Genomic DNA, 286790 nt, shown 5'->3' on the forward strand with positions numbered 1-286790 from the left:
AATCGATTCATATTAATGACCAAAAAATCAATAGTTATATATTTTTATCAAATATATCTCTCAATTGGTATAAAGGCATTTAAAAAATCAAATTTCAAATAACATATTTATTAATTAATATATTTAAAATAAGTTTTAACTCTCGCTCCAATTTTTTTACAGTATTAATTATTAGTAAAAACTAATAGTTATAACAAATTACTACTGTAGATTGCTAATTGACTTATGTTTTTATTTTATAATATAATGTATAACAATACAGTATATTACTTGTAATTAAAAGTTTTAATTTAAAACCCATATTATGGCCAATAGTATACTGTCAGTCATATATATAAATTCTATAATTAATATAAGTTCTATAATTAATATAAATTCTATAATATATGATTATATAATATAATCATATATTATAGACATTTATAAAAAACAATTTTATAAAATTAGTAAATTTATATTTCAATTGCATTAAAATAATTAACATTTGATTTATATTTATAAATATATTATTTTATATAATTTTTTTATTTCTTTTATTATTGTAATACTGTATACTTAAAAACTTTGTTTTTCTTTATATTTCAACTGTTTTATTAATGATTTTACTGGCATTTCTATAGTTAAGTATAAAACAATTGAAATAATATAAATAACAGGGATTAGAGAAATATATGTAAAAACTATTAAATGAGACGACATTTTGTCGATATTAATCATATCGATAATAGTCATGAAAATTGTCAGATGAATCAAATTGACAGTTGTTGTCATATCGCGAGTAGTTTTCCATAATTTTAAATGAAAAAAGTTTAAAACCTTTTTATTTTGAATAGTATTTATCAATAGTAGCATATAATATATACAAAGAGCCCATATTTGACGATAAACGGATACTGATAAGCATACCTCCAGTGAATAGTCCTCAACAGGTAATAGTAATATAGTAGCCAAAAGTGACAACATAATTGTCAAAAAAAATCCTAATTTTTTTGACAATAAATTTCTGGTCAATTGTTTCATTTTGTTTTGATCATCAATTATAGTGCCGAGATATAGGCCTACAAAATATGAACCCATTCGGCACCAGGTATTCATGTAAACCATGTCAAAGATATTGTTGTCGGTTCCGCTAATTTAAAATATATTTTAAAAATTATCTAAAAATATATTAGCATAATGAAAATAAATTGTATATATATATACTGTAGTATTGATAAAAAATTAAATTTACAAATCTAGATTCAATGCAGATGTTATGTTTGGTGAATTTGCGTACAAAACTGGTTTTAAATAATAACTGATATAAAATATTCTGATTCCACTCAAAATATTTAAAATAACAAGTATTTTATGACCAAAACTTGGATTCCTATACCGAAATATACATAATTATATATATACTGTAAATTTATATCAATAATTAATTTAATAATAACTTACTTTTTCATAATTTTTAATATAGGCATTGAAATAATTAGTAATTGTACTAGAACATATAAATACCAAGTTATTGGAGCAAACTAAAGTGATTGAAAAAATACATTAATTATTTTAATAAAAAAAACTAATGTTACCACACTTGCCATGTTTGAAATTGATATCAAATTTTGTATGAATAAAAAATTAAACAAAATATTTGCTAAATTGTTTGTACGATTCATATCAAACTTGAAATTAGGATTTTCTATATATTTGGCGGACAATAGATTGAGTAAAATAGTTAAATACAATATAAACAAAATGCCATAAAATCGATTCATAAAAAACTTTTTCATATCGTTAAATGTTATGTGAGATTTGGTAGCAAATTGACGGATAAATGATCGACCAATTACTAGACCACTCAATACAAAAAATATATCGTTTCCTAAGCTTAAAATTGTCTGCAATTTCATGTCCGATAAACTTTTGAGACCATCGGGCATAAGTGCTGATCCAATTTGATGCACGTGTGACCAAACCAATAGTAACGATAGTAGGGTACGTAAAAAGTTCATAAATACAAATTGATTGTTATCGTTGTTGACTACATTGTTGTTCAAATGTAATTGACCAAGGTTATGTTTTATGGACAAACATTTTAGAAGATTTTTGGGTAAAATTAAACCAAACATATCTACAATCGACACAATTATGATAATTGTTATCCAGAGATATAAACATATTTCAAAAATATTTACAACGATTTGCATAAAAAATGTCATTTTTAGTGATAAACTATAATAATAAAATTATTTTTAAATATATATTAAATAAATACAATAAATAAAAATTAATTATATTTTATTCTATAAGTAAGAATATTGTACAGAATAATAAAATAAGAAAGTTTTAACTTATTAATATATAATTTTTTATATAATTATAATTAATACTATACTATGATAAAGTAAAAACTATTAAAGTAAAAATAATGAAAAAATAAAACAAAACAAAAATTATTATTTATAATGTTTTCCTTTATATTTCAAGTGTCGTGTCAATGATTTTATCGGAATTTCTATAATAATATATAAAACAAATGAAATAATATAAATAACAGGAATTAAGGAAATAAGTGTCAAAATCAATGCTACAAATGACTTGTTGTCGACACCAATCATATCGACAATAATACATATAATTGTCGGATGAATCAAATTGACAGTTGTTGTCACATCGCGAGTAGTTTTCCATAATTTTAAACGAAAAAAGTTTAAAACCTTTTTATTTTGAATAGTATTTATCAATAATAGCATATAATATATACAAAGAGCCCATATTTGACGATAAACTGCACCTGAAATGTGAATCCAAATTGAGTTTTCATCTAAAAACACAATAGCTGTCAACAATAACAACATAATTGCAAAATAAAACATTAAATTTTTGAACAATAAATTTGGTGTCAATTTTCTCATTTGTTTGGTATTATCGATTATAGTGCCGAGATATAGGCCTACAAAATAGGGCCCCATTCGGCACCATGTGTTTATGTAAACCATGTTAATTATATGATTATCTCCACTAATTAAACAAAATATGCCAATATTAGTAAATAATTATTATATATAAATATATAAATTTAATTACAAGTCTATATTAACTAAAGATTTAATGTTAGCATTGTCTAATAAACCAGGTTTTAAATAATATGTGATCCAAAATATTCTGATTCCACTCAATATGTTTAAAATTATAAGTATTTTATGACCAAAACTAGGATTCCTATAAAAAATACAAATTTCAAATTATACAAACAATTGTATCTAATTAATTTAAATATATTACATTTATTATGTGTACTCATACAATAACAATAAAAATAATAATTACCATTTAATAATTTTTAATATGGGCATTGAAAGTAATACTAAATGTACTAGAACATATAGGTACCAAGTTATTGGAGCAAACTATTTAAAAAAGAAATCGAAAAAATATGTTAAAATTTTTTCAATATATTAAAATTATGTTCGCATTTACCATATTTGAAATCGATATCAAATTTTGTACAAATAAAAAATTATACAAAACATTTGCTAAATTGTTTGTACGATTCATATCAAACTTGAAATTAGGATTTTCTATATATTTGGCGGACAATGAATTGAGTAAAATAGTTAAATACAATATAAACGAAATGCCATAAAATCTATTCATAAAAAACTTTTTCATATCGTTAAAAGTGATAACAGTTTTGACAGCAAATTGTTTGATAAATAATCGTCCGATCACTAGACCGCTCAACACAAAAAATACGTCCTGACCCAAGTTTGCAATTATATTAATTCTTAAGTTATATAAATATTTGTTATAATCGGGTATCAGTGCTAATCCAAACATATAAATATGTGAATTGACAAACAAAACTGATAGCAAAGTACGCAAAAAGTTCATAAATACTAATTGATTGTCATTATCGTTGAGCACATTGCTGTTGGTGTGTAAATACAATTGACCTAGGTTATGTTTTATTGATAAACATTTTAGCAATTTTTTTGGTAAAATTAAACCAAATAAATCAACAATTGTCACAATTATGATAACTCCGGTCCACATATATAAACATATCTCGAAAATATCTACAACTTTTTGCATGAAAAATGTCATTTTTTATAATAATTTTTTTTATTGTTGTTGAAATAATTTGATAAAATTAATTAAATACATAAAATATATAATGAATCAATTAATGTTTTTTAGTATTAGGTATAATAAACTCATGCGCCAAATAATTTGTCATATTTTTATAATGAAATATACAGTAATATACTGTACAATAGTAACTTATTTAATTTTATATACAGTAATATGAAATTTTCATTCATATTAATATTCATGCTATACTAAACTAGTACTGTATGTAACAGTGTATGAAAAATATTATTAATAAATTATATTTATTTAATAATCTCAGAAAACAATTCACTTCTTATATAAAATAAATAAAAATTTTAGTAATACTATTAGGAGTGGAGGGGGGAGAATGAGAGGGACTAAACATGTATTTTAGAAAAATGTAATCATCTTATAGAAAAAACCGAATCGAGACATAAGGATCAGAAACTGGTCACTGAACCTATGTTTAATCCGTGGACAGAGTGGACACCACCCGTAATATATCATATATCGAAAATGATTTGCGAGACATTGACTTTATTGATGTCTTCATATAAAAAAAACAAAGTTTACGTTGAATTCAAATTAATTTCTATTTTATCTCTTATTTTGTTTACAAAATTTTCACAAAATTCCAAAATCAACTAAAAATAAAAACCATTGCTATCGATGTCGAGTCTGAAGAAAAAATACAACACTTCCTTCTGGAGATTCGGAAGGAGAGGTAGAGTAGAGGCCAGACGTCGCAGAAAGCATTCGGGAGGAGAAGGATGAAGAAGAAGACAATTTTTAATTTATTTATAATTTTTATAATATAATTGCGTGAATAGTTACTTTCCGTTTCAATTATGCACATAATTGATCAATAATTTATATAATTTATAACATTTACTGTTATTATTATTATATTATTATTATTTGCTATGGTTACAAAAGTTTTGTTATTATTTTATTTATTCTATACTAAAATAAATAGTAACTAAAAACTAAAATTTATCTTAACTTTTATATTTTTTATATAAAATAATAAATTAATATTAATATCAATTAAGATGACAAAAGATAAGCTTATGTTAAGCGCCGGTCTATATATTGATGAGTTAAACAAAATCCGTATAATTGATCCACAATTGACTGATAAAAGCAGTGAATTGAAGAATGAAGGAATTGAATTCATTGAAAGTATTATTTGTTTGCTAAATAAATATAAATATATATATATATATATATTATAAATTATATTAATTTTTCAGAGACACAACAATTTCAGAAAATTATTGACAATTTTGTTGAAATAGTTGAAAATCTGGCCAAACATGTGGAGAGTGCAAGAATTAGAGTAAATATCAATTGATTTTTTTTGCTTTGAAGTTTAAAATAATACAACAATTTTATCTACCTGTATAATAAATGCATTTTTTATTTTATTTTTATATATGTATAATAATGATAATATATTTAAATATAAAATTATTGCAATTTCAAAAACAATAGGCAATCGGTTCCCGAAATCTATTGAAGACATTCGAGCAAAAGCATGAATCAGATATACAACAGTTGCGAACATTGATTAAGGAAAAGAAACACGAGTTGGATAGGTATGACATTTGACTGTCCATTAGATCTCTGGATATAATTTTACTAATTATTTCATTTTTTATCTCATTTTCAAATCTCTGGTTCAATATTGATGTTCACAAACAACAACAGACTTCGTGTTCAATACGATTCATTAAAACGTGAAGAATCGCAACAAACAGATCTAATGAACAGTCTATTAGATAATAAATAATTTTTTTAAAAATATTATTGTACTTAAAATTGATTTAATTAATTTAATATACCGTAATATTATTAATATTTGTACAATAAATACAAACTAAATTTGTTTAAAGTTTTCAATTATTGAAATTCCTTATTTAAACAAAAAATATGTTATCAATGATGTATTATATAAATAAATAATTGAATTGTAATAAAATGGTAATGTATTATAATTTCAATAAATTTTTGAATATTCTATTGATTCAATTGACTGTAAATTGGTTTAACATTTATTTAATATTATTTATTTTTTGCTAAATTTTTAAAATATTCATATTTCAAAATTTTATTACTGATAGATATAAAAAATACTTTAATTTTATTAATCATTTTTTTGTGTAGTACTGTATAAAATAAACAGTAGTTTGCATTCAAATGAGTGCACAAAACGTTACGTTATTTTATTATTATTATTATTATTATTATTACTATTACCACAAAAAAACTGTTTGTTTGTAAACAAATTGATTACACACTCAACGCATTCACACACAAAAAGACAGTATTAATATGTTATTGAGTGAGCTATACATCTATACATCAATTAGTCGCTGTCATCGACAATGTCTTTAAATTATCAGTGAATCCAGACTCAGATGACTTGATTTTTATTATTGTTATTGTTATCAACTATTTTATTTGATCCACAATTGCTCTGCAGATCTGACTGTAATAACTGAATCTGTTTTAGTAATGATTGACGACTGACTAATTGGATTCATTGATATATATATATAATCTATTGTTGTTGTTGTTAATACTTCTCTCTCTCATCATATCATCGGTGGTAACAATGTTTGCCAAAACAAATACATCGGAGACTAAACAAGAGTTCCTCGATTCGGCTAAAGCTCATCGACAACAACGGGAACGGGAAAGACATCACAGCCAGAGTGCCATCAAAATACAGGTCTGATTATTGATGATATATATAATGTCTTCACTTTTGTTGTGTGGCTATTGTTGTCATTAAATTTATGCCTTAGGCTGTGGTCCGCGGTTTTCTTATTCGTCGGTCGATTCAAAATGAAATCCGAAAAGACTTTGACGAACTTATGGGCGAACTCTTGGACGGCAACGACGACAATGTCATCAAATACGTAAATGCCATCAAAATCTACGAACTTATCCGTCGTTTTATGTTTGTCTTCGACGCCGACAAAGATGGCAAACGTTTCGAGCGAATGTCAAAATACATAATCGCCACAATGTTATTGGCCGCCGATAATAATCACCAGAGTCCAGAACTCGAATCCAGACAAATCACTTATATCTCGGTTGTCTTCAACAAACAATTGGCTGTTCACTGGATTCAACAGCTGAAGACAATTCTGTGGAAGTGTTGTCAATATCTGAAACATCTGAAGTCAGAGCTCCCGCACGACTACAAACAGATTCAGCTCTACCTGAATATGTTGATCACATTTACGTCGACCAACTCTTGGATTGTTTTGAAACAGTATCCACAGATTTACGATCCGTTACGGCCAGTGGTCAACCAGTTGTGCAACAATGTGATGACTAGTCTGGTAACCAAAGGTCTGTACGCTAATCTCCAGATACTTCTAATAAAGGGTTTGATGCGTACAAAGCCTACCCTTAAAAAGCCGGCCCTAACAGCTATAATAACGCTGGCTTTGCGTCCAGTTATTGCCTCCAAGTTCAACGAGTCACACATGAATATGTTTTTGTTGCACATCTTCTCCATACCAGCTCTAGTCTATCATCTGAACACAATATCCATCGACACATTGACCGTACTGTCCAACGAACAGATACTAAAACGTAGTGTCGAAATCTTGTCGTTGGATCAAAACTCGCGTATACTGTTCAATGCACTCGAAGGTAATTACGCTCTGTGTTTATTGGCCAACATTATACACTTGGCTTACATTGAAATACCGCTTAACACTATGGCTGCTAATATGGTAGACTTTATTGTATGTATTGTTTATTTATTTACCGAAACCACTGATTGTTCCAATAATTTATTTACTAATTTTTGTTGATAAAGTGTGTGATAACTAAACTGCTGGAAAGCTGCCAGAAGTATGTGGTAAGTAAACAGTCGAGTCTTACTCATTGGCATCCAGTGCTCGGTTGGTTCGCCCAGAATGTGGATCAAGGGTTTGTCAGCTTAAAAAATAGTATTATATTTTATACTGTATTGACTGTATTGATCGCTGTTTTATTTTTTAGTTTACACGAGTCCTTAGGTTACGTAAAGTCACAATTGCAATATCTTTGGAGTTCACAACTCATTCAATTGATATTCAGTCCGCTATTCGAGTTGTGCGACAAAACGAGATCTCAGTGCCGACGAGACAGTCTCGGGTCATTTAGTTCGGGTGGCGGCGGCGGCACTATAGCAACCCCGGGCGCCAATAACTTTACGTCAACGAAAAATTTAGTTAATTTTACGAAATCAAACTTTTTTAGAAAAGCCTTTGAAAAGGCCAGCCTTAGCGTCGGCAGAGGTAATCAAAGTCTAACTGGTAGTCAATTCGGATCGTCACCAAACTGTCGGTTGGGTAGTCCTGAGACAACATTGGTTGCGTTGATTTGTAATCTATATGAGACAGCACTCAATACTCTAACACAAGTCAAGCTGGACATACTGGCCGGTCTTTGCTATCAGGATCTGATCCTACCGAATCTGTGGCACTTTATCAGTTCACTGGGTCCGCAAAACGGTATGAAAGCATTTCTGGATCATCTGAATCTCCATACGAAGACCTGTGCGCCCGAATTTCAGATACTGATACTGTTCTGCGATTGTGCCACCCATTTGATCACCATATTAGACGACATGGAGATGTATGAACAGCAGAAGCCGTTCACAATTGAAGAAATGATCATAATTTCGTCATTTTTGAACAATTTTGTCTTTAAGATAATCTGGAATAATCTTATTGGTAAATATATATTTTTTTAATTAAAATTATTATAATTTATGGTAAAACAGTTATATTAATATATTGATTCATTAATTTTTGTTTTATTTCTACTACCAATAGATTTCAAGACAATGAATATGAATAACCTTTTGAATTCAACGCATGCATTATTAATGCTTTTATACAAACGGGACAGTAGGCGACAATTTTCGCCAAACGATCACTGGCTTATAAAGTAAGACATTCCAATATCCAAGATATAAATAAAATATTGTATTAACCATTAATTTGAATTAATTTTATTTTCAATACTATAGAGATCTAAAAGTATCGCATTTTATGAAAGACTTGGAAAACGGTCGCAAAGGAGCTCATATGTTGATGCAAAAGGTTCCCCATATTATACCGCATAAGGAACGGGTAGTTCTATTTCGAAAGTACGTCAAAAACGAAAAGACAGTCCTGGGACTAACTGAATCTGCCTGTGCGTCGCCGCACTCAACACTAATCACTGTCCATCGGTCGCGTGTAGTGGAAGATGGCTATCAACAGTTGGCAACTCTTCCGTCACAATCATTAAAGGGTGTGATACGAGTCAAGTTCATCAATGAACAGGGCTTAGACGAGGCTGGTATAGACCAGGACGGTGTGTTCAAAGAGTTTCTCGAGGATACCATCAAACGGGTATTCGATCCGTCGCTAAACCTGTTCCGCGTAACAACTGAACAGCGTTTGTATCCGTCGCCGACATCGCATATCCAGGAAAATCACTTATCATTGTTCGAATTTGTCGGCAAAATGCTCGGCAAAGCTGTCTATGAAGGTATTGTCGTTGACGTGCCATTTGCCTCATTCTTCTTGAGCCAAGTCCTGGGTCAACAGCAAAGTGCACTCTACTCATCCATTGATGAATTGCCTTCACTCGACGCTGATCTCTACAAAAGTCTTACTTATATCAAACACTACGACGGAGACATCACTCAACTGGATCTAACGTTTTCCATTGACGAAGACTGTATGGGACAGATTGTGACGCACGAGTTGGTGACCGGTGGACGGGCTATACCAGTGACCAAAGAAACGCGCATCAGTTATATTCATCTGATGGCACACTTTCGAATGCATACGCAAATACACGAACAGACGGCCGCATTCATCCGCGGCTTCCGGTCGATCGTAAATCCCGATTGGCTCACAATGTTTTCGACGCCAGAGTTTCAGCGACTCATTTCCGGTGACAATACACCCGTCGATTTACAAGATCTTCGCAAACATACCAAATACTTTGGCGGTTTTCACAACAATCATCGAGTAATCATATGGTTATGGGATATCCTCGAGAAGGACTTCTCGCAAGAGGAACACAAACTGTTTCTCAAATTTGTCACCAGTTGTTCAAAACAACCATTACTTGGTTTCGCACATCTAGAGCCACCATTTTCCATCCGATGCGTCGAAGTGAGCGACGACAACGATACGGGCGATACGGTTGGCAGCGTTTTGCGCGGATTTTTCACTTTCCGACCAAAAGACCCGATCAATCGATTGCCGACTTCGTCCACTTGTTTTAATCTACTAAAGCTTCCGAACTATCAAAAAAAGAGTACTCTAAGAGAAAAACTTCGGTACGCTATCGCCAGTAATACCGGTTTCGAGTTATCTTAAGGATAGTTGTGTTCAGTAAATCATTGTGTGATTTGGAATATGAAAGTAATGTATTGTTTGTATTATAATTTGTTATTAATTTCTTTCTTTTTTTTAATACCACAAACAGCACTGTTTTTATCACATAAAATGTAATCTTATTTCTAGTTTTATAATTGATTTTTAATTTATATTTGTATATTATTTTATTGATTTATTTATACACACAACCATAACACCTACAAACATATAATTTATATAATTATTTAATATTTTATTAATAATTTAATTGCAATATTCCCATAATTATAAATATATATTAGGTAAACCAATTTTACAGTTTAAATTTATTATTTACCAGTTAAACAATAACAAAAAAGTATAATCATTCAATCAATCAAATGTTGTTTTTTATATAAATAATAATAATATTATTAAAACGCTAGTCAATTGGTAATGTTATAATCTAATGTAAGACACAGGTAATAATAATAATATAGTTATTTCAGTATTAATAGTATATTTGTATAATAAAAATACTACCAGTGCTTATATAAATATTATTATTTATAAATAGTTGTATGTTTTTACAATAAAATAAAAGTTTTCACGCGTTCGCTATTAATGCAAATTTGGAGATCAAATTAATACAAAATTCTGTATTTGAAATATATAATAAAATTTATTTTAAAAAAATACTAAACATTAGTTATAAATAATGTTATTTCAAGTAAAAGGTAAAAAGTTTGAGTGCATAACTGTGCCTACAATGAAGTAGCCGTAAAACCACAATTTTACGAGTTTAGTGCGCCTGGCGTTCACTTTGGTCTCGCGTGACTCGACTGTCCAATAAACTAATGGACTCGAAGATAATAGCATTCTTGTGGTCACTTGAATGTGTACAAAGAATAGACAAAACAGTGTCAAACATAGCACATGTATTATATGCACAAAACACCATTCATTGTCCATAACTGAGCTATGCTTCTGATGCTGAGTACTGATAGTCTTGAGTGACAATAGTTGATAAAGTTTGTCTTTGTTAACGACTAGATAGTCAATACATGACGTCAGGTTTATAATGACTATTGGCAGCGCCAGCAAAAAGTTAGGTATCTGTTTGAACTGATAATACTGGAGAAAACCAACGTTCCAGTACTTATTCTGTACATAGGAATAGGATAGAGGAACGGTATGATTGCACCAATCTGTGAAATATGACGGTGTCGTACTGACTGGAATCGTACAGAATTTATCGTAGGCATCAATCTGGTAGATAAGGAATGGTATCACACATATGGACACATAGACTAGTGTTTGAAACAAACGAATAGCCAGCTTAGGTAGCCATCCGGCGCGCAGATGAAAACGTTTTGCCATAAAACAGTCGTTTAAGATGTAAGACAATTGTCGATATAAAATAAAACCAAACGATATAAGACCTAAAGACGGTAATAGTCATCGAAAAAATAATATTAGAATTGGTTTAACAATAAGATGAAATAATTTTGGGTTTCGGTTACCATTTGACCGAACAGCAGAACTGAGACCAAAGAGAACCGACGCCAGCATTAGATGATGCCATTTGGTGGTCATATGTGTCCAATAGATACCGGCAAATGTCAAAAATGCAAACAAACATTCCGAATACGAAGAGCTGAAGAATATCGATGAAGGGTTGTATGCAAACCAGTAAACAGTCATTCGGGCCATCGGTTTGCTGGCAAACATCCGAACAGTTAGTTCGTATAAAACAATGGCCGTCAGTATAAAGAGTAGAAAATTTATGGTAAAACTACTAATTAATAGCAGACTATAGTACGAGACAACAGTTGTCCCGATAAAGGTGTTCACAATTATGGCTAATAGATTGGCCAACCATCTGACTAGAAGCGGGAAAAGCGGGAAAAATGCCAAAAACTCTTCGCGTGTATAGCCATTGTAGGCGATGGCCATAAAATACTGAGAATCCCATCGGTTGAGACCAATAAACAGCTGATGTATAACCCGATCGGCCCTTGTCTTGAGTTCACTTTCGAAGCCGTTCAGAAATCCATCGCTTCGGTGGTCAGGTATTAGCAAGTTGGCCACCAATTGCAGAACAAATAACAGTAGCCGTGATTTGGCTGCCGTTTTAACCACCTGTACCCTGTCGTCAGCACCAAATGACCAGATCATGTCTCGGAAGGGGTACTACTGTCGGAACACTATAGTGGTCACAACATTAGATAATCGGCACTCAAGTGATGGGTGTATATATCAGTCACGTGTTTATGAATTAAGTGATGCAATGTTGTTGTTGTCCTAATGTGTTAACCGATGGTCACCGCAAAAACTGTTGATACTGTCCACTGGTGGACAAAATGTGTGGACTCGTTGACTACATGGTTGTGAGTGACCATTAATGTCATCGTCAGCTGTAATCCCGATCTCGCAGTCAATTGAATCAATAGAGTCTATAGACATAAACATTAAACCCTAATATATTTATGTATAGCAGTCGTGGCCGAGTGGTTAAGGCGATGGACTAGAAATCCATTGGGGTCTCCCCGCGTAGGTTCGAATCCTACCGACTGCGTAACATTTTTTGTTTTATTTATTTTTTTTCAGTCTATAATACAATTGTCTATTTTTGTGCTAAAATTAAATAAACTCATCATATGTTTGATTATAATTACTAATTTAACAAACAAAGTGTTTTCAACAAAATTTTGTACATTTTATTTGATTGATTCAATTAAATCAATTGTTAATTGTTTGCATCACTTATTGGTAATAATTTTATTAAATTAAATGAACAATAATTATGTCGAATAATTTGTGCGATAAAATTGTTCCCTCGATTAACAGCTAATAATTTTTATAACTATTTATTAATATTTTAGTTATTAATGTTTAAGACATTATTGATGTAGAAATGAAATTGAATTGATTGACAGTTTGTATTAAACATTACAGTATTGTTATTATCATATTATTATTATTATTATTATTACTGTATTTTATGACTAATGTTATGACCAGGGTTTTAAGAAAATAAATGCCTGCCCTGGCAATGCCCAAATAGATGCCATAAATGCCTGGCATTTTGGGCATCTATTTTATTTGCCTGCCAATTTAAATTGCTAAAAAGCAACTGTATTTATAAAAATAATGCAATTTAGTGTTTTAACGTGTTAATTAAATTTACAATTAATTTACTTATTTCCAATGATATTACCTTTTAATTAAAAGTATACAAAACAAAAATACAAGCAAATATATTATAAAAACAATGTTTTATAAATTAATTAATAATATAAAATAAAAATAATAGGTGTCACCACCTGAAAATAGATGCCCAGGGCATGGCAGAGGCAGGGCAGGCATTTGGCAAAATTGGCATCTATTGTTTATGCCTGCCATTTTTAAAACCCTGGTTATGACTAATTGAATGAATTGTTTGTTTGACAAAAATCACATCAAATGGTATTGTCGTTGCTGTGAATGACAGACTGACTGACAGACAGACAGACAGACAGACAGCTGATACCAAAAACCAAAATATGCCACATATGGACACACCATCTGCCGCTGCGTCGATGGCCAACAATGACATGTCCGAAGTGATGGATCCGGTGGAGCGGATTCGCCGGTTATGCGAAACGGCCGCTTCCATAAATGTGGACAATACGGTACCCATCAAACGGTACTGGAGATCGGGTAAAGAGTTGCTACGTATGGCCAACATATATCGCGAAGAACAAGCACTGGACAAATCGTTTATACTATACATGAAATATATTACGTAAGTATTTTTYGTATTRATTGGTTGCCATTGTTTAACTGATCCAACTGATTGTTTTTGCGCTTAATTATTGAATCCGATAGGCTTTTTGTCGAGAAGATACCGCAACACTTGGAGTACAAGTCGTGCGAACCAAACGAGAAGGCGTTAACCAAAACTAATTGTAAGCAAATCTTTCCCGTCGCCGAACAATTGAAGAAACAGTTGACCGAAAAGTATCAAAATGAGTACGACTTGTTTGCGGAAGAAAAGGTTTTTTCTGATTTCACTGATTTGAGTAAAATAAGAGTTGTTTTAAATGTTTTTTTGTTTGTTAATAAAACAGAAGAGAAGAAAATTAGAAAATGAAAAACGAAATGAAGAAATGCGTCAACAGTTGCGGAAAAGACGTGAAGCCGACAATGAGCGACAACTTCAGGAACTGGAGCTTAAGTTTCAGGAAAAGAAACAGATTGTTGGCTCAATAGTGGCCAACAGTGTGTTGCCAGCTGTGGTCGCTACAGATAATGATTTGATTCATCCACTTATTTGTAACAAAGCCGCCGAAGCCGTTACTGATATACCAACGGTCGACAGATCGACGAAACCATCACTTATGCCTGTCTTTAGTGCTGCCGCCGATGGTCTGACAAAATTGGTTGTTCCCACAAAACTTATCCAACGATTCCTGCAATCAGCCGAAGCTAATACCATACGAAACATCGAGACCTGTGCCGTATTAGCCGGTCGTCTGGCAAAAAATGTATTTACCATAACTCACGCGTTTGTACCCAAACAGAAAGGAACGTCCGATTCTTGTCAGACACTTAACGAAGAAGACCTGATTATCATAACCGACAGTAATCTTGTATCGTTGGGTTGGATCCATACGCATCCGACACAGAATGCCTTTATGTCGTCCATTGATTTGCATACTCATTGTCCCTATCAAACACTATTGCCCGAAGCAGTGGCCATTGTATGTGCGCCTAAATTTGACGAAGTAGGTGTTTTCTCCTTAACCGATCCATACGGTGTCAGATTGATTAGCACCTGTACTCTGACCGGCTTTCATCCACATCCGACACAACCACCCATTTATGAACAGTCATCACATGTTATGTTTGATAATAATAACGATATCGATGTAATTGATTTGAGATAATAATAATAATATATAATAGTATTTTGTTACATATTTGTATGTTTTTAAAAAAGTCATTTTAATTGATTTTACGGAAACTATATTTTAATAAAGTTTTTTGTTTTTGTGTCGGCAAACAGTTTTTTAACAATTAACCTAAAAAGATTACCGTTGTTGCGCACACGCCTTTCCATGGCAGATAATGCGATAAATGGCAGGTTTAGTGGTAATTGCTTCCCCTGGAATTTGCTTAATTTGAGGGCACAAAATCCCAGCCATGTTATAAGTTTTTATTATCTATCAAATTCATTCCACTCATGATTTTTTTTCATTATTTAATGCTATTATATATGCATTATTAATGCTAATTTAATTTATTATTTATTTGATTATTAATTTTACAATATGTTTATGATCCTAGGATATTAAATTATTTATTTATTAATTGATCGATCATATATTTAATTAATTATAACTAAATTTAGACATTTAAAACACTTATAATTGTGTAGATACCAGTTATCACATTTACTGCCATTCGACTATTTTAGTTATCGCATTATCTGCCATGGTATGGCAGGTTTAGTGATAATTAGTTCCATACCTTTATGACACTTTTAATTAATTTTTAAAATTGATATGTCTAATTAAGTGGTTAAAAACGGTAGTCTATAAAACAAAAATTTGGATATAAATAAAAACATTTTTTTTTACTAATCATAGGATTTTTAATAATAGGAAATTATTTTTTGTTGAAAATCAATATTAATTAGTAGTTTTAGTTCGCAATCAATTAGATATTCAATACATTTTTACTAATAAATTATTACAAATATGAATAACTATATTAACAATTAAAAGTCTCGTGATTTATATAACATTAAGCGCACAATGAAACCAATACTTTCAAAACAATTGTTTTAAAACATTAAAAAATATAATATGACTGTCTATGTGTTACAAATTACATCATGTAATCTATCGTATAATAATATTGTATAATAAACTATACAATTGTTGTTTTCAAAGTATTGGTTTCATTGTGCGCTTAATGTAAAATAATTTTTGAATTTGATTTTGTTTTTCAAACAAAACTTCATATATGCATAAGTAATCTATAAGTTAGTGTTGACAACATTTACAATAAGAAAAACTTATTAGTTTAACAATAAGTCTAAAAATATCATTGAATTGAGTGTGAATTTGGTACGACTTGTGGCCAACAAATCATCATTTAATGGCCAACATTTCGGTGATAATTTTGGTAGCATTTATACTGTCATAAGTGTCACTTAAAAATCAGTTTCGCTTAGACTGTGTCTCAAAACAGTTTCAGTTGTGTTATATTCAAAGACTACAGTATGTATTGTAAAGTACTTACATATTATGTATAATTAAATTGTTTTCAATAAAAACATTAAAAAATATGAGTTTTGAGCGCATGTGTGTTGGTTTTGATTAATTATTTAATTCAATGTAAATGTATTTGTTATCATTGGATATCTAATATGTCAACAACAAAAAAGTTTGTAATCAATGTCTGGTCTAATAACGATAAAAGTTAGATAATATTTATGTAATGTTTTAAATTGCAAAGTCCTATATCAGTATATAATTATTTTTTATAGTTAGTAGTTGTAGTACTGTATTAATATTTAATATATAAATTTATTTTTCCCATTTGAATATTTTATGATATCTATTTAAAAAAATTAATTGATAATTTTCTTTCTAAATTAATAACTCATAATTTTATTTTATTCAAATTGAAAAAAGTATAATATTTTATCAATTAGTCAAAACTTTTGCTTATTTTTTAAACATACTATAATTAAAATTTACTTTTCATTAAATAAGTACATAAAATAGTATTTATTAATAGTTTATATTCAATAAATACTGAATACATTGTGTAATACTACAAATACTGTATATTAATTTGTTATACAGGTATACGGTATATAAAATGTTATGTAATAACACATTAGCATTAATTACATTTTTAAAATTAATAAAATATATATATATTAATATGTTTTAGTGAAAACGATAGTTACATATTAGCTAATTATTATGAAAACAATTTTTCAGATTTCAAGTGATTTATATATTAATTTGTTTGACATCTCTTTAATTAAATCAGTTCAGTCATCAATCGTTAATTGATGAAAACAAATGGAAACTTTATCGAAGAAAAAGACAAAGAAAACTAAACCAAAATTTATCGATTTGACCGAAGAATATAATAATGAAGATGTGATTACAACCGTCGCCACCGAAGATCAATCATCTGAAACAAAACCATTGATTAATGTTAACGAATATTCAGACAATAGAGGTATGACTTAATTGACTGTTGAAGTGATGGGACTAACTTTGCTATCAATAGATAATGATATCTATTATCTTCATAGTTAACAATTTATGTTATGTCCATCATTATCATAGAATTGCCGAAACAACGTGAGGCCACAGTCAACATTGACAACCAACCGTCGGCGCCGCCCGAAGAGGATTACCAGCCGTGCGGTTTGGCCGATGATAGGACCAGACAAGAATTTATGGCCAAAGTTTTTGCCGTCATTTTTGCCCAAAAATCACTCTTCTGTGTCTTAATTGCTATCTTTACTTATATGTAAAACATTTATTAAACATACTTTGAATTACAGGTAATTAAAAGATGTTTTTTAACATTTTTTATATCTCATATTTTTTAGTCCCCATTTGAGAAAAATTTATCGCAAATGGGTTTTCGATCCATTATTTTTATCATCATTGATCGGGTAATCATTAATTTGGCAAACATTTACAACTAAAGATTTAATTGTAATTATCATTATTAGAGTACCTCTCATCGTATTTGTTGCCCTATTGGCCATTTCACCGTCAATTAGGCGACGATTCGCCAAAACTGCATTCATAATAATTGTACGCTAACTGATCCATTATTTAATCCAAATCTTTAACTTTAAATTATCAATTAATAGACGGCATCTTTAAGTCTACTCATGAGTTACGCCATTACCCAGAGAGCAACGGCCAACGCTTTTCTCTATTCAATGGGTTTTAGCGACTTCTGCGATCTGGCAGTTATTGTAGGTTCAAAAGCGAGACGAGACTTCACCAAATGGCGATACATAGCCATTACGCCAACCATTATGGCCGGCAGCAGTTTCCTGGCGCCAACACTACTCCAAACTTCATTGAACAATACAATTTGGCCGTCAATTGTTATGACCGGATTATCTACTTATTTGGTCTCTAATACCCGACCGGTCATCAAATACAATGATCTCGAATTGGAACCCGAAGAATATGTTTTCGCTGCCACTCAACTATATATGCATCCGGAAAGAGCTATCAAACATCAAGTGAAGAGTTGGTTTTGCGGATCAAATAATGAACGACAACAACGAAATAGAAATGCTTATACATCTATTTGAAATGATTTATGCGTTTATTGGTATATTCATTATAAATCATTTAATAAAATATTAAGTTATAATTTAATTGACAACAAAAATGATAATTTTAATGATTACCGTAAGAAAAATTATGCTACAAATATTATTACGGTATAAATTTATAGGGAAATATACTGTATATATATTTATTTATAATATATGACACATACACCAGTTTCCCCGCAAATATTATTGAGTGACAGATACAGTATATTAGACATACAGTACAAGAGATAGATAGATTGATAAAGGATCAGTAGGTCAGGGAACTGGTGTCTGGAAATTACATCACAGTTAATATAATTATAAACAATTTTTTATCAATAAATTATTATATTTTTCATTTAATTGTCGTGTGTTTTCACAATCGCTGTTTGTGAGAGTTTTTTTCTTAAAAATATCTTAATTTATAAATTTATATACAGATATATAACTATAAACTGAATAAACGACAAAATAATTAAATTGATATTACAATCAATCATAAAATCTACTGTATTTGTTAACCAACGATGATATTACTCTCTGTCTGTGTATTTCTATCAGAAGAGAGACTCAGCTGATCTCAACAGATGTATGGGATGTGATGGACTCCTTTGCAATCGTTTCTTTGGCAAACGCGTCAGTATTTCATATAACTTACTAAACTCTGTCCTCTCATTTGACTTAAATGACCAGCAAATCAATAATAAATCCTGTAATTTAATATAATTTAATTGTTTGCCAAATAAAGTGTTAATTTTTCTTTGGTGTTATTGTTTACCAAATATTGTCACAAACCTTGACTTCTTTAGACGCTTGAAGATTCATCAGCGATTGTTTCACTCCTTTGCCCACTTGCCATATAATCACTTCCGATGGTTGTCCCTTGAATGGCCACTCGCCTAATAGTAACTCATACCATACGGTTATGGTTTTATATAATTAATAAATTTTCTTTTGTAAACTGATCTGAAAAACCAAACCCAAAAGCATAGACATTAACTGTAACTGTAGAGAATGGCAGTTCTTCAGTGTCCTGTTCGCTATGAATTCGTAGACTACGGACTATCTCTGGCGCCAAATAGCAGATCCATCCTTTCGGTATTGTTAGCCCTTTCTCTATCCTTTCTGTTTGACGAAACAAATCTAACAACAAAAAACAATAGTTAACAGCAAATAAATGTCAAACAAATGTAATTATTTTGGTCACAAATCTGTTGCCGACCGAGTTTGGCCACAGAAAACAGTCCGACAGATCTTAAGCTCGTCAAACGGTATATCCTATTTGCGAAGCGTTAGAACTGTTTTGTGGCGAACACGATATCTTTCAGATCGAGATCTAACTATCTTGGCTATCGACACGTCCGGCCAGAGTTTTCTCTGAATCGGTACTACCAGAACTTGAAGTCTGCGAGTATGGCATCGATGTTTAAATGAGTGCTAGCGATGAGGGCGTTGAGGAATTACTTGCTTTTGATCAACCTGTAGATAACGGATCGACCTGTAGATTGCGTTTTCCGGACGGTGGTGTTGTCGGAAACTGTCCATTGAGTTAGTGGTCGACGTCAGGTTTGAGTTCAATATATAGGAACCAATTTGTGGAAACCAAAGACCCGCAGATTGTGGCCGAGACAATGGACTACTGTTTTTAAGTATCTCTTCCGATGGAACCCATGTTCGCATCGTTCGGTTTTTTGTAATACGTGGCGACACCGAAGCTGAGGAAGTCATGGCGTTTGTATTCGTTGTCGATGTGATGACTAATTTAATTTACTAATAAAAATTATGTCACATTAAAACAAATTCTTGAAATTTAATAAATGTATCAGTAATGATATAAATATTTCTTTTCAAATTTAATTTAAGACAAAAAATCAGTTAATTATTATGCAATACTAACCAATTGTAGTTATGATTTAGTGGTTATGACTAAATGTATGGTTTAAATGTTTGTGTACTAACGAAACTAATATTCAATATTTCAAATCAAAATATGAATAATATGAAAATTATTTATTAGTTTGTTATAAAAACTTTAAATACATGTTTTTAAATATTTTTATTATATATATAGTATATAAACATATTTATAAAAAAAAACAATATAATAAATTATTAATAATTATAAAATAAAAATAAATAAATAGATTTAATTTGAATATAAAATTAGAGTATAGTTAATAACATAAGAAATGTTACTATAATATAATATTAAAATAAAATCATAACTAAATAAATGGATAAAAATTTAGTGATAATAAAAATTAAATCAAATGTATATAACAAACAAATAGTAGATTCAGTACTTCTTTACTCTGAATTTTTCACGTCTTTACTTTGCATGCGAGCGAACCGAAGCCGCCGATGGACTGCTTCCCAAAGTGGATGTCGTTCCACCTGTTTTGGAAGCGGTTCCTCCAGCGCCACCTGTTTTAGACGCGGCTCCTCCAGCAGCACCTGTCTTGGACACGGCTTCAGTACTTCCAGTCTTAGACCCGGCTCCAGCACCACCTGTCGAACCGCTACCAGTTTTAGACGCGGCACCTGTTTTGGATGCACCTTTAGCTCCCGAATCGATTCCGGCAGCACCAGTTTGAGAGCGAAGCGACATTGTTGATGGACTGGATCCCATTGAAGACGTTGCCTTAGAACCGCTTGCGCCATCGGCACCTGCGCCTCCTGCACCACCAGTTTTAGAGCCGGTACGACTGGCCCCACCAGTGCTGGAACCAGTACGGCTAGCACTACCAGCACCAGCTTCACCACCATCACCACCAACGGGTCCCGATTTTGATTTCTGTGCCGACTTAGACTTCTTGCCACCGCAACAGCACAGCAATAGTAAGATTACAATAATAATAATTATAATAATAATTATTATTATGATCCAAATCCACCAATTGCTGCCACCGCTGTCACCCGATGTCGACGACACTGAATTCAACTCTGTAATGGAATCCGACGATTGACTATTTAGTGTCGATTGAGAAATGCTTTCGGTGACATTGGCACCAGAGTCTATATCAGCTCCGGCATCGTTAGGTTTATGTGTCTCAACCGATCCCAGAGTAGCTGTATTAGGATTGAATGCTGTTTTCTTGCGGCACCGATCGCACGGACACTCACCGCGCTTAAAATGCAAGAAGTCCGGTGCCGTGTCTTTCATCTGAGATTTGGATTCGGATTTTGTTTTACCACCACTGAACTTAACTCCGGGAATACGCCAGAAGTAATCCTCAGTGAATAGATAGATCGCATTTTTGTTTACTTCATGATCCAAGTCTGTCGCCGCGTCAATTGTAGGCGCACTGCCCAACTCGTCCAGACTGCTGGGATTATAGGCCTCGACCTCGCCTTTTTTGCACAACGGCTCGATGTTGACTGCGGCAACATTACTTCCCTGAATGATCATTATATACGATCGCCACATAAACATAGAATCAATCGGCCGGTTCCACATGACCTTTGCTTTGGCAAAGTATTTGTTGGCCACATAAGAGATCGGCGAGTCAGCCCATTTGGACGTTTTTACGTCATATATCAACACTTTGTTGCCATCGTCGGTGTGCTCAACAACGTGCAGCTCTTGTTCGCCTTGTCCGCAGATGCTCTGGGCATCGATATACACGGCGGCGTCGCCTTTCTTGAAGCCGCCCGGCAATGGTTGACCGCTACGTTTGGGCGGGAAATCTGAATCGTCATTCAGTAGCCAATGATAACCACCGCTCGTTATGAACCACTGTTTCTTAGACAGAATATAGGCTACTGAGTCAATGGTGGCGCCGTTCTTACATATGTCTGGACCTCCGATGACGACAACAATCGATGTCCAACTGATCGTTAAGACAGTCAGCCACACAACATATTGATGACAACAAATCATAGCTATCACTTCTGGTCAACACTTCTAAGAGATTTTTAAACACTTAATATATGTATAAAAGATAAAACTAGTGATCAAAAATTGTTAACAACTTTTTATTCTTCAAACAAAATCAAAACAACTAAGACTTTGAGTTATAAAATGAATTTTTGTCACACTTTTAACGGCTTTCGATAATCGATAACCAATTGATTGAATAAATAATTAAAAATTTCTCGTGACTTATGTAATCAAATAGATATCATTGATTGTGTTATTGTTGTTGTCTCGCTATAAATTTACATGTATTTTCTGTATATTTAGTTTTATTAATTTAAAAATTATTTTTAATACATTTTATATTTTAATTAATATTCAAATTAACTAATGTTTATAACAATTAAAACTAATTTTAATTATTATCTCTATTTTTGTCAATGTTTTAGTCCAATTAATCCAATTAAAATTAATTTATTATCTCTGTTCGTGGATTAACCAATGATCTGATTTTTTAATACAGTATTATTTATCATATCTTTAAATTTAATTATAATATAACAATAAACAGTATTAATGAGTGATACTCTGCTAAGTTTAATTAATAATAAAAAAATGATAATTTAAGTTATAATAAAAATTATGTTATATTTTGAAAATCAATTAGTAATAAATTTCTAAATTATTTTTATTGAAACAATTTGATTAGTGTAATCAATGACTTTAACAAATTTTGTTTATTTGTTTAGTAAACTTGAAAATATTTTTAAATCTGAAGTATAATTATATAAAAAAGACAATTTTGTTTTTAAAAATAATCATACAATTTTTATGCAATAAAAACCAATTATATAATATTTTAATACAATACATTATGTTTTAATATTTTTATGGTATAAAATTTATACTTGAAAACTTTAATTGATGAACTTGATATCAATTTTGTTGTCTACCAATTATTAAGAAAAATCTAGTTTTATTTTTTATAACTTTATACTATTGTATTGATATTGAATCCTAATTTATAATTATAAAAAAATAATTACTAAATACAATAAATTTTCTCAACCCTAACGAGTGATGAATTAAAATATAATAATTATAACAAAATAAAACTTTTGAAAAATATTTGAGATATTTTATTATTTGTGTCAATTTTATTAGCGATGTATATGTTTCAATATGATAACAAATTTATCATAACATTGAAACTTAATGTATATGATATATAAATTAAAAAATTTGAATTTTTAAAAATCTAGTTTATTAATAACTTTTGATAAACAAATTATAAGTGATTAGACACTGGTTTCTGACTAATAAAAAAAATAATAATAATTATGAACTGTCTATTTTGGTCTCAAAAATTAACAAATGTCTTTGTTTTTCATAAAAGTATATAATTAATGAAATTATATTTAATGAATTAAAATAATTAATGATTTTTATTTTTTAAAATATATTATTAGAAGAGTTTAACGTTTGGACCAAACCTGAGATTAAACACATACTGAAACAAAAGGGCCGGCAATCAGATTTTGAGATCAAACACCAGTTGCTTAGCGATGACTTTCTTGAGTTAAAAGTGATGGACCAATCGGTAGAGATAAAGACTCAACAGATTATTAGTGGTAAAGTGGAAGAACTGAGAAAATGCGATGAAATATCCGATAATAATAAGCATTTGAATGGACTGAACAATGGATCGCATATCATGTATCCGCACGAAGACGAAACCAAATGGTTTTTACCGAAATGTGACCGAAAAAATGCTGAACGGCTACTCAAAGGTCGACGCGACGGGACATTTCTGGTACGAAGTTCGGCCCAATTGGAGGACAAGTATGTACTCAGTATTGTCATCAAAGGTCACGTCAAACATATAGTTATCCAGAAGTCATCTGACGGTTACTTTTTGTATAGCAATCACAAACATCCGACACTATTCAGTTTAATCATGTTTTACGCCCAACCGTTTGACTATCAAATTAATGTATCGGTCGAGTCGTGTCAAAATCTATACTTTCCTGTATTTGATTAGATTATTTTTTTTTTAATAATCAATACTTTAGTGTATCATTTTTTCCAAATAATAATTATTATTATCAAACAATTATCCAAATAATCATTAAAATGAGAAAATATATTATGTATTGAGTTTCTCTCAACATTCTATTCAACATTCAAATTATTTTTATATACCTATATATTCAATAGCTATAACAACTTTTGTAACATTACCTGTAATTATTTTGTTTTTGTTTCTAAAAGTATTGACAATTTTTTCTAATTTTAGCATAAATTACCTTTGTTACAAAATAATTTACAGTAAGTTTTTGTTTATTTTATTTTAAATCTATATATTTTAACAAACAAAACAAAATTTACGATAAAATCAAATTTTGATTAAAAATATTTGTCATTTATTAATTGCACAAAAATAAAATAATAATCAGACGAAAATATATTCAATAAATTATTTTTTAATTAGTTTTAAAAAATTAATATCTTTTATGAACACAATATGAATTAATTTAATGTATATTTGTATATAATTTCTAATCATTTCAATGTGTTGTAATGCACTGTATGTCAATTATTGTGAGTAATTTATTTTTTAATTTTAATTTACATATTAGTTATTTTTAAAAAATGATTAATTGTATTTAAGGAATTTAGTTTGCATTCAAAATGGTTTGCATTTGACAAATATATTTGACAATTTTTTGTTGTTGTTATCTGAATAATAATTACATAATTTCTTTTAAAAATATTTTAGCTTAATTTTATGTTATTTGACTACATTTTTTATATTAAAATATGTTTGTTTTTTATTGTATCCTTTTTGTTTTAAATAGACTTCAATTTAAATAATACATCTACAATAATATATATACTGTATATGTATATATATATATATAAATTATATATTTATTTAAATCATTTTCATCCAATACACTGTACACAGATGTTTGTAATATAGGCCTTTAATGATCATAATTATATATATTTTTTGTAAATTAATATTAATGTATGTATATAGACATCGTATATAACAAATTCACTATAATATACTGTATATATATTTATTTATAATATATGACACATACACCAGTTTCCCCGCAAATATTATTGAGTGACAGATACAGTATATTAGACATACAGTACAAGAGATAGATAGATTGATAAAGGATCAGTAGGTCAGGGAACTGGTGTCTGGAAATTACATCACAGTTAATATAATTATAAACAATTTTTTTATCAATAAATTATTATATTTTTCATTTAATTGTCGTGTGTTTTCACAATCGCTGTTTGTGAGAGTTTTTTTCTTAAAAATATCTTAATTTATAAATTTATATACAGATATATAACTATAAACTGAATAAACGACAAAATAATTAAATTGATATTACAATCAATCATAAAATCTACTGTATTTGTTAACCAACGATGATATTACTCTCTGTCTGTGTATTTCTATCAGAAGAGAGACTCAGCTGATCTCAACAGATGTATGGGATGTGATGGACTCCTTTGCAATCGTTTCTTTGGCAAACGCGTCAGTATTTCATATAACTTACTAAACTCTGTCCTCTCATTTGACTTAAATGACCAGCAAATCAATAATAAATCCTGTAATTTAATATAATTTAATTGTTTGCCAAATAAAGTGTTAATTTTTCTTTGGTGTTATTGTTTACCAAATATTGTCACAAACCTTGACTTCTTTAGACGCTTGAAGATTCATCAGCGATTGTTTCACTCCTTTGCCCACTTGCCATATAATCACTTCCGATGGTTGTCCCTTGAATGGCCACTCGCCTAATAGTAACTCATACCATACGGTTCTGGTTTTATACAATTAAAAACAAAATAATAATAAAAATAACAGTTTTCTTTTGTAAACTGATCTGAAAAACAAACCCAAAAGCATAGACATCGGTAGCCGTAGAGAATGGTAGTTCTTCAGTGTCCTGTTCGCTATGAATTCGTAGACTACGGACTATCTCTGGCGCCAAATAGCAGAGCCATCCTTTCGGTATTGTTAGCCAATCGCCCTTTCTGTTTGACGAAACAAATCAAACAAAAAACCAATAGTTAACAAAAATTTAATTATTTTTTCCAATAAAATTATGGTCACAAACCTGTTGCCGACACAGAGTTTAGCCACAGAAAACAGTCCGAAATCAGTTATGACGACTTTGCCGTTTTCATAGAATATGTTTTTCGATTTAAGATCTTTGTGGACAATACCGCGCGCGTGAAGATAACCCATTCCCTGACAAATCTGTTGCGCGATAGTGATTGTACGGTTCAAATTGAATTTGTCGCGACGCAGATGTATGTGTGTGTATAGTGTCATGCCTTTGCACAGTGAGGTCACTATAGCCAGATGTGGCGGTTTCATACAGGCGCCCATAAACAACACAAGATTGTCGTGACGGGTCTTGCGAAAAGTGGCCACTTCTTGTTTGAAGGATTCGATTGTTTTCTTATCATCCAAAACGTTGTTCATGTTTAACCGTTTGATGGCCACTGATCCGTGCCAATTGCCTTTGAACACAGTACCAAACCTACCGGTACCAATGGCCTCCTCGATCTTAAGCTCGTCAAACGGTATATCCCATTCGCGAAGCGTTAAACTGTTTTGTCGCGGCCACGACTTATCGTTCGGATCGAGATCCGAGGCCTGACTATCTTGACTATCGACACGTCCGGCCAAAGTTTTCTCTGAATCTGTACTACCGGAACCCGAAGTACCGGACACTGTTTTATCACTATCTGTACTCTTTTGTGTGTCAATCACTTCACTTTCACTAAATGGTTTCGTTTCTATGGTAATACTACCATCATTAGTATTAATATGATTATTATTAGTATTATTATATCCGTCACCGTATGGAATGGTTATCTCTGGAAACTGGAACTGTTGTATACGGGATGCGGACTGAGGCGTAGTCTGCGAGGATGGCATCGATGGATAGATGAGTGCTGGCGATGATGGCGTTGAGGAATTACACGACGATGTATTGGACGAGGAGTCGTGACCGGCAAATGAGGGCAGGTTTATCATGGGTTGGTTATAATGGGTCCGCTTTTTATGTACTTTGCGGCCGAGTATTTCACTTTGAGACCTCGAACTGCCGCCGCCGCCGACGCTCATGTTCGGTATGGCATGACTTAAGACGATTGGCGACCGGCGTTCTTCATTGTTGATGCTCTGCTTGAAAATGTCGACAAACTCGTTGGGCAAACCACATGAATTGGGCACTTTGTCGACACAGTCGCGATGACACCTGTATTTACACTCTTTGCACTTATAGCCGATAAACATCGGCTTTTCGCACAGATTGCACGTACTATTAATCTTCATTGTTGTACTAAACCGATGATGTATGGAATGCGCCATACCGTGCGATCGCGGACTGCGGGGCGCGACAGGCGTGTCGACAAAACAGTTGTCATGTTGCTGATCGGGACTGGCCACTGGAGGCGACCTCGACGGTGACATCATGATGGGCGACGAGTGACCTAATCCGGGTTCGGTTTGCAGCCGACGGCGGTGTGTTGTTTGGCCCAAGTTGTCTAAACTATTGTGATGATTATGCGAAGCATTGGTTATATACTTGAGTAGCACTTGACTGATTTGGTGGTCATTATCATTACCATCATTATTATCAACAAAACCACAGCAAAATCAAATATCACACGCGTTTTTTGTAGCGCACAGACAAATACACAGCCACACGCGCACACATACGCAAGTTTTTATAAATAGCAATTAAATTGGTAAAGCCATGTCATCACAAGCGGTAATTGTGGTCAATTCGGGTGCGGTTAAATGCGGTTATCAATTCAGGCAATCATCAAATCATATTTCACATTATTGTTCAAATAAGTTGCAATAATACAAAATATCAAAAAATAAAAGAGAAAAAACATGCGTTTAGATAATTGGTAAATAAATTTCTAATAATAATAATAATAAAATCATATCTCTATTTACTAAATAATTAAATTTATAAATTATTTTTAAGACGGTACTAGATATCGCTATTACATCTACGATAAAACTCTGGTAATCCACTCAGACCTACAAACTACTGGTTTAAAAAAATATTTACTAAACTACCGTAATATTGAAAGCAATTTATATGATATATCAATAAACTAATTTAAAAAAAGCAGTCTAATGTCTAAATAATTTTTGCCAAATAATAAAAAGCTATTTTTAAATATATATTTATATATAAACTATTGTCTCATACTTAGCGACCGCAGGATCTAATGGTTCGATACGATGGGCCAAATGTTCTTCATGTGACTTGCTTTTGGTCAACGGAAACGGATCGACCAGTAGATTGCGTTTCCCAGGCGGCGGTGTTGTCGGAAACTTTTGTCTTGAATTGTTTTTGTTGATTATCGGCGGCGTTGGCGGAGGTGTTGGCCGTCGACTGTCCATTGAGTTAGTGGTCGACGTCAGGTTTGAGTTCAATATATAGGAACCAGTTTGTGGAAACCAAAGTCCTGCAGATTGTGGCGGAGATAATGGACTATTGTTTTTAAGTATATCTTCCGATGGAACCGATGTTCGCATTGTTCGGTTTCTTGTAATACGTGGCGACGCCGAAGCTGAGGAAGTCATGGTGTTTGTATTGGTTGTCGACTTGGTTCTGTCCCATGAATCCCAATGTAGATCATCTAGCAGTAGCTCACCGGCCATCACCTTATCAATGGACAGCTTAAGACTCTTGAGTGCCGTCAATATTCGCCGGATCTCTTCCTCACGCGATTCATTCTCATGTAATATCTCTTTCATCTGCTGTTCTGATGACTTGAGTAACGCATCAAAAGTCATGACCCGATTGCATATCACCTGATAAATCGATCAAATGATATCATAAAAAACATGATAATTGCAATTAAATAATGAGTTGAAATTTCAACAAACATTGATAGATCTGTCGCTTAAACCGACAATCCTAAGCCATTGTCTCAGATGTGGATATGGCTTGAGTTCAATTATCTCATGACTGCCGCGACACTTGCGTTTGGCCGCCAACTGTCTGCTAAATAGTTTGACGAGTTTTGACTGCAATGGATGAATGAAAAATATGAAGAAACACATAATGACTAAAACATAAGACATAAAAATTTGGTGCCAAATATTTAGGTCATACCTCGAGAGTGCGGATCTCGTTTTGGGTCAACTCGGCGGTGATCGAGCACTCAGTACGAAGTCCTTCCAAATGTTTGGCATTGATGTCGATCATGGCCTGAATGGCCAGACAGTTGTCGATAGTCTTGCGGACGCAATCATCAGTGGTGTTATTCATCGATCGACAATCATTGATTGACATCATGGTTTGTTTTGTATGTGTGTGTGGATCAGCTTAATCTGTTAATATGTTATCTGATCTCAGAATTTGTAGAGTCATATACACAGCACTCGATGGTCACTCACATTATGGTTTGGTATCGTTTTCATCTTAACTAATGATTATTGTTATTATTATTATAAAATTATAAATAACTAATTATATATATATAATAATAATAATAATAATAATAATAATAATAATAATAATAATAATAATAATAATAATAATAATAATAACTAAACCGATTGTATTATTATTAATACTTCCATTAAATTTTGATAACCGATTTGATTGCACTAAATATTATGGTTTAATAGCCATCAGAGAGACTCTGTTGTAATAATACTGTATTAATACATATTATACTACTGTTAGTGTAATAACAACTCTACAGTACTGTAGAGTACGGCTTATAAAAATGTATAGCAATAGTAATGTAATGTAAAGTAAACCAATCAATACAGTAATGTCACTGAAAAATAGTGTGAGAAAGAGAGTCAGTGAGTGAGTCAATGGGGAGAAAGAGAGAGAAAGAGAGAGAGAGAGAGAGAGAGAGAAGAGAGAGTCAGTGAGTGAGTCAATGAGGAGAGAGAGAGAGAGAGAGAGAGAGAGAGAGAGAGAGAAGAGAGAGAGAGAGAGAGAGAGAGAGAGAGAGAGAGAGAGAGAGAGAGAGAGAGAGAGAGAGAGAGAGAGAGAGAGAGAGAGAGAGAGAGAGTCAGTGAGTGTGAGTGTGTTTTTTGGACGCCTTGTCTGTGATGGACGCCGACGCTCGACAGGTATAGACGCCTGAAAATAAATGGGCACAGACTGTATTTTAGGTGAACCCCCCCCCCCCCTATATAATTGTGTGGTGACAGTGACCCCCAGAGTTATTAATTTTTCATCATTTATATATATATATTTATAAACTAATTTCTACACTATTTTAAGTTTATAATTTGTTTGTTTTGTACATTTTGTTGTTAAAAAATACAAACTATATATTACTTAAATGATTTGATGTATTATTGTTTTACAATACTGTATACAAATTGTAATACTAGACTACAATTAACAATTACAAATGAAACCAAAACAATAAACTGCACTATAGTTGCATAAAAAACATGATCTAAATATATAGACTGCACCCCATGTACTGTACATTTTAGTTTACATAAATTTTAAAAAAATTTATTATTGTTTTTTATATTTCATTGAAACCATACCAGAAAATCTATAAATAAAGTTATAAATATAATAACAATTATTATTAAATGAAAATTCCTGTAATATTCTAATATTTTTGTGGCTATTGATCACTAAATTAAGTAATAATTGAATATTTTTGTTTATCAATTATTTATCCATGAGTTTTGCAATCATGTTTAGCAATATATGTATATTTTTATATTTAGTTAATTTTCAATTTTCCCCCAAATAGCTAAAATAAATGCATATAATTGCAAAGTCAACAATAATTGTTCATTTATTTGTTTATTGTTTTCTAAAATTAATTTAAATTATCTTATTATTGTAGTAAAAATAAATGCAATACACACTCAATTAGTTCCCTTAGTATTAGTAGTATACTAGTAGTTATATACTAAACTAATGATATTTAAATTTAGTTTATATTTGCTTTTATATTTTGTTCACTGAATACAAACACACAGAAAAAGTCATAATATGTCAGTTATTTAGCTAATAATAACGAGAAAAACATTGTTATAGTATACTATATATATATACACATAAACTTTATATTGTGTGCTAAATATAAGTCCGATAATTATATTTTGCCATTCAATATGTTGTTTCTCTCATTTCAATTTTATGATAATTATATTAATAGCTATAATAATAAATTATAGTTAATATAGTAGTAATAATAATACTGGAATTAATATGTATGTATGCTTGGTCTGTGTGTGTGTGTGTGAGAGAGAGAGAGAGAGAGAGAGTTAAAAAATTCCTAAAATAGGAATAAAGTGGCGAATTCACTGCAAAATCAAACATAAATATATGATAAATATATGACAATACAATATATAGCATTTTACATATAATATGCACGAAATTTAATATATATTATACAGTGTATGTATCTGTACAATGTGTATATAGTACTGGATATATATAGTATATAAGTTATGCTAGATTGAAGAGAGAGAGAGAGAGAGAGAGAGAGAGACCCGTAAAAAATGTAAAAGACATTAAAACTTAATACAAAAATCAATAGAGCAGTGAAGGGCTATATTTAAATTGAATGCCATTATATATATATAATGTATATATACTATATATCCCTAGGAATTGATAGGACAGGGATGAGCAGCCAATTCACTCAACTTACAGTATAAGAGCTTTTTTAGTAGGAGTTATTCAATTCCCATGCGATTCCCAGCGAAAAATTCAATGCATTTTATCGATTTGAATGTTCAATGTCACGACACCCCCGTACGCCCCCAACCCATGCATCGCATGCACTAACACACACATACACACACCGCTACTACAATACACTATCAGATATACTATCTGATCGAGAGCTGCATTATTGATTCTCTATGCCCTCAACAGGCATACACATGATTATAATATATATACTACTGTACTATATATCCATATTTATATATATGCGCGCACTCTAACATTTTAACCTAACCGGCCAACAAACCCGGATACCCTACAATGATTTTTTATTTAAAAAGCATCCCGTTGACATCGCTAGTAAATATAAAATAATGAATCCAGTGAACAACTCTATAAAAAAATTCTCCAATATTCTAAATGAAATTAATATATATATATATATAAAATTATATTACGAATTGCTGAGACGACAACAATGTAATAAAAGTCCTATTCATTAACTAAGTTATCATATTTAATGCTTACAATGACTGTAAAGCTTAGACTCTAATTGTAAATATGATAACTTAGTTAATGAATAGGACTTTAAAATTAACATGTATTATTATACATTGTTGTCGTCTCAGGATATTGTAAAAAAATTTTATTTATATATATTTAATAAGCTCTATAATTCACAATCAGATTCTAATTGTAAGTGTCTGTAAATAATTTTCATTATTTACTAAAACCAATAGTGATTTTTTGTTGTTGTGATAATTAGTTATGTTATATGTGAACGTCTGATATGTATTGCATAATATTATATAATAGTCGATAGAATTAGTTATGACGTTAATACCAGACTTGCAATTGAAAGTCAATTAGTCAATGCTATAGTGACACCAACAGAATGCCTAAACTTTTAATACATTAAAATAACGAATTGTTTAATACATATTAATTTTGTTTAGTGTTAACAGATTAGAGCAATATTAGTCAGGATTTTCAAATTATCATTTAAAAAATAATTTAATTGTGCAAAAAATTAAAATGGCATATTTTCTTAATATTATATATTTTAATGGCAATTCAAATTTAAGTTATCCAAACAAATAATACAATTGGACATCTGACAACTTCATAATTCTAAATAAATTTTTAACTTCAAAAAACTGTTGTTTTTTTTATTGTGAAACACTTATTAAACACAAGTCTAATACAGCCGTATGTATCATACGGTATGTCTGTGTTTGTCTATACATAAGAGTATTACTGTATTATTATATTTTTATTAAACACACTGTGTATTACATACACACTCTATATGTTTACCAATGCTTTAGCATTCAATGGCAATGATTAGTATAATACAGTAGTTGTAGTACTGTTTGAATGTTTCAAATCAAACACTCATCTAATGACTGATTGAATGAATAGTATTAATTTAATGTGTATTTTATTTATATGTTTTATAGTTATAAACGTAATATTAAAAAATAGTAGGCATTGAATATTAATACACTGATTGTTTGATATGACATTCAATAATAATAATCACTATTTATTATATAATACACTATTAATAATACAGACTGACTGTACTGTACTGTAGTATTGGGTATTAATATCATATAAGGCTTACAGTTGTGTTGTATTTCTCATAATTGATTGACATTTGAGAGAAACGATAGATTCAATTGATTTGATTGTCTTACGTGTCGTTAAAGGAGAAAAAGAGAGAGAGACTGGTGTTAGTGGTGATCACCATTGATCCGACCAAATATCATACTCAGACATACATATCTGGACACGAAATACTTGATGTCAAACAGAAATGTCCGATAATTCGGCTACCATTGAGACCGTTCGGGACGAATGGAAAGTACTGACCGACGAGTATCACACTCTAGAGGTATGACTTTTAGAGGCAGTTATTATCTGATTGTTGTTCAGATCCATACTGTTGTATCTGATATAATGTTTCAGTTATTTTGTTGTTAACTAAATGCTAATGATTTTGTTGTTGTTATCTGTGAATCAATTAAAAGGAAAGTCACAAATCGTATGTGAATTCAATCACAGAGTTTACCAAATTGCAGAACAAATGTCTCAAAGATATCAATCACCAGAAGTACCGGTTAAGTCAATTGAGACAATCGATTAAAAAGTATAGGATATTATTGAAACAATTATCGTTTTTGTAATTTTAATTTAAGATTGTTTTTGTTTGTCTGTCTTCTCGATATGATATCAGATGCACGACGACTACTGACGAAGAGAGTCAACTACGGGACGATATAGTGCGCCAAATGGACAGTCGTGCGGCACACGTGCGCGATATTAGACAGTCGTTACCGCAACCTAATGGTCTCTATTTGAATATTGTATTGGGAAATATCAATTCAACATTACTAGACAGTGAACAACGATTCAAATACAAGGAACAGTACGAAATGTTCAAATTGGTGGTTACGTGTGTCATATTAGTGGTCAGTGCAATGGATCTGATTTTTCAATCGCGGTATAAAACATATAGATATTAAGATATCTTATATTAAATTGATTGATATCTTTTGCAGAGTATGCGATGCGATTCTCCATTTCCTTCTTGTTTGGTACCACTGCACGCTTACCATCCGTGAGAGCATATTAGTGGTCAACGGTTCACGAATTAAGGGCTGGTGGCGGACATTGCAYTTTCTGACCACTATTTTGGCCGGTGTTATGGTTGTCTGGTATGTCTATTATGTATTTTTTATTTAAAAATTGTTGTAACCATTAGGACATGTGACACATAAGCCTTCACATGTGTGATACTTTGTTATGCAATATGGTATACATGTGTGTAGTCTATGTATTAATAAGATTTTGCTTATCATTACGAGTACTTTATTGTAGTTTTTTATATAAAAAACTTTGTACTCATAATCTCGCAAATCATTGGTGACATTATATTAATTGTATTTATAGTACAGTAGTTTTTATAGTTACTATCTATAGAAAAGATGGTATTTTTTCCTAAATACAAATCAATGTCTATAATGATTTACCGCCATATACTGTGTACTGCATTATATTGTAAATTTAGTATACATTAGTATAAATTACACGTACCGGTAGTATATTAACTTATAGTATAGCAATATTTATTTATAAACATTACATAATTAACATATTTATACTGTTTGCTTATTTGCTATTTTATTATTACGGTAATGTGAATATAATTAGAAACTATATATATTTGTTATAAGTTATAACATAATTATAACGGGAGGGGGGAAATATTTTTCAGAAAAGTTGATATATAAATATTACTGAAAATTATTTATTAAAATAAACTAATAACTAAAGTATTTTTGTTGATTAACTAAAAATGTTAATTATAAAAAATGTGTTTATTTTTTTATTTTTGGGTTTTAGTGATTTACTAGAAAAATAGTTTCATAATTATTATTATGAACTTAAATATACTGTATATAAATATTATTTATTTATATTTTATTAGAACGTAATGAAAATATCTCAAAAATATTAGGCAAAAATTTTTTGACACAAAAATTGGTTTAATAAAAGACAAGAATTCTAGGAATTTGATGACATTTAAAAAATCAAGAGTTGTTTTATCAATAATATGCTTACATTTTAGTAGTGAAATTAAAAACTTAATTTAATTACAAACAAATATATATATATATATGGAAAGTTATATTTAGATATAACTAGTATTTTTAAAGCTAAAACTTGTTTACAGTATTTATATGAATACATCAAATTAATCTTTAATTAGTCTGAAAATGTACTTAAATTTGTATTACCAGACGATTTACAGTTATTTACGTTAATATTAATTAATTTTTGTTTATTTRTTTTTTGAACGGTGTTACCACCCGATAGGCCCGACGGCTTAATTTACAACAAATTTCGTGTCCAATTTGTCTGTTATATATGTTACTCAAGTTTTCTGCAATTTTTACAATATTACTACCAATACGGTTGTCTATACCGGTTGCGAGCACTGGGCGAACGGTACGACATGGACATCACGATCCAAGGTTTTCACTCGTGGATGTGGCGCGGACTGGGATTTTTATTGCCATTTCTCTATTTTGGTTATCTGTTCCAGTTCTACAATGCCTATACTCTCTACAATATGTACAAATACGATCCCATTTGTGTTGAATGGCAGGTGCCAGTGGTTGCCGTCCTATATTTTGTCATATTTTTAGGTAATACTATGACCACATTTTTGGTGATCCATCAGAAACTGACCGGAAAATCCAAAGTGAAACCAAAGCTGACATAAAATTATTTTTTATTATATAAACAAACAAAAAAAAAGTTTATTATACAAACAAACAAACAAAAAGTTTTTATTTACAAATTGATATTTTTATTGAAATTATTATAAAATATTTTTTGTTTCTTTGGTCGTTGTTAACGAATTTATGCATTTTAAATGATGTCATTATATATATATATATATTATATATACAGTATATTTACATAAATTTATATTTATATAAATACTATTGTACTGTATAAGTTTATAAATGATATAACATTATTATCTAAATAGATGTTAAATAATTTTTTATTTTCAACAAATATAAATTTGCATTTTATGAAGGTTGTCCGCTAACAAAAATAAATAAATGTTTACTATTAATAGTTATAATTTTAAAAATTTATAAATTTACACTAGATCATAGTTACATAAATTGTTTAATTAAAATTAATATATACCGGTACTTTAAAACTTATTTTAGACAAATAAAAAATTATTAAATGTTGAGCCAATACATTACACAACTTTTGTTATATAAAATAAAAAGTTAATTAATTTTTTGATATATCGGTACAATACAATGTTTTTAAAAAGATTCTAACAGTAATATATATTTACATTTTAATAAATTAATGTTTATACAGAAAATAAAATTTTTTGATTAACAAAAAAGCAAACTATAATTTTGAATATTAAACTGAGTTTACACTAAAAACAATGACAATTAGATCAGATTAGCCACCAATAGTAGTATAGTCGTTGTAGTGCTAACAACATTGGCTGGATATGTGTTATAACTAGTGTCTTGATTTTCAACTAAAAAAATTATTTTGTCGGTTCAACGCTTATAACTGGGACTTAGTATGTCCACCGAACTTGACCAGTGGACACTATTTCCGAAATTTTATTATAACTATAAATAACTATTTGTTAGGTTAGCAACTATAAAAACTTATAAATAATTATTTCATTGATTTTGAAAAATATAAGCATTAAATTGTAAAATTAAGTACAAATATATGTAAAAACAAAAAGTAATAATTATATAAATTATATAAAATGTGTAAACTGTTATCAACTCATATTACTTTTTTAACAATAGAAATAATTAGTTTATTTATATAAATCATTTTTGTAAATATGCTGCAAACAAATGAATATATATCAGTTGAAATATTTATAAAAAAATAAATAACTATTTCAATAACTATTTGACTTTTTTAAGCAACTATTATAACAACTATTTAATAGAGTATAAAAAATTATTAATCAATACACTAATTATAACGAACCAAACAACACATTTGGTACCGGATTTAGACTTAAGTGCCAAACACTTGCTCTTCGATGGTCTGAATCCGCGCTCTTTCATTTCCCTATCATATGCCGGTAAAGTTTGATTAGGACAGTCGGGTTTATATTGAAAATTGATTGCTAACTAATATTATTGGTATATACAGTAGTACTGTATGTTTGTTTTTACCAAATATTGTATATACCGGATAGTACTGTATTAATAATACTATTTGCACGTCAAATGACTCGATTGTATTCACATTATAGGTTAAAAACTAATATCAACTATAATATGACTCTCCACACCACCTCTAACTAATACACTACTATCTAATTCCATTCACCATCATTTCCTAACCTCCCACACCCTACCCTACCCACACCCAAACTAACTGAGATATAATTTTTATGCTTTGAAAAACAATTTTAATGCTTTTATATTATACTTTAAAAACATTATACAAAACGAATCCCTCTAAAGTTAAGTAATGTCCAGATATTGTGTGGATTCTATATTCCAGTTCCCAATTGGTTACCTGTTGTCCACCATATCATACATTAAATTATTAAAACTGTTGACAATTAATCAAGGTCGATTGCAAGTTTGGACACATAAGATAAAAGTCGTTTTTTAAATAAAAAACATTTCTTTGGGTTCTAAAAAGCATTATTTATTAAAAATAAAAGTCTGGAAACACCTATAAATCAGCTCAAATCTATCTTAACATACCTGACATATACATAAACATAGCATAATATAGCAAACTTTAATAATAATAATTAATAAACATTAATATAAGCGCGTGAATATTACAAAAGATAATAGTTTTGAGTAGGTTTTACGTGTTTTCGTACTTTTATTTTTAATAAATAATTTTTTTTAAGACCCAAAGAAATGTTTTTTTTGTTGAAAAAACGACTTTTAGCTTTAGGCGACCAAAAGTCAATTTAGCCAAAAATGATTTGTTTTTATGTTAACTAAATTTGTTAAATAATTGCAGTAATTTGATTCATCCACACACTCAGTGATGTATAAAAATACTTTTTAAAAATGGTAAATAAAATTTATTTGTTGCTAACGTGAATAATTGCGTAAATTAATCCAATTGATTTAACGCGCGTGAGTCTATAGATATTAAACGTGTTATTATAACAATTATTGGCTAAAGTTCGTTATATGTAACCCATTTGTTGTTGAAATTTCACGCGCGTTGTTATAACCATTAAGTTTATGACAAATGCTATCAATTACTTTAGGTTAGGTTAGGTTAGGTTGGGGTGGGTGTAGAGGGTTAGGAAGTGGCGTATGTGGAGGGAAGGAACGGGAGGTGAGGGCTGGTATGTAAAACTTGTTAAATTGTCATTTTATTAGCGTTTAAAACTTGAACAACAAATGGGTTACATATACCGATTCTGTTCCCAATTATTAATTATATTTAGGCTGTCAATAAAATTTAGACATTTTTTGTTAAATCAAACAAACATCAAGAATTAAATTATAAAAACCTCGATTTTTTTTATTTTAAATTATTTCATATTAAAAAATTAATTAATTATATTAGATTTTTTTGTTAACTTTATATAAATAAATAACATTATTATTATTCAAAATAACATAAATAAAACAATTCGTAATAATATCAGTTTTACAGTATAAATATATATAATTTACATAACAATTAAAAATCTCATATTTGTAATCAATTATTGAGACATAAGATATTTGACATCCGGATCTACTATTGTACTGTTATCGTCGATACCAGTATTGTATGGCCGAGTGTTTGACGCACAGGAAGGCAACGAGTGTATGGACGTATCAGATGGACTACGAGATCTGTCCACTAAAATAAAAATTTAAATAAATAAATAACCGGTAATTAATAATTAATTACTATTATAGTAAAATTTTTGTAAATTTTTATTGTTTTATTTTGTGATTCAATTCATCAAAAAAATATATCGTGTAATTCATAGAAATAATTACGGTAATAGTTAATTGTTATAAGTTTATATATTTATCTATTTTTTAAAAATATAGTGTCAACAATAAAATGTAGTTTTTTTGTATATTATTTTAAAATCCTATCCTACGGTTCCTATTTTTTAAGTACTGTATTAATACTAATTATCACTTATGGGAAAATCTTTATTGTCTTAAGTGTCGACTGTTTTTCTCTATTAGCCATACCTTGTATTTGTATTTTGCATTTGTCTTTGTCGACGACAATGTACAGCGATGTATAGAGAAAGGCTAAGCCGCCCAACACTATGACAAATGGTGTCAGATATAGGGCGTACTGTAGACTCCAGAACTCTGGTGTATCCCATTTGGGGTTCTTAAAGGTATCCATCAGCTAAATGGATGATTTTAAATATATTTTATATAATGTTTACAATTAAAACAGATATATAATACATACTAATCCGATAACAAAAGGACTGCTGGCGTCGCCAAACAAATGCGAAACCAATATTTGCAACGATTGGGCAAATGATCGTCTATTGGGTGTTATCACATAGAGTAGCATATCTGCCACAAGTGACCAATTGGTGCTCAACAGTGTTATGCTGACGAATACAAAGAAAAATGCCGCCGCCTGTGATGAGTGGGCAAACGTAATTGTTATAAATATCGGTGGCACTGCGGCCAATGCACCGATGGCGCAGACAAGCGGATCGGCGCGCGGATTAAATCTCTTGTAATACTGGGAACCGCCGGCGCCCATAACCACACCTAGTATTCCGCCGATGCAGGCAATGACGCCAAATATAAGGCCAATCCTATTAAAATAATTATTTTCAGAAAATTTATGTCAAAAACAAATTATCGGACAAACCATCCGTCAGATTTTGGATTTTTATCGGCCGTATAGGCGTACGCCATAAATGTTGGCGCCCACCAACTCAGAGCACCCACAGCAAAACAGACACATGTAAAGCCAACTGTTGACCACAAATACGATGGCACTGTTAGCAGATATCGGATGTCATCCATAACTTTGGTTTGTTCGCATTGTTCGGTAATGCCTTCTGATTCGCCTCTTTTAGGTTCGCGGACAAAAAAGTAGATCATTGCCGTACACACGATACCCAAAACGGGCGTTACCCGCAAAGCGTCCTTCCAGTTGCCGGTAATTCCAGCCACTCCTGTACCGACAATATAGCCAAGTCCCGAACCAACGGGAATAGCAAAGTAGAAAATTGCCAACATTTTCGATCGCATGACCGGCGCAAACAAGTCGGCAATAATGGTCGGCGCTATTGTCGAATAGCTGGCCTCACCCACGCCTACCAGTGCGCGCAATAGGAAAAACATTGGCGTCCAGTTTTGCGGTACAAATGAACCGATAAAAGTGGTGACACTCCAAAACAGTATACCGAAAATCATTATCAATTTGCGTGAATAACGATCACCCAAATAGCCGAATAATGGGGCAAAGATCATATAGCATACGATGAATGATGTCTGCAATAGACCCGACTGGCCGTGAGATAGGGAATAGTAGGACTCGATCTTTGAAAGTACGCCCGCAACCGTAAATCTATCCATATAGTTGAGCAAATTGATGACAAACAATATGGCCACCGATATGTATGACTTGGTCGGCACCGTCATTGTGACTGTGGGGATGGTTGTCGCCGATTGGCCAGTGGTGTCAATTGGTTCGTAACTGTTGGACATACACCAGTATTGCCGATAGCACGGGTGATGAGTTTTTGTGATTTAGACAATTGGTATGACGACCACAGCTGGTCAGGAGCTGACAGTAAGACAATATAAAATGATTGGTATCAACTGTTATCGGTCAACGTATCCGACGGTCACAAACACTCATTGTTGGCCACAATCTCGCGGCTAATAATGTGATACTTAATGTATGTTTACATTGACTGACAAAAACTGTTTGCAAATAAAACATATGATTTTAGTCTCACAATAGTTAACGTCTAGTTATTTACAACATTAGTATAATATTGTAGTGAGAGTTGATTGAAGTTAAATGAAAAAAATCATTGAATACAATGATAATACAGTACAGTATAATTTTGATGTCTAAATGCTAGTAATAAATTGCCTAAACTTGATATTATTTAATTTTTGATAATTATTTTTTATAGTTATCTAGCTTATTATCAATTATTAATATCATCATCAATTCAAAGTTCATTAATTGTCAACTATTATATATTTTACACTACAGTAGTACTTTAGATATTGAATGACTGATAACTGTTTTAAGAAATATGTGTAATAATAAAATATCGATAAACTATAATATACACTAATCCAGATCAATTAAATCACTAATTGTTTATAAATAAATTATTATATAGTCAATTGAGTAATACTTAATACTATGATAATAATGTTTTTTTCTCAATTAAATTAAATTAATATATTTAATAAGTTATTTAATGTTTAATAATATATTATAAAATACGGTAAAAGTTAATAACTATTGAGTTTTTAAATGAGATAAATGTCGTAATACTTTATTAAATATGATTATAATAAAATATTATCAACAACAAAAATATATTACTATAATAGTAGATATTTTTTTAATAAAATAATGACGATTTTTAATTCATCAAAATTATCTTGGTCAATTTATCCAATATTCATCAAATAGTTTTTTTTATACTCAGACTGTACTTTATATCTATAGTTAATTGTAGAATAAATGGATAATAATAAATATCATATTATTAAAGGAAATATCAGATATATTATACCGATATAAATATTATTTAAAATTACTTATTTATATTAGTAATAAACAGTACAATATATCAAAAGTATAGTGTATTGGTATTAATTAATTTTAATAAATTATAAATTTATGACTCATTAGTAATTTGATGACACATAGGTATATACCCCAAACCCCATACCCAAACCCCATACCCAATACCCCATATCCAATACCCCATATCCAATACCCCATATCCAATACCCCTACAGTTATACGGTTACATACATTAAAAATTGTTGATTACATAATATGTCTTTATCTAATATTGCCAGCAATAGTATGGCTGTCAATATCAGTGATTGTCAATTAACTATCACCGAACTGATTGACCAATTGGTCGACAATGATGACCACAACAACAACCAACAGTTATCTCAAGTGACACCACCGCAAGTGTGCGATGACGACTGGATGAAAAACTTTATGCAAGAGTTATTCAATTTTGATTTCCAATCGGATGAATTGATCCAATTGTTTGAACAATTAGCTTATCAGGGATTTGATTACAAACAGATGATAACTCAAATGAAACGAAAAGCCGGTCAGTCAGTCAAGAATAATGGACTGTTTCGTAGACATCTGTTTCTGATGGCATTGTCTTACATGCAATGGGGTCCGTCACTCAACAGATGTATCAATAGAGCACCCGATAAGGTGGCAAAGTTTCTCAAAGATTGTCGCCATAAGTATGGACTCCAACCTAGAGTTCGTGAGAGAAATACACCGACATTGACTCGGGTGGCAATAATCAGCTCAGCAGTACTTAACAAATATGTTATGACCCAACACGCCAATAATAAACCAATAGATGCGCTAATAACACCAATGGTCAACAGTGTGACCAATTTCCCGACGGCTTTTCATAATCCGACGTTTGCTAATCTGATACCAAGAAATGAGATCAAATGTTATACGGCGTTCGTGTCGTCAATAAAAATATGGGACCGACTTTCTAATGATAGGTTGGATAAGCAAGAGTTGGCCAAAAAAGTCGAAACATATCAGAGAACTGCGTGGGAGGGCTCGCTATTTAACTCCGACAATAGAAAGGAGGCGTTCAAAGTGGCAAAACTTGATCCATCGGGCGATCAAAGACTTACTGATGAACAATGGGATTCATTGGACAAAGAGTTAAACATAATTTGGACTAATATGACCTAAACTCTTGTATATAAATTATTTTTTTAATAATTAAAATAATTTACAATTAATAATTAAATGATCATAATTTTTCATAATACTGTATAATTAATATAATTATCATAAGTTATTAATTAAAATTCTTAACAAATTGCAAAATAAGTTTCTACTAATTTCTAAAAAAATGTAATAATTTATAAAACATTAATAAAATTGATAATAAAAACAAATAAAATTTACATAAATTTATAGTAGTTTATTTAGATATGAAAATTAGCAAATTTGACAAATAATGGAAATATATGTATAAAACAAATTATTGATTAAATAATATGATTATAATATTATAGTAATTGATATAATATATGATTGTTAGACAACAATTCACGGCCATTGTTCCGAACTATGACCGCATTCATCGCATATTTTTACATCAGTTTCTTTAGTCTGCAATTTGGGATCACATTCATTGGCCATCAAATTGATAGCGGTTTGATTGTCCTCCAAACTGTCACCACTATCTTCTTCATCGTCCAATTCAAACAATTTAAGTGTCGGCTGTTGTTGTTGTTGTTGTTTGTCTGTCAGATCCAGATCTTGTGGTCCATGATATGCTAATAGACCTGATTCTGGCAATTCTTTCTTTTTTGATGGACTCTTCACATTAATGACCACTGTTTGTACTTTTGTTTTGTATTTTTTGACGACCACTTTATTTGATCGCTTCTTCTTCTTTGACAACATAAAGTATAACACAATAATAAATAGGACACAAACGGACACAAATAGTATCGATGATAACATGAGTGCAATGATACCGATCTGTGATACCATTTTTGTTGGTCAAGTGATGATCACCACTAACTGTTCAATCAGTTTATATAATGTAAATCAATTATATAACAGTTTAATGTTTGATATCTGTCCTATTACTACACAATTTAAGTAGAAGTTTGACTACAATTAATTGACAAATAATAAATAGATTTGAATTTTTAAATATACAAAATCAAAAATTATAATACAATTATATTCAACAATCAATAGACAACAATTGGCGCGTTTGCTAACTCATACAAAATTTCATAATTGACACATTGATAATAATTTAAAAATTTAATTAATTAATCTTTTCTCTCATCTATAGATTTACAAATAATTTATTTTTGTATTATTAATGTGTAATGTTTGTGTATTTAAATAAAAAAATATTGTTCAAAAATAGTGAGAGAAAACACGAGTCATTAAAGCACGCGCTAAAACAATAAATCTATAAATTTAATCTAACAATTCAACAAATAATACTTTAATTTTAATGATTATAATAAACAGTTATCTATATTCACAGATATAATATACAGTATATTATTATCAATAAATGAGACAATGAGTAGTAATATTAGTGTATCTCATGAGGGACTCAAAGTGTTGTCAAAGAGAGGTTATAAAAACTTTGCAAAATTGGATTCCGGAGGTCAGGGAAATGTGTATAAGACCAGCAAAAATGATATACAATACGCCTGTAAAGTGATTAAAGTCGACAATCAGACCAAAGACGGCAAAATGGACGACGACTCCAAACGAGAGATATCTATATTGAAAAACCTGAAGCACTGCAACTGTATTACTATTGTCGATCTGTTCCGTACCAAACATAAGGTCTACATAATGATGGACTTTATGCCGAACGGTACGATCGGGTCGTATGTACGCCATAACGATGGTATCAGCGAATGGCAGGCAAAATGTTGGTTCTGTCCGATTGCCAGAGCAGTCAGATATCTTCATCAGCATCGGGTGGCCCATCGCGACATCAAACTGGACAACATATTGCTTGACAAACACTGGAACCCTGTGCTCACGGATTTCGGTTTTAGCCGATTTGTGAACATTGGTCGCGACAATATTGTCGACCTGTCCAACACCTATTGCGGTACTCCGTCTCATAATCCGCCAGAAATTGTCAACAAAAGACATTACGATCCGTTCAAAGCTGATGTCTGGTGTCTGGGCGTCAGTCTCTATATTATGATTAATAAGGACTATCCGTTTGAGAAGAAAGATCGCCGCAAAATGTATGACCAACAGCTTAAACGACAGTACAAACTCCGTAATGAAGTCACTAATGTAATCACTGAAGACCTCAAGAATCTCATACATCAGCTTCTGGAGCCAATTCCTAAAAAGCGTATAGATATTGATAATGTGTGTCGACATCCGTGGTTTCCCATCGATTCAATTGATTCACAATATGCCCAACAAATTGACAGAAATTAATGTATCACTAGTTTTATATTATATATAAAATTATAAATATTAATATATAGTTTTATTTAAATAAAAAATATTTGTTGATAATAAATAAATATTTTTCTTTTGATAATTAAAAAAAATTGTTATACATTATTACCATTTTATGATAAAACAAATGCAACCTATATTTTGAATTAGATTACAAATTAACAGTAACTATGAATATATAAAAACTATGATATTATTTAGTATTTTTATGTTTAGATAATTAAAAAAATTAATTATCTAAAAAATCTATTGTAATAAATATAATTCTTTCTATCTAATTAATATCTAATAATTTTAATTTAATTTATTATCATATTATAATTATTTCACAGTAAAAAAAGCATTTACTAATAAATTTTAACCCCAAATAATTCATTTTTCTCGATATTATTTATTACATCACAAAAGTGACTGAAAAAATAAAAAACATTTTTTAGACTTGTAATATATACATAATATAGTATTTTAATATATATATATATATATATATTGAAATTATGCCAAAATATTTACCACAAAGAGCTACTAAAACACATCCACATTAACAACTCATCTTAAAAAGATTGGATCAGATTCTGCGCTCAAGAATGGCATCTAATTCTCTCTTTTTCTCTCATCTGAGAGGTTATCATTTGAATCAGTTTTTTAAAAATATTTAAGAGACAAAGTAGTGGTAAATATAACATACAATATAAGTTTTTTTAGTTAATTATAAGCATTGTTTTATTTACCCAACAATTTCAGACAATAAATTATATTGTTATTAATCCTATAAATAACAACAATTTTTGATAATATATATTGTCATAAATTTCATTTGAATAAAAAAGCTCATCTCCTTTTTTTATTACAATATTATTACTAAAATAATTTTTTTTGTTTTTCAAATAGTTTGTGATGATTATATAATAGACAACAAAATTTTTAATATTTTTAAGTCATGTAATATATAATTTTATTTATGATATTTAGTATTATACTATTATTTTTTAAAATTTTGTGATAAATTATGGCCAAAAAGTTTACGAAAGCCACCCGTGAATTTTTAACAATAAATCCGTCGGATATACCGGGACTGGTGATACTCGACCCGAGACAGTTCAGCAGACGAGTGCTGACCATTGATAATAAGTCAAAGGTTGTCGAATTGGCCGTAAAGGTTAAGGAGTTTAGTGAAAAATGGTTTTCYCATGTCTTGCTGTTGGCTTTCCTATTGTTATACGCCTGTATCGGTGCTTGGATTTTTGAGTCGGTCGAGGGTGGGTTTGAACAACAACAAAATGTATGTATTTGTTTGTTCACAACATTTAACTAAATGTGTAGTTAGTCTATACAGTGACTGTATTTGTTGTACAAAAAAATTAGGCCGAAATCCGCAAACTACGCGAACCCGTTACTCAATTTAAGAATAATCTGACCAAACGTTTGTGGAACGAGCGAATCAAATACCCGATGCCCGGCGATGGCTGGGAATCCATGGAAATGGATAGTCGATGGCTGGCATTCATGGAGAAACAGTTCCAATTGTTTGAGACACAGGTAACCTATACTTGCAAACGGGGTCTCGATATGGGTATAGCAAACGATGTCGAGACAAACAAATGGACATTCATGGGCGGTATGTTCTTCAGTATGACTGTCTTCACCACAATAGGTTAGTTTATAATTTAATTACTGACTAATTATTAACTTAAAAAATTAATAAATAGTAAATTAAAATACTAAATTATAAAATTAGATTAAAATATCAAGCATAAATTTGGAAACTATTAATAAATTAAATTATCAGTAATTTTTTTGGGGAAAAAAATGTTAAAATATTTTAGAAATTTGTTTGCATTTATTTATAAATTTTATTTATTTTTTATAAATATATTTTGACTTTATGATGAGTTATATCAGATAAAAAATAATTATTTAATTATTATTTCTAAGTAATTTACAAATTTACTGTTATGATAACATTTATTATTATTATTTTWGACGAAAGTTATAAACATAAATGTGTCAAAAAAATTCAATACTTATTATAAATATGTTTATTCAAAAAGATTACACATAAATTAGTTTTTTGAAATGTTGAGCAAATATTAAATAATAATAATAATAATATTTTATTAACATATTATTTTTAACGATAATAATACATTAGGCGTTGTTCACATATTACGTTCGCACTTTTTAAGAAATCTAGACCCCCTCCCCTATGTTCGCAATTGTTCGCATGTAGTCATTTAAAAAAATACGTTCGCATGTCCCTAACCGCTACCACCCCCCCCCACTACAAGAAATAAAATATTATCTAAATGCGAACGTTCTTAAAGACTATACCCTCCCCTCCCCCTCGTTCGCAAAAGTTCGCATAGCTAACCCCCCTCCCATCAAGTGCGAACGTAATATGTGAACCACGCCTTATTACAAACACAGCAATTAATCATTAATATATTATAGTTAAGTAAATATACAATACGTTATTGTAATAAATAAAGTCAGTTAAGTAGTACTTATTGTATATAAAAGTTTTGATATTAAAAGTCAATATTATTATTATTATTATTTATTTAAGCTATGAAAAGCATGATTTCCAACTAAAATTAAAACAACAATTTTAAAGAGGATTTTGTAAACGTTAGATATTTTAGATTTTGTTTTAAAAATAGACATTAATTTCTGAATTTGTCATTTAGTTAAAAAAATCGTTTCACTCATTATTAAGTGACAATGAAATTCATGAAATTGTGTGTCTATTTTAAAAATTAATATTTAATAGATATATAAAATTTCAATAACTTTGTGTATGTCATAGTTGCATGAAATACTTTTAAAAAATTAAAAAAATGTAATAGAGTCATACAGTCATACGTAATATACATTATTTTTAAATTTATTTAGTTTTTATTTATAAATAAATATTATTATTTTATTTATTAAATTAGATTATTAAATTTATAACACTTATAACATATACTAAATATAAATATATATTATACTATTGTATATAATTAAAATAAAACAACAATTATATTTATGTAAGTTAATTGTAATATATTAGTGATAATTGATTTTTTAACTTAGAAAACAAAGTTTGTTTATAAACAGTATATACATTTTTTTTGTTGATTATTTTATGCTTATTAACAAAATGTTTATTACAGTTATGATAATAAAATGTAATTTAAATTAATTGACTGTCAAAAAACTAATGAATTTTTTCACTCATTTAAATACTTGTAGTTTATTTGCTTAAGATTTTTGTTATTATTATTATTATTGTTATGTAAATTTTGTAGTTTACTGATGATGATATCAATAGGTTTTTGTAAAAAAATATGAAAAATAAATATATAATAAATAGGTCACACATTAAAACATATAACGCTATTTTTACAAGTAATTTACAATTCAGTTTAGTAATAGGGTTTTACAGTAATATTTTTGTTATAATAATTGCAATTGCAAAAATCTAATCAAAATTGAAATATTAATTTGTGACGGGTGTGGGGTTGACTTTCCCGTCATTGAAGCGAAGCTGTGATAAAAAGCCAATGTTGAGTGTTGTTGTTGATGAATGAGATGAAAATAATTAATAAATAATATTAATTAAGGCGAATGTTCATTAGGTGCCGTCACAAGTGTATATAATAACATTGAAATATAACTGAATTTTATTTAAAGTTAAAACACATTGAAATAGATAGGGAGTACACAGTGTTCCATTACAATATAATATATAGAATATAGGATAACTATATAATGAAAAGCAAGAGATGCGTGCTCTTTGATAGCAAGCGAGTAACTGATAAAATAATGGATGCTAAGCATTATTATATAGTGATTCTACTAATCAATAAATGTACTATCAAGGCTATGCTTCCAGAATATTCTATAGTTACGCAACTGTAGATACAGTGACGCAACCAGAGCATAGGGATGCTATGATTGACAGGTCTATGGGAGTTATAATGTAAAATGTAATATTTGGTTATAATTAGTAAAGTATAATTAGTTATGTGTTGTGTTTTATATAGTTGTGTTAAGTGTAAAGTCTAGAACACGAATATAACAAAAAGTCTACAAAAATATTAAAAATTACTAAATTATTGACTAAATAAGATTTACAACAAATAGAGAATTTCAATCAGTTATATATGGTAAGTATTGTATACTTATATAAATGGGAGCACTGTACTACTATATAGTAGTGTACGCATTAATAGTACAGTGTACCCCAACATATAATGTTAAGCACTGTTGACTCTCTACTGCTATAGCGTATTGAGTCAACGCCCCTGTAATGGCGGCTTACAGTGTATACATGTGTTTGTATGTATGTGTGTGTATGTGAATGTATGTAAACATTTAATTGTAAGTATGATTTTTAATTTAATTAATTAGATATATATATATTTATAAATAAAAGATTTGTGTTTCATCACATTCTCCCCTCGCTGACGAAAATTTATTCTCGTAGAATAAATTTCTTTAGTTGAGAGACGTGAGCGCGAAAGGTAGGACCAGACAAAGTGTCCGCGATGTCGTAAGTGACTTCACCGTAACGTGCGATGATGTAATACGGTCCTGTCCATCGTGGTGATGTTTTTTGTACCGTTGGATGATTAGCGGGTGTTATTCGAATGACTCGTTCACCAGGTTCATAAACAATGTGTTTATGTTTATCATCAAATCGAATTTTGCGGGTGGCTTGTGCTTGTCTTGTACGTTCATTTGCGAGTTTTCTAGCGTCATCTATTGAGATAGCGGGAGATGCAAATGTGGGAGTTTCTTCAATTCCAAATATTAGAAACTGTGGAGTAAATCCAGTGATGTCATGTGGTGTTCTGTTGTAATTTCGGATGACGTCCTTTAATAATGTATTCCATTTACGTTTCGGTTTGTCTATTAGTTCGGCTCTAAGTTTCTCAATTATGATACCGTTAGCTCGTTCAACGATACCATTAGTTTGCGGATGATATGGAGTTGAAAGTGAATGTTTAATATGATTAAGATATAAATATTCATTAAATGTCTTTGAAGTAAATGATTTGTGACAATCAGTTAATAAACGTTTAAATTGTATTCCAGAATTAATAAGATTAATAAATAGCGATATAATAGTTTCTGTAGTATTCTTGTGTGTAGGATATGCCCATATATATCGTGAGTGATGATCTATAAATACTTGAATATATTTGTGCTTTGTTTTGTCGGATGCCGGTCCCATGACAATAGTATCTAAACCAACCAATTCTAAAGGCTCTAGATCCGGTTCAGGACAAATATATTTCCCAGGAGTTGGCCTATGGTCAAGTTTAGTTAACTGACATGTGCGACATGATTCAACATATTGTTTTATGTTGTGTATTATGTTTGGCCACCAATAGTATGAAGTAATGAGTTTTACTGTCTTGGCTTTGCCAGGGTGTCCATGGTTATCATGAAATTTTTCAAATAGCTTTGTACGTAACGCTTCCGGTATAACTGCTTTATGTATACCATTGTGTTGAACTGTTGTAATACCAAATCGTATTACAGGTGATTTAACATAAGATAAATCAGTGTTTTCTTGTGCATCTTTTATTTCTTGAGTTGATAGATGTAATGCTATAGGTGCTCTTGAGAGTGCGTCAACGTGTTGTTGATTACGGCCTTCTCTATGTATGATCTTTATTGGATAGGTTGATAGCTCAACAGCCCACATATGTAATCTTTTCTTCGGTTTCTTAAGAGTAGTAAGCCATTGTAGAGCTTTATGATCAGTGATGACCTCAAACTCTCGGTTGAGATAAACTTCAAAATGTTCAATAGCTTCCTTGACCGCCAGGCATTCAAGTTCAGTAGCACTATAGTTTTGTTGTGCTGTATTGAGTTTGCGTGAAAAATACTCAATTACGTGTTCTTGATTGTCATCACCTATTTGAGTTAACGTAGCTCCGATACCAATACCTGAGGCATCAGTATATACTCGACACGGTTTATTAGTGTCAAATAAAGTTAACACTGGTGGTTTAGTTATGTCATCTGTTAATATCTTAAATGCTTTTTCCTGTTCTGGGCCCCAATGAAATGTAACACCTTTCTTTGTTAAGGCTGTAAGATGTTTAGCCTTATTAGCAAAGTTAGCAATAAAGCGTCGGTAATAACCAGTAAGTCCTAGAAATCTTCTGACTTGTCGTAGAGTAGTTGGTTTCGGAAATTCTTTAACTGCCTTAATTTTGTCTTCAGATGGTTTTACAGATTGATACGAAACAACATGTCCAAGATAAGCTACTTCATTCATAGCAAAGTGGCATTTACTTTGTTTTAATTTGATATTATGTTGTCTTAAAATGTTAAATACTTTTTCTAATAAAGTTATATGTTCATCGTGTGTCTTCGTGTATAATATAATGTCATCTAAATAATTAATTGCACCATTGTAGAGAAGAGGACCTAATATTTGTTGAATAATGCGTTGAAATGTTGCGGGTGCGTTTTTGAGACCGAATGGCATGACCAGCCATTCATAATGGTTTTCATGTGTGACAAAAGCTGTTTTGTCAACCGAATCGGAGTCCATCTCGATATGCCAGTAACCCCAGGCCACGTCAAGAGTTGTGAAATAACGAGCGCCCTGTAAGCGGTCTAACACTTCAGTGATCCTCGGCATAGGCATTTTGTCATCAATAGTAATAGCGTTAAGTCTTCTGTAGTCTATGCATAAGCGTTGTCCACCGTCTTTCTTTGGTACCATAGTAACTGGGAATGCCCATTGGCTGTCTTTGCTTTTGCGTACGAGTCCTTTGGCCTCCGCCTCTCGTATGATTTTTACAATCTCGTCGTATTCATGTTGAGGTCGGCGGTAAGGACGAAGTTGAATTGGTGGATGCGGAACCGTAATAATCTTGTGTTTGACAACTTGAATTCGTCCAATGTCTGTGTCATGTTGTGCGAAAACTTGTCTATGTCTTGCGAGTAGTTTCTTTAGCGTAATGTCTTCTTTTGTTTCTATGTTTAGTATACGAGGCTTTACTTGTTCAATGCGAGCGGTAACTTTACGAGTGCTTAGGTCTACAGTTAAACCAAATCGTTTACCAACATCAAGTCCAAGTAAGAGCGGGTACCGGAAATTAGCCAGTACGTGAAATGTAGTTAAATGTGTTTGTGATCCCATTGTGAGTTTAGTAGATACGCGACCAATACTGTTGATATTGCCGTCAACTTGTAGTATATTGATAGGGTGATGGGTATCGATAGGTAGTTTCAAATGGTTGGCCAACCGTTGAGAAATGATATTTACTGTACTACCAGTATCGATAAATGCGCGCGAGGGATATGAGTTGAGTTTGACGACAAGATCAATGAAATCGGGTATCGGTCGCATGTTTAGTTTAAAGTCTCATGCGAGGGATGGTCACTGACCATATTGTCTTGAACTGCTACTTGAGTTTTCAAATTACGGTTAATAGATGAACGAGGGGTACGAGAGTAACCAGTGCTATGGTTACGTGCGGTAGTGGTTGACATACCATACCGACGGTTCGGATTGTTTGGACAATCTCGGTGCCAATGAAATTCTACTGTTCCTAACTTTTCGCAGAATCTACACTTCGGTGCTGTACTAGTATTAGCATTCATAGTACGAGGAGTTAGCTTTGGTTTCGGTTTACCGAATCTAAATTGATTTTTCATATTAGTTTCAATTAATTGCGCCGCTTCTAACCAACGATTGGTTGTAGCACAACTTAAAGTAATAAAGTATGGTTTCCAGTGCTGCGGGAGACCATCAGTAAGCTGCTGTACTATATCGGTAACTGTAAGTCTAGTATAGCGCAATAGTCTAAGTTTGTCTCTATAGTAGTCAAGTACCGACTCATCACGTCTTAGGTAACGCCTCTGCGCGTCTAGCAATGGTGTAGACGAGTCTGCGCCAAAGCGTTGTATCATAAGACTACTTAAGAAGTTACGCGGGTTTGGTATAGTAGACCAGTTATAGGTTAGGACCTCTTCACCATACCATTCGAGTGCTTGACCAGTCAAATAATACTTGAGGTTACGTATTCGGTCTTGTTCTTCCATGTTCTCGGTGTGGTCATAATATAATTTCAACCAAGTCTGAACCCGAATTGATTTATCACTACCATTGAATTTCTCAAGTTTAGGTAGCCCATGACCAGGTGTTGTGTTGAAATGCGTTTGCGTTGATGTACCAGTAGATGGCGTAGTAGTATTTGTGTTTGCATTTACCGTTCCCGTGACGGGTGGTGTGGACAGACCATTGATGCCGTTATCGTCAGCCATTATTAAAATAATTACTTAACTATGCGTTGTTAGACGTTACTATGCGTTGCTAGGTGTTGGCTTCAAATCGATGCTCCACTCATGCGTTGAAGTGAGCAGTGAGTACACAAAATGGCGTATCAGTACAGTGTAATGAATTTAATATAAGCAGTGATACATATATATGCACAGCGCTATCGGCCACTCAATAGAGCTCTATAGTTTATGATTACTTTGCTTAGTATATTGGGAGTGCAATAGAACTATGCCTCACGTCCCTTAGACTAGCGTTTTGTCATAAACTATATGTCCGATAACATACGTGAATGTATCACTGATATACCAAATGTATGACTATACTGATTTAACCAAATTATGAAAATTACGGTTACTCACTTAACTCAAACGGATCCTGCCGACTGCGCCAAATGTGACGGGTGTGGGGTTGACTTTCCCGTCATTGAAGCGAAGCTGTGATAAAAAGCCAATGTTGAGTGTTGTTGTTGATGAATGAGATGAAAATAATTAATAAATAATATTAATTAAGGCGAATGTTCATTAGGTGCCGTCACAAGTGTATATAATAACATTGAATTAAAACTGGATTTTATTTAAAGTTAAAAATCACATTGAAATACATAGGGAGTACACGTTTCCATTACAATATAATATATAGAATATAGGATAACTATATAATGAAAAGCAAGAGATGCGTGCTCTTTGATAGCAAGCGAGTAACTGATAAARTAATGGATGCWAAGCATTATTATATAGTGATTCTACTAATCAATAAATGTACTATCAAGGCTATGCTTCCAGAATATTCTATAGTTACGCAACTGTAGATACAGTGACGCAACCAGAGCATAGGGATGCTATGATTGACAGGTCTATGGGAGTTATAATGTAAAATGTAATATTTGGTTATAATTAGTAAAGTATAATTAGTTATGTGTTGTGTTTTATATAGTTGTGTTAAGTGTAAAGTCTAGAACACGAATATAACAAAAAGTCTACAAAAATATTAAAAATTACTAAATTATTGACTAAATAAGATTTACAACAAATAGAGAATTTCAATCAGTTATATATGGTAAGTATTGTATACTTATATAAATGGGAGCACTGTACTACTATATAGTAGTGTACGCATTAATAGTACAGTGTACCCCAACATATAATGTTAAGCACTGTTGACTCTCTACTGCTATAGCGTATTGAGTCAACGCCCCTGTAATGGCGGCTTACAGTGTATACATGTGTTTGTATGTATGTGTGTGTATGTGAATGTATGTAAACATTTAATTGTAAGTATGATTTTTAATTTAATTAATTAGATATATATATATTTATAAATAAAAGATTTGTGTTTCATCACATTCTCCCCTCGCTGACGAAAATTTATTCTCGTAGAATAAATTTCTTTAGYTGAGAKACGTGAGCGCGAAAGGTWGGACCAGACAAAGTGTCCGCGATGTCATATGTGACTTCACCATACCGTGCGATGATGTAATACGGTCCTGTCCATCGTGGTGATGTCTTTTGTACCGTTGGATGATTAGCGGGTGTTATTCGGATAACACGATCTCCAAGTTCATAAACAATGTGTTTATGTTTATCGTCAAATCGAATTTTGCGAACTGCTTGTGCTTGCCGTGTACGTTCATTTGCGAGTTTTCTAGCGTCATCTATTGAGATAGCGGGAGATGCAAATGTMGGAGTTTCTTCAATTCCAAATATTAGAAACTGTGGAGWAAATCCAGTGATGTCATGTGGTGTTCTGTTGTARTTTCGTATGACGTCCTTTAATAATGTATTCCATTTACGTTTCGGTTTGTCTATTAGTTCGGCTCTAAGTTTCTCAATAATGATACCATTTGCTCGTTCAACGATACCATTAGTTTGTGGATGGTATGGAGTTGAAAGTGAATGTTTAATATGATTAAGATATAAATATTCATTAAATGTCTTTGAAGTAAATGATTTATGACAATCAGTTAATAAACGTTTAAATTGTATTCCAGAATTAATAAGATTAATAAAGAGTGATATAATAGTTTCTGTAGTATTCTTATGTGTAGGATATGCCCATATATAACGTGAGTGATGATCTATAAATACTTGAATATACTTGTGCTTTGTTTTGTCGGATGCCGGTCCCATGACAATAGTATCTAAACCAACCAATTCTAAAGGCTCTAAATCCGGTTCAGGGCAAATATATTTCCCAGGAGTTGGCCTATGGTCAAGTTTAGTTAACTGACATGTGCGACATGATTCAACATATTGTTTTATGTTGTGTATTATGTTTGGCCACCAATAGTATGAAGTAATGAGTTTTACTGTCTTGGCTTTGCCAGGGTGTCCATGGTTATCATGAAATTTTTCAAATAATTTTGTACGTAACGCTTCCGGTATAACTGCTTTATGTATACCATTGTGTTGAACTGTTGTAATACCAAATCGTATTACAGGTGATTTAACATAAGATAAATCAGTGTTTTCTTGTGCATCTTTTATTTCTTGAGTTGATAGATGTAATGCTATAGGTGCTCTTGAGAGTGCGTCCACGTGTTGTTGATTACGGCCTTCTCTATGTATGATTTTCATTGGATAGGTTGACAGCTCAACAGCCCACATATGTAATCTTTTCTTCGGTTTCTTAAGAGTAGTAAGCCATTGTAGAGCTTTATGATCAGTGATGACCTCAAACTCTCGGTTGAGATAAACTTCAAAATGTTCAATAGCTTCCTTGACCGCCAGGCATTCAAGTTCAGTAGCACTATAGTTTTGTTGTGCTGTATTGAGTTTGCGTGAAAAATACTCAATTACGTGTTCTTGATTGTCATCACATATTTGAGTTAACGTAGCTCCGATACCAATACCTGAGGCATCAGTATATACTCGACACGGTTTATTAGTGTCAAATAAAGTTAACACTGGTGGTTTAGTTATGTCATCTGTTAATATTTTAAATGCTTTTTCCTGTTCTGGGCCCCAATAAAATGTAACACCTTTCTTTGTTAATGCTGTAAGATGTTTAGCCTTATTAGCAAAGTTAGCAATAAAGCGTCGGTAATAACCAGTAAGTCCTAGAAATCTTCTGACTTGTCGTAGAGTAGTTGGTTTCGGAAATTCTTTAACTGCCTTAATTTTGTCTTCAGATGGTTTGACAGATTGATACGAAACAACATGTCCAAGATAAGCTACTTCATTCATAGCAAAGTGGCATTTACTTTGTTTTAATTTGATATTGTGTTGTCTTAAAATGTTAAATACTTTTTCCAATAATGTTATATGTTCTTCGTGTGTTTTTGTGTATAATATTATGTCATCTAAGTAATTAATTGCACCATTGTAGAGAAGAGGACCTAATATTTGTTGAATAATGCGTTGGAATGTTGCGGGTGCGTTTTTGAGACCGAATGGCATGACCAGCCATTCATAATGGTTTTCATGTGTGACAAAAGCTGTTTTGTCAACCGAATCAGAGTCCATCTCGATATGCCAGTAACCCCAGGCCACGTCAAGTGTTGTGAAATAACGAGCGCCTTGTAGGCGGTCTAACACTTCAGTGATCCTCGGCATCGGCATTTTGTCATCAATAGTAATAGCGTTAAGTCTTCTGTAGTCTATGCATAAGCGTTGTCCACCGTCTTTCTTTGGTACCATAGTAACTGGGAATGCCCATTGGCTGTCTTTGCTTTTGCGTACGAGTCCTTTGGCCTCCGCCTCTCGTATGATTTTTACAATCTCGTCGTATTCATGTTGAGGTCGGCGGTAAGGACGTAGTTGAATTGGTGGATGCGGAACCGTAATAATCTTGTGTTTGACAACTTGAATTCGTCCAATGTCTGTGTCATGTTGTGCGAAAACTTGTCTATGTCTTGCGAGTAGTTTCTTTAGCGTAATGTTTTCTTTTGTTTCTATGTTTAGTATGCGAGTCTTTACTTGTTCAATGCGAGCGGTAACTTTACGAGTGCTTAGGTCTACTGTTAAACCAAATCGTTTACCAACATCAAGTCCAAGTAAGAGCGGGTACCGGAAATTAGCCAGTACGTGAAATGTAGTTAAATGTGTTTGTGATCCCATTGTGAGTTTAGTAGATACGCGACCAATACTGTTGATATTGCCGTCAACTTGTAGTATATTGATAGGGTGATGGGTATCGATAGGTAGTTTCAAATGGTTGGCCAACCGTTGAGAAATGATATTTACTGTACTACCAGTATCGATAAATGCGCGCGCGGGATATGAGTTGACTTTGACGACAAGATTAATGAAATCGGGTATCGGTCGCATGTTTAGTTTAAAGTCTCATGCGAGGAATGGTCACTGACCACCATGTCTTGAACTGCTACTTGAGTTTTCGAATTACGGTTAATTGGAGTACGAGGGGTACGAGAGTAACCAGTGCTATGGTTACGTGCGGTAGTGGTTGACATACCATACCGACGGTTCGGATTGTTTGGACAATCTCGGTGCCAATGAAATTCTACAGTTCCTAACTTTTCGCAGAATCTACACTTCGGTGCTGTACTAGTATTAGCATTCATAGTACGAGGAGTTAGCTTTGGTTTCGGTTTACCGAATCTAAATTGATTTTTCATATTAGTTTCAATTAATTGCGCCGCTTCTAACCAGCGATTGGTTGTAGCACAGCTTAAAGTAATAAAATATGGTTTCCAGTGCTGCGGTAAACCATCGGTAAGCTGTTGTACTATATCGGTAACTGTAAGTCTAGTATAGCGCAATAGTCTAAGTTTGTCYCTATAGTAGTCAAGTACCGACTCATCACGTCTGAGGTAACGCCTCTGCGCGTCTAGCAATGGGGTAGACGAGTCTGCGCCAAAGCGTTGTATCATAAGACTACTTAAGAAGTTACGCGGGTTTGGTATAGTAGACCAGTTATAGGTTAGGACTTCTTCGCCATACCATTCGAGTGCTTGACCAGTCAAATAATACTTGAGGTTACGTATTCGGTCTTGTTCTTCCATGTTCTCGGTGTGGTCATAATATAATTTCAGCCAAGTCTGAACCCGAATTGATTTATCACTACCATTGAATTTCTCAAGTTTAGGTAGCCCATGACCAGGTGTTGTGTTGAAATGCGTTTGCGTTGATGTACCAGTAGATGGCGTAGTAGTATTTGTGTTTGCATTTACCGTTCCCGTGACGGGTGGCGTGGACAGACCATTGATGCCGTTATCGTCAGCCATTATTAAAATAATTACTTAACTATGCGTTGTTAGACGTTAATATGCGTTGCTAGGTGTTGGCTTCCAATCGATGCTCCACTCATGCGTTGAAGTGAGCAGTGAGTTCACAAAATGGCGTATCAGTACAGTGTAATGAATTTAATATAAGCAGTGATACATATATATGCACAGCGCTATCGGCCACTCAATAGAGCTCTATAGTTTATGATTACTTTGCTTAGTATATTGGGAGTGCAATAGAACTATGCCTCACGTCCCTTAGACTAGCGTTTTGTCATAAACTATATGTCCGATAACATACGTGAATGTATCACCGATATACCAAATGTATGACTATACTGATTTAACCAAATTATGAAAATTACGGTTACTCACTTAACTCAAACGGATCCTGCCGACTGCGCCAAATGTGACGGGTGTGGGGTTGACTTTCCCGTCATTGAAGCGAAGCTGTGATGAAAAGCCAATGTTGAGTGTTGTTGTTGATGAATGAGATGAAAATAATTAATAAATAATATTAATTAAGGCGAATGTTCATTAGGTGCCGTCACAAGTGTATATAATAACATTGAAATATAACTGAATTTTATTTAAAGTTAAAACACATTGAAATAGATAGGGAGTACACAGTGTTCCATTACAATATAATATATAGAATATAGGATAACTATATAATGAAAAGCAAGAGATGCGTGCTCTTTGATAGCAAGCGAGTAACTGATAAAGTAATGGATGCAAAGCATTATTATATAGTGATTCTACTAATCAATAAATGTACTGTCAAGGCTATGCTTCCAGAATATTCTATAGTTACGCAACTGTAGATACAGTGACGCAACCAGAGCATAGGAATGCTATGATTGACAGGTCTATGGGAGTTATAATGTAAAATGTAATATTTGGTTATAATTAGTAAAGTATAATTAGTTATGTGTTGTGTTTTATATAGTTGTGTTAAGTGTAAAGTCTAGAACACGAAGATAACAAAAAGTCTACAAAAATATTAAAAATTACTAAATTATTGACTAAATAAGATTTACAACAAATAGAGAATTTCAATCAGTTATATATGGTAAGTATTGTATACTTATATAAATGGGAGCACTGTACCACTATATAGTAGTGTACGCATTAATAGTACAGTGTACCCCAACATATAATGTTAAGCACTGTTGACTCTCTACTGCTATAGCGTATTGAGTCAACGCCCCTGTAATGGCGGCTTACAGTGTATACATGTGTTTGTATGTATGTGTGTGTATGTGAATGTATGTAAACATTTAATTGTAAGTATGATTTTTAATTTAATTAATTAGATATATATATATTTATAAATAAAAGATTTGTGTTTCATCACAAATTAACTAATTTTTAATTTATGTTATTTTATTATATATATATATATATATATATATATAGTAATACACAATAATATAATATATATATACTGTATATTTCACTTATTCGTGTGAATGCATAACAAACTTTTGTCGTCTCTTTTAACGAGTGATATGTAATATGTTTTAAAAATAAACAAAATTCAGTGTTAAATATAAATAGTTTATTATTATTATTACAGATTCTATAGATAAAGAATTTAATTTATAAGTGATTGTATATTTTAGTAGTTATCACTCATAATATAAAGACATAAAGGCTTAAAACTTAAAGAATATTCTTTAGTCTGAAAAACAAATAATAATGTTATTATTTAGTATTTTTAAAAATCTAATAATTCAAATGAAATTCATAATTAAATTAAGTTTTGTCTATTCAAAAACCAATTCTAGGATATGGCGATAATCCACCGAAAACCCGTACGGGTCAGGCCATCACAATGGTTTACGCTTTTGTAGGCATTCCTCTACTGTTGATGGTATTGGCAGATATGGGAAAAATATTTACCCGAGGAATCAAATTTATCTTCAAATACATACGTCGACTCTATTACAACAAAAGCCTTCGACCCATACGCCGAGTTGGCCGCAGTGTCGGTAATATGGGTCGTAGGGCTACACTAGCCGGACTACCATTTGATAAGGTTTAGCCAAAAAAATGATGTTATTTCTAAAACATAACATTAGTTATTAACTTAACATTAATTTTCAATTTATTGTAATATTAATTTTTATAGTATAAGAGCTCAGCAGTAATAGCATTAAACAAAGGTATTGCTTATGTGCCATATGTTCAACAAATTAAAGAAACCAATAATAAAACTGATGACAAACCAAGTATTCCCGTACGGGGTATCAAAAATAGTACGAAATTTGTTAGTCATCTCGAATCAAACCCGAATGGTGACAGCGATACCGGCATAACAAGAGCACCGTTTATTGTACGCACAAACCCGACGCCACCACAAACAGCGGCATCTTCACCGCCAATCACACCAATACCACCCGAAGGACTGTTCGACTACGACGATGATGAATTCAATCTACCGATCTCTTTGGCCATTATTATATTGATTATCTATCTGTTGATCGGTGCCATCATATTCTGGTCGAGCGAAAAGTGGTCACTATTACATGCCTTTTATTTTGTCTTTATTTCGATGTCCACTATCGGGTTCGGCGACTTTGTGCCAAGCAATCAGAATGTTCTGTTGGCTGCATTCATATACCTATTTTTCGGGTTGGCGTTGACCTCCATGTGCATCAATGTCGTACAAATCAAACTGAGCGCTACTTTCCAGAGGGCCAAACTATTRGTGGGCGAGTCTATCGGTTTGGATGTACAGGAGATGCTGAGACAGGAACTGGAGGCCGAAACCAGAGAGAAAGATAGGACGTCCCGCGAGCCCAGCGCTGAGGTCAGCAATGCTAGGCTTGAGGTGAGTTCAGGCGATAAAAATAAGACGAGAAAATCGTCCAAAAATCTGGAAGTTTGACATAAAATTTATTGTTAAACTTTTTTATATATATCTAAAAACTTGAGATATTTGTTATTTATTATTAAATTTAATTAGTATATTATATCATATAATTTTAACAATTATTGTTGTTTATATAATATTTGCTTAAATAAATAGCACGTATTTAATTTGTATGAATTATATCATACAGTATATTGAAGTCTACGGTATTATAAGTATTTTTGTTCATATAATGCATTATATTATTATACGTTTATAATTTAAAAATATAATAAGATGTCATTCATGTAATATTATTATTAATTTATAATATTTAAAATCAGTATTAAATTAATGTATGTATAATTCTATGAAAACTTTGTTATAAAATTTGTTATTTTTTCTAAAATATTATACATTGCATAATATAAATGCAATAAAGTATTATGTAATGCATAGCCAATAATAAAACATAAAATAGCATTACATCAGAGTCTCTGTATTACAAGTTGTTTGCTATTTTTGGAAACGTTTATAAAACGGCAATTTAAAAGTTAAATTAATAATTAATATTGAATTATATTATAAAAGTTAAAATCCTAAGTACTATTTTGAATTATCATACATGTGATATCACAGATATATGTTATTTTAAGAGATTATAATACATTGAAATTTAAAGATTACACACAAAAATATTTTATAAACAAACAAACAAAAACACAAAAATAAATCACATGTTGCATGTGATTAAAAATAATATATAAATATAGAGAATATATATAATTATATATATATAAACCAGTTAAATGCAGTCATAAGACATGTTTAGTAAATATATATATATTTGATATTAGATTTTTATTTATAATAAATAAATTTTATTTAATATTTGTTATAAATATATGTTTAAAAATAATAAAATATTTGTAATTTTATTTGTTATTTTAATAAGTTAATAATATTAACTATTGTATTGTTATACAAATAGTTTTACTAAAAAGTGTTTTATATAAAAAATTGAAAATTTTTAATAAAGTGAATATCACAACAAATGATTGTATTTCTATGAAAATCACTGATTATAGTGACTGTTATACAACAACACGTGTCRATAACAGTAACACAAATCATTAGTATTGGATTATTGTTAAAATACTAATACTWAACAGCAATTAAATAGACATCAATTGATTCATTCATCTAAAACTATGGCATCAAATCAAAATAAAAGCAACTCTTCATTTGGAAATGCTTTCCAAAGCTTTCTCGCAAACTCAAAGCAATCCAGACCTCAACCACCGACTCCACCACAACCAACACCACCACCAGCAGTARTAACAACAACAACAACAACAACAACAACAACAACAACAACAACAACAGGACTACCACTWCAAACACAAACAATTATGGAAAATACGCCTAAATTTGATCAAAATTTGGTTAACAAAATGTATGGCATTACTATTAAAGATAAGTCTATTTGCATTCAATTGGGAAAATTAAAATGTCTTATATGTGATATATCATTCAATATAAATGATGTAAAACATATTCATTATATATATGATAAACATGTTGACAGTTTACAACATAAAAGTAATCTAAATTTAAATGCTAATAAAAGAAAGTCTAGTGAAGCTTTGAACAAATTAGTTCCCAAAACTCAAAAAGAATTTATAATTCAATTATGTATTACATTAGTTGCCGCAAATATCCCTTATTATAAATTACAATTTGATAGTTTTAAAAATTTTTTGACTGAATACACACAGTATAAAGTACCAGATCAATCAACAATTAAAAAAAATTTACCAATTGCATATAATACTGTGTTTGAGAAAATGAAATCAATTATTGGTAATAATTTTATTTATTTAATGTTTGATGAAACAACAGATAAAAATGCAAGAATTGTATTTAATGTAATAATTGGAATATTAGATGGAAAATTACATAAACCAATGCTATTGTCTACTGAATTTTTAAAAGCAACTAAAGCTATAAATATAGTTAATGCCTTAAATAATGCATTAAGTAAATTATATGGTAATCAAATACCTTTAGATAGAATAAAATTATGCATTACTGATCAAGCAATGAATATGATTGCTGCTGTAAAAATGTTTAAAAATACTCACACAAAAATTAAACATGTGACATGTTTAGCACATTGTCTCAGTCGAGTTTGTGATAAAATAAGAGAAGATAATATTACTGCTGATAACTTTATATCAAATATGAAAAAACTTTTAAGTTTTTCGCCTAAAAGACGAAATGAATTTAAAACCATATGTCCAAATATACCGTTACCTAAACATCCAATATTGACGAGATGGGGATCATGGTTAAATGCTACATTTTATTATGTAAAATATTTTGATGATATTTTAAATTATATTAATCAGTTGAAGCCAACAACTGAGTTAATAAAAAATTTAAAACACAGTATGGAAAACCCTTTACTTAAAACACAACTCAATGATTTGAAACAATATAATAATATTGTTGATTATATTACATTATTACAATCTGATGAGACAACAGTAACCGAACAAATTAAATTAATTAAAGACTTGAAAAACACTTTAAAAGACAACGCATTAGTTAAACTTACTAATAGTTTGGCTAAAAATCCGGATTTCAAATATTTTTCCGAAAATCCTGATATAATATTTAACTACGCACGTTTAACATCATCAATTTGTGAACGTTCGTTTTCTATATATAATGACATTTTTTCGCCAAAAAGAAGAAATTTTTGTGAAAAAAATATTGCAATGTATTTATTTGTAAATTTTAATAACTTTTTGTAAAAAAATAAAAAAAAAAATTATTTATTTTTTGTGTGTAGTTTTTTAAAATCAACGTTATTATTGACGTTTATCCAATGCTATCCCGTCCCAATCACATCAGTGTGAATTATTTTATGGCAATTTAAATTTTTAAATAATTGTTCAAATTTTTTCCCCATAAAAATCAATAAAACTTTATTTCACATTAAATTAAATCACTAACAAAAAACAATGACAAGAGTTGAATGTAAATCCAACAATGTTTTCGTGTACTCGACGGACAACCAGCTCATCGGCTACGGCGGTATCTCCCGTACGAGTCCGCTGTCAAACTTTTATAAGACCAGCTTCATGTACGGTGGCCACCAATACACGTACGCCGAGTGTGCAATTATGTATGAGAAGGCCGTTACGTTTAACGACACGAAGACAGCCGAACTGATCCTCAAGTGTACACAACCGGCGGCCGCCAAACGACTCGGTCGTCGGATAAAACCTTTTGACCCGAAAACTTGGATTGAAGTGCGCAACGAAAAAGTACCGAAAATACTATACGAAAAATTTACGCAAAATGCAGAGCTCAAGGAGTGGCTAATATCTACTGGAAGTGCTGTCTTAGCCGAGATTTCTACGGAAAATAAAGACGGAAGCATGAGATATAGCGATAAGGTTTGGGGTATAGGTATCGGACCGTCGCATAAGGATATTGACAAACCCATGCAATGGCATAAATACGGCAACAACTTCTTGGGCAAGACATTGATGAAAGTAAGACAAATGATTGTCGACGATGTGACAGATTAATTGAATTTTATATATTTGTAATAATCACAGATAAACTTATGGTAATTAAATTTTTCAAATATAATTTACTGGTAATTTACATTTGTAATTTACATTTGTAATTTACTTAAATTACAAAACTTATACAATCATGATGATAAGATTGTATCACTTAATCACTATAAAGTTATTATTTTATTGATAGTTGTGTATTGCTGTTATATTATATTATTAAATACATTATATACTATACATGTAGTCTTACTGTACAATACTATTTTGAGTAATTAATAATTATTACAATAATTGTTACAATTAAAGTATACGATATATGAGAATAATTTTTTTCTGTACGGTATTTATATGGAAAAAATTGTTATCAATTGTCATATGAAGTCATAGAGTGCACAATACTATATGGTCAGAGATAACCGTATTTATTATAATTATTAATCGATAAATTTAATAACTGTATGGGTAATGTTGAAATATACTGTTTATAAATATCATATATCATATCATATTTTATTTTATTTCAGTGTTAACATTAACATTAAAAACTAATGTAATATTTTTTATACACTAATACAGTATATAATATAAAATTAACTTTTTGACAATTATTGTCTATTAAGTTTTTATCTATTATTAAGAATATAAAACATATATTATACATGTATATTGTATTTTAGTTTATTTTATAAAAAATATATATTAAAATTTGTTTAATTACATTTTGCAAGTGTTTTCTATTATTAAGTGCTTTTTATGTTGATAAGATAAACAGTTTTATTTTATTTTTTGTATTTATAATTTATCAATGTACATTTAATATACAGTTGTTAGCCCGTTGTATGAATGGCCAACAATTAACAACAAGTAGTTAAAAATTGAATAATAGTTTATTAATATTTAACGTACATAATGTTGTATATTTGAATAACTGGTTGTTACTGATTATAACAATGAAAAAGCATAAGTATATATAGATATAAAAAGCGGATTAATGAGTGATAATTATGAGTAGCCATCTGTCGGCTATCATTCCCCCGCTGGCAAAGACCAGGGCGGTGGCCAACGAGATTTTCGGTGAAAGTTAAGTGACCATCGACGACGATGTACTGTTGCAATTCGTGTCTTATCTGCCAATGTATCGATGAGTCCATTGGTTGGTTGTCGTACCAATTGGTTGGTAATTGGTTTGTTTATTGGTTTTCGGTTTTCGTGTCGACCTTCAGTTGTTTTGTTATCGATCGGTCAGTGCTTTGATTGATTTTCTGTGCGATTGCGATGTCTGTTGCAGACATGACATGATCTGACATGACATGTAATGTCATAATCGCTGTATGGCCACCAGTATCGAGAAGCAATTTTGTGTATCGACTGTCTGATACTGGTGTGATTGTTGTTGTCATGAGCTTCGCGTAGCACTGATGGTATAAGTGATGGCGGGACGACGAGTCTTTCTTTTCCATTGTATTGAACAGTTGTGAGTCCATCTCTGTGCTTGAGTTTCTTAATATCGTATTTGTTGATTTCTTGTTGACGACTAGCGATGTCTTTGATATCCTGTCTTGAAAGTGAGTGAAGACTGTTTGGCAGTACTTTGTTTTTCAGACAATTGTTTGACCGATTGTGACGGTGACTCCAACGGAGTGACGACTGATGAGTACTCGATTGTAGAGACTTCGGCGACTTGTTTGACATTATTTTTCGCTGTAATAATGTGATGTGAATTGTTCGGTGCCTGGACTTGTATGCAATACGAACTGTTGTCTTCTATGTTGTCATCAGTGGTGAGTGTCGTTTCGCATGTGTCGATGGATTCGCCGAATCGCTTCGTTTTAGCGGACTCTATGCCTAGAGCGACCTCAAGGCATTCTTGTAATGCTTAGGACGAAGAGAACCGAGATGATAACGATAGGTTTCGATCATACCATTGGTTAACACGGCTATTGTGTTGTCGTCAGAGAGACCGGCTCTTTGTGTCAACCTTCTCGTGTCATTGTAATATGAAGTGACTGATTCGTGGCGTTGAAGTGCGTCGATCAACGGGTTATTGGTTTGTCGACCAAACTGATTGATCATTAATTCACGACAGCGTTGCCATGACATTGTGTGTCCGTGGGTACCAATTTCTCTGGCGACCGATGAGAGTGCATCACCTGAGAGATGTCGAGCTAAGACGACTAGCTTTTGTTTATCTTCAGTGATGTCGGCGGTAAGGAAGGAGAAGACGTCGAGCCATTCTTCTATAGTTACAGATGAGTCGGAACCCGAATATTTGTCGCATAATAATTCGGTATAGTATGTGTTGTGATGAGTAGCGGCGATTGCGTCACTGAAATCAAAGCGAGTGTTTGCTGAAAATGGCGCCGGTTGTGAGCGAGTTTGATATGCGCTTCCGCTTCCGTTACATGTGTTCGACAATTGCGGTAAGACTGGACTGTTGGTTGTGCGCAACTGCGAGACCCGTTCGGTGAGAACGGTTTCGGTGTCTCTGTAGCTTAAGTCTGTGACCGTTGTATGACCACTGTTACGCGAATCGGTTGTGACAGCGCGATATGCTTCGGCTATGAGTCTGTTGACCATTGTTTGAGCACCACGTCTTCGTGTGCGGCTTCTGGTGTTGTATGTGACCGGCATGTCCGATGATTTCAGGTGAGTAAGGTTGAAGGTGATCCTGTGTGTGATCCTGCCGACTGCGCCAAAATTGTTAGCCCGTTGTATGAATGGCCAACAATTAACAACAAGTAGTTAAAAATTGAATAATAGTTTATTAATATTTAACGTACATAATGTTGTATATTTGAATAACTGGTTGTTACTGATTATAACAATGAAAAAGCATAAGTATATATAGATATAAAAAGCGGATTAATGAGTGATAATTATGAGTAGCCATTTGTCGGCTATCAAAGTATTAGTTAAAAATTTTAACTAAAAATTGTGTAAAAATTAAAAAAGCAATGTATAATGATAAATTTTTAATATTATTAATACACAATATGGTTATTGTGTAAAAGTAAATACAGTTTTATATATTATATTTTTTCTAAGTAAATATTATTAAAATTCATTGTATTGAAAATAGATTTGAGAAATAAAATCAATTATTGATATAATAAATTTGATTTTTATAACAAAAATAATGTCACCACCAAAAAAAGTTGATCTAATTTGTGTTATTTGTAGTGACAATGGAATCGGTAATTATAATATATAATTTAATTGTTAACTAAAAAATTATTTAAACTAAATATTTTAATAACAAACAACAAATAGGCAGAAATTTTGGTGTTATTACATGCGAGTCGTGTAAAGTATTTTTTCGACGCAATGCTATTAAAACTAAGGTATAATATTTAAATTGTACATGATAGATTATTTGAAAAATCATTATTATTATTATTATTATTATAATCAATATTACAATTTAGCAATATATTTGCCTGGATGATGATACCTGTATTATTGACAAACAAACTAGAAATACATGCAAAAAGTGTCGACTAAATAAATGTTATAAATTAGGAATGAAACGGGTAATTGAACACTAAATAAATTTTTATATATATATATTTATTAATCACCTTGGTAATAATAATATTATTGAATAATTAATTAGTTTTAGAATTATATTCCACAAAAAAATAACAAAAAAAAACAAACTAATAATTYCATACTAATAATAATACGCTTATTTTGAATAGCAATTAATAAGAAAAACCGATAAAATAGTTACAAAAAAATCTTTAAATGAATCGACTATTAGCTCGACAACTGATTCAACGACTAGTGATAGCAATGATCACATTATTGAAACCAATGGATATAAATTATTTAATAATAATAATAATAATTTTGATGATCTAATAATTGATGATACCTTCGATGATGACTATCAAGAGTGTGATAAAGATATAAAAATCATGTGGAATATGGCTGTCAAGTCATACACATATAATCCTGTATTTAAACAGTTAACCGATTTGAGTCAATTCAATGAATTTGAATGCTATAAACTAACGGAACTGATGACAGCTACTAAAGTGTTGAATTATATGCACTTTAAGATCAATGATGTCTTAGTGATAGCTGATATGTGTACACTAATGCGATTTTGTGTCCAAAAGATTGAATTGAATACCAAAGACCTGATTATGTTTGCCAAGAAGTTATCGGCTTTTGATAGTCTCTGTCTCGACGACCAGATTTCGCTTATGAAATACGGATGTCTTGAGATTATTATTCTTCGCGATACTCATGTCTTTGACTACAACAATGAATGCAGTTATGGTGTTGTGGTATATATATATATATATAACAGTATATTATGTAAAATGTTTTGTAGTTTTAATTAAGATTATTTGTTGTTGTTATTGTTGTAAACAGGGTAATAAAAAAGCAATTTGTTGGCGTCTGAATGTTACAAAAACGGAAAAAAGAAATTTATACGAAAATTATCGAAATTTTTATTACAAAATAATTCCTCATTTGGTTTGTGATCTATATATTTTGGATCTATTATCAGCCATAATCCTATTTAATCCGAATCGACCTAATCTTAAACATCGAGATGTCATAAAGTGAGACATTTTGTTAATAATTTTTTAAACAGTTATTTTAATATTTTTATTAAGCTTTTAATTTGAATTATTTGTTTTTTATTAATAATATAGGGTTACCCAACAAATGTATATATATTTGTTACAGCGATACGTTTTATTAAAATTCAAGTCGGGATGTCTTTCCGAGACCAATGTGTCGAAGTTGATGAACGCCATGATTGACCTACAGATGATCAGCGAAATCAAGATAAGAAATGGCGCCGAAATATATCAGCAACTGTTTGGTCCGTTTCTTCAAGAGATTCTCTTCAATGTTAATGCAAAATAAATATTTTATTTTAAGACATTTAAGTTTTTTTTATTATTTATTAATATTTAAGAAATTTTATTTTCATTATGTATTTTGTGAAATACGATATAAATTTATATACACTCTATTAATCAATTAAACTATAATTAAATAATGTATATAAACTTATTTTTTAAATAACTATTAATAACTACAAATCATTGATTATGCTATATATTTAATATAATATAATATAATATTAAGATAATATTTGAATAATAAATCTTAAAATAGCAATCAATATATTTACAACAGTTATGTCTATTATGTGTCGCCTGTTATGGTTATACCTCTTATATATCTCACAAATACAAAAACACATACATCTTATAATAGGAATTCATATACAGATATAAGAATTCAATCGATAATATTTACAAAATTATTTTCATGTTATGTTAAATACCATAAAAACATTTAATAATTACTATTTTTGTTTGAATATAATAATAATAATAATCTCTTTAAAAAATATAATTGAATTGTAAAAAGACAGTACAAAGTCACAAAAATATGTCAAAAGTAGTTCAAGTGGTCACCTATTTGAGGGACAGAATCACACTTTGGGCGCACAAAACCACACGAGAGACCAACGAAGACGAAGAATCATCTGATGACGAATCGGACGATGGATACGAGTTTCAGGAAGAGGGTCGCGGTTTGCGTACAGAACGTATACTGCGGGCCATTATTCATATACCGGTGCGTTGGTTCCAGAATGTCTATCACGCAAAACAACTGGAGCGCAGCCTAAACAAAGAACACCCGGAATGTCCAGTAAAAGTCAAAGTTGTGGACAAACTGGTGGGCAACGAGTTTGTGGAAAATACTTTCGACTACGGACTCATCATTGTTCCCGTTATGTTTTTGGTCAGTTTTACACTGTGGGCCGTTTCCCGATGGACAGCCCGCTGGCTATTCGAACCGTTAGCACTGGTAATGATCATACTGTCAGTCATACTGTTTGTAGCATTTGGTCTAATGTTTGTCTTCGCCGCCTTTTTCGGCTATGAGTTTGAGTATGTGGACGCACGGAGTTACCCGAAACGCAAACGCAATCCGATGGACTCGTATAGTAAACTGGCCTAACATTTGTTGGCAATGATTACATCGATTTTTTTATTCGAGATTTTATTTATGACCAGAATTTCGAGATCAGAATTCTTGCGAACAATTATTTTATAGAAAGTTATTATTTGAGGAAAGGTCTGCTCTTCCATATTATGGATCTATTGAAACATTATTTGTATAATTAATATTAATATTAATATTATATTAATACAACAATTAAAAGTTTTTTGTGTTTTAATTGTAAATATAATCAAAATTAATTGTATGTAATGATTTAACAAGCTATCCAATGTAAATCATTATTATTAATATTATAAAAAGTAGATTAATAAAATATATATTAGTTAATATTGTTTTTCAATTTAAATAGTAATTTCTTAATTATCAAATCATTATCTATCAAAATGTTTTCATACTATAATTACCTGAACAATATAATCTATAACAAATTTATTTGGCATAAGTTATTTTTATAGTTTTATAGTTTATTAATGACCAGTAAAACTTAAACATTAAAATAATATTCTTTTAAAGTTTAAGTTTTAAATTAAGAAATAATATTGAAAACATTGAAATAATTTTTAATTAAATATAATTACATCATATAATTATATCATATTGATTGAAATTATATTAATTAATTTAGATTAATTAATAAAGTACTGTATAATATTTTTATTACAATAAATAAATATAATAATTAGCAATATAAATAATATTAATATAACTATTGAACAGTATTAATAGCAATCTCATAATTTTAATAATATTTATTATAATTATTATTATCAAAGTTATAAAACAATTTATTTAATCAATAATAATATGATAAGTAATTTCATACATGAATTGAATTCAATCAATGCTTTACTTTATTGATGTTTTGCCCCAAAAATAAATGTCAATAATAACAATACAAATGCAATTCAAAAACGACTTTTGAAAAAATCAGAAAATATTTTCATTGATTCATACGTTACGGTATCGGCAATAGTGGACAACCAACCGATTAATCGACCAATCAATAGGATAGCAACGCAATGACAATGACTTTGAATCAGTCGATGCACGCGCGCAATATTTACCGACAGCGGCCAAACTTTGCCGAAATGGCCAAATCGTTTCCGTCGTTTGCTCCGTACGTGCGGACAGATCTGAGAGGCCGGTCGAGTGTTGACTACGATGACTGTCGCGCACTACGAGAGCTAACAAAAACGCTACTAAAGAAAGACTTTGATCTTGACGTTGATATACCTGAAGACCGACTTATACCGACTGTTCCGCAGCGACTAAATTATCTGCTGTTTGTCGAAGATTTGGTCACTAAATTGAAAAGTTTTGGAACAGCCATCGCTTCTCCTGACACTCGACTTCCCACAGAAGTGATCGGTCTCGATGTCGGCACCGGCTGTTGCGCTATCTTTCCGCTGATTGGATGTACGCTCAACAAAGATTGGCATTTTGTGGCCGTCGATGTGGACCAGCTTTCTATACAATCGGCGACATATAATGTCAGCAGAAATGGTTTAAATGACAGAATTAATGGTTTGTAAAACTTGTGTCTATTTTTTAAACCTTGAATTATTGGTTAATATATTTTTTTACTAATTATTTAGTCATTGAATGCGACGAAGAAAACAGTTTTGAGCCAATCGTCCAACAGATGACTAGTAAAGGCAAGAGAATAAACTTTTTGATGACTAATCCGCCGTTTTTTGGCCACAAATACGAGAATGAGTTTGACACGAGTGGTGGCGATAAAACAGATCTCCAGATGGACGATGAAGTCAAGTCTACGAAAGATAGTTCCAAGTTTGCAACAAAAGCCCAACAGATATGCCATTTCAGACATAAATCTACGGCCAACACATCCATTACAATTGAATCAGTTGTCGACGGCGGCGAAGTTGAGTTCGTGTTGAAGATAATCGAAAGGAGTTTAAGATTAAGAGACAAAGTGATGATCTATACGACAATGTTGGGCAAGAAAAGTAGTCAAAAACAATTGAAGTATATTATTAATAAACACATCCAAAATGGTGACATTCAAAGTGCGGTCTATACCGAATTTTGTCAGGGAGTTACCAAACGGTGGGGCATTGCGTGGACACTAGTATTGGGACTTAATCTACGGGAAGTTCCGGTCATAAAAATGCCTAAACAGAAAAAAACTCCATTAATTTACTATTTTCCACCACTGATGGAAACTGTTGAATATACAATGGAAGCGATTGGTGATAAAATTGAATCACTTCTTAAAGACGATATTAAATTGGAAACATTTACAGTCGAACGAAATAAGAAGAAAATCAAATTTCTGATCAAATCGGATGTCAATGTCTGGAGTCATCAGCGAAAGAAAAGGAGAGAAGCAAAGCGTCGAATCGAAAGCGATTCGTTAACTGATAAGTCTTCGCAAACCGTAATGAATGATGTTTGCAACCCTCACAACAAAAATGATTTATTAATGGTTGGCAATGGAAGGACAGAGATTATGTCACCTAAAAAACGGTGTTTAAGTGATATGGAATGCGATGATAACGATGACAACGAGATGAATGACCATCAAATAGATGTTAAGAAAAATAAGACAATAGTTAAAGAACTTTTGGGACACAAAAAGTATTTATTGGACGCAAGTCTTGTTATCAAACGAGACAAACAATCAATTCTTATGGAAATGCAGACCAAAGAGTTGGCCACAAGTAAAGAATCTACTCATCAACTCTTTCTATATTTCAAGAATATTCTTATATAAAAAACAGTCTGATATTTGTCATTACCGGTAATATTCATTAACTGTAATTACCAATTGATTTGTCATTTAAATAATTACCGTTTATTTATGTCAACCAAAATCAATACAATTGTTATTAATTCATTATAATTTGTTAATTGTTTGAAAAAAAATCACTATTTCTATATACAGTGTACTTTATATACATTTCATAATCAAGTAAATAAAACATTTAATTTAATAAATGTTTAAATTACCGGTATTTTAATTTTTATTATAACTCTCTCTCTCTCTCTCTTAACTTATTTGAATTCACTTTATTTATGAGCAAAAAAACGTTATTATTGTATACAAAGAGATATTGCAATAGAAATAAATATTGCAATTGTTTTTCAAAATTTGTTTTTATCGTTGTTTTCATTGAGTTTTGATTACTATTATATAAAGTTGTTTTGTGACCGGAAAGTGGTACCGAAAGCCGTAGTAGTAACGCAACCACTGGTTACACACACGTGCGGTAAATAGTGAAATGACACAATCAGACAACTCTTTGACCGCCGTTGGCGTCGACAAAGAAAACACTGATTATTCGTCGCTCAGATTCAGTGATATTTTATTCACGGATAGCGATGGTCTTGGCCTGAGGTTTGCTATGCGGCCGTGTCATCAACGACGAGCCGTACGGACACTTGTGGAACGCGGCGGCGGACATATGGTGTCGAACACGGGCTACGCTTCCGATAGTATTAATTTGGTTACCGTTGACGCCAACATCAGTGACCACCACCAGACCGATAGCCAATACTATTATATGACTTATGTATTGGACTCGTGTAAGGCCAACGAGTTGTTGGCTATAAACACCTACGAAGTGTTGCCGACCGCAGATGAAAGTGATCATAACGTAATTGAAAATATATTAACAAATGAAGTGCCGCCGAAGCCATCTTCATCATCACTGCCGCCGACGATGACTAGCGAAGAAACAGAAGAGTCTGGAAATAAAGTCGACGACAATGTTGTGGACAACGATAGCTATGACGAAGAGTTTGCAGACGTTGACGAAGTGATTGCGCCTGAAAAACAGTTATCAGCGGCAAAAACATTCTTCAATTCCTATTTGGCTTATATTCAAAGTGGAGAGACATCAACACCAGATCGTCTGATCCAAATCAAGAGTGCACTGAAAGCCAATGCTGACCATCAAAATAAAGAGAAGCAAAATAAAAATCCATTGAAAGTCAAACATACTTTCGGATCAAAGATCTTACGGAAGACTCGAAACGATAGACTAAAACAAACGAGTCCTTCGCAAGAATCTGGTTATCGTGTCAGCGATATATCGTCCGGTGAATTATCAGACAAAGAGCTAAGTGATAGTGACAGCAGTGTTGTCACCGCTACGAGTCGTACACAACAAAAGACTACTACAGTTATTAATATGAAACAAAAGACAAACAAACCGATTGTCACACAAATAAAGTTACCGTTGAATCCAATGAAAACTAATTCATTGTATACACTGTCAGAAGATGAGGCTATTCTCGAGTTTATTATTAAGTCTAATCGTTTGGATGAACTTCGAGGAAAAGTTCTTTGGGAAGAAGCGGAAACAAATGATGTCTGTATCGGCAGAAGTTGGCAGTCGATGAAAGAGCGGTTCAAAAAGAAAATAATGCCTGAAATCGATGAATACGATATACTCAGTAAAAAAGATAGACAACGACTGAAAACTAATTACTACTCAGAAAAGGTTAGTGACTCGAAACTGCCGCCAGTGGTCGGCGCTTATTCAGAGGCTGAGGACAAACATATATTGAATCAGATAATCAGTAAAAGAGGATTCGATGTCGTCAAAGGAAATAAGTTTTGGAGAGATTTTGTGGATGACTTTAATAGAAAAACTAGTGGTCAGTCCCGTACCTGGCAATCACTGAAGGAACGGTATCTGAAAAGGGTTGGACCCAATCTATATAAATATCAAATAAAACCAGAGATTGCAACAAAAATGTTAAACTCATTGCCAAACTTATCTGATTCGGAGAAGAGCCAAATATTAAAGAAATGCCAAATGGCAATAAAAAAAAGTATGGATCAGCCATTGGATCCCAAAAAGACTACAAAGAAACGTAAAGATGATGATAGCAGTGGTGGTAGTGTTAGTGCAGATCGTCCGTCATCTGCCAAACGCCAGCCCAAAGAAAGTTTGCCGAAAGAATCTGTTGTGACAACAGCTGCCACTACTGTTGAGGATAATAGTAGTGATGTTAGAGACAAAACTGTTAGGAAAATCATAACTCGTTCTCAAAGACGAATGAAATAATAGTTTATATATTTTTTTGTTTTAATATCCAATTATTATAAAATTGTATTTGTTATCAATAATCATAAGTACCGTAATATATCTACTGTATATCAATGTTTGTATAAAAAACCAATTGTTGTAAATGTTATCAATATTTAAAAATAAATAATCAATAATATTCAAAAATAATATAAAACAATATTTTTGCCTGTTTTATGCTATATATTGAGAAATATTTACCTTTTATGTATTTACTTTTTAAAATTTATTGAAATTAATTTTTAATTAAGAAAAATAAAAAGGTATACTTTTTAAAAAATTTAATTTTAAAGTAAATAAAATATAGATTTATAATAAAATATTTTTTAATTATATATACAAATAATTTTGTGTAATAAATGAATTTCTCTCTCTCTCTCTCTCTCTCTCTCTCTCTCTGTCTGTCTCGAAGTTTATGGTAATATAATATTAATAATATATTCAAAAATTAAAACTAATTTTGTTTATTCAGTGATCCAATGTTATTTTTTTAAGCTTATGTGCCAAATAGTACACGAGTTCAAATCCATTGGTAGTATAAATAAATTTTATTATTTAATTATGTTTTATTTCTTAAATTAAAAATTATAATTATTAACAAAAATAATTACCGTAATCATAAATTATTTAAAACATCTATAAAACTTTTGTTAAATTTATAGATATAAATTTGTACTTTTGTACTAACAGTTGTGTTTAATATTTTCTAATAACAAAAAATTATATACAATTGTTTTCTCTGCTGATTACAGGAATCTCTTGATTAGAAAATTGTGTAAAAAATAAATATTTATCTACTTTTTCATAATTTTGTGTTGTTGTGTGCGAACCGGTTCACTACACCTACAGTTCGGTAGCTGACAGCACGGCTGAAGCCATGGCCGCCAAACCGATTGCCAAAAATCAAACTGTGAAGGAACCCGATCTACTGTATGGTCGTGCGCTTCGATAGCTCTGGCGATTTCCTTCACTATGAGACTATGTCTTTCATTTGACAATACGTCCAGTGGATAGTCTTCGTAGGGATCGTTGGCCAGATTGAAAACTAATGGCGGATCGTAGAGAACAACGTGAGGTTCAAAGCACATACACATAAACTGACACTTGTATTCACCGGTCGACCGGAACTTTGGTCGATAAAAATACAGTTTCCAAATGTGATCCCTGTCCTCCATATAGCGAACACCGTGCAGATAAGTACCACAATAATGAAACAGAAATTTGTGTKGACTCGCATCAGTTGCTGTTTTTGGCTGCAAAAGCAATGACAGAATATTTTTGCCATCAATTATACGATCACTTGGCACAGGAATGTTAGTTATTTTATGAATTGTTGTATAAATATCCATTTGACTCGTTGGCACCGATATGACTGTTTTTGCTGGTATTTTGTTTGGCCACATGATGGCCGTTGGCACCCGAATGCCGCCTTCCATAGCGCCGTGACCTTTACCGCCTGTTTTTTGAAAATTAATAATTTAAAAACCATTGGTCACAATATACAGTGTATATACCGAACCTTTAAATAAACCATTATAACCGCCTTCCTTTTCACCATCAATGCCGACCTCTTCAAGATGTCCACCATTGTCACTACTAAAATAGACAAACGTATTGTCACGCAAATTGTTATTCTTGAGAAAGTCCAATATTCTTCCGACTCCGGAATCCATTTCGAGGACACAGTCGCCATACTTTCCGTAACCACTTTTGCCTTTGAATGGATTGCTGGGAAAGTGAGCTTTAAAATAATGATTTATTCAACAAAATTAGTATTTTTTAATAATTAAAAATAACGTATACCTGAGTGAACTTTTACAAAGTTTAAGACTACAAGAAACGGTTTGTTTTGCACCGTTTGGTTCACAATGAACTCCTGGGCCTCATTGACCAACCGGTCGGTAATGCCTTCCAATTGAATGGGCTGTTCAATGACTTGTGTGCCGCGCATGAGAACCGAATTAATTGTTTTAATGCTTTTCTGGACAACCAGTGCCAGCATTGGCACAATGATTAAGAATATGATTATAAGTAGTGATAGTTTGTGATATTTTTTGGCAAATGTGATGAATGCAAGTGTTAGACCTATTGCTGCTATAGTAGCTAACAATGCAGTGAATTGTGGAAAGTATGACTTGACGACCGAAGCGCCATCATTGCCAAAATCCTTGAGATTAGTCAATGGGAGACCATAAAAATGGTCAAAACCGTGATTTAGCGGATGATGACAGGCATCGCCTAAGGCGTCGCAGTCGTTACCCAAATGCCATTTACCGATCAAAGCGGTTCCATAATTGTTTTGCTGAAGTGTTTTAGCAAATGTTGTTTCATTGGTTGGCAGACCTCCTTTGGCCGCAACAAATAGAAATACCCGATTTCTGGCCGCTGAAGCCATACCTTTACAGAAAAACAAATGTTTTGTCAAATAACCTGTGGTGTGTGTGTGATATACCTGTGCGTATGGGATACCTTCCCGTCAGGAATGCACTCCGACTGGGCGTACAAACAGATGCGGCAGTCAAGTGATGGGTAAGAAGTGCTCCTTCATTGCCAATGCGGTCAATGTTTGCAGTATTAAGTGATGTGTTGCCAAAAGAGCTGACATCGCCAATACCCAAGTCATCGGCAATTAATATAACAAAATTAGGTTTCGCATTATCATCACTTGTTTCACCACAGATATCAACACTCAATTGGCAAATAATTACCACAAACAGGAAAACCTTTATATGAAAAAAAATTGGGAAACAATTTAAATCATTTATTTATTTGTTTTTCTTATCTAAATATTAAAAACATTTATTATGATAATAATAATAACTACTGTATAAACAAACACATAATTAAATTAAGATTTAGTATTGTTTAAAAAATGAAGTGAATCTATATATCAATCAACATAAAGAATGTCATTAAAACAATCAATTATTTCTTAGGTCGGATCTCTTGCAAGAATTTCATGTGTTTCTGCATAATATCCTTGACGTCGTCTTTGGCCGGTCTCTGTATCTTATCGTCAAACTCGTGGCCGACTGTCCAAAGTGTTTCGATGTCATAGTTATCGCGAGTCGATTTCATAAACAGATGCATTACTATGTTCTTCATATCAACCACTTTCCAGTCGTCACTGGGTTTGCCACCAAAGTCAACAAACGGATCAGTCGGATGTTTCTTCATTTTGTAGACTTTGTTAAAGTATTCAATAAATGCCTAATCAGATGAACAACAAAACTGTAAGTAAAAACACAAAAACCATTTTCCAAGAGTCAAGAGTTTAATACATTTAAATGTCGTTTTGATTTGGCGTTGGATAAGACCATGTATTGACAGTAATTGAGTTCTTCAGGCACTTCTATGACAGCAATTTCAGTCATGTTTTCGTTGCGCAACAATTGAACCAAATCGTGAATATCAAAGACACCATTGACTCCTCTMTGAAGATTTGGCTCTACTTTCTTCAACTTTTTAGGCTTTTGTCTAAACAAATATAATTCATTTTGTTGTTGTTGTAGTTCTGCTTCAAACTCTGGAACAGTCACTTCCGAGCTATCATTCTTGTTGTTGTTGCGAATGTCATCAATGAATGATTCTTCTGATACGTCGTAAATCACTTCCGTGTCATCGTCTCTATACTCCTTAAACTTTGATTTTGTCGATGCCATCAACTCTCTGCCATCGTTTGTTGTCAATGACACTGTTTCTTCACTATTGTTGTTAATATCATCCAATGATGTTGTGGTCGATGATGTCTTGCTTGACATCAATCGTATGTGATTTAAACGATTATTACAAAACTCATTATTTAATGTCTGAATTTTGTTGAAGACATGCAGTCTATTGGTGACCTGTTTGGCTGATATAGTCAGCCACCGATGGACACAATAACACCGATTAATGTTACTTACGTTGTAATAATATGCTGTTGTTGTTGATGACAATAGAGGCGATCGGATCCATACTTTGAGCGATGATAATGACATGACTTGTTTGATGAGACCATTTGATTGCATAATACATACAAACACTTACTTTTCAATACATACTGTATATATGTTTCACATGTTTTTGTAAACACAATGATTGCAATGCATTACCAAAACTAATGTTAGTTTTTTGCAAACATAAAGTTTGCGATCAAATTATAAGTTAAGTTAATATTTTGTATAAGTTTTTGTATAACTTATTTTTTTATATAAATTTTAATTTTAATTAATATTTAATATATCTATAAATTATTTATTGAATTAAAGGATTATTTTTGTCCAGTTTTTAATATGCAATATTTGTAATTTACATTATTTTAATTAATATTTAATTAATATAACTTAGTAAAAATTATTATATTTTATAGTAAAGTTAAATATATTTATTTTTGGTTTTTTTTTGTAAATTACATTCAATAAATTCAAGTATTAATAGTTTTGTTAATTTATAATTCTTTTAAAAGATTTTTTAAAATTTAGATTAAGACTAATTTCTAAATTAAGACTAATTATTATAAATATATATCAATTAATGTTTTTTAAAAGAATTTTAGTAATATTTTTATTAGTTGAGGATTTTATAAAAGCAAAAAAACTAAACGTTACGAAAATCTTGATTTTTACAACAAATACTTAATCAATAAGTTATTGAAAAAATTGAACACAAATTTTTTAAAACAAATCATATAACAAAGTTGAAGAGAAAGATAAATTTTTTAATCATATTTAGTGACCATCAAAGTGATAGACCATAAAAATGACATACCATCACCATTACCTCATAAGTCATAAGATTCTTTATTAGACTTTGTTTTGTGGGGCAGCGGGTTCTGATTTCTGTATGATTTGTCCTCCTTTGGGCTGTTGTTGTTGTTGAGCCATAGTATTGGCCACATGTGCGGCACCAAAACATGCAGCACCGGTACAGCACATGACGACGAGGACTACGCCACAGATGCAGGCAATAACCAAGACAATCGTGAAGATGACCAAACCGATGAAAATATTGGAAGATGTGTCAAATGCCTTTTCAAAGAAACCTTTAGCCACTTCCTCGTGAGATTGGGTTGTCGGGTCAGCATAACTGTAATCATATCATATAAAAGTTGTTTAACTAATTAGTAATAAGTTTATCTATTAATGGGAACTATTAGGTCAAAGAATTATCTATTATTATCAAATACTTCATTGAAATCAACTGAACGATAATAACAAACAATACAATCAATCGGTTCATTGATTTTCGGCCAATACTAGTAGTAATAGTAGCGGTAGTGATGGTCATTGTAATTGTGTAGTGATTGAACTCAAATAAATTGATATAATTTTTAACAACTTTGAGGACTAATTTGAAAGTTATGTATATACCGTTTGATTGATAAATGTGTATAATATTTGATTATTATAAGTTTAAATTTGAAATTGAATATAAACTGCAAAAAATCAATAAATTTTTTGAATTACTAATACATTCAGGGCTTCGGTTACCTTTGGGGGCTTCGCTTTTAACATTATTGTCGCCTTCAATACAACACTGTATTAAATGCATTGATTTAACATCACACACACAAAACACCCACCTACTCCCCAAACTAACCCAAATATAAGGAATTATCAATGCTTTTATATGATATTTAAAAAATAATGTAAAAAGCGAATCCACAAAGGTAACTAAAGCCCTGATTATATTAATAATTCAAAAAATTTATTGATTTATTATAATTTGTATTCAAATTCAAATTTAAACATATAATATACACATTTATCAATAGTTTAGTATTAATTTAAATTTCACGTAAAAACAAAGTTTATTATAAAAAAAACGCGCGAGACTTATGCGCAATCAAAAAAATGATGTAATTCTAGAATATTGTTTATCTATTAATACAGATAAATAGATTTCAAAAATAAATGATTTATTTTAATAATTGAATAATAACTAAAACAATGAAAACATTGGTTGTCATAATTTTGTTTGTCATCATCATTGGACTCAATGGCATATCGGATGCCAAACAATTAAAACTAGTGTTTGCGGTACTATATTATCATTTCACCTGATATTTTATATAAAGTTTAAAATAAAAATCATTTTTTTCCAAAGATTTTTAGACACGGCGACAGAACACCAGTGGCAACATATCCGACAGATCCGTATACTGATGAATCAAAATACTGGCCCGACGGCTACGGTCAATTGATCCAGGTGCGTCCAGGTTAGGTAGTATAAATTATTGTATTAGTTAATCTCTGGTTAAACATAACAGAGTGGAAAACAGCGCATGTATTCATTGGGCAAATATATGCGCAAACGGTATAAAAGTTTTTTGGGTCAATCTATCCGTGAGGTATGGATCAGGAGTTCCCAACGGGACAGATGTCTTAACAGTGCTTTATTGGTTATGGCCGGACTCTATCCCCCTACTGGTCGTTGGAAATGGGGCAGAGATTTGGGAAATGTTTGGCAACCGGTACCGGTAAATACAGTTGAATTTGCCAAAGATAGTGTACGTATCGGGTATTATAAAAAATGTGTTTTAAAAAAACTAATTGATTTTCATCACGAAATTAGATGTTAAATCCCGATTCCGACTGTCCCGTTGCTAAGAGAGAAGAATATATAATTAGTAAATCAAAAGATGTCCAAAATTTATTCAAAAAACATAAGGTTTGGTTATTATTATGCTTTTAAATAATTTAATAATAATTTTGTAACTTAATTGTGAATTCAGAGATTAGTGAATTATATTGCAACCAAAACGGGTCTCAAATTCAAAGATCACGGTACAGGACGGGATCTCTACAATAACTTACAGATAGTACAGACACACAACCATATGTTACCCAATTGGACTAACAGTGAAGTGATGGAGTGTCTCAAAGAGTTTCATGAAATGTCATTTTTGTTTGACTCGTCCACACAATTGATTAGAAAATTAAGAGCCGGTATTTGTAAAACACTCTTAAAGCAAATAAAACAAATAAATATATTTCAATAATTTTCAGGACAACTGTTAAAAGATATTAGGTATCGGTTGAAACAATTTATTGCCAGCAAAGAGAAGTTTAAACACAAATTGTTTATATACTCAACTGTAAGTTATATTTATTTAATGATTAATTAAATTGATGTTTTTTGTTGATATTTGATGATTAATTGAATTGTTGTTTAAACTGACGATAAAACCTATTTTTTGTTGACCAGCACGACACCCAACTATCGGTATTCTTGAGGTCACTCGACATCTACAACAATATGTCTCCACCATATGGTTTGATATCTAATTGTAGGATAAATTTATAATAGTTTAATCTGTTTTTTCAATTGATTTTATCATAAGGATCGACCATTTTTATAGAATTATACGATTTGCAGACAAAGACTTCTAAAAAAAAGTCAGTCTTTGAACTGGAAGTTCATTATCTAAATGATACCAAATCGGAGAAGCCGTATGAACTGCCGGTGAAAATGTGTCAAAAAGCAAATAAAACAATCTGTGAATTGAATAACTTTTTCTCCGTAACTAAGAATCTAATTGTCAACAATTGGGAACAGGAGTGTCAGGAAAGCTATTTGTCGTCGATTTTTAAGTTTGAACTTTAAAGTGTTTATTTTTATGTTTATTTTTTTGTAGTGATTTCAAATAAATTGTTTTATTTTTTTAACTAAAAATATGATAATGATATTTCACTCATCGGTAATAAATTATTGCACTAAAATATTGCAGTTAAAATATATTTAAAAATATTTTTTCAAATAATAATTGCCGGTAACATAATTATTAGAAATAAATCTTTATAATTGTATAGCAAATAACTACTGGTAATTAAAATTACAAATAAAAGCCAATTCGTAAAACAATTTGGCTTTAATATCATCTCAATAATCAGTTTCATATAAATTAAATTTTTATTAACACTTATTTTAAATATACAAAAAATTTGATAATAATTTATAATATTTATCAATACAATTAACAAATTTTTATTTAAGTAAAATCAAAGATCGATATAATCGCAAACATYTCTCATTTGAATACACCGTTGGATCCAATTTTCATCGACAATATGAAACTTTCGTTCATTTTTTCTGTTAATTTTCTTGAAATATTCTCTTCGTTTGGTGTTTAATATGACGACATGCGATGGCATTGTCGCTAAACTCTGGACAACTGTCGCCCCATAAAATCGTAATACCGATTGCCAGTACTTGATATAAATATCTTGACAATTAAAGTGGTTGTTGTTATGTTGGTTATCAACATAAATGGTAACTGTTCTCAAGAAACTTGATTGCCGCTCATCGGGCCAATACTCAAACTCAATGTCGGCAATCTCTTTATTGGACAATGGCTTCAAATCAATGTTCACTATCTTATCGAACAACTCTCGGAGCTCTAACTCATATATCGGTTCGGTATAGGAATCGCCATATTTATCAAATGATTCACTCATTTTGTTTTTAGTATCATTGGTCTGATTCCACAAATCACTCGGAATCCAATTCAACAGTTTATTTTCAGAAACACATCTATCGATCCATTGATGTCTAACAATATCATATTTACCGCACTTCACGTGCCTTTTGACAGCAATTGTATCACAATTATCAGCTATAATACAAAATGTTTTGTTTACCGCCGGACTAGCAGTCACTGTACCACCGTTTTCAATGATAATTCTTTCATATTTTTGTTTTAGTGGCGCATCTTTGAAGGGAATGACACAAAACTCTTTGTCAGCAAACAGATCACGTCTGACACTAACATCTGAACAGTCGGCCAATTGGTAAAGACTAGAAATGGTTGGCCTATCTATAACTCGTTTGCGTTTCTTTTCTGGTTCATCATTAACCTCGTAGTCCAATGTATTGGCCAGAGATCCGCGGGCTCTCATCTGCTCCATATCGGCGACACTCATACACTGATGCCATTCCTTGTCGTCTCTAATCTTCATAACTCGCGGAAACCGAAAAGTAATGTTCGGATAATCGCCGTTCGAGTCCATAATCTCTGCGGCCTTGACCTGCAAGATAACCGAGTTCTTAGGCTCGATCCAGACATCGGGTTTCATTCGGCCGAATTCAAAAATCTGTGGACACTTTTTCCTGTCTAATGTTTTCCAATGATCTTTGAATCGGTTCTGCAGTTTTCTCAACTCTTCATTAGTATAGCCGGTTCCGACGCGACATACACTCAAAAATTTCGACGGAGTATCTGAATCTGAATCGCTATTATTTTTAACTCCGAGTAAAAAGTGTGAAACACCTCCGCGATCGCCATAACAGCCACCAATAATCAACAGATCCAACTCATCCATCAATCCGTCGATATAATCGGGCTTCAGTTTAAGCCAACCGCCGCCGTGACGCTTGTTTAGCTTATAAACTGATTCACTTAACTTAATAATAATACCTTCTTCTTGTCTATCGATGGCCGCATTCATTGAATCAATGATTTCCTCTTTAGTCTCACAAAGTCGCCGTTCACCAATCGTAAGTCTTGTGTTTATCGGTTTAATAATACTTTCTAATAATCTAATCCTTTCGGCCAACGGGTTTCCAGTCATTACTTTGCCGTTAAGATACAAGACATCGAAAACAACATAATACGGATGTTTATCACCGGTGCCATCAGTCAGACGTTTGACATCAAAATTAGGTTCAGTTTGTAGTAGCAATCGATCAGTACTTATTTGATAAGCCATCATTTCGCCATCCAATATACAATCGACAACACTGTCATCGAATCCATGGACAATATACGGCGTTAGCGATTGATTGAAAGCATCGGAAAAATCATTACAATTACGGCTAAAATACTTAAACGTTTGACGAGATTTGTGTAATTGAAATCTCTGGCCATCGTATTTGAGTTCAATAAAGAACAGCTTATCATTGATTAAGCGATTGATTGTCTTGAGTTTAACTCTTTCGGAGAGCATCGGCGAAAAAGGTGAAAACAATTGTATACATTTGACACTCAATGGTACAGTCGGATCAGATAAGTCGGTGCAGACTTTCTGCAAGTTGTGAATGGTATCGAAATATTCAATAGCGTCGGGATGATAGGCATTCATTATGGAAGTATCGCCGATACCGAGACTCATGTCTTTCAGTATAATCCGTACCAACCATTTGTTTTCCAATGCTGTCATATTGTTGATCAATTTGGTCAACACTTCGTCAGCATCGGAGGCACGGTTTTCTTCGAACGAACGGGCAATTCGGTCCAACTCTCTGTTCACTTCCTCGAGAGTAATACTGCCATCAATAACACGCGATCTTCGGGTCATTACTTCGTACAAAACATTGGCAAAGTCTTTCAACGAATTATTCGGGTCTTTATTGAATGTCATCAACTTCTTGGCGTCGTCTGACTCGCGATTCAAACTCAATATTTTTATATATTTTTGTCTCAGTTTATCCACTTTCAGACCGTATGCACTGCGACCTGAATTCTGGTCAACACCGGCTGTAGACGATTGGCTTCTAATGCTATTATCAGCGGTGATAGAAACAGCTTCATCAGCGGCGGCTATACTGTACGTCTTGACGTCCTTATGCGGACACATCAACCGTAGGGCTGAATAGAAACAGTCGTCGGGATGTGTAGACTGTCGGCGCCACCAATCGATAAACTTCTTGAGAATCGMTTTCTTATCGTTCTTTGATTTTTTCGATTCAATTTTGTCGCACACTTTGCAAAAGTCGACAAACTTCGTCGTCGAGGCCACCGATGACTGACCATTAGTGGCCAAAACTACTGCTGAAGACGACGACATTATAACTGTGAACTTGTCTTATAAAAAGCGATCAATTGATGAATAGAGACAATAATAGGACACAAAAATTGATGTCTTGTTTTCATAACATAACAGAAGTGGTGTTTGTTTTCTGTTTCATAATATGTATGCAATGCGTGTCACGTGTTATAAGTTGCGCCCAATCCGTAGCGCACGCGTCACGCGTGACATCACTAGTGATTGCATATGATTTTTAAAAGACATACCAATCATATCATATATCATATAATAGTTGATCCCGATTTGGACACATGAAGCCCACCGCACGAAACAAACCCAAATCCAAGACGAGTACAGTTAAGACTGTCGCTAATAGTGGTGTTAAACGTAAGCGAAAGTCCACCGAAATTGTTGTCTCTGATGTCCACTCGCGTGGACACATCAAAGCCAAACGTTCCGCGAAACCTATGAATAGACTATCGGCTGATTTCTTCAACAATAAATCGTGTGTCGATTTGGCAAAAGCACTGTTAGGACAAATACTGTGCCGACGGCTGTCACCAAACGGCCAAACGCTTAAAGCAACTATTGTCGAAACTGAAGCCTATTTGGGTGCCGAAGACAAGGCCAGCGCCACATACAATGGCCGCCGCACTGAACATTTGGAACCGCTTTACATGACTCGCGGTACGTGTTTCGTGTACATGACTTATGGTATGTATCACTGTATGAACTTGTCTGCTGATGGCAATGGCAATGCTGTACTCCTAAGAGCTGTCCAACCGATTGACGGTTTGGATCAAATGCAGAGTTTGAGAGCCAAATGTCGTAAGACTGGTACTGATACACCCTATAAGCAGACATTGTTAGCCAATGGGCCCTCCAAGTTATGTATGGCAATGGACATCGATCGACACAATATCAACAAAGTTAATATTACCGACAGTGAACTTATTTGGCTGGAAACCGGTTCTACCGTTTCCGATGACGACATTGTTTGCACCAAACGGATAGGTATTGATAGGGCTAAGGAATGGGCTAATAAACCGTTGAGGTTTTACATCAAAGATAATGAATATATTAGTAAAAAGTAATTCAAAAAAATGGTTTTTTATTGGTATTACATAATAAAATTAATTTTGATATAAAAAAATCAATTATAAGTTGTTATTAACTAATATTTGTTTTTAAACCTTAATTTTGTTTGTGTGTTGTTTTTTCTTATGTTTGGATTTAGTTTTATTATTATTATTATTATTCTTCAATTTATTGGCCCAACAATAGGGAAACGTAGCCGTAGTTCTCAGATAATGACTGCCCAAACTTCTAGACAATACGCTTAGATAGCCCATAATGGCCACACCTATAGAGTCGCTACAGGTGCCCGATATGAATTCGTGCCATGAATTGCACTTGAATGCATACATTGAACAATTAATCTGACCCCTAAGCGATGACTCCATATAATAGAGTGCCATATTATGGTCGCATGTGATCGAAACGGGCTGTTTTTGGCACCGGGGCTGTTGAGTGCCATTATTCGGGTAAAAATCCATGTGTGCAAACGGCCCGATATAACCGACCTTTCCTTTGAGTATATTGCTACCGGCGCTCGTATGTATGGCGTCCACAAAATAGGCGTCCGCTTTGGTCAGATGAGCGCCAGGAAAACCTTCGAATAGTGGTCCGGCCGCGTCCAGTGCTATAATTGGGGTTAAATGTCAATTAAAATTCAAATAACTTAATACTGTCTAGTAATGAGCACCTGTAATGCGGCCGAACTTCCAGTTGAACTTATTTTGTGAGTATTTTCCCGCAAACCCGGCCACATGTGCTCCCAAACTGAAGCCAATTAAATGTACACTAAAAGGATTGGTGCGGCCAATCATAGTCAACACATTAACAAAGTGTGCGATTTGTCGGCCAATCAATTGTGTATTGATGGCTGCATCGGCGTACCAGGGTGCCTGTGCGCCGCGACCCCAGTCCACAATTATTACTACCGGTGTGAATGAGTACTCTAACAGAGAATCCTTTAGGGTCACAATTTCAGTTTTGTTTGCATCGTTGGCAAACCCATGGATCAGTACCACCAGTGACGGTTCCTGTGCCACATATAACATCTGATATTGTAGTTTGGGATTGATTTCGACACCAATTTTAGGCGACGCCCGCATAAAAGCAAAAAATCTGGTCTGGATTTTTTCTGGTGTGGCCGGCAATGTGCCGATGTGTTTCATGGGTCCGTTACGAACAAAACACTCCAACTCTTCATAGCAAACATAACTGGGAATCTCTGGTGTCGTTTCATATGTCTGTGCCCTCAGATGTTGATGCAAACGATTATTGGTCATAACTGCTGCATCAATGGCTGCAACAATATCGTCGTTGTTGTTGATATCATCGGCAATAACCTGAAATATAATAGCAATTATTGTTGACTTATATAATGTACAAATTAGTAGTAATATTCTACAAATATTTGTGTATAATTTCATTGAATGTTTTTTAACAATAAAAAAATTACAGAATATTCTCTATTAAAACATTACTTTATATAATATGTGTATTGTATATTAACTATTTCTAATTGAGTAATTTAAATAATATTGTTTTTAAATCATTATAACAATATTTATTATATATATTTTTAATTTTGTAAATAATACAAAACAGTATAAAAATCGTTTAGAAAATAGGTGACACAAGTTTTTTTTAGATAATAACTTCATATATTTGAACTGAAACTGCATATAAATATTACTTTACATAATAACCACTTATTTATAAAATATTAAAATACCTGTATTTATAATTAATGTAAATATTAATATTTTTGTTATAATTTAATCTACCATACCTTCCTGTGCTAATAAACTTATGCCCTTTACTACAATTTTTTTGATAAATTTATCTTTTGTAGTTTTTGTAAAATTAAAATTTTAAAATGTAACAAGGCTATGAGCCATCCTGTATATATTAATACAATATAGTACTTTAGTTATAAATGTATGAGTTAGCAAAAAAAACATTATTGCAAATACTGTACATAAAATATTTTTATTACTAATTATTTTCTAGAAAAAACCTAGTCTCACCTTTTTATAAGCAATTTTTAGTATAATAGTTCCTTTAGTATAGTAGTAGACTAATGATAATACTAATAATAAATTGTGTATTTTTTTAAAAAAGTAATAAAAATTAATTGAAAACATATGAATGAAACTTAAATGTTTAAATAATTTGTCGTTAGTTTATTGTAGATACAAGTGTTTCTCACATTTGTTAAACAAAAAAAAATCAATTAAAACTTAGATCAGATTTGATTTCAATGAGTTAAACAACAACTAGTATTAGGTAATCATTATTGATAAATAAAAATATAATATCACATAAAAAGTGATAATCTTTATTTTATTAAATATTGTTTATAATTTTGTTTATAAATAATTATAAATAATTACCTGTAATATAAATTTTACAAATTTTTTCATTTATAGGCCAATAGTTTAATGTTTGGATATGTTATAAAATTTATGATATCTTTTTTTATTGCTAACTGTCCATCAATATTGCTAACAAACAACATAAAACATATGCACTATAATCATCATCAATGGTTTAATCACTGATAATCAAAACTTTAGAGATCTTTAATCGTTATTATCATCGTTACAATCACTACTGTCGACACTTGTGTTGTTGTGGTCATCATCATTGTGACGATTAATCATACGTTCACTAATTGTCAAACCGATCATCTGATCCTTTAACTGTTGTAAACACTCGTCTTTGACATAGGGATAGGACAACGCATCCATTGTTTTCATTGTACTTCTATTGACATCTTTTTTATGGTCCAATTCTTCCGATGTTATCTCCGATTGGCAACTAATGTCGACTGCATTTTCTTTGTCGTCGCTATCATCTGGTTTTTTGCCGTACAAATGAATGTTTCCAAGAGCTGTCACAGTGTCTGTTGTCCGCAAATACACTGCTTCTTCGCTGATCTGTTGGCGCAAGTAATTGCTGACCGCCAGACACGACGGACTGCAAAACTTTTCCAATTCTTCTTTTCTGTAAACCTTATTCTTGTTTGTATCAATTTTGTACACTTGTTTAGCACCAAATCGTGACTTTCGTTGGCGACCAGTGGCCGCCCGAATAGTCGAGAGACTGTTACGGCACATCGGATAACCGCACTGATCGCACAGTGACCTCTCAGTACAAATGTCGTCATAGTGGCCGCGTGTAATGTAACGGCACCCGTTCAGCAAACGTGACTCATCAATAGTGGCCGATTTTTGGACATCATCATCGGTGGCCAGCATTGACTCGACAATGGCCAGACATCGCCGCTGATACTCGTTTTCGGGCCTAACTTTCGGTAGGGATTTGTCTGTTGTCGGTATTGTTTCGTCACTTTTTGTCACAGCTGTAGTGGTCTCCGTAGTAGTGGCCATGTATTTGATGGTCGCTTAATCGGCAATTAGTTTATAAATTTTTAAAAAATTAATTAAAAAAAATTGTCACAAAAAAAGTTATTTTTGTTTCGTAATTATAATACTATTTTTAAATCAAATATTTTGTTTTATTTATGATATCGTATATCACATGTGTATTATTGTATGACTTATATAACACTTATATAATAAACATTGTGTTTGAGTGTAACGTTATGTACGAAAAGTTTTCCACAAAAACCAAAACAAAAACATTTTGTTTATTAAATGTTAAGTAAAATAATATTAGAAAACAAAATAAAAACAATGAAACAGTTGTTAAAACATAAATTGTGTTATTCAGGTGATTGACCACTGATTGACCACTGATTGACCACTGATTGACCACTGATTGACCACTGATTGTCCGCTTAGTAGATGACTATCGGTTTGTCCCGAAACCAAACACGTAATTAGGTTGTAAATTACCCGATAGCAAACGGAAACAGCTTTTGGAAGCGCTTTAAGACATGGAATATTCGCCGATCAACTCGTGTGTGGCCGATATCGGCTCCAACATTGGCGCCGATCGGCAAACGGGTGTTTCGTGCGTAACGTTTGACACACACGAAGAGCTGCTATGGATGGGTAACGCTTCCGGCCATTTGACTTCATATTATTCATACACACTCGACAAGTATACCTCCTTTCATGTCGACCACAACAACGACATCCGCGATGTACTGACACCAGTGTCGGGCGTACTGGCGCTGACCAAAGACTCGCTACGACTGTCCAAACGGCGTGGACTGACAATCTTCACGCACAAGTCCGAGTTGTTGATGCGCGACATGCAATGCATGACTTTGTTGCCATCGGGCTTATTACTGATGGCCGGCCACCAGGAAAAGCTTATTGAACTGGACATCGAGCGGGTAAAACATGTACGGGTGACCGATATTGCAGAAAGCGGTTGCGTTATTATGAAACAGCACCCGCAGTTCGTGTGTTTGGCCGATCCTAATGGAAAGGTATTTGTATTTGTTTGAAGATATTCTTAAGATTACATATCATTTTGATGATCACCCGATAGATCACTCTTCGAGACACTGTTTCGCTTAAAATCCAACAGGAATTCCAGTCACACTCTATGTTGTCCTCTATCGATGTTTGCGGCAATTACTTGATTACTTGTGGCTTCTCGGAACGTCATGGCAACTATATAGCTGACCACTTCCTCATGTTGTACGACTTGCGCCAAATGAAGGCCGTGGCGCCCATACCGATGCCCAACTTTTCGCCGTATTTAATCAAATTTTTGCCCAAATTTGCGGCCAAATGCTGTGTAGTGTCCCAAACGGGTCAGTTTAATGTATTTGACGTCGGCGACTACTCCCAGCGCTATATTCATAGTATACAACTACCACCTACCGGTGCCTCCATAACCAGTCTTGATGTGTCCAGTACTGGCCAGGCATTGGCTTTCGGTGACGATCATAACTTTATATATTTGTACGGCGCGTGCGGCGAAGTGGACTTCAATATGAATAGTAAACAGACTGAATTTGCCGATCCTATAGAACCGGTACGTCCCGTTCCTATTACCGATCTCTGTACACCCGTATCGGAAATATCTCCATTTCCTTATTGGGCTGTAAATGACAAACTTTTGTCAGATTTGCCTCCCGATATGTGCCGAAAAACATATCGACCCGTTCCAGCCATTGATCCCGACATCTTGCGCACCATACGAATGGTCGGTTCCATTGGCTACGCACCAAATCAGGGCAAATCGCGACTACAAATGCGGACAGCCGTTACCGCAGACTCGGCTAACGGGTCGAAACGAAGTCAGTATAACAGTAAAGATTGAATTAATTTGTTTGCATTAAAATGTTTTGTTTTTTATTTTATATTTGACTTCCATTACCATCACCGAGAAGATAGTCCCGAAGACAACGAAATGCCGCATCGATACTACTTTCTGGAGCCCAACTACGACAAGATTGACAAAGACGAGTATGACTTTAGCCGCTATAATCACTCGCCGTTTGTCGGCCTCGATTCCACATTACCGAACTCGTACTCCAATAACATGATTCAGGCGCTGTACTTCATACGGCCTCTCTGTGCCGGTATTATGGGTCACGTATGCAAAAAGGAGTACTGTTTGGTCTGCGAATTGGGTTTTCTATTTCATATGTTAGACATATCGCCCAAACACACCCCCTGTATGGCCAATAACCTATTGCGTGCCTTCCGGACAATGCCTGAAGCTTCGGCACTGAATCTTATATTTCCCGACGACGAAACCATACGCAAGACTATTAACTACGTAAAACTCTCCCAACAGTGGCTGCGGTTCATATTGAGTCAGTTGGACTCTGAGGAAACCAAAAGTTCAAACGACGTGTTCGAGATATCGGGTGATGACCAGCAATCGAATGGCAACAAAAGTGATACAAAAACCTTATCGTCAGGTAGTGACCAACAAAGTACAACAACACAATCATTATCGTCATCTTCATCATCGTTTATCAACGACTTGTTTGCGTTATCATTATTACGTATTTATCAATGCAAATGTGATCACCAATGGGAACAGCCGCACAAGTCGTTTCCCATAACCTTAAGCTATCCGACCGACAATCTCAAGTGTACTGAATTTGTTGATCTACTCAAACACAGTGTACTAACCGAACAGACCATACAAACCTATTGCGAAAAGTGCGCCAAATATCAGCACGTCGTCGAACGGCGCGAAGCCAAGTCTATTCCACACATATTGGCCATCAATACTGGTCTGGACAACGAACAGGCTGTCCGATTCTGGAAGAATCAAGTGGACAGTATGTCAACGAATAATGATAGCACCAGATATGTGCCCACTAGTGTCCAGGAAATGCCAACACCAAAGAAGGCGTGTCGTTACGGAAACAATTGTAACAGAAGTGACTGCAAATTTTCGCACGAAAAGAACAAAGAGTCGACTAAAGATATTGTCTCTTGGATTCCATTGTCATTCGGTATAACTGTTGATGAAAATGACAAAATAGATTTCACGACGAGTTCGAAGACTAGTGAAACCGATTGTTTTATAGAGTATGAACTCATGTCTGTCACATCTGTAGTCAAGAAAAACGAGGCGCACATCAGTAACATTGTTAGCGCCATCCGAGTGGACAAAGAATACTTTGAACACCGATCAGCTACTGATGAATATCACAACAATTGGTTTCTATTTAATCATTATTCGATTAATCCCATAACTGTCGAAGAAGTTGTCTCCAATGATCTCCACTGGAAAGTGCCTTCAGTTTTGATTTATGTACGAAAAGATTTGAATCAATTGCATAGCAATTTGTTGGCGATGAACAATGCCGTAACTGAAGATGTTTTCGGCGAAGATCTGAATCTGGCGTCAAAAGCTCGACGCGGATCCATTTCGTTCACCCCGTTGACCATCGATGAGATGCCAAAGAAGGGTGATTTTGTTGCCATGGATGCCGAGTTTGTGACACTCAATCAGGAGGAGACCGAATTGCGAGCCGACGGGACTCGCAGTACAATAAAACCATCGCAGAAATCAGTTGCTCGTATATCGTGTGTACGCGGAAGTGGACCACTGGAAGGACAGCCATTTATTGATGACTATATCACCACTCAAGACCAAGTGGCCGATTATTTGACAAAATTTTCCGGTATACAACCGGGCGATCTGGAGGTTGGCATCTCATCCAAACATTTGACAACATTGAAGTCAACTTATATGAAACTTAGATTCCTGGTCGATACGGGTGTCATATTTGTCGGTCACGGTTTGCGTAACGATTTTCGTGTCATAAATCTGGTCGTACCGCCCGAACAGGTCATCGATACGGTATTCCTGTTTCAGTCGCCCAACTTTAAGCGTATGGTATCGTTGCGGTTCCTGGCCTGGCATTTCCTCGACATAACCATCCAATCGGAAACGCATGATTCGATTGAAGACGCAAAGACAGCTCTGTTGCTCTACAAGAAGTATTTAGAGCTGAAGGCACTCAATTGTACAGATGAGGCCATTGAAAATCTGTATGATGTCGGCCGTAATTCCGGGTGGCGGGTGCCCGGCAATGATGATTAGGGCATAATGTGATGATTGACTGACTGACTACTGTTTAAAATTGCATTATTTATGCAACTGATGTTGCATTTTGTGTGCGCATAAAATTTCTTTATGGAAATTACTTTCGTGAAAATTATTTTATTTTCAACTAATCATAAAACATTGAATAAAAAATTTAATTTATGTATTTACTATTAATTCATTGTTTAAATGGTTGTATTTTTTTATTGGAAAGTTATAAATACATAACTATTTATCATTATATGTATTGATTATATCGTATATGTATTTATTTATTATATTCATTTAAATTCTGTAAATCAAGTTTCAACAAGTTTTATATATTATATAAAAAAAATCAAAATAAATGTTTCAAAAATTATTTTGTTCTAACCCTATGACCCTTTGTTATCCTGTAATTGTTTATTAAATTGATGTATTGAATAAGTTTGTTGTTTAATATGTTTGAATTGCGGAATATTTACGGGTATCTCTTTGAGACCAATCATAACACCCGCTGATTGACTCATAACAAACTTTTCGAGTATATAGCGATTGAATGCCGACAACTGGGGTCTCAGTTCATCTACTGGTATCCACTGGCAATCATCCAACTCGTAGTTACATTTGCTTATTTCTAGACTACCCGACCCTTTCATCACAGAACCTAATGGTTTCAGATGACAAACCATGTAAATATCGCTACAGTCAAAGGCCAGCTTATGGATGTGTCGAAAGGCTATAACAGATTCAAACTGACAATCAATGCCTGTCTCTTCTCTGACCTCACGGATTGCTGTTTCACCAAATTCTTCGCCCTGAATAGAGTAACCGCCGGGAAATTTCCACATTTTAATTCCGAGATTATGTCTCTCTTTGACCACTAAAACCCGATTGTCTTTGTCGATGACTAATCCTCCTAAAAATAATTGCAAAAATTTGTGTTATTATAAATTTTTTAAAAATAAGATTATAATTTTTTTTTAAATTACCGACGCCTATGTTAGTGAAGGCATAGTCGGGCACATTCTTGGGCTCCGATGGCGACAACCACTTGTTCATCGATACATACTCTGTCTTTGTGTGATGAAAGACATAACCAAACTAATAGATATTTATATATATATATATATAAATAGATATAATAATAAATCTAATAACTCTTTGTATAAACAAATATATGACTAAACTTTAGCTAAAACGGGTAGAAAATGTGTCAATTGTAGGCCGACCTCGAACCATGAGCACCGGTATTTTTTTACCCAATCATCGAGTGCTTCTATAATAATAATAATAATAATATACTAATAATGAATATACTCTCTAATACTCATCTAATAGTCAATTATATGTCATTATTTGTTAAGTATATCTGACAAACCTTTTAGTGATAATTCAAACTCATCGACAGTAATATCTTTAAACTGTTTGACATCTTTGAGATTGACATGAAATCCTTGATATCTGTCGACTTCGCCGTTGAATATCATTGTCGATGTGGTTCTCAAACTATTTTGTGATGATTTAAATCTTAACAATAAATAGTATGTTTTATATGATTTATTAAACAAGGAATACATAAAAAATTATACATAAATATTATGTATTATAAACACGAGATTATTATATTAAAAAATATATTCTGATATATCATAATAAAACTTTTCAATAAAAATTATTAATCGCATAATGTATTAATTAATTAATTAATTGAATGCGAAAATAATTTTTGTAAACTCAGTTTAAAATACATAATTATATGAATTTTTAGTACTTAAAATGCACTTTAATATTTTAATACCATTTAAAACTATTTGTTTGATTTTAATGTAAACATTTTTGGTTAAATTATTAGATAATAATTTAATTGAACTGATTGGCTTAGCCATGTCACTCATACAAATATCACGTTTATATGTAGCTATATATCACATACAAACGTGCCGAATTTTAGACAATCAACATTACATTTGAATGACCCTTGTTTTACACGTCTAGATGGACTGATACTAATACATACATACAGTATACACCATTAACATAAATATAATATAAATAATACACCAAAAAATATATAATAAATTATTTTATTTAATGATTAAGATGTCAAATTAAATAGCATAAAAAAGTTACATATAGTTGAAAAAATATACAATTAGTGTGAACTGAGCGGTTCTAACAACTAATTACAGTTTGCAATTTAACCGCTTAGTTCACTAGTCGACGACATCCAATATCTAATATATCCATTACTTGATATATCGTTGAGTAGTCAATACGGCATGAGATATATTTAGTACTGTAATAACAATTAAAACAATTAGTGAGTACTTATACATATAATGTATATTAATAGCATAAATGCCTAACAGTTTGAACCGCTCAGTTCACTGTAGTAGACGACCCGATGTCTAACATATCCATTGCTTGATACAACATGAGAAAACTATTTAGTACTGTCATAACAATTAAAACAACAATTAGTGGGTGTTTATATGTATTTGCTATTAATGGTTAAAAATATCTCACATATCTCACCATTATATGTACAACAATAGCGTGAATGGCTAACAGTTTGAACCGCTCAGTTCACTGTAGTAGACGACATCCAATGTAACCAAAACAAAACTTGATAATAGTATACGGCATGAGATATCTATTTAGTACTGTTATAACAATTAAAACAACAATTAGTGAGCATTTTATACTTATGATACAGTACTTGATAATGTATACCACTTGTTAATGACTGCACACGTTGTCAACACTGTCAGCCATATTACATATGAACCGCTCAGTTGAATGTTATAATATATGACACTAGATGTCACTACATGTAATTATGTGTTTTATAACTAAAAATTACATTTCTACGTACCAAGATCATTCATACGTATATTTTCTGCTATCAGTGGTAACATACCTGGGGTGGATGTTATTATAAAGTGTTCACTTAAGTATAAGTTTACGTGTACACGTAAGTTATGTGAGAGCCGCGTTACCGTAAAGTTCGCGGACTCCACTTAAACGCAAACTATTCACGCAGTTTAGCGCATGTGTTTTTAAATAATTATTTTTAAAAAGTTGTAAAACTATGGACACAAAAACATCTCTAAGAGCGCCCAATTGGACATTAAAAGAAATTGAAGCTCTCATCGATGGATACCGACAAAAAGCCAATATCATCGACGGAAAGGTAAGTCGTATAGTGGTTAGTACCTTGCGTTGTGACCGCTAATATTTTTTATTTATAGTTTAATCCATCGCTTACAATGGCCAAAAAACAAGCGGCATATCAAGAGTTGGTCAACGAGATTAATGCCGTAGGATTTGCTGGTCGTCGGGATTTAAAACAAGTCAAGAAAAAACTTGAAGACCAGAAGACCAAAACCCGAGCAAAAGCCGCCAAAATTAAAAAATATAAAGCGGCTACTGGGGGTGGTCCTCCATGTGATACAAGCCTCGAACCACACGAAGAGGTACTTCTATCACTAATGAACCCTGAATTAGTTTCGGGAATAATGGATACTGGGACAGACAGTTCCGTTATCGAAACTAATTCAGAGTCATTAGAGATAGTTGTATCTCATATGGTTGATGAGGCAATTGTGTCACAATCGGAGACTTGTGACCAAAAGACACCGAAATCTCTTGGAATTAAACGAAAAAAGTTATTCCAAGAGAATATCGGCAGTCAAAAGGTCACATCAACACATGCCGAAGAATTGCTCAATATTGAGCAACAAAAAGTTGAGTTGAGCCGCAAAATGTTGGCAATTAAACGGCTCAAACTCCAAGTCCTAATCAAGGACTTGCAAACAAAAGGTTTAGATTTAGCCGAACAAGAAAAACAATTAAATAATTTATTTAATTAATTAATTATAAAACTATTTTTATTATTGATATTTTTTGTATTATATTTAATTAAAAAAATTTAAAACTATTTTTTATTTAATTTATTTAATTAGTAATAATAATAATAATAATAATAATAATAATAATAATAATAATAATAATAATAATAATAATAATAATAATAATAATAATAAATAACTAAAAATAAGACAGTAAATTAGCCCTTATTTCTAAACCGCGATTAGCGGTTCCACTATTGTAGGGCAAGTCATCATTAGTTGTGTCATCTTCATGACCAACTGCTTGTTCTCCATAAAAATGCATTTTTTGTGCTATATTATGGAGAACAAAACAGGCAATGATGACATTAACAGCCCTCTTTGGCCGGAACATCATTTTCCCTGCCGTCCAATCAAGACAGCGGAACCGCATTTTGAGCACACCAAAAGCCCGCTCTACCACATTGCGGGTTTTGGTGTGCGCCAGGTTATAATTAACCTGTGATGGCGTCGTTGGGTTGGTAAACGGCGTCATCAAATGCGGCTCAAGAGGGTATCCAGAGTCGCCCAACAACCAACCAATATCCGGGACTTGATCTAACTTTTGTTTGAGTCCACAGTTTCTCCATATAAAGGAGTCGTGGACTCGTCCCGGATAATTGGCCACAAGGTCTGTAAACCGGAGAGTGGAGTCGACCACTGCCTGTACGTTAATCGAATGAAATCCTTTTCGATTAACGTACGACGGTTCCACTTCTCCCGGTGGGGCCAATATCGGGATATGGGTGCCGTCTATGGCACCAATTATTCCCGGAAAACCGTTGAGGGAATAAAAACCTTGTTTTATTTCCCTCAATTCATTAGTTTCCGGGAACTTAATGTAGTCCCGAAAACGTTTGGCCAAACCTTCGGCCACATTATGGACCACAAGTGACATTGATTTAGTGCTAATGCCTATCGTGTCACCTGTGGCCCGAAAAAATGCGCCCTGCGCAAAAAAACGGAGCGCCGCGCAAACCTGCACCACAACGGGCAGTGATTGCGACCGCTTTGTTGGCCGCTGAAGTTCTTCGTTGAGGAGCACACATATATTGTGTACTCCTTGGCGATCGAGACGATATCTTTGGACACATTCTATGTCTGACATCGTCTCGAGAGGATTTTGGCGGTCGCGGAACCTTCGTGGTCTCCTGTCCATGTGATCACCGATGTCTTCATCGATGGCATCCAATAAAATAAATGACATTTTAATGTCTTCCGCTTGACAGTCGGGGATACTAACCACTATACTTAAATTAGGTATGTGTATCATATACTTTAAATATTTATTTATATGACACACTCATGTGTTTTCATAACACACTTTTCACTTTAAAACTAGTTTTTATCACTTAAGCTTTACCTTAACTTATGCGCAAACTTACTTTAGGCGTTGATAACACGCCCGCCTGTGCTTTTGGACATATTATCTGTATAGCCTACTACARGGAAAGGGAGCGATTTTTAAAAGTTATTGGAAAATATACAAATTGATTACAAAAAATAATTTAATATTCATTTACTAAAATTATTAAATATTATTTAAAAAGCATACAATTATACAACAAAAAATCTATATATATACTAAAAATTCTAATAGACTACAGTATATACTGCACTGTAATTTTAATTATTATATTTTTCTCTAGGTTAATTAATAATAATAATAATATAATATTAATAATAGGTTCGGGTAATCAATGAAAATAGTCTGAGACGGGTAATTACCGACTTTTTGAATGTATGAATAATTGTAATTTTTAAATAACACAATTGACATATAATTTATTTTATTAGACAAAAACTAATTACAGTAATATATATTTTTAATATATGTATGTCTTCTTTCAACCATTATTTCAATATATATATTATACTCTTCGGACTATTGCTGTCCGATTGTCCGTCAAAAGAGTTGTTGTTTTGATTCGTGATTTTCAGATTCATTGCCAGAATCATTGTCTTCTTCATGCGAATCATTGTTTACAGACTCATCTGATTGATTGTTGTCCACCGAAATGTTTTCAACAACTCTTTCATCTGCATTATTATCTATGACTCGGACTTCTCTCACTTGGAGTGTTACACTAATGTTGGTTACTCTGCCATTGAGTGCAGTTGTCACCTGATCTGATCCATATAATCGTCATTAATTATCTCATTGAGAGCACTGATATCTACTGTAGATCCAGTTTCGATAGTCGTATGTAAAGCTGTGGACTCTGCTCTCAATTTGTTGAATCTTTCATTTGTTTGTCGCCTACTGTCGTTTTGGTCATAGTATTGATCTCATTGTTAATAGTATTAAATGTATATATAGTTCTGTTTCTTTGTTGGATATTATGATTTCGGACAGAATTGACGACATGAAGTAAAAGAATTTGTGACAAATGTTTGGTGTGTTAACAACAATCGGTGTCCAATCTGTCGGCAAACCTATAGAAATATCGGAACAGCTTCGGCATATGTAACCCATTTGTTGTTGAAATTTTAAACGCATTAAAAATGACAATTTAACAATCTTTAGATACCAACTCTGATTTCCCGTTCCTCCCYTCCCACACACACCACTCCCTAACCATCTTTACTCACCATAACCTAACCTAAASTAATAAAATAGCATAAACTTGTCATAACTTAATGGTTATAACAGCGCGCGTGAAATTTCAACAACAAATGGGTTACATATTCAGATTTTTTATCGCTGTTTCTCTTATGAAAAACTTATTAAATTATGATTTTAATAGCGTTTAAAACTTGAACAACAAATGCGTTATACCATACAGTATACCAAAACTGTTTCGTTCGTTAACAATGTGTTGCACTTCAATGACATATTCTGCTACCGGTTGGCTATCATATTGATTATCAGATAATATATTGTAAATGATATTTCGGTTTCAGTTACCTTAGGGGGGCTTCGCTTTTAATATCGTTTTATATGTTATACCATTATATTGATAATACCCTTATATTTGGATTAGTTTGGGGGTTAGGAAGTGGTGATGGGATGGAGTGGGGTTAGGATGTGGTGAAAGTTAGTGTGGTTTGCTATGTTTTAAAGTATTTGTTTTTTAATTGAATTAAATAATAAAACTAAAGGAATAAATGTATTTTATAAGGACTCACCTAACCTAACCTTACTAAACTAACCTAAACTAAACTGTAATATAAGTAAATATCAACAATGTGAGTCCTTATAAAATACATTTATACCAAACTAAAATTTTATATATGTATAACTGCATAAAAATAATACTTTTTTTGATGGCTGTCTATAATATATCTATAATATATATTTTAAGCCGAATAAATTTAGTTGATTTCACGCGCTAATACTGTAGTTAAATCAATGCATTTAGTGTCAATCAATGCAGTGTTTTATTGAAGGCGATAATAATGTTAAAAGCGAAGTCCTCTAATGTAACCGAAGCCACCTTAGAGGCAGTTGTTAACAGACCAACGATGAAGACATTCATAGCAGAACTCATGCATACAGGTGTCAGTTAGCCAACGGTTGGACAAAAGTGTCCGACAAATAGGACATGGCTTCGGTTATCTTTGGGTGCTTCGCTATTATACATTATTTGTCGCATTCAATAAAACACTATTAAATGYATTGATTTAACTATTAGCGCGTGAAATGAACTAAACTTATTCAATTAAAAAAACAAATACTAATATAAATACATTAAAACATAGCAAACCATCCAAACTTTCAACACATCCTAACCCCACTTCATCCCATACCATCACCACTTCCTCACCTCACACACCCCACCCAACCTAACCCCAAACTAACCCAAATATAAGGGTATTATCAATATAATAGTATAGCATATAAAACCAATATTAAAAGCGAAGCCCCCCTAAGGTAACTAAAGCCAAGGACATCTCTTGGTATCTTTGGTCAGATCAACAATTTCTTTGACCTTTACATTATTATTGTTGTTTTTATCATCGGATGGACTCTTTTTGGACATAACTCCAATRTTTTGTTGTCTGCTTTATACAATTAAACAGATCAATACTAAATTCCTTAACCAATTGATTTTTATTTTAAAAATATTTTTTTTTATTTGTTAATTGTTATCAATTTACTATTAAATTCAATATTCAATATAATGTACTTTTTATATTTAAGTWTAAAATTGAAAATAAAATAATTTTAGTTTTAATTGTTKCCAATAACTCGAAAAACATCATTGAGAGCGAAYAGGTCCGTCTCGTACATCCAGAAGCTATATAGGCTATATAGATATATTGTATATGATATACGGTTAATAAAGCACTGTTAGGTAGACAATGAATAGATCCTATTTCAAACGTCCCAATCCGTACAATATAGCTAATAGACAAAGCAGACGACAACCAAAATCATCATCACATCAAAAGAACAAATCATCATCCAGTTGGTGGTGGACTTCTAGTACTGCTAATCCAATCAAATCAGTTGATCCATATGTAGATTTGTTGAACAGATTTGGCTCGTGGGGTAAGGTAGGCACACAATATACCCAACAGATACCATCGGGACAGGCACTGCCCGCTACAGAGTTAAAGCAGTGCACTGATAAAGGTATTACATTTATACGTATACTCGGCGCCGGAGGTTTTGGTACAGTATGGAAGTGTCGTCTATCTCAACCACTGTCCGACAGAACCGGTAAGACTGACTATACACAGTATGAAATGGCCGTCAAAATACTATCGATTGATAAATTCAAACGCAATCGTACGCCACAACAGGCCGTCAAACAAATGATGGAAGAGTATGATCTGCACAGAAGTCTGGACCACGAAAACCTTGTGCACTCAGAGGATGCCTTCCATGTTATGGATCAGACAACACAGTTCCCATATGTCCGACACCTGCACTTCATGGAGTTGTGTACCAATTGTCTGAGATCTTTACTAAATCAGAGTGAACTTTCTGAATCTCACGCCAAACAATGGTTCAAACAGGTCTCGATGGGACTCCAGTATCTGCACAATAGGGGCATTGCGCACATGGATATCAAGACGGCTAACATCCTATTCAAATTCCATTCGACTACTAATACCACTACATACAAGCTATCTGATTATGGCCTATCGGTAACAAATAATCAAATTGGCTATTTTGCAGGTACCCGTACGTTTGCTGCACCGGAACTATTCACAGCTACTAGGGCGGCACCGGTAGACACATTTAAGTGCGACATTTACAGTCTTGGATTGACTATTTGTGAAACCTTGATCGGCAAAAATCGTCAAAGTGAAGCCATGGCAGCTATTAAAAAGGTAAAAAATCCCAATCAGATGCTTCAAATAACCAGTAGACGTGCCAGTCCTAAACTACCAGTTAAAACATACAAGTTTGTCAATATGGTCTATTGGATGCTTACCGACGACCCAAACCTACGGCCTACCATCGATCAAGTAATTAATTGTCAATGGTTTCRGGAATCACCGTAAGCAGGTAAGCAATGGTAGGTAGGAATGCTAAGTAGGAATGGTAGGTATTATTATTATTTTTATTATGCATGTTTTTTTTAGTTCAGTAAATGTAATTTATATTTTTATTAATGTTATTATTTTTTAAATAGTTATTTTATGTGTTAGTTTTGAATTAACTTTATAACAATAAGTGTGAACAACGAAATTTGTATGTATTGAACAATTTACAAAAAACAAACATTAAATAGATTTTAAGTTTCAGTGGTAGGGATGAAAAGTAAAGTATAGATTACATGTTTATATTATATAAATCTAATCTAAACTTCCTGTATCTCAAATAATACTGTATATTTTCATTGAAAATCTTGATAAACTGCATATTAATGTAAGTATTGATGTATTTTATAATATATTTCAATTAATTCAATTTTTATAGTATTTTATAGTTTATTGCCATTAAATGAATCACTGAATCTCAAAACTGTGACAAATAAATGTCAAAACAAATTATACTGGTAATAAAAATTTATTTGTATTATAAATATATTAAATTTAAATATAAAAAAAATTTCAAATGTTATATACACAGAGTAAGTGCTAAATTCAATGAATCTTACTACAGTATAATTATAAGATTATTATTTAAAAAAAGCGATAAATAATTTAATGTAAAATAATAAATATACAATAATAATATTCAATAAACTGAATAATTTAAAATACATACTAAAAAAATAAGTACTAAAAACTTTAATAAATTTATTCAAACTCTATACTAAATCTATACTATTTGTCGGCTGAACTGAAAACCGAAAGAAAGAGAGGACACGAATCAACATATTATTTCTGTGTTGTTGTTGTTGTTGTTGTTGTTGATTACCACCACTAATATCACTGACAGTCAATTGTTGTTGATTTTGTGATTTAATCCGTTTGATGACAACTCTTCTGGTGTTTGTACAGTCTATGTATGACTTAATGTGATGATCGATACAGACGAAGAAGAGCCAAATGGAGACAATASTGAATAACAACAGCATTATTATGAATATACCGATATTTATGACAACAGTTACCATAAGTGTAGTCTTTTGCCACGTTATGCAACTCAACAAATATTGTGAACGAATAAATAATGGTATGATTGTGGCAAACGATAGGATGTCCAACAATAGGAACCGGAGATTACGGAAATGGCAGATCCAGTCGATAAAACATCCGTAAACCAACTTAACATCCATTTGAGTGCCGCATAACTCGCATCGATCAATATGACTGACAAGAAACCACTTTTCCATACATTTGTGGTGAACACTACCGACAGATCCGCGACAATCACAAAATGATTTTAAACGACCCGCAGATTTGTCTTCAAAACAGATGCGACAAAACGGCACTTCTTTTTCAGTASTGTTGGCCACAGTTTTGTTGATTGTTTTCATATGGATTTCTTCACACATTTTCACTGATACTACTAATTAAAATCTACTAATCAGTGAACAAATTGTTTTTATTTATTTATATTTGTCAGACAAATCATTCGTAATATATTTGTATTTTGTTACCGAATATAATACACAACAATATTRATAAATGAACAGTAATTGATTTAATTATAATTATTTGTTAAACAATACTATTGACGCTAAATATAAATCTCGAGATATTCATTAAAAAAATATTTATTAAAGTAATGATTATTAATTATAAAGGTTTGCAAAAAAAKTGYTGTTTTAACTAATATAAACTAACACRAGATTTATTTATTTAATAATGATTATGAAAAACTTGTAATTAATAATATAATGATTWTTTAATTGATTTTATAGTATGGTTGACCAGATAATAATCGGACAATATTTTTAACATTGAATAACATCTAATCTAATAATTTATAAAAGAAATCGGCCTAACCAAAGTTTAAGCCCGTACGAGAAAATTAATTTTTTTCAACAGAAAACAATTAATTAGGTCCTAATAAACATATATTGATCAAAAATATTGCGCGGAAAAACCTAAAACCTAACTAAAATTAAATCTAAATACCTGAGCTCACATAACAAAATAATACACTAATTATAACAAAAATTAATATAAATAAACATAAAGCGCGTGAATATTGTTATCAATGTCTATACCTGTATAATAAACAATATTATTATCTATACGACTATAAAAGTTAAAAATGTTTGTATGTATGTATGAATTTATCTGTCAATGTCCTCGCAACCTAATCTAATATTCAATACTAATTTAACCAAACCTATACAGTACTGGGTTACCGAATCAGTGTTTGTAATGTTACCTAACCTGGTGTTCGATCCGCAACCTTAACCTAATAATAATGGTATTACACAAATGTTAACTTAACCTAACCTAATATATTAGTGTTCGCTCCGTTACCTAACCTGGTGTTCGATCCGCAACCTTAACCTAATAATAATGGTATTACACAAATGTTAACTTAACCTAACCTAATATATTAGTGTTCGCTCCGTTACCTAACCTGGTGTTCGATCCGCAACCTTAACCTAATTATAATGGTATTACACAAATGTTAACTTAACCTAACCTAATGTATTAGTGTTTGCTCCGTTACCTAACCTGGTGTTCGATCCGCAACCTAACCTAATTTTCAAAGTAAACCTAATCTAATTTATACAGTACTGGGTTACCGAATCAGTGTTTGTAATATAACCTGACATTCATATATTGGATTTATGTTTTTAAATCATATTATTCAATTAATTTATAAATTTTATAAAATTAGATGGTTATGTTCCGCGTGGACAACTAGTTGTTTTTAAAAGTATTATAAAGAAATGACAACAATACTATTTTATTAGCAAAGTTATAAATGTTAATTTTATTCACGCGCTTATGTTTATTAATATTAATTTTTGTTATAATTAGTATATAATTATATTATGAGAGCTCAGGTATTTAGGTTAGGTTTTAGTTGGGTTTTAGGTGTTTCCGCGCAATAATTTTGATGGATATATGTTTTTTATGTCTTAATTAAATATTTTCTGTTGAAAAAACTAAATTTTCTTTTACGGGCTTAAACTTTGTTTTAACCAAGAAATCACATAAAAATAAGTAAAATATTAAAAGAAAATTTTGTTTATATTCATCTATAAATTCATTAATTAATATCACATTCAACAACAACAACAACAAAACCAATGGCAGTGGGAGGAGGACTCAAATGACTGAACCGTATGATCCCAAACCGTGCGACATATATTCACTCGGGTTATGCGTATGCGACACACTTGGYGGCCATCTTARCCACTATCAGATCCAACGCACTGTCTTAGGTATACTCAATCCACAGRTACTTCAGGRCTTTGTTCGGGCGAYGGGTATGAAAGTCGACAGTTTTGATTTTATTCAACTATTGARAGGTATGTCAGATATGGACCCAGAGATAAGGCTTACTATTGATCAGGTAATAGATGACCAATGGTTTAGAAATTGATGGACAGATAAAAAGGTTCGKTAGGTCTTTGTATTTAAGTTATACATTTAATTGCAATAAAATTGTGTTAAAAATAATTATTGTTTTAAATATCTATAAAAAAATCAATACATAAAAAACTTTTATAATATTTATAAAACTTAATAAATGCCAGAATAATAAAAAATAGTAATAAATATTATTTATTGCCATCTATTGAGTTACTAATAATAGTTTTAATAATGTTRTCAAACATTACATTAAWTCAAWCATAACTTTATTTAATAAATGACTGCAAATGGATGTCTACTATTGATCTGTGGCYTACCGGCCATCGGTAAGTCTCGACTGGCCAATAGTCTGGTCCACCGATCGATTACTATCGGGTCAAACGTGTATYACTCGCCCGACAACAACAACAACTTCTTYACGTTTAAGATATCAGTGGACGACTTGATGTCAGTTAAGGATCAGTCCTTTCATATACATCTGAACGGCATTTGGCGGCAATTCAGACGTMATATAGTGATTGCAACCAAACTTTTTGTCCGTAAATTGACACAAAATGATCAACTCTTGACCCATGAAGACACTGAAGATGTTATGACACTGTTAGACATCATTTACGAGTGCAACCAAACTGTTATCAATCAATGGCGAAGACAAACAACTTCAGCGGACAATAAAAAATTTGTTATTATTATTGACGACAATCTTTACTACAAGAGTATGCGTTACGAGTGGTACCAGACATGCAAAGAGCTATCATTGGGTTTCGCTATAATTATGATCAACACTTCACTGGAATTGTCACTCAATAGTAACCGACTTAGAGATGAAGACAAACGATTGCCCGACGATGTTATCGTACGAATGTCTGAACGCTTTGAATGTCCGCAACCGTCGGCCGAACCGTTCGAACAGAAAACTTATTTTCTTAGAGCTGACACAACTATTGATCACAAAATCGACGACTCATTGATTGAATTCATTACCGATGCGATCGGCGAACCAGTTGTMGATCAGACTATTCGATTGCCAATAGAGGAACAGTTGAGACAAAGGCTTAATACAGAGTCAAGAATAATGTTATTCACAAAATTGATTGTCTTCTGCGACAACTCGTCGGAGAATTGGTGAACAAATCATCGGATAAGAAGAGTTGTGCAAAAGTGTTGAACTCATCGAAGAAGTGTTTGTTACACGACTTAAAACAATCGCCGAGTTTTTTATCACAAACTATTGCCAAACAATTGGTCTCTGATTGTGATGATTGCAGTGTCAATGGTCTGCACTTTAGTGATGATATCAGACAGTGTTTTACTAAACTTTTATTAGATATCTATTGACAGTATTGTACAGAAAACTARTAAATACATAGATATAATCAAATTTATATTTTAATTATSAATAAWTTTTTAACCCTTGACCCGAGACWTGKAWTATTTTRTATTTGTATATATAACCTCAAGATCTATCTACCCCTACTCCTTCCCCCAAATCCCATTTTTTGTCTTTTTAATCATATAATAAAAATATAATTTGCTTCACACTATGTCRTGAAAATTTTATCAAATTTGTTCATTTAATATGATGTTATTATTTATTTTTAATTACAAATTTATATTAACRTGSGAACATATAATTTTATGCCAAAAAAGTTTGTTTMTGGCAATRCTTTATAGTATTSTGATCTGGGTTATTTACTATTATGATTGGYMAGATAATTACATTAASACCMGTTAAGAGATTATTTTATATTATATTATTACTAATTATTATAATTTATTAGATTATTTTTTAATATTATAAACCACGAGATAAATTGAAATAAAAAACAAACTTTTAWAAAAATATCATTAATTAGTGAATTATTATAATTGATGCAAACTATGTATAATTGTTTTAATAGTRWATTGATATAAAACTTTGATTAATGATTTCTATAATATCTAAAYTATTAATGTTATCAATAAATCATAATTATTTGAYACAAAGACAATTAAAATATTGTTTTATTGATTGTTACCAACAATTGTATCGACATTACAAGTATGTAAAGACATGTTATACAACATCAGTAATGGTTAACAACAGYGATGCTGTTATAGACAAACAACTAATCAGTAAATTAATGGACAGTTTTGTTTGTATATGTATTGCTGGCGTYGATTGTCGGCACAGTTATCGCGGTAGCGGTTGTATTGTCAGTGTCGACGATCTGACAGCTAATGTTGTCACTAACTATCATTTGGTCGAAACTGTCAACAAAATTGTCGATATTATCGGTAACGGATGGTCATTATTGGGACGGGTAGTCTATGTCGACCCGAAACTGGATTTAGCACTCATTAAGTTTACAAATAATAATAAAAATTTGATAACTAATTATCAAATCTTGCAATCGTTTCCATCATTTGGCGATCATATGCTATCACTTGGCTATGCAACCAATGACTATAATTTGTGTACTGGTATTATTATAAGTCCCGCCAGTGTCTATCTAACCGATCATAATATGTCATACTTTTATTCGTGTTCACCGGGAATGGTATACATTGAACACTGTGTGCCAATATATTCGGGGTTTTCTGGCGGACCACTAATCGATGTATCAAATGGACAGTTGTGTTGTATGAACTGTATTGTCGAAAACGGTTCGCAAAGATTTGCCATTTCAGGCGATTATATCAATAGTAAGTTTTAAATATTAAAACCAAAAAATGTAGTTTTAATTTATTAAAAAAATACTAAATATAGAATTTCTGGAAAATGCCCACTTATTTCGAGAAAGTCAACAATTAAGACGACTCTCTGAGCACCGGGCGATCAGATTAGGTATGCATTTCAAGTGGCAATCACGCGGCTGTTATATAGTGACTAAGTTTCTCAATTTTGATGAAACGTATGTAAAAAATATATATATTATTTTGTAGTTATTTTTTAATATTTTATTTGCCCATTAAATTTATTATAAAACATAAAAAATTAATACTTAACTCATGTTTTTTAGATCTAATTTGTTTGATACGGATATCATTCATTCAATCAATGATCAATGTATTAGATCTATGGATCACTTTGTGTATGAAATCAACAAATATGACAATCAAACTATTGATATATCATTTATACCAACACTTTTTGGAAACAAAAAACTTATTATAGATTCAACCATTACTTTAGTGTCAACTCAGTTAACATTTGTTTAATTTTATTATTAGATAAATAATTTATAAATTTGTAAATTTCTTGAAATATTAGTAAATTAATAATATAAATAAAATAAAAATATTGTTATTTTCTATAAACAAAAGTTATATATAATTTATTACTTTAAATGTTTAACTATGTATAGTGAACCCATATAACTATAATTAAATTTACATATTTTTAATTAAAATTAGTGACCGAATAATCATTAGTTAACGACTAACGGCATTAGTAATAATATTGTGATTATAACAATTGCAACAACGATAAAAAAATTAATTTTCTAATTGCTCTATAAATATAACATTATTTGTATAATTTTTCTAAAAGATAAGACAAAAAATAAAATTTAAAAAAATAAAATATATTAAAGAGTGTTTCACTCGTATAAAACCAATAGATTAGTTTTAATTGGTTATACATATGTACTAATGTATGCACAAAAAATTACATAAATGTCTATTAAATCCATTTCAATAATGAAAAACATTGATAGAAAAAGTATTGATTTCTTATACGTCTCGCGACTGGTTTTATACGAATGAAAAGCTATTTTTAGTTAAATCGCGCGATGCGGACAAACCATTGTTACGGTTATGACATATGAACACATCAACAGATATAGAAATATTTGAAAAGTTTTATTATCTAAAAATTTCATTAAAATATCTCAATCCTATCAAAAGTTATTACTAAATAATCTATTGGTTTTATACGAGTGAAACACTCTTTAATATATAGTATTTTATTTTTTGTTTTATCTTTTAGAAAAATTATACAAATAATGTTATATTTATAGAGTAATTAGAAAATTAATTTTGTTGTCGTTGTTGCAATTGTTGTAATCACAATATTATTACTAATGCCGTTAGTCGTTAACTAATGATTATTCGGTCACTAATTTTAATTAAAAATATGTAAATTTAATTATAGTTATATGGGTTCGGAATAATCTAAGGTACAGCATATGATACCCTATGATTGTTATGTGTTTTTATATGACAGAAAGCATAAGATAACTTTGAATAAATTATTAGTAAATTTCTAGAAAAGGTTTCAATAGTTTTTAATTAATATATCATATATTAAATAAATAATTATTATTTTTTAAATATTCAATATAGTATCCAAGAATATATTTGTAATTAATATTGTACGTCAATAATAATCAACTAACATATGTAATATTATTTATTATGATTAATTTAATTTTTTAAAATTTATTTATATATAATTTTTATATGATTGTAGCGCTAAATAAATGTGAACATAATGACAGTGTCAACATGGACAATTTGTTAAATACATTGAATTGTATCAGCAACAATTTGCAGCAGGTGTATTCAAAATTTTATCAATTGCTAATTAAACCCAATCATCACTGTACGGATCAATTGGTAATTATGGTCAATATGATACCACATGATGACCTACTGTACGTCAATTTATCAAACATATTAACAATTGTATCAAAAAATCATAATTAAGTTTTATTTATTATTATTATTATTATATTAGAACTAATCGGATTAATAACATAGATATTATATTTTATAAACTATCCAAAAGTAAATAGAAAATTACTGTATTATAAATACATTGTAATAAAAATTATTATAACACTATAAAAATTTTATTATTCTGTTAAATTAGGGACAGTTATTATGTGCACATAAACTGTTTAAAAAGTTTATATTAAATATACTATATATAGAAATTGATATCTTTATCCTATTGATRTACAACTAATATTATATAAATTATAGATAAATAATGTATTAATTTAATTTTACAACAATTTWAAAAAAATCAYTTATCTCTAATAGTTAAATTAAATTAATATTTATTTGGAAATATATTYAATATTAATTTGTATAACAACTACAACAGTGTAACGTTGTGTTTGAATACTARAACACATATAAATGTAATATGTATTTAGCTATCAATGTTGTGATTATTATTATTACTGTATTATTCAACACATTATGTAATGTTTTTTTAATAATAATAATACAAAATAATAATACAATGATTTCAAGTATTTTTTCCTCTGTGTTAATGAAAATGAAAATACATAATCATTAATGTATTACTACTACAKGTATATTCTACAGTAGTTTTAAACATTTTTTTTAATGAAAAAGACATTTAAATAAATTAAATAATAAAACAACAGTAAATTATTTAAYAAATTATAATTAACAACATTTTAAACATATAATACTGTTTAATATATCATAGATTTTTTGACACAAATATTTTTTTTGTTCAAATGTTTACAATTTTGAAACGGATTTCAATATTATTGTACATTAAAAACACATAAAAACAGTAATAATAATAATAAACAACACATTCATTGATTGATTGCAAAAATATGTGTTTTATTATACATTGTTTTACATGAAAACGCAAACTATAAGTAAATATCTAATCAAATGATTTGAATTTGTTTTTTGTTTGATTCAAATCATATGTTTTGATTATTTTTGTGTGAGATATGAATGACAACACAAACAGCGGTTATTTATCCACCAATTGGTCGCCGACTGCAACGCCCGACAACAACAGCAGTAGTAGTAGTAGTGGTGGTAGTAGTGGTCACAGTCATCGTCGACGATATCAACACCGACGGGACGACAATRTGGACGACGATCGACTGCTGGATGATAACAGTGACGAACGACATCAACAGCGGATGGCCGCCCGATCGCTGTCGCAGACCCGAAAGGGACCGCATTTTGACAGCCAAGACATTATGTGTCGCAAGGGCTGTGGCTTTTACGGCAATCCCGAGTGGCGCGGACTTTGTTCAAAATGTTTTCGGGCAGAACAACGAAAAGTAGACGCGAAAACACCCGACCAAAAGACCGACAATAATAGTCGGTCGTCTTATGCCTCGTCAGTGATGTCGCCGATAAACAAATGGATTTCACCTGAAATGCTATCACTTTCGGCCTCTTTTTCATCGTCAAAGTCATCATCGAAACCTTCGTCGACAAACAGTTCGACACAATCCACRCCATCGACCACATCGTCGTCAACATCGCCATCATTACCGACGTTTACGAAGTTCGAGGAGAAGAAGAGACAACAGTCGGACAAGAAGAGTAAGACATTGAAATCGATATTCAAAAGAGCGGCCACTTTTCGCGAGTCTAAGAGTAGTACACCGTCGACGCCTTCATCAGCCACTCAGGCTCTTCAGTCGTGGACCGATCGCCAATTGTTTTCGTTTGATACGCTTTCGCTCGGCGAAGAAGTTGTGGCCAAATTTTTACGCGAAGCCGCCATCCATGACATCAAACGACAGATCAGCCGCATTGTAGATAAGATTAACAAAATACAGAATAAGGTGACTATCGAAGAAATGTCTGAAACCATACACGACTTTTACCAGTCGATGAACACACGGTTCACGAGTAACCCGTTTTATCGGGAAGCTAGCGGTGAACAGATTGACCAGTTAGTTGACTTTACCGAACGCTATCTGATGCAACAATTGTACCAAATGTTGTTCACACGGATTCAACACGAAGAAGAGGAACGCGATTTGGCGCTTCAAAAACGGATTCGTTCGCTGAACTGGATTATGGCACAGCATTTGGATGTCGACATCAATTTACGTCATCCACAGATCAAAGATCTTGTCGACAAAGCAATAACCGAAGCCATTGAGATGGACTCGAAACAGGTTCCGCTGGAAAAGTTGGAYTGCATTATGAACTGTAGTAAAACTATTTTTAAATTACTTCAAGTCAACTCACAGGAACCGGTCAGTGCTGACCAATTTCTGCCGGCACTGGTGTTCATTGTTATCAAAGCTAATCCGCCATTGCTTCAGTCCAACATCAAACTGATCACCCGATTCAGTACACCATCGCGATTGATGTCCGGTGAGGCCGGCTATTATTTTACTAACCTGTGCTGTGCCACGTCGTTCATTGAGAACTTGACCGCCGATTCTCTAAATATGGGCGACCAAGAGTTTCAGAGTTATATGACTGGTGAGGCACAACCGCCCGGTGCTTATCAACARTCGACATTTTTGTGCGAAGCATTCCGTATAATGGACTCCAATAAGGCATTGATTGCCGATCTCAAGGATAGACAAACGAAATCGGAAGCGCAACTGAAAGAGCTTTCCGAGAGTATCAATGAGTTTAGAGACGATATGTTAAGAAAAACGTCAAAATATCTTAAGCCAATTGTTCCCAACGTGTATTCATTGCCGGCCGAATTGGACATTTGCTTAATTCCCGAACATTTTAAGGGATGTGTTATACATTCGGACGGAATTCTCATTGATTTGTTGGACAACAGCGATGTGTCCGCCGATAAATATAGTACTAATTTAGAGGCCAGTGATTCAATTACTAACAGTGAGCCTACTAATGGTGGTGACRGCAGTGGTCGTCAACGAAATAGTGCTCAAATAGCACTGGAAAGTCAATTATCAATAGATGAACACCAATTGCCGCCACCGTTGGCGCCACAAATAATTCAAAGTCATAAATAAATAATTAATTAAAAACAATTTAATAATTATTAATACAAAAAATAATTATAATTATAAATAACTAGTTTCCTAAACAGATAATTTAGTCAAATTTTTTAATTAATTTGTATTTATAAACTATACATTTAATTAATTTTATTTTTTTTAGTTATTATTAAACTTATATCACATTATTGTTATTGTTAATTGTGTTGATGTTATTGTTAATTGCGCTCAAATTAAATGGGTTATCAATACTGTATATTTTTTAGTCTAGATTTTAGTCTCATATTAATGTATTTTTTTAGTTAATTTTACAACTAATACAGAAACAAAAAAATAATTATTAAATTTAATTTAACTTAATTTAAAAAATAGTTAATTTATTATATTTTGGAAAAAATGTTTATTAAAAAAATCATTAGATTTTAAATACCAAAAATTATTGTATAATTCGCTGCTTTTTCTCCCCCGACAAACAAATCGCACATAAGGTTAACATTTAAAACAAATTTTTTAAATAGTAATAAAATTATTTTTTTGGTTACAAATTCATTTATCAAATTAATTTAAATTAACTTAATTATTAAATATATATAAATTATTAATTAAAAAAACAATCTATATTTTAATAGCTTCGACCAAATAGCGTAAAATTTTGTGGTTTACTTTTACAGTTAGGATGAATACAAGACATATCATCGGTCACGGGCTGCGGCTGATCCAGTGGTATGCACAACGATTTGGCGCCCATCAGCGGTCCCGAAGAGTCCGTTTGGTCTTCTTTGGCCGAGTCTTTCTTGATCTGATCCTCACAATCAGATGCCCCGCAAAATGGTGACATTATTATGAACTTCAGGTCCAGTTTTTCGATAAACTGTTGCCAGTCTTGGGTGACAATCATATGAGAGTCGCGATCCTGTTTGGCATTTTGATAGAGTGAGTCTTGTATATTATCCAACAATATCTTACAATCGTTGACAGCGTCGGTAAATTTATAAGTAATTTTGTCGCCATTGTCCCGCCGGACGGCTACGTACTCGCCTTTTTGCATATCTTTCGGTCCGAATTCAATACGAATGGGAACTCCTTTCAGCTCCCAGTGATTGAACTTCCAACCGGGTGAATAATGGTCAGACAAATCACTTTTGACGCGCATATCGGCGCTCCTCAAAATCTTTTCCAATTGTTTGCAACCCTCTAGCAGTCTATTCTTGTCCTCATCAGTTGTATTAGCAGTAATACCGCATGGGACAATAACTATCTGTATTTTGGCCACTCGCGGCGGCATTACCAGACCCTTGTCGTCGCCGTGAATCATCACCACTGCGCCGATAGATCGTGTTGACAGACCCCACGAATTTTGGAAGGCGTGTCGCTTTTTGCCCAACTCTTGCGGATCTTCGAAGACAATCTCAAACATTTTGCTAAAGTTTTGGCCCAAATAGTGCGAAGTGGCGCCTTGAATGCCGCGGCCATTGGTTCCAACATAGGCCTCGCATGTGGTAGTCATATCGCCGCCGGCAAATTTTTCTTTTTCAGTTTTCTTGCCCTTCACAACAGGTATGGCCAATAGATATTCATAGACTTGGGCGTAATAGTCGAGTATTTGGTAGACTTCTTCGAGTGCCTCCTCTCTGGTGGCAAATGCTGAGTGACCCTCTTGCCAGAGAAACTCACGGGTGCGTAGAAATGGTGTCGGCTGTTTGAATTCCCATCTAACCACAGAACACCATTGATTCAGTCTAATAGGCAAATCACGGTGCGATTGAACCCATTTAGCGTACGAGGGATACATTACCGTCTCGGAAGTGGGACGTATAGCAATTGGTTCAGCCAATTCGGACTGTCCTGATTTAGTAACCCAGGCAACCTCCGGAGCAAAGTCAGCGATATGTGTTTTTTCGGTTTCGAGCGCCGATTTCGATATAAACATTGGAAAATAGCAGTTCTCGACACCCAATCCTTTAATACGTGTATCAAAAAAGGATTGAATGGTTTCCCAGATAGAGTAGGCCCAGGGTCTCAGTATATAACAGCCGCTCACATCGTAGTACTCAATCATCTCCCCCTTTGTAATTACTTCGGTATACCAGTCGGCAGTGTTCTCACTCTTTTTGTTTTCAATACCTAAACGGGTCTGCTTTTTGCCGGCACCACCCAYTGCTCCAGACTTTGGTTCTTCTTTTTTGGCCTTATTTTCAGACTTCTTGTTAGACTTATCACTCTTTTTTGCCGAACCACCACCGCTGCCACTGTTCTCCTTACCCGCTCCTCGAGGAGCAGCTGTTGGACCGGCAGATTTTGAGACCCAATCGGCACCGGTAGTTTTTTTGTAGTCTGCCTTGAGTTCCAATAGTTTTTTGACTGCACCATCAATAGCAGTTTTGTCCGCCTTTTCGGTTTTCAATTGTCGAACAGTGTCGGCCTGTTTTTGTAGCAAATCGTCCAATTCTTTGTGCGGATTATTATTATCACTACTTGTTTTACTTGTATTCGTAATATTTAATTGACTCAATTGTATATCCGGTTTCCATTCAACTCCAGACTTAGTTTTAAACTCAGTTTTCAATGACAACAATAGGTTAACCTTTTCGGTAATCTGTTCTTTGCTGGCTTTATCTGATTTCAATTGACGAACAGAATCTCCGCAATCTTTAATGTCTTTTAGAATTTTCTCTAAATCTGTTGCAGAAGTGGTTAATTTAGTCGACGATGTTTCCAATTGTTTAGCCAACTCTTGTGTCCTCTTTTTCCATTCTTGTACTATTTTTGGAAAAACATTCAAATCGGTAGAGCCGTCGGGAATGGAGATCAACACAATGGGTGACGAATCATTTGCAGGCGAATCGCATATGAAGAATCCTTTTCGCTGGATCTGAACTATGTCCCCCTTTTTCAGATCATTGAGTCCAATGTCACCAAAAGCCTGAACCTCGACTTTGGTATCYTTGTTAACAAAATTTTTGAAATCATCGTCCGGTTTGAGTACAGCTTTAGTAATAATATGTTCATAATATGTGAGCGTTGCGGGAATGGTAGCGGTCTTCTCAATCCACGTCACTTTCAATGTTTTCTTAAAGTCTTTATTATCTAAATTAAGTTTAGCCTCAATTCCGGTAACTAATCCAGTGTTAGAATCCTTGTTGACGGCGGTAATCGAAATGTTTCCCCAATTAATAAAAGTCACATTTTCGTCGGCTTTGATCAGTTGAGCGTCCGTCTGGTCAATGAGTATTTGTTGGCCAACTTTAACATTACGTTTGCCGAGCTCAGCATTTTTCGGGTGAAGCGAGGCTTCAATGGTGCCATCCGTTGCATCGATAATCGTGACAACCACCGCGTCTTTCAATTCAACTGCTGAATATCGGGGCGCAATCGGATCAATCACTTTCTTATTGAAGGCCCAAATCTTATCCCAATCCATGTATACTACGGCTCGGGACGAGCCCTGAGATAAAATGAATTGAATGAGTCCATCAACAGTCAAACCACGTCGGAAAACACCGCGAACGGTAGGCATTCGGGGGTCATCCCAGCCCTCAACGATGCCCTGTTCGACAAAAAAGGTTAATTTGCGTTTGGAAAACACCGAGTGTGTCATATTTAGTCGTGAATAAGCCGATATAAGTGGCTTTCGGAGGCCGAGTGCATCGATAAACCAGTAGAACTGGGCGTCTCTGTCCAGATATTCGCTGGTCCGTAACGAATGTGTTACTCCCTCTATACTGTCCACTATAGGACACGCAAAGTCGTACGTTGGATACACTTTGTATGTGTTTCCAGTGCGCGGATGCGCTTGACTTTTGCACCGATAAATGGCCGGATCGCGTAGACAACCATTATCGGATGACATATCCAGTTTGGCCCGAACACAACACTTCTGGCCGTATTCGGTACCGTTTTTCATTTCCTGCCACATCTCGAGGTTCTTGTCGGCCGTATTGTTACGATTGCGTGATTCCACGCGATTCTCGCGCTCCGTTTTCATCACATCGGGTGCCGTGTCGTCCACATAGGCCTTACCGGCGCGAATCATGTCTTCGCACTTCTGCATTATGAGCTCAAAGTGATCCGAAGTGTAGCTGAAGTGGTCGTACTTGACATTCAACATCTCTACGTCTTTGAGGATCACCTAAAGATAAAAAAAGTGATAACAATATTAGTCAACAATTTTCACCACTAGTTGTCTGTCTGTCTGTCACTTACTTTCTCGAAGTCTTCCTTTTCCTTCTCTGGATTGGTGTCATCGAAACGCATAATCAGTTTTCCATCGTATTTGTTCCGATAGTGATAGTTAAGAAGTGCAGCTTTTGCGTGTCCAATATGCAAGAAACCGCTGGCCTCGGGCGGGAACCGTACCACCACTTGGCCTTGTTTGGCATCGGGTAGTTCCGTATACTTGCCTTCGTCTTTTTGGTCACCGCTTGCGGTCGACTTATTGGCCGATTTACTAGACTTTTGACTTTTCGATGACGACATCTGTTCGTGACTTTTGTTACCGCCTTTTGTCATAACTTTTCTGTTGAATTGTCACTCAATTTAAATCAATCGATGCCTTAAAACGTGGCTTTAAATGCTATTCAATATGTGTTGTAAAATCTACTATAAAAATGTAATAACAAATAGACATTACATAATAACATTGGAGTCGTTCATAAATAACGTACAAAATTTTTATTTATTTATTTGAAGGATGTTTGCTATTAGTTTAGTATTSAGGGGGAACTTAGTAATTAACCCCTCTATACAACGTTATTGATTTGTATTATGTACATGTACATTATTTGTGTGGTCAAAAAATGATCATGTTACCTAATTGTAATACAATTTGCATCATTGTATTTATTATTTTATATATTTTTATTTATAATAGTTATTGTTTGATTTTCGATTTTTTAACATTACAACATTTAGTTTATTATATTTATTTTAAATTGACGTTTAGTTGAAAATAATTGATCATGGTTAGTATTTATTTATTTATAATTACATATTAAGTAATATAAATTTATATGTATTTACACTGTATTTACAAAAAGCTAGCTCATAAATTTAAATAAATTATTACTGAAATATTATGTGTTTATAATAATCATATGAAAAAATTGTTAAACTTTTTTTAAAAATTATAAATACATAATACTATTAAAATAAATAATTTATTGAATATATAAAATTGTTAATAAGTATATCATTTAGCATAACAATATTATCTAAGGAAAGTAAAAATATATACAAATTTTTAAAAAATAGTAAAACATGTTTAAAAACAAATTAATTAAATAGAAACTATACATATTTTTCCATACATATATATACATATTTAAATATATGACTAATTTGTATGACAATTGCACATACATTTACCACTAGAGCTGGCATTACTGGCTCTTCGACTACCTGTGCCGACACTAGACTGAGACTCCTTTAAATATAATTAAGATAAATATATAAGAAATTAATAAATAATAAAAATGTTTAACAATACCACTGAATTAGCAGATAATAAGTGCCATAGAATTTGTGATGAAAGACCAGAATCACTGAAAAATACATAAATAATAATTTCATTAAAATTTAATAAAATATAGTTTATATTAAAAAATTATTATTAATTAATTATAATTACTTATTTTTACGATAACACTCGCTATGAACTGTCGATGACTTTAATGTATCTAATTTGTTGGCCATCGATGACAATGTCTTTAACTGTATTGAATCGCAACATATCTTTTGTTGCATATCTTGAAACTCCTTCCGGAGGCAAACCATTTGATTCTGAAGTACAGACAACTTGTCTTCAGTTGTCTCCAAACGCTGTAACGTATCGTTTAATAGGTTTTCCTGAGTTGTCTGATATGATAATACCTTATTTTTTGATAAAATAATAAGTATTACATTCAATAATTTCAAAATTCCATAATTGCTAACAATATATATTTACTTTTATGGCATTAAATAATGTTTGAATAAAACTTTTATATAAGTCACCAAAAATTGTCAATAAAATGAAGTCAACAATTGAGATATAAATATAAAATATGCGAATAATTAATGGTTTAAATATTAAAGTCATTGTTGTTATAATTATTAGTATAGTATAATAGTGTTAAATTTTATATCACTTATTAGTAAATGAGAAAATGTTTTCAAAATTTAGATATTTTACAGGTATTTTAAATGAACAATATTTAAGTAATAATAATTTTAGATGAAACCATTAGTAAACTACTGTATGAAACCTAATATACAAATAACTACAGTATGTTTTGTTTATTTTCATATTTAATTGATATTTACTTATTATTATTAAAATTATTAATATAAATTTACTCTATAGGCTATTTATTTTGTATATAACCGTCTAAGTTTGCTATAATTTTATAATAGATAGCCAATCATCTGTAATGTAAATGATTTTAAAAATAGTCATTTAGTATTAGACACACTTGATTAACAGGGTCTGTCTCCCCCTTAATCCAAATAAACCAGTTTAACTAATGTACCGGTATATCCACTCAAGTATGTAACTAACACATACACATGTTTAAATGAAATTGATGTTTTCATCAAATTATTATTATTTGACATTTCAAAAAATTAATTTTTATTTACTCAATTGATTTTTTTWWAAAATTTTTGTTTAATATTGAATATACAATTTTTAATTTATTTAACTTATAATATTTAAAAACATAATATTTTTTAATTAAATATTTTGTTTAAAATTTTAGAATAATTTTATTAAATTTAGTTTATTATAATTATAACATAAGTTAAATTTAAAGAAATTTATTGCAACGATTTTACAGATAACATAATAAACAAAATAGTAAGATAACTTTTTATATAATATTTTTTATATAATCTAATTATGTTTATCAATTGTTTTTGTTTTATTTAACCGCATATTATATGCTAATAATTATGTAATAATATCTAATAATAAATACTAATGCAATAAAACTATTGATAGTTAAGGAAATCCTGAAAATAATGATAATATTTACACTGAATAAAGATTTTATTCAAAATAATTATTTTGAAAACAAATGTTTAATTATAAGGAAATTTTCATTAAGTATATGAAAACATATTTGTTTTACAACAAAAAAAAAGTTTTTTCTTTTAAAATAACATATTTACAACAAATACATATGTTATAATTTATCATGAGAGAATAATTTTAATTTATCATTATAAATATATATATACTTTTAAAACTATCTATCAATTTAGCGCATATATTGTATATATTTACATATTTTAATTGAATATATTGTATAAACATTTGTTATACTTATTGGTAATAATTGCAAAGTCATAATAGAAATGTCTAAATTATTGATCAATACTATATAAATAATTTTACAATTAATATATGATATTATAATTAATAATTAATTTTTAAATTATATTTTTTCTAATATAAAAAAGAAATGACCGAAGAGGTAATCAAATGTCGGACTCCCGGAAAAGTTATACTTCATGGAGAACACGCTGTGGTCTATGGAAAGGTATGTTTCAAATGATAATTACATAACATTTGAGTAATTGACATATTTTTCGATACATTTTGTTTAGACTGCAGTTGCCGTAAGTGTCGATTTGGATACAAAAATATCGACAAAAGTGTTGAAGACATCGACAACAACTGTCAAACTTGATATAAACTTTAACTTTAAACAATGCAATGAGTGGTCAATCAATGAGTTGTCACAAATCCGATTGATTGACGACAAAAGTCGCAACAAAGTTATGGATTTTAACGACTCATTTCTGCAAATTGTGTCCAAACTTGTTGATCAAAGTCTACCACAAAATGTCTATAATTCTGTTAATTCATTTCTCGTCTTATATTTGGCAATAAGTGACAGCTATTGTGATTCAAAGCGGTTACCAATGGAAATGATTGTCTCAACATCTTTGCCTATTGGTGCCGGTCTCGGGTCATCTTCATCATATACGGTAGGCCTAACAGCATCTCTGATGAAGGCTTACGGTGTGGTCATAGATCTATCACTGGTTAGTGAGTGGGGCTATCAAATGGACAAACTATTTCACGGACGGCCATCGGGTATTGATAATTCAATTTGTACTTTTGGCGGTGCATTACAGTTCAAAAGTGGCAAAATTGTCGAACAATTAGCTCATATTGAGACATCACTGCCGGTAATTCTGGTCAATACCGGAGTTCCTCGAAATACAAAAGCACAGGTGGAAAAGTTGCGCCGAAAATATGACAAATATACTAATATTGTTGAACCGATATTAGAAGCAATCGATGCCATTTCTATTAGCGCCTGGGATCTCATCAAACAAAACAATCATTTACAAGATTTTGCGGTCAGTAAGACAACTAACTGCCCAAACAACCTAATGGTTATAACAATCAATAATTTAATTACAGAATCTCTTTGAACTTAATCAACATTTGCTAAACTGTTGCGATGTCGGCCACCCGGCCATCGACAAGATAGTCGATTGCGCCAATAAACTCGGATTATCGGCCAAAATGACCGGCGCTGGTGGTGGCGGAACAGTAATCATATTCAACACATTGAAAGGTGTGATCACAAAGAAAAAACTTTTAATATTAGTATTCAATACATAACAAATAAAAACTTTTTTTTGATTTGATTTATATTACAGAAACACATGAAATCGACAACCTATACAAAGATTTGGATGCAATGGGTTTGCAATATTGGAGCGTTAGGTTGGGTGCGGCCGGAGTATCATTCGAGTGACGCCTCCCCGTCCTCGATCTCGCGCAACAAAAGGACGTGTAGCTGCGATTTAGGTGTACTGTTAACCAACTGGTCGATTGGCCGATAGTTTCCTGGATCGGCCATAAACACCTAAGATTACAATATAATTCAATTATTTTTTCATAATTATAAATACATTATTTTTCAAATCAAATACCATTTCCAGTTGACCGTCATCTTTGAGTTCTTCCGATTCAACACTAGCAGCAAATTCTGTTAGTTTTTGTTTGTTTTTCTTGTGTGTGATTACCCGTAGCTTCATCTGTGCCCTCTCTATGGGCATAACTGTCTTCAACTGTGGAATCAGTTCGACGGCCTGTTGTTTACTGTTGCGATTGGGTTTAACAGAAAAGTGCAACTGTTTCATACATTTCTCAATCATATTGACACTATATGGCCGTTTGGTCTCCGGATTGACACACTTGTCGGCCACAACTGTGGCTATCTCTTTGAATGTACCCTCCAATTGATGACTTCTTTCCTTTTCGCTGATCTGTAGCTCACCTTTCGCTAGGATCTGATAACAAATAATCATATAAAATGACTAAACAATAAAATTATATAAAAAACAGACCTCAAGACAAGCCTTCATGTGGTCATCGGTGCCAAAAGCCTTCAGAAGATCTTCTTTCTTAGCCGTCTGTCCTTTGGATACGTTTGTAAACACCATCGGTGTCTGCAGTACTTCGTCGATGTCTTTCTCGCTGTTGATTAAAAAAACAGACAATAAACCTTTCAATCAATCAATCATAATAACAAGTGGTAATTGATCCCATTTTTGTCATCAGTTAGTTAGTTGAGGTAATAATAATAATAATAATAATATTTATACACTTTTTGCCGATAAGAGACCACTTTATTCTTATAGCAGGCAATTTCAAATCGTTGGCCACACTTTTTCATGCGAACAATGGCCACATTAGTCAGCCGTTGCTGATTTGTCGGTGTTTTTATCGACATTATTGTCGTTGCTTTTGACGGATCAGTTGTTGTGGTTATTGTTATTATCGTTGAGATGTCGTATCTTTCATAGACTATACATATATTATATCACGTGTTAAGTAATGTATTAATAATGTAAATGCAATCCAATGTAATAATAGTATTAATAGTATTATTGTTGCTGTTATTCACTTATTGCAAGCAATACATAGTTTTTAGAGATTTGCGCAAACTTTGAAAAACTATTATTAAAGTTACGTAAAATATAATTTAAATGTATTTATTGATGTATAAAAATTTATTTAAACCAATTAATTAATATTGCTTTTATTAAAAGTTAATTAAATACTCTAATAATAATAATATTAAAATTTAAATAAATTTTTCTTTAATAAGTTATTCATTTGTTAACATTGATATGTACTGTATTAAGTTTATTATGATTTAAGATTTTATTATTAATAATAATGATTAAAAGTTTTTAATAGTTTAAATATAATTAAAACTTTATATATAGATAATGTTTAGCAATACAGTACAATACTAAAAGTCCAATGTTAATGATGTAAATGATGTTCAAAATGTAATAATAATAATAAAAAATTACCGGTAATACAGGTTTAAAGTTTAAATAACTGATTAGATATAAGTAACTGATAAGCGATTCATTATTAAGTTATTTCCAGAAATACTAAAAAAATAACTGATTTTTCCGTTAAATATATAAAACTATGACATAAAATATTTTGAGTAAAATTTTTAAACGCTTACTCTTTTATWTTATTTATTAATTTATAAAACTTTATATATTTAGTTTATATTTTCCAAAAGATTTTATAAAATAAAATATTAGTTTATTTAAATAAAATTAATATTATACTGTAGTTTATATGTAAGTGATTCCCAGTTAGTATTGAAATTATGGATCTATTATATGGCAAACATAAAGAAAATTTTGGATTTGGCGGACAAAACACGTAATTATAGAAATTAATAATATATTTAATTTAATAAATAAATTAATTAATAATAATTTATTGTTTAAGATCTGAACGTTTAAGACCATTACGGCTCAAATGTCGGCAATTAATGAAAACAATAAATTTAACAAATGATACGCTTTTGAAAATGACATCAAATGCTAACAATAACAACACTGATGACAATCAGGAAGACGAGTACAAACATCTCAAGAGTTATATATCAATACTCGTTAAGATCGGTTCCAAACGGTTCTCTCAATTCAAGACATTGAGAAATAAGATATCGTTTTTGATGAAAGAGTTGGAACGCCTGCCGGAGACTAACTTCGAGAAAGAGGTGACCAATGAAGACATGTCTAGATTTATACTATCAGTTGATAATCTCGTGAAAGTTGAAAATCTTTGCGAAGAACTTGAAGACACTTATGAACAAAACAAATTGAAAAGAAAACGTATGGATCAGAAGTTGTATCATCTATGGGATCAATTGGAAGTTAACGCAGTTTACAGACAACACTTTTTAATTGCCGCAAAAGGATGTCGGCCGTCGGCACTTATGGCCATTGATAAAGAGATTAACAAATTTAAGTCATTAATGACTAACAAAACAAATAAAGAAAAAATTGAAGAAATGCGTCAAAAATTATCAAATTTGTATATAAAAAGCTATATATCTGATGAACAAAGAAGTCGATTCCAGACGTTTATGGAGTCCGAAGAATATACATACGAGTTATGCGATTATCACGAGTTAGAGCTCCAGAAGTATCAGCAGTACTATGAAGACAATCGACAGACATTTGAAACGTTGTATGAATGGCACCAATTGGTCAGTCGATTGTCTGAACTTCAAGACAGAGGACGAGATATCAAACGATTTCATAATCGCGGCGGTGCTCTGTTGGCTGAAGAAAGAGAGAAATCAACTATTATTAAGAAAATACCGATTATTGAGAATATGGTATTGAAATTAAATGAACAACAAGTTGTCAAATGTCGGCAACAGATCAAAGTCTATGATATTCCTGTAAAAAATTATTTTGAAAATCATAAGAGAAATGCAATGGAAATGAATAAACTAAAGAAATGAATGTATTTTATAAAAGTAAAATTTATACAATATTTAGTATCACATATCAGTTTTTAAAAAATTATTTATTGTTCACATTTTTTAATCAAAATTTTATTTGATGTATAAATAAATTTCGCAAAAAATAATAAGATTTAACTATAAAATAAAATAGATTAATTAAAAATATATTTAAAAAAATTTAAAAATTATAGTAAAAATATATTTTTAAAAATTTAAAAATTATAGTTAAAATATATAAATATATAATTGTTAATTTGCTTATAATTAAGAATTTTTTGTTTTGTATGTTTAGAAGTATGCTATTAATTATTATTATATTATTAATTAAATATTTATTATAACTATTTGTTTTGTTAAATACTAAAATTAAAAATGTTATTATATTATGCAGGGTTGCTAAAGGGGGGGATACACGTCTTACCGCCCCCTGAGATCGAGAAATTTTGGCTTTTAGCCCCCCCTGGCCTGATGCCAAAAAGTTAGGGGGCCGCCTACCAATTTTCGGCGCCGAAAATTTTTTTCAACTATGTAAAATTTTATATTAAACAAAAAAATAAATATTAAATTAGTTTTAATATAAATTAATAGCTTATGTATAGAAAATAAATAGATAAAAATACTTAATTACATCAATTTAACATTATTTACACATTATTTAAATTAAGAAAACTAAGAATAATAATTAAATAAATATCTAATAACATGTTTATATGATTTTCATTGAATATATAAGGTTTGCTAACTAAGCAAGAATTTTACAAATTTTTATCAAATGAAATAATTATTATATTTTCAATTTTTATTAAAATTTTTTATATTACTTTTTAAGGATTTCTATTTTTCTGGGAAATTTTAAATTATTATTGAGCACTGGTAAATTTTGAAGACAGGTAGGTAGATACTATGTATGTATAAAACTGTATTAAAATTTAATTTTCAAATTCAATAATTATTGAAATATTAAAATATAGAGAATTTAATTAAACAAATATAAAAATATCAAAGTTGTATAAAACTGTATTAAATTTTAATTTTCAAATTCAATAATTATTGAAATATTAAAATATAGAGAATTTAATTAAACAAATATAAAAATATCAAAGTTGTTTAAAACTGTATTAAATTTTAATTTTCAAATTCAATAATTATTGAAATATTAAAATATAGAGAATTTAATTAAACAAATATAAAAATATCAAAGTTGTATAAAACTGTATTAAATTTTAATTTTCAAATTCAATAATTATTGAAATATTAAAATATAGAGAATTTAATTAAACAAATATAAAAATATCAAAGTTGTATAAAACTGTATTAAATTTTAATTTTCAAATTCAATAATTATTGAAATATTAAAATATAGAGAATTTAATTAAACAAATATAAAAATATCAAAGTTGTTTAAAACTGTATTAAATTTTAATTTTCAAATTCAATAATTATTGAAATATTAAAATATAGAGAATTTAATTAAACAAATATAAAAATATCAAAGTTGTTTAAAACTGTATTAAATTTTAATTTTCAAATTCAATAATTATTGAAATATTAAAATATAGAGAATTTAATTAAACAAATATAAAAATATCAAAGTTGTATAAAACTGTATTAAATTTTAATTTTCAAATTCAATAATTATTGAAATATTAAAATATAGAGAATTTAATTAAACAAATATAAAAATATCAAAGTTGTATAAAACTGTATTAAATTTTAATTTTCAAATTCAATAATTATTGAAATATTAAAATATAGAGAATTTAATTAAACAAATATAAAAATATCAAAGTTGTTTAAAACTGTATTAAATTTTAATTTTCAAATTCAATAATTATTGAAATATTAAAATATAGAGAATTTAATTAAACAAATATAAAAATATCAAAGTTGTTTAAAACTGTATTAAATTTTAATTTTCAAATTCAATAATTATTGAAATATTAAAATATAGAGAATTTAATTAAACAAATATAAAAATATCAAAGTTGTTTAAAACTGTATTAAATTTTAATTTTCAAATTCAATAATTATTGAAATATTAAAATATAGAGAATTTAATTAAACAAATATAAAAATATCAAAGTTGTTTAAAACTGTATTAAATTTTAATTTTCAAATTCAATAATTATTGAAATATTAAAATATAGAGAATTTAATTAAACAAATATAAAAATATCAAAGTTGTTTAAAACTGTATTAAATTTTAATTTTCAAATTCAATAATTATTGAAATATTAAAATATAGACAATTTAATTAAACAAATATAAAAATATCAAAGTTGTATAAAACTGTATTAAATTTTAATTTTCAAATTCAATAATTATTGAAATATTAAAATATAGAGAATTTAATTAAACAAATATAAAAATATCAAAGTTGTATAAAACTGTATTAAATTTTAATTTTCAAATTCAATAATTATTGAAATATTAAAATATAGAGAATTTAATTAAACAAATATAAAAATATCAAAGTTGTTTAAAACTGTATTAAATTTTAATTTTCAAATTCAATAATTATTGAAATATTAAAATATAGAGAATTTAATTAAACAAATATAAAAATATCAAAGTTGTATAAAACTGTATTAAATTTTAATTTTCAAATTCAATAGTTATTGAAATATTAAAATATAGAGAATTTAATTAAACAAATATAAAAATATCAAAGTTGTTTAAAACTGTATTAAATTTTAATTTTCAAATTCAATAATTATTGAAATATTAAAATATAGAGAATTTAATTAAACAAATATAAAAATATCAAAGTTGTTTAAAACTGTATTAAATTTTAATTTTCAAATTCAATAATTATTGAAATATTAAAATATAGAGAATTTAATTAAACAAATATAAAAATATCAAAGTTGTTTAAAACTGTATTAAATTTTAATTTTCAAATTCAATAATTATTGAAATATTAAAATATAGACAATTTAATTAAACAAATATAAAAATATCAAAGTTGTTTAAAACTTATTAATTATTGTCAATTGATTTTAATTAAAGTTATATTTAAATAAATTATTTATAATTTTTTAAACTTATAAATATGTTGTATTGTATTTTTGTAGCTATAATTGTGGGAATCGGTATACTATTTATAATAAACTGTAAGCGCGTATTGTTTCACGTGTTTTGAGCTAACAATTGATACATATTTTATTACGTGGAGATAACTAGACATTAATAATTTATAAACCATTTAATAATCAGTTAAATGGATAATAATAACGATTTAATTAAATATAAATCTCAAGTGAAGGACAATGCTATTAGTATTGTCTTAAATAGTTTTCCCAAAAAATTGGTCGAATTAAAGACAATTATTGATGAAAACAAACTCTTTGGCTGTGATTTTGATGTCAAAGATGTTGTCATTGAAGTCTCTGAAGACATTTCAACAAATTTGATGACAATTGAAAAAATAATTTCAAATAATATTGTCTTTAATATTAAGTCGAATTCACTTTTGAAAGAAATGGTTGATATATTAAGACCACAATTGATTGAATTATCACAATATTGTCAATCGGTTTGTGTTGGCATCAATTTGATGACACCAACCATTGAAGATGGAAACAACTTCGGTGTTGAAGAACAACAGAAAGTTGTCGAAGCGTTCACTGCTGTCGACAATGATCTACAACGACGTCAATATGATTTAACCGGCTATTATCAGTCTCGGACGGATCTGATGGCTAAAGCCGTTAAATATCCTAATTTTGAGGACAGTTGGGATGCAATCATTGAAAGAGACAAACACTTTCACAATTATTGTAGATTATCCTTAATATCTGTTTTCAATCATTACCTCAATCTTCACGATTTGGTTGAAAAAAATTTGAAAAAAAATCAAAATCTCAGAACTGCTTCTGACATCAATATGTATTAATAATAATATTGATTAACATAATCAAGACTATGATAACTAACTTATGGTTTGGATAATCAAAAACAATTCATTGATATTTGATTTTTTAAACTAAAAATTTACAAACTATCAAATTCATGTTATACTGTATAAATTAATTTAGAAATTTTTCATTTTATTTTATTGTTATTAAACAAAAAAAAATTAATGATAATATATTTTACAAACATTTGCATTTTTATATTTAAAATTCAACATTGAAYAAATTATATAATAATTTATTTGTTATAATAATTTTWAAAAAATTAACTAAAAAATAAGTGCTTTACATTGAAAAACGATAGACAAATATTTATTTAAAATAAAACAATTTTTAAATACAATAATAATATTGAATTATATATAWTTAAAAAATTGATTATTTGTTTTAAATGAATTAAATTAGAAATACACCGGATTTATCATCAAATATGTTAAAAATAAAAATAAAACATTTTGTTTGTAATTTATTTTTGTACAATAATTATAATAATTACTAATTTTATTATTTATCTATTTATACTTTATATATGTAATTATCAATATATTGATATTTACTATAATTTAATTGAGAATCATTAGGTACTGGTTTGTTGAGTGTTATTAATTTAATACTAAATATTGACTTTATTTATATTTATATATATTATATATATATATAGTATATACTATATATTTATTAAAAATTATTTATAAATAATTTTAATATTTGTAATAATAATAATAATCTCAACAAATTGTAATATTTAATAATTAATTAATTAAGTAGATAGTCGCAGGTGTGATACATAAATTAATAATACAATTATAATTTATATAAAAATTATTTATTATTATTTTTTTATGTATAGTTAATAACTCTAAAAAGTAATTATTTATTACTTGATTGATTGACTGATAAATTATTTGCTATTTAAACATTATTATTTTTACACTGACTTTCATTATTATTAGTTTTTTCATAATTATTTTTAGTGATAAATCACATTATATACATATACACACACATACATATATACTGTATAACTTGTAATATATTATCAGTAATTTTTTGTTTAAAAAAATTTACATTTCAAATTATATGAGATTTATTTATAATTTAAACTCCCATTTGTCATAAAACTTCAGAAACTGGATGAATAAAAAAAATATTAAAATGATTATAATAATGATAGTAATTCAAAATAAAATAACAAAATAAAACAAATATAAAAATTTTTGATGTAAATAATGATATTCTATAATGTATATGATATTTTTAGTGAAAAATCTTAAAATTAAAAAAAATAATAAAAATATAATCAACTTATAAACGATGATTGCATAGAAAAATGTATTTGTCATTGATTTATATATATATATATATATACTATTTGTTATTTAAGTGATTTAATTGATGATAAATTTCAATTGTTATTTATATCAGATTGAAATTTTATTAATATTTATTTTGGTATTATTAGTATAGTTGTCATTGATATTATTAAGTCATATGTATTAATTTGTTTTTTAATGAAAGTAAAAAAAGTGTGTGCAAATATTCAATTATATTTGAACTATGGTTCAGTATATCTTTTACGGTACTGACCATCCAAATACAGGTGCAAAATGTTTTCATTGGTAACACTGGTATATGTTTTTTGTTGCAAAAATAAATTCACAAAATAAAGTATAAAACAAACAATTTTTTAAACGAGTCATAGAAAAGGGTCAGTCATATGAAAATTGTCGGTCAATTATATGCCCCCCAGTGATGATGATGTGAAGCCGCAGTGGGAACAGCAGGTGTGGGCTGGGCTGTCATCGGTGGTCCACCGCCGGTGCCATTCTTGTAGAGATGATAAGCAGCGGCATAGCTATCAACTAACGGATGGTAATGGTGTGCGTGCGGATGATATGTGGGCGCCACCACCTGTGGCTTCAGTATGGGTGGCGTTTCTCGTATGACACTTATGTGACGCAACAAACTCGAAGCCGAACTGATGGCCTCTGAACTTGTGGTACCGATAGTGGTCACAGAGCCGGGTGGCACTGGTTGTGGAACAGTCTGGCAGACATTGGGAGGTGATGGCGACTTCCAGGGCCGCACTGGACTAGAATTAAATCTCCGACGTTTGGCACTTTCGCTGTGATGCACATCGACTGGCGAACCGGGCGAACCGTTTTGCTGGTGCACCGACACAACCGATACCGGTGCTGGTAGTGGYGGTGGTGGCAGCGATGATCGTTGACTACTATGTGGCGACATATGTGTATTATTGTGGTCAACACATGGAGGTTGACTATGACTTAAATGTTGAGTACTGTTAGCATCGGGCGATGGCGTCGATGACACCGATCGTTTCATTGTCTGATTGTTTCGTTTGTTGGCAAAACCGGTAGGCGATGTGGGAGTAATTGAGCCGCCGGTTAGTTGAATCGTATCCATTACTATATTGTTGTACTCGACAGCACTGGTCAATCAAAAATAGAAAATACATAACTATTAGTTATTTATCGAAAAACATAAAATAAAATGATAGGATCTGATACCTCAAGACATAGTTAACACAAATAATACTCTGTTCGTGATCTTCGGAACCACCATTTGATCCGTTATTTGTCGACGACGTCGTCGGTGTCGGCGTAGCCGCCGCTGCCTTTGCACTGGCAGTAGTGCTAGTATTGGTTGATATGAGTGTAGCACATGATTGCATCCACGTAAAGCCACCCGTTTTATTGATAAACCGGTAATAATTGGTCATAACTTGTCCCTTATGTATCACTATTTAAATTAATARYACARTTATATTAGTATACAAAATAAAACTAATTATAACTATTTAATTAATCACAAGCTTTTTATTTTGTAATTTTAAATCAATAAAATTTAATAAACAATTTTTAAAATTTGAAATTAGAGTATTATATTAAAAAAATATTATTGTATTAAATATTATTTTTTTACTAAATTAATTAATCAATAATAAATACTTATATATTGTAGCTATATAGTAGTAGTAATTTATTTTACTTTTATACAAATTTAAATAAATAGTTAATTAATATTGATAAACTATAGAAATATAATTATTTGTTTAAAGTATAATTAATGATAAAARGTTATGTAATATAATACAGTACATTGTTTATAACTAGACAGTGAAATTGTTTTTTTTAAATATGGGAGGTTTAACAGGGAAATGAGTAAATATTTAATTTTAAATATAATAAATATAGGTATCTATCACTAGCTAATGATAAAGACGAGTAAAAATTATTTTTTGATCATACATATTGTTAGTATTTAAAATAAAATTATTATTTTTTATTATATTGCTATTATTTTTTAGAAAAAGCAACTTACAGTCTAAATGGCTTTTCCTAATATGCATGACATCCTGTCCATGAATAAGCCCATACAGGTTACGGCCTGTCAGCTCATCAGCCGTATAGTTGAGCAGATCTGATACCCTATATATTTGATGGATACATAAGATTATTTAAAAAAATTGTTATAATAATTATATTTGTTAATATATATAGATACAGATAATTAACTCTCTCTCTCTCTCTCTCTCTCTCTCTCTCTCTCTCTCTCTTTCTTTCTTTCTTTCTTTCTATTTCTACTGAATTGTCACTAAAATTTTTGTTAAGTTGTCATAAAATTCAAACATCAAAACCAGTGATGAAAATTAAAAAAATAATTATTAGTATTACTGCAAGAATAAATTGTGAAACAAAAAAAATCAAATAAAAATCACATTTCTATGACCCATACGATTGAATGACAGTTTTTTACTTTCTGTGTTTTATGTTGTTGAAAGTCAATTATTATTATTATTATTATTATTGTTATTACTGTATGTTTTTTATTTTTGAAAATATTGTTATATTACTAGTTTGACACTGTTTTATATCGTATTTTTCTATATTGTTAATCTTTAAGCTAAGAAAACAAAAACTTAATTTTTATGGAAATAGACAATAGTTTGTTGATTATTATTATTTTGGCTAAAAAACAATTGTCAGTCAATTTTATTGTGTAAATAATTTCAGTTATCTATAATTAAAATAATGTTTGGCGCTAATTGTGCTCTAATAGGACAAGTATTTACAAAATATGAAGTCAATAAAGAAATTTCAAAGATTAGATGTCATATTTTGCATATAAAAAGTACATACCGGGGCTCGCAGTGGGCTATTCTGAAGTCAAGGCCCAGTCGTGTGACAAACATATCGGGCTCGAGTCGTAGCTCATTGATCGACGGCGGCGGCAAAGCTATGGCCACTGCAACCATTCCGATGATTTTTTGTTGACCACCGCCGTTGCCATCGCGCCGCTGTTGGCCAATCTGGTGGGGCATCTCTGGTCTTAGATGTGCAATGATATGTACAACTCGATAGCCGCTGGACTTGAAGTGCTGACAACCGCGTTTGGTTAGTGTCGACTTCATGCGAATACAGAACTCCCTTTCCATTGTGTCRTTGGAACCGTTGACAACCATTTGCGAGTGTGAATGTGAATACGGTGTTCCCCCGTCCGACTCGTTGCTGGCACTCGAGCCCACCGAAGCTGGCGGTAGCGGTGATGACGACAAATGGTGACCACCAGATGATGAGCTCATATTAAGACCTAATATTGATTTTTATTTTGATTTTATTGAAAAGTTTATGTCAATTAAATAATTMAAAAAAAWWTTATGTAAAAAATTATTTTTAGTTTAGCTAATTATTGTTATATTTAGTTTAATAAGATTGCTATTAGTTTTATTGTAATATTTTTTCTTTGAAATTTGCTTTTTATATTATTAAATATTATTATTTTGCAATTCATAGGAAAAATAGATATAAAATCTATTGAATATAATAATAATATTCAATAAAKATTTTATATTAAGAAAATTGCTACCATTGAATATTTAACTGTATATCTTTAAATATTATATCGGTATAAGTTATACCGTATAGCCTATAAATATGATACTAATATAATGCAAGTATAGACAATATTAGTCTATGTAAAGATTTAAAATAAAAACTATTTTTTATTTTATTTAAGTATTTATGTTTGTGTGTATATAGTTGCAATTGTGGCACTGGTAGATACGGTATGATATTATATATGGTATCCTTTTTTTGTCTTGTTTTAAAATATTTACACAACTAATTTTGTTTACATTTTAACAAAAATATAAAAAAAAACCAAAAGCTTAACAAATTTTAAACACACAGTATAGCAGATGGATAATCATCAATATATAAAAAATATAATAAAAATTTATATAAACAACCAAAAAAAATTTTGGTGAGTTTAAAATTCAATGAATGTAACGGTTCGTGTTGTTTATGCAGGGCCTGTGCCCTTAGAGCTCCTGGAGTATGAGTATTGCTGGCTATGAATACACAATCAGRCCTATCATTCTTTACAAAATAATTGGTAAGAGTTTGCCATACATGAGCATCACTGTTATTCTATATGTGTGTGTGTTTTTAAAAAATTGGGGGTCAAAAAAATATATAGATGTTTATATTTTTTTTAATATACATCGCACATCTATTTATAAACAAGATAAATATGATCTGTACTGAATAACTAAACAAGCCATACATACACACACACACACACACACACACACACACACATATATATATATATATATATATATATATATATACAAACACACCGCATTGAATCTTATTTTCTTGCATTATTAACATAACATTAGTAGGGGTGACAAATAATCGTTACGTAATCCCTCCTATTATAAGACACTACTTCCTCTTGAGTGTCATGTATGAGGTGTGTGTGTGTGTGTGTGTGTGTGTATGTCTGTGCGTGAGTATGACTATCATCACACACTTGCCAGACACCATGTAATGGCAATATCACGTATAGAAAATGATTAAATAAAAAAATAAATAAATAAAAATAAATTTTTTAGTTTGTGAGCTACTTATGAATGAGACCCACATTTTCATTGGCAAACCGCTTGTGTTTATAATGGCAATCGCATTGATAAATAAATAAAGTAAACACCAGAAGTTTATATAACAATATACTATGTAATACTCAGTAGTAGTAGCACAGGGAGATAGTAGACACACATACATACCTAATTGTTCTGCCAGTTCTGCGTGATCCTGTTGATGGGTGTAATCAAAAACACTTGAACCTGTCATCTCGACCTATTGCCAGTGCAGAGTAGCACCGGGAGATAAAAGAGAAAGATAACCATCAGTTAGCTATTGTTTGTATAGATATAATATAATTTATATACAGTATATACTGTACATTAACTAAAGTTATAAATACAGTATATCTATAATATGTATTGAAATTTACGGGAATAGCATACATAAAATAACAGATAAGAGATGATAAATAAGTAAAAAATAAAAAACAAAATAAAATAAAAATTAACTAAAATTTTATTTTTAAACGTTGTATTAAGTTTAATGGCAAAGAAAATTATCATATAATTAGGTTAGAAATCATTAGTGAGTATAAATTGTTAACAAAAATTTTGTTAGTTTTCTATAATTTTGAAACCTCTCTCTCTCTCTCTCTCTCTCTCTCTCTCTCTCTCTCTCTCTCTCTCTCTCTCATGGACTTCCGTTTATTAGCCACTGTATGTTAGTTATAGCCCTAAAGCGTATTATTTTATTATTTAATATACTTAATTATAGTATAATCTTGTGATGTCTTGTTTTATACATATATTTACTTATTATATATATATATAAGTAAATGATAAGCGATAGACGACTACTGATGATAATAAATAGATTATGTAATAAATTTTAAAAATATTTTTAGAGGTAAGAGAGAGAGAGAGAGAGAGAGAGAGAGAGAGAGAGAGAGAGAGAGAGAGAGAGAGAGAGAGAGAGAGAGAGAGAGAGAGAGAGAGAAAGAGAGCGGAAATGGGATACACAGGACATACATAAACTTAAGGCAAATTTTGATATTTATTTTAATTTTTATTTCTTTCATTCTCTGCTATCTTCTTTCTATCGCATATTACGACATAAAACTGCTATTTATTTTAACGAAGAAAACATAATTATAATGTATAATAATAATAATAAAACTAATAATTTTTTAAAAAGTCGTAATGATGTATAGACAAAAAGATATACTGTATAAAAAGGTAGATAATAGTGCAACATATGACAAGAGAGAGAGAAAGAGAGAGAGAGAGAGAGAGAGAGAGAGAGAGAGAGAGAGAGAGAGAGAGAAATAGAGAGACACAAGTAGTGTCATTAAATAATAAAATATAAAAATATATGCAAATTAATAATTACTTGACTCAGTCCTAAATAAATAGACACCGTTTCTGAGATGTAGAGGAAGCGGCCGTCGTGTCCCAGAGCGAAGGCGAATCCGTCCAGGGATTGTAGGATATGAGTTCCCTGATGTAGTTCAAACATATTGCCTATGTATGTGTATTATTGATAGGATTAGACAAATATAGTATATATTTAAAAAGGGAGAACACAACAAAAAAAAAGAAAAACTGTGATAAATCGATAAATGTATCAAATTATTGGTTATAAGTTATACAAGTATATAGTAGTATACATTAGTAGCAAATAATAATAATAATAATAACAAGTGTATGTCTAGATTGAGTGTTGTTATTATTAAATGATAATTTAATAATATGATTGTAGTAGATAAAGGGGTTTCTCCATTTACCTACATATCTATAAATCTATATTTAATGATATATGTAATGTATATCAATATATAAAGTACATTAATAATAATAAGACAACTAATGCAATTGATGATAAAAGTGTTTTTCAACACAAAATTGTTTATCATTAATCTTTTAGATAACATCTTTTATATGATTTTTTTGTATATTTTAAATTCAATGTTCTTGATGTTATTTCCCCATAAAAATAATAGCAAAAACCAGTGTCTCAATTGTCATCTCATTAATAATTAAAACAGATTTTATTTTTGTGTCGACGCTGTTTTCTGATATTAATTTCCGATTTTAATTTGTGTCCAACATTTTTGTGTGTCGACAGAAAAAAACTTGATTTTATACAAAATACTAGAGAATGAGAGAGAAATAGTAAGATATTGTCTTAATATTGAAGAATTTAAGCAATGATTTATTCATTTATTCCTATTTTTTCTCTCTCTCTCTCTCTCTCTCTCTCTCGTAGTAATAAGTTATGATAACAAGTAGTAGAAAGGAATAGTAGGAAATTATCGACAATAAAGGACTTATTGGAGAGGAAACCGGGGGTCGAGTGGAGTACCAGAAGGATGAGCTCCACGACATGAAATTCAGATAAAGAGAGAGCACAGGGAGAAAAAAGTAGCAATTTTTGACTATTGAGTATTAAAATAGTTGAAGCAAACTGTTTGGGGACATACAATAGTGGACCTTAATTTGATGTCATCATTGGGTCGGTACCGACAACTCTAACTCTATTTTGATTATAACGACTAATGACTATTTGTCGACCAAATTATTTGTTAGTTTAAATCAATTTTCTAGTGTCAGTAGTAGTAGAAGTAGTGGTTGAATACCAGTGCTCACAACAGATTTGTTAACAGATCATGATTTATAAGAGAGATATATAAAACTTATTTTTGCCTAAAAGTTAACTATGATTTCATATGGTTTATGCTTATTTGGTTTAAAAATAATGATAGTAAAAGTAATATTAATATTAATTTAATTAAATATTTTGTTGTACAGTATTAATATATCATATTTTCAATAAAATAAAACCTAATGTTATTGAATTGTATAAAATATATTGTATTAAAAATAGGATTTATAACCAAAAACTTATGGATATTAATGAAACTGTTATTACAGTACATTAATATCTGTATAGATATACATTACTACTGAATATTATTATTATTAATAACAATATAAAGTTTGTATAAACAATTCACACTGAATGTAATCATATATTGTATCTAAATTTATATTACATATAATGTAATAATATTTATAAATATATGAAAAAGGATAACACATGGGGAGAGATAGGTGTCCTCCGCAACCACCATCATCACCATCACTACTATTAAACCTTAAACTCCCTGAGCTATTAGTTTTAACCCCCAAAACCGATGAAATCTATGCCCAAACAAAAGTGATGCTTAAACCCAAAATGTAAGGTTTCGGTTGATTATTATTATTATTATAACTACAGTATGATTACGATTATTGTATTTTGTTATGACTAACAATATATTGTATTGAAATACTCTATAATACAACAACAACTACTACTACAACAATATATCAATTGTGGGCCAATTTTCAAATAAATGGGGGGAAGGAGGGGGACTCTATAGTCATATTAGACATGCCTATGCCTATTCATACGGTATCTTTCATTCAATATATCTATGATATAGTCAGGGCGTCAATAGTGAGTGAGGCGTTAATAACTGAATTATTTGTGGAAATGTCAACATTGCTGGTCCCTATCAATCATAATCAAGTTAGTAAATCCTTTTTAGTAGGCCCTGTGTGCCAGTCATAGCCGCTAACATAAAGACATAGTACTACTATTACTATTACTACTACTACTGAACCAAACGGTGGTAAACCCTAATACTATGAGCATATCATCACTTCTTTTCTTTCGCTCTCTTTTACTCTCACTTGTCTCCCTGTCCTCACATATATGAACTATTGTATAGTATAGTGTATATTGAGAGAGAGAGAGAGAGAGATATTGATATATAAATTACATTTCATTTCATAGTTCACTAATACAATATACTACGGTTATGTTGTCATCTAACAGCTCTCCCCTCACACCCACCCAATCACTCGCAACACATTATATCAGCACTTTCTCTTCATGTGTGCCCACACTCTCATAACTGTCAGATCCTACACACTCTTACACTATCTATCTGTCTATCCAACAGTCCTTTAGCGGTATGTCATCCACTTTCATATTGTTTCAATAAATAAGTATTCATAGCTTTATATACAATATATTTTACCATTTATCGTAAGCTTGAATATTGACTTTAAATGTAATAATGAAACCGATATATAACTTATATATAGCATATAGAAAGTGGGGGTATATTATATTGACATAAAGTATATAAAATTATATATATATATATACAATATAAATACAAACTAAAAAAAGTCTAAATTTGCCGGCTGTATCTGTATATATAGTATAACATTGATGATATGTATGCTATAAAATGTTGGCGTATGACATGAAAATAAATTGTTGTCCTTATCGATGCCAATGGACTAGAAGTAAATCCAAATGAGTTTTTTGTTTTGTATTATTTTTTTAGCAATAGTTGTAGTAGTAGTAAAATACAACTTTGTGTTTCATAGACTACTGTTTTTTTGTACATATATATATCGATATGTCCACTCTGTATATACGCTTTATTACATTATTACATATATTAGCTTTTATGCACATTATGAACGGCTAAAAGAGCACTGGTATAGTAAACTGTTTTATATTATAACTTATATATAAAAAACATTATTTGATATCTTATATGTTGTTTGTGTCTATAGTTGATATGACATTCAGCACCCGAGTCATCGACACATTTATAAATTAGATGACAGAAACATAAATTATATATAAATATAGTATATATAAAACAATCCATAATAATGAGTATTGTATGGTTTATATATATATTTGGATATCATTTGTTATTTTGTAATTATATGAATAGCATCAATGGACATCAACAATAAGATAAATTGTTTCATAAAATTATTATATATATATATAATAATAATAAACATTTAAGCAATTATAGTAAACAATAAAAAGATAATTTAAAAAAAACTAAAATTGTTGGTCATATTATTAAATAAATAAAAATTAGACAGTATGTTTTATATAGATGACAATGTACTTGATATGATAAAATATACAAAAATAAACTAAAATAAATAAAAAAAATTATTTTAAATTATTTTAAATTTAAAAACCAACAACATAAACAACAAAAATTATAATATAATATCATTTTCTATGAAAATATAAATTTTATGCAAACTATTATAATATTATTTTCTTTATATTTAAATGCTACTGTATTATTATTATTATTTTTTTTACTGTACATTCTGTATATCAATTATATAGTATAGTCTATAGAAGTCCATGCTATAAGATTTTAAAGGAAGCATGGTAATTTATAAAAAAAATAATATACTAGAATAAACCATTAAATAATAAAACAACTAAATCACTGTCTCAATGATGTCGAGACATAAATAATAGCAATCAAAATAGTAATAATAATAATAATTTTCGTGTGTTAATTGTTTTGTGTAAAATACCATAACATTATTAAAAAAAATATTTATATATATATATATATATATATTAAATTGTATATAATTTAAATACTGTATATACAAAATATTTATAAAAATGTATATTTTAAATACTTTATAACTTAACCAATAATAATTTTGCAATAGTATTGGCACCGGTATTTAGATAAAGATTTAAAAAAAATTACTTAATTACTTACATGATTTACTTAACTTCAATGCGGATAAATTGGTGCCACCGTTTGACATCCCATTCCAAGAGGGTTCGCCATTGGACGAGAAATCACGTAACTTCAGGTAACTTATTGTCAGCCGTATTATCGATGCCTTGTCTATCATTAACAATAACAACGACAATAAAACAAATAAAGGTAACAAACAATTTACACAATAGTAATATTTATAGTTATTATTATATCATATATTTTTGTTTTTTAATGGTTTGTATTTTGTTTTGTTGTTTAGTTTTAATATACATAAAAATTAAGATATATACAGTATATCTCAATATATATATATATATATATATATATAAATGCATGTTTAGTAATGCATAGATAATGAGCACAAAGATAAGTTATGTATTATATTTATATAATTTTATTTTATACCAGAAAAAAAATGTTTGTCATAATTTGTTGTTTTTTAATTTTCTACTAATGGTATGGTTAGATACTGTAGATTGAGAGAGAAAGAGAGAGAGAGAGAGAGAGAGAGAGAGAGAGAGAGAGAGAGAGAGAGAGAGAGAGAGAGAGAGAGAGAGAGAGAGAGAGGACTATTAGAAGGGAAAGGGAGAAAAGAAAGGGTGACTAATGAGCAAAAGTGATTACCGAAAAAAACATACCGAAAAAAAACAATACTATGCTATGTTTGACTCATATATATACTAAACTATAGTTTTTAATCATTTACTGAAAAATAACTCATTTGCAAAAAAATATATAAAAAAATATTTTCTGATTAATTTTTAATGTAGTGTTTGCTTATTATAGTTTGCGTGTCGCCAAAATATGCTATCGACTATTACATAATATTACGTATTATACTGTACATAGATATCATTTTATAATAACAACAAAAATCATTAAACTATAGTTAAAAATTTTTAAACTATTATATTATAATTATATTTTAGCAACAACAACAAAAAATCATCTAACATTTTATAACACATTAGTTGTTAATGTGCTAAATATAGTTTTAATAAAATAAAAAATAACACATATTTTAGCTCTTATTTTTATAAAAAAATAGTTAAAATCAATTTTTTATATAATTAATTAAATGATAGCTTAAAATGTTTTGTTTTAAAAAATAGATATATTGATACAAAATTTTTTGTGATTATCTGTATGCGAAAAAAGGTATCGGCCTTTATCACGACTGTTTCATTCATTAATTACTAATGAATTTAAATTATTATTATTATTTTGATGGATGACTTCAATATTTACCTAATAGTGCATTACCTAATTGGGAAGTAATGGCTGCGGGCAGTGGTAGCATTTTGGCCAACTCGTAGAACTCATGGTTTTCTTTGCCCCGACGGGAACGGGCAGCGTCTCGACTCTTCTCTTTACGCATTTCCAGGATTCTGGCGGCACAGGGATGGTTAGGTGGATGGTTGGATAAATACATAAAACAAACAGTTAGTCATTTGTATTTTAATCAATTATTTAATTCAAATATATATATAGTTAAATTTCAATGTAATATATTACTTGTTTAAAAATGTCTAAAATATTAATGATGTAGTTGTAAATGTATGTATAGGTATGCACAGTGTTTGTATGTGTATATAAATTGTAATTATAATTATTGAGAGAGAGAGAGAGTTTAATTAAATAAATTAAATGCCATTTTTTGTAGTTAACTATTTTTTGCTATTTAAATATTGTTTAGTAAAATTAATATTTAACTATTAAATATTTATATATAGTACACATTATTACTGTACAATACTGTAGTTTTGAAATTAATAGATAGTGAAACATTATTTCGTATAATTAGCGTATAATGTGTTTTCTATAGATATTAACATTAAAATTGCAATTAAATTTGAATTGCATATTAATTTTGGGAATATAATCGCGTTGTATTATATTGAAATATAGCAAATAAAACAGTACTACTATTAATAATATAATTAATAATTTATAAATTATATTTATATACATAAATTTTAATAAATATGCCGCCAATTCATTTAAATAATAGTATATATAAATTGTTAGCATTTTTTTCGTTTACCGATAAAAAGCCATATGATGTTAAATAACTCATTGAGAAAAATGTTTGTATAATTAACTTTTAAAAAATTGTGAGTAACTATTGTGAATACATAAGCGATTATATTGTAGGAGTAATACAGTATAGAAAAGTTCAGTAGTATTGAGAATGAAAGAGACGGTTAGACTAACGCACACACATATAACAGACATACATAAGCGATATAGTAATACAAGAAGCGGCCCCAGAATATTCATTTCTCCTAATGATAGGGATGGCCTACAATTATACTACCAGTGCTTTCTCTCACTTAGTCTGACTAATATAAAGTGAAATGTTATTTTTCGTATAATATATACAGTATATATGTAATGCCAATACACTATACAATTTATATAATAATTGTAAATATTAAAACTAAAATATAATAAAATAGTTAAATCACTAATTAATTATTCCGATCACAACAGCACTGTTGAGAAACGCCTGCAAATTGGAAATCCGTTTTTAGCTACAGAAGCGAACCAACTGTTTTCTGGTGCCAGTAGTTGTTTTAACAATTTTTCTCTCCTTCTCTTTTTCTTAGAGTTGATGACTACTAATGGGACTGACATTCAAGAGGCCAATTGACTAGTTTTATACTATACTTGTCTATAACAACGGCAATATCATTCAACAATTGACTTAAAAATTCAATTACTTGCTATTATGATTGCAATTATAATATAATATATGGAGTGGTCTCTCTCTCTCTTTCACTCACACACACACACACACACACACACACACACACACACACACACACACACACACACACACACACACACACTCACTCACTCACTCACTCACTCACTCACACTCACATACACACTCTTTTATGATGATTGTGAAGTATTTGATAGATAAGTTAATGTAAAATAAGTCTAAAAATGTTTTGGTATTCTTCTTGTGTGATGACCGACCAACACATCGAACGGACCATTAATGAGAGTCAGAAAATCAATGAGARAGTGTATGGCGAGAGAGCACCGGGAGAAGAGAGAGAGAGAGAATCTATTTCTCAATATACTGGAGTTTGTATAGTAAGGCGTGACTCGCATCCTAAGACTGTGTGACTACCGATGACTTTGACTATGTCTTATGAATACACAATCAGCCATATATTGATGAAAATGGTTATACAACCCATCATAACGGTATGAGAGCATACCATATAATAAACTGTAAATACTCGGGCATTGGTATTAGGATTATGAAAACATATTATACATATACCAAACAAACACAATAAGTTTTATATTGTGTTAATAAACTAAATGGCAAACGAAAAGTAAAGTAAAAACTTTAGTATATATTTATATAATAGTCAATTGACATTTAAATTGCACCCAAAGCTACAATACCTCAGATCTAGTTAATAGTCAACAGTATCAATGATATCACAAAATAATTTATTTTAATATACATATGCATAACATAGTAATATAATAATATATTGATATTTACTGAGAGAAAAAGTTATTGAGAAAACAGTATTGAAAGTTAAAAGCAATTTTATGACATCCTATTAAACCATTTATTTAGTGTTTTCTCAATTAAAATATGTCTCTGGATATCATGAGAGAGATTAGCTATTAATTTCAATGCCATTAAGCTATAAACTCTTTATAATGTATAAAAGTATAATATATCTTAAAAATTCACTCTCAATATGTGTGGTAATAAATAATCACTTAAAATGATTAGTTTTAAATTAAATTGAAACTTTAGAAATCAATATAATTAAAGTTGATTTTAATTTCATACTTAAAATTAGTTTTTAATAGTTTTTTTGTTTAACTGTTAAAACACACCACACATACACACTTGTTATCAATACAGTCATAAAATTGCCATAATTTTGATTAAAATTCACTTGAAAACCATTAGCTATGAATAAGTAATTTAAAGAAATATATTTATCTATTAGTACTACAGTATATACTGTTAATGTTAACCATCATATCATTTTTAATGATGATTTATCACTAAAATTAAAAAATAATTAATATATATAAAAACAACAACATCACCACACTATCAACAAAACAAAACAAAAATTATAATGTTTAAAAGTTAAAATTAATATTAGGTATGGGACCAAATAGGTATACCACATATATAATATACTAAATATATGCTTTTATATATATTAAAAAATAGATACCATATTTTGTAAGCAATTATCGCATCCATCAAAATTATAAGTTATAATTAACAATAATTTTCTATTATAGTGTATCTATTTATAAGTAAATTTATATTATTTCTATTATACATAGTATAACTTAGTAAATATATTTTTTATTTTTATAATATAGTATATTTATGTAACTTATTATATTGTATAAAACATTTTTTTTAAATTTAAGATGATACATCAATTATAAAATATAATAATATTATTATAGTAAATAATTTTATCAATATTAATGGTTGAGACATTTTTTAATTAACGTAAAATATTACATAATAATAAAATTAAGTAATTATAATAAATTATTATCAATGAAATTACTTTTTTTGAAATAAAATATTTGATTCAAGTTTTCTTTAATTTATATTTTAACAAATCAATTTTTCGTGTTTTTTAAAAATCATTAGTCAAATGATTTAACGATTATGTAAAACATGGACACAATTTAAATTATAAAATATATTTAAAATTAGATGTATATATTACTTATTTATTGATTAAGTTTTATTTAACAAAAAAAACAGGTAAAAGCAATTATATTAAATAACATTCAAAAAATAAAAATCAATTAATCTTTAAGTAAAATATATTTATTAAAAAAAAAGTTTCTAATAATAAACAACAATTTTTTCTCTCTTTCTCTGTCTGGCAATGAATTTGTGCCAAAAAAATATTTATATAAATGGTATAGTAGTATACCTGTCATTTATTATAAAAATTTGATTTATCTAAATTTCATAATAATTATTATTTTCCATAATTATATATCTGATATATACTGTATATAATTTTTTTCATCATTAAAAATATAAAAATAATACACAAAAGTTTTATACAGTTTTATATACACACATTCATACATAGATTAAATTAATTTCATAGTCAATAAAAAAAAGTCATGGTTTGACTCTAAAAAAATAAATAAATAATTCGTTTTTAAAAGACTAGACTTTTTTTGTGGGGAAAATAGAAAAATGGGTTTATATTTATGTAAATGTATTTTTCAATTTAATTTAAAACATTATTAGTGTGTGTCTCGCAGAAAAAAAAATAAATTATTTAAAGATAGCACAGAAAAAATAATGTAAATCATTTTTTTTAATTTTCAAAATATATGTTTATACATTTCTAAGATATTTCATGTATAAGTATGTTATTATGGAAATATAAATTTTTTTAAAGTGAAAAATGAGACCCAAAAATAATATAAAGAAAGAGATGGATAGATAGATAAATAGAAACTTTTTTTTAGAAAAAAATATTATAATTAACATGAATTGAAATTAAATATTTTTTTGGGATAAATATTAGTGTGCAAAATAATTTTGTGTTTAATGGTTTTATATAGTTTTCAATAGATTATTAAATGTATTACATAATAATTACCATAAACTATGATATTAATAGTACAAAATTTTAATTATAACAAATAAATTATCACTAGTTTTTTGTATTTATGTATAAATAATTATTAATATCTATTTGTTAATATATATATATATATATATATATTTACAATTTATACAGATTGTTCTCAATCGTGATCAATAGCATACCATACTATGCTATACTATGCCATAAGATAACATACATACTATACTATACTATATATTTATATATTGAGTAAATGCAATTTTAGTTAACATAAACTTCATGTGTATTGAATTGTAAATCAGTTTTCGCATTATTTATTGTGAATTAGTGATAAAGGGAGAGAAAGAGAGACTATAGCATAGGGTGTTAAGAAAAAAATAATAATAAAGTGCCCATTTAGGAGTGTTATATCACTGGTATATTGCACTGGAAAATCCCGGTGCTCTTATAAACGTATATAGTCAATGGCCTGAGTGTGTGTGTGTTTAAATCAAGTGAGTGGACTAACTTAACTAACTGACCAAAGCGATACACACACACACACTATTTTGTATGAAGTGGTGGGGAATGGTAGGCGATAATGAGCTAAAGATGCAAAACATTAGTACTGTTCATATAAGACAACAATCAACGCTACGGTAATATTGTCAATGGATATACAGTATATAAACTGTAGAGTACCAGTAGAGTATCTATTAAATGAATGGCCATTATTAGCAATTCTATCGCTTATACAGTATATACAGTGTGTCAGGGGATCAGACAAAAAAAGGATCGCCGTCTATAATAACGGGATCGACACACACACCAAATAGCCACCAGTCAGTGCCATCCAAAAGAAAAAAGGCAATGAAAATCTTTTACGAGGCATTAATGGAGGCAATTGTGAATGTGGTAGTATTTCTACACACAATATACATAAGCACTGGTAGGTGCAAACACTAACACTTATATATATATTCAATACAAACAGAGATCTTCTCATAAGGCAATCATCACTTAAGTTAATCCATCGAATGTAAATAAGTGGAGGAATATCAGGACTTAAGTGTTTTTAAGGAGATTGTGATCGCCAGAAGCGCGCATCTAATCTGATCCCGGAGTTCAACACTGCAAATAAACACAACACTGATGACTGATATGTGAAATATATAGTCAATCCATCAGATAATGGTTTTCTGGTATAAATACTATAAATATACAGTACACAGGCTGTCATAAAAGGTCATGAAAATCCATAGGAAAACAATAACCAAATAAAATTGCATTTAATGTTATACTCTATATATTTATATTTAACTTATTGTATATATTCAATGATTAAATCTAAGTATAAGCCAAATAAATAACAATAAAAGTGATTCACATATTCTATTGTAATTTATATACGAGAATATTCTGCTATTTATTTATATTAAGTGTTTTTCCATTCATTAATATCAAACAGTATATTATTATTTATATACAGTAATATATATAGACTTTTAATGTAAGTTCACATTTGCAACAACAATAACAACAACAAAATTTTATGAATTAATATTATATTTAAGTCAGTTGTAAATACAGTGAATGAGTAGTAAATTTAACATTATTTGCTTCATTAAGTATTTTGAATTATATGTGATGTTATATGAATCGTATAATTTTTAATTGCTAACAAACTTTTTTCCCTTTCTCTCTCTCTCCTCTACTCTACTCTATATCTATTTAATTTGAATTGTAATTATTTGTTTTACAGTAACAATCCTATTGTTTGAGAGAGGAAAAGCCGTTTTTGGGTGATACTGTACTAGAAAAGCCGTGTCACTTACTGATTATAATAACACAATAGTATTACAATAATACTGTATATCTAATATATCTGACCTTTTTGTTTATTATTGTCTCCCGAAATGCAAGCAATTGGCAATTGTAATGATTGGGGTCTCAATCTCTATCTCCTCTATCTATTGAAATCATTTAGTGTGAAAGGGCACTGGGATTTTTAGATATATGAGCCAATTGAGCTAATTCTATGTTAGATAGATTGAATGACTCCCATATATATACAGTACTGTTATCCTAACTGTCCACACAATCTTTCTCCCAGACTCTCACTCATTAGAGTGTGAAAAACAGGGCCAACAATATAATGGACTGTTGAATGTAAACACCAAATAAAACATTGTATAACAATAAATTGTATATATATTGTTAAGTAGACTATATATTTGATTATATAAATGCTACTAAGATTTTTATAAAAAGTAGACTGTCCATTTTATTATTGTATAGTGTATTTCCAAAAATAGTGTCTTTTTAAAAAAAGACTAATGGGACAGGGAGGGCTGTTAGTGAAGATCAATTAAGTTATTAACTCTAGGGTTTAACTTAAGTGCCAAACATATAATGTATTAAAAATACAATCATATAATACTGTATTTAATTTGGAGAGAAAAATAAATTGCTATTTACAACAAACCATTAAATTTTTGATATCATAATATACAGTAAATACTGTACTACTATCCAGTAATCTATGATGACTTCAACAAAATGTATATCAATTTATGATTTKCAATGAGTTTGTTTGTCGGATAAATTAGTCCCAATATTAAAATCTCTCTCTCTCTCTCTCTCTCTCTCTCTCTATTAGTATAATTACAATAATACTGTAGCAAAAAAAAAATAAATGCAACTAATTATAAAATGGATTAATGGTTTAAATTTGTGTCATAAATTTGTGCAATAAAATAACAACAAAATTTTTTGTCTATACTTTACTGATATTTACAGTTAAATATCAATGTATTWARTGTCAGTGAATAAGAGAGAGAGAGAGAGAGAGAGAGAGAGAGAGAGAGAGAGAGAGAGAGTTTTAAATCATCAAAAATGCATTAAATGAAAACAAAAATAAAACAAAACGAAAAAATATGTACAGAATATTCTCTACAATATTTTTTTTGGTGGAAAGTAAATACACTAGAGATTGGGGACCACTACCACCAGATAAGCAYAGTTAGCCTTATAGTCCATCAGTGGTTTGGATAAAAGTCATATAAAACCATAGATACGGTATATTTAATATATAGATATAACTTWTATATACACWCAGTATGTATTTGTTATAAGGAAAGAGAGAAAAAAAGAAATTTAAGCCAATTTCCAATTATCATATCTTTACTTTATTTTTTGTTCAATGGCTTTGAATTGTTTGATGTGTGGTAACTGTACCTCAAAAATAAAAATACCAGTGCTATGACTATTACTACTACACTAGCAATAGTGTAAAAACCTATTTACCAAGTGTTGGTCCTCTCATTTCGACACATAAGGCTAACTGCCCCTCAATTATCACTACTACCAGAGCTGTGTCCCTCCAGTATTGCCAATCGGGAATCAAAATGCAATACATTTTTTACTAATATTTTTTTGTATAATACAATCGACATTCCAGTAAATATATATAWATTTTAACAATATATTTATATATTTATAAATAATTTAGTTTAAACTGTTGTACAAAATAGCAAATTAGTCAAAATTTAATTAAAATTATGATTAAAGTGTTTCCCATAATTAAAATTACACCAGTATTGTAAATAATATTTTAGATGTTATATATATACACGAGTGTTGACTGTATTTAACATTTATATAAACAATAATATGGTGTAAATTGTGTGCTTTTTTGTATAATATTTTCACTTTTTCTATTTGTTAGGGATTTTCTATTGAATAAATCCTCTAAAGGAAGAGCTGTCCATTTCTTTAAGGTTTTTATTAAATAATAAGAGAGTTGGGAGGCCTCTGATAGCACCGGCAGTCTGAATATACAGTATATGTGTTTGTGTAGACAGTGGCGAAAAAAGTTGAAATCCTATGAGAATATTGCGGATATTTTTTTTCGTTGGGCACAGTCATCAACAGCTCCAAGTGCTTGAACATAGTGTATATACACACACATCACCACAATGTATATATCAGAGCCCATCAACTATCACGGCATCCAATTTGCTTCAATACATGTCTCTCAATATGTGTGTTTCCAGTGCACAGTCAGCTCATAATGTTTGGTCTGATATGACTTATGTTTTTTGCTTTCTCTCTCTCTCTCTCTCTCTATGCACTGGTATAATACAATACAGTTTTTATTCTGTACCTAATATGTATGGCACGGAAATTGAGAAAATGGACATTCAGTGCCAAAATGCTATACATATATGTGTGCCGTATATTCTCCAGTGTATTAATGCCTGTGTATATGGCATTGCACTGGCATTTGACTCTCCCTTTCCCGCATCCAATTGCATAATATTACGCTTAGTCTCTCTCTCTCTCTCTCTCTCGTTCACTATCCTCTATCTCCCTGTTCACTGAAAACTTGGAGATAAACTACAACACAATGTTGTTTAGCGTTAAATAATAATGAGATGCTATTGATGATGACTATGGTGTGTATGTGTGGACAGTAGTGTGCTTGTGTGATGTGCTATCGGGCACTACATATGTATAAAGTATGTACAGTATGTATGTATCAGTGAGCACAGGGATGTTAAGACAACAAAACAAAGCTGTAGGTCATCAAATAGTGCAAAACATTCATACAAATACTGTATATTTAATAAAATGTTTGCTATTTTACACGGTTTTAATATCTAACAAACAATTTTTTTCAATAATATATATTGATATGTCGTAATATATTTTTCAATGTAAGAAATATAAATTTTTGATTTTCTTTTTGGATAAATGCCATAATTTCTATATCTTTTCAATACCACTATTAACACCATTGCATACCTATTTCCCCTCCAAAAAATTTTGTCCCTTAAATAAATTTTGTTTAAAAAAAATCAAACATAAAAATTATTTTTAACGACAGAAATATTTATCACACAAAAAATTATTTTTTTTTCTTTTACTTTAACTCGTAATTTAATATTTTCTAAAAAAATAACATATTATATATAAAAAGTAAAGATTAATTGGAGAAATGCTTTATGGTTTAAAATGCGTGGAGAAAATAATTTTAGAAAAAATATTTTATTTTATTTTCTAGTAATATAGATATTTATAAATATATATATATATACATAAATTTTTCGTATATTTATCTTTTAAAAAATCCAATATAAGCAATATATTTATATATATATATATATATATATAGAGTATATAGCTTTGGGAATAAATTTCACGACTATTAAGACAAAACTTATTTTTAATTTTTTATATATTATATATGGAGTATATTTTTCTATACAACCAAATAACTAAATATACAGTATATATATATTTTTTAAATATATTTATTTTTGAGTAGTAATTTTGACACCGAAACCAAAAAAAAAATCTGGTCCTATTATTTTTTGAGGTCAATGGTAAATTTGTGAGCGATATGATAGGAATGTTAGCTCATCATCAGCTCAGCACACATATAGACATACAGCTATCACCACCATTACCAATGAGTGCCCAATGCTTTTAAACCATAAATAAGAGACCAATCATTTATACATTATTAAAGAGGCTTAGTGTGGTTATGGTAGGAATATTATATAACAGCACATGTATATGTTAACCGTCACACACACACACACACACACACACACACACACACACACACACACACACACACACACACATACATACACACACACACACATAGACATAGACATAGACACACATATTTATACATATGTACATAATATTGGGAGAGAAAAAATATCCAAAGGGATGGGAGCAGAGAAGAGAGAGAGAGAGAGAGAGAGAGAGAGAGAGAGAGAGATGCGGTATAACTGACATAAAAAATATTAATCAATAAATTAGTCATTTGTTGCCGATTTAGGCGATGAATTAGTTATAAGCAAAGCACTTTGCAAATCATTATATATTTTTTATATTATATATTTATCACAGAATTTTTTGTATGTATGTTTAGGTCTGTCCCCTAATAATTCGGTATATTTGATGGTCTGTATGGTTGATGATGTATAATGGTTGGCTTATGTATATAATGCAATATATTTATATTTTTAGTGTGTGTCTAATCTAAGTGATATTATATTAAAATATATGACTCCACCAAATCCATAGTCCAAATGTGTGGCTAATAGTTATGACCACAAAATTGCGCTCATTGTTAATATAACAATGCAATACAAAAAAATATTTATATTATATATATAAATATATATTATATGATTGCTTAACAACATAAAATATACAGTACATAAAAACTTTTTTTTATTGCTATTGAATATATTACTACTTAAATATGTATTATTATTGTTATTGTTTGGTGTGTGTGTGTGTGTGTCATGGGATTTGGTGATCAAAATTTAATGCAAAAGATATTTTGATTTGATTTTTTTGTATATCCAAAAACATTATTTATTATTTAAACGAAAATGCGTTCAAAAAACTTTTTGATATAAAAAATACAATTTATATAAAAAAATTTGATTTTTTAAACTTTGCTTTTATGTGTATCACCATCAAAATAATCTTTTATATATCATTTCATATATATATATACTACTCAAACTTTTTTTTATATGTGACTATCAATATGTTAATCAGATTTTTATTTATAATATTTATCACAAATATTATATTACTTTACTCAACATTTAGGAAAATATTTTTGAAAATTTATTGACTCTCTCTCTCTCTCTCTCTCTCTCTTCAAGCAATTACTTTAAACCCGAAACTAGGGGACAACCAAAATGGTCTCTTTTGTACAATTTATGCCAATAATAATATATATATAAAACTATTGAAAGTGATTTATATAAAGCAATTGAATTGTGTGTATAAATATGTATAAAAATTGTTTAGTCAAACATACATAAAGCATAGGCAAATCATAGTCAAATACAAGAATAAAAAAGGGGAAATCAATAGCCATAACATTTATAAGAGAAGCCCATATTTTAATAAATTAAATATAACAACAATTGGTATCGAAAAATATATATAATATAATATATAAAATTATAAATAAATAGATATAAAATTACCCTAAAATTGTCGGTATATATATAAATATAAGTGTAATGTCGGGAGCAATAAAATTATCATATTTTTATAGTTTTTATTGTGTATTTGTGTTGTGTGTGTGTTTAAACTTTTAGTTTTTTGCTATCAGTTTTTTTGTGTGGCATTTTTATTTCAAAATGATGTGACTTCATGTTGTATTAAATAATATTATGTTTTCAATAGTGATGTTACAAACAAACACACACACACACACACACACACACACACACACACACACACACACACACACACACACACACACACACACACACACACACACCAGCATCATTACCATTACAATGGCCTATTGGAGAGGTTAGGGCTACATATATAAATGTATGTATGGATGACATATTGTCGGCTCCATTGGCAATGGTACCGGTGCTGTAACCCCAATGTATGCTTGTGTGTGGCGGCCATCCATTTCAATGTAAATTTAAAGCAATTTCACATATTTCTCTCTCGCTTTTTAGATATTTGATGGCAATCTATGAGTTATCTATGGCTTTCCTCTAACATCCAGTGTATGTATGAGCTGTAAGAGCTGTTGTTGTTGTTGTATGTGTTTGGCTGTGATTTTATGTGTTTAACTGCTATTAAAATTCAATATACTTATACAAAATGCATTGAAAATCACCATTGAATTGCCTCTTATGGCACATGTTTTCAATATAAATGCTAACACACAGACACACACAGATATACAACAAATATTACATAATATACACGAAAACATATTGTAATAATAACTTTTATTATGATAATGTTATTATTTTATTTTTGTGTTAAAATAATATTATATGCTATTTGCTAATAATTAGATTAAACGTGATTTATAATTAAATATATGATGCTTGCAGGCAATTACATTAGCATATTACTGTATATATAAATGTATAGTATATATTCAATATAGATTAATGTTATTTTTTCAACAAAAAAATAGGTAAATCGGTAATACCATTTAATTAATTTAAAATAATTTTTGTGTGTTATTTTTAACAATGGCTGTAAAACATACTTATTTTTATTTTAAAAATAACTTCTTATTTATATATAATAAATACAATATCTCAATCATGATTATTGTAAGTGTATAATATACCATATAATATAAGGTATATATACGTATACGATATATATACTAGTATATAAATAGCATAGTATATAATTATACTATTAGTAGTCATCAAATGTGTCATATTTTTTTTGACGGATAGGTATATCAGTTATAAGGAAACCCCTTATATTAGTGGTGAAGAGTTGATTATATACCATATTTGACAGTCTATACTATACTTATTTATCTTAATAGCTAATAATTTTTTAATAAATTTCAACTTTTAATAGAAGATTAAAATTTTTTTGACTGACATTAATTTATAAGTATTGTTGAGTAATTGCTTATTATATTTATGTAAAAATAAATTTTAAATTTAATATTTATATTTATAGTAGAATTACTATAAAATATAAATAGAGTAGTAGTACTGTACTCATTGAATACTTGTTGAATATATTATATATAAATTTATATATTATTATATCAATAAATTTGTATTAATAAATTAAATATAAAAATTATATTTATGTTAAATACATAATAAATTGGTTAATTGCTATATTTTTATTTATTGATAACAATATTTTATTTGACACAAATACACAACAACGACATCATTAACATTATTTTTTTTTTTTGTATATAAGAGAGAACATGTAGTTTCTTATTGAAAACATTAAAAAAATGTTATTTAATTTAATTTAGAATTTTTTTAAAAATCATTCGTTTAAAGTCAACATAAATTATATTTATAGATATATTATAATATATAATACTATATTAAAGTTCGTGACTTTTTCTTTATGATAAAAATCAATTGAAAAAAATCAAAACGACAACTACGGAAAAAACTATCTGATCTCTCGGTGTCTCTAAAACTTATCTCTTAATGTAGGACTTGGAGTGTGAGAAAATAGTCTCACCGTCTGTGAGGTTACTCTCTCTCTCTCTCTCTCTCTTTCCTAAAGTCTCACTTAGCAAATGAATCTTTCAATAGTTTGTAACCATATTTTTTTATATGTATGTCTTATATATTCAATATATATCGTATATATATATCTTACATGTATGTTATATAAGACTCTTCCGTTTGCCTTTAAGCTAAAGACTGCACACATATCTATCGGTTTTTTTATCTCCCTGTGCTTTACAATTGAATCGTTAGAATATATAATATTATATAAGGTATATCTATCTATCTCTATATAATAATCCCCTTTGCAGCCAAATATGCCCTCACACTCACTCTCTGTCTCCTCTTTCCCACTAAAAAAATAAAAATATTTGAATTTAATTATGTTTTTCTTTCTCTAATTCTTTTCTTGTTTTTCTTTTATCATTTTCACTAATAAAAGTCAATTTATTATTATAGCTGAAAATAAGATACATTAGACACACATACACACACACACACACAAACTTATACAATATATAATAAACACAAAGTCATAGTTATATATATAAATTTATATAACTACAAGTATAACATAAAGCATATTGAAGGGAAAGGGTGGTGGAAAAAAGATTGGGCACTAAATAGTATTAAAATAAGATTTATGACTTTCCCTCTCACTCAGTGTGTTTTCCCCTTTCCCTCAACTAATGAAGGAAAATATATAACCATTAATATCACATATAATATACTTAATTATTTGCTATGAAATAAAAATTGTTTGCTATTATATAAGTTTCTATTATTATATATATTTATATTATATATATCACGTGTTGCTTACATTGTATGTGTAAGTGTTTGTCGACAATACAATACAAACAACAATAATAGTAAAACAAATACAGTATTTTACAATTATTGAATATATAGTATATATAATGAGAAAAAATATATATTACATTATGCATAAAAAATTATTTGACTAAATGTTGTTTATATGTAGATTAAATTAATACAATTTGTATATATAATATAGTACTATATATACTATATACTGTATATATAAGCTAAATACATTTATGAGAACATAAAAGAAACTTTGTTTTAAATAAAAATATAAAATTATTATCATATTATCGTCATAACAATTATTATTACAAATTTTACAGAATATAAATATAATAAAAATTTATATGTTTTATTTAATTGCTAATAATTATTGCTTTTATGGCATCGTTTTTATTTTAATATAATATAATTATAATTATTGCTTAATATTGTATATACTGTATATTTCAATGTTGCCAACAATTACTTCACACATAAACTGTATTTAAATAATTTGAGTAAATATCATATAATAATAGTAAAAAATAAAAAATAAAATTTTATAATATCCATTTGATTCTCTCTCTCTCTCTCTCTCTCTCTCTCTCTCTCTCTCTCATACACACATTTACTAATAAAAATTGTTTTAAACAAAAATTATTAATGTCCTTTAGTTTTTAGCTAAAATAAACAGCTATTGAGACACACACACACACACACACACACACACACACAGAGAGAGAGAGAGAGAGAGAGAGAGAGAGAGAGAGATCTTTTATCTCTCTCTCTCTCTCTCTCTCTCTTTCGTTGTTGACCTTCATTGAAAACCAGAAAACCAAATGAATTTAATTTTTCTTTTAGTTATTTTTTTTGCTTTAAAACACATCTCATATTATATATATATATATATATATATATAATATAAAAGTGAGAGAGAAATGCAAACATTTATTGCCTCGAGTTATAACTTATTATCCCAAACACTAAATATAATGCCAGCAAAAAAAAGTATAGCAAAAAAATAGGTACACAATGTGTGTGTAATCGTTGTCTTTATCTTAAGCATTAAAGGGGAGAAAGTAGTGGTTAGGGAGGGGAAAAAACACCATCACTGAAATGTGTATATATTTTTAAATACATATATTATATACATAAGAAATCATATAAAATCACAGTCAAAGATGTGGGAAAATATATAGTGTATATACAATATATACTAATGTTGTTGTCTTAAATATATTATATAACGCTATATGTTTAATATATGCAGTAATATTAGAAAATATGATAGATAATATAACGTTTAAATTTGTGGCAAAAAAAAGTTTTATAATTTAGTTTTAGTTATATATATAAAGTATATTTATATATTATATTAAGCATTACGGGATTTATTAGAGAAAAGATTCATATAATATAATAACTATACCGACACTGAATTTTATTAAAAATTTATATATAAATATAGTATTATAGACTGACTGTATATTTAATATAAAATTTTAAAAAATATTTCTTTCAAACTTTTGCTTTCTCTTATCTAACCATCCCTTTTGTGTCCCTTTCCCTAGCATTATATACAGTATATTCAATATACTCGACAGTTTACTTATTAATATATATATATATATATATATATATCAATATCACTGTATGGATGCTTGAAAAAGATCGACTAAATTAAGTTATATAAGTAAAATAATATATTAATATATTATATATAGTATATAATACTATTATCGTTTCACTTATATTTGGTTCAAATGGGATAAATCAGGTCTCAAACTTTTTTTAAGGCTTATAAATATAATATTGTGTACAATACAGTATATTATACCGTATACTGTAAATGTTATATATATATATAATTTTATAAAAATGCCTGAAATAATGCTTTTTACAAAAGTCGAGAGCAAATGTGTATTATTGGTGGAAAAAATTTAATAATACTAATAATAATAGTAATAAAATTATTAAACATAACACTCTCAAAAATACACACATATAAATACATACATAAGCAATATATTGAAGGATAATCAATGCAAATTCAAACAAATATGTTAATTCAATTCAATTCAATTTTTCCCTTTCATCTATAAAACCACTGTATTTTAGGTATACTGTATATTGTATGTGTGGTTTTAGTAAGTGTTTGAATGAATGAGTGAGTGAGTGGGTGAGTAAAATGAGTATATAAAAATACAGTCAAAAGAGACCATAAAACTGTAGTACACCCTCTCTACTCAATATAAATTTATATATAATTGAGTAAATGTGATAGTACAATTTTATTTTTACTGTTAAGTTATGTTTCAATATAATGTGTCTTTTTTTAAAAAATAAATAAATTTATATTGAAATTTAATCATAAAATTGTTTGATTTTTTCTATATCCCAAAACTAAAAATTATTGCAAAACATATACATTAAGCATGTGATTTTTAAGAACATTTATTTACAAATATATATTATAAAATATACAGTAGTAAAATAATTATGAATACATAAAAAAATATAATAAAGTTATTTTAAATGATAATTATAATAAAAATTAGATGCACAATATTTCCTATAAAATGTTTATATATTCCCCAAAAATTTACTATATATTCCTAATAAATTCCCTATAAATCCCTGAAGTAAAGAAAATATTCCCAACCTAATTCATTAATACTATCAAAATATTTTATTAAACTATTAATATTGATTTTTACTAAAGTTTAAAAATAATAATTTTGTATAAAAACATAAAAGGCTAAAAACTACAACAACTTAAAGGTATAATAGTTAATTAAATTTATAATAAAYATTTTGTACTCTAAAAATTTCAATATTTGTTATCTGAAAATTCAACTTTATATTAAAAAATTAAATATATTTTCTTTTATAACTATAAAAAAATAAATATTTGCATTATTTTTCGGGAAAATATAAGGGAATTTATCAGGGAACTTTTTTACTAAACGGTTAAACCTATCCTTTTACGCATCCCTGATTAATATATAAAATATAATAAAATCTTTTTAAATATTATTATGATATTTCGCATGACTATACCTTATGACTACATATAAGTTTTTAGGACACTTATTTATGATAATAGTTGTATTTGTATTTATTCATATTTATGTTTATTTAAGGGATTAACTCTCTTAAAAATCACATGCATAATATACATATATTTATAGCATTAAAAATTTGTGGAAAAATTTCCACAAAAAATCCAAAAAAAAATTGTTAAAATTAGTCTCATGTGTGTATGTTGTATACTATTTTTGTGGGCACCGGCCTAATAGCTTAGGCATAAACACACTCACACACACACACACACACACACACACACATAGCTAATAAATATAAAAGTAGGACTATGCAAGTTGACATTAAATGTTTAGGACCAATTGAAATGATAACTTTTATGTCAAACTATAACACAATGTCATAATAATAATATTTTATATACTAGTGTTCTATTTTATTTTGAATAATGGCCCAAAACATTGTATAAACTGAAAATAAAGTTATATATATATACAGTATATATATAACTTATATATTATTAACCATAAAAACCATATATATATTGAAAGTGAGATACGACACACACATATATCTGTATTAAAGGTAGGCTTAATATCGGAGCTCATCATAAAAAAATAGTACAATAAAAACAGTATTTACAGTAGAGTCACTAAAAAAGACAGTTGTATTGCTAGTCTATTGATATGTTTTTTGTGTGTATGTGAGGCATACACCACATACTATCTAACAGTGCTTTTTTCGGAACAGTCCGGAGAAATGGGTAAATAATCCTCTAATGGAGTGCACACTAGAAATAAGCTTTAATATTGAAAATGAAAAAATAAAACAGTTTTTTATATATATGTTACATATAATATGTATATACATTTGTGAAAGTCTATATATTTTATAGACAATCCTAGACAATCATCACTACATATACTGATCATACCGTTTGCAAACAGTGGGTTAGAGAGAGAGAGAGAGAGAGAGAGAGAGAGAGAGAGAGAGAGAGAGAGAGAGAGAGAGAGAGAGAGAAATAAGAAATAAGTTAAATAAATCCAAATATAACTATTAAATTGAATCATCAAATTGAGAGCTAAAATCCTAAAAATAAAATAATAGGAGAAAATTGTTGAGATATAAAACTGTATATTATATACTGTACTTTTATAATAATATACTGTATATTATTATAAAACTTTATATTATCAAATAGTTATTATTATTATATGTTATATGTATTATATTATTTAATGTTAGTTTCATTTAAATTTAGCCATTATTCTCATTTTGAAAAATTACTTTAAGTGAAAACTTAATACATAAATGCAATAAATAAATGTATAACTTATTATTTGTGTAATATTTTTCTATATTTAGATAAGTTAACCATTAAATATACAGAATATGTTTGCTATGATATCAATGAAATGACAAATTTGTTTATTTTTTGAAAGAAAATAAATGTTATTTTTTCGGAATTTTTTTCTGTGATTGAAATAATCGTTTTCTAGTGTATGTGTGTGTGAAATAAGCACCGGTATGTTAGTATGTGTGTGTATGTTAGACACACACACACACACACACACATATTAAGATGATGATAGGGCACTCGTATACATAATGGATTGAACACAATGTGAATTCTCAATGAATGTCACATACCATACAATTTTGAGAGTCTATAAGTGATACCAAAAAACGAGAGACGTGTGCTTTAAATACAAGTGTCTGTCTATGGTGTCTCATATTTATACTCTCTCTCTTTCTCTCTCTCTCTCTCTCTCTCTCTCTCTCTCTCTCTCTCTCTCTCTCTCTCTCTCTCTCTCTCTCTCTCTCTCTCTCACTCACTCACTCACTCACTCACTCACTCACTCACTCTCTCTCTCACTCACTCTCACTATGTGTATGTGCCGATGTGCCGACACACACCCGATCGTACAAATTGCTTAATTGTCATACAAAATATAGCCTCAAAACGCCAGCTGAGAGGTAGTCACGAAGTCATCAGATTTTAAGCACATATGACTACGACTACTACTATTACTACTGTTTTTTTCTACACTACCAGTGCTTGCGACTACTAAAGACACGTAAAGTAATCGGTAGTCAAACGGCAGACACACACACAGTCATACAAACGTTTTACGCAAACGATTATCACCGCAAACAAACAAAACAATACACACAAAAAAGTGAAAGAAAAATTGAGACTAAATATATAATAATAGCCCAAAAAAATACAATCAACACATATTGTGGTAAAAAAATTATATATAAAAAAGATAAATGTGTTTTCACGATATAAATATACTGATATGATTTATACAATAAATACTTATAATTATTGCTAACAATAAGTATCATATAATGTCTAAATAAAATAAAATATTTTTGTTGTTGTTATTGTTATTGTTATTGTTGGTGATGACATTAAATACTAATTTATAATAATAATAAAATTAATATTAATATAGTTGTTATAGAAATATAAACAATAAATCAAAATAAATTCACTTAGAAAAAAATACATTTTTTCTACAATTTTTCAATGTCTATTGAAAATAAATATATTTTTCAATTTTTTTTTGAAATCTAAAACTATAATTAAACAAAATTTCTCGATTTATGTCTGTATGTGTTGTTTAACATAATTAGATTCAGACCTAATGTTTTTTTTCTAAAATATATTATTTATATAATAAATGTTTTTTTTGCTTGACATACCTGGTTTGTACAGCAGCTGCCTGTGCTGCCGACTCGACACTTTGATGGTGATGGTGGTGATGATGATCTTTGACACCAGTGGTACCGACTCTGTCAATGACAAGGAGAGGGAGAAAAAAAGATAAATACAGATCAGATAAGTAACTTTTAAAAAAATTGATAGACAATTGTGTAATTATAATGATGATTACAATAATAATTTTTATACAGTAGTATAAATAGTTTATAAATTAAGCAATTAAAACAAACAAACAATAAAAATGATTAAACAATTAATTTTTGAAAAATAATGTTTAGAAAATAATAATAAAATAAATTTTGATTTCATTACAATTATTTGACTATTTGTTGTTATTATATTATCTTTATTATATTAATACAGTATTATTATTTATTATTACTAAAATTATTATAATTATTGTTATTGTTGTTCAAAAAATTAGTGTTGTTTAACACGAAATTCAAGTAAACATTGTTTTAGTGTTGTCTTAAAATTAATAATAATAATAGTAAATAAAATCTTATGTATGTTTGACTTAAAGAGAGTCACCAAAAAAATCAAATAACTAAAATCAGGGACTCTCTCTCTCTCTCTTAACTACCTGTGCTTGTTGTGTAATATCTCTGTGCGTCAGTCCAGATAGAGAGAGAGAGAGAGAGAGAGAACCAGTATATGGTTATTAAGCGGCACAGTGGGGTATAGTAATGTGTGTCTTGGAGACCAACCATAAGCTAGGGGTATAGCAGACATACAATATATTGTATATATAATATATATGGTGTGCACCTTATCCTCAGTGTCTCTTCTTATATTATATGCTGTAATACTAGTTTATTAAGGGATGGAAACGGTGTGGGGATATGTATAGTCTCGTGGCTCTTATATATTGTGTACTGTATAGTTTAAATGGTGAGAATCTATGGGAGAGCACAGGTAAGCACAGATCACTGATGGGTATACCTATGCCTCTCTCTCTCTCTCTCTCTCTCTCTCTCTCTCTCTCTCTCTCTCTCTCTCTCTCTCTCTCTCTCTCTCTCTGTTTCATTCAGTATATGTAAAAATGTTATGTAAGACTAACAGAGCTAATATAAATTAATAGTTTTGAAACTTTTTTGCAGTATTTTGTATTTAATGATACATAGCGTATATAAAGAGCCAGTCAATTGATATATATATAAACGGTTATAGATAATTTAATTCTGTAAAATAAATTTAAGAATATCATATCGACCACACTTAATATACACACTAACGCAAAACTAGGATGACCAGATATACATAATATCGGGACCAACGAAAGACACTATGCTACAGGTCAAACCACAACTGATAAATTTATTATGACAATGAAACTTTGTAGTCAAGAAATAATAGTTTAATATAAAAAAAGAATCATCAAAATCGAATTGGTAGTTTAGTTTTTATGGCTTGTTAAGTTTGTCATAAATCATATTATATAATATGGTCTAAATTAAAAATGACGTTATTTATGAATATTATATATTTATTAGATTTAATTTTAAATTATATTAATATTTCTAAAAACGAAATTTTAATATATCGACTAGTTTTCAAAATAATCGAATTTGAATATAAATCACACTATTGTAATTTGATAATATAATTTATATTAAAATTCGATAATTTTGAAAACTAGTCGATATATTAAAATTTCGTTTTTACAATTAGCAATATAATTGAAAATTTTATCTTATAAATATATAATAATTATAAATAACGTCATTTTTATTTTAGACCATATTATATAATAAGATTTATTACAAACTTAACAAGCCATAAAAACTAAACTACCAATTCGATTTTGATGATTCTTTTTTATATTAAACTATTATTTCTTGACTACAAAGTTTCATTGTCATAATAAATTTATCAGTTGTGGTTTGACCTGTAGCATAGTGTCTTTCGTTGGTCCCGATATTCTGTATATCTGGTCATCCTAGTTTTGCGTTTGTGTGTATATTAAGTGTGGTCGATATGATATTCTTAAATGTATTTTACAGAATTAAATTATCTATAACCGTTTAAAAGTTATTCAAAAATTAGGTGGCGCAAGATCAATTGACTGGCTCTTTATATATAGTATAGTATTATACATCAAGTTTTATTCATTAGCTAAGATTTATATTTTTTGTTATAATTTATTATTATTTAGTTATTTTTTGTGTGTTAAAAAACTAGAATTGTGCCTAAATTTAAAAAAATATTATTATTATTAAATATCTATGGAAAAATTTATTTGCATAATTTCTCAACAAATTTTTGGGCAATTTTTCTTTATCGTATATTTTTTAATACCATTAACTATAAATAGTGTACAAAAATACCAGATATTGGCAAATGGCGTATAAGTTGATAATAAATTGATTTTTAAATAATGATATCAATGAGTATAATATATATATATATATATATATATATACAGTATTAGTTTTAATGTTTGAAAATACAATTTACTTCAATTTTTTAAACAGTATTTTTGTTTTTATATTTTTTTGTACAAAAATTTGGTTTTACATAAAATTTATGTTTAGATTCCTAGAATATTTTGAATTTAAATTGTATTTATTTTTTGTTGAATAATAAAATGAAATAAATTTATTTATCATATACTTTAATTTACAATTATTTAAAATTATAATAAATTTTTTTCTATTAATGATATTTAATTACCGTAAAATATCATAAGTTATTATACCGTATTATATATATATTAATATTTTATTGTAGTAATAGATGATATAGTCATTAAAGCAATCAATAAAATTGGTTATGCAATATATTTTTGAATTGAGTTTTATAATACTCTTGTCATTGAAAACAAAATAATATATTTTTTCAAAAAATTTTTATTTTAAGTTATTTTTATTTAAAGTATTTTTTATCCATAAAATTTGCATAAAATATATTTTTGTTTAATAGTTAGTACAGAGTAACAAAAAATTTTAACTACACAATATCAATAAAATGGTAATAAATATTATTATTAAAACTATTATTATTATTTTTTATTATTATAGGTTATATTTATTATTGAATAACTAAAATAACCAATAATTTAAAAAATTATAAACATTTTAGAATATTGTCAAAATGGATTTAATATTTTAATAATATATAAATATATATTTTAAAAAATTTATTATTCATTTATTAAAATTGCATTTAAATTACAGTATCAATAATACAGTATTGTGTATTAATGATAATAATGTAAAATAATTATGTTTCAACTATTTGTTATATATATATCATAAATGCTTATTATTAACCTAAAATCTAATGTTTGTATTGATGTTAACTATAATATGCTATACGAGTGATGCATACTTAACAACAAACGAAAAGATGATTTTTTTGTTAAATTAAAACAAATTAAAAACCTTTTCCGTAGATATAATTAAATTTTCTTTTTAAAAAAATATCAATTATAGTAAAAATTAATGTTATACAAAATAATCGTGAGATTTTAGTTAATATATTAATAATTTTAAATAGCAAAAACATGTTTTTTTTGTAATAAATAGTTGTAAATTTTTAATAAATTGTGTAACTATGCAATCATGTGAGCGGGTGAGTGTGTGTGTGAATGAGTGAGTGAGTTAGTGAGTGAGAGAGAAAGATAGATAGATAGATAGATAGATAGATAGAGAGAGAGAGAGAGAGAGAGATTGTTATTAATAATAAGATAATTGAGTTAAAACAGCAATATGTAAGCAAATATTTTTTTATAATAAAATATATTTTACTTAATTTATTAAAACATTTATTTTTTAAAATAATATCTTCAATGAAAAACATATAAATATTAAGAGATATATAGATATATTGGATATATGGGATGAGAGAGAGAGAGAGAGAGAGAGAGAGATAATAAAGTTTATTAAAAAAAAGTTTATTTAAAACATATACACAAAAATAGGTTCTCAAGGTTTTCAATGATAGAAAAAAGATATTAAAGTGAAGAAAATTTTCTAAAATTTACTAATTTTCTTGACTTAAAGGCAATTAGATTTTAAATGTAGATAATATTTCTGGTATTAAACTCTAATATTAGATTTAATTTTGCATTCATATATCTATGTTGAGTGTTGTTTGTCTGTATATACTTATATTGATATTTAAAATACAATATATTAAACTTATATTAAAAGCTAAAATCATCTCTTCAAATAAATAAAGTGTATTTAATTGACTTAAAATATATTAAATCGTATAAAATATATTTAGATAAGTTTGTGGGTTAGAAAATTTAAATTAATAACAATTATGTTTTTTAAATAAAAATAAACCTAAATTTTGTTGAAATTAAACTGATTTAATTAGCATGATAACATATTAATGATAAAACTGACTAAATTTTATATACAATTAGACAAAATTACATAATTAAAAAAATCAAAATTAATTACAAAACAATAAATACTACTACTAATATTGATGTCACTGTAAAACAAAATTACATTATATATTCATAAACATTATTATTATATATAATTTATATATATATTATATACTGTATAAATAAATTTTTAAAAATATATTATTTTATTACTAGTATTACAAAACAACACACCAATTATAGACAATCATTATATATATATTTGATATTTTTTAAAGGAGAGCACCTGAAAAAAATACTTTAAGGTTACGACTTATAAGACAACGATAGAGATTAGACAGAGGTTTGTATGATATAACTATTATACAGTATATCTATTGTACTTTATATCAAATGTAATAGAAAAAAGTTGTGATAAATACACCACTGGGTTTTCAATTGTGGCACAGGTATGTCTTAAGTGAATGAATGTGTGTCGGTTTAACGTAAGAAACACCGGGGAAAGGGAGATAAACATTAATAGTTAGTGAATGTGTGTGTGTGTGTGTGTGTGAGAGAGAGAGAGAGAGAGAGAGAGAGAGAGAGAGAGAGAGAGAGAGAAAGTAATAGCAAAATGATTTTCTCTGTTTTAAAAATTTCTGTCATTGATTAGCATAAGAAACTAATTTACAAAATGTATAGTTTTGTTTCAGTAAAAAACTAAATTAAAGTCAATAATATATATATAAAGCACAACACATATAATGAATATAATAGTAATATAATAATAATCAGAGAAAAAGTAAGAGAGAAAGAGAAATTGCAAAATATTATATAACATTATTATATACAGTATTATAAGCGTATAATTATAGCACTAAAGCAAATGATAAATGCATTTCAAAAAATAATTATAATTTATTTCATATTTCATAAAGAAATCACAATTATTTCTTTGCTTTCAATGATATTAAAGTTTTTGTTGTTTAATAGTTTTTTCACTTGTCTTAAAGTGTGAGTTTGAAATCTTAGTTATTAAGTGCAAACATTCTCTCTCTCTCTCTCTCTCTCTCTCTCTCTCTCTCTCTCTCTCTCTCTTATCTCCTTTTTTATTTATTCAAATTGCAAGATATGGTCAATTGATATGCAAATTGTTGGTAATTATAGACAAAATAAAATAACACCAACAACATCAATATCAACAATAAAACCCATCAAATAGGATATTCACTAAATAAATAACTACATGTATTAAAAAGCTTAATGTTTGCTATAATATTTTTAAAATATATTTTTAATAATGATAAATGTAATAATACAGTATGATAAATAATCTTTTCCCATATAAATACAATTAGTTAAAATATATTTACTTAAATAATTGTAAATAATAAGTAATTGTTAGTATTTTTCCCTTTTTTAAAATTTAACTTTAAAAAACTTCTTAGAAATAAAAATAAAATCATTACCACTAATAATAATACATTGCATTAAATATTATGACATTGATGGGTACTGTAATTAGATGTATAATATATTAGCTATGTTTTATCTATGACACCGGAAACCCTATTTTTAATTTATGTTCAAAAAAAAGTTGTGTAAACTTATTATTATTTAATATATCAAAATAATAAGTTTAATGATAAACATTTGCTATGAGTTTTATTAGATTCATTATAATATTTAAGTATTATTATTATTAGTAGTAGTAGTAGCCCTGTTAGGTACAATAAATAAAACTTTTATTTTTTTCGTCAAAATTATCCCCATCTCATGTTAAACATCCTAAATGCTAATTTTAATTAAATCGGATTTATTAAAAAAATATATAAAATTAAACAATATTATGGGTTATAAACTTAAATTAGATTTATTTTAATAAAATTAATTTATTTTTTTTATTATTTGCTGCTATTTCACTGGATAATCATTAAAATGACAAAAAGCTGTTATTAGTAATAACTTATTTATCTAATAAGTTATTACACACACAAGCACTGGGATTAGTTGCGAGGGATTAAACTGGATTAACAAACTGCTAAACATTGTTAGCCGTAATACGAGTGCTAATTGCTATCATTTATGACATAACATCTGCTCCCATAACAAAAAAAAGTTAATCTTTTTTAAACATTGTTTGTGCAAATCATATGCAATCATAACTTTTATAAAATATTTCAGTTTTACCGGTAATTAAAGATATAAATGTTTTTGTCGTAAATAAAAATACCATATTATTATAACTATAATAATTACAGAATAGGATTATAAAAAAATTATATATGTAATTAAAAATAATAAAACTGATTTTTTCTAAAGTTTTATTTGATTTGTTTTTTGTGTTAATTTAAAAGAAATTTCTAAATGTTTTATTAAAAACTATCACAATATTGAGTCAATATTATTGACAATAACTTAATGTATTTTTTACAATAATATTAAAACAAATGCATTAAAATTATGTTTATCCGGATAATTTTTAATTCACACTTTTAATATTGAGACTACTTAAACAAAATTTTACTATTACATTATTTATAACAATTAAATTATAAAATAATTATAAATCTCAAAATCACAAATTTTATGCAACTTTAAAACATACAAAATGCAAAAACACTATATTAGAATAAGCATATTAATTATTTTTATAATACTTTATATTATATTTATAATACATTTAAATTTTAATTAAAATTTGATAATATCTCATAAATTAAAAAATAGTTACTAAAATTTCATCACTAAAACTAATAGTTTTAATAACAATAATATTATAATATATGATTTTTATTATAAACTGTAATTACTATTGCTATAGTTACATATTTTAAAGTTATATATAATATATGTAAACATTTATATGTGAAAATGTATTATGCAATAGCATAGCTCACACATACCTGTAATATGGGTGATGATATGGATTGTATGGGTTTGGGTCCATCATTGCCGATGGATCGCCGACCATACCGGCTGCTGCTGCTCCTCCCTGACAGTACATACAGGGACATAACGGTGACAAGTGATGCGGTGGATGAGGTGCCGGTGGTGGAGGCGCCAAGTGATGGTGCTGTGACTGATGGTGCGGTGCCGATGGCGAGTGGTGGTGATGATGGGCAGACACAATGGCCGAGCCTACAGTGTTAGCCAGCTTTATGGCTATCGGTATGTGATGGAGTGTGGATGAGATAAGTGATAAAACAGTTGAACTTATTTGGTCGCACACACACACATACACACGATAGATAGACACACAGAGAGGATAAAGATAAATAACTTTTTCTTCCTCTTTCTCTCTCTCACTATCTATCTCTCCCTTTCCCTACTATGTCGCGTCCGTGTTGTTTGTTATTGTATAACAAACAGTATATTATTACAGCGCGACACACAAGCAACCGGCGCAACGCCTACCTTAACATCTCATTGGATATGTTGGGCACAACTGTTTTTAGGAGGACAGGTAACTATGGGTTTTTGTATGGGCGCATCTCCAACACTGATCGCATGACAGAGCACAGGGAGAGAGAGCTTATGGATAGAGAGATACAATGAGTGTGAATGAGAGAGTTAAGATGAGAGACACATAGCGAGAGAGAGAGAGAGAGAGAGAGAGAGAGAGCCCGGAATAGACACGCGCTATGCAGACAATACTTCTCTCTCTCATAGCTCTCTCTATGTTCTCTCTCATCTGAGCACTGGTGCACAATCAGCTCACGTATGCTATTGGGCCCTAATATTCAACTCACGTACACTTAACCGAAAGAACCGTTTTATCTGCGCTTACACTATAGGTTCATATATACTGTGTGTATATGTATATTGATATTGTGTGCAATGGTATGGTTTGTTGTATCCACGAAACAGTCGCTAAAATTCTGGTCTCTTTCCTATCCGTCTAAAGGGTTTGTTATGTATAATATACCACAAGAATGTGTAGAAACTCATTGCTATATAGAAGAATATGGAGTGTCTGTGCTATGGCTGTCATTTAGGCGCTTCTCTAGCTTTAGATTAGGTATGTGTGTAGTGTAAGAAGCGAAAGGAAAAAGGCTTCAAAGCTATCAATGTTTTAGAAAAGATGATACTTTTATTATTACGATTATTATTATTACATAAATATATGAAAACAGTGATAGACGTGACCGACACTCCATATAAGACATAACTGAGCGATACGTGCACTCCATCACTGAAATTGGATTTCCAAACGCCCGGTAATACTTGTGCCGCAAGTAGTAGTGCACACCAACACAACACATATGATCGACACAGTAATACACAGTCACATACCATGAGTGAGTATGTATGTATGTGTGTGTGAGTGTGTGTGTGTGTGTGTGTGTGTGAGAGAGAGAGAGAGAGAGAGAGAGAGAGAGAAGAGAGAGAGAGAGAGAGAGAGAGAGATGCCATACAATCCTAAATGACTTACGTGATCGTTGCCTTAAAAATTTGACGGCTTCTGTATGTTTAGTTGAATGTGTGTGTGTGTGTGTGTGTGTGTGTGTGTGTGTGTGTGTGTGTGTGTGTGTGTGTGTGTGTGTGTGTGTGTGTGTTTAGGCACATTCACACAACTGATTCACATACAAACATATACATACACTTGAGCAGCAGTGATACCTAAAAACGTATCATACATTAGCACTGGTAGTTATACGGTATATACAATATTATCCGTGAGCTTATATAATTGAGTATTACTGAACAATGATGATCACACGACCATCACCATCAATGCACTGGCAGTCCAAATATGTACAGTCCAGCCAATGTTGTTATTGGTGGTGATGATGATGTTATGTTTTGAAAAGTTTGGCCAACAAAAAATAAAATAATACTAATACTTAATGACATTCATAGTAATAGTTATTTGTGTTGTATGTATTGAGAAATGGTAGTCACATACATACAGAGTCATCATTTTCTTATGTCTCAGTTATTAGCCATATATTATTGTACAGTATATATAACACAAGCAAACACTTTATACCACTGTGTGTGTGTTCATAGGTTTCTCAGCTATTATTTTATTATTAGTTATCTCACTACTCGGATAACTATCAAAACCCATTTACTGGATTAATGCCCATTTTTTCCAGCCCCTAAACTGAAACTCCCGGTGCGCGTTGACTAATAATATAGATAGAAAAAATAAAGTACTATTTATATATACACATACAAACATGACTGTCCTAATAATATCAACAACAAAAATTATTTAATAAATATATATATGATATCATTGTACGATGTATTTTAGCGCCCAAGAAATTTTAAAAAAAAAATTTATTGATAAAAATAATTTGTTTTTATTGTATTTTATTATTTTATTTTTATTTATAGATATAGATATATTTCCGAAACATTTAATTGACTTGTATTGCAATGAAATGTCCGAAAAAATAAAAACAAAATTAAACCGCGAAAAAAAACTAATGATTTATTTGAGGCAAACCTATCTCTTAATTTTTTCTTAACTAACTTTCCTCCGTGTGCTCTGTTATCTCTCTTTATAAAAAAAATTTAACATACATTTTTAAGCCATTAATTAAATTAAAAGCACATAAAATAATAAAAAAATAAAATTGAATACATTTTTTCAAATTTTTATTAATATTAAATATTAATTGATTTATTTGACAAATTTATTTTTGGAAATAATATTAAATGTAATAATGATTTTTTAAAAATAAATATATAATATTTTTTTAGAGAATTGTTTAATTATATTTAATGTATATTTATACAATATTTTATTATACCACTTATTTTATATTATATTATTTTTTATTTTATTTAATGTAATGAAAAGGCCAATAGAGAGAAACTATTAATAATAATTTGAATAATTTTATAATTAAATTGCTTTTATATCATTGGGACAGTCATTATAATATTGTGATTAGCATTAGTGCCAAATCTTTAGCATACACTTGTATTTAGTATTTATATAGTTAAATATATTTTGATAAACGTTTTGTGATCATAATGATCATAATAAAAATACCAATAATAATTATAATTTTTATTTTATATACATAATTTTATTGTTATTTTTATTAAAATTAGAAAAAATATATTAAAATCTACGAAAAAAATATATACAGTATTACTGTTATCAACAATTTTAATGTCAAACTTTTTGATCCATTTGTGAATATAGAAAAACTAATCAATGAAATAGTTGTATTGAATATTAATAAAGTCTATATAATTTGCATACTATATACAGCATATGCTCCATATATGTGTGCTGTTAACTAATATGAAAATTTTTGTTATATAAAAAATAATAATTGTATAAAATCATATATTATAATATTAGAGAGAGAGAGAGAGAGAGAGAGAGAGAGAGAGAGAGAGAGAGAGAGAGAGAGAGAGAGAGCCATATAATTATATTGTTATGTTTGGTGAAATCAATTTGAATACATATCTGTWTATTTTATATCGTATAGATTGTATGAAAAAGCTTACATCAGTGCCAGTTTGATAAGAGGAGGGGTGGGGGTAATTATTGTTGTGTGACAGCAATACTTTGGAAAAAGGTATGGCCGACACATACCATACATAAACTAAATATAAAAGTACAGTATTTTTATTTTTGCCAAAAAAATTAATAGATTGAGTGATTTGTATTAAACTAAAGTTTTTAGTGAAATTCTAGACTCTTTTTATGACATATTATATCCAACTCACACATACTGTACATACAATTATGCATTTTTTTGAGAAATTAAACCGTTTGGCAAATAATATATTTTTATTAATATTATTAGTTAATCAAAAAATAATTTTATTTTTTTTGCAATCACAGGAGACAATCCATGAGACAGATTGATAGGTAGATACCAATATCAATGTCGCACACATGTATAGTATACAAGGCTATACCCTGGGCTATCTATGACGGCCATCCCTGTGCTTTTTCTGATATATTGTATTTAAAAATAGCATATAATAATAAAATTTCATGTTTTTGATGAGCATTATAGATACAGTATATATAAAACAGTACATAAAACTCTATTTCTAGTTAGAGTGATATATAAGCTCACACATACAGATACATACTATTAATACATATACAACCTGTGAATACCGCAAAAGCACTGGCATTTAATACTTGTCCTCTGTGTCTATGAGATATTTATTAGGTTGTGATGGATGAGACTAATCAAAATAATATTAAAAACATTTAATTTCAGTTTTAGATACTCTTATGGCAAGAGAGAGAGAGAGAGAGAGAGAGAGAGAGAGAGAGAGAGAGAGAGTTGGCAATCGTTTATGGATTTAAATGTAATAATTATGATAATTAAATGTCATTTATTTTTTGTGGTGTTTTTGTCGTTCATATCGTTTTTTCTTATATACACTAATGAGTGGAACAGTTGTTTTTTAGATATCGTTACGACAAACAGGGAGAGAGAGAGAGAGAGAGAGAGAGAGAGAGTTATTCAATTCACTTATTCATTCAAAAAATGAAATCATAGAAAAATTAATTAAAATTATTTTTTCATATATTTAATTTTCGTTTAGGTATTTTTTTGTTGTTGGTTGAAACCGATATCAATTAGCGATACCAGACCAGCCACGCATATAGCTGTACAAACACACACATAACTAAAATGAGTTGCCCCAGCGGCAGCTCATTGTGGGAACGGTATATAATATAGTATATCTATCTTCTCTCAAATTTTAAGTACTCACGCAATGCTTATTATAAAAAACACGCCTTTCTGTTGATTAGCCTAACATACAGACACACACAACACAAATAATAAGTGATATTTTTTTAACTTTTGTGGTTACGTTAGATAAACATATATTTAATACTGTATATGTATATTATATTTAAGTGTAAATAACTAAATGTGATACATATTAAGTGATAAAATTTTATTTCTTTAAATATAGTGATTATGTATTTAACTAATAACAGCAAAAGGCGTTGTTATGGCACATAAAGGGTTAACATTTTTTAAAAATAAAAAGATATGATTTATATTTAGTATTGTATTTAAATAGTTGAGAAAATTATAGTGAAAARGTGTTAAAATTATTTATCATGAAAACAAAACAAATAAACTACTGATATATGTATGATATATTAATATTAATAAATTAGAATTTATGAAAATCTATATTCAAATCGATTAATATAATAAAATATAATTTTTAATCAAATTAAATTATTAGTCTTTTTTGTAATTTTTGATTTTATAAAATTCTTTATATGGTGTATATATTATATTATACTGTATATAAAATTTTCTTATTATTATTAATTTATTTTTTTATTTTTTGTTTGTTTGTTAATAATCGGAAAATATTTTCTTATGAGTTGACATACAAACAAAGTCAACACAACAGCGCCATGTAATAGCAATACAATTTTAGACGAAAGAGAGAACGGGTAGATATTTTGGTAATAGCACCAGAATTGGAGTATATATACAAATATATATATAATGGTTGCGTTCACAATGAGAATCACATATTTAGCTCACGTATGTCTATTGGATGTGCCACTAGAATATCAAACAATTATTATTATATTCCATACTATATATATATATAAAATATTGTATATTATACTACTGGTATATATAAAGTATATGTTGTTGTTGGTGAGCACTACTACTACAACAACCAGCAACAGTAGCACACAAAAAGCATAGGCACCTAAAAAATCTAAAAGAGTAGATAAAAGCAAAAAGGCATAAAAATAGTGTAGTGCACTAACAAAACAATTAATTTAGTAATACTGTATATACGGTATATATATATATAGCATATTTGACTAAAGCATAAGAAATTTTTTTAAAGATATATTACACGCTTTAGGTGTCGACTCCTTATTCATAGAGAGACTTAACATACTTAGAGATTATTAGTATAATTTGATTATTATTATTATTATTATTGATGTTATTAATAATCAGTAATAATTAGTGATAATAATAAAAATAAATGCTTATTATATATTCTCATCTTTAAAAACATAGTATGTTTTTGTGTTATTTTTTGTTTAGATAATTATGAAAATTAACACACACACACACACACACACACACACACACATAAAAAAGAGTAGCAATAATTTATATATTTACTTAATTATAATTTTTAGTTAGCTAAGTGCACAGTGAAAAATAACAATATATATACAGTATATGAAAAAACTGTATAATAATTAGCCACTTATGGTATTAAAAAAATTATTACTTTATGAAAGCAAACAGAATCGCTAAATATATTGAGACAAATTTGGGTTTTTAAAAATGTCATAATTGTTACATACATKTGTATATATATTATGGTTGAAAATTAGCGAATAATTTATAATAATTTATTAGTAATTAATTAATTAATTGCATTCAGCATACATTTAATCAAAATTATTTTTTAGCAAAAATTATCATAATAAGCTATCTTATTTTATTTTTCATTTGAACAATATAGATTTAAAATAAAGTTAAATATTTTTAAATAAATAGACACAAACACTACGTACAGTAGTAGGCCTGTGCAATGTAGGTTAGCATCTTATTGTAAAATTGTGTATTTTTAAACAATATATACAGTATTTATTGTATCTAACTATCATATATTGGAAATATACAGACATTATTTTATTGGATAACAAAAATAAAATCAATAAATAGTTTTAAAATATTTAATATAGAAATAAAATTCTTATATTATATTTAATATTTTTTATATAAATTTTTCATTAATCGTTTAAAACACAATAAAATTAAGTAAATTATAAATTTTGTCGACTCCCCATGTCAATAATAATATTTTTTAATAGATAAAATACCATAATATACTTGCATATTATCTTTTAAATTAATTTTATACAATATATTTATCATAAATTAACTATAAATTATAATCGGCGACAAAAATACAAATAACAGAAATATGTAATATTTTTTTTGTTAAATAAATACATAAAAAACAAAAATTAAGTTAAAATTATTGTAGCTTTACTAATCGATAATAATATATGCAAATTTTTTCAAAATTTTTTTTATGTGTACAATATATACTTTTTCTTAAATTTTTTACATATATTATTGGTCGTCCATCTTTAATATGATTAAAATATGTTAATATTTATTCAATAAACTAATCGATTTGGAAATATTGATTGACTGAAAAGGTTGTTATAATAAATAAATATACAGTATATCCACTGTGTTTACAGTATTATTATTATTATTGCCAATACTGCAGGTAAGGGGTGGTTYAGTTGGGGGAGGGCTGATACCGCAAACCAATAATAATAGCAATATTTATGTATTAATATTTTATACTGTATATTTATATATACTTTATATATTCATATATTCACTCACATGGAGATAGAGCTATGAAACCTTTTTATATGCAAAATAAATATAAATATAAAAATCATTATCATTTCCCTATACTGTTGTGTGTATTGTATGTTTAGGCACTATATTGCAACAAAAAAAGTCAATACAGTTTTTATATGATTATTTTTTTGGTAATATTATAGATAAGGTATTTAAGCAAATCAATCATCGGTTTTATTTGTAATATTAACAAACGAGAAAAAGTAATAAAATAAAATAAATTAATATTAATTTTGAAAAAATAAAAAAATAAATGTGCGATAAAAATAAATTTATTTTTTATTATTAGTATTATTTATTATATTTAATATTAAACAAAATTTAAACATATTTGCTGTTGTTTTTTATTCAGGCAATCAATCTATGATATAATGGGTTTGGTTTTTAATAATAAATATTTTTGATTTTTTTAAATAAAAATTCTTTTTAGTATTATGTTAATAATTTTAAATGTTATATATTTAATAAATATATTTATTATTTGTAGGGTTTGTTAAATATTGATGATGATTAGTGGGGGTCAACCATACTATGATTTAGGTGTTAGGCCTCTACTGTATAAACAGTAATACACACACATATTCAATATAATCAAATGTTATATTTATTTATTTAAATATTTGATACAATATTTTGTTGAGTTTATTAAAAATAGCAAAAACAAAAAATATCATTTATATAGTCAGTCATAGTATTACACAGTAGAGTCATTGACGTCTAAAGAAAAAAAGCATTCAAAAAATTAAAATAACAATAATAATGATAATCATTATAATGAAAAATAATAATAATTAGTGAAAAGGCTTTATTTTTTATATAAATATTGTATAGTTTGCTGAGACAATAGACATTGATTATATGAAAAATTATGCGACTATTTTGTCTATTTTTTTATTGGGTATTATTATTATTTGTATTATAATAATGATGAGGAAAATTGTATGACAAATAAAACAACAACAAAATTGTTAGACGTTTTTATATATCATATATAAAAAAACTTATATTGAAAAGCTCTACCCTAACTGATTGATAGGAGGGTATTGTATTGTTGGTGTTATTAATAAAAAATATTTAAAATATGCCAACAATATAGTCTTTCCGTGCCTTTGACTCCGACTAATTATGGGCACATACCTAATAACACCAAGGTTATACTAAATACAATAATCTAGGCACAGGTAGGCATTCACACAAACACAAATATATATATTGTGATATATATTTGTCTAAAGTTTAGACTCTAAACAATATTACAATATTGTAATTAATAAAATTAAAAGAAATCATTATAAAGAAATTAGGGACGATTCACATATTACGTAAGAAATCTAGACCCCCTCACTCCCTTATGTTCGCAATTGTTCGCATGTAGTCAATTTAAAGATTACATTCGCATGTCCATAATCGCTACCCCTCCCCAACCACCACTAAGAAATAAAATATCTAAATGCGAACGTTCTTAAGGTTCCCTCCCTTAAGGTCCTACCCCTCCCCTTTCGTTCGCAAAATTTCACTTTGGCCRACCCTCCCCTCAAGAGCGAACGTAATATGTGAATCATCCCTAATAATAAATAAAATAAATTTATTATAATGACGATATTATTTAAATTAAACTTTAATAAATTTAATTATGCTTTTATATCATTAAATTAATATACATAATTATAATGCTTTTATATTATATACAGTATATATATATATATATATAATTTTTTATATATTTGTAATATTTATATGCGATTTCATTTTTGTAAAAAATAAGATTTAGATTATGTGTGCAAAATAAACAATGAAAACAATTTGTTTCAAAATGCAATGCTTTTACGATTTATACAAAATAATTTTTTTTATATTTTATTTTTTATTTTCAATTAATCTAATGGTTATGACTATAGTTTTTAAAATAATGTGTGTGTTATAAAAATATTTTAATGTGGACATTAAATTTATTAAAATTAAAATATAAAGTAAAATAAATGAAATTATAAACAAGTATTAACAAGCACAAACATGAAATATATTTACACTTATAATTTAAAATGTAATTATTAAAAAATATTTATCTTTATGATACTAAAATTATGTTTTTAAACATATGGCATATATCGAGATATACTTGTGCCCAAATATGTTATAGATTTTCAAGAAAATAAATAAAATTATTATATTAAATATATATATTATTTGGGCATAAAATTTGATTAAATTTAATCATAAGTTGACAAATAGATTCATTGCAATTGTGATACCACTTGAATTTATAAAAGCATTTTTTGAGAATGTATTATATGTTTGTTTGAAATGTTTGTGTATAATGTAAGTGAGTAATAGTATAAATTATATATATATATATATATATATAGAGAGAGAGAGAGAGAGAGAGAGAGAGAGAGAGAGAGAGAGAGAGAGAGAGAGAGAGAGAGAGAGAGAGAGAGAGAGACTACTATTTAAAAAGTTTTCAAAAATAATATTCAGATTTAAGGCACGTATTTAAGTTAAAACATTTGTCTTTAAGATATCGTATCATTTGATATAAAAGTTTGTTTTAAAGTGTTTTTATTTTTATTATTTGTTGCTCAAAAAATAAACACATTTTGTTTAATTTTCAAAAATTATTATATTTATTTATTTTACATATATTAACCAGTTGAGAATGCTAGAAAGCATTTCCACACGAATTCCTAATCATAATTAAAAATTAAATTCAGTATGATAAAATAAAATCAACTATAGTTATGTAGGGTATCAAACGATTTAGTATGACAAAATAAACAACTATAGTCATGTGGGGTATCAAATGATTCAGTATTACAAAATAAACTACTATTTTCCTAAAAAATAAACTTAAAAACGAAAAAAATAAAAAATCAATATTCAAAAAAATTCAAAAAAAAAATTCAAAAAAAAATTCAAAAAAAAAAATTCAAAATTTTTTTAATTAATTTTTGGACACCATTTTCTTCAATTTCCTAAAAAATAAACTTAAATAAGAAAAAAAACAAAAAAAAATTCAAAAAAAATTTGTAGCGGATAGTGGATTCGAACCTATGTCCTCGTGGGACAGACAGACCGACAGACAGACAGACAGACAGACCGACAGACAGACAGACTTATAGAATGCATATACGTATTCCTTTCAGGAATTCGTGAAAATATGTCTTACCATTTAAAGTTTGCTTTTATAATCTTTATTAGTAATAACTATATTGCATATTATTTTTAAAAAAAATAAAATGTTATTCATATTATATTTTTTTTATTATTATCTTTGTATAAAAATAATTATTTAATTTATTTAGAAAAATAATTTTTATATAAACTGATTATCATTGATATCCATTAAATGATATCAATTATATATGACAACAATTTTTTATATATAAATTAATAATTATTTTTATATAAAATAAATTTTTTAGTATAGTATAATCATTATATATATACTGTATATATAAATATTATCACACACACAAACTTTTAAAAATATAAATATCAGTAATATTTATAAAAAAATACCAATAAATAACAGGTACTGATTTATTATCCAATTATTTAATTGATGACACTTGCAATTGAAAACAGTTTATCTATCTATTGAACACTTAATTCATTAAATAAATTAATCAGTCAATTGCTATCGCTTTTTAATAATAATAATAAAAAAAATTTAAAAACAGTGATAGCAATCAATTTTGTTGTCACTTTAGAAAAATGAAATACCAAAATAATACACATGTAATACACTTATACTACCTGTATATATATGTATATTTTTATATAGTTATTTATATTTATAAAAAAATGTTTTTGTATGTGTAGTACCACAATAATCATTGCAACAAAAATTTATTTTTATTTGATCATTATTTTATTATTGTTTTTGTGGCAATACATTTACATAATCACCAGTTACTGTCCAAAATAATCTTTATTTATTATTTTGAAACATATATATATATATATATATATCTTTATACATGTATATGTAATTTATTATGTTTTTCTTTATTAATTAAAAATAATTGACAACAAATAACTCAATACTTATTTTTTTGGGGACACATTAGGGGGTTTACTTAGAGAAAAAATTGTTGAATGAATTTTTATTTAAGCAATATATATATATATATATATATTTATATACAAAAAATATATATCTATAATTAATTTGAAATCACTGTTTTGTCATGTATTTTATCATTTTTTATTATTTGATAAGATTTATGGCTAATCTATCATTTTATTTTATTTCGTAATAGTTAGCAAATCTTTTTTTTTGCCACAAATCTTCTAATCAATTCTAAAATAATAATAATAATAATAAAACTATAACTTATATGTTTTTAAAGATTAAATGTAATTTTTCAGAGTTAAAAACATAGCAATGAATTTGTTATGTAAATTTGTAAATTTAATTTACTAATGATTTAGACAAATAAATATATTGTACATACAGTACACATAGAGTTAATAAATAATTGTATTTTTAAAAGTTTTGTAATACTTATGTACATTTTGTATAAATACATTAAAACATTTATAATAAAAATTAGTTTTCAAATTTATTTATAAAGTTTAATAAAGCAAAAAATATATGATTGATTGAAAATCTAGTATTAAAAATAATAGTAATCTATGTATTAATATGGAAATATTTTTGAAATTATTTTATTAAAAATAGTAATATTTATAAAAATTATTTAACACAGCAAGAAATTAGTTAACAAAAGTAATAAATATTTTAAATTATAAGAAAAAAAGTTATTAATATCAGTGTTAAACACACATTTGAAACATTAAAATATCTAAATGTTTTTTGCTTTCAAATAAAACACAAATTAAAAATTTGTTTTATTTTCTGTTTGAGTATCAAATATTTTATGTCACAAAACAAAATAAATAACTAAAAGTTAAACAAATTTTTGCATATTATAAAATCAAGATAATAGTCAATGATATTTTGTGTGTGTGTGTGTGTGTGTGTTATAGTTTGTTTTAATCTACATATTAGTGTAAAGATATATCTTAGGACAGGTATGATATGGCGTGTGGTGTTGTTTTAAGCTGTGTTAAGGTTTGTATATAATATTATTTAAGAGACAGACAGAGAGAAAGAGAGAGAGAGAGAGAGAGAGAGAGAGAGAGAGAGAGAGAGAGAGAGAGAGAGAGAGAGAGGACAGATATTTTTTGGTTAATTTATTTTTTTGTTTTGTTTCTCCAAATAAAAAAAATATATATATTTTATTTTTGGGGTTAAAATGAATTATTTAATGTTTCAAACCATATAATGTCTGTTTAGAAAAAAATGTTATTTTTGTGTAATTTTTTCTCCTGAAAGTTAACACCAATGTCTTCAACCACACAGTGATATATAATATAATATAAAAATTTTTAATTAGATTTTTGTTTATTTGTTTATTTTACTGGAAAACACAAGTCAGATATTTTCATAAATTTTATTTTTGTGTCACATTTAGATTGCATTTGTTTTATTATAAAATGGTTACTTTATAACAATATTTTTAATGCCAAAAGAAAAATATTTATTTATTAATTAATTAACAAATAATATTTTTTATTTAAATAATTTTCTTATATAAAAAATAAAACTAGTGATACATTAATTTCTGTCAATTTGTTGGGCATATTGTGAATCAATTGAATCGATGGGAAACCACGGATGTCGACACACATTATCAATATCTATACGCTTTTTAGGAATTGGCTCCAGAAGCTGATGTATGAGATTCTTGAGGTCTTCAGTGATTACATTAGTGACTTCATTACGGAGTTTGTACTGTCGTTTAAGCTGTTGGTCATACATTTTGCGGCGATCTTTCTTCTCAAACGGATAGTCCTTATTAATCATAATATAGAGACTGACGCCCAGACACCAGACATCAGCTTTGAACGGATCGTAATGTCTTTTGTTGACAATTTCTGGCGGATTATGAGACGGAGTACCGCAATAGGTGTTGGACAGGTCGACAATATTGTCGCGACCAATGTTCACAAATCGGCTAAAACCGAAATCCGTGAGCACAGGGTTCCAGTGTTTGTCAAGCAATATGTTGTCCAGTTTGATGTCGCGATGGGCCACCCGATGCTGATGAAGATATCTGACTGCTCTGGCAATCGGACAGAACCAACATTTTGCCTGCCATTCGCTGATACCATCGTTATGGCGTACATACGACCCGATCGTACCGTTCGGCATAAAGTCCATCATTATGTAGACCTTATGTTTGGTACGGAACAGATCGACAATAGTAATACAGTTGCAGTGCTTCAGGTTTTTCAATATAGATATCTCTCGTTTGGAGTCGTCGTCCATTTTGCCGTCTTTGGTCTGATTGTCGACTTTAATCACTTTACAGGCGTATTGTATATCATTTTTGCTGGTCTTATACACATTTCCCTGACCTCCGGAATCCAATTTTGCAAAGTTTTTATAACCTCTCTTTGACAACACTTTGAGTCCCTCATGAGATACACTAATATTACTACTCATTGTCTCATTTATTGATAATAATATACTGTATATTATATCTGTGAATATAGATAACTGTTTATTATAATCATTAAAATTAAAGTATTATTTGAATTGTTAGATTAAATTTATAGATTTATTGTTTTAGCGCGTGCTTTAATGACTCGTGTTTTCTCTCACTATTTTTGAACAATATTTTTTTATTTAAATACACAAACATTACACATTAATAATACAAAAATAAATTATTTGTAAATCTATAGATGAGAGAAAAGATTAATTAATTAAATTTTTAAATTATTATCAATGTGTCAATTATGAAATTTTGTATGAGTTAGCAAACGCGCCAATTGTTGTCTATTGATTGTTGAATATAATTGTATTATAATTTTTGATTTTGTATATTTAAAAATTCAAATCTATTTATTATTTGTCAATTAATTGTAGTCAAACTTCTACTTAAATTGTGTAGTAATAGGACAGATATCAAACATTAAACTGTTATATAATTGATTTACATTATATAAACTGATTGAACAGTTAGTGGTGATCATCACTTGACCAACAAAAATGGTATCACAGATCGGTATCATTGCACTCATGTTATCATCGATACTATTTGTGTCCGTTTGTGTCCTATTTATTATTGTGTTATACTTTATGTTGTCAAAGAAGAAGAAGCGATCAAATAAAGTGGTCGTCAAAAAATACAAAACAAAAGTACAAACAGTGGTCATTAATGTGAAGAGTCCATCAAAAAAGAAAGAATTGCCAGAATCAGGTCTATTAGCATATCATGGACCACAAGATCTGGATCTGACAGACAAACAACAACAACAACAACAGCCGACACTTAAATTGTTTGAATTGGACGATGAAGAAGATAGTGGTGACAGTTTGGAGGACAATCAAACCGCTATCAATTTGATGGCCAATGAATGTGATCCCAAATTGCAGACTAAAGAAACTGATGTAAAAATATGCGATGAATGCGGTCATAGTTCGGAACAATGGCCGTGAATTGTTGTCTAACAATCATATATTATATCAATTACTATAATATTATAATCATATTATTTAATCAATAATTTGTTTTATACATATATTTCCATTATTTGTCAAATTTGCTAATTTTCATATCTTTTTAAATTTACTGTAAATATAAATAAATTTTATTTGTTTTTTTAAAATTATAAATTTTGTTAATAAATGTTTTTAAAAATAATAATTTTTTTAACAAATTAGCTATTGAATCGTAAGTACAAACTTATTTATGTTATGTGTGTATATAATGTGTTTATAGAAAACTTTTAAAGAAAAAACTTTTATTAATAAATACTTTTTATTTTGTTTAATTAGTTAATTAACGATATTTTTATGTGATATTTTTTATAGAATTTATATTAAATAGTTTGAAAATAAAGTAATAAATATTTTTTTTATAAACATTAAATTATTTAACATGAAATATAAATTATTTTTTTTATAAATTAGTTTTTTATAATTTATTTTATTAAAAAAGTTTAATAAATGCAACATTTCTATCATTTGTATAATATTTAATATCATAAATTATATAATTAGACCAAATGTTTCAAAATATAGAAATTATAATTATTAAATACTATACATAAACATATTTATTTTTTAAATAAAAATGTAATTTATATAAATTTATATTTTTGTTTCAAATATGCAAATGTATAGATTTAATATTATAAAACATAAAAATTTAAATTAAGTTTAACTTATCATATATATAATACAGTAAATGAATACTTATATATAAAAAAATATATGTGTTTTATATTATATTTTTTTCATGGATTAAAAAGAGATGAAAATGTTTTTATTWTTATTTTTGTTATGAAAATAAAATAAATATCTATTAACACACACACACACACACACACACACACACACACACACACACAMACACACACACCTTGTGATATCTATCCAGACAAACAAACAAAAAATAAATCAAAAATATTTTATTATAATCCGCTAAAAATTAATAATAAAAAGTATCATTGATAAGGGACAGGGATTTAGAATTTTTGTGTCTAAAACTAAAATAAAAACTATTTTAAATTTTATCAAAATTAAAAAATAATATATTTATTTTTTCTATTTAGTCTAACTTTATTTTAATATATAAAACAACTACAGAATAAATATATTTACAGTATTTAAATATTTATGTGTCTTATTTGAAACAAAATAACAAAACAAAACCAAAAATAATTTTCAATAATAAAAATTCTGGTCCAATAATATATCCGGGTTTGTCTTTATGGGGTTTAAGCAAACAACACTGGTATGTGGACACTGGTATGTCTCATACATATGATGTTCACACTGTTATCAAACCCATCATCAGACAAGATAGCAAACAAAATAAATAAACTTTGCATAACATTTAATTATCACTATAATAGATCACAACAAATTTATTTTTTTTACAAGACATGTAAATAATAATAATAATAATTAAGATTAAAATTTTATAATTTTTAAATAAATTAACTAACATATTTAATATTATATTATACAATATGCTATGATAAATACTTGCTAAATAAAATGTACAGTAAATTTAATGCAATTGTTTAATTGTTGATAAATACAGGTATGAAATTGATTGCTGATATGAAATAGTTAACTATTTTTTATAATTATTAATATTATTATTCGATAATATTTTTCATATATATTTTTGTTTTCCATTTATTACAATTATTATCAAATTTTGAAAATAAAAAAATTGATAAAACAATGTTAACTTACTATTTAATAATAAATTATTTATCTTTATAAAAATTTAATTAAAATATAGTGCTAATATTATTAGATAACTATATTTCTATAGTTTAATTTATAAATGTTTTTAAAAATAATGCTGTTATATCAATTGAAAAAACACAAACTATAAAACTTTGTGAAACTGTTTTTATATTATTTAATTTTGTGTTTATCTGATTTATGACTTGTGTTTTTAAAACATATTTTTTCTGTGATCATTAGATTTTATATTATGATTACATTATTAAAAAACAATTAATATATCTATTTATACCTTGTATTTAATGGAGAATATTTTATGGGCAGATGTTTTAAATATATTTAAATTTTTTGTTGTATAGCTTTTTATGATAAATACTGTATAAAGTGTTTTAAAAAAGATTGCGACAGAGATTTTGAAGATTGAAAACCAAAAGTTGACTTATTTTTATTGATGACTGTCTCGGCCGGACATATAATAATAAAAAACAATGAACTTATTCTGTATAACAATAACATACAATCACCTTAGCTCAGGGCTCTTCAATTTACTACCTAAGCTTACAGTACTCTCTATTATTGATAGAAATGTCTAATAATTAGGTATTTTCCTCTACACACACACACACACACACAAACACATAGATAGATACATACATTGATGATGACTTGCTATGCTATCAACAGTATAAATGAATGAATGAATAGTTAAATGTATTTAAATTCAAATAATAGTATTATTATTATTATTGTAATAAAAACTAGTCGTTTGTCTCCTTAACTAACTATTGGTGTCTCAGATATTAATGTATGGTTTGCCACCAAAAACAACAAACACGAGAGGCGTTTGTCTATACAATTGAAATCACAGTTAAAAAATAAAAGCCATGTTTTTTATAAACAACCTCTCAGGCGATGGCTTTTAATTTGCAATTTAAATGATTATACACTTTGGGTCCTCAGATAAAATAAAACTAAAGAAAAATGTTTTCAAAAACAAATGGTTTTAATAGTCATATAATAGCTATTTTATTGACTAATTATTATGAAAATTATTATGATATTGATATTTAGTGGTTAAAAAAATCTGCTAGTTGATTATACGCATGAAAATATGCATACAAATAATTATTATGCTTTAGTTATAATTTTAGTTATTTATATTATTTTGCTTTTATTTTTTGTTTTAAATAAATAAGCATTAAATCAATTTTTAGCAAATAATAAAAATTGTTTATATAATTTAATTTTTTTTGTTGACAAAAATGCTTTTATACAGACATAAATGCATTTTATTACTCAAACGTAAAATTTCATATTATATGATATTATAATTTTTTAAAATGAAATTTTTGTGTTTTTGTTTTTTTGAAACTTAATTTTTATTTTAATTTAATGTATTTTTTGTTTTGAATACACATCTGCCTATCTATTGATGTGTATGTATGTGTATGTCTTTATGTATATATTATAGTGTATAACCTATATGTATAACTATGTGTATAACTTACAAGACATCCTGAAAAGGATATTTTTTTTAAAAACCATTGAAAATAAAGTCCATATAATTACTTCATTAATACCTCTTGTTATAAGTCCTAATGATTTAATATCAGTTGAAATTATTGGCTCTAATTTCATAACCTCAGGGGTCACACATGTCTTTAAGGGCAGAGGAGAGCATTAAAAAAATATAATTACATTTTAATAAACTTCTTTGAATAACACTTTTGATTATTTTTGAAATTGAATTGATAACACCATTTGATTTGGTTGTTTTTTATCAGATATATTAATATCAATTGATGATAGCATAATACAATTGGACAGTCAATAGTTAGTTAATTATAACATTGAAAAACATGTGTAAATTTATTGATATTTATCGATATCTTGTATTATGAAATATAAATACATCTGCCATACAATAATTATTGTCGTATTTATTATAATATTAATATCAAATGATAATAATTAATCTTTATTTAAAATTTTGTGACAAGGCTATTTATATAATTATATAATGTTATTTATAAAATAATTTTTAAAAATGTTGACATTAAAAACTAGTAATAGGTGTGAGTTTTAAAAACTAAAATTAAAAATCAGATTAAAAATATCATTTTTCATTTTCTGTTACTATTTTTTTTAATAAATGAAAAACAGACACAATAACAACTATTATTGTAATTTATATTAAAAATTTAATTTTGAAATATATCAATTATACAGTATATTTTAAATAAAAAAAACTAGATATAAATTCAAACTTGTAATACTAATAAAATAATTATTATTACTCAAATAATTATTTGAGCGAAACTATTATTATAACAAGTTTATACATATATACAAGTTTGCACTATAAATAGCAAATATTAATATTGATTTATAGTCAAAAACATAAATCATATAATTATTGAATTTGTATATTTATAAAAAAAATAATTGAACAATGATTTGTATTAAGAGTTAATGCATTAATAAATTAGTTAATAATAATGTATAACTTATAAAAAAATTAAACTAAATCATTAACAAAATGGCATACAGTATATAAATATATTATGATTCCGGTAATAATATAATAATAATATTTTTAGGACTATTATAATACTAACTAATAATAATAATAATAATAAAATGAAGAGACATTATTATAATTTTATTGTTTTGTTGATCCATTAATGTGATAGATATGTTTGAATGCAATTGAAGTCACTGATGATTTTTACTGACCATATAATTGGTTAGAGACTTATATACCCGTATATATTATAGCCTTAGAAACTGTATATATATGCTAAACATAACTAATTTTAATCTCCAAAAACAAAATAGACAGACAATTACTCTTTTGCCAATTAATTATTTATATGGCATTTATAGGTACCGCCCTTAAAGTCATTCAACATATTTTTTTGAATAATATAACAAAAGATAGATACTGTGTATAATATACAGCACAGGTATGACAGTGGAAATGGTGCCAACAATATATAGTGTGTTTATTTGTGACCAGAATTAGCAATACGACAAATATGCAAAAATTTTATTTATTTATTTGTTTTTTTAATATTGTTTGTTAGTATTAATTATACAAAATAGTTTGATATAATGATTGTAATTATTATTATATAGTATATATATTTAATTAATTAAATAAAATAAAAATTGTTTCTATATCTTTTTCTATAATACTTATGAATAAATAGTGGCATATATTTATCTCACATCTATTTTGTTAATGATTGAGGACTTTTTTTTGTTGTATAGTATAGAATAATATATAACTGTATATACTATATGTGTTTATATATATCTTATCATTTTTGTTTTTAGTTTGATTATTGTATTGTTTTTATACGTTTAGATTAATATTTGTGTAATTAAAACATTCATTTGTGGTTAGTATATGACCGGAATATATATGATAGCAAATTATTATTATTAGTTGTATTTTTGGTTTTTATTTCATAGGACACTAATGATTATCAATAGTATAGTGGTTTCTACTGTATAAAGTTTATACAGTTTATACTATAAACATAAAAATCCTATCCCATAGAGTTATGTATCTTTTTCTCTATAAGTTATCTCTCTCTATATATCCCTTTTCCATAACAAATAAAATGATTATTAGACTCATTGTCTAATCTATTGGTGACTTGTTTTGTGTGACGGGTCATTCATCAAACCTATATAAACAGTATTATTGTATAATATTAAATATGATATATAAACAAGCAAAGAGTCATATTCCCGGTACCAATGGATTTATGTGTTGTGAATGATTAAATCCAATGCAACCATAGATCTCAATAGTAGTATTAATGGATAATATTAAATATTTTTTATTCAATATATTAATAGTTAGTAACTATACTATACAGTACTGTACATACCTGTGCTGTATGCACTGGTAATCAATTGTGAGCCACAATGAACCCAGGGAATATTGTTAATTTATTTTATTTTTTGCTAAAAATTGCATACATAAATATTTTTTATAATATAATAATAGTATTTCTATTTTGTTTATTATGTATTACAACATGTCTACTATAATATTCATTAGTAATTTCAATATCAATTAACTTTTGATAAATGATTATTTAATTTTTTTAGTTTTTGTCAATTTTTTGTTGGTTATTTTATTTGCTGCCCAAATAAACGACACGTTTAGATCATACTCACAAAAAATCAGTCCAATTGGCTAATCTAGTATTGTGTAAAGAAAAAGTAAAATAATAATAATAATAATAATAATATTAATAATACAATATTTAATGACCAGTAGATTTTTTATGTGATCCAAAAAACATTAAATATATTATTGTAATGTATTTTTTCTCTTTGTATAATATGTTTGTAATGGTATATAATAATAATAATACATAACTTTGTTTTTTTTAATTGTAGTGTAATTTATTAATAATGCGTTTTGAATATTAAAAGCTATATATATATATACAGTATAATATGTAATATTTATACAATTTGATTTTTTGTGATATTATATAATACATAGTGTAGTGTATTTAGCATATAGGACCTGCAATTATTATGTATTGCAAATTATTTATAATATATTAGGACAGGTATTATTTATTTGATATTTCAATATGCATGTATATACCGTGTATATATACAGTATTTATATGTATTAAAAATTAAATATAAACCATAAAATGTTTTATTTTTCTTGTTGTGTTGCATTATTCTAGTATATAATAAATGTGTATATATTCAATGTTTTTTTTTGATGAGTTTTATTAAAATATATTTTTTAAGTGACATTATTTTAAATGTATATCTCGTTTTTAATTAATGCGTCAATTTAATTTATTTAATTTGTTTTTTTTTTGTTTTTTTTTGTTTCATATGTATATAAATATATTATTTTTATTTTATAGCTTAGTTTTAGGAAAAATAAAAATTTATGAATAATAGTTTATCGTTCAATTATATTAATTAAATATTTAATAAAAAAAACTTTTTACTTACTTTAAAAGCTTTATTTAATTATATTTAATTAAAAACTTTTCAATTTAAATGAATGAATGACTGAATACTATTTAATGAGATGCTATACATTAACGTTAAGTGAAACTCAAAAATGTAGCTCTAATTTAAACTATAAAACTAACTTTAAAATTAATAATAATAATAAAAAAAACATAAAAATAAAGTGCTATAATTTATATATCAAGTATTTTGTAATACACATTCTGTATTTATAAAACTTTAGATATAATTTATATAATAAATATATTTATAATTTTATAGTACAAATGAGAATACATTAAAAATAAATAACAAAAAAATAATATAAATACGAAATATACTCTACTGCATGTATTTAGAGAAACTATAATTTATAATATGATATACAATATATCATTAATCTAATGATAATGCTAATCTAAAATTAAAGTAAAATTTAATATTATTAGTATAAATTATTTTTTTTATAGTATCAAAAAGTTATTTTATATAAATATATTGATATATATATATTCTAACCAATAAAAGAATAGATTAAAATAAATTAAAATAAATTAATGGGACTATCAGTTGTTCGATGGCGACGGTATAGTACTCTTGAGAGGACCAACTCCGGGCACAAATTCATCGGTACCGGTTCGCTTGGCCGCATAGGACTGTCCATATTGAGCGTCTTCTTGAGGTCCAAATTTAGTTCCCTGTTTGAGCGCTTCCAATGACTTGACATGAGGTGCGCCCGGCTTTTGGTCGATATCAACAATTGTCGGTCCTTTGTATTTGTCTTTAGGTTTTTCTCGTTTTCGGTTGTGATCTTTAGGTTTGTTCTTAAGTGGCGCCACCGGAGGCGGTGGTGCCGGCGGACCCTTTTGATGTACACCCTTACCGGGCTTATTGGGGGGCAACACTGCCGGCCTCTGTTTGTTATGTTTCCTGTTGTTGTTTGCTTCGATGTCGTGCACCTCTTTGACGATCTGTTTATTAAGTTTAGCCATCTTTTTCTTGTCTATAAATGTGTCAAACATTTCATGTTTGCTGAGCATACTTTCCATTTCGGTCTTATAGTAGACACAGGCTATTACACATCCGACAGCACAGCAAATGACAATAATCACAACTATTAGAAATAGGACGCCAAGTGCTTCCAGGAGTGCCATCAGATCACAGAAAGAGAGTCAACAATAGATCAGTTTATAACAAAAACAAAATGATCTTAAAAGACACAAATAAATGGTAAATAATAGTAATAACTAAATAATAATTTATATAAAAATAAGTTTTAAAATTCAGACATAATTTTCAAATATATTAATAATCTCGTGAATTACCAGTAAATACAATATTAAATTATGTACTTTAAGTTATTACTCTATTAATTATTGTAATATAATATTGTATAATTTATAACATACAGTGTATGTTAAATCATATGCTAAATCAGTTTATTGATAATTTATTAAAATCTTATTTTAGTATTTTAAGTAATCAAAGGTTTTGAATAAACAAAAATTACTGTATTTCAAAATGTTTTTTAATAATAATAAATAAATAAAATGTGTTAAGAGTTTATAAATTATAAAAGTATTTATTTTAAGTACAAATAAAAAATAATTGAATAATAATTTCAATGTAATTTATAATGATAAATTAAATATTTAAAAATTATAATCAATATTATGCTAATTAATAGTTTTATATAAGAAGGCGGTCAATCGATCTTGAGCGGCGTATTTTTTGAATAACTTTTGAACGGTAAAAGATAATTTAATTCTGTAAAATACATTTAAGAATATCATATCGACCTGACTTAATATACACGAAATCACAAAACTAGGATGACCAGATATACAAAATATCGGGACCAACGAAAGACACTATGCTACAGGTCAAACTAAAATTGATAAATTTATTATGATTATGAAAATTTATAGTCAAGAAATAATAGTTTAACATAAAAAAGAATCATCAAAATCGGATTGGTAGTTTTGTTTTTATGGCTTATTAAGTTTGTCATAAATCATATTATATAAAATAGTCTAAAATAAAAATGACGTCATTTATGAATATTATATATTTATTAGATGATATTTTCAAATATATTACTAATTCTAAAAACGAAATTTTAATAACTCGACTCGTTTTCGAAATAATCGAATTTCAATATAAATTATAATATCAAATTACAATAATGTGATTTATATTGAAATTCGAATATTTCGAAAACTAGTCGACATATTAAAATTTCGTTTTTAGAATTAGTAATATATTTGAAAATATCATCTAATAAACATATAATATTCATAAATTACGTCATTTTTATTTTACACTATTTTATATAATAGGATTTATGACAAACTTAACAAATCATAAAAACAAAACTAGCAATTCAATTTTGATGATTCTTTTTTTATATTAAACTATTATTTATTGACTACAAATTTTGCCTGTCATAATAAATTTGTGAGTTGTAGTTTGACCTGTAGCATAGTGTCTTTCGTTGGTCCCGATATTTTGTATATCTGGTCATCCTAGTTTTGTGATTTCGTGTATATTAAGTCAGGTCGATATGATATTCTTAAATGTATTTTACAGAATTAAATTATCTTTTACCGTTCAAAAGTTATTCAAAAAATACGCCGCTCAAGATCGATTGACCGCCTTCTTATATATATATAATGAAAAATAATTGTCGACAAAATCTATTTGATCTAATCATTAATCTCCTGTTCTTTAGCGAAATCGATGAATATCTGTTCGATAGTCTTCTGACTAAAACTGTATTCTTCTATTGAAGACATGGATTGTCGCAGATTTTCGAGGAATGAAAATATTTTGGACAACGATTGGACCGATTGTTGTGGGATATCATAAATAAGACGATTATTGTACTCTTCTTTCAATGAAATATTAGTAAAAAATGATTCAATTGTTTGCTTAAGTTTTTGACCAAATGTGTGATCAGTTGTATTAGAAACCCATTTAATCTCTAATACATATCCGGCGCCGTATTTATTCTTTAAGTGTTGTACAGAACCGATACACCGGACGACACCCTTAATCATAATCGCCAGTCGTGTGCACAGAGCGTCCGCCTCTTCCATAGAATGAGTGGTCAGTACTGCCGATCGGTCGGTGTTTCGTTCAAAAGTCGATAGTATTGTACTCCAGAGGAATCGTTTGGCTGTAATATTGATTGATTGAACAAAAATTGTTTTTTGTTTTTAAGCACCAGTTTCTAAACGAAAATACTGTATATTCATACCTTTGGGATCCATTCCTGTGGACGGTTCATCCAATAAGACTAGTTTCGGTCGACCTAATAGTGACATTAGGTAACAGAGCTGTCAATACAAAAAAAAAATTAGTTTTACTCATAAAATATTTAAAATATTATTTTTATGATAACTTTTCGTTTAGTGCCGCCCGAGAGATGTTCAACTTTTTTATCGTAATGTTCACTGATCTTCATGTTTTCAATATAACTATTTAGAGTTTGATAATCAAAATAATTGAATCATAAAATTATTTAATTAATAAACTATTAATTTGTTGTGTATTACAAATCATACCTATCGCAGACTAGTTTGATTTTGTTGTTAGGTATGCCACGAATAGCTGCAATGAGATACATGTGCTCTCTGACGGTAATATCGGCCCATAGAGAGTCATGCTGTGGACAGTAACCGATTTGCTGAAACACGTGCTGATCGCTGGCCTTTACTATATTTCCAGCGATAAACACCTGACCCGATGTCGCCTGTTCTTCACAAATAATAATCTTCAAAGCGGTTGACTTACCGGCACCGTTTGGACCCAATAGGCCAAATATATTACCCGATTCGAGTAGTAAACTCATGTTTTGGACAGCCGTTTTGCAGATCTGCCGACACTTACAGCATTGGCACTCCCAGTACTTCTTATGTAATCCATTTAGTAAAACAATTGGTATCTTAGTCTAGAAAATCATTAATATTTTAGTGAAATTTTAATTTTGAATTAAATTATTCAAACAAACAAAAAAATTAATTTAAAAAAACCTGTTTTGTTTGAGATATACTATTATTATTAGTTAAATACTGATTAACTTCTAGCCGTTCCTGTTTGACATCATTGTCCTCTTTATCCGACGGTCGGACAGCCGGATCCTTTGTGCTGTCAGTCAGAGTACTACTGTCGCCACCAAATCCCAGAGCACTTTGAAAACTTTCGCCAGTTTTTAGTTTGTCAACAATTACTAACGCTATTGTGTAGACAATAATCGTAAAGATTAACTGTTTAAAGAAAAAAAAGTAATGTTAAAAAATGCAAAATACAATTAAAAAAATTAGTTATAATTAAAAAATATTTACTCCAATAAATGTTATATCAATGTTTTTGTCCCAATCAAAGTAGGACATACTGGCTGCCCGATCATTGTACCCATGGTGCTGTAAAAATACTATTGCTAGTTTTGTCTGTAAATGTTATATAAATAATTAAAAATAAATATACACTACTACTATACATATGTTACATAAGGTATTACAAAATTATTGACATAAATAAATGTTTATAAAATTATTATTAGTAGTAKTATTATTATTACCGATGCTAAGTATAATAGAAAACCAAACGGCACATAGAATGGCCAAATAAAACAAAAAATTTGGTGAAACACACGGGCCATATGGACGTCGTGTACTATACACACACCCATTATAAATACACAAAAATAAGTTGGCTKTTCATTCAAATATAAAAAATAATTAATTAATTAATATTAATAAAAAAAATTGTTTACAATAATAATACTATAATATTATTATAATATGTATTTGTGATTTAGAAATGTTATATTTAAAAACAACCATTATGGATATGAGAGGCATAAATGCACGCGCGAGATCGCGTTTGTCAAACATGTGTATCCAAACATAGCACGCGAGTAGCGATGCCGGCATAAACAATAGGATCATTATTATGAAACAGATTATCGCCTCCGAGTCCACCAAGAAGTTTACTTTCAGTACAAATGTTACCAAAATCAGTATACAAAACATCGTCAGACTGTAGATCAATAGATGGCCGACCAGTGTTGCCGTCCAGTAGTGTGAGATGCCGAGACCAAACACCCGTAACAGTGATTTAATTTTAAACTATAAAAAATTTGTTTTTTTAAGGATAATGTTTGTAAACTTATTATATAAATTGAAAGTTTAGATTTACCTCTCTGTCCTCTACCACATCCGCTGCCAATATGGGAGCGATATTCAGGAAGACTAGACCCAATAGTAGGATATATATGGTATGCGATGTGTTAAACAAATTGGATCCGCTATTGATTAAAGATAACGGATAGCTGTATGTATTTATTGACTGCATTTTTGTCGTCTTATTTGACGACATATAACTATAGTAGAGATTTGTCATAAGATTCTGTAATATTGGCAACGAGTGTATGTATGTATCGTTGTATAAAAAGTCCCATTTGATTGTCGATGCATTTTGAAATGCGGTAACATCTACAGCCATATATGTGTCGGTCATCGACGGTAGGCTAAAATTGGTCACAAATTTCGGTGTAATATCCAATCGATTGATTAGAGATATAAAGGTGGTGTTGTCCATACTGTGGCCCGTATTGTTGAGCACTGCGAGTCGTTTATCTGATCCATATATTGTGGGCTTCAGTAGTAGTGGTTTTAGCTCATCGTCCGATGCAAAATAACGGGAAACAAAATAGCCGATCATTATTATAAATAATGGTGAGAGGATAGTGGAAGCAGCGGTTACAGGATTTCGGATGATTTTCATGACACGAATCTTAAGGTAAGCAATGAATGTCTGGAAAAAGTTTGGACTCAAATCTTTTACATCAATCATCTCGAGTGATGTCGGCTTTGTTGCTGTCGATACACCACTGGAACTGTTGTTTTGTTTATCTGTTGTGTTCGGTTTGGATTCCGAGTCTTCACCAATCTTGAGAAAAACTTCCTCCAGACTGGACATCGAAATACCAAAACTTTTGACAAAACCATCCGGTTGTGTGCTATTCTGTTCTAACGATTCGAACAATTTCGGGAACAATTGTGTCTCAGATGGTGGCAATAAGTAAAACATTTCGGAATCAGTTTGTCTTTCTAGCTGTGCTTTTGGTATGTTTTTATTTACAACCAATTGGTTTACGGAATCGACAGGTGTATCCTTTTTGATGTCGACAGTCAAATGATAGCCAATACCAAATCGCTTCTTCAGAAACAGCGACGAACCACAACATCTTAACTTTCCTTTTGCTATAATTGCTTTTCTATCGGCCAACAGATCCGCTTCATCCATAAAATGTGTGCTCAAAATGATAACCCGATTCTTCTTATATGACTGCAATATAGACCAAATTTGTCGCCGCGAGTACGGGTCGACACCACTGGACGGTTCGTCCAATATTATAATCTTCGGATCGGCAATCAGTGCAATGGCGACACAAAGTTTACGCTTTTGACCGCCGCTCAGATTGACGGACGCAATGTCGCGATTTTCATACAGTTGCAGATCGGTTAGTAATTTCTTTATTTCGCTATTCATTTTGCTTGTGTCTATGCCTTTGATTTGAGCAAAAAACTCCAAGTGCTCGATAGCTGTTAGATCATCAAACAGTATGTCCTGTTGTAGACAAACGCCAAACATTTTGCGCAAATTATACATATCAACCGAATCTGTTATATTGTGACCATAGATATAACCGGTTCCCGATGTCGGCTGTATGTTTCCCACCAACATATTGATTAGAGTCGACTTTCCGGCTCCGTTATGACCCAACAGACCAGTTATTTGCGATTCGTATACAGAAAATGATAGATCATTGACAGCTGCGACCGCTTTTTTGCCATTTCCGTAGACTTTTGTCAAATTCTTGATATTTATGACAGATTTTCCTAATAAGTCTTTCGAAATTTCTTCGACATTCGAATTGTGTTCGGCCGTAAACTCTTCATTTGATGGATTCTTTGTGTGTCCAGTGGTCGATGGAAACCAAAATGATTTCTTGAGAAAGAAACAAATCGATTGTTTTGGTCCAAACTCTCCTGGAATTACTTGATCCAAATAGATGGCTAAAAATGTATATAAAACTATGTCGACTAACAGCATCAGTAGGGCTGAGCCAAGAGAAAACACTGGATCATCAAACAAATTCCCGAAAACACTGTCCGATGAACTATCTATACGTAGCATCTATTGGTAATATACCATTGATGTTATATTTGTTGCTAAAAAATAATAACATACCGCTTGGACGCCCAGTGTAAAGGCAACGGGAGATATCAGTGCCAACAGATACTGTACTACTGGACTAACCTTAATATAGATCAACAATATGTATACTCCTCCGGCGAGTAGTGTGAATATCGATGAAAATGAAGCGGCAGTCTATGTATTGTATAAATGTTTTATTAATAAGACATTTGACTACTACTCCCTTTCCTATCATACTATATACCTCTTCTTTGTTGAAAAGTGGACTCCAAATGGCAGCCATAATGGTAAGAGTAGTACCAAACATGAACATCAGCAAAAATATGATAACAGGATTGATAGTTAGGGTGCCAGCAATATATAGTATTGCCGTTATTATGGCACTGAGGATACAAATAATTATCGATTGGACAGTTATCCAGCCGACCCAATAGACAGTCATTGTCAGTCCCATCATAAACATGGCTTCTTTAATCTTGCGCTGCTTTTCCACCACAAACATTACCGTTAATATAGAAACTAACGGCATAAACGTCATGCACAGGTAGCTCGGTATTAACATTTGCATTACTGATCCGCCGACAAACTTGGGTCGAGGATATACTAATAGATTGGCTTTAGGTATGACCGCATCCGACGTGTTTAGCAATAACTGAAAGCAATTAACAAATGTTTGTTGTTTTTTAATTGTAATCATTTCATCAGATCATACATTAATGATAGCCGAGTCCACTACTGTTTGAGCAAAACTGAAATCGCTGTCTAAGTAATTGTGTTGACACTCAAGTAGTTTAGAAATATTATGACAATTACCTACAAAAGAAAAATGTTTACCAAAATTTAACCACAAATTATCAACAATCATTATGGGTTGTACTACCCCACCCCAACCACCCACCCTCTCCCCTCCCAGTTATCCCATAAATACATTACCAACACTTCCAATAGTTTTCAAATGGTTGGGCAATGAGCTATAAGGCACTCGTATCGTATAACTTATATTATTGGGTGATGAAGTGGTGGCGTTTGCATAAAAAATAATAGCCAAATAAATTGTATTACGGGTTGACCGAAATAAATACCGTTCCAACTCATCATTAGTATGAAAATGTGTCGATAAAACAATGTACTTATAGTCCTGAAAATTAACAGAAAAATAAATCAATCAATGTTTTACTGTAATTCTGTTATTATTAGTTTTATTAATATAACATTCAGTTATTTGTTAAAACAACAACAAAAAGTTTGCAAACTTTAAGAACAGTTTGTAATTTTGGGATCAACTGTTTTTCAAGTGTCTTGTTTTCGATAATCAAATACCAAACTTTATGCATCCATAAGAGCTGCCAATTGACGCCCGCAAGTTGTGGTCTGTCAATGGGCTCGTGTGTGGCACTATTAAATGAAGATTTAAGAGACACGATAGCAATCGTCATAATTAATGGGAAGAGTATCTCCTATTTTGTTGGAGGGCATAATAATCATCATCAACAACAACAATGAGAATAACAATAATTAATTGCAATATTATTTCAATAAATTAAAAAATGGACGGTTGTTTGGTCCAAAAGACAACTGATACCAACCATTGTTGTGCCATCGTTGCGAAGTTTAATCCATATGTTACGCTTGATTAGTGCCCGAAGTTGTTGCCACCAATTGGATTTGCGGTCAATCATTTCACCAATTAATATATATTGTATAATACTACCGGTAAATATATATCACAGATATATTAAAATATTAAATTTTAAAATACAATAAAAAATAATAGTAAAGTTTTCAGCACTTGAAGACAACAACAAAATAAATGCTATTTGAATAATTAATATTTGCGATCGTTATTTAATTAACCGTTAGTTAGTTTTAAAAATAGATAAATAATAAATGTTTTGTTTTTTAAAAAATTTAATTCAAATTAAAATCAATTCAAAATACTACCGTAATTTTGCGTGATAACAACAATAATAACTTTGAATTTAATTACACAATAGAAAAACATAGGATTACTGTACATCAAAATGTTGTCCCGCGTGTCCTATCCTAACCTAAACACAAATTTTAAACTAAACATAAAATATATACAAATAAGTTATAACGAGACAAGAATTTTGGACATAAAGCTGAGAACAGTCAAAATGTTGACTACCGTAAAGTGTTAACCAGTTTATGATAATATAAAATATCTTCGATTATGATTACGACCGCAATTACAAACAAGTGATACCAAACAAATTAATCAATTATAAAATATATTGTAATTAAATTTTATTTGAATTAAACAATAGTTTTTATTAATCAAACGTCCCATTCAATGGACTCATCAAACAATTTCTGCGAATTTGATGTCACTTTTTTACCATCATTTGACTTATGCTTCTTAGTCTTAGGAGTTGTCGTACTCTGTTTAGGTGATGTCCTACCCTTTGCCTCATCTTTGATTGTTTTTCTTTTATCTTCATTTACCAGAGAACTAGTTATTGTTTCCGATTGTTTACTTGTTTTGCGCACAAACTCATCATAAGTGATCACTTTGTAGACACTATTGGCCGATGTTTTCAACAATGATTTCTTGATTTTATCGACATTTTTCGGATCCTTTAGTGCACACAAAGCACTGGTATCACTGGTCCAACCGATCGATACGCCACCGAATGCCGAAAACAAATGAAATAATTCGTTAGTTCGCCACTCCTTCGGAAATGTCACGTAAAACACATGACTGCGATCGGGAACTAGTTCTTCGGCGCCCATATTATAGAAGTGGTAGTCGTGACTGTAGATCATATTGAGTTTGTTTTGGTAGTCTTGTAACAAAATCTGATCAAATCGTTCAATCTTGGGATCGACTAACGAACCCAAATAGCCAACCAAACCGACAAAACAGAGACCAGTTATGTAGGAATCATAACCGGCTTCGTGAAGAGTTTTCCCCTCACTATAGACACCGTTTTTCAAATGAACTAAACTCGATGTCATCTCAAACGGCGATGTCTTGAGGCGCTCATAAAGATCTCCTAAAGCTATAATAATAAGTAGAAAAAGTTAACAAAACAACTAACAAGAGTTCATCATTTTATCAATTAGTTTACCCGTATTATCAATTTTGTCTTTAAATGGACCAAATGATGAGATATGTTTCGTATCGTAAATAATGGGAAACAAAGAGTGAATCATCGCTTTGAATGTCTTATAATCGGTGGGCAATGGTTCGATGAATTGGTTGAATGTATGCATGAGATCCAACATCACATTGTGTCCGATCACCGGTTTCTGGTATTGTATAATCATTTGAATCACTTTCGTAAACCCAATGGCTTCAGTCAACGCTTCAGATTCTTTGCGCTCTTTTTCCAGTTTATCTATTTTGCTGACAGAGATATATCTATCCGAAGAGGTCGGCGATACCTGTATTGTCTTGATTTCAACTGAATCGCTAAACTCTTGGGCTTTGAGAGACTCATAGATCAGCCGACGTTTGAATGCATGACATGGACTCAAGTCGATAGTCTTGTGCGTGTCGTCAGCGATAAATTCTTGCACTTTGGACAACATTTCGGCTACAAACTTCTTGTCCTCATCGGTTACGGCCGATGTAGACATTGGCGACGAATTGACAGTTTTGTTCTGTTTTTTTGCCGCATCGAAGGACTCTTTACAAAGCTTGGCTTCGGCGTCGTTCAGGTAAGAGATGCCATCGATAATCAATTTGTTAAAATCAAAGCCATTGTTGGCCAAGAATTGCAGTGACGATGTCTGAACTGAGAAGACTCGGTCGCCCATAGCTTTGTTAATTGTCGGCGACTTTTGTGGAAATATATAGAAATTATACGAATGACAATCATATTGATAACCACCGGTATTAGTGTCGGCGCCATTTGTGGTGGTATTGGTCACAGATTTCTTGAAACACGTGAGTCCAAACTGAATCAGATTAAAGCCGGCAATACTTTGTCTCAGTTTGAAGTATCGCTCATCAATTGTGTCCAACAAATTAAGCGCTTTTGTGTCCATACGCCGCAAACCAGTCAACTCGGTGTCAATGGTCAGGAAGTCGGCGTCGGCTATGATAGCTTCGAGTTGACCGATAACTTGTAAAAAGTTATGTCGCGTGACGTCCATTGATGTCTTTCTCCAGTTAGTTGTGGTCTTTACAGATGATGATAATGGTATGGCATTAGTGACCGCTGCCGATGTGTTGGTGTTGTTGTTGTGATTATGACGACTGCGGCGGTTATTATCGTTGTTATGATTATTATTGTGATTACTATTAATAATATTATGTTTGCGATCACATGTGTTATTATTGTCAGCAAAACGTTTATAATGACTGTATAGTAGTGTCAACAGTGAACCCATAGCTATCTATTATTATTATTATTAGTTATTAAAAACATATACAACAAAAATCAATTGATTAAAACATTTATAGCTGCAAAAAATGTTTGCATCATTTTTTTCACGGGTATTAATAATGACTGGTCGGCTATATTATCACTTCCCGATTGATTTTGTTGTTGTTGTTGAAGTCCCGGCTCTCTCTCTCTCTCTCTCTCTCTCTCTCTCTCTCTCTCTATAAGTGTTGTACTGTATTGTTATGTTTGTATTGCGCTTCTCTTATACTTTAATATAACGGTCACTAAAATAAATAAGTATTAAATAATATTATTTATACATTAAATACAGTACTAATAATAAAGTTAATAAAAAATAAATAAAAAGTTTTTTCTGTTTACAGTTTATTAATAGAGAGCATCACTTATGCAACTAATTATTATTTTGTTTGTTTTCTTTTTTAAAAAAAACTTTTAACTGTAAGTAATGTTTGTTTTAAAATACATTATGTAATATAAGTTATAACGTAATAATTTATAATATTTAAAATATAATAGTATTATATTAAATAAATAATAATATGATATTAGTTATACAGTAATATTGGTAATAAAATAATAATAAATGTTAATACAAATATTAATAACTAGTTATTAATATGTTTATCTATTACACTAATACACTAGAAATTTATAGACAAAATTATTAGACAATTTTAAATAATAATTTCTTATTATTATTTATTCAATTTATTATTTTATTTCAAAAAATGTCAATTTAATATTTAAATATTTATTTAAACTTCGTACTTATTTGAATAGTTATAATAATAATAATATAATATAAATCTAAATTATATCATACAAATAGGAAACTTAAACCAAAAAAATATATAATTACTGAGAATATGTATAAACTTTAAAGTTTTAAAATTATTATAGTAATATACGGTATAAATTTATACAAACAAAATAATAATTAACAATTATCAATATTATATAAATTAGTAAAAATAGCTATAGAATTTAGTTTAATCAATGTGTTTTACTAATCATCAGGTGCAATTAACAAAAATTTTGATGAAAAATAATAATAATTAATCCAATTATGTTTACAGTACAGTAAATAATTAATAATTACGGTAATTATACAATTATTACAGTAATATCATATATAAAATAATTCAATTTAATTTAAAGCTTTATTATGTTAAACGACTTTTTTCATTATTTTTAAAATAATTTTTACGATATATTAATGCAATAMAAATGGTTTAAATTATTGAAACATCAAATAACAACCAATAAATCAATTTATATTTTAAAAAACTAGTAAAACAATTATCAAAGCGAGTGAAATGTCTAACATATTGTCCTTCAAGTTGTTGTCATTAGCTAAGAGTTATCCCTCAAGGATAACATGCCGTACCCTTAATAACAACCCCTTATTTTATGACCAAATAAACATACTGTTGAATCAATCAATAATGAGTTCAATATTATTATTATTACAGTATTATAATTATCGAAAACCACATTCATTGACATTAATTTAATAAAATTCATAATTAAAAAACAATTAATAAATAATAATAAAAATTGATTGACATTACAAAATGTGTTTCAATAATTCAAACCAAATATATGCATATAAAAAATAGTCGCTTAATATTTCAAATAATAGTATTACAATTATATAATTTATAAATACGTAAAAAAATTATCCAAAAAAATCTATCCGACAATAAAATCAGTCTTTTGTTTGAAACCTTTTCTTGAGTTCACCGATCAGTTCTTCACGTCTGACAACAGTCTGTATGAAACATAAATTAAAAAACTTATTGTAAAAAAGTATTGTAATAATAATAACACATCAAATGAGGTCAACTAATATCAGACAAACAGATAATTATTATATATATTCATAAAAGAAAACAACAAACAAAAACCCCATAATTATAGTAAATAAACAAAAATTAGACCAAAAGTTCACTCACCTCTTCTCTTGTCTTAATATCTCTCATCTTAACGATACCGTCTTTGAGTTCACTTTCACCAAAAGTAACGGCAACAGCAATACCTTTTTGTTCGGCGTATTGGAACTGACTCAACGGATTTCCTTTGTTCTTCATTAGATGCTCGGCCCGTATGTCTGAGTCCCAGAGTTCGACCAATATCTTCATTCGTTCTTCGGTCATATTCTTTCCCATCGATATTACCATCACTTGTGTCGGATAGGCATTCTCGTCGATCATCTTTTTCTCGATGATGGCCAGTATCCTTTCGATGCCGATACTGACGCCAACACAGGGAACTTTAAACTTTTTCGAATCGGCCAATAGACCGACCAGTGTGTCGTAACGGCCACCGGCGGCAATACTGCCGCATTCGTACTGTTCTTCGGTTAGCACTGTCTCGTATATTACGCCTGTATAGTAGTCAAGACCGCGTGCAAGACTCAAATCAAATCTGACCACTTCTGTCAGCTTAAATAGATCGCAATAACGGAACAACAGTTTCAATGATTCCAATCCCTTCTTGGCTTTTGGATTAGCGCCCAACTCTTCGCCCAGTAATCTGTCCATCAGTTCGATGGAGCCGTTCAACTGTACGTATTCGCCAATCTTGTCAGCAACCGATTCTGCCAAACCTTTTTCTCCGGTCATTTCTTTCTTAACCTCTTCCCAAGAAGCCTACCGTTAAAAAATTACGGAAATGAGTATATCTTTTTGTGTAATTTAATGTAAATTATGATAAAACAATACTTTATCGAGTTTATCGATTGCAGAACAAATTGTCTTGAATTTATCGGCGGGAACTCCGCACACCTCGAACAGACCTTCGAGTATTTCCCGATGATTGATCTGTTTATAACAAAAATAAAAAACATGACCCGATTAATACACCATTTAAATAACATTCATCAATGATAAAATCAATTATATGTTATTACTTTGATGAGGTAAGTACCGATTTGGAGGCCATTCAAGATTTCCGATACAACGCGCAAACACTCGACATCTGCCAGCATCTCATCGAAAGTACCGGCGATGTCAAAGTCCTAAACATATCAGACATTAAATTTAGTACCATATTTAGTGGCGATAATAATCAAGGAGATTAATCAACTAACACACTGATAAAACTCCCGAAAGCGCCCTTTGGTCACGGATGGATTGTCCCGTCGGTAAACCTTTGATATCTGGTACCTCTTCATCGACAGTATCTTGTTTTGGGCCAAATATCGGGCAAACGGTACGGTCAGATCGTATCGAAGAGCCAACAGTTCTCCACCTAAACAAACAAACAAAAAGTTAGAAATTGATGTCCAAATGTTTGCGTAATCATCGGTAGCCCATACCCTGATCAGCCAAATCGTAGATCAGTTTCGAGTCTTCACCATATTTGCCGGTCAGCGTCTCCTTCAGTTCGCAAACTGGTGTATCAATTTGTTGGCCGCCGTGGCGTTTGAAGCACTCGTTGATAATACCGAACACCTTCTCTCGTACGGCCAACTGATGTGGTTCGTAGTCTCGCATCCCTTTGGCCGTCTTCAGCGTAAACTTTGCCACATTGTTAGCGGTGGTCATCTTCAGCAGTGTATCGGCGGTTGCCTTAAGCATACAATTTACTATCACTTTGATTGTAGTTATGTAACCCTTATCTATCCAATCCTATTGTTGAAAAATCCCGTTTATGGATCAGTTTCGGCGATAAACCATATGATCCGTCAAATATTGAAAGCACTCTCACTATTGACTACACGTGTGTTTGCATTGGAAATGTTTGCCATTCATTGCATAATCAATAGTCAAACACAACAAAAGTTTGTATTGAATATTGAAAACTCAATGCTTTTACAAAATTAATAATTATAGGGAGCATTCACTTAATACGTCCAAATCAATTTAAACTGTACAGTGTATGGGTGTTAAATTATTCAATACGTATGTAGTAGACAAACCAGTTTAATATGTATAGTGTTTTATTTAAATTGAAATAATCTGGACAATAATCTATAAATATTAAATAAATATAAATAATAAAGTTAAATAAATTATTCAATTTTATTTATTGTAATATTTTAATTACAATAGACTACACTCAATTTTATGGATTATAATAAACAAAAAAATTTTGCTAATTTATTTTATTTGAATTTGGTCACCATTAGTGCCAATAATTTTTCACTATACAGTATACAACCTTTTCAGGAATCCCGGGACAACCCTATTTGTAATTGTGATCAATGAAATAATTAACTTAAGTTTTTTGTTTGTTTGTTTCAATGACCCATTTTTTACAAGTACTGTAATTACCTCACGTTATGAATATGTTTCAATTTTATTCAAATTAATAGAAAAAATRATCCAGTTAATTTGCTGAAAAAAATTTGCCTATTTTTTTATTTTTAAAAATCAATAAAATTATGGCAACATGTTTTTTTATTACCCTTATATAAACTTATATTTATAAGTTTTCTCTCTAAAAAAATGTTACATCATTTTAAATAATGCTATTTGTTTAGCACAAAAATATAATATATAAAAACATATTTATTAATTAAAAAAAATTATGAAGTATTTAAATAGTTTCAGTTAAAAAATTGCATTATATACTGTATATAATTATAATAATAATTTTTGTTAAAATTCAATGATTCTGTAGTAATAAATTAGTCATTATTTTTTTAAAAATATAATAAATACTAAAACAATTTTGTTTTTAATGTGATTACCAATCAAATATAGTTTTTTTTTATAATAACAACACCGATTACCATTAATATATATTATCACCGATTGATCACTGATTTAATTGGACATAATTTGCAGGAAAGAGGCCAACTTTATCGCGACACCGGCCCCTCCACCAGCCCTCGTCGATCATCTCAATATCGGTAATCAATTCTTCGGGATCAAAGCTAATCTCATCGAAATCTGCCGCTTCATAATCATATAGTGCAACAGCAGTCAATCCCTGTCCTCCTCCTCCTCCCGATGGCTGACTTGTGGTGGCTGTTTCGGTCACCTTATTATTATTATCACCAAAATCTTGAGCTTCAATTTCTTCATCATCATTATTGATGGCATCCCTATTGTATGTTTGTTGAACCGAAGACGGTTGTTGTTCGGCCGCCGATTGTCTTGATTCCCATTTGGTGTCGTCGTCTTCTGGTGGCGACTCAATTCTAGTCATCGAAGCTCTGGAATAGTCATCATTGGACTTGACTACGACGACCGGCACTATGGGATTATCCAATTTTGGAAACACAGATATACCGATTTTGTTAACCCTTGGACTGGTCAACGAATCTCTATTATTGGTCTCATGTCTCACTTGTCTTTCCTCCTCATCCTCTTCATCGTCATTGTCTTCAATATCACCCCTACTTTCCAATTCGATTTTCAATTTTATTTGTCTGTCCTCTTCGGCTTTCTTAGCGGCCGCACTCTCCTGTTTTTCTCTTTCCAATCTTCTAGTCCTTTCCTCGTCAGCCCTTCGTTTAACTTCCGATTCATCATTTTTAGCCATATTCTCAAACCTGGCTTTCAAACTGCTAGCACTTCCCTTAGAAACTGCCGGCCTATCAGTAGTAGTCGTCGTACCATTATTTTCAACTTCATTTGGACCCCAACTATGTGCCGATTTATCCACTCTATCGGACTCAACACCAAACTTTCCGCCAAATCCACGACTCGAATCCGTCTGTGACGAATGTTTCTCAGTTTTAGTCAACTCATCCCATCCGTGAGCCAACTTGTCTTTACGATCGGTTTGGACGCCGTATTTTCCGCCAAAACCTTTCGAGTAATCCGTCTGTGACTCGTGTTTCTCAACTATTTCTTTATGATCCCAACCCAGCGCTGATTTGTCCACCCGATCCTTTTGGACGCCAAATTTGCCGCCGAAGCCGACCGAATGATCCTTTTGCGATTCGTGCTGTTGAAGCTTCTCGTGATATTCCCAGCCAACCGCCGATTTGTCCACCCGATCACTTTGGACACCAAATTTGCCACCAAATCCGACCGAATGATCCTTTTGTGACTCGTGTTGCTGTAGTTTCTCGTGATATTCCCAACCAACAGCTGATTTGTCTACTCTGTCTGTCTGAACACCAAACTTGCCGCCAAAACCAACCGAGTGATCTGCCAATTGGTAAACAAATCAGTTGATTACCGTAACTTTTACCGTAAAGTCCAAAACACGTACCCAATTGTGACTCATGTTTCTCAGATTTTTCGTGATAATCCCAACCGACTGCCGATTTATCGATACGATCTTTCTGGACACCAAATTTACCGCCGAAGCCAACTGAATGATCTTTTTGTGACTCGTGCTGCTGAAGTTTCTCCTTGTAATCCCATCCGACCGCCGACTTGTCCACCCGATCCTTCTGAACACCAAATTTACCACCAAATCCAGAAGAATGGTCTGATTTTTTTCATTACAACAAAAAAACCAAAATCTCTTACATTAGTGGACACAAAAATAATTGAAAAAATATTTAGATGTCTATACCTTTTTGTGAGGCGTGTGCCGCAAGTTTTTCATGATAGTCAAAGCCGACGGCAGACTTATCTACGCGATCTGTCTGTACACCAAAAGCACCGCCGAAACCTTTCTTGATGTCCTTTTGCGACTCGTGTGCATAGTTTTCCCGTATCTTTGCGTCCTCTGTGGTAACCTCTTCGCGTAGTTCGCCAATACTAAGATATAAATTAGATATAGATTAGGTATAAGTAAAATGTAATTATCAATTGATTGGCAATCATTAGATGTCCAACAAAAAAGACTTGGATGTCGTCGTCACTCACTTGATAGCACCGGCCGTACGGCCCGAACCACCCCATCGTTGCTGTTGTTCGTCGACATCGTTCTTATGGACACAAAAAATATAAACGGAAAAAATATTATATAATAAATATAACAATAATACGCAAACAAAGAGCTGATCAACTGATAAGATAACAACAGAGTATTATTACCACAAAGTCGGGATCAGTTTCCCAATCGTCGTTGTCGTCATCTTTGGACGCCTGGCGACCACTTTTAAGTACTTGTGACTGAGGTCCAGATGATGCCAATGCTTTCCATGTGGCCATTGTCTATACGGGCGCGAGGTTGGGATCAGATGAGGTGATGATAATAAACTGAAATTTAAAAAAACAATACCACAAAAAAATCAGTGAAAATATTTTTTGATGACAACTATAATCACAACAACATTGAGTGTTGTGTTGTATTGACTGCAATGCCATACAAAACACGCCCTAATATACTGTAATTCAAATAAAAGTTGTTCACAAAGTTATTATGCAATCATTACTTTATTATAATAATAATACTGTAATAATAACTTTTTATTGATTAATTCAATATTAATTAATTATTATTTCAATATAATTTAATAATTTATTAATAACACAATTATCATTTAAAAAAAATTATTTATATTATAATTATTAGTGTCTTGATTTCCAACTAAAAAAATTATTTTGTCGGTTCAACGCTTATAACTGGGACTTAGTATGTCCACCGAAGTTGACCAGTGGACGCTATTTCCGAAATTTTATTATAACTATAAATAACTATTTGTTGGGTTAGAAACTATAAAAACTTATAAATAATTATTTCATTGATTTTGAAAAATATAAGCATTAAATTGTAAAATATTGCACAAATATATGTAAAAACAAAAAGTAATAGTTATATAAATTATATAAAATGTGTAAACTGTTAATCAACTCATATTACTTTTTTAACAATAGAAATAATTAGTTTATTTATATAAATCATTTTTGTAAATATGCTGAAACAAGTGAATTATATATCAGTTGAAATATTTATAAGAAAATAAATAACTATTTCAATAACTATTTGGCTTTTTTGGCAATTATATACAACTATTTAATACAGTTTAAATAACTATTTTAACAACTATTTGACTTTTTTTTAGCAACTATTATAACAACTATTTAATAGAGTATAAAAAATTATTAATCAATACACTAATGATTATATAGGATAATTGCATTAATAGTACTGTATTAATAAATTTTAATAAAGTGATTCATAGACTTACATAAGTGATTGTTAGAGTTATTAGTGTAATATATTTATTTTTGATACACTGTCCCGGTATAGGTTTTATATAATTGTTTTTTTTTGTATATGTTTTTAATATGACTTCCCGTATGGTTTGTCTGTATCTGATAAAATTGTTTTTTATTAAATTAAATATTCATAATATTATTATTTCAATATTTATTAGTTTTAATATTCTGTTAATTAATTAGTTTTCCATAAAGAATATTCTATTATTATTTTATTTATTTATGATTTTATTATGTATTAATATACAATATACTGTATAAATATTATTAGATATAATATTGTTAATAATATGATGTGTAACATATATTTTTGAACATTTATACTGTATTTGTAAAAACGTTATTGAATTATTAAATTATACAGTATAATTATTATAAACTAAAATAGGTTTTAATTAGAGCAAAATCAATTATTCAATAAAATTTATATTAAATTTTATTAATATACAGTATATAATGTAATCGAAATATTAAAAGTCACGAATTTATTATAATTTATATATATAATATAATATACAGTAATATAAATATTTTATAAATAAAATAAAAATTTGTTTCTCATGTAATGTATTATACAGTAATATATTGATATTAATACAATATAATATACAATATTAAATGTTTTATTTTAGTTCACACAATAAAATAATAAATATTAATAACAATTTAATGATTTTTTAAAAAGTATTTCTATTAGTTATAAATTATAAGTTATTATTTTTTAAAATTAACCTTGATAAATGGGTCATTTAAAAAAATTATTTAACTTATTTAAAATTATAAAGTATTTATAAATAGTTTGTTTTACTTTAATATAAAGTTGTAGGCAATGTTATTACTATGGTAAATTTTAAATAATTATTACAGGTCCACACACACACCTCCCTACCCTCCCTATATCTCAAACTAATATAACTAAAATATAAAAAACAGTCAATACTTTTTAAATAACAATAGTCTCGTATTAATATGTAAGTGATTTAATGTTATTTGATTGCATGCATTACTAAAATGTATTTAGTGGTTCCTTAATAAAAACTAAAATTATAAAAAATTTATAAATATTTTTTTTTTAAATCTCTAAATTGCATTAAAAATGTTTTAAATTATAATACTTTATAAAAGAATAACAAATTATGGAAAGGGATACTAAAAACAATAATAATTATACTTCGGGTTCATCTGAGATATATTATTGGTCTTATGTTTGAATCCAATCCTCAGATAATACAAACCATTGATACGATTACTCGATTCAAATGGATTACAAATCAAGAGATCGATAATATTATTACAAAATTTTTCAGAGATTGCAATCAATAGACAAACAAATATTATATGCTATTAATTATAGATTTTTTTGTTTATCTGTTTGTTTGTTTATATAATATAAATAATATTAATATCGAAATATATTTATAAATTAGATATACTGTATATTATATTAGAAATTTTGTTTTCATAATTATCTGTATTATTATATTTATTAATAATTTATTGATTTAGTTAATTATAAAATATTGTATATAAACTACTAATAAAAAAATAATCATTAATAATTATTTCTGAGAAAATATATTTTTAAAATATATACATATGATTACTTACCCAATCATATTTATATATTTAATTTTAGTTTAAAAGTGTTAAACTACTTATAACACTTAGCAAAAGTTGAGATAAATAAAAATAAAGTTTAACTTTTATATTTTATTTATAAATATMWATATATGTTTTATAGTTTATTAATAAAATATTTCGATAACAACTTATTTCTTATCAAAATATATTTCAACAAAAATTTGCTGTCATTTAATATTATTAAAGTTTTAATAGTTTTAGTTAAAGTTTAATATAATAATATTTATAATTAAAAATGTCAAAAGTGGTTGAAGAGATAAGAAAAATTTGATTACTTTTTTTATGTGTGCATATATAAACAAAATTTCAATTAGTAAATCGCAAATTTATATTCAATTTTGATTTGTCTAATAATAATAATAATTGTGTGAAAAATATGGATTTCAAATTATTATTATTTTTAATTTATACTCTATTCTCATTAAATGGTTTGTTATTTATTTAAGAAAAATGTTATTTTATTTCTATAATATTAATATATTTAAAAAATAAATAAACTTTAGGTAAAATCAATGCTTATAAAGAGGCGTCTGGTTATGTAACGGTACGACCAGATGCTCACATGTTTTGGTGGCTGTTTTACGGCAATACTGGTGCCAATGATAATGCCGGCTCAACTTTGCCACTTGTTATATGGCTTCAGGGTATGGATTTAATGATAACTTAAACTAAAGTTATGTAACTAATCCATAATCTACAAACTAATATTCAACTTATAGGAGGTCCGGGTGCCAGCTCTACCGGGTTTGGTAACTTCGGTGAGATTGGTCCGCAAGATGTTAATCTAAATAATAGGTCGACTTCATGGATCAAATATGCAAACCTATTGTTTATTGATAACCCCGTGGGTACGGGTTATAGTTATGTCAGCAATCAAAACGCTTTTACTAAAAATAATAAACAAATAGCTGTCGATTTGGTTACTCTAATGAAAGAATTCTACAAAAAGTTGCCGGAGTTTGAGGTAAAATTTTTTTTAAAATTTTCAATTGAAATCAATTATAAAATTTTTAATCAATTTGTTTAATAATGATAATAATATGTTTGTCTTTGATTAGTCGACTCCATTATATATATTCAGTGAGTCATACGGCGGCAAAATGACTGTCGGTTTTGCTAAAGAGCTGCATCAGGCCATCAAAAACAATGAGATTAAGTCTAACTTCAAGGGCGTAGCACTGGGAGACTCGTGGATATCACCTTTAGACTCAACCTCTTCGTGGGGCGATTATCTCTATTCATTGGTAACCATGAATTTATTGATAAAAACTATTTTTGTAAAAACTAGAGATCTAATCACATTTATAAAAAATATATATTTTATTCATGTAGTCATACATTGATAGCAACCAAAAAAATCAAATCGATTCATACTCTAAGAGAATAAAAGACGCCCTAAAATCGGGTGACGGCGAGCGGGCCACAAACCTATGGGCCACTACCGAGGGATTGGTTGGATCGTTAACCGGCGGAATCGACTGGTATAACGTATTGCTCGACACACAAACTGTGTCGCGACCGGCAGTTACCGCAGCAAAGGTCAAGTTGTATAATAGTTTGGCAAATGTTAAGAACTCGGCGCTCAAGTCGGCTATTGTACGACAATTGTCTGTCTATTCCAACGATGATTTAGATAGACTAATGAATAGTGAAATTAAAAAGAAACTAAAGTAAGAGTAATTGAATCAAATTCATGATTGTTTGTAATGTATAATATCTAACTATTATATTATACTATCCACTCATTACTACATCATTGTCTATAGTATACCATCGACTGTGACCTGGGGTGGACAGTCAGGACAAGTGTTTAGCGCATTGAGCGGCGATTTTATGCTACCCGTTGTCGATGATGTAGACTATCTGTTGAATAATACCGATCTTAAAGTAGTGGTATATACCGGCCAATTGGATCTAATTGTCGACACTATCGGTACGTTAAATTGGATGAGTACACTAAAATGGTCCGGATTTCGCGAGTTCGATACCAGTCCACGACATCAGTTTGGAGGCATTCATTCCGGTTTTTATAAGACATATAAAAATCTGTCGCTATATTGGATCATCAAAGCCGGTCATATGGTTCCCTCCGATGCCGGACATACGGCACTGCAAATGCTTCAAAAAGTTATTCATAATTAATAATTTTAATACTGGTTTAAATTTATTATAAAAAAATTATAAAATAAGTGAAATCAAATTTTAATAAAAAAATTAATTTATTTGTAACTTACTTATCTACTGTATAATAGAAACTAAAATTAAATAAAAATTATAATTGCAATATTAAAAAATTACTATTTGTATTTATAATTTTCATAAATATTAATAAATAAATACAGGTAAAAAATAAATATAATAATTTAGATATAATAATACTGTATAATACTACAAAATATTTAAATGTTAATTTTGAAAGCCTAATTTAACTAATAAATTTTTAACAATTAAATAAATATGTATTGTATCTACTATATTATTGTATATATTATTGATTAAAACCATTTAAAAAATTATTGCAGTATTAATACTAATTAAATTGCTTGATTGAGTACAATAAGGTTAACATAAACATTGATTAACTTATTGATTGGCAAAAAACTTACTAATAGATTATAAGCTAACTGTGCCACTATTCAACCTGTAGTACAGTAGATACTGTACATGGATAAAGTAAATATAAAACAAATGAAATACTTTTTAATCTATATATATATTAATAAATTATATTTTTTAAATATTTTTGATAATTTATTTTTATCTAAAGTTTTAATAATAGTATTTATAATAAGAAACATCAAAAGTTGTGAACAGAAAAATATTTTTTGATTATTGATATATACAATATATAAGTAACCTTTTTTATATAAAATTCTTAAATTACAATTTTTTAATTATTTAATTAATTAATTTTTTAATTTATATTTCAAGTAAAAAATGGAATTTAAATTAGTATTGTTTCTATTTTATACAATATACTTATTGAATGGTTAGTTAGTTATTATTTATCACTTTTTTAATTTAATATTTAAAAAAATATATTTTATTGCAATTGTAGGAAAAATCAATGCATATAAGGAGTCGTCCGGTTATGTAACGGTACGACCGGATGCCCATATGTTTTGGTGGTTGTTTCAAACAGATTCAAATAATAATATCACTTCCAATTTACCACTTGTTATATGGCTTCAGGGTATGATATCTATTAATATATTTTTAAAAAATAAATAATTTATTACTTATTATTCTATATTAATTAAATAGGAGGTCCTGGCGGTAGTTCCACCGGATTTGGTAATTTCGGTGAGATTGGTCCACAAGATGTTAATCTAAATAATAGGTCGACTTCATGGATCAAATATGCAAACCTATTGTTTATTGATAACCCCGTGGGTACGGGTTATAGTTATGTCACTAATAATGATAGTCTAACCAAAAATAACAAAGAAATAGCTGTCGATTTGGTTACTCTAATGAAAGAATTCTACAAAAAGTTTACCAATTTTGAGGTAAAATTTTTTTTAAAATTTTCAATTGAAATCAATTATAAAATTTTTAATCAATTTGTTTAATAATGATAATAATATGTTTGTCTTTGATTAGTCGACTCCATTATATATATTCAGTGAGTCATACGGCGGCAAAATGACTGTCGGTTTTGCTAAAGAGCTGCATCAGGCCATCAAAAACAATGAGATTAAGTCTAACTTCAAGGGCGTAGCACTGGGAGACTCGTGGATATCACCTTTAGACTCAACCTCTTCGTGGGGCGATTATCTCTATTCATTGGTAACCATGAATTTATTGATAAAAACTATTTTTGTAAAAACTAGAGATCTAATCACATTTATAAAAAATATATATTTTATTCATGTAGTCATACATTGATAGCAACCAAAAAAATCAAATCGATTCATACTCTAAGAGAATAAAAGACGCCCTAAAATCGGGTGACGGCGAGCGGGCCACAAACCTATGGGCCACTACCGAGGGATTGGTTGGATCGTTAACCGGCGGAATCGACTGGTATAACGTATTGCTCGACACACAAACTGTGTCGCGACCGGCAGTTACCGCAGCAAAGGTCAAGTTGTATAATAGTTTGGCAAATGTTAAGAACTCGGCGCTCAAGTCGGCTATTGTACGACAATTGTCTGTCTATTCCAACGATGATTTAGATAGACTAATGAATAGTGAAATTAAAAAGAAACTAAAGTAAGAGTAATTGAATCAAATTCATGATTGTTTGTAATGTATAATATCTAACTATTATATTATACTATCCACTCATTACTACATCATTGTCTATAGTATACCATCGACTGTGACCTGGGGTGGACAGTCAGGACAAGTGTTTAGCGCATTGAGCGGCGATTTTATGCTACCCGTTGTCGATGATGTAGACTATCTGTTGAATAATACCGATCTTAAAGTAGTGGTATATACCGGCCAATTGGATCTAATTGTCGACACTATCGGTACGTTAAATTGGATGAGTACACTAAAATGGTCCGGATTTCGCGAGTTCGATACCAGTCCACGACATCAGTTTGGAGGCATTCATTCCGGTTTTTATAAGACATATAAAAATCTGTCGCTATATTGGATCATCAAAGCCGGTCATATGGTTCCCTCCGATGCCGGACATACGGCACTGCAAATGCTTCAAAAAGTTATTCATAATTAATAATTTTAATACTGGTTTAAATTTATTATAAAAAAATTATAAAATAAGTGAAATCAAATTTTAATAAAAAAATTAATTTATTTGTAACTTACTTATCTACTGTATAATAGATAGAAACTAAAATTAAATAAAAATTATAATTGCAATATTAAAAAATTACTATTTGTATTTATAATTTTCATAAATATTAATAAATAAATACAGGTAAAAAATAAATATAATAATTTAGATATAATAATACTGTATAATACTACAAAATATTTAAATGTTAATTTTGAAAGCCTAACTAATAAATTTTTAACAATTAAATAAATATGTATTGTATCTACTATATTATTGTATATATTATTGATTAAAACCATTTAAAAAATTATTGCAGTATTAATACTAATTAAATTGCTTGATTGAGTACAATAAGGTTAACATAAACATTGATTAACTTATTGATTGGCAAAAAACTTACTAATAGATTATAAGCTAACTGTGCCACTATTCAACCTGTAGTACAGTAGATACTGTACCTGGGTAAAGTAAATATAAAACAAATGAAATACTTTTTAATCTATATATATATTATATATATATATGTATATTAATAAATTATATTTTTTAAATATTTTTGATAATTTATTTTTATCTAAAGTTTTAATAATAGTATTTATAATAAGAAACATCAAAAGTTGTGAACAGAAAAATATTTTTTGATTATTGATATATACAATATATAAGTAACCTTTTTTATATAAAATTCTTAAATTACAATTTTTTAATTATTTAATTAATTAATTTTTTAATTTATATTTCAAGTAAAAAATGGAATTTAAATTAGTATTGTTTCTATTTTATACACTATACTTATTGAATGGTTAGTTAGTTATTATTTATCACTTTTTTAATTTAATATTTAAAAAAATATATTTTATTGCAATTGTAGGAAAAATCAATGCATATAAGGAGTCGTCCGGTTATGTAACGGTACGACCGGATGCTCATATGTTTTGGTGGTTGTTTCAAACAGATTCAAATAATAATATCACTTCCAATTTACCACTTGTTATATGGCTTCAGGGTATGATATCTATTAATATATTTTTAAAAAATAAATAATTTATTACTTATTATTCTATATTAATTAAATAGGAGGTCCTGGCGGTAGTTCCACCGGATTTGGTAATTTCGGTGAGATTGGTCCACAAGATGTTAATCTAAATAATAGGTCGACTTCATGGATCAAATATGCAAACCTATTGTTTATTGATAACCCCGTGGGTACGGGTTATAGTTATGTCACTAMTAATGATAGTCTAACCAAAAATAACAAAGAAATAGCTGTCGATTTGGTTACTCTAATGAAAGAATTCTACAAAAAGTTTMCCAATTTTGAGGTAAAATTTTTTTTGTTGAAAAATTAAAATGTATTATAAAAGTTAACAGAAATATTCCTAATAATTAAAAAAATATTTTGTTTGTAATGACTATTAAAATGCTTAGTCGACTCCATTATATATATTCAGTGAGTCATACGGCGGCAAAATGACTGTCGGTTTTGCCAAAGAGCTGCATCAGGCCATCAAAAACAATGAGATTAAGTGTAACTTCAAGGGCGTAGCACTGGGAGACTCGTGGATATCATCCACTGATTCAGTCGATTCGTGGGGCGATTATCTCTACTCATTGGTAGTTAAGATTTGACTGATTACTACATATCCTATTTGCCATAACATTAGAGATCTAATAACAACATTTCATTTTATATATATTGGTTGTAGTCATACATCGATGGTAATGAAAAAAGTCAAATTGATTTGATCGCTCAGAAAATCAGAACCGCCGTGGAGTCGGGTGACGGCAATCGTGCTTATGAGCTCTGGTATGATATAACTGATTTGATAACTAAGGTTACCGGAGGTATTGACTGGTATAACGTATTGCTCAATACGGATACTGTATCGCAAACGGCAGTCTCGAACAATCTGTACAAAAGTCTGGCCAATGTTGACAACCCGGCACTCAAGTCGGCTATTGTTCAACAATTAGGTGTTTACGATGACGAAGATCTAAACCAACTAATGAATGGTCCGATTAAGAAGAAACTTAAGTTAGTAGTCATAATACAAGTACAGTATAGTTGATAACAAATGTCTTTTTTATTATATGTTTATACAAACAATATAGTATACCATCAAATGTGACCTGGGCTAAATTATCATCACTAGTATTTGAACATTTGAGCGGCGATTTTATGCTACCCGTTGTCGATGACGTAGAATATCTGCTGAACAATACCGACCTTAAAGTAGTGGTATATACCGGTCAACTGGATCTGGTTGTCGATACCATTGGAACCTTAAAATGGATGCATTCACTAAAATGGTCGGGAAATCGTGAGTTCGAAACCAGTCCACGCCATCAGTTTGGAGGCATTCATTCCGGTTATTATAAGACATATAAAAATTTGTCGCTCTATTGGTTTATCAAAGCCGGACATATGATACCCGCTGATGCCGGACATACGGCACTACAAATGCTTCAAAAAGTTATTAATAATTAATAACTTGTATATACTGTTTAAAATAATATATTAATTAAACATTTTAAATACTTTATAAATTGAATATAATCAAAGTTTAATCAAATTGTTAAATTTTTAATACTGTATATTATTGATTGACATAAACTTGTATTAAATAAAAATAAAAATTTTCTAAATAATAAATAGTTTTTAAAAATTTATAATTACAATAATTAAATTTACGATTTGTACAAATTGATTAAGTAAATTAATTTTCAATTGATATTTTTTAGTTGTTTATTTTATTTGCTGTCCTAATATAGTATTTTTAAATTTTATTTGTTAATATTTGATTTAAGTTTTCTGATTAATTTATACAAAAATTACTAATCATATTATCGTTTAACTATTTAAAAGTTGCAATAATTTTTAGAAATTATTTTGTATTTATTAGATTTATTATTAATATTCAGAAATTTGTTTGTCTTTTATTATGTAATTATTAGTACTAAACACTCAACTAATTTAGTTTTTTCCTAACTTTATGATTGTTATTTATAATAATTTTTTTTTTAAATTAAAAATTAGTTTATCTAGTCAATTTTTATGTTTGTAATTATAWWTATTAGAAATATATTGATAAATAATTTAGGATTAGATGTATAAGTTATATACTTACATATTAATATTTAATAAATATAGTAAATACTATTAAAATATATATTTTTTAAAACTGAGTCCAATCAAATAATAAAAATATTAATTTTGAAAAAAATAAATTATAATTTTTAAAATAATTAAACAGTTTTATTAATTCAATTCAATAATATTAATCTATATTTTATTGATTAAAACCATTGAAAACACTTATTGTATTTTACTTTTTAGTACAACAAGGTCTACGTAAACATAAATTCAAACTTAAATAATTTATAAGATAACTGTGCGTTTGCACCTATAATAATAAATACTTGAGTAAAGTTATTATATTTTTAAAATCAGTGAAAGTTATCTATGAATATTGTTTGTTAACATTTTGATAACTTTTTCTAATCTAAATATTTAATAATAATTTTTTGATAATAATAATATTATTTTAAAATTTATGAAAATTAGATTATTTATTAATACAATGCAATTCAGACAATGATTCTGAATATTATTGTTTATATTTTGTATATATATATACTGTATATATAAGCAAACTTTATATTAATAAAATCGCAACTTTTTTGCAATTAATTGATTTAGTAAATAATATTTCAAAGTGAAAAAATGGGTTTTAAATTATTATTATTATTTCTCATATATACTATATGCACATTAAATGGTTTGTAAATTACAGTATACTGTATTTATTTTGTATACTTAAAATTTGATTAATAATTTATAGGTAATATCAATGCCTATAAGGAAGAGTTCGGTTATGTGACGGTACGACCTGATGCCCACATGTTTTGGTGGCTGTTTTACGCCAATACTGATGCTAACACCAATGCAAACTCAACTTTACCACTTGTCATATATCTTCAGGGTCTGATCTAATGTTATAATAAAGATTTTTTAAAACTTCAAACAATTAATACTTTAAATAGGAGGTCCGGGGGCTACCTCTGCAGGATTTGGTAACTTTGGTGAAATTGGACCGCAAGATGTTTACCTAAATAATAGATCATCGTCTTGGATCAAATATTGTTTATTGATAACCCGGTGGGTGCGGGCTATAGTTATGTCACTAATAATGATAGTCTAACCAAAAATAACAAAGAAATAGCTGTCGATTTGGTTACTTTTATGAAACAATTCTACAAAAAATTCCCGGATTTTGAAGTAATAAAAACTGTTGTTTTTTAATAATTAAAATGTATTGTAAAAGTTGACAAATATATGTTTGCTTCTCTGATTTGGTTAATTAGTTGATCCCATTGTATATTTTTGGCGAATCATACGGCGGCAAAATGATTGTCGGTTTTGCCAAAGAGCTGCATCAGGCCATCAAAAACAATGAGATTAAATGTAACTTCAAAGGCATAGGACTGGGAGACTCATGGATTTCATCTGTTCACTCAACCTCTTCGTGGGGCAAATATCTCTACTCAATGGTATCAATGAGTCTCAATTGATAACACTCTTTCCATATCTATTTATTTATTTTGTTGTCTATCGTCTGTAGTCATACATCGATGGTAACCAAAAAAATCAAATCGATTCTATCGCTCAAGAAATTAAAAAAGCAGTGGAATCGGGTGATGGCTTACTGGCCACTGAACACTACGGTTCTATTGCACAGTTGGTCGGTAACCTAACCGGTGGTATTAACTTATATAATGTATTGCTCAATACGGAAACTGTATCGCAACCGGAAGTCATGAACAAGTTGTACAAAAAGTTAGCAAATGTGGAAAACCCGATACTCAAGTCGGCTATTGCACAACAATTGGTCATTGATCCGGAGGACGATTTAAACAGACTAATGAATGGTCCGATTAAGAAAAAACTTAAGTTAGTAGTCATTATAATGTGTTACAAGTTATTGATAAAACAATGTATATTAATGTATCTAAATTTTTAATATTTTTATACAACCATCTATTATAGTATACCATCAAATGTGACCTGGGTTAGAATATCTCCAATAGTATTTGCAGCCTTAGCCACCGATTTTATGCTACCCGTTGTCGATGGTGTAGACTATCTGTTGAACAATACAGACCTTAAAGTAGTGGTATATACCGGTCAACTGGATCTGGTTGTCGATACTATTGGTACATTAAATTGGATGCATTCGTTAAAATGGTCGGGAATTCGTGAGTTCGAAACCAGTCCACGACATCAGTTTGGAGGCATTCATTCCGGTTATTATAAGACATATAAAAATTTGTCGCTGTATTGGATCATCAAAGCGGGACATATGGTTCCCGCCGATGCCGGACATACGGCACAGCAAATGATTCGCAATGTTCTTCAAAATTTCTAATTTTAAATAATTTACTAAACATTAATTTATATAAATTAAATAAAAGATTATTACAATAATTGCAAATACTATATATTATTGTTAAATAAAATAAATATATTATATAAAACATGACCAATAATTATTACCGTAATATTTATTGCAAAAAATTATTATATATTTAACAAAAAAATATTACATAATTATATTTACTTATTGTTATGAAAATACCGATAATTAGGTGTGTTATTAGCAAAAAATTATTGATTAATGTTTATATTATTTATAGTACAATGTTTAAATTGTGATCAACAAACTAAATAAACGTATTTAAAAATAATGATAATTATTGTATTAAAAATTTACAAAAACAAACAATTGAATTACAATAATAATAATAATAATAATAATAATTACAAAAATGATTTACATATTATAACAAAATGAATACTTTGATGATTAAGTAGTGGTAAATGCAATCTTCAATTTCTATCACTGAATCACTCTTTAAATCGTTTACTTTCAATCTGTTGGCCATCACTGTCATCGATCTGTTCCTTCTTTTTCATAGCAACTTTCGGTGATTTAAACCAAGTATCGATTGTCCTCTGTTTGTTCACCACTTTGTTCGGTAGAATATTGTCGGCAGAATTGTTTCGAGTGTTCGACACCTGACTGGAAACCGGGTGATACTCGAGTCCGCCGAACGGAACCAACAGTTTAATTGCCTTTTCGTTGTTTACATTATCGATGTCCAGCCAATCGCGAACAGATTCGTCAGTATTCAATACGGCCGGCATTCGTGTGTGAAGCCATTCGAGTCGCGGATGTATTGGAACCGTTATGATGGCCACAGTAAACAAGCTTTCAGTACTACGATTGTATATCGCGGCCAACGGCAACAATCTCTGACCTTTCCATTCATTGTCTTCCTCTTTGTATTTCCGATTCTCTTGTTGTTTAATCCAATCGGTGTTCTCGSTCTTGAAGTCGACATTTTTTTGCGTCAAATACAAAAAGTACRGCTGTTTTGATCCGTCTTTGCCGTTGTTCTTCCACTCGAAAAATCCGTCGACTAATACCACACATCGGCGTTTGTTATTCAAAGCCGGCCGAAACATCGGCTTTTCGGTCAACGACTCGATGCGACAATTAATCGGATTAAGATTGCCACCACTATTTTGACCATCGGGTCCGCGCCAGGCGGGAACATAACCCCAGCGCATGTCCACCAAAACTCGTTCATCACTGTCTTCGCACTGCTTGTCCACCGATCGTCTGTTGACCAAAACCGGTAGCCAATTGTCGCGCGTAATATTATAATGAGGTGCGTATCCAGTGCTGTATACTGTGGACTGTTTATTGCCGTCCAACCACTGGCACTGTTGATACGGGCCGTGAGTACCGTCCAAACCGGTTGTTCGGTAAGCGGCCGCCCGAGTCATGGCCTCTCTATTTAGCGAACAATACGTTCGGCCGCACATGTCTTCCGGGGGAATGTATTATATTAGAGTACTGTGTTATTGATATTTCTGTGACCCGAAAGTTGGCCAACAAAAACAAAAGATTACCGAAAACAAACAAATACTTATAATTTGATTGAAAAAATCAAATATCAATGAAAACAATAATAAGTTTTCAAAACAACAAAATAATAATTCAATGATTCAATGCATCAAATATTGTGCAATAGTTTTAAATATAACATTGCATTGCATTGAAATATATTGTAAACATTCGTACAATTCATAAACATTGTTATATTGAAGTCTAAATTTGTTATATTTTTTATATAATAATAATAATAATAGGATAATATTGTAAAATCTAGTTATTATTTAATTAACTATTATATTATGGATTATATAAAAATATTTTTAATAACCCAACTTATATTAAAATTATCTTATTAAATTTTTAACTTTTGTATTAAACTTTTATATATGATATATATTAATATTTATATGTTACACAATTACCTATCATATAATAAAATAATAATTTTAAAATTAATAATTAAAATTATTTATAATAATTTTTTAATAAGTGAAGTAATAATATTTTGCATAATTTAATTATTATATATATATATATTATTTTTTAAATAAAATATTTTAATTAGACTATAATTATACTGTAATCGCAAACTTAACTATTAATAGATAATCATATTATTTGGGAAATATTTTAGTAAAAACAAATAGTTATATAAAATAGAGTACAGATGTATAGCATATAAAGTTTGGACTCAAATACCAATGGTTCCCAACTTTTATTACCCTCTAAGTTAAAACTATAAACTAAATAAAACTAGAAAATAAATATACTTCTACCAATTGACCTAGCATAAATAAATTACATATTTGGATATAACCCTTAGATGATTTTTATATACAGCAATTTTAATTTTTAAAGTTTAAAGTTTAAATTATTATTAATCTCTCTAGTAAGTAAAAATTTAAATAATTAATAATTAAATATATTTATAGATTAAATCATTGAATTAAAATTTTGTTTAAAATTTACTTTTTATTAATATTGACATTTAAATAAAATTTGTTTTGTATATAAATTCGATAATCATGTTATGTAAACTAATAAATATTATACTAAATGTAATTATATTTTTAACTAATCTTATTAAATATATGTATATTTAATAATATTATGTTGAATATCATTAATAAAAATTTTTATTTATATTTTTAAAAATTATATATATTTTTACAATATTATTTTTATTTTGTTTAATTTATCATTATTTAACTTTAGTATCATTACAGTATTATTATAATTATTATTTTATATTATCTCATCGTTAAATGACAAATACGAGTACTATTTTGTCAATTCATATGATTTCTATAATACACAATATATTACTAAAGATATCGACAAATTCTACTAAATATTGTTTCATTAGATAAGTGTAATAGTAATTCATTAGTATTTATAATATAAAAATTAAATTAATGTATAAATTGAATCTCTATTCAAACGGAACAATCAAATTGATAACTATTTATGGGTATAGAGAAAGAAAAATACCAAAAAATAGCTTTTCAATAGATATACTGTATATACAGTAATACAATATTATTCCAATTAATTGACAGTTTATTTAATTGGTTTAAATAATAAAAGTGATAAAAATTTTCAGAGAATAAATATGTAACGGGCCTGACTTTTATGGCCAGTTACAAGGAACTGTAGCTCAGTCGCTCAGCTCAACTTAGGTACTCGGGGATCGAATTCAGACAGTATGTCTGGTCCGATAGTATTGCAGTTCTCGTAATCACCCTTTCAATGTCGCGGTCATTTGTCTTGACATCAATTGCCTGCCGATATCTCTCATACTTCACACTTAAGACAAACTTTCACTCAATGCACACTTCAATTGATGATTAAATATATTTATTAATTACTATATTAATTACATATTAGTTACAAAAATAGAAGTATTATTTAAATTGAATGTTTCATTTGCCTTAATAATGATTGACAAGTCTATCGACTGCTTTCTTCAAGCGTAGGCAAAAGAGTAATAATTATTATAGAAATTACTTAAAATTACAAATTATTATAATAGGAAAATAACTGAATTTAGAGTAATTCATGGAAACTTTCGATAAACTTATCAATAATTCTTTCTCTCATATGACTATCCATTGACTCTGAATTACAAATCCATTAATAATATAAAGTTTAAGTTATGAATCTACGAAATATCTATAAAAAATCTAATAATTATATTCAAAAATTCAATATAAAAGTTGAGGTAATTTCGGCCCCTTTCAAATATAATTTATTGTATCAAAATTATTATATATTTTTTTGTTATAATAATACAGTAAAGTATTACAGTATAATAGTCTCTATATTTTTTGTATACATGTATAATATAGATATACGAAATAATTAAAATCTTGGAAAATATCTGACTTCATAAATCATTGGTAAACAATTTATATATTATATATATATTTGATTATCTTTTTAGTAAATATTTGTCGCATATATACGTATAATAATAATACTGTAATAATAATTAATGATTCAATTTTGTAGTAAAGATTATTATATCACTCATTCATTCAATAACTAATAGCAACAACACTAGTGTTTTCCTTGAGATTCAAAGTTAATATTTTTTCTCAAAACTTTTATTATTTCATTTGGTTTGCAAACACACATTCAATTCAATTATTAATCGTTTTTATTTATAATAACTTAATAGTTTTGAAACAAATTATTCACAATTATTGAATATTCTCATCACAAATAAATTAAACAACAATTAATATGACCCAAAAGTTTGGCATATTTTATGTGATCACCCGTATAGTGTTGGCAGTGCTGACAGCCCTAGCCATCATCGGCATCATCATCGGTATTATCTACTATCTGAAAGACAAACACGACAAAGCTATCGGCTATATTATATGGGCAGTGGTGGCACTATTGGTATCCATTACCGGTTTCTGGGGCGCCTGGAAGGAGCACTTCCTGTCGTGTATGATCTACGGTATTGTCGAACTGATACTATTGTTGGCGGGGATCAGCTTCGCTAACATGGAATTGTATACCCGATTGACACAAGTGTTTGCCGTAATCGCTGCCTTCCTGTTCTCGTTTATGCTGTACTCCAATGGAAAGATGGACTATTCAATGCCATGTAATGTATAGATATATATAGATAGTTATATATGTACAGTATGTGGGACACATTCCCACCACACTTGGGGAGGGGTGGGTGTGAGTGTGTGTTTATTTTTATTTTAAAAAATTAATTTGTTTTCCAATTTTTTTATATAATACATTTATATTAATTATAGTATGTCATCAAATATTTGTTAATAATATGTGTAATTTTTTTTATATACATCATTCAATAATATTTTTTTATTAAAATTTGATTTAATCTATATTATGTATAAAATTTTCATCATTTATTATGCATATTAATATATATTGTGTATATCATAAATATTTATATTTTAGTTTTAAAAAATGTATTAATAGTTTTGTTTATAAAAAATAATTTTTCAAAATAATTTTAAATGTTAATTCGTTAATTAATTAATCACTTTATTTTAAATTTGAGACAATTTTTTTAAAATTTGCTAACATTAGTTAAACCCTAACGCCTACCTATAGCTGATAATACATACTTTATATAAATTTAATCAACAAATATACAACTTGTGAAGTAATACAATACAAGTAAACATTTTGACATTTGATTGTTAATATTTAAACCGTTTATTGTTGTCACTGATAATTGAAGTTTTTTTTTGTAGATAATAATATAATTTGTGAAAAAATTAATATAGAAGTATATATTTATTTTGTTTTATATATTGTTTTTTATACACTAATAAGTTTAACAAAATCAATGTACAGTATATGGGTGTATAATAATAGATTGATATTATTTGTGTGGAAATATATATATATTTTTAATTTATTAAATCATTATAATAAAATACAATTAGTTTTCAAGTGTTTTATCATAGAATATGTCAAAATTCATTAAAAATGAAAAAATGATAATTTTGTTTTCTTTATCTTATCATTGTATTAATAAACAAATATTATACAATATATACTATTAAAAATATTTATTGCGTCTTTTATCAGCCAAATATCTGAAAATATCACAAAAAACTGTTTTTTTAATTTCTTAAATTATGAATTTAATTTTAAATATTGTTTAGAAATTTTTGCCGAAAATTCAAATAAATAAAGAATAAAATGAAATTTTATAATTTCTATTTTTTTTCTTGTTATTATTGAAATCTAAATGCATTAATTATTTCTGATTGCAATATATGTCAAAATTTTTAGCATTATATTAGGCTAAAAGTTTAAACTTTAAATACCAGAGCATTTGAGTTTATCAGTCCATAGACTGGGATGATAGTCATACTGTAGCCCAGTATTTTAGAGTTAAGTAATTTAAAACTTAATGGTCCACCAGTGTCCAGTCCAATTTAAAACTACCCCCACCCACTCCTTCCGCCCCAAAAAAACAGATGTTAATTTTTATGTGACTTTTTTCCATACAATATTACAGTAGTTTATTTATAATGTTTTTTATATGGTCTGTTAAATGACTTTATTAATGAGTATTTAATGATAATTTTAAGTAACTTATATATATATTGAAAAGAAAGTCTTAAATTAATTAGTAGTCTGTAATAAAACTAAACTTTAAAATACTAATTATTTGTTTGCAATTTATTTGTCATTTTTATTGCATGTAAAGCAATAATAAATATAGGATTTCAGAAATTTACAAATTGTTTTATTTTGTGATAAAAATGGACTTTTTAAAAAATCATTTAAATTGCAATATTGTGCAAATAAATAGGATTATTATGTGATATATTGTAAATTTTATTGCTTTTATGTAATATTAATGTTAAACAGTTAACATGAGACTGGTATGTAATGGTAAGATATGGTAAGGGATATCCGCCATCCAGTATATAAATGAATGGTAAAGTAAAGCAATAGCCATATATCCAATCATTCGTCCAAAACAAGTGTTTCATAGATTTCAATGATGATATCGAGACAGTGATGGCACCGATACAAGTGTTTAATATGTCTAAAGCATTGGAAACAATGGAAAAGGAGAAACTGGTCGATCGATTTAAGAAACTATTGAATGAGTATTCGACAACTAAACTGATTGCCGAAAAACACGCCGAAGATATTGAAAAACTAAAGTCTGAATTGTTAAGAAAAAACCAATCGATGGCCAAACTGAACGATATGAAAGAACTGGAGGAACAGTTGATCGATGCCAAAGACATGATCGCCAGAAAATCCATGCAATTGTCAGGTGCGAGAAAAGGTGAGAAAGCAAAGGCCATAGAGTTGGAACAGTTGAGGACAGAAATGAAAATTTATGATTCAGAAAAAGATAGGATCTGTAGTCAGCAGATAATGGAGACAAAGTTGAAATGCACTGAAAAGTTGGCCGAAATGACGTTGAAAACCGAACGCCAGAAGAATGAGTTGTTGACAAAAGTGGAAGTGTTGTCAGCAGAAGTAGCGGAACTGAGATCAGCGATGGCACAAATGAAGATCATGTCTGATGCCATCGTCGCCACAAATGAAATCAAACAAAAACAAGTGACAGTTGACAGAACTGAGAAGACAATGATGTCGTTGACGCCTATGATATCGAATAGGGAATCATTATTTCAATTGATTTACTCATTGAATAAGTCGAAGAAGGAAAAGGAGTTCCATAACAGSAATGACATCGCTGGTGAAGACACTGTTGAAAACAATGAACGCTCAGAGACTGGAGGTTCCCGAGGATCTGAATCAAAGCAAATTGATATCATTGAAATTGATTGATATTTTTTGAATCAATTGTGTGTGTCATTGATATACAAGCTATGATTTACCTGTAATAATCATTTATATAATTATAATAACTAAACATTTTTTTGTTACTCTTTTTAAATTATATACTTTTATATGGTTTGTTACCTGAGCTAACTAACCTGAACCTTGATTATTAATAAAGAAAAAATAAAAAACATAAATTTGTCTATTATTTAAAAATAATACACAAACAATACCGTTATTTAATAAATACAAGAAAAAGTTTTTAATAATTATATAAAAAATATGAAATTAATACATAAAATGATTGATATTTTTTTGTTGGTTGTTTTGGTTAAACCCTAAAACTAAATTTTAAACATTAAATTATAATAATAAATTAAGATAAAATTTAAAAATATATATATAATATTTCTTATTAGATTTAGTTAATCTAATAATAATAATAATAATTAAAAAAGTTGTCGCAATTTATGTCATCACATCAATTGATGGTATCACCAATTAACAGATCCACCAATCAATCAATTCAATTGTCAAAAATTCATTATATCATCTCATTTTACTTTCGCTTCTTGGAAGTAGGATTGTTGGCGATCTGCGGATTAATGGCATTGATTTGATGGACACGAATGCTGATCCGATTCACATAATACAAGCCAATCACCGAAAATATCAAACTGTCGACACAAAAAAAACAATTACCGGTAATTAATTGGGTATTAGAGATAAAATTGTTTATTAGTGTGACGAAAGTGGTCACCGTGTTTTCAAAAAACCTTACCACGTAGTGATGGCCACTCTATGGACACCTCCCGAGACAAACATTGCAATAACTAAACTTAAAATCACTGCAGTATTGTATATAACAAATAGGTTTAACATTAGATATCAATTTCAATTTACGTCAAATCCAATGTCCGATATTAAATCGGTAATTTCACAGACCTTCGGTAAGTTTGCTCTGAAAATGTTTGCCAAACAAAGTCATCTCCAGATTACTGATAGCCGTCAGTATCAACAAAAACAGTAGTGAACCCAAAAAGCCGGTCAAAATGGTCATCGGCTGCGATGACGACAAAAATTGCCGATACATCTGCATCGATGCCGTCAATACAGTGGACAGTGTCAACGCCAATACACACGACAGTCCATTGGAAGCAACTGGTGATGATATAAATGAATTGACAAAAAACATCCCGTCATCGGCGGTAATCCATAATAATGACAAAGACATCGATAGTTTTAATTGTCAGTCAAAAGAAAAGTGGATTTCAGATGAAAGAGAGATATCATTAAAAAAAGAGAAAAAGACATAAAACAAGTGTTAGATAACAGAAATAATGACAAATCAAAGATTTTTGTTTTGATACCCATTTCGGTGATAATGGATGTGATTAGTGATGTCTTAAGTGTTTAAATAAATAAAAAAAAGTAATTTAAAGTAATAATTGGTTTTCAATGTGTGTGTGAAGTGTTGGCCAATATTATGATGGGTTCACACATAATGTATGTCAATATTTACACACAATTACATTCATATTCAAAGATAACGTTACACTAATTATAATGAGTTAAGTGGATGAGGGGGTGATGTGTGGGTGAATGAAAGCTACTGTTTATCATATATTTGTATACTATGTTTATATAAATAGGGGGCAAATATTTTTAGATATATTTAGTTAAACTAGTATTTTGTTTTTGTATTTTAAACTACGAAAAAAACTACAGTAAAAGTTTTAAAAAATAATAATTTTTGTATATTTTAATTAAATGTGTTTTAAATTAGTTAAATAAAAAATAATTAATTAAACAAATTTTTAATTTTGTTTATTGTAATTTAATAATCAGTAATCAATTGAATTTTTAAAAATAACTAAAATATTATTTCATAAGTTTTTTATTAAATATAAATGTAGACGTATTTTATGGATCATTTCCCTGAGTGATGGCAAACAACAACGTCTATTGATATCCTTTTCCGATAGACTTGTGTTTCTCTAAAGACATACCTTTTAGTGTTGTTAATCATCACCGAAAACAATGGTAAGTTCGGTCCAATAGTGACCACCGACCAACTCGAGACCCGCTACGGGTTTCGGTAAGACTGGTTGACTCCGATAGCTAACCGTCCGATTTTATTCCATATGATTTATAGACTGCTAAACGCCGAAACAATGGTCGCGCCAAACACGGTCGCGGACACGTTAAAGCCGTGCGCTGTACTAACTGTGCCCGTTGTGTGCCGAAAGACAAGGCCATCAAGAAGTTTGTGGTCAGAAATATTGTTGAGGCCGCAGCCGTCAGAGATATTACCGAAGCGTCAGTCTATGAATGTAAGAGCAATAGAAATTTGGTGACCATTTGTGTCGAAGTGATTGCTAATTGAATTTTGTTTTTTGTTTACCGAAAACTTATTATTTTGGTGGCCACACACATACACAGCTTATCCATTGCCGAAACTGTACGCCAAACTCCACTACTGTGTCTCGTGCGCTATTCACTCGAAGATTGTCCGCAACAGAAGCAAAGAGGACCGCAAGATTAGGACACCGCCGCCGCGTTTCCAAAAGCCCGGCCAACAGAATAACGATAATCGGCAAATGCAAAACCGAAACCAACAAAAGTAAATAGTTTGCGGACAACAGTTATATAAAGATCACCGAAACATCAGATTTTTTTTAGTTGTTTATTGAGAAGTGATTACTAATTAATAAAAAAAACAATAAGAGACAAATTATTTGTTTTATTTATTTATTTCTATTGTCGGAACTAGAGACTGAAAACTGACCTGATTTTTCAGGTCAGGTCAGGTCAGGTAAAAGCTAGGGCTCAGGTCAGGTCAGGTACGGGTCCGAACACCAAAATTTTTTGGTCAGGTCAGGTCAGGTCCGAAAATTTTTTATTCATTATTTAAACGACAATTATTACAAAATATGACAATCAAACACAAAATTTATTAAATTATTATTTATAAAATAGTTGTATAAATTAAACATAAAATATTACAAAAGATGATGGTTTTGATCTAATAAATAATAACATATTAACTTTATTAGAATCTAAGTTAGATCTACTATCAGTTATCGTTAATCCCGAGTAATTAAAGTTAATTTAGAGAAATTTGTTGCGGGTATAGAATAAATAAAATTGTTTTTTGATAAAATTATTTTCGGACCTAAATAGTCAGGTCAGGTCAGGTCAGGTAAATTTGTACCCTATGTTAGGTCAGGTCCGAGTCCGAGATTTTAGGTATCAGATCAGGTACGGGTCAGGTACGGGTCCGAAACTTTTCGCTCTCTAGTCGGAACCAATCGTTTTATATAATTGTTTTTTTTGCGGACCGAAAGTAAAAAGTATGATATTTGATAATTTAAATAATAAATAAAAACAATTTACTGAAAATGATGGTTGAAATTGATTTCGTTTGTTTGTTAATGTCTTTCAATCAGTTTAGATGGTATTACTTTTGCAATTAGTGTTTCAACAAATAAATAACAAAATTATGATAAACTTTTGTTTCATTAATAATTTAATTAACACAAAATTATTGTACCTAAAGATTGAAATGACATCATAAACATTATCATCAATAGTTAGGGTTATTATCTTATTTTGAGATTATAATTACCGATAGTTTCTAATGTATTTTATTAATTAAAATCCATATTTGAGTCTCAGTCATATACTATTTATTAGTATTAATAAATTGTAATTGATAAAATATAATAAAAAAAAGTTTTGACATTTACATCAATTAATGTGAGAGTACTTTAAGGTTGACATAAAACATAGAGACTTACGTCAGATGATAACTGTGCGTTTGCACCTGTAGTCTAAACTTGAGTTTATTGTTAGACCTGGCTGTTATCAGTATCACTTAAAGTTAACTTTTGTTTATTTGTTTGACCTAGCTTATATTTAATTTAAATTTTATATTACCTGTAATTTTAACAAAGTTAGTTAATGTGTATAGTTAAAATTTTAATTACCGTTAATCAATTAATTATTATTATACTAGCTCAGTTTCTTATTAAATTTAAAAATTACATTAATTATGGATTATTTCAAATTTTAGTTCTTTTTATTATACTTTTAAATAAATTAAATCTAAAAATAATTTAATTGCATATATGAGTGTTTATGGATTAGTTTTTTGTTGTCTCAAATATTAATTATAAAATCAAACTAATACGGAAAACATGTAATTGAATCTATTAATAATTGTATGCGTAAGTTAAGTATTAAATATTTAACTGTTTTATTGACTTATATATTATTATACACTACTTATTACAGTATTTACAAATTATATTTTATAAACTCGATTACATCTATTATGATAAAAGATTAGTCATATGAATTAATTAAAATTTTATAATATTTTTGTGTAACATTTTTAATATTATTTCTACACTTTGAGAGCATAAAATAAATATAAACTTTATTTTCATTACAGTAATATAAAATTACTTTAATAAAAATAATAATTTAAAAATAGTTTATGATTAATATTATAATTACTGTAGATTATAATATTGAAAAACATTATTATGTGAAATTACATAAACTATATGCAACTTTATAGAAATAAAATTATTTGCAAAAATTTTATTGAAAAATTATTACACTTTTTCAAACAGAATATTCTTTAATATAGTTTTTTTTAAATCTTTAAAAAGTTTTACATAGAAATAACTTTAAAATCTATTTAATATCATTAATATAAAATTATATACAGGACACGCCTATCGATAAATAATAATGCAAATGTTTAGATAAAACGGTAGTTATTTTATTTTGTTATTGTTATATACATTGTATATATTTTGTTGTTAAACATTAAATTGTATTACTTTCCACATTTAAACCATTGCATAATAGTTAATAATTTTGTATATATAAATTGAAAAGTCAGTGTAAAAACAGGTTTATTATTATTATTATTATTTATATGGCTATTAAAAAATCTATTGGCTATCTATTACTAAAACAACGCCAATCATTGCACAATTAAATTGTATATCCATTACAACAATAGTAAAATATTTATTATAATAATATATTGATAATAATAACTCTCTTATCTCAAAAATGACTCAACTCTAGGCTTAATTTATATATAATATTAATATAAATGATTACAACAAAATTGTTTTATTGTTAAGTATATTCAGTGTGTTAGTGCTCTTACTATAAGTAATATTGATTTTTATTACAATGTTTATCTGAAATAATTTTCAATTGACAATAATATTAGTGGTATATATATATATATGTGTAGATTCTTGCGGTGTTTTATATTATATATAATTTATATATTATGATATATATGCCAACAAAACACATGAGAATATGAATCATAATATTCTCTTAAATGTGTTTATAGAAATTGTAACATAAATTTAAATATTGTTAATAATAATAATAGTTTTTTTTTTGTTATTGTTATTTGTTATACGAATTAAATATTAATTTTTTATTAACCTAAATAAATTGTCAAATAAAATTGTAAGTTTTTTTTTATTTAAAATTATTTATGATTTATGTTTAAATTTTTTATTATGTTCTATTATTTTGCAATCAAAATGTAATTTACAGCTATATATACAAATTAATAATTATTATTTCAAATATATTATGATTGAAAATGTAGATTTAGTTATTTTAGCTGTATTATTTTTTGTAAATACTTGAAATATATCATTTTTTTATAAACAATATATATCTATTAGAAAATATGATAAGCTAGCTTAAATACGACAATTATTATTTTGTTTTTTGTTGTTTTAATAAGCAATTAATTATTTCAATAACAACAACAAAAATTTTGATTAATTATTTTTCCAAAGAACTATTGCCAATACTAATACTAATAACTATAACAATCATTGTTTCAGTCATTGAAATTACTTGTCATCGCTGAAACTTCCACTTATCCAAACAACTATAGTATACTACCAGACAAAAAAAAACCCACCGATAATTATGGACACAGATTATAGTCAGAGATCAACTGTTTGGACACAAATCCGGGCTCTATTCCAGAGGAATATGTTAATTAAGCGCCGAAATCGGGCACAATTAATGATGGTAAGTATCATGAATGGATCAATTAAAAGAATGATGAATATAATAGTATTTTTTTATAACAATTCATACTATTGTCCACCACTTCCCATTCCTCCCTCAAAACAGGAGCTAATATTTCCAGTGATAATGGTTATGATAATATTGTCAGTAAAGTCGACAGCAAAACCAAAGACCACACATGCCGTAGATCAGCTACAATACGGTGGCAACAGTTGGTATACAGATATTGGTGGTATGGGTGGTGGTGGTGGTGGTGGTGCCAGAATACCGCCTGAGTTACTTAAAAACCCCATATATATAATCTGTGATAATAATAACACACGAGGAAGGATTATAGTCAATATTAAAAATGTGCTTAAAGTATGTATTTTTTTTTAATTGTTACGGTATTTACTTGAAGTTATGCTAAATATTTGATTTTTTTGTGTACCGATAAATCATTTTTATTTGTTTTTTCAAATACTGTAGAACATGAATATAACAGGTATTAAATTGAACACCGATTACGTGGACATGGATTCATTTAATCGTGATTATCATCAAACCAATGGCAAGAATGCTACTGTGGCTATCGGTTTTGATGTCCAAAATCTAGGAAATATCTCTTATACCATACGTATGCCTTACAATTTTGTGCCTAATGGCAAAAACAAAATGGGTAATCTTGGTAAGTAATTTAATTATACTATACTAATAATACATATTAAATGATAATTTTAAACAAAAATTATTTATTATTATTATTAGGTCAATGTCTGGGAGATAATCCATTTGTAATGAGGTGTGATTCCACCCAATACTATAGTAGTCTATTTAGTTTAATCCAAACGGTCGTCGACTCGGCCCTCATAAGTGTATGAATTTTGTGTTTGCTTTTAACTAATAGATATTAATAGTAAAAAATAATTAATTAATTATTCTGTAATTACCGGTAATTAATTTCTCAACTAAACCTAATTTTTTCCCCAACCAAATAGTTATCAAAGTCCAATACAATAGTTATACCAAAAGCCAAACTGTATGCCTATCCGCGACCCGAATATACCACTAGTGATCTACAGTGGCAGTCATTTGTGCCGACCTACCTTTCCTGGGCATTCATGCCGTCCGTATCCATACTGGCCGTAATGTTTGTGCTGGAAAAGGAGCGCAAAATCAAGGAAGGCATGTTTATGATGGGTCTGAATATGTCGGCCTATTGGATCAGTTGGGTGATTGTCCAGACATTGTTTGTCATCCTAATAAGTCTAGTCGTAACTTTGATAGTATATTTTGCCAAAATCCTAACCGTCAATCCAGTAGTCATGTTCATAATGATGTTCCTGTTTGGCACATCCATGATCTGTGTGGCCGCTCTGATCAGTCCATTCTTCAAGAAAGAAAAGGTATAGATAATACAGACACACACAGCAAATGTGTGATGAATTTATAATCATTTTGTGTCAATTGATTTACCAATTAATTAATTACTGATAAACTTATTGTTTTGGATATTGTCTTCAAAAATGATAGGCCGCCGGAACATTCGTGTCATTCTTTTCGTTAATCTCTGGTATTCTTCATCTATTGTTTGTCTATCTAGACATTGATAAATCTGTTTACTATATATTGTCATTGATATCGCCCGTTGCCTTCACATTGGGAATCAATTCAGTAAATTAATTACATTTAAATAATAATAATATATTTGATTTTTTTGTTTTTGAAAAATACTAATATATTTTTTTTAATTAATCAATAAATTATAGATCACTCGTCTAGAAAGCAATGACATTGGTTTTGATAATTTGTTTAATGATCCGGTATTTTCTGCCGGTTCTTCAATGCTTATGATGATAGTAGACATTGTACTCTACACTGTGTTAGCCATATATTTAGATCAAGTAATACCCGGAGAGTTCGGTCCAAAACAGTCGATGTTTTTCTTTCTGAAGAAATCGTTTTGGTGTTCATCAAACATGAATCGTCTGAGAAATTCATCGATTCGTGAAGAAGATCTTTGCCAACACAATCCAGACATTGAAGAAGTTACTCATGATATGAGAGGAAAGGCTGTTATTAACATTGAAAATATGTCTAAAGTCTACGGAAAAGGCAAAAAAGCGGTCACAGCTGTCAATAATCTATCGTTTTCTGTATACGAATCGCAAATAACTGGTCTGTTGGGTCATAACGGTGCCGGAAAGTCTACACTAATCAATATGTTAGTGGGAAACATACCGCCATCATCGGGAACAGCTTATATATATGGTCACAGCATAGCAGATCCAGTAGATATGTATAATTTGAGAAAAATGTTTGGCGTTTGTCTTCAACAGGACATACTGTTTGATCACCTTAACGCTGTCGAGCACTTGGAGTTTTTCGCCAAAATTAAAGGCACAGATAGTAAACAAGTGAAGAGTGAAGTGATAAGACTGTTAACTGAAGTACAACTCTATGACGATCGCAAAACTCCGTCTAAAAAACTAAGCGGCGGTCAAAAGCGTAAACTTTGTGTCGCCATTGCACTGATTGGTGATTCAAAGATTATACTTCTGGACGAACCGTCCAGTGGTGTGGATCCCTATTCGCGACGACAAATTTGGTCACTATTACAATCTTATAAGAAAAATCGGGTTATCATTTTGACCACACATTTCATGGACGAAGCAGATCTGTTGGCCGATAGAAAAGCTATTGTAACGAACGGAAAGCTAAGATGTGTCGGTTCGTCGCTGTTTCTGAAGAATCGTTTTGGAATCGGCTATCACTTGACTGTTGATATCAAAAAGGGTACAAATGTTGATCTATTGAACCAATTGATTGAGTCAAATATACCCAAAGCACAGTTCGATAGATTTACGACTTCCGAAGTGTATTATATATTACCACCATCTGAGACACATCTATTTCCTCAATTGTTTGAAGCGTTGGAACAGAATATCACACAACCGGACGGGTTTATCCAAAGTTTTGGTATTTCAATGACAACTTTGGAGGAAGTATTTCTCAAGATTGGCGAAGAAATCGAAACTGAACACCAAAACAATCGCCAGCAATACAATGGCGTCGATCCAACCGAACAGCTAAAACTCGAGTCACTCATAACCGATATACACGATTTGCGGCCAAACTTCTGGCAAACATTCAAAGCTTTTCTTCGCTTACGTTTATTGATATTCATCAGAAACCCGATGCATGTCATACCGATTATCGTATTACCGGTCATTATGATTATCGTATCGTACTTTCTGGTGAGGACGACATCCGAAAAGAACATCAATCCGGAACCAATTCTTTTAAATCCTAGTCTATATCCAAATGAAAATACATTGTTGTTTAAGAATAACACCGACTATGATATCAATGAAACGTTTGTCAAGTTTGCCCAACAATTAGGTGTGAATCCAAAATCGGTAGACAAGTTTACGTTGGTCACAACAGCCGCTACATATTTGGCCGTCAATATTACGTCATTCAAAGATATCGATCAAATTCAATGGGATTTGATTTTCAACGAAACTTACGTCCATTCTCTGCCAATCCTCCAGAATTTAATGACAAATATCTACTATCGTTTGATCCAATCATCACGAGGACAGCTAACAACTGAACCGTTCAATAATATTACTGTCTATAATCAGCCGTTACCCGAAACGGACGAAATGTTTGTCAACCGTTTCGATGTCAAAGTATTCATATATGTTATGCTCATATCCATAATGTTGGGCGCAATTCCTCCGTCAATAGCCGTGGAAGTGGTAGAAGATCGGCAGGTAATTCTCGATGATTGTCTTTTCATATATTTTACTTATACTTTTTTTTAACAATTTCATGTTAATCATCATTTTGTTGTTGTGGTCTTATAGTCAAAAATCAAAAACTTATTGCGTGTATGTGGTCTCAGTTTTCACGGCTATTGGTTGACGACAATTGTCTGCCATTTACTAGTATTTCTCATACCAGTCCTAATCATACTGATTGTCACCATATTCATCATCAAAGTCGAGTTTCTACAGGACCCGGAAGCTATCGTATGTGCTTTCATACTGTTCTTTCTGTTTATGCCGGCCTCACTACTGGCCTCTTATGTATGGCTACACCTGTTCAACAAGAAAGACACGGCCCGATCCATTGTACCGATCATGTGCTATCTGGTCAGTCATATATAAAAAATTTGTTAATGAAAAATAGTTATTTAATATAATTATCCGCATCATTTTTTATACCTCATTAGCCCGGTATGGTAATGATGATGATTGTGTCGATAGTTACGTCCAACAATCCCAAAACTGGCAAAATTTTACACTATTTTTTCAGTTTTGTTTGGCCATTCTATGTGCCCCAGGGTTGTCTACAGTTTATGGCTATTGTTAGTAGCATTTGTTGTATAATTTAGTTTATTTTTAATTAAATAAATTTTTGTTTTGTTTGTCCATAATATTTATAGACATCAACTATAAATAAGTTGTCTCCATATACTCATAAAACCGTATCGTATTTTGATTGGGATCAAAATGTTGTCGTATCATTTGTTGCGGTAATTATTTTTATTTTTTTTAGAGATATAAATAAATTACCGTAATTTTGACTTTGATTTCATTTGTATGTGATTTTATATTATTGTTTAGTTAATTATCGATATCATCGTGTATTCAATATTGTTAATTATTGCCGATAAACTAAAATCTGGTGAAAGTTTGTTGAGTGCATTGGGTTTTGATGACAGCCTTAAAGGTTTGGGAACAGTTATGCCGTCGGAAAAAGAGGACGAAGATGTACGCCAAGAGCGGAATGATGTCATTCAATGTTTGGCCAATGGTTTGAATACTAAGGTCTGTATTTAATATATTAATATTTATATAAATTTTTTTCATTATAATTAACGAAACAATTTTGTAATTTAATTGATATTTTAATTAATTATTTATTTTCTATAGAAACCAATTGTTTTACTCAATGAGTTGCACAAGAGATATGTAAAGTGGAACCCATTTAACCGGAAGAAGAATAAATCATCGGACGGCAAAATTGCCGTAAAAAATACTAGTCTAATGCTAGAGTCCGGTCACATATTAGGACTGTTGGGTCCCAATGGGGCCGGTAAGACAACAACAATGAAGATAATGATATGCGAAGAAAAACAAACGTCAGGTCAAGTGTTGATTGGCGGACACAGAGCTAAAGCTACCGATCATGAAGTGTTCAAATTGATTGGTTACTGTCCACAACACGACGCTCTTTGGAAAGAGATAACAGTGAGAGAACATTTGCATTTGATAGCAGCTATTCGTGGCGTACCCGACGGCCATATCAAACGTGTCTGTGATGAGTATGTATAACATAATTGTAGCAATTATTATGAAAATTATTAATTTGATATAATTTTAATTATAAAAATTCAGTTATATTGAAAATATGAGAATTACTGAACACAGAAACAAAAAATCACATAAACTTTCCGGAGGAACAAAAAGAAAGGTTTAACTAATTAATTAATTAATATATGATATAGTTATCAACAAATAATTAATATTTTAATTTTTGTTTTAAAATTACAGGTATGTTATCTAATGGCACTATTGGGTCGACCGAAACTAGTCTTATTGGACGAACCGTCCACAGGAATGGATCCCAAAGGTATGCATATTATGATTGAAAACTGCTATATCATAGAAACTAATATATAAATATAACTTTTATATATATAATATAATATATAAAATATATATAATTTAATAGCCAAACGCTTTCTCTGGAAAACAATTTTGTCGGCATTTGAAAAAAACGCCGACCGATCGGCAATACTGACCACTCATTCTATGGAAGAGGCGGACGCTCTGTGCACACGACTGGCGATTATGATTAAGGGTGTCGTCCGGTGTATCGGTTCGATACAGCACTTGAAGAATAAATACGGCGCCGGATATGTATTGGAGATTAAGTGGAACACAACTGATCCCACATTCGGTCAAAAACTTAAGCAAACAATTGAATCATTTTTTACTAATATTTCATTGAAAGAAGAGTACAATAATCGTCTTATTTATGATATCCCACAACAATCGGTCCAATCGTTGTCCAAAATATTTTCATTCCTCGAAAATCTGCGACAATCCATGTCTTCAATAGAAGAATACAGTTTTAGTCAGAAGACTATCGAACAGATATTCATCGATTTCGCTAAAGAACAGGAGATCAGTGATTAAAAATATATAAATATATTTATGACATAAAAGAAACAAAAAATTATTTATTTTTTTTCATAAATCTAGAAAAATGTTATCAATTTTTGTATATACTTTTATATATAATATATATATTTTAATTTATATAAATTTGTTAAATATGATACATATATTTATAAATTATTGTTAAATCACTAAAAAAATCAGATTACTATTTTTATAGTACAGTACATTTAATTATGATATACATAGTTATTTCAATACACATATCGGGTCAACCAATAAGTGGTCACAATTGGTTTCCATATATCGGGTGTTCGGGGGATTCATCAGCAAAACCTAATCGCTATTCAACTTATTCTTCAATTTCTGAACATTTTCTGTAACTTTTGAACACTTGTCCATCAATTGTTCGTTCATCTGGTTCTCCATGTCATGCAATTCACGATGTTGTTCGCGCAGCTCCTGTAGATCAGACTGGATGTCCTTCAAGTTGCCAATCATTTCGGCGCAACTCATAGTAATTGGCTGCTGATCATCGCCGCTACCCTCCTGTCCATTGCCGGTCTCTATCTGACACATACGGCTCTTCAATTGATACATTATTGAGTCTAGTTTGCAGTCGGCGTTACTCAACTATAGTGGTGTTATCATCCGTAGTCGGGTCAGGTGTGTGGTCACCGATAATAATGATAATAAAAAAAATGATTTACAATTAGTTGTGAAAATTTCAAACCAATCGGTAATACCCGTCCCCCGCACACACACCCACATAACTTACCACTGCCTCCAATGTGTCCACACAGTTGGCCATTTCGATTTTCGGTTAATTATTTGTTGCCGATATCCGTTAGTCGCCAATCGGTGACTATTTTATTGTTACATAAATACTAATAACATTGAAAACAACTGTATGTTTGAGTTTAAGCGCCAAATGTATTGCAATGTATTAGATGTCTGTTTACTAGTATTGCTATCAATACACGTCACACATAAAGCTATTCAGTCATCCTATTGGTCGATACCATTCAGACAGTAGGCGTTAACCTATGATTGTCATCGAATAGTCACTCGAAATATGATGAAAAAGGGCTTATTGTTGAATATGAGTCAAATGTTTTTTTAAACGGCAATAACTTATCAATTATATCAGTGACTCATTAAGTGTATTCAAAAGTTAAGCCCTTTTTTGACAAATCGAATGGTTCACACATAAAGTTCATTCAAATTTTTATAACTAATCAGAACAATCAGTATATAATGTTATTAATTATAGCATATATTTTATACCCCATTGTTGTTCCCATCCTATTGTAGTTGTCATCATAGATAGATATTTTCTATATTCTATTTTATTAGATTTGTTATAAGCGTAACATTGTTTACTAATTATTGGCTCAATTTTCTACATCAAAAGAGGGAGTTATTTATATATACAGTATATTTGAAGCCATTATTCGATACATAATAACGAGTATAGTATTAGTCGGCGTTTTCTATCAATCAATGAGTAGTAAAAATGTTTGGTTAAAGTGTAGACACAAATCGTTTTGAATGTACTATTGATTTGACACTACTGTACACTCACTACACTATAATACAGTACTAACTCTATTAAAACACTTTAAGTATAACTCTAACTATTAGTTAGAAACACACAGTTTGTCTATCAATACATTTTGAGTGTTAAACATATTTACCGATTGATTGTATTTAGTGACCACTTGTTATCAATTGTTTATATAGACATTGAGTTTTTGATTTGATTGGCCACGGATTAAGTGGACAAATCTGATAGTGTGTCCGCATATTAATGATCATCGCATAGAAACAATGGCACAATTACTTCCCATCAGATTTCAAGAGCACTTACAGGTGTGTCATGTCTTGTATTATATTGTATAGAGTTGTGGGCGGATTGTTGTCATCTGATCCGCGACAATGACAACAACAACTTTTGCTGTTGTTGTTGTTGTTGACCACCGATTGATATGATTGTTATAATGATTTACTAACCCGTTGTCATTTCATTTTATTGACTTAATAGTTGACCGCAATCGGCATCAATGCGGCCAACATTAGCTTCAATACGCTTACGATGGAGAGCGACAAATACATCTGTGTTCGCGAAAAGGTGGGCGACTCGGCCCAAGTGGTTATCATCGATATGGCCAACTCGTCATCGCCCATCCGGCGTCCGATTAGTGCCGACTCGGCTATTATGAATCCGCTGACCAAAGTTATAGCATTGAAAGGTATGTGACATTTTCTGCTATCATTTTTTTTGGTAAATCAATTGATTGATTAATTGATTGAATGATGATTATCATCACTACTATTAAACTGTTCATTCAAAGCAGCTATGAGGACACTGCAGATCTTCAACATCGAAATGAAGTCGAAGATGAAGGCTCACACACTGACCGAAGATGTTGTCTTCTGGAAATGGATTAATGTTAACACCATAGCATTGGTTACCGAAACGGCTGTCTATCACTGGTCAATGGAAGGCGACACTTTGCCGGCCAAAATGTTTGACCGACATACGTCACTGAACGGCTGTCAAATAATCAATTACCGAACCGATCATTCGCTTAAGTGGCTACTATTGATCGGAATATCGGCACAGGTATGTGTACTGGGGGTTGTGTGTGTCTTCATCATTATGTACACTGTGTATACTGTAATTATAATTATTAACTGGAAATACATGACACTTAATAATACACATATACTTCTCTCGACAAACAAAATACATTTTTAATAATTATAATTACATTTCGAGTTTTCTTTATATTTTATGGTCATATTTATAGCAAAATCGTGTGGTCGGAGCCATGCAATTGTATTCAGTAGAGCGTAAAGTAAGTCAACCGATTGAGGGACACGCGGCCGCATTCACACAATTCAAATGCGAAGGCAATCCTGAGCCGTCAAATTTGTTTTGTTTTGCCGCCCGAACACAGGCCGGAGGAAAGGTATGAGTATCTTATAGTATTAACAAAAAACAACTAATCTATTTGTCTACCTGTCCTCTGTCTACAATCAGTTGCACATAATAGAAGTTGGCTCACCTGTTACTGGCAATCAGCCGTATCCGAAAAAAGCGGTCGATGTTTTCTTTCCGCCCGAAGCCCAAAACGATTTTCCCGTTGCAATGCAAATGTCACCCAAATATGATATCGTTTATTTGATTACCAAATACGGCTACATTCATCTCTATGATGTCGAGACCGGCACCTGTATCTACATGAACCGAATTAGCGCCGATACTATTTTTGTGACGGCCCCGTACGACGCTACCAGCGGTATAATCGGTGTTAACCGTAAAGGACAGGTATGTAGTAGATAATTGACAAGATTTATTATTTGAACAAAAATTAATATTTTTTTTTACATTTTATAAAAAATTGAATAATTGTAGGTTTTGTCTGTCAGTGTCGAAGAAGAGAATTTGATTCCATACATAACGACAACACTCCAGAATCCAGACCTTGCATTCAGAATTGCCGCTCGCAATAACCTAACCGGTGCTGACGATCTGTTTGTACGGAAATTTAACACACTCTTTACCGCCGGCCAATACGCCGAAGCGGCTAAGGTTGCTGCCAATGCTCCCAAAGGCATACTGCGAACACCGCAAACTATTCAGCGCTTCCAACAGGTGCCCACACAAGCTGGCCAAACGTCACCGTTGTTGCAGTATTTCGGTATACTCCTGGATCAGGGACAGTTGAACAAGTATGAGTCGCTTGAACTCTGTCGTCCAGTTCTCCAACAAAATCGCAAACAATTGCTTGAAAAGTGGCTCAAAGATGACAAACTTGAGTGCAGTGAAGAGTTGGGCGATTTGGTCAAAACAGTTGATCCTACGTTAGCACTTTCAGTCTATTTGCGAGCCAACGTACCGGCCAAAGTTATCCAGTGTTTTGCCGAAACTGGTCAGTTCCAGAAGATTGTTTTGTACGCCAAAAAAGTTGGCTACTCTGCCGATTACATAAGCCTATTGAGACAAGTTATGCGTACAAATCCCGATCAGGGCGCTGGATTCGCTCAGATGTTGGTTGCCGATGAGGAACCACTCGGTGACATTAACCAGATTGTCGACGTTTTTATGGAAAGCAATTTGGTTCAACCGTGTACTGCATTCCTGTTGGACGCTCTGAAGAATAACCGACCGACTGAAGGTCCCCTCCAGACGCGACTATTGGAAATGAATTTGATGACTGCACCGCAAGTGGCCGACGCCATACTCGGCAATCAGATGTTCACTCATTACGACAGAGCACATGTAGCTCAGCTGTGCGAAAAGGCAGGTCTACTACAACGAGCACTGGAACACTATACCGATCTGTACGACATCAAGCGTGCCATTGTTCACACTCATCTATTGAATCCCGAATGGCTGGTCAACTATTTTGGTTCGCTATCAGTGGACGATTCGGTTGAGTGTCTGAAACAAATGCTGACGAACAATATACGTCAAAATTTGCAAATCTGTGTACAGGTGGCCACCAAATATCACGAACAACTGTCCACTACTGCACTGATTGATTTGTTCGAGTCATTCAAATCGTATGAAGGATTGTTTTACTTTTTGGGATCAATTGTCAACTTCAGTCAAGATCCTGATGTACACTTCAAGTACATTCAGGCCGCCTGTAAAACGGGTCAAATCAAAGAAGTCGAACGAATCTGTCGCGAAAGTAACTGTTATAACGCCGAACGCGTTAAGAACTTCCTTAAAGAGGCCAAACTAACCGATCAATTACCGCTGATTATTGTTTGCGATCGTTTTGACTTTGTTCACGATCTGGTTCTATATCTCTACAGAAATAATCTACAAAAATATATCGAGATTTACGTACAAAAGGTATTATCTAATAAAATGATAAATAATTTTTTTCTTGGTTTTAATTTATCGGTTATTAATTGGAATTATTAGGTGAATCCGTCGCGTTTACCCGTAGTCGTGGGCGGCCTATTGGATGTTGACTGTGCTGAAGATGTCATAAAACAGTTAATAATGGTAGTGAGAGGCCAGTTCTCAACCGACGAACTTGTCGAAGAAGTCGAAAAACGTAATCGATTGAAATTGTTGTTGTCGTGGCTGGAGATGCGTATCCATGAAGGCATCAACGAATCGGCAACACATAATGCTTTGGCCAAAATCTATATCGATTCGAACAACAATCCCGAACGGTTTCTCAAAGAAAATCAATTCTACGACTCGAAAGTTGTCGGTAAGTATTGCGAAAAACGTGACCCACATCTCGCCTGTCAGGCCTACGAACGGGGACAGTGCGATCTCGAGCTGATCAACGTTTGCAATGAAAATTCACTGTTCAAATCGGAAGCCCGATATTTGGTCCGTCGACGCGATTCCGATTTATGGGCCGAAGTATTACAAGAATCTAATCCATTCCGTAGACAATTGATCGATCAGGTAATTGAATTAAAATTTCGTGAAAAAGTTTTTTTTATTAGTTTGTTTCTAACTTTTTCCATCAAACAGGTGGTCCAAACAGCACTTTCCGAAACACAGGATCCCGAAGACATATCAGTAACCGTCAAGGCATTCATGACAGCAGATCTTCCGAATGAATTGATTGAATTGTTGGAGAAGATAGTGTTAGACAACTCTGTATTCTCCGATCATCGAAATCTACAAAATCTGTTGATTTTGACGGCCATCAAAGCCGACCGAACTCGAGTTATGGAATACATTAATCGATTGGACAACTATGACGCGCCCGATATCGCCAACATTGCCATCGGTTCCGAACTGTACGAAGAGGCGTTTGCTATTTTCAAGAAGTTCGAAGTAAACACATCGGCCATTCAGGTGCTTATTGAGCACATCAAGAACTTGGACAGGGCCTACGAATTTGCCGAACGTTGCAATGAACCGGCCGTTTGGAGTCAACTGGCCAAAGCACAGCTGAACGAAAATTTGGTCAAAGAAGCCATCGATTCATTTATTAAAGCCGGCGACCCGACAGCCTATATGGACGTTGTGGCCACTGCTCACCGTACGAACAGTTGGGAGGATTTGGTTCGTTATCTGCAAATGGCACGCAAGAAGGCTCGCGAAGCCTACATTGAATCCGAATTGATTTATGCTTACGCAAAGACTAACCGATACGCCGATCTCGAAGAGTTTATTTCGGGTCCAAATCATGCGGACATCTCTAAGGTTTGTTAACTTATTAGAGTAAAGTAAATGATTTTTTTATATAAACATTTTATTTTGATTGACCACTACTTAGATTGGTGACCGATGTTTCGATAACGGTCTCTACGAACCGGCCCGTATTCTCTACAATAATGTTGCAAACTATGGACGATTAGCCATAACTTTGGTTCACCTAAAAGAATTCCAGGGCGCCGTCGACTCGGCCCGAAAGGCCAACTCTACCCGTACCTGGAAAGAGGTTTGCTTTGCCTGTGTCGACAATGAAGAGTTTCGTTTGGCGCAAATGTGTGGTCTGCATATTGTCGTTCACGCCGACGAACTCGAAGACCTTATCAACTACTATCAGGGACGGGGCTATTTCGAGGAACTGATTAGTCTATTGGAAGCAGCACTGGGTCTAGAACGTGCACATATGGGTATGTTCACCGAACTGGCCATTCTCTACTCGAAATACAAGCCATCAAAGATGAAGGAACACTTGGAACTGTTCTGGAGTCGTGTAAACATTCCGAAAGTATTGCGAGCGGCAGAAAGTGCACATCTGTGGTCAGAATTGGTGTTCTTGTACGACAAATACGAAGAGTTCGATAACGCCATCATAACAATGATGAATCATCCGACCGAAGCCTGGCGTGAGGGACACTTCAAGGACATGATTACCAAAGTGGCTAATGTTGAGCTATACTATCGGGCCATTCAGTTTTATTTGGACCACAAACCAATGCTGTTGAACGACTTGTTGCTGGTGTTGGCGCCCCGTATGGATCATACACGAGCTGTCAATTTCTTTGCTAAAGTAAGTTTGGTCAGTAAATAGTGATATTTTTTTATTAATTTTAATTTAATCTGTTATGAAAAATGAATATAAAAAATTCAAAGTATAAATTCTTAATTTTTAAATAGTTTTTAAAAAATATATTTTCATAAAATATCTGATTATTTTTGTTACCAATGCATATAATAATCGTTTTTAATAATTTGTTTTTTATTTTTAAAGACAAATCACTTACCACTGGTAAAAGCCTATCTGCGCTCAGTTCAGAGCCTCAACAATAAGGCCATCAATGAGGCGCTCAACGATTTACTAATTGAAGAGGAAGACTATCAGGGTTTGAGAACATCAATAGATGCGTTCGACAACTTCGATACCATAGCACTGGCCCAACGGCTGGAGAAGCACGAGCTGATTGAATTCAGAAGAATAGCCGCCTATCTGTACAAAGGCAACAACCGATGGAAACAGTCGGTCGAATTGTGCAAAAAGGACGGCCTATATAAGGATGCCATGGAATACTCGGCCGAATCGAAACAGGCAGACGTTGCCGAAGATCTTCTCTTATGGTTTTTGGAGCGCAAAAATTTTACATGTTTTTCAGCGGTATTGTTCCAGTGCTACGATCTGATCCATGCCGATGTCGTACTGGAGTTGGCCTGGCGTCACAATATCATGCAGTATGCAATGCCCTATTTTATACAGATTACACGCGAGTACATCACCAAAGTGGATGAGCTCAAGGAACTGGTCGACACCAAACTGGAAGAGGCGACAAGCAATGAACAGAGTTCGCTGGTTTACGGTAAGTGATGGATTAACTACCGGTTCCTAATTACGGGTATTGATTGATGTATTGTTATTATTATCTTCTATGTTAGCACCCGAACCGCAACTTATGTTGACAGCGCCGGCCGGTATGATTGGCGCCGCACCCGTGGGTGGCTATCCAGTTGGCGGTGTCGGATCAGTAGGACCAATGGGACCGGGAGGAGCCCCACCCACACAGTTTTACCAGGGATATGGAATGTAGACATAAATATTAATTAAAAAACAGCACTTTAATTATTTACTATTAAATTAAGTTATAAATTATATATAATTCGATTGATAAAAGAAAACTGATTGTGTTTTTAATTCATTTTTATAATAATTATTTTTGTTTCCCCATTGATATTAATATAACTAATAAATATAATTATTATTAATATTATAAATCAGTAAATAAATAAATGTAATTTAAATTTAAAATCAAGTTTATAACTGTTTTTGTGTAAATCAATGATTCAAAAAAGTTGAAACAAAAACTACCTGTTTTTCTAAATGGTTATCCCGTAAAACTGGTTCTATTTTAGAGAGGGGTTAAAATGGGTATTATATAATTTAGCAATAAATATAATTACCGGTATATTAAATTGCATTAACTTTATTTTTTAAAGAAAACATTGCATAATAATTATAATGTTTATAAATGTCTAAAATCATAATTAAAAGAAATAGGTGGTCGCGGATAGCCAACATTAAACGACCAACGCTGGGCACTGGTATTCAATGCCAGTTTCATAGACAATATCGGATTACCAGTTGACTTGTGTTTTAAAAATTCCTCCAAAATTATCTGCTGTTCTCTACTGGCACTTTCAGTTTCAGACTGTTCAATAAACTGTAGATATCTATTGTAGGTCTGTGCTATGCCCAACAAATTAAATGACGGTGCTATTGCCGCATTGTATCCAGGCAAACCAGTCAGCACACGTAGGATAGTCTAATTAACCGGAAAAAATTGTAGATAATTAATAATTTTAATTATAACTAACAATTTAGGATATACCTCATCAAAGCCGAGAAATATTTTAAACAACTGTCCACTGAGTTGTTGCTGAAGTAATTGTAAGCTAATAATGCTATCATCGGAATACTGATGATAATTATAGTTTCAAAAAAAAAATTATTATATAATAATAAATTTAAATTAAAACTATAGTATAATACTTTGATTGCTGCCAATTGTGGTATTTGTTTGACGCCCTCAACAATTGCCTCATTTATGTTTACTTTATAAACAAACACAAAAAAATGTTAACTTAATTTGTAGTAATTTATTATTTAATTAAACTATAAATAATTTTAATTTATAAATTGAATTTAAAAAAATATATTTGAAACTCACAGTTAAGTTTTCCAACTCTTGGCGGTATATTATAGTAGATAAGCGGTGTATTGGGCGCCGCCTGAGCTATCAGTTTCATAAAGTTTATTAATTCGCCGACACTGTTGGGTTTGTAATAACTGGGCGGTAATACAGCTATAGCGCCCGAACCATTAGCTTCCGATTGCTGGGCTAAATGTATGGACTCTTTTACACACAAAGAGCTAACGTTGACCACATCCAATAGATCGACTCCTTGAGCAGTGATCTCCTGGCGCCAGGCTTTACCCAGTGATAGTCTTTCATCGTTTGTCAGACTATAACCCTCACCAGTAGTGCCCACTATATATACACCACGAACTCCAATGTCAACTAAATACTTAACATAACCGCCGATTTGTTGGACATCAACCTCACTGTCACATAAGAAACAGTGATTTATTTGATTATTATTGAAACTTATATATAAATAAACTACAAATAAAAATGTTTATACCCTTTGCTATCGAACGGTGTGAAAACCGGTGCCATTGCACCCTTGAATTGAAATAATTTTTGTTTTTTTGCCTCCAATGCTGCTGATGATGATAATGGCACCTGGCTACTACTACTACTACTCAAGCACCGRGATGCTAATTTATATCTAAACAAACAATTAGTTTTTGAGCAAACATAGTTTGCAACTAATTGACTAGGTGCAATAATTTTGTACAATGTCATTTTAGACAAATATATCTAATTGAGATTATCAATAGTAAACTTAAAATATAAGAAAATCTAAATTAATAATTAAAAMAACGACAAAAATCAAATGGTAGTAATTTATATCTAGATCAAGGTTAAGCAAGGTTTTTGATTCTGRGGGGGTATAAGGGGTGGTGGGGTGTAGTGAAAAAATCTTAAGGCTTATAGAGTGGAGTATAGACTTTTATTGCTTTTTTAAACATCAATTTTTCAAAAAATAAAGTTAAAAGAAAATTGCCCATGTAAATTGGAGGATAGTTTATGGAAAATATTTCCAATAAATTCACTTATTTTTCAAAAATATTTTCTTACATTAATCGATAAAATCTAATTTTGTCTAAAATTTGAAAAATAAAAATAGGATTAATTTTTATTTATATTTAAGCGAGATTTTTTGTTGTTGGAGTTGATCAAAAAGTTTGGGTAAAATCACAAAATAATTTTTTTTTTGGGGAAGCGGTTGCCACTATCCCCTTACCCCCCATATACTTAACTTTGACTACTTAAGTAATTACCGGTGCTATGTATGTGTAGACCTATTGGCCAATAGGTGGCGCTTGCAATGTGTTTGCCATAGCTATCGATTATAATTGCAAACCAATGTGTGTATTGTTGTTGTTATCAATGTATTTGTTAGCCATAAGTAAAAGTGATTATAATTAACACAATAAACACTAAAATAGCAAAAACACCGATTAGTTAATCATATTTTAAGGTCACTATCGGTATAAAGTTTTGTCTGTCTGTGTGTTTGCCGTCAACTGCAGTCCCCATCCCTTCGCCATCGACCGCAATAATGGCCATCAATGCGGCCAAACAGCTGTTGGACGAACTGATGGGTCGCGAACGCAACTTAGCCGCCGAYGACAAGACATCGTCATTGAACTGGAATGACCAGCAGGTAAGAGACCGCAAGTGGTCAATGATAATTGACACGATAAGTGTCCACTAAGTTTTGATGACTAATTAATTGATATGATTTTATTCCTGATATATCTCCCGATAATTAATAAAATACAAAAACAGGTGTGCCGTCACTTTCTGGTCAAATTCTGTCCAAACGGTTTGTTTACCAATACCCGGGCCGATATCGGTCCCTGTCCACTGGTCCATGATGATTTTCTCAAACGGGAATACGACAAGAAGGCCCGACGAAAGGATAAGATGATCTTCGAGGACGAGTTCATCCGTTTTTGTCAGTCGCAGCTCAACGAAGTCGAGAGAAAGATCAAGAGAGCCAAACAACGGCTAGAGATGAGCCAACTCGAGAGAAACTCCGGCCTAAATGCTACCACTGCTGTACTCAGTGAGGAAAGTCAGGAGAAGATGAAAGTGTTGACCGAACGAATCGATACACTACTGGAACAGATCGAGAAGTTGGGCTGCGAAGGAAAGGTTGAAGAGGCTCAGGGTATCATGAAATTGGTGGACCAGTTGAAGGAAGAAAAGTCGGGAATCAAGAGGGAAGCCATGCCTAATAACCATTGGATTCAACAGAAAGCGGAGATCGGCGCTCAACAGGAGAAACAGATGGAGGTGTGTGACGTTTGCGGTGCCTTTCTTATTGTCAACGATGTTCAACAGCGAGTGGATGACCATCTGATGGGCAAACAGCATATGGGCTACGGCCTGCTCAAGACAGCTTTGGATGAAATACTGGAACGTCGGCGCCAGGAAAGGGATCGCGAGAAACAGGAGGCTGAAAACGAAGCGGCAGCCAGAGAGCGGGCCCGCGATGAACGACGACAACGAGACCGATCGCCGCGCGACAACAGAGATCGGGACCGAGACAGAGAGCGCGATCGTGACCGGGATCGGGATAGAGAGCGACGTCGCGATAGTGAGCCAGACAGACAACGTGATCGCGATTCACGGCGACAYTCGGAACGATCCGACAGGAATGAGAGGTCAGACTCGAACAGAAATGAACGCTCGGATAGAAACGGCAGGTCTGATCGCAGTGAACGTTCCCATAGGGACAGACATTCGGATAGGGATAAGGATAGACATCGTCGACGATCACGATCGCCGCGAAACACAGCAGACATTGACCGCGAACACCATCGGTCGTCATCAGACAGCAAACGATCTACCAAAGAGTCGGGCAGTAGTCCAGTGGCGGCCAAATAGTTGCGCACCGTTTTCCGCAAATCATGAGAGTAAGAGATAATCCCAAATCAGAGGTAAGTCTTTGAAAAATTAAATCCTATTCCTTACCTATCTTTTTATAAAATAATAATAATAACCACAATTATAATGATATCTATTATCCAATTTGTATATATAAACAAACAAAAATTTATATTAATTTATATGTAAATTATATATGAAAAACAGTGACTATTATTAATACGGTATATGTTATAATTTTTTCGTACAACATATACATTATTATATAAGTGTTTATTATTATTATTGTTATATTGACATTAATACCGACGGATGATTATGTGACCAGAGATGAGCTCTGGAGAGATGAGAGTGTGTTAACCGACACTTAACAACTGTCGGGACAACACTTTACTGACCAGTGGACAGACACACACACACTATGAAGACAACAAGTAATTTTGAAATCTCTAACCGAAAACTGCATTTAAACAAAAAAAAGTGCAAACTTTTTCAATAGGTTTTTAAATCGATTTATAATTATAAAACTTGTAATTTTTGGGCCAAACTTTTTTATAATTATAGTTTTAGTAATAAATTTATTAATGTATATATTTATTATTATTATTACTTTAATTCAATCTCATTTACCCTAGCTTATAATTTACAATAAATTTTTTAATATTCTAGATTTTATTAGTATGTTATAAATGATTTACTATCTATTAAATTATATTATAATCTATGGTAATTGGGATTTTACTATATTTATAATTATTTATTATTATTAGATATAAATAAATATCAGAATCTCATAATAAATATTAATTATATGATATTTTAAATGATTTTAATTACCACAACAAAAAARTTATCATTATGTTTTTTAACCCCCTGTTTTTATAGGTTATTATGAAATTTATTGGACGACTACCCGTAATCAAAACAAACAAAAAATCATTTAAAAACTAATTGGCTCTACAATTGTTAGCGACTCTATATATATATACAGATTTATGAAATGTAAATTACCTTTAATTATACACAAAAATAATAATTTTAAATTAATACGATTCCTATGGTAATCATTAATATTAATAATCAATGAATTAAACAAAATTAGACATAAAATTGGGACAAAAGAAATACTACTCAACACTCCATATAAAAAAATCATTGGACGATATAAGAGTTAAGTCATTATTAAAAACTTATTTTTTTTTTGGTTTGAGACCCGTATTATTGTACAAATAGTAGTGTTTTTATTTTATTTTACAAAATACATCTATTTTTTGTTTCGTTTAAATTTAAATCTATAATTAAATAAAAATTAATCAATTTGTTTGTTTTCTGTTGTGAAATGAGTTATTTTGTCATTTTTTTATAATTATTATCCATATATGAGATGCTGAGTGTCTATTGTTTGCGAATTCTCTTCATTTGTCTCATCTGTTTCTTAGCGATTCTGTTGAGTTTCTTCTTGTTCTTAATCTGAATGAAAGTAATAAAAAACAATGAATTTAGTGGACATTAAGACAATTGGACTAAACTATATGGTATATAATTAGTAAACTAATGGGATGTCATGTCATTACCGGAACAGTTATCTCTGCTTTGAGACGGTTTTCCTCTTTTCTGCGCTGATTCTCTTCTCTTCGTTTTGTTTTTTCCTATATTTTAAAAAGAATATTTAAAAACAACAATCAGTTAGTTATGAATTTGATTGTCTTAAATGTCTGGACGGACGGTTCGACTCATCATCCATTCAATGAGTTTGATTGTGTCCATCATTTCAATCGATTGATTGATATAATTATTATTTAAGAAAATCTATATATTTTTTAGTTTAGTTTATATTCAATCAATTGAAACCTCAATTAACTCCCGTTTTCTATCTTTGATCTCCTGATCATAGAGTTTGGCATTTCTGCGTTCATTCTTTATATCCATCTTCTTCTGCCACGAACTCTTTGTCGACTTATCCATCACTAAACTCCTCCTAAACGGTCTGTCATAACAACCGAAATTGCATAAAAAATTTACATATATTTTATGGGTTATAATAATATACACTCAAAATGTTTTTTGACTTAAATTTAAGTATTAGTAAAGATATTTTGATAGCACACTAACTAAATGAAGAGGAATAGCCTAAAACACACTATAACCAAACCAATAACCTTTTTAACTTGATTTTTTAATGGACACAAAATAACTGTCGATGATATTTTAAGTCGACTGTCCCCTCCAACAACAACTCACGCATTGCAGTGCATGAAAAGCAATTCCTGGTTGATATCCTGATTGGACAACAAGCGGAACCTTTCCAGCGACGTTACCGACGCTGGTATCGAGAGAATCCATTTGGCCAGCTTTGCCAACTTCGGGAACTCATTCTGATGGTCTTTCCACCAGCTCAGTATGTTTTGTTCGTTACAAGTGGTCAACTGAACCGATATATATTTGTTGAGTTCGTCTTTATCGGACACCTGTTCCTCCCATTCATCGAAGTCCGATCGGGCCTTCTTAGGGTTGGACGCACCGCTGCTGTCGACGCCACGAATAACACAGTCGTCGCCGATACCGTCCAGGTCTTCAATATGGGCGCGAGTTTCGATGAGATTTCTAACTTCATTGTGCACTTCCTCTCGTTCTTCGCTGGACAACATCTTCAAGAAACGAAAGTTTGGCCACAGAAAGGCCGCAATCTTGTGAAAGGTTTGCAACTGAAAGTTCTGTTCCATTCCTGTCTTGATTACGGTTTTGAGGTCAGCGATAGACGTTTCGTCATCGCCGGTAGTATTCAAATGCTTAAGTAGTTTATAATACCAGAGCAAAACATGGTTTATAGTCGGATGACGACTGCATTGACGTAATTCTATGGCCGCCGCTTTGAACGGCCCCAAGAAGTCTACCAAATCTTCAACTAATCCCAAATCAAGTGACGAGTTCTTCAGCTCGAATTTATGACGACTTTCGACAACATAGCGCATTACTTCGTATTTGTTGACCCATTCGATGGGATAGCCATCGATTACTAGCCGAAGTTCAGCGCAAATCACTTTACAATTTTCGACAATCTCTGTAAAATTGTCGTCACTGAATACGGCACTCTCGATGACAGCGTCGATAACGTGTGCCATCGATGTCAGACACATGGATACGCCATCAAAGAGTCCGCCGCGCGATATGAATGTAAACTTTGCCAGACGTCGGTCTTCATTGAGGCCGAAATCATCGAGTGTTTGGCTAATAAATAAGTTGATATCGCAGCCCAATGCCGATGCGCTCAGTATACTCTCTACTAACTGCCAACTCTGGTCAATATAGTAAGTAGATATTACGCACCGGTCGTTCTCAGAGTCACATACCAGTGCAGCACCGATATTCCTGTCCAGAGCCGTATTGAGACCCTCTTTGACCCGATTTTTGCATTGATTGTATTGACCGGTCATTTGAGCGTACAGTTGGTTACTGTCCGGTAAAGATATAGATCCCTTGCCGACGGCAGTGATCAACTTGACCAGTGACTGGACAATAGCTTTGAACGAATCGCTGGTCACTGTTTCGACGCTAATTAGCTCATTATAGCACAACTGTAGTATGCGTTCCCTGAGCTCCGACTTTATATTAGCCAACTTATTGTTGGCCTGAACTAACATCTTAGGCGTACCGTTAGGCGTATCGGTGGCTGACCTGTTGATCAGTGAGCTCATTGGCGTACTGTTAGATTGGCGTCCTATCGATAGTTTAGGCGTCACTTTTGGCTCTGCGGTAGAAAAAATCGCAAAAATTATAATTACAATTATCACCGAAAGTCGTGTTTTGGTCACACCTTTCTTAATTTTGTTGGCCGACATCGTCGGCGTCGACCTGGTCTGCGGGTTTGCAAATTGTTCGGGAAATAGTTCTCGAAAACAATGGTGTCGCCGCATATGTGACGTACCTATCGATTAGAGAGCCAATCAATTAGTCATTTGATAGTCAGGATTTGTTAAAATCAAATTTGCTTACCCGTTATCTGGCCGTGATATCTGGTCATGAATTGACAGGCACTACATCGGACAATCCCAGTGAACAGTTGTGTATTGGTATAGGCTATCTCTTCGAACAGTTTCCAGACGCCAGAACTGGAACCGTTGGCTCTCTGGCGGCCGAAACATTCGCCGGTCGCCAGTTTGTCTCGTATCTCATCGATGGCCGGAAAATTGCTAATTAATTTTCAGTGGGACAGGACATCAATTGGTGGCATACGATTGTGTAAGTGTTTGCCATACAAAACAAATAATATAATTTGTTTGCTTTAAACCATTTATTTTTATTTTATTTTTTTATAGAAAAAACTTTATTTTGCAAATATTTTTTTAGGGGTTGTGTGTGTGTGTAGTATTTAAAACAAATTAAGGATATTATATGTGATATATTAAACAATTAATAACAGATAATTGGTTTGGTTTGTGTGCTTTTTTTAAATTGAAACCCGCAAAAATAAAACCGAAATTTAATCAATTTATAGAAAAACTCAAATTAAGGTAAAAATTAAAAAAAAAAATAATTTTTGAAAAGTATAGTAGAAAATAGTATTTACGGTAATTTTAGTTTTAAATAAATAGCTTATTAATATATATTGTAATATAAAGTTAGTCAATAGTTATCATACAGTATATGCAATGTTTGGATTCAATGTTAAAACGGGAACAACCCGGACACTATTACGGTAATTACACTTAATTTATAATTTAGTTAAATATAAGCTAAATCCTATATCCGCGGGTCGGGTATCTATATTGTTCCCGTTTCGACATTTATATCACTTAAATTATTATTACTAATTATAGATAGAGAGCGGTCATACCGGGCAAGTGTACGCTCCGACGTTATTGGACGGCCAACTTTGCGTTTGGGTGCCGATCCCGGCGAGTCGCCATCGGCTGCTTCCGTGGCCGACAAATTGATTTCGCTTAGCTCTGTATCGGCTGACATTAATACTGTGTATTTCCCGATTAATAAACACCTGTATAATCGGGTTGACATAAAAAATATATATTATATATATAAATATAAAAACTTATTGTTAAAAAAATATGATGAAAATCAATCTACTGTTTATATAAACTATCGGACAATACCCGTACGGGTTGTGTGTGTGTCGGGAAAAGCAGTGTTACTTTTATACTGTAGATAACAGTATAGAGACAAACACAGGAACGGTATATAAAAGATACAKATATATATATAKAGATGACATATAAAAATACCTGAACTTTGTGTTTGTTGGTTTGGACACAGTTTTTATTTGCCGATGATTTGTATCGATAGTTAGATCCACTCAACAAAAAACAATACCAACAAAAAAAACTATTGAAATATTAATGAATACTAAAAAAACAACTAAAAACTCGCTGTCATTACAAATACTGTTATGCGGGCTCTCTCTCTCTCATACAGTCTATACTATAGCACTGGTAGGCAACTACTACTGGCACTGGTATTTCCGTATCAAATGGCGAGTTTCCGTTCGCTGAGAGAGAGAAACTCTCTCATATATAAACACACAGTATATATGTATAAAGCACAGGCAGTTTTTCAAGCACTGTCATACTGTAGTCGTCTGCGTTTATTATTACAACCGAAATACAGTGCGGTTATTGGTTTACTGTTGTCGGGTGTGTATGTTTTCCCAACCATTTCCCTTTAACACACAACTGGTAAACATAAAACAGGCTCTGGTATTAGACAGTAGTGTAGCCAAGTGTGCATTAATATAGTGGTGGGCACAGGTAGTATATTGTGTTTGTGTATTACACACAGTGTGTATGTATGCGCTTCACAGGCCATCCGATTAGTGCGGGATTTAAAATCCCTAACAATTTATTTTTATTCATTTACCGGATATATATAGTACTGTATATATGTATAGAAAGTGTATTAAAAATAATAGTTATTTATCACTGTTTGTGTCAATTTTTATGTTAGACTTGAGTATAGTATTAAATACAACAAATATAAAGTTATTTTTTTTAAATAAATAAAATAAATATTTTTTTCGAGGAAAATGTATTAAATTATAATACATAAGGGAATGGGATAACACATACACATAGAAAAAATATGTTTAGTTTACAACATTATAAATCTAAATATAACTAACTTTCCTTTTCACTCCCCATTTCCCGCAAATATAGTTTAATTGATTTTAACAATAAAATATTGTAGATTTAAAAGAAAATCAATGTTTAAATATTTATATTAAATAAAAAAAATTTTTCTTGATTATTGTATCTAGATGATTTCATACAACAACAATAACAACAAAACAAACATTAAATATTAGATTTATAATCGGGATTTTTTTTTAATAATAAAAATATCATATATCATAAAGTTTAGTATACATTAAGTAAATCCAATGCCAGTAGTAATACAATACAGTAAAGTATTAATAGTAAAGATATTCAGTAAAAATTATTACATCGATATTGAAAACATTGAGTTTTGTAAAATAGTTTTAGTGTTATTTAAAGACATGTGTGAAGTCATATATTTTGTTGATAGTTATGCTTACAATTTGTGTTTATATACAATATATTTCAATACAAATCATAATTATTGTACTGTCAGTCAGTCAGTTAGATAGACACACATAATAGCTAAGACATACAGTAGCTCATACCTAAATTTTCATGCATTGTGTATTTACCTACTGTACTCCATTGACAAGTAAAACATCCAGTCACCACCATCATGACCACCATCAACATCATCATTAACTATCATCAATAATAATAACAACATTAATAATCACTGATTATTACTATACATCAATTAGCTAAAGACAACTAACTACAGTATAATACATGAATGACTTATGGATCTATCATAATATATTTGATAACCTAGCACATTTGTATATGATATACAGTAATTTACATTATTATTATTATTAAATCGGGCACCTACACCTAAATGGCACAATCATATTAATAATTAACTTATTATTATTATTATTAAATCGGGCACCTACACCTAAATGGCACAATCATATTAATAATTAACTTATTATTATTATTATTAAATCGGGCACCTACACCTAAATGGCACAATCATATTAATAATTAACTTATTATTATTATTATTAAATACCTACACCTAAATGGCACAATCATATTAATAATTAACTTATTATTATTATTATTAAATCGGGCACCTACACCTAAATGGCACAATCATATTAATAATTAACTTATTATTATTATTATTAACTCGGGCACCTATACCTAAATGACACAATCATATTAATAATTAACATTATTATTATTATTGACTGTTTGTTGTGTATCTAATATATGATATGTTTATCATATAGTTTTTGTGATGACATCAACCAAATAAAAGCCGGAGAAATCATTGGATAATTAAGACAAATGTTTGTTTTATTTTGATTTAGCAAACAGTGACTGATTTACTAGTGATTTGTCATCAAATTATATCCGCTTTTTATACGATATCCATATAAATCAATACAACTTATCTAACAATACTATGTAAATACATTGTATTATACAAACAAACAAACAAATAAAATATAAATAATTAAATAAAATAGTGATAAACATTGAATATCGTGATTATCGCATTCATTGTCATCACATTTTTATGTGACGCCCCGTTTGAATAATGCATTTTAATTATTGTCAATTTGTTAGTCAATTACTGATAATATTACTGTACAGTAGTTGATCATTGATTGTACTGTAGTTGTGGTCAACAAAAGCATTTGATATTATAAAATCAAAAACTAAATTGTTTTTTTAATAATGTCTACCATCGGTGATGATGATGACGATGATAATGAACCGGTCATCAATGTTACACAACTTGTACAGGTATTCAAAACATACATAACTTTCCTCGCATTCTAGCATACATGTCCTTAACATATCATATATCTGTAAAATAAGTTAATATACAATTTTTTTAAAAAAATTTTCGTGTAGTTAACTGATTTGGGTATCAATGAAAAGGACATCAATTGGTCAAAAGTAAAGATAAATAGCTATCGATGGATTGCCGTCCGACATAGTAAGCCTATGCAAGAGTGTCAAGGACTGGAACCAATGGTCTCTACGGAAATGGCCTGCAGTTTACCGTCGGAGGCCTATTATCCGCATTTGTTTAGCCCATACCATCGCAACTACAGTTGTGACGATCTACAGCACATCAGAAATAGTCACGAAGGCCACTGTCCTAATCATAAAACTAACGGTGCGATCGCCGGTGTTGTATCTCAGGAAACAGTTATCACAGTAATCAATCCGTTTACTAATCATCTGTACAATTGTCAGACCAGTTGCGACACAAAATGCGCCCAAATATCGGCCGACAATGAGATGATCGCCATCTCTAACGACCGTTATCTGGCCGTCTATTGTGTCGCTACCAATAAGTGCTTAAACACTTTGCCGTTCGCCTCCCGATGCCTTTACTGGTGCTGGATTGCCAGCAATACAATTGCAATCATCACCGATATTGATGTCTATCACTGGTGTATTGACTATCCATTTGAACCGAAACTTGTCTTCAAACTTGACAAACGTTTTCGCGACTATCAGATCACTGGCTATAAGTGTGATCTACGAAACCAGTTATGGTTTGCCATATCGTCGCTATATGTTGACGATGAAGGTAAACCTATTTTAATTAGAGTATAACTAATTGTCAACTAATTTCTTACTGTGTTTTTTTTAAAAAAAACAGGTGATATAAACGGCTGTATTCAGATCTATTCTGAACGCAACCAACTGTCCCAATGTATCGAAGCCCATGCGTTCACACTATGCGAGTACCGATTCCAAGCTAACCGTTGGCCAACCAACGTACTATTGGCCGCCAAACGTAGTCATATGAATACTTTTAAGATATACATCATAGAGTTGGGACCGATACCCGAAGGCAACAACTCGTTAATTTCACGCACAGAAGTCATACCTCTTGTCGATGGCAACGATGTTCAACACATGGATATACCGGTTGCCATTGAATGCAATACGGAATTAGGACTTATTTACGTATTTACAAAGTACGGTGCCCTATACCTATGCGACATGGACTCGGCCGCTCTTATACAGTCGGCAGTCATATCGGCATCGGTAGTGTTTGCCGCACTGTTGGACGACGACTCGCAAACCGTATTAGCTATCAACCGATCGGGGCAATTGTTGTCCATCAATTTGTTTATTTCCCAATTGATCCGAAACTTGACTGATTCGGCTAAGCCAGAGATTGCCCAACGAATTCAAGCCATTGTTGACAGTGAGACAGGCAGTGATGGCCGACCCGTCGGTGACGATGACGACGACGATGAAGACTGTGATGAAGTGACCAGACTTTAAATTATTATTTGTTATATTTTTTAAAGTTATATATGTTATTAATTATTATTATTATTATACTGTATATAATAATTACAGTAATATTGTTGATTAATTTTAATTGCAATATATTTTTTTGTACTGTATTTACACTAAATAATTGTCAGATTTTGTTGAGTATTATTTATATATGATTGAAGTTTTTGTATTATTTATTTATTATTAATACAAGGAATTAAGTATTAATTTTGTTATAAATGTCAAATTTTTTTCATTATTATTATTAATAATATTATTATACTGTAATAACTATTATAATGTACTGTACTTATGTATTAATGTGCGGATAATATAATTTTTTTAAAAAATAGTATGGTATTTAAATTTGATACTTAAAAAATAATCTAGTCAAAATATGCATCTAATACAATTATTAATTTTTTAAAATAATTATGTGACATTACATACAAATGAAAATAATTTTTTTTGTATCATAATTTTTATTATTGGCTCTAATATTACTAAATTATTAAAAAATAAATAAAATAAATACTCATTTCATTAATGAGTTTTTTGTTACAATATAGTTTGTTGTATTTTTTAGAAATATTTAAATTATAAACATTTTTTGTAATTTAAAAAACAATTAAAATTTTTACGAATTTAAGAAAAATATTTTTCTTTATACTTAAATATTTGCGAAGATAATTATTATTTAAATTTATATATAAATTACAACTAATGTATTATAAAATTTATATAATATACTGTACTATTATTATGTAGGTATATACCGGTACTAATATACTGTATATATTAATTTATAAGTTACTATTATATTATTATATAAGGTTATTATATAAAGTTCAAGTTTAAGTTAAATAATAAATATAAAGCCATAAAATATTGTATGCAATACTAAAAATATGATGATTTAATATTAATATATTATTTAATATAGAAAATACGATTATATTAGTATAATATTTATGTAATTCAATATTAATCCGATGAAAATTAACATAATATAACTGCGTTTTTTTCAATTTATTATTAAATAAAATTACTAATTATCTAATAATCTATTTGTATCCTATATACTGTAAATTACATTAATATTTGATAACTGTTAATGTAATTTCTTAATAAAATAGTATACCGGTATTTACAATATATTTTACTATTGATAGTATCAATGCTGTCAGTATTATATAATAATATATAGAATATATATATATATATATATATATATATATATATAATAAATATTATATACATTTAGTATGTATAATATGATATACCATAATAAATACATTTTGCTAATTAATTTAATAGATTTAAAAAAAATATTTTGGATAAAAACTAAATCTTCTTAACAAATATAATTTGTTTGCATGTTTGTCTAACATGAATGACATTGATGAATTACTATAGCAAGTTAAATTAATTACAACAAAATAAAATAAAAACTAAAACTGTATATTCAAAAGATTGTGTAGATTTTTGATAAGTATTAAAAAAGTGTGTGTGTGTGTGTGTGTGTGTGTGTGTGTGTGTGTGTGTGTGTGTGTGATGTTTAATTATCACATTAAAAAAAAAAAGTTTGGTTACTATTTTTTGGTTTGTTTTTTATAATCTAAATAAACATTTTTTATAATATGCAAATATATACTGTATATATAGATAAAAATATAAGAGACAATTCAATACTATAAATTATAATAATTTTCCAATTAAAAACATATAATAATAATAATAGTATTAATATGGATATATTAATTTAATTATTCATCAATTATAATAAATATGATCTGTCTTAATAGCATTTTAAAAACCGGAATTAATATTTATTTATAAATTAATATTTAGGTATATACTATATTAAAATTTTTAAAGAAATAAATAATTCAAGTGTTATGATACAGTAGTTTTAGGGGAAAACAGTATAATACTAAAAAATATGGTAATATTTAATGAAGTATTAATAATAAATACAGTATTAATAGAATATACAATATATATATATATATAGTATAGTATAATATGTTATATAATATATACTGAACTGTATTTATTTGTTTATATGATTTAGTCCGACAACACATTGAATTTTGATTACATATATATATACATTGAGTGCAACCAGAATATTCTTAACAGAATATGAATAATATATTAATGAAAGAAATAGCAAACAAAACTAAATATATTATTACGTTATTATTATTATTATTATTATAAGTGTAAATGTGTTGTCTGTATTTATTAGATACTGTAATAATCTTTTTATTTAGATTTTCAATAGTTGTGTGATAACTACAAACACACACACACACACACACACACACACACACACACACACACACACACACACACACACACACACACACACACACCAGTCAATGGGATTTATATGCAATTTTTGGAGACAATAGCTAAATGTATGTATGAGAGAGTGGAAAAGCTTTTGATTTTAATTTCCATCATTAATGACACGGATGTCCAACCAAATGGGTCTCACGTCTATATAGTCTAAGCGCAACCCATGTCACCAAAAATGTGAGTTGCATTGTGTGTGTGTGTGTGTGTGTGTGAGAGAGAGAGAGAGAGAGAGAGAGAGAGAGAGAGAGTCGGTATATAAAAGCACTCCTTTATCTTATTCTCGGTGATAACGGTGCGGACGACATGCGCGGACTACAAGAAATTTTTGAAGTTGTTATGTGTGTACAGTATATACTGTTTGTGAAAACTGGTGGTTAGATCACTGTCTGTCTTTCTCTCGCTCCTCTCATCCATCCAGAGCGTGGTTTGATGAACAGTGAATGATAATAATAATAATAATAAGTTATCCAAACATCAAGCAATCCATGAATATAACTACTACTACTACTACTACTATTATTATTACTACTACTTCGCACATCTGATTATATTTTTTTGTCGAAACGATTATTCAGTAAAAGTTTTTTCGGAAGAGAAAAGAGAGGAAGACTTGAGAGGATAGGCTATAGAGTGGGAGATATATATAAAAGGATTGACATATAAAGAGATAGACATTGAGGAAGAAGAAAGAGAGTCAATCAGATGCAAGTCATTGATAATAATATTGAAAAACTTTTTATTTTATTTGTCCGTTTGTTTGTCTTATTGGGTATTATTATTCAATGAGTTTTAATTAAATATTTTTGTTATCATTGAATATAAATCGCATTTAATTATTTATTATAAGTATTTTCTAATTAAAAACTATTATAATATTAATACAGTATTATTATTATTGTTGTTGATATCTATAATAAATGTTATTCATATTATAAAATCAATGCATATAATAGTTTTTAGCGACATTTAAAAGTAATAGAAAAAAGCATCAAATTTCTAATTATTTTATATATTCATAAAATTAACTTTAATATTAAAAAAGAGAAATTAATTATTATTGAATAGTCAGTCGTATTAGAGGACAGTCCCGAAGCAATACCCAAATAAGCTATGAATCAAATTACTAACACTTCAAACAACATCACTACTAATAGTTACTTATCGACAATGCCATCGATAATGCGGTGTCGACTGAAAACAGGTGTTACCGGTTTCGGGTTTACTGTCAAGTCCCGGGCAACAGCACCGACACTGTCGGTAAGTGAACTTCACCGTAACGGCGAGGCCGAAAAGTCAGGACTCATACGTCCAGGCGATCTTATACTGAGGATCAACGATCGCGATGTCTCCCAGTGCTCGTATAGCGAAGCCTACGAGATCCTACTGTCGGCTCAACGTGACTCACAGTCGGCATCGTTTGTAGTGCGGGCACCGATCGGCTATACAACCCGACTGGAAACTACGTTCGCAGCTGACGGAACTCCGCGAACAGTTAGAGTTACCGAAAAAATTATCCGAAAGTCGACGACCAAAGAAAATGAGTCGCCATCGGTGGACACATACTCGCGTGTTCAACAACAGGCGCTGACATCGTCACCGCTGCGACAGCCGACCAACCGATTGGTCAACTGTTCGTCGCCGACAACCGGCGCTCAGGTTTTTCCTAAGAGAGGAAATATCAGTAATAAGGAGACATCAAATTTGACAAAATCTCCAGAAACTACTACTACTACTACTTTTACCAATACTACTACCACTATCTGTAACTCGACGAGTGATAGTATTGTTAAGTCATTACCTCAGGAACAGCATAATTACTGTCCCAACGATGCACAGTAAGTACAGTAAATAGTTTATTAAAATTTAATATTACAATTATATAATTATTTTTATTTATTACTATAAAATAATAAATAAATATTTTGTTTTGTTTTTAAAAATTTTATTTAATAATATAAGATTCAGTTTTACTATTATTATTATATTATATATACATAAATAAAATTACATAAAATTCCTATTTTTTCTAAATAAATATATACAGTATATATATATATATAATATTTATCTTATATGCAATAAATAAATATGTTTTGATTTGTTTCGAGACACTTGTTATGCAATGATTCAAAATTTATCGATGGTTTGTGTATTATTTAACAAAATAAAAATAAATTTAGTTTCTTAGTATAATATATAGTTATAGCTACTATTTTATTGCTTATTTTTTTATATAAAAAATAAAAAACTTGATGATGATAAAATATATATTGGGACTATTTATTGTTATGATTACTATAGTATAATACAATAGTTGTTGTTGTTGTGATAGTTATTATGTTTTCTACAATTGTTGTAATACAGTAGTTATCAAATAAATGTTTTGTTGTAAAAATATACAAAATATTTATATCGTGATTGAAAACCAATTTGTATTATTTGATTTAACACGCAATTTTATTGCCAATATTTTTGCTGTTAATATACTTAATAATAGTACTTAATAATAAATAGTTTGAAAAAAATTATTTAAATTAATTAAAAAACTAAACAAACAAAATATTATACACTGTATACTACAGTTCAGATACTTATATTTCAATTCAAGTACATACTAGTAGTTTACAAAATATTTATATATTTGTTGCTATAATTTAAAAATTATTAGAAATTTAACGATATTTTAATATTTGTTTTAATATAATAGTTTGTAAATTATTGATAAGTAGATGGAAAATTATTATATATTATTATTATTATTATTTATATATAATTTGTAGGTTTTCACAGTTATATGAGTTTACATCTATAGTCTAATGAATTGCAAATTATTATAAAATAAAATTATCAATAATATGATGTATATGTAAGATAATACAGTATTTACAAATAACTATTTGTGAATTTAACAAATTTTTAATTAAATTTATATATTTATATATATACAAGAATATATTTAAAAAAATAAAACACAGTATTTATTACAATTTTGTTGAATAAATTACATACATTATAAATTTTGTTTTAATTTTTAAATATAACAAATTTTATATACAGTATGCGTGTGAAATATGATCCTAAATATGCTTTTTAAAAATAATATTTAAAAATAATTTTTCTCATCCAAAATGTGTCAAAATATATATATATATTGTATATCTATATAAATATAATATTATTTAATGGCATATACTTGTGATTTTTGTGTGAAAATAAAATAAAATTACTTAATAAAAATAACAACTAGAATATTCAACCAAAATCTACTTTATTTATTAAAATAAATTCAAAAATCAATATTATTTATTAGTGTCTATAAATTTAGTAATTTTAAATTCATACTACCGGTGCTATCCATGAAATAAAACTATTCTTTGAATAATTTTACATACATTTTACTATATATTCAATACATATATTCATTACTATTTATATATATATATAAATATATAGAAAAATACTATAGTTTTGAAAATCATTATTAAATCAATTTAAACAATTTTTATTTTAGTGATATAAATGTTTTGGTCCAAACAATAACTTTTTTGTTTGTTATTACTGTTTTTGTTGTCAAATATAATAATTTATTTTATAAACAAATCAGTCATTGAATTTCTTTTCAGTCAGTCATCCAGTCATTGATTCCCTGAAGAGATTCCCTAAACAATAAAAATAATATATATTTTTGTTGTTGTAATTTAATAACACATAAGTTTTAATATACACTTTTTTGTATTTTACAGTACTATTAGAGTATATTTTGAAAAGTTATATATATATATTTTTAGCAATAGTTAAATTTAGAAAGATATACGTAGATGCTATTAAATTAAATTTGATAAAAAAAATTTTTTTTATACCCACTTTATTATAATAATAACGTCAATAGTTTTTTATGCAAAAAAAGGTTTAATGTTTGTCAATTTACTGTATATATGATTAAAAAAACAAAATCAATTTTTCAAATAATAATTATTGGTTTTTATATGATATATATATTTTTATAAATCTTAAATGTCATAATTCCTAACTAATATTATAGTTAAAATAGTTTTATTTTATTTTTTTTAAGTAAAATTAGTTTAAATAACTATAATATAAAAATCACTAGTCATGTATGTGTATGTGTATACACATATTGTTTTATTGACTTGTTTTACACAATATAATTTATATTGTATTATTATACATAATTGATTGCGAATAACTGATAAAATAACAACACATTTGAATAAATTATAAATACACTTATGATTTATTTATATGATATACATATGTATTATATATACTGTATATGTCGTACATTATTGTAATATATGGATATTTAATGCATGCTTTTGGGTTTGTGGTAGTGTTTAAAGTTTTTTTTAAAAAGAAAAAAAAGACTCGAGTTTTATGCAAATTTTATAGATAAATATTGACTCAAATATTAAGTATTATATTTTTTTAAAAAAAACTTTTTTGTCGGTATTTCCAGTACTGAGAAAAAATATTTTAAATGGTTGAACAATCAAAAAAGTTTTAGATTATACACATGTATACTATATATTAATGAGAGGTTTATTGATTAAGATTTTTTTTTTTTGTTTTTTCTTTACTATTGAAATACATATAAGATATATAATACTTTTATATAATCTATATATATATATTGTTAGACTTTATTCTCATTAGTGAATATATTATTATAACATGTAATTATACTGTATGTATGCCATTATAAAAGTTGACATCAAAAATACAATATTGATTACATAGTTTGTCATAAAATAAAATTAGTAAATATGTTAAATACTGTAAAATAATGTAAAATAAAGTTATGTAGGTTTTGTTATTTAATAAAAAAAATAAATTTTTAATTTCAATTGTTCACTAATTATAGTAATATTTAATTAAAAATTTTGTTTTAAAATATAGTTATAAAATTTTCTACAAGTTTGTAGTTTATTTAATATTATGACACGAAAAAACAAAGTTTTTTTAATATAGCTTTTTAAAACATTAAAATACATGTTATATTATTTATATATTAACAGTTAAATATAGAATCAAAAAAAATAATATTATTAAATACAATATTTGATTTAATTTATAAACTGATGGAATAGATTTTAATAGATTTAAACTATTTATTATTATTATTATTAGTGTAAAAACATACTATAGTATAACTATAAGATTTTATATTTAAATTTAAGTTTATATATTCAGTATATACTATAATAATATAATATATAACTATATTCTATAACTCGTAATTTTCGTTTGTCTTTTTTTTGAAAAATAAATAAATTTTTATTTGAATAGATTTTTGAAAATTCTTGTTTTGTTATGTTTTTTTTATTGAATAAACAATTTTTATTTTATTTTAAAGTGAATACTACAGTAAAGTATAAATATATTTTTATAAGACTTACTATTTATTTAAGTTTATATTATACAAGAAAAATACTGTTAGATTTGGACTTCAAATCAAATTATTGGCAAATGTCTTATTAGCAGTGAGTTAGTATATTGTCATATATTTATTATATAGTATAGTAAAGTATATAACATATACTGTACAATATATTACAGTAATTTAGTATATTATCAGTTGAGCAACAAATATATATATTTTTGATAATCTATCTCTTTCTCCAAACTTTCTCTCTCTCTCTCTCTCTCTCTCTCTCTCTCTCTCTCTCCTCTCTCGCTTCTCTTGCTTTCTGATCTAACTTTAGTAATTGTAATCAAAAAAGTTTTGTTATATTTAGTATTATATATTGATTAGGGGGTAGAAAATATCAAAAACACAATTTGATTAGCTTTACTAAATGAGAAGCAATGAATGAGTGAACCAGTGGGTGAGTAAATGAGTGAAAAAGAAAGAAAGAGAGAGAGAGAGAGAGAGAGAGAGAGAGAGAGAGAGAGAGAGAGAGAGAGAGAGAGAGAGAGAATAATTTATATGATATAAATCGATAGTTTTATTTTGTTTCTGAGATTTACTTTTGATTATCATTAGATAAACTCGACGATCGCTTATAATAGTATATCAATCAATCATTTAAAATAGCAATAATATACTCAAACAGTTTGTTTATTTATTTTTTGCTATACCTATTTTGCGTGCTATTAGCTACTAATATATATACAGTAATCAACTAATGTTATGTAATTTTTTATACATTTGTTTTTATATATTTATACACTAAATTGTGATGTATTTTTGTATATACTTACTATTTACAAGTTAATCACAAAGATATTATTATCATTGTTTTACTAAATTATTTGTTTCATTGTTTTTATATATACAATATTATTTTTGTTTAGAAAGATAATAATAAAAATAATTTGATTTATATATAAATATATTTTTAAAAAACTTAATATACAGTACAATATCTATTACAAGCCCACACATTAGTGATTTACTTTATATATTTGTTAAACTACTAAACTATATTAATTTAATAAATATTTATACAATAAATTAAAAACTAAATGTATAGCTAAAAAATTAAATAATTTTTCATGGTAATTTTATGTTCGATAAAAATTTTGAATTTAAAATTTCTATATGTCAAATACATGTAAAACAAAATTAATATTATAATGTATTTATAGATTTGAATTAGATTGAAAATTATTAAAAAACCCTTTAAATTTACCGAAATTTATCTATTATTGGATAATACGGTAAAACATTAAACAATTTTTAATGTTTAGTAAAAATTTAAATTATTCTATAAATTTTAATAAAAACAAAGTTATATGTCAATTATAAATTATAATATTTTGAAATAAATTTATTATAGTAATATAATATTTACTAAAATATTAGCAGTTATTTTTATTAATGTATAGTACCCTATAAATAGATATAACTTACAGTATTTATACATAATATTATATTTATTTATTTATAAAATTGAAAATTTAAAACTCAATAATTACATTTATACTATTGTTATTTTTTTCTAATTGTAATTAGTAATATTTGCATTATTTTTTATATAGTTTTTTTAAAAAAAATAGATAACTAAATTAAATTAACCATATAAAAAGTATAAAATAAAACATGGTAATGCCAAAATAATTTGTAAATGTTATTAAATAAAATTTTAATTTATTAAAGTTATAAAATGTTTGATATGACATTTAAATTATTTCTAAAAAAATAATATTCACAATAAATGTTTACTCAATTATAGTAAAATACAAAAAATGATTAATGTATACACAATAGTAAATAATTTAGATTTTTATCTTGCCACAATAAATGTAGTATCAAATTTTCTATTTATAAATATTTTATAGTCAAAATTGTCAAAGTTTAAATGTATAATAAATCTAAAATGTTTTTATAACTTTTAGCATCTATTTTATTAAAGTTTATATATTAATATCAAATGTATGTATGTGTTATCATATTTACAAAAATTCATATTTATAACATTTTAAAAACATATTGTACTTTACTATATATATAAAATATATCACTTGCAAGTCATTTATAACAGCAATCGCCCAGTTATGTCACCACAAGTGGTTGTCCACAAGTAACTGAAATGGCTATTTGTTTGGTGTCATTCACTAACAAAACAATTTTTTCAAACAAAAATAAATCTCAATTGACAATAGATAAGGACTTCGGGGCTCTATATATATATATATATATATATATATATATATATATATATATATACTATATATTGAATGTGACAATAAATAGCTATACCTATTGATAAATATATAGGTTATATATTTCTATTGTATAATATAAGATATATACTATCATATATCATAAAATCTACTGTATATGTATGTTATATCTTAAAATATAGATATAGTGTATACACCACTAAAACAAATGTTAGGTTTGAGGCTATTAATGATTTGGTAAAATACTGTAAAATATGTCTTATCGTTATCTATTATATTGTATACACTATACAGTATATGGTTTAATATTGATTTTAATTAATTGAAAAATAAATACTGTATATTATATAACAATTTTATAAACAGTTCATATTAAAGTGAAAAATTTTTATTTAACAAATTTATCGCTAAATTCAATCTCAAAATAAAATACATACAGTGATTGAGATGTTTAACAGTAAAAATAACTAATAATTTAATAGATAAATTATTTTTGAATTAACTATTATACAGTACATTATATAAATATATTCAGAGTTAAGCAAGGGAGGGGGTAGGGTGGGGTCAAGCCATTTGACCCCCCCTAAGATCGAGATTTTGTGATTTGACCAGACTTTTCTGACCAAATGGAAAAAATTGTCGCTTAAAAGCCAAGAGAAAATACCCACAAAAAATAAAAATATTTATCTATAAACTAAAAAATTAATTATTATTTAAAAAATTAATTATGTTAAAAGTTAAAAAATTATTAAAAATAACTCATAGTGTATCATAAATGTTTTTATCAACTATTTTTAAATTATTTTTTTAGTTAAAATTTAAGTTTATATTAATTTTTTTTAAATTTTGAAAAATTATGTATATTTTGGGAAAATTTACTTATTTTACTGGGAATTTACATGGGAATATTCGGGAATTTTCTCTTGACCACCCTTGATTTTTGATAAAATTACAGTTTACACCCCACTTTAGATCCCCCTAAAATCAAAAACCTTGCTTAACCCTGAAATATGCTGTATTTAGCAATATAATCATAATATATATATTAAGGTTATATATGATTAGATACAATATATGTATAATAAATCATTCAAATATTAGACAATTATTAATTAGTAAATAAAGTTATTCAAGTGTTCATAATTAGTATACAAAACTACATTATAATATTGTATTACATCAATATTAGTGTCTTATTATTATTAGTATATAAATAATTATATTATAACATGAATATCAAACCAGTATATGACTAGTAGTTATTTGTTGTTGTTTTTAATGATTAAAAAATGATTTATTGATTATTTTACTTTTGAAAAGAGTGTCGAAAAAGTTAATTAATTAATCTGTAATTTGGTTTAGTTTGTTAAAAGGTTATTATAATTATTATTAGTTTATTTTTATTTATAGTTCAATATCTCAAATATCATAATTCTAATAATATTTATAATTAGTATATTAATTAAATTTAGATAAATATTTTAATAATTTTTAAATATCTAATTTATATTTTTCAACTTAAATTTAAAAACACAAACAAAATTAAATATATAAATACATATACTGTATATTTACAAAAATATAAAACAAAAATAGTATAATAAGCAATAAATATTTAATAGACAATTTACGTTGTTTTCAAAACAAAATTAAAACAAATCTTTTTATATAATATTTAATATGATTTTAAAGTTGTCTTATAACTTGAAATGTGTTTTATTCGCATATTAAATATATAATATCTATTCATAAGTTTTTCATATACAGTTAAGTATATTATTTATAAATATATATAAATAATATCATAATTTTTGTCGTGTTTGGACTTTTAAAATTATAACATAACATTATCGTAGTTTCAATTGTCTTATTTTGTTTTATTATAATACATTTTATAATATTAGAAAATATAAAACACAATGAAACTACAGTAAGTATAAAGTGTGTGTCAAATAATTTATAATGAAAATTGAATAAAAAATATATTATTATTATTAGTAGTATTATCTTTTCCTGTAATATACAGTACAGTTAACAGTATCACACTTTAATATACACCTTAAGAAAATCAAAATTTATTTTAAAAATTAATAATTTACTTCTTTGAAAAAATAATAAAAATTACAATACTTTTTTTGATACTAAAAGCCAACTAAAATAAGTTTATGTCTTATTTTTGATTATTTATATTTAGGATTATACTGTATATATAGCACAGTATATATTTATAGATACTTTAAATTTAAAAGAATATTCTTAAAAATTTGGTTATATTATTATTAGAATTATTATTATTATGTAATGCTATTATATTTAATGAAAATTTGTAGTCTTTATATTTATTATAATATTTTTTTCAATAGAAAAAAAAACCAAAATTATAGCTCTGATCAAAATTTATAGAACTTTTAAGGGTTAAAAATACTCTCTCTCTCTCTCTCTCTCTCTCTCTCTCTCATCATTTTTGATTACATTTTGTGTAGTAATACAGTAAAATAGATTTAAAGTATTAGTTATGTTTAGTGTCTTATAATTTTTTAATCAAAAGACAACGTTTGCCGACAAATACTGTACACAAAAAAACAGATACATATTGTACTAATAATATTTGATTTGATTTGTCAAATAGTAACTCAAATTAAAAATTTATATATTTTTCGTTGATTTTAACGACCAAAAAATAAATAAATACATACAAACAAATTACATATCAATATTTAATCAAAGCTAGATTGATAATTGTTTACACTAAAATATTGATCTATATTTTTTTATATTAATTAAAATATATAATATTAAGTTATAAACTGTATTAAGTATTATATCATATGATATCTTAATATAATCAATGTTTGTTATGAGAGTTGTTATTATTGTTTAGTTTTATATATTGAATTTTGATGTTAGTTACTAATGATTTATATATATATATTATATAATTTATATATTTCGTATATATTTGTTTGTTAATCTTTAATGTAATGTTTAATAAAATAATCTACAATGTTTGTTACGATTGCAATCATACTATAACTAAATCATTAAAATTTAACCAATAATGCCTATCAACTCAAATCAAAACAAAATAATATAAAAGCTTTTACTTTATTGTTAATATTATTAGTTTCAAACCATAAATTAAATTAATTGAGTTTGAAGTGTTAAAATATTTATAAGATATAAATATGATAGTCACATATGATTATGATTTTTTGTTGTTGTAAAATACATTTACTTTAAATAAACAAAAGTGTCATTAAAATTATTAATTTATATATTTCATATAATTAGATTTATAATGTCATTAATTGCAACAATAATTAAAAAATAATATTTTTTACAATAAAAAACTAGATTATATCATATAAATATCAAAATAAACTAATATCGTATATGATATCTATAAGTAAAATCAAATCAAATATAATATATTTGGTTATGAATCGGTCGACCAGTCATATGACAGGCCTCAGCACTCATTACAGGAAAACAGTTATGTTTTTTTTGGTAAAACTTTTTTCTCTTTAGATTATATATGATATGCATCTCTCTCTCTCTCTCTCTCTCTCCTCTTCTCTGAACTATGTGTTTGTATTTTCCAGTAACTGATTAGTATGTATGTGTGCGGCACCCGTGTGTTGTCGTTAGGTTAGGAGTTGTTAGAGCTATGAGATTGAATGCACCGAACAGATAATGAGGCGTCACATCCGATCTGATTATCTATTTTTCTGTGTGATAACTGGGCTGTTATTATAAGTACTCTACTGTACGGTACAGTTAGTGTTAAATGTTTTTTGTGTCTTAATATTATTGTCTCATTCATGTAGTGTTTTACTGATAAAATATTATATGTATGTGTGTGTGTGTGATGTTAGTTAGTGATGGACTGTATGTATGTGAGTGTTTGAACAGCACACACACACACACACACACACACACACACACACACACACACACACACACACACACACACACACACACACACACACACACACACACACACACACACACACACACACACACACACACACACACACACACACACACACACACACACACTGGCACATACATATCAAGCTAACAGCTCTAATAACCCACATATAAACTAATTGTGTTATAACAAAGAATATTCTGTATTCGTATTTAAACAATAGAATTCTCCATCAAATGAATTGTTGTCTTTAAATACCTGTTTCCTATTGACAGACACGAAGTGTTTTACTTAACTTAAAAAAACAAAATACAATAGACATACACTAACACACACACACACACACACACACACACACACACACACACAAACACAAACACATGCATTCATACATCACATCACATAGCACACAATCATAATAATATATACTGTATATATATATATATATATATATATATATCGATACATATATATATAATACTATATATAATATATCGTATTGGTTTCACTAGGCTCTTCATATATATATATATATATATATAAACATGTATATATAGTATATAAATTTATAGATATATTTATACACTGATACTGACATAAATTCATTGATAAACAAAAGAAAAAAAATAAAATAAAAAAATTTTAGATAATTAACTCTATGGACATAAATATAATTTAATGATTATTTATTATTATTAGTATTATTTCTTTTTTTGGTTGTGAATATGTTGCAACAGATATCCCATTATATACTGTATAGTATACACTGTATATATAGTTTAGGATTAAAATAATATTTATATTTGTTGTCTTCACTTTGTTTTTTGGGTGACATTTATTTTGTATTTATATTTATTTATTTTCTAACTATATTTGGTATATATTTTTATTAAATGCCTTAACAAACACAACAAGTATTGTCTGTCTTTTGTGCGATAAGACCTCAATTGTCATACAATTTGTGGTGTTTTTTTTGGGAACAAACTTTTGTTTGTTTTACATTTCCTATTCAATAAGTCAATCTCTTTTTTCACACTAACTCACTCACAATTACTTACTCACTCACCCACCGACTCTATCACATTGCTATTGGATTATTTTACTTTTAAATTAAGATTTAAATTATTGTCAACAATTTTATTTATACCTTGTTTTTATAAAGCATTTTCTTCAAGTATTTCTCTCAAAGTAATGTATAAAATCGTTTTCATTAAGTTATACTTAGCATTACTTTTATAATTATTAATATTTATTAATCATTTAGATTTTGATATTTATATTGACATAAAATATTAATACAAAAATTGCAAATAATATAATAAATACAATATATGTGTAACGCATGTGCTTTACCTCATACTTTGTAAGTATGGTTTTTATTAAGTATTTGAAGTCTACTTTCTCTCAAAGTTTTGTGTTTTTGTTAACTTTAAAAGTCAAGTATAAGTAGTGTTTTTATTAAGAAATTTTGAAAATACTTTGAGAGATTGCTTTATGAAAACAGGGTATTATATATATATTTATTATTTACTTACTGTTGTGTTGTTATCTGTAAATTAATCAATGGATGACTGAATGAATAACTGACTGATTGTAAACCAAAAACTTTGTTATTCAAATAATTCAAATATTATATATGAAAACAAATATTTAAATATTTTCTTGAAAACAACTTTATTTCATTATGCAAATCAAAATATAAAACATACCAATAATTTTTAATCAATTGATATGATATATACATATTAGTAATTTATTTGGTGTATTATATTTGTGTTATCACATATATGCCAACATTTGATGAGATATATTGTGTGTGTGTGTGTGTGTGTGTGTGTGTGTGTGTGTGTGTGTGTGTGTGTGTGTGTGTGTGTGTGTGTGTGTGTGTGTGTGTGTGTGTGTGTGTGTGTGTGTGTGTGTGTGTGTGTGTGTGTGTGTGTGTGTGTGTGTGTGTGTGTGTGTGTGTGTGTGTGTGTGTGTGTGTGTGTGTGTGTGTGTGTGTGTGTGTGTGTGTGTGTGTGTGTGTGTGTGTGTGTGTGTGTGTCTATCTGTTTATCAGTCTTTTTCTTTATTTATATCTACCTATCTGTCTATCTATCCGTCTATCCATCATAATTTTGTAATGTTATCAATGTTAGTTGTTTTCGGTACTCAAAATTTACACTACATTTCACATTAATATAAGTGAATGAATTATATGACAGAAAAATGTGTACCAAAAGATGATGAAAAAACTTATTGTTTGAATAAGAGAGAGAGAGAGAGAGAGAGAGAGAAAGAGAGAGAGTCTAATAGTTTTATAGTTTTTATTTTACTTGTAAAACAAAATTGAAGGACTAGTATTGCATTGAGGTTTGAGATAAAATGATTTATCAAAGCATTGAAAATTAAATATAAGAAATCATTGAAAATAAAGTTATAAAAAATAGGTTATATATATTATAAGTGATCTCTAGATATACAAAAGATTCTGAGCTTTAAAACTATTATAAAGTATTTCTATATATTATTATTGTATGAATTTTATTGTATGAACAATACATATGAGCATTAGTTGTCGGGATATTTCAAATAAATTTTAAGATTTTTATTCTTAGTAATAATAATAATATAAAAAATAAAAAGAGATATAACATCTAATTAATATATATATATATATATAGGTATATAAATTATATTATATATCCTTAACTTTTAACGTTTAAAACTAAAAAACTAAATTTTATAATCGTTTCATAACAGTTTTACTATTAGTTATTATTGGTTTCAATTACTATAATATTATATATATTTTTACAAATAAAATTCTTAATAATAATTATTGTATTTTAAACAATTGCAATTAATTATTTTTTATATAATTAAATAAAACTTTATTTTCGTCTCAAATTTAAATTTAATTTTAACATCTAGTTTAATATTTATTGATATTGATTATAATTTAATAAAAATATCTCTACATATGTATAACTAATTTAAATATTACTATTATTTAATTGAAAAGTTTTTGTTGTTATTATTGTTATTACAGCAAAAAAAACTATTCAAAATTATTATCACTATTTAGATTAGTGAGAAAAAATTATTAGTAGTTTTTAAATGTCATTTAGTTAATTACATGTTTTTAAATTTAAGATAAAAAAATTAAATGTTTTTAATCTAATAAAATTCCGTTAAATAAACATTTAACACATTGAGGTTCAATACAATTATCTTAAACAGTAATAGTAATGAATCTAATAAACCGATGGTTTTCAATGATATTGACATATACTGTAATTTAGTTATACTAAATACAATTATTATATATATTTAAATAAATTATAAATTATTCATAAACATTTAGTCAGTAATAATAATAATAATAATAATTATTATTATTATAAAAAGCATTTATAATATTATTATTATCACTCACTAAATGTTTATAAATAATATACCGGTATAAATTAGCATGTATAAATTAATTTAACTGATAGATGTTTTTTTTTAAAAAAAGCTAAATAAATAATAATAATTAGTAAATACTATATGCTAATTAATTGTCCTATAGTTAATTAAATTTGTTGAACACAATTATTGCTTAAATTATATGTAACAATATTGTTATTTTCATCATTATTGTGATGATATAATTTTTTGTTTGTTTGGTGGTTTTGTTTTTTAAGTATACAAATATTTGTGTTGATGTGGTGGCAATATTATTATTATTATCTTATAGATAATAATAATAATAATAATAATAAAAACTGTGTGGTAAGCCTGGAAGCAATAAAAATACTGTACTAGTAGTGCACAGTTAGGTTTAATTTTATTGATTCAAACAAATTTGCCCACATACTATAAACATGTATAAATACAATAGAGTTCAATATATTTAAGTACAGTATATAAAGTATAAATTGTAGCGTAAATGTTTGGTAACATAAGGTATTAACATGAAAATAGGTGTGTTTTTCTAATGTATAAAAATACAGTATATAGTGTTCAAAAAAGTACTGTAAAAAATACATTCTTGAAAATTAGTATTTTTTTAGTTGCTTATGTAGCTTAAACTCCATGTGCTATTAGAGAGCGAGAAAGAGAGAGATAGAGAGAACTATTATTCTGTTGACTGTTTGTTGGAAATATTTTTTTATTTATTTTTAAAAAACTGATTGTCATTTGTAGGCAAGTGTTTGTTATGTAATAGAATGGTATATGTTTTTCCATAATCCCTGTCCCTTTGGTGTCAATGGATGTACTGTTTTAATACATTTATAGTCAGTGAAACTTATTATATATTTCAACGACAACTCTGCCTTTTTAGCAGATGAGATAAGAGTAGACAAAACATAAGTGATGTGAGTGAGTGAGTGAGTGAGTGAGTGAGTGAGTGAGAGAGAGAAAGAGAGAGAGAGGATGTTATTAAACATAAGTAACTCTTCACATGCATAACAAATTCAATAAACAAATGATAAAAAAAACACTTAAAACAATGACTAACTATTATTATAATAAATTGTATTATTATAGTTCATAATATAATATTATTATATACATATATAATATTATATATTATTATTTAAAATTAATAGGCATTTTCATTATATTATTATTAATAGTAATGACCCGAATAATGCAAATAATAATAATAATACCAATAATAATAATAACATCAAACGGTTGGCCAAACTGAGGAATGTTGTGACCGGTCAGATCACTAGCGATACACTGCATAATACAGCCAAACAAGTAATTAAATTTTTTAGTATTAGTTTTTACTAATTTAATATACAATACAATAAAGCGCTTAATAATAATAATATACAGTTTTAATTATTTTTGCAAAATATTCATTCAATAAATTCTATAAAAATATTTATTATAATAGAGAAAATGTTTTAAACTTTATGTATAGAATAAAAGTTTTTTTTGTAGACATTATAGATATGTTTAATAAATAATAATAAAATGAAACATTTTATGTAAAATAGTTTATCATCAATGAAATTGATAGGAAAGTTTAGTTATAATATAAATAATATTAATGTCTGTGTCTATTATGAAAATGTTTTTTTTAATGAATTATGTAAACAATTAAAAACTAATTATTTTGATGTATTTTTCTCTATACATTTTAATATTATACAATATTTGCAATTCAAGCATAAATGTGGGCTGTTTTATGTTATTTATATTGCACATTATAAATGTTAGATACTGTATTAAATAACAGTTATGATTGTAGTTTAATTATAATTAAAGTTTGTTAAATAACTGTTTTAGAATTAATCATAAAAGTTTATATTTGTTTTTTAAAATTAAAATGTATCCAAAATAGTAGAAATTAATTTTACTAATTTCCAGGTGGTCAAATTTTTATTTATTTTTATGCTCACAAAATTTATTAATGTTTTAAGTTTATAATCATAACATTATAATAATGTATTATTTGAAATAAATATTCTTAATTGAAATAAAATTCAAATTTATACTATAGAATAAATCAAATGAAATTTTAAAAGTTTTTTTTTATGCTATTTTCTAATAAAAAAACAATTAATACATTAACAATATGTTTTACAAAACAAGTTTTAAATAAAACAAAAAATATATAATGAATTTTAAAAATACATAAATAAATCAATTTTAAGTATAAATAATTCAAATAATTTATACTAAACTATTTGTCATTGAAATTGTTAGACACTTGGCTGTAATAGATCGGTATGTGCCGGTTCAATCATGAGCTACAAGAGCACACTATACCAGAGCCAGCCAAGGCATACCCGAACCATCGATGAAGTGATAGATGAATCCAAACATTTTATTGAACAATACTATGCATCCATCAAACGTGTCAACACTGCGGCCCACGAGTTAAGGTGCCGGGAGATTGTCAAAGAGGTTAACGAAAAGGGCACCTATACGTTAAAAGAGACGGAACTCATATTTGGCGCCAAACTAGCCTGGCGTAATGCACCCAGGTGCATCGGCAGAATACAGTGGTCCAAATTA

General features: G+C 29.4%; 58 protein-coding genes, 1 long non-coding RNA gene, 1 other non-coding gene and 1 pseudogene across 74 annotated transcripts in view; 35 read left to right on the forward strand and 26 right to left on the reverse strand.

Annotated features, from left to right (window-relative positions):
- LOC128954004 (probable periplasmic serine endoprotease DegP-like) overlaps window positions 1-20 on the reverse strand; it is a 1485-nt gene extending 1465 nt beyond the window's left edge. The window contains exon 1 of the mRNA XM_054299562.1: window positions 1-20. This exon is cut by the window's left edge and continues 36 nt beyond it. Coding sequence (XP_054155537.1) covers window positions 1-11 — 11 coding nt within the window. The 5' untranslated portion in view covers window positions 12-20.
- A 5133-nt stretch (window positions 21-5153) lies between these two features.
- LOC128954005 (intraflagellar transport protein 20 homolog) lies at window positions 5154-5893 on the forward strand. Its single transcript, XM_054299563.1, has 4 exons — window positions 5154-5283; window positions 5355-5440; window positions 5596-5699; window positions 5812-5893. Exons 1-4 carry the CDS (start codon window positions 5154-5156, stop codon window positions 5891-5893), a joined length of 402 nt encoding a protein of 133 aa, XP_054155538.1.
- A 528-nt stretch (window positions 5894-6421) lies between these two features.
- Window positions 6422-10698, forward strand: LOC128953930 (ubiquitin-protein ligase E3B-like). The gene is made up of 6 exons (XM_054299469.1): window positions 6422-6835; window positions 6912-7865; window positions 7940-8052; window positions 8125-8840; window positions 8943-9057; window positions 9140-10698. The coding sequence occupies exons 1-6, from the start codon at window positions 6719-6721 to the stop codon at window positions 10485-10487; spliced, it is 3363 nt and encodes a 1120-aa protein (XP_054155444.1). The 5' UTR covers window positions 6422-6718; the 3' UTR covers window positions 10488-10698.
- A 430-nt stretch (window positions 10699-11128) lies between these two features.
- On the reverse strand, window positions 11129-12920 carry LOC128953937 (GPI mannosyltransferase 2-like). Its single transcript, XM_054299480.1, has 3 exons — window positions 12734-12920; window positions 11990-12673; window positions 11129-11908 (listed from the first exon to the last, which is right to left on the reverse strand). The coding sequence occupies exons 2-3, from the start codon at window positions 12642-12644 to the stop codon at window positions 11193-11195; spliced, it is 1371 nt and encodes a 456-aa protein (XP_054155455.1). The 5' UTR covers window positions 12645-12673; window positions 12734-12920; the 3' UTR covers window positions 11129-11192.
- Window positions 12921-12962: 42 nt separating this feature from the next.
- Window positions 12963-13044, forward strand: Trnas-aga (transfer RNA serine (anticodon AGA)). The gene has a single exon. It is a non-coding gene; the product is annotated as a tRNA-Ser (tRNA).
- Window positions 13045-13407: 363 nt separating this feature from the next.
- LOC128953938 (STAM-binding protein-like A) lies at window positions 13408-15453 on the forward strand. The gene is made up of 4 exons (XM_054299481.1): window positions 13408-13423; window positions 13960-14253; window positions 14337-14505; window positions 14579-15453. Exons 2-4 carry the CDS (start codon window positions 14012-14014, stop codon window positions 15395-15397), a joined length of 1230 nt encoding a protein of 409 aa, XP_054155456.1. The 5' UTR covers window positions 13408-13423; window positions 13960-14011; the 3' UTR covers window positions 15398-15453.
- Window positions 15454-16884: 1431 nt separating this feature from the next.
- LOC128953942 (uncharacterized) lies at window positions 16885-18897 on the forward strand. 2 transcript variants are annotated; one of them, XM_054299489.1, is made up of 6 exons: window positions 16885-16901; window positions 17520-17714; window positions 17825-18011; window positions 18094-18159; window positions 18220-18304; window positions 18364-18897. In XM_054299489.1, exons 2-6 carry the CDS (start codon window positions 17552-17554, stop codon window positions 18817-18819), a joined length of 957 nt encoding a protein of 318 aa, XP_054155464.1. In that variant the 5' UTR covers window positions 16885-16901; window positions 17520-17551; the 3' UTR covers window positions 18820-18897. The 2 variants fall into 2 exon arrangements, with proteins under 2 accessions (XP_054155464.1, XP_054155463.1); XM_054299488.1 differs by having other exon boundaries at window positions 16894-16936.
- A 2257-nt stretch (window positions 18898-21154) lies between these two features.
- Window positions 21155-22893, reverse strand: LOC128954006 (uncharacterized). Its single transcript, XM_054299564.1, has 2 exons — window positions 22798-22893; window positions 21155-22729 (listed from the first exon to the last, which is right to left on the reverse strand). The coding sequence occupies exon 2, from the start codon at window positions 22703-22705 to the stop codon at window positions 21155-21157; it is 1551 nt and encodes a 516-aa protein (XP_054155539.1). The 5' UTR covers window positions 22706-22729; window positions 22798-22893.
- A 1047-nt stretch (window positions 22894-23940) lies between these two features.
- Window positions 23941-24893, forward strand: LOC128953948 (phosphatidylinositol 3-kinase regulatory subunit gamma-like). The gene is made up of 2 exons (XM_054299496.1): window positions 23941-24076; window positions 24151-24893. Exons 1-2 carry the CDS (start codon window positions 24022-24024, stop codon window positions 24720-24722), a joined length of 627 nt encoding a protein of 208 aa, XP_054155471.1. The 5' UTR covers window positions 23941-24021; the 3' UTR covers window positions 24723-24893.
- Window positions 24894-26040: 1147 nt separating this feature from the next.
- LOC128953931 (kinase suppressor of Ras 2-like) lies at window positions 26041-30620 on the reverse strand. Of its 2 annotated transcripts, none has more exons than XM_054299470.1 (8): window positions 30309-30620; window positions 29866-30178; window positions 29637-29777; window positions 28954-29561; window positions 26830-28326; window positions 26609-26746; window positions 26403-26532; window positions 26041-26317 (listed from the first exon to the last, which is right to left on the reverse strand). In XM_054299470.1, exons 2-8 carry the CDS (start codon window positions 30046-30048, stop codon window positions 26165-26167), a joined length of 2850 nt encoding a protein of 949 aa, XP_054155445.1. In that variant the 5' UTR covers window positions 30049-30178; window positions 30309-30620; the 3' UTR covers window positions 26041-26164. The 2 variants fall into 2 exon arrangements, with proteins under 2 accessions (XP_054155445.1, XP_054155447.1); XM_054299472.1 differs by lacking the exon at window positions 30309-30620 and having other exon boundaries at window positions 29866-30083; window positions 30150-30166.
- Window positions 30621-33889: 3269 nt separating this feature from the next.
- LOC128954009 (ion channel TACAN-like) lies at window positions 33890-36709 on the forward strand. Its single transcript, XM_054299575.1, has 5 exons — window positions 33890-34315; window positions 34452-34570; window positions 34658-34924; window positions 34983-35138; window positions 36301-36709. Exons 1-5 carry the CDS (start codon window positions 34238-34240, stop codon window positions 36707-36709), a joined length of 1029 nt encoding a protein of 342 aa, XP_054155550.1. The 5' UTR covers window positions 33890-34237.
- Window positions 36710-39581: 2872 nt separating this feature from the next.
- Window positions 39582-41975, reverse strand: LOC128953935 (protein spinster homolog 3-like). The gene is made up of 4 exons (XM_054299479.1): window positions 40828-41975; window positions 40411-40771; window positions 40179-40344; window positions 39582-39831 (listed from the first exon to the last, which is right to left on the reverse strand). Exons 1-4 carry the CDS (start codon window positions 41670-41672, stop codon window positions 39692-39694), a joined length of 1512 nt encoding a protein of 503 aa, XP_054155454.1. The 5' UTR covers window positions 41673-41975; the 3' UTR covers window positions 39582-39691.
- Window positions 41976-45223: 3248 nt separating this feature from the next.
- LOC128954010 (testis-specific serine/threonine-protein kinase 1-like) lies at window positions 45224-46164 on the forward strand. Its single transcript, XM_054299576.1, has one exon. It carries the CDS (start codon window positions 45274-45276, stop codon window positions 46162-46164), a length of 891 nt encoding a protein of 296 aa, XP_054155551.1. The 5' UTR covers window positions 45224-45273.
- Window positions 46165-47197: 1033 nt separating this feature from the next.
- On the forward strand, window positions 47198-62556 carry LOC128954011 (potassium channel subfamily K member 2-like). The gene is made up of 4 exons (XM_054299577.1): window positions 47198-47470; window positions 47554-47842; window positions 61454-61704; window positions 61798-62556. Exons 1-4 carry the CDS (start codon window positions 47198-47200, stop codon window positions 62554-62556), a joined length of 1572 nt encoding a protein of 523 aa, XP_054155552.1.
- Window positions 62557-65549: 2993 nt separating this feature from the next.
- Window positions 65550-66122, forward strand: LOC128954012 (N-glycosidase YbiA-like). The gene has a single exon (XM_054299578.1). The coding sequence runs from the start codon at window positions 65550-65552 to the stop codon at window positions 66120-66122; it is 573 nt and encodes a 190-aa protein (XP_054155553.1).
- Window positions 66123-69252: 3130 nt separating this feature from the next.
- On the forward strand, window positions 69253-71000 carry LOC128954014 (nuclear hormone receptor HR96-like). Its single transcript, XM_054299579.1, has 5 exons — window positions 69253-69310; window positions 69387-69457; window positions 69815-70408; window positions 70497-70690; window positions 70784-71000. The coding sequence occupies exons 1-5, from the start codon at window positions 69253-69255 to the stop codon at window positions 70998-71000; spliced, it is 1134 nt and encodes a 377-aa protein (XP_054155554.1).
- A 506-nt stretch (window positions 71001-71506) lies between these two features.
- On the forward strand, window positions 71507-72160 carry LOC128953949 (uncharacterized). Its single transcript, XM_054299497.1, has one exon. It carries the CDS (start codon window positions 71535-71537, stop codon window positions 72108-72110), a length of 576 nt encoding a protein of 191 aa, XP_054155472.1. The 5' UTR covers window positions 71507-71534; the 3' UTR covers window positions 72111-72160.
- An 834-nt stretch (window positions 72161-72994) lies between these two features.
- On the forward strand, window positions 72995-74941 carry LOC128953934 (uncharacterized). Its single transcript, XM_054299478.1, has 2 exons — window positions 72995-73637; window positions 73709-74941. The coding sequence occupies exons 1-2, from the start codon at window positions 73133-73135 to the stop codon at window positions 74848-74850; spliced, it is 1647 nt and encodes a 548-aa protein (XP_054155453.1). The 5' UTR covers window positions 72995-73132; the 3' UTR covers window positions 74851-74941.
- Window positions 74942-75175: 234 nt separating this feature from the next.
- LOC128953933 (uncharacterized) lies at window positions 75176-77192 on the forward strand. Its single transcript, XM_054299477.1, has one exon. The coding sequence runs from the start codon at window positions 75359-75361 to the stop codon at window positions 77150-77152; it is 1794 nt and encodes a 597-aa protein (XP_054155452.1). The 5' UTR covers window positions 75176-75358; the 3' UTR covers window positions 77153-77192.
- A 722-nt stretch (window positions 77193-77914) lies between these two features.
- LOC128954015 (steryl-sulfatase-like) lies at window positions 77915-81153 on the reverse strand. Its single transcript, XM_054299580.1, has 5 exons — window positions 81079-81153; window positions 79626-79896; window positions 78977-79570; window positions 78693-78914; window positions 77915-78629 (listed from the first exon to the last, which is right to left on the reverse strand). The coding sequence occupies exons 1-5, from the start codon at window positions 81151-81153 to the stop codon at window positions 77968-77970; spliced, it is 1824 nt and encodes a 607-aa protein (XP_054155555.1). The 3' UTR covers window positions 77915-77967.
- Window positions 81154-81927: 774 nt separating this feature from the next.
- Window positions 81928-82809, reverse strand: LOC128953951 (uncharacterized). Its single transcript, XM_054299499.1, has 2 exons — window positions 82341-82809; window positions 81928-82240 (listed from the first exon to the last, which is right to left on the reverse strand). The coding sequence occupies exons 1-2, from the start codon at window positions 82439-82441 to the stop codon at window positions 81958-81960; spliced, it is 384 nt and encodes a 127-aa protein (XP_054155474.1). The 5' UTR covers window positions 82442-82809; the 3' UTR covers window positions 81928-81957.
- A 271-nt stretch (window positions 82810-83080) lies between these two features.
- On the forward strand, window positions 83081-84760 carry LOC128954016 (prostatic acid phosphatase-like). The gene is made up of 8 exons (XM_054299581.1): window positions 83081-83193; window positions 83261-83362; window positions 83424-83663; window positions 83729-83824; window positions 83889-84102; window positions 84163-84251; window positions 84362-84428; window positions 84498-84760. The coding sequence occupies exons 1-8, from the start codon at window positions 83104-83106 to the stop codon at window positions 84758-84760; spliced, it is 1161 nt and encodes a 386-aa protein (XP_054155556.1). The 5' UTR covers window positions 83081-83103.
- Window positions 84761-85155: 395 nt separating this feature from the next.
- Window positions 85156-88084, reverse strand: LOC128954017 (DNA ligase 4-like). Its single transcript, XM_054299583.1, has one exon. It carries the CDS (start codon window positions 87937-87939, stop codon window positions 85156-85158), a length of 2784 nt encoding a protein of 927 aa, XP_054155558.1. The 5' UTR covers window positions 87940-88084.
- A 12-nt stretch (window positions 88085-88096) lies between these two features.
- On the forward strand, window positions 88097-88994 carry LOC128954018 (uncharacterized). The gene has a single exon (XM_054299584.1). It carries the CDS (start codon window positions 88212-88214, stop codon window positions 88992-88994), a length of 783 nt encoding a protein of 260 aa, XP_054155559.1. The 5' UTR covers window positions 88097-88211.
- Window positions 88995-89154: 160 nt separating this feature from the next.
- LOC128954019 (lipase member H-A-like) lies at window positions 89155-90264 on the reverse strand. The gene is made up of 3 exons (XM_054299585.1): window positions 89666-90264; window positions 89225-89602; window positions 89155-89159 (listed from the first exon to the last, which is right to left on the reverse strand). The coding sequence occupies exons 1-3, from the start codon at window positions 90252-90254 to the stop codon at window positions 89155-89157; spliced, it is 972 nt and encodes a 323-aa protein (XP_054155560.1). The 5' UTR covers window positions 90255-90264.
- A 1202-nt stretch (window positions 90265-91466) lies between these two features.
- On the reverse strand, window positions 91467-92479 carry LOC128953946 (uncharacterized). Its single transcript, XM_054299493.1, has one exon. The coding sequence runs from the start codon at window positions 92361-92363 to the stop codon at window positions 91554-91556; it is 810 nt and encodes a 269-aa protein (XP_054155468.1). The 5' UTR covers window positions 92364-92479; the 3' UTR covers window positions 91467-91553.
- Window positions 92480-92641: 162 nt separating this feature from the next.
- On the forward strand, window positions 92642-96572 carry LOC128953929 (PAN2-PAN3 deadenylation complex catalytic subunit PAN2-like). The gene is made up of 3 exons (XM_054299468.1): window positions 92642-93373; window positions 93436-94192; window positions 94286-96572. The coding sequence occupies exons 1-3, from the start codon at window positions 92873-92875 to the stop codon at window positions 96463-96465; spliced, it is 3438 nt and encodes a 1145-aa protein (XP_054155443.1). The 5' UTR covers window positions 92642-92872; the 3' UTR covers window positions 96466-96572.
- A 207-nt stretch (window positions 96573-96779) lies between these two features.
- Window positions 96780-98301, reverse strand: LOC128953944 (nucleoside diphosphate-linked moiety X motif 6-like). Of its 2 annotated transcripts, XM_054299492.1 has the most exons (5): window positions 98249-98301; window positions 97829-97977; window positions 97638-97726; window positions 97440-97551; window positions 96780-97366 (listed from the first exon to the last, which is right to left on the reverse strand). In XM_054299492.1, the coding sequence occupies exons 2-5, from the start codon at window positions 97935-97937 to the stop codon at window positions 96843-96845; spliced, it is 834 nt and encodes a 277-aa protein (XP_054155467.1). In that variant the 5' UTR covers window positions 97938-97977; window positions 98249-98301; the 3' UTR covers window positions 96780-96842. The 2 variants fall into 2 exon arrangements, with proteins under 2 accessions (XP_054155467.1, XP_054155466.1); XM_054299491.1 differs by lacking the exon at window positions 98249-98301 and having other exon boundaries at window positions 96781-97366; window positions 97829-98013.
- Window positions 98302-98618: 317 nt separating this feature from the next.
- LOC128953952 (uncharacterized) lies at window positions 98619-99238 on the reverse strand. Of its 2 annotated transcripts, none has more exons than XR_008484472.1 (4): window positions 99170-99238; window positions 98986-99113; window positions 98818-98903; window positions 98619-98746 (listed from the first exon to the last, which is right to left on the reverse strand). It is a non-coding gene; the product is annotated as an uncharacterized LOC128953952 (long non-coding RNA). The 2 variants fall into 2 exon arrangements; XR_008484473.1 differs by having other exon boundaries at window positions 98977-99113.
- A 1262-nt stretch (window positions 99239-100500) lies between these two features.
- Window positions 100501-101547, reverse strand: LOC128954020 (putative nuclease HARBI1). The gene has a single exon (XM_054299586.1). The coding sequence runs from the start codon at window positions 101545-101547 to the stop codon at window positions 100501-100503; it is 1047 nt and encodes a 348-aa protein (XP_054155561.1).
- Window positions 101548-104645: 3098 nt separating this feature from the next.
- Window positions 104646-105797, forward strand: LOC128954022 (probable serine/threonine-protein kinase fhkB). Its single transcript, XM_054299587.1, has one exon. The coding sequence runs from the start codon at window positions 104646-104648 to the stop codon at window positions 105795-105797; it is 1152 nt and encodes a 383-aa protein (XP_054155562.1).
- Window positions 105798-106549: 752 nt separating this feature from the next.
- On the reverse strand, window positions 106550-107239 carry LOC128954023 (E3 ubiquitin-protein ligase MARCHF2-like). Its single transcript, XM_054299588.1, has one exon. The coding sequence runs from the start codon at window positions 107237-107239 to the stop codon at window positions 106550-106552; it is 690 nt and encodes a 229-aa protein (XP_054155563.1).
- A 2273-nt stretch (window positions 107240-109512) lies between these two features.
- LOC128953943 (L-seryl-tRNA(Sec) kinase-like) lies at window positions 109513-110662 on the forward strand. Its single transcript, XM_054299490.1, has one exon. It carries the CDS (start codon window positions 109528-109530, stop codon window positions 110377-110379), a length of 852 nt encoding a protein of 283 aa, XP_054155465.1. The 5' UTR covers window positions 109513-109527; the 3' UTR covers window positions 110380-110662.
- Window positions 110663-111322: 660 nt separating this feature from the next.
- On the forward strand, window positions 111323-113404 carry LOC128954024 (serine protease HTRA1-like). Its single transcript, XM_054299589.1, has 3 exons — window positions 111323-111935; window positions 112000-112144; window positions 113386-113404. Exons 1-3 carry the CDS (start codon window positions 111323-111325, stop codon window positions 113402-113404), a joined length of 777 nt encoding a protein of 258 aa, XP_054155564.1.
- Window positions 113405-114813: 1409 nt separating this feature from the next.
- LOC128954026 (rab5 GDP/GTP exchange factor-like) lies at window positions 114814-116974 on the forward strand. Its single transcript, XM_054299590.1, has one exon. It carries the CDS (start codon window positions 114956-114958, stop codon window positions 116972-116974), a length of 2019 nt encoding a protein of 672 aa, XP_054155565.1. The 5' UTR covers window positions 114814-114955.
- Window positions 116975-117523: 549 nt separating this feature from the next.
- LOC128953926 (bifunctional glutamate/proline--tRNA ligase-like) lies at window positions 117524-121597 on the reverse strand. Its single transcript, XM_054299467.1, has 2 exons — window positions 121163-121597; window positions 117524-121088 (listed from the first exon to the last, which is right to left on the reverse strand). Exons 1-2 carry the CDS (start codon window positions 121466-121468, stop codon window positions 117582-117584), a joined length of 3813 nt encoding a protein of 1270 aa, XP_054155442.1. The 5' UTR covers window positions 121469-121597; the 3' UTR covers window positions 117524-117581.
- A 2609-nt stretch (window positions 121598-124206) lies between these two features.
- Window positions 124207-125644, forward strand: LOC128953941 (mevalonate kinase-like). The gene is made up of 4 exons (XM_054299487.1): window positions 124207-124265; window positions 124397-124476; window positions 124544-125305; window positions 125370-125644. Exons 2-4 carry the CDS (start codon window positions 124399-124401, stop codon window positions 125571-125573), a joined length of 1044 nt encoding a protein of 347 aa, XP_054155462.1. The 5' UTR covers window positions 124207-124265; window positions 124397-124398; the 3' UTR covers window positions 125574-125644.
- On the reverse strand, window positions 125629-126812 carry LOC128953947 (ribosome maturation protein SBDS-like). The gene is made up of 4 exons (XM_054299494.1): window positions 126563-126812; window positions 126305-126434; window positions 125888-126247; window positions 125629-125820 (listed from the first exon to the last, which is right to left on the reverse strand). The coding sequence occupies exons 1-4, from the start codon at window positions 126688-126690 to the stop codon at window positions 125698-125700; spliced, it is 741 nt and encodes a 246-aa protein (XP_054155469.1). The 5' UTR covers window positions 126691-126812; the 3' UTR covers window positions 125629-125697.
- A 736-nt stretch (window positions 126813-127548) lies between these two features.
- Window positions 127549-128777, forward strand: LOC128953940 (protein regulator of cytokinesis 1-like). The gene is made up of 2 exons (XM_054299486.1): window positions 127549-127649; window positions 127719-128777. Exons 1-2 carry the CDS (start codon window positions 127594-127596, stop codon window positions 128743-128745), a joined length of 1083 nt encoding a protein of 360 aa, XP_054155461.1. The 5' UTR covers window positions 127549-127593; the 3' UTR covers window positions 128746-128777.
- A 3452-nt stretch (window positions 128778-132229) lies between these two features.
- LOC128954027 (proteasome activator complex subunit 3-like) lies at window positions 132230-132643 on the forward strand. The gene has a single exon (XM_054299591.1). It carries the CDS (start codon window positions 132230-132232, stop codon window positions 132641-132643), a length of 414 nt encoding a protein of 137 aa, XP_054155566.1.
- A 1491-nt stretch (window positions 132644-134134) lies between these two features.
- On the reverse strand, window positions 134135-173073 carry LOC128953932 (protein trachealess-like). Of its 4 annotated transcripts, none has more exons than XM_054299474.1 (10): window positions 172622-173073; window positions 165376-165465; window positions 145440-145564; window positions 144171-144302; window positions 139946-140076; window positions 138757-138829; window positions 136826-137276; window positions 136008-136114; window positions 135194-135425; window positions 134135-135114 (listed from the first exon to the last, which is right to left on the reverse strand). In XM_054299474.1, the coding sequence occupies exons 1-10, from the start codon at window positions 172720-172722 to the stop codon at window positions 134394-134396; spliced, it is 2163 nt and encodes a 720-aa protein (XP_054155449.1). In that variant the 5' UTR covers window positions 172723-173073; the 3' UTR covers window positions 134135-134393. The 4 variants fall into 4 exon arrangements, with proteins under 4 accessions (XP_054155449.1, XP_054155448.1, XP_054155451.1 ...); XM_054299473.1 differs by having other exon boundaries at window positions 145425-145564; XM_054299476.1 differs by lacking the exons at window positions 165376-165465; window positions 172622-173073 and adding an exon at window positions 145692-145718 and having other exon boundaries at window positions 145425-145564.
- A 12653-nt stretch (window positions 173074-185726) lies between these two features.
- On the reverse strand, window positions 185727-186680 carry LOC128954028 (testis-specific serine/threonine-protein kinase 1-like). The gene has a single exon (XM_054299593.1). It carries the CDS (start codon window positions 186615-186617, stop codon window positions 185727-185729), a length of 891 nt encoding a protein of 296 aa, XP_054155568.1. The 5' UTR covers window positions 186618-186680.
- A 10357-nt stretch (window positions 186681-197037) lies between these two features.
- LOC128954085 (cholesterol transporter ABCA5-like) lies at window positions 197038-202908 on the reverse strand. The gene is made up of 14 exons (XM_054299652.1): window positions 202868-202908; window positions 202548-202752; window positions 202327-202427; window positions 201859-202266; window positions 201648-201788; window positions 199590-201593; window positions 199232-199519; window positions 198970-199104; window positions 198734-198838; window positions 198422-198655; window positions 197954-198339; window positions 197791-197866; window positions 197647-197725; window positions 197038-197565 (listed from the first exon to the last, which is right to left on the reverse strand). Exons 4-14 carry the CDS (start codon window positions 202180-202182, stop codon window positions 197093-197095), a joined length of 4245 nt encoding a protein of 1414 aa, XP_054155627.1. The 5' UTR covers window positions 202183-202266; window positions 202327-202427; window positions 202548-202752; window positions 202868-202908; the 3' UTR covers window positions 197038-197092.
- A 1004-nt stretch (window positions 202909-203912) lies between these two features.
- On the reverse strand, window positions 203913-206144 carry LOC128954029 (poly(A)-specific ribonuclease PARN-like). The gene is made up of 2 exons (XM_054299594.1): window positions 204707-206144; window positions 203913-204637 (listed from the first exon to the last, which is right to left on the reverse strand). The coding sequence occupies exons 1-2, from the start codon at window positions 205971-205973 to the stop codon at window positions 203913-203915; spliced, it is 1992 nt and encodes a 663-aa protein (XP_054155569.1). The 5' UTR covers window positions 205974-206144.
- Window positions 206145-207277: 1133 nt separating this feature from the next.
- Window positions 207278-213226, reverse strand: LOC128954030 (uncharacterized). The gene is made up of 12 exons (XM_054299595.1): window positions 212938-213226; window positions 212767-212828; window positions 212471-212658; window positions 212162-212383; window positions 210759-212097; window positions 210145-210178; window positions 209310-209622; window positions 209082-209242; window positions 208902-209009; window positions 208714-208812; window positions 207946-208641; window positions 207278-207761 (listed from the first exon to the last, which is right to left on the reverse strand). The coding sequence occupies exons 1-12, from the start codon at window positions 213052-213054 to the stop codon at window positions 207699-207701; spliced, it is 3402 nt and encodes a 1133-aa protein (XP_054155570.1). The 5' UTR covers window positions 213055-213226; the 3' UTR covers window positions 207278-207698.
- A 2806-nt stretch (window positions 213227-216032) lies between these two features.
- On the forward strand, window positions 216033-217880 carry LOC128953885 (retinoid-inducible serine carboxypeptidase-like). Its single transcript, XM_054299420.1, has 6 exons — window positions 216033-216134; window positions 216210-216350; window positions 216426-216670; window positions 216765-216950; window positions 217039-217376; window positions 217473-217880. The coding sequence occupies exons 1-6, from the start codon at window positions 216083-216085 to the stop codon at window positions 217846-217848; spliced, it is 1338 nt and encodes a 445-aa protein (XP_054155395.1). The 5' UTR covers window positions 216033-216082; the 3' UTR covers window positions 217849-217880.
- A 763-nt stretch (window positions 217881-218643) lies between these two features.
- Window positions 218644-220532, forward strand: LOC128954031 (retinoid-inducible serine carboxypeptidase-like). The gene is made up of 6 exons (XM_054299596.1): window positions 218644-218695; window positions 218765-218899; window positions 218971-219215; window positions 219310-219495; window positions 219584-219921; window positions 220018-220532. Exons 1-6 carry the CDS (start codon window positions 218644-218646, stop codon window positions 220391-220393), a joined length of 1332 nt encoding a protein of 443 aa, XP_054155571.1. The 3' UTR covers window positions 220394-220532.
- A 674-nt stretch (window positions 220533-221206) lies between these two features.
- Window positions 221207-222944, forward strand: LOC128954032 (retinoid-inducible serine carboxypeptidase-like). Its single transcript, XM_054299597.1, has 6 exons — window positions 221207-221258; window positions 221328-221462; window positions 221534-221778; window positions 221885-222070; window positions 222163-222491; window positions 222569-222944. The coding sequence occupies exons 1-6, from the start codon at window positions 221207-221209 to the stop codon at window positions 222942-222944; spliced, it is 1323 nt and encodes a 440-aa protein (XP_054155572.1).
- A 1236-nt stretch (window positions 222945-224180) lies between these two features.
- LOC128954033 (retinoid-inducible serine carboxypeptidase-like) lies at window positions 224181-225882 on the forward strand (annotated as a pseudogene).
- A 433-nt stretch (window positions 225883-226315) lies between these two features.
- On the reverse strand, window positions 226316-227541 carry LOC128954086 (abasic site processing protein HMCES-like). The gene has a single exon (XM_054299653.1). It carries the CDS (start codon window positions 227343-227345, stop codon window positions 226362-226364), a length of 984 nt encoding a protein of 327 aa, XP_054155628.1. The 5' UTR covers window positions 227346-227541; the 3' UTR covers window positions 226316-226361.
- A 6103-nt stretch (window positions 227542-233644) lies between these two features.
- On the reverse strand, window positions 233645-234745 carry LOC128954087 (protein KRTCAP2 homolog). Its single transcript, XM_054299654.1, has 4 exons — window positions 234600-234745; window positions 234175-234390; window positions 234011-234077; window positions 233645-233906 (listed from the first exon to the last, which is right to left on the reverse strand). The coding sequence occupies exons 1-4, from the start codon at window positions 234601-234603 to the stop codon at window positions 233789-233791; spliced, it is 405 nt and encodes a 134-aa protein (XP_054155629.1). The 5' UTR covers window positions 234604-234745; the 3' UTR covers window positions 233645-233788.
- Window positions 234746-235165: 420 nt separating this feature from the next.
- Window positions 235166-235982, forward strand: LOC128954088 (40S ribosomal protein S26-like). Its single transcript, XM_054299655.1, has 3 exons — window positions 235166-235272; window positions 235385-235562; window positions 235672-235982. The coding sequence occupies exons 1-3, from the start codon at window positions 235270-235272 to the stop codon at window positions 235854-235856; spliced, it is 366 nt and encodes a 121-aa protein (XP_054155630.1). The 5' UTR covers window positions 235166-235269; the 3' UTR covers window positions 235857-235982.
- Window positions 235983-238681: 2699 nt separating this feature from the next.
- LOC128953876 (cholesterol transporter ABCA5-like) lies at window positions 238682-245510 on the forward strand. Its single transcript, XM_054299407.1, has 16 exons — window positions 238682-238737; window positions 239127-239319; window positions 239425-239679; window positions 239788-239986; window positions 240067-240173; window positions 240297-240704; window positions 240832-240972; window positions 241068-243077; window positions 243171-243458; window positions 243539-243673; window positions 243752-243841; window positions 243933-244136; window positions 244242-244633; window positions 244707-244782; window positions 244863-244941; window positions 245044-245510. The coding sequence occupies exons 2-16, from the start codon at window positions 239215-239217 to the stop codon at window positions 245508-245510; spliced, it is 4956 nt and encodes a 1651-aa protein (XP_054155382.1). The 5' UTR covers window positions 238682-238737; window positions 239127-239214.
- A 226-nt stretch (window positions 245511-245736) lies between these two features.
- Window positions 245737-246503, reverse strand: LOC128953924 (uncharacterized). Its single transcript, XM_054299465.1, has 2 exons — window positions 246271-246503; window positions 245737-246125 (listed from the first exon to the last, which is right to left on the reverse strand). Exons 1-2 carry the CDS (start codon window positions 246301-246303, stop codon window positions 245829-245831), a joined length of 330 nt encoding a protein of 109 aa, XP_054155440.1. The 5' UTR covers window positions 246304-246503; the 3' UTR covers window positions 245737-245828.
- A 444-nt stretch (window positions 246504-246947) lies between these two features.
- Window positions 246948-253625, forward strand: LOC128953923 (clathrin heavy chain 1-like). 4 transcript variants are annotated; one of them, XM_054299461.1, is made up of 11 exons: window positions 246948-247364; window positions 247537-247744; window positions 247847-248118; window positions 248306-248467; window positions 248539-248826; window positions 248914-250362; window positions 250435-250935; window positions 251005-251685; window positions 251759-252490; window positions 252683-253262; window positions 253339-253625. In XM_054299461.1, exons 1-11 carry the CDS (start codon window positions 247323-247325, stop codon window positions 253488-253490), a joined length of 5067 nt encoding a protein of 1688 aa, XP_054155436.1. In that variant the 5' UTR covers window positions 246948-247322; the 3' UTR covers window positions 253491-253625. The 4 variants fall into 4 exon arrangements, with proteins under 4 accessions (XP_054155436.1, XP_054155438.1, XP_054155437.1 ...); XM_054299463.1 differs by having other exon boundaries at window positions 251759-252481; XM_054299462.1 differs by having other exon boundaries at window positions 247850-248118.
- A 280-nt stretch (window positions 253626-253905) lies between these two features.
- LOC128953904 (N-acetylneuraminate lyase-like) lies at window positions 253906-255366 on the reverse strand. The gene is made up of 5 exons (XM_054299439.1): window positions 255103-255366; window positions 254628-255022; window positions 254450-254511; window positions 254289-254375; window positions 253906-254222 (listed from the first exon to the last, which is right to left on the reverse strand). Exons 1-5 carry the CDS (start codon window positions 255324-255326, stop codon window positions 253923-253925), a joined length of 1068 nt encoding a protein of 355 aa, XP_054155414.1. The 5' UTR covers window positions 255327-255366; the 3' UTR covers window positions 253906-253922.
- Window positions 255367-255929: 563 nt separating this feature from the next.
- LOC128953881 (luc7-like protein 3) lies at window positions 255930-258772 on the forward strand. Of its 4 annotated transcripts, none has more exons than XM_054299415.1 (4): window positions 255930-256251; window positions 256377-257533; window positions 257809-257979; window positions 258366-258772. In XM_054299415.1, exons 1-2 carry the CDS (start codon window positions 256147-256149, stop codon window positions 257478-257480), a joined length of 1209 nt encoding a protein of 402 aa, XP_054155390.1. In that variant the 5' UTR covers window positions 255930-256146; the 3' UTR covers window positions 257481-257533; window positions 257809-257979; window positions 258366-258772. The 4 variants fall into 4 exon arrangements, with proteins under 4 accessions (XP_054155390.1, XP_054155391.1, XP_054155387.1 ...); XM_054299416.1 differs by lacking the exon at window positions 257809-257979 and having other exon boundaries at window positions 256377-257257; window positions 257327-257533; window positions 258366-258769; XM_054299412.1 differs by lacking the exon at window positions 257809-257979 and having other exon boundaries at window positions 258366-258769.
- A 111-nt stretch (window positions 258773-258883) lies between these two features.
- On the reverse strand, window positions 258884-262983 carry LOC128953880 (zinc finger protein 618-like). Of its 2 annotated transcripts, XM_054299411.1 has the most exons (8): window positions 262718-262983; window positions 262315-262473; window positions 261474-261670; window positions 261295-261405; window positions 260831-261228; window positions 259722-260776; window positions 259055-259129; window positions 258884-258950 (listed from the first exon to the last, which is right to left on the reverse strand). In XM_054299411.1, the coding sequence occupies exons 2-7, from the start codon at window positions 262440-262442 to the stop codon at window positions 259063-259065; spliced, it is 1956 nt and encodes a 651-aa protein (XP_054155386.1). In that variant the 5' UTR covers window positions 262443-262473; window positions 262718-262983; the 3' UTR covers window positions 258884-258950; window positions 259055-259062. The 2 variants fall into 2 exon arrangements, with proteins under 2 accessions (XP_054155386.1, XP_054155385.1); XM_054299410.1 differs by having other exon boundaries at window positions 259722-261228.
- A 2117-nt stretch (window positions 262984-265100) lies between these two features.
- LOC128954034 (clathrin heavy chain-like) lies at window positions 265101-266851 on the forward strand. The gene is made up of 3 exons (XM_054299598.1): window positions 265101-265345; window positions 265457-266144; window positions 266217-266851. The coding sequence occupies exons 1-3, from the start codon at window positions 265277-265279 to the stop codon at window positions 266849-266851; spliced, it is 1392 nt and encodes a 463-aa protein (XP_054155573.1). The 5' UTR covers window positions 265101-265276.
- Window positions 266852-270322: 3471 nt separating this feature from the next.
- LOC128954036 (nitric oxide synthase, brain-like) lies at window positions 270323-271051 on the forward strand. The gene has a single exon (XM_054299599.1). It carries the CDS (start codon window positions 270323-270325, stop codon window positions 271049-271051), a length of 729 nt encoding a protein of 242 aa, XP_054155574.1.
- Window positions 271052-285468: 14417 nt separating this feature from the next.
- Window positions 285469-286790, forward strand: part of LOC128953925 (nitric oxide synthase, salivary gland-like) — a 16934-nt gene continuing 15612 nt past the window's right edge. Inside the window, exons 1-2 of the mRNA XM_054299466.1 lie at window positions 285469-285524; window positions 286479-286790. The exon at window positions 286479-286790 is cut by the window's right edge and continues 3 nt beyond it. Of these exons, the coding sequence (XP_054155441.1) occupies window positions 286518-286790 (273 nt within the window). The 5' untranslated portion in view covers window positions 285469-285524; window positions 286479-286517. The remainder of the gene's footprint in view (window positions 285525-286478) is intronic.

The sequence above is a fragment of the Oppia nitens genome, unplaced genomic scaffold, assembly GCF_028296485.1.
Source record: "Oppia nitens isolate AA-2021 unplaced genomic scaffold, nextdenovo-longstitch-racon4-pilon3 scaffold24_pilon_pilon_pilon, whole genome shotgun sequence".
In the NCBI taxonomy this organism is placed as follows: Eukaryota; Metazoa; Arthropoda; class Arachnida; order Sarcoptiformes; family Oppiidae; genus Oppia; species Oppia nitens.

Excerpts from the sequence above, each read along its gene's own strand:
- LOC128953951 (XM_054299499.1), bottom strand. The coding sequence starts at position 82,441 with ATGACCATCACTACCGCTACTATTACTACTAGTATTGGCCGAAAATCA. Across the intron at positions 82,241-82,340 it reads GTTCAGTTGATTTCAATGAA|TTATGCTGACCCGACAACCC; the intron begins GTATTTGATAAT and ends ATATGATTACAG.
- LOC128953941 (XM_054299487.1), top strand. The coding sequence starts at position 124,399 with ATGACCGAAGAGGTAATCAAATGTCGGACTCCCGGAAAAGTTATACTT. Across the intron at positions 124,477-124,543 it reads ACGCTGTGGTCTATGGAAAG|ACTGCAGTTGCCGTAAGTGT; the intron begins GTATGTTTCAAA and ends CATTTTGTTTAG. Across the intron at positions 125,306-125,369 it reads ATCATTTACAAGATTTTGCG|AATCTCTTTGAACTTAATCA; the intron begins GTCAGTAAGACA and ends ATTTAATTACAG.
- LOC128953923 (XM_054299461.1), top strand. The coding sequence starts at position 247,323 with ATGGCACAATTACTTCCCATCAGATTTCAAGAGCACTTACAG. Across the intron at positions 248,119-248,305 it reads TGATCGGAATATCGGCACAG|CAAAATCGTGTGGTCGGAGC; the intron begins GTATGTGTACTG and ends TCATATTTATAG. Across the intron at positions 248,468-248,538 it reads GAACACAGGCCGGAGGAAAG|TTGCACATAATAGAAGTTGG; the intron begins GTATGAGTATCT and ends GTCTACAATCAG.
- LOC128953938 (XM_054299481.1), top strand. The coding sequence starts at position 14,012 with ATGCCACATATGGACACACCATCTGCCGCTGCGTCGATGGCCAACAAT. Across the intron at positions 14,254-14,336 it reads CTATACATGAAATATATTAC|GCTTTTTGTCGAGAAGATAC; the intron begins GTAAGTATTTTT and ends TGAATCCGATAG. Across the intron at positions 14,506-14,578 it reads ACTTGTTTGCGGAAGAAAAG|AAGAGAAGAAAATTAGAAAA; the intron begins GTTTTTTCTGAT and ends TTAATAAAACAG.
- LOC128953929 (XM_054299468.1), top strand. The coding sequence starts at position 92,873 with ATGGAATATTCGCCGATCAACTCGTGTGTGGCCGATATCGGCTCCAAC. Across the intron at positions 93,374-93,435 it reads TGGCCGATCCTAATGGAAAG|ATCACTCTTCGAGACACTGT; the intron begins GTATTTGTATTT and ends ATCACCCGATAG. Across the intron at positions 94,193-94,285 it reads GGCTAACGGGTCGAAACGAA|ATAGTCCCGAAGACAACGAA; the intron begins GTCAGTATAACA and ends ATCACCGAGAAG.
- LOC128953876 (XM_054299407.1), top strand. The coding sequence starts at position 239,215 with ATGGACACAGATTATAGTCAGAGATCAACTGTTTGGACACAAATCCGG. Across the intron at positions 240,705-240,831 it reads CATTCTTCAAGAAAGAAAAG|GCCGCCGGAACATTCGTGTC; the intron begins GTATAGATAATA and ends CAAAAATGATAG. Across the intron at positions 243,078-243,170 it reads AAGTGGTAGAAGATCGGCAG|TCAAAAATCAAAAACTTATT; the intron begins GTAATTCTCGAT and ends GTGGTCTTATAG.
- LOC128953935 (XM_054299479.1), bottom strand. The coding sequence starts at position 41,672 with ATGTCCAACAGTTACGAACCAATTGACACCACTGGCCAATCGGCGACA. Across the intron at positions 40,772-40,827 it reads AATCCAAAATCTGACGGATG|GATTGGCCTTATATTTGGCG; the intron begins GTTTGTCCGATA and ends TTATTTTAATAG. Across the intron at positions 39,832-40,178 it reads ATGCAAAATACAAATACAAG|TGGACAGATCTCGTAGTCCA; the intron begins GTATGGCTAATA and ends TTTTTATTTTAG.
- LOC128953940 (XM_054299486.1), top strand. The coding sequence starts at position 127,594 with ATGGATCTATTATATGGCAAACATAAAGAAAATTTTGGATTTGGCGGA. Across the intron at positions 127,650-127,718 it reads GGATTTGGCGGACAAAACAC|ATCTGAACGTTTAAGACCAT; the intron begins GTAATTATAGAA and ends TTATTGTTTAAG.
- LOC128953924 (XM_054299465.1), bottom strand. The coding sequence starts at position 246,303 with ATGGCCAACTGTGTGGACACATTGGAGGCAGTG. Across the intron at positions 246,126-246,270 it reads TGGACACATTGGAGGCAGTG|TTGAGTAACGCCGACTGCAA; the intron begins GTAAGTTATGTG and ends ACACCACTATAG.
- LOC128953946 (XM_054299493.1), bottom strand. The coding sequence starts at position 92,363 with ATGGCCACTACTACGGAGACCACTACAGCTGTGACAAAAAGTGACGAA.
- LOC128953880 (XM_054299410.1), bottom strand. The coding sequence starts at position 262,442 with ATGTCAGCCGATACAGAGCTAAGCGAAATCAATTTGTCGGCCACGGAA. Across the intron at positions 261,406-261,473 it reads ATATCACGGCCAGATAACGG|GTACGTCACATATGCGGCGA; the intron begins GTAAGCAAATTT and ends TCTAATCGATAG. Across the intron at positions 261,229-261,294 it reads GGCCAACAAAATTAAGAAAG|AGCCAAAAGTGACGCCTAAA; the intron begins GTGTGACCAAAA and ends TTTCTACCGCAG.
- LOC128954087 (XM_054299654.1), bottom strand. Across the intron at positions 234,078-234,174 it reads TCAGAGCAAACTTACCGAAG|TGATTTTAAGTTTAGTTATT; the intron begins GTCTGTGAAATT and ends ACAATACTGCAG. Across the intron at positions 233,907-234,010 it reads AGAGTGGCCATCACTACGTG|TTTGATATTTTCGGTGATTG; the intron begins GTAAGGTTTTTT and ends TTGTGTCGACAG.
- LOC128953930 (XM_054299469.1), top strand. The coding sequence starts at position 6,719 with ATGTTTGCCAAAACAAATACATCGGAGACTAAACAAGAGTTCCTCGAT. Across the intron at positions 6,836-6,911 it reads AGAGTGCCATCAAAATACAG|GCTGTGGTCCGCGGTTTTCT; the intron begins GTCTGATTATTG and ends TTTATGCCTTAG. Across the intron at positions 9,058-9,139 it reads AACGATCACTGGCTTATAAA|AGATCTAAAAGTATCGCATT; the intron begins GTAAGACATTCC and ends TCAATACTATAG.
- LOC128953944 (XM_054299492.1), bottom strand. The coding sequence starts at position 97,937 with ATGATATTCAACGGCGAAGTCGACAGATATCAAGGATTTCATGTCAAT. Across the intron at positions 97,552-97,637 it reads TTCTACCCGTTTTAGCTAAA|TTTGGTTATGTCTTTCATCA; the intron begins GTTTAGTCATAT and ends AATATCTATTAG. Across the intron at positions 97,367-97,439 it reads CTTCACTAACATAGGCGTCG|GAGGATTAGTCATCGACAAA; the intron begins GTAATTTAAAAA and ends AATTATTTTTAG.
- LOC128953934 (XM_054299478.1), top strand. The coding sequence starts at position 73,133 with ATGACAATGACTTTGAATCAGTCGATGCACGCGCGCAATATTTACCGA. Across the intron at positions 73,638-73,708 it reads TTTAAATGACAGAATTAATG|TCATTGAATGCGACGAAGAA; the intron begins GTTTGTAAAACT and ends CTAATTATTTAG.
- LOC128954027 (XM_054299591.1), top strand. The coding sequence starts at position 132,230 with ATGGTTGATATATTAAGACCACAATTGATTGAATTATCACAATATTGT.
- LOC128954030 (XM_054299595.1), bottom strand. The coding sequence starts at position 213,054 with ATGGCCACATGGAAAGCATTGGCATCATCTGGACCTCAGTCACAAGTA. Across the intron at positions 212,829-212,937 it reads AAACTGATCCCGACTTTGTG|AACGATGTCGACGAACAACA; the intron begins GTAATAATACTC and ends TGTGTCCATAAG. Across the intron at positions 209,243-209,309 it reads CTACGATTTGGCTGATCAGG|GTGGAGAACTGTTGGCTCTT; the intron begins GTATGGGCTACC and ends TTGTTTGTTTAG.
- LOC128954085 (XM_054299652.1), bottom strand. The coding sequence starts at position 202,182 with ATGCAAATGTTAATACCGAGCTACCTGTGCATGACGTTTATGCCGTTA. Across the intron at positions 201,594-201,647 it reads TTACACTGGGCGTCCAAGCG|ATGCTACGTATAGATAGTTC; the intron begins GTATGTTATTAT and ends TATTACCAATAG. Across the intron at positions 198,656-198,733 it reads TTGATATAACATTTATTGGA|TTAATCTTTACGATTATTGT; the intron begins GTAAATATTTTT and ends TTCTTTAAACAG.
- LOC128954031 (XM_054299596.1), top strand. The coding sequence starts at position 218,644 with ATGGAATTTAAATTAGTATTGTTTCTATTTTATACAATATACTTATTG. Across the intron at positions 218,900-218,970 it reads ACTTGTTATATGGCTTCAGG|GAGGTCCTGGCGGTAGTTCC; the intron begins GTATGATATCTA and ends TTAATTAAATAG. Across the intron at positions 219,922-220,017 it reads GAAATTAAAAAGAAACTAAA|TATACCATCGACTGTGACCT; the intron begins GTAAGAGTAATT and ends CATTGTCTATAG.
- LOC128953931 (XM_054299470.1), bottom strand. The coding sequence starts at position 30,048 with ATGATGTCAATCAATGATTGTCGATCGATGAATAACACCACTGATGAT. Across the intron at positions 29,778-29,865 it reads ACGAGATCCGCACTCTCGAG|TCAAAACTCGTCAAACTATT; the intron begins GTATGACCTAAA and ends CATCCATTGCAG. Across the intron at positions 28,327-28,953 it reads TTAGATCCTGCGGTCGCTAA|TCAAGTGCTACTCAAGTATA; the intron begins GTATGAGACAAT and ends CCACCAAATCAG.
- LOC128953885 (XM_054299420.1), top strand. The coding sequence starts at position 216,083 with ATGGATTTCAAATTATTATTATTTTTAATTTATACTCTATTCTCATTA. Across the intron at positions 216,135-216,209 it reads TACTCTATTCTCATTAAATG|GTAAAATCAATGCTTATAAA; the intron begins GTTTGTTATTTA and ends AATAAACTTTAG. Across the intron at positions 216,671-216,764 it reads AAAAGTTGCCGGAGTTTGAG|TCGACTCCATTATATATATT; the intron begins GTAAAATTTTTT and ends GTCTTTGATTAG.
- LOC128954020 (XM_054299586.1), bottom strand. The coding sequence starts at position 101,547 with ATGTCATTTATTTTATTGGATGCCATCGATGAAGACATCGGTGATCAC.
- LOC128954029 (XM_054299594.1), bottom strand. The coding sequence starts at position 205,973 with ATGGGTTCACTGTTGACACTACTATACAGTCATTATAAACGTTTTGCT. Across the intron at positions 204,638-204,706 it reads AGACAAAATTGATAATACGG|CTTTAGGAGATCTTTATGAG; the intron begins GTAAACTAATTG and ends TTATTATTATAG.
- LOC128954014 (XM_054299579.1), top strand. The coding sequence starts at position 69,253 with ATGTCACCACCAAAAAAAGTTGATCTAATTTGTGTTATTTGTAGTGAC. Across the intron at positions 69,311-69,386 it reads TTGTAGTGACAATGGAATCG|GCAGAAATTTTGGTGTTATT; the intron begins GTAATTATAATA and ends AACAACAAATAG. Across the intron at positions 70,691-70,783 it reads AAACATCGAGATGTCATAAA|GGTTACCCAACAAATGTATA; the intron begins GTGAGACATTTT and ends TTAATAATATAG.
- LOC128954088 (XM_054299655.1), top strand. Across the intron at positions 235,563-235,671 it reads CGAAGCGTCAGTCTATGAAT|CTTATCCATTGCCGAAACTG; the intron begins GTAAGAGCAATA and ends ACACATACACAG.
- LOC128954016 (XM_054299581.1), top strand. The coding sequence starts at position 83,104 with ATGAAAACATTGGTTGTCATAATTTTGTTTGTCATCATCATTGGACTC. Across the intron at positions 83,664-83,728 it reads TTGAATTTGCCAAAGATAGT|ATGTTAAATCCCGATTCCGA; the intron begins GTACGTATCGGG and ends TCACGAAATTAG. Across the intron at positions 84,429-84,497 it reads CAATATGTCTCCACCATATG|GATCGACCATTTTTATAGAA; the intron begins GTTTGATATCTA and ends TTTTATCATAAG.
- LOC128954034 (XM_054299598.1), top strand. The coding sequence starts at position 265,277 with ATGTCTACCATCGGTGATGATGATGACGATGATAATGAACCGGTCATC. Across the intron at positions 265,346-265,456 it reads ATGTTACACAACTTGTACAG|TTAACTGATTTGGGTATCAA; the intron begins GTATTCAAAACA and ends ATTTTCGTGTAG. Across the intron at positions 266,145-266,216 it reads GCTATATGTTGACGATGAAG|GTGATATAAACGGCTGTATT; the intron begins GTAAACCTATTT and ends TAAAAAAAACAG.
- LOC128953942 (XM_054299489.1), top strand. The coding sequence starts at position 17,552 with ATGGAAACTTTATCGAAGAAAAAGACAAAGAAAACTAAACCAAAATTT. Across the intron at positions 17,715-17,824 it reads CGAATATTCAGACAATAGAG|AATTGCCGAAACAACGTGAG; the intron begins GTATGACTTAAT and ends TCATTATCATAG. Across the intron at positions 18,160-18,219 it reads TTTTTATCATCATTGATCGG|AGTACCTCTCATCGTATTTG; the intron begins GTAATCATTAAT and ends TATCATTATTAG.
- LOC128954006 (XM_054299564.1), bottom strand. The coding sequence starts at position 22,705 with ATGATTTGTTGTCATCAATATGTTGTGTGGCTGACTGTCTTAACGATC.
- LOC128954018 (XM_054299584.1), top strand. The coding sequence starts at position 88,212 with ATGAAGCCCACCGCACGAAACAAACCCAAATCCAAGACGAGTACAGTT.
- LOC128953937 (XM_054299480.1), bottom strand. The coding sequence starts at position 12,644 with ATGATCTGGTCATTTGGTGCTGACGACAGGGTACAGGTGGTTAAAACG. Across the intron at positions 11,909-11,989 it reads TTCTGCTGTTCGGTCAAATG|GTCTTATATCGTTTGGTTTT; the intron begins GTAACCGAAACC and ends TACCGTCTTTAG.
- LOC128954010 (XM_054299576.1), top strand. The coding sequence starts at position 45,274 with ATGAGTAGTAATATTAGTGTATCTCATGAGGGACTCAAAGTGTTGTCA.
- LOC128953949 (XM_054299497.1), top strand. The coding sequence starts at position 71,535 with ATGTCAAAAGTAGTTCAAGTGGTCACCTATTTGAGGGACAGAATCACA.
- LOC128953933 (XM_054299477.1), top strand. The coding sequence starts at position 75,359 with ATGACACAATCAGACAACTCTTTGACCGCCGTTGGCGTCGACAAAGAA.
- LOC128954019 (XM_054299585.1), bottom strand. The coding sequence starts at position 90,254 with ATGACCAATAATCGTTTGCATCAACATCTGAGGGCACAGACATATGAA. Across the intron at positions 89,603-89,665 it reads GAAGTTCGGCCGCATTACAG|CACTGGACGCGGCCGGACCA; the intron begins GTGCTCATTACT and ends CCCCAATTATAG.
- LOC128954012 (XM_054299578.1), top strand. The coding sequence starts at position 65,550 with ATGACAAGAGTTGAATGTAAATCCAACAATGTTTTCGTGTACTCGACG.
- LOC128954028 (XM_054299593.1), bottom strand. The coding sequence starts at position 186,617 with ATGAGTAGTAATATTAGTGTATCTCATGAGGGACTCAAAGTGTTGTCA.
- LOC128954005 (XM_054299563.1), top strand. The coding sequence starts at position 5,154 with ATGACAAAAGATAAGCTTATGTTAAGCGCCGGTCTATATATTGATGAG. Across the intron at positions 5,284-5,354 it reads AGGAATTGAATTCATTGAAA|AGACACAACAATTTCAGAAA; the intron begins GTATTATTTGTT and ends TTAATTTTTCAG. Across the intron at positions 5,441-5,595 it reads TGGAGAGTGCAAGAATTAGA|GCAATCGGTTCCCGAAATCT; the intron begins GTAAATATCAAT and ends CAAAAACAATAG.
- LOC128953947 (XM_054299494.1), bottom strand. The coding sequence starts at position 126,690 with ATGTCGATAAAAACACCGACAAATCAGCAACGGCTGACTAATGTGGCC. Across the intron at positions 126,248-126,304 it reads ACATGAAGGCTTGTCTTGAG|ATCCTAGCGAAAGGTGAGCT; the intron begins GTCTGTTTTTTA and ends ATTTGTTATCAG. Across the intron at positions 125,821-125,887 it reads ATGACGGTCAACTGGAAATG|GTGTTTATGGCCGATCCAGG; the intron begins GTATTTGATTTG and ends TTGTAATCTTAG.
- LOC128954036 (XM_054299599.1), top strand. The coding sequence starts at position 270,323 with ATGAATCAAATTACTAACACTTCAAACAACATCACTACTAATAGTTAC.
- LOC128953948 (XM_054299496.1), top strand. The coding sequence starts at position 24,022 with ATGAACTGTCTATTTTGGTCTCAAAAATTAACAAATGTCTTTGTTTTT. Across the intron at positions 24,077-24,150 it reads TGTCTTTGTTTTTCATAAAA|AAGAGTTTAACGTTTGGACC; the intron begins GTATATAATTAA and ends ATATATTATTAG.